We start from the raw sequence: 274,176 nt of genomic DNA on the forward strand, positions 1-274,176 counted from the left end.
CAAGGTTTATTTCTAAGTAGTTTTAAGTCGGGTATGGTAGGGCATGCCTTTAATCCCAGCACTCAGGAGGCAGAGGCAGGTGGATCTCTGAATTTGAGGTTAGCCTGGTCTACAGATGGAGCTCCAGGACAGCCAGGGCAGCACAGAGAAACATTGTCTGGAGAAACAAACACGCAGAAAGTGCTTTTAAATTTGTTTTAGATTTATCTAATGCATATGAATGTTTTGCCTGCATATATGTATGTTTACCATGTGTGTGCATGGTGCCCATGTAGGTAAGAAGAGAGCATCCAATGACTTAGAACTGGAGTTACAGATGGTTGTGAGCCACCATGTGGGTGCTGGGGATCAAACCTGGGTCCTCTGGAAGAGCCACAAGTGTTCCTCACCACTGAGCCATCTCTCCAGCCCCCCGTTCTCAGAGTTTTAGTCCTTGGTTGGCTGCCTCTGCAGGTGCAGGCCCCACCAATTTGAGACTCTTGACAGTATAAGTTTACAAAGTGCTGTGTGACATATGTCAATGATTCTCTCAAAATGATTTAGAATGGGCTGGGCAGTGGTGGTGCACGACTTTAATCCCAGAACTGTGGAGGCAGAGGCGGGCGGATCTCTGTGAGTTCGAGGCCAGCCTGGTCTACAAGAGCTAGTTCCGGGACAGGTTCCAAAGCCTCAGAGAAACCCTGTCTAGAAAAACAAAGAACAACAAACAAACAAACAAACAAACAAAAAAATGAGAATGGACGAGCATCTTGAAGAGTAAGTCCAGCACATGTATGTAAATTCTATCCAGCACACAGTGGAGACCCAATATATACTGTGGCTTTGGAGGACTGAGTTTGAATCTAGACTCTGCCGCTTCCCACCTGATTCCTCAGCTGCTATGGTTCATCGCTTGCCCTTCCTCTTTGCCCCTGAGAGGATTGCTGAAATGATCTTGTGAGCTGTCATGTAACTGGAAGTCCTTCGGGAGAAGTGCCCTTCCCCAGCCCATGTCAAGGCTGACCATAGGAATCGCTTTGGCCAAAGAAAATATAAACTGGAGAGCTGAAGGCCCGTGCATGTTTGAGTTTCAAATCTTACTGTAAATCCTTTCTGCCAGGGGAACAGTGCATCTCCTATAGGAACCATGCCTATAATTGTATACAAGAATGATAACACACAGAGAGCCAAAGATGACCCACAACTGCCTCCCAATGCTGCTGGTGCAGATTCAAAGAAGCAAACAGTGTTGCAAGCCGCTGAAGGTCTGGGGATGTTTGTTATCATATCATAAGCTGGCAAATGCTGACAGGTATATCCCCTAGCAATGTGGGTGGTTTTAGAAGTATCAGCCTTGAAGTATTATTGCAAGTATCAAATAAGATTAGCACATGAAAAATGTATAACCATTTCATTAGAGCTTCCGATGATAAAATGAGCACACTGGCTGCCAGCCCAACATTTAGGAGGCAAATGCAGGCAGATTTGGAGGTAGAGACCAATCAGGGCTCCATAGTAAGACAGGTCCTATCTCAAAAAACAAAGCAGGGCAGGAGCAAGATGGCTCAGCAGGTAAAGCTCTCGCTGCATAGGATGATATTCTATGTCTTCAGAACGCACAAAAAGACACACACAGTGACTCATCTGTGATCTCAGCACTACTACGGGGAAGTGGGAGGGAGAGACGGAGGAATCACCTGGAAGCCCGAGAGCCAGCTAGCCCGGGAGACAGCTAGCCTGCAGGACAGAGTGGCAGAAACAACCAGGGAGACCCTTCAGTAAGGTGAAAGGGCTCTCTTCAAAATGTTCCTCTGCTTGAGTTTGTACACAAGTGTGTGCACATGCGGCCACACATATACACACAGATTAAAGATAATAAAATGACAGTTCTGCTCCTCGGCCACCACACATGGAAGTTTAATGAAAACCAGAAATGGTACTTACAAAAGAGAAGTAAGAGGTGTGAAAATGTGTTGAGTAATATCACCCTTAAATTTGCGTCCTCTTTAGAATTAAAACTATTAACTTATTTGGAAATAGGGTGCAAGCTGGACACAGTGACTCACACTTGGAATCTCAGTATGTGAATGGATGGAGCAATAGTACTGGTACTGGGGCAGAACTACGTAATGAGCAGCGGCGGGCCAGCCTGGACTACAGAGTGAGGCTGCCAAAACAAAACAGAAACTGGGTTTTCAGATGCAATTAGTTAAGGTTTCGTGACTAGCCTGCCCTGCATGGCAGTGCAGGCTATCCCAATATGCAGGAGGGAGAGGCAGTTAGAGGCCAGGCTAGCTGTACAATGGTGCGATTTCTCACTGTCCTAAAAACAATAAAAGCAGTGAGGAGCATGGCATCTGCTTTGCTGCTGTCATATTCCTGTGGCTGCCATCCACTCCGGAAGTGCAGGGAGCTGCTTTGCTGGTGCAGGGCTGGAAGGGCGTGGCCAGTCCTCAGTAGGCAGCAGCCCATCCCTACTCACAGAACTAGCATACAGACCAATGGAAATATTAAAGAGGATTCCAGCTTTTTAGCTAGTATCTTTTGGATGGCAGCTCAGAAAAACAGATGCACCTGTGTAGGAGAAGAAACCCCTGGAAGCTTATTAAAATTAAGAACATTTGCCCTGAATGTGGTCACCCGAAGCAGAAACATGTCCTTTGTGGCTACTGCTATGAGAAAGTACGCAAGGAAACAAGAAAACTCAGACAACAAATATGGGCTCCAGAAGGAGGCCCTACTATAGAGACTGGTATGGTAAACAGGAGAGAAATCATCAGAACAGCGTCAGGGAAAGGGACTCATGGAATGAAACATGAAGAGGCCATCTTGGTTCACCCTGAATTGACACTGACAAAGTTAAAAGGATAATTTCATAGTAAGGAGAGTTTCATAATAAGTCTCTAAAATCAGGAGTCTTTGTTTTCATGTATCATTGTATTTTAAAATGGACTTTATTAGCTATTAATTTTAAATGAGGTAATTTGAAGAGTGTATCTTCAAGAAATTCAACATAGTTATGCAAAACAAAACAATAAAAACAAAGCATCCTGGGCTTAATGTGGACCTCAAAAGCCTAAACCCCAAAACAAGGACACATGAAGACACTCAGAGACAACATGAAGATGGAGGCCACATTCAAGAGACATGTCTACAGACAAACCAAGGAATGCCAAGGTGGCGGCCACCATCAGAAGCCAGGAGAGAGGCGAAGAGAGGCTTCTGTCTTCAGAGTCCTGAAAGAACAGACACTTCTGATACCTTGAACTCCTCCGACTTCCTGGACTGTGGGAAAATAAACTTCAATTGTTCTAAGTCACCAGGTTGGCACTTATTTGTTATGTCAGCCCTGGAAAACTAGTACAGATGGATTATTTTAAAAATAATTTTGAACAATTGGTTAGTCATTTGGAAAAAAATAAAACTGGATTCCTGCCTTGTAGTGTGAACATAACTTTCAGTTGTACTGAACACCTAAATTTGGAAAGTAAAATTAAACTTTTTAGAAGTATCAGGAAAACTGTGGCTGGAGAGAGAGCTTCTTGGTTGAGTGTGTTCTGCACTTGCAGAGGACCTAAGTTCAGCTCCCAACACCCATGTCAGGCAACTCATAACCAGCCATGAGGGTGGGTATCTGACGCCCTCTTCTGGACCTCATAGGCAACTGCACTCAGAAGCATATGTCCATGAACAGACACCGGCATAACACATGATTAAAAATAAAACAAACTTTTTAAAAAGTAACAAAAAGTTATCTTCAGGACATCAAGATAGCAAAAACTTAATTACAAATTGCATTAGTCTTCATTCTCCACAGAAACAGACTAAGAGGTAGCTTGTGTGGATGGGAAATGTATTTATACATTTCTCATATTTACTATGAGGTATGGTGGGGACACATGTCCCAGTATTTGAGAGATGCCAACAACGTGCTATATAGCAAGGTCCAGACCAGAATGAGCTACAGAATGAGGGCTTATTCAAGGAACCGTAAAGGGGGAGGGGCAAGGGCAGGAAGATGGTTCAATGGGGGGCCATAGGACCTAAACTAAGTTCAATCCCTGTGCCCCATACAGTGGGAAAAGAACCAATTCCTGCAAGTTAATCTTGATTTACACATGTGTGTTGTGTGTGCACTCACACATGCAAATGCAATTACAAATTCAATTCTTTTGAACTTTATAGTAAACTTTACTAAACATAGAAATTCTGTGCATCAGAAGATGGCATGGGACTAAAAGATGAGCCACTGACTCCGAGGAAGTCGCAACAACGGTGCTTTTGGCTGACAAAGGACAAGAATCTAGACTGTACCGAGAATTCCTAATAATCGATGCAAAGCAAACGGGCAAAGAAAGAATGGGAACTAGACATTCACAGAAGAAGAACTATGAATGGCCAGTGAGCCCTTCCAGCACACTAGTTACAGATGGGAGGCAGTCTCTCACACACAGCAATTCTGCTTCTAGACTGAAACTCAGGCAGGGCTGGAGCTGCGGCTCATGGGTAGGACAAGTGCAAGCCTGTGTGAGTGCCCAGTACTAGCAAAAACAAATGAGCAAGCAGACAGCAAACCTGTCCATTCTATACTTTGGTGTCCTGGTCGGTTCCTCCACAGCACAGTTCCAGCAAGGAACCTTTCAAATTCAAGAGAAAATCCTGACTCTGTAAAACTCAGGGCTTGAGGCTTTCTGCAACACATCTTCACGTCTTTTTGTTTGTTTGTTTTGTTTTGTTTTGTTTTTCGAGACAGGGTTTCTCTGTGGTTTTGGAGACTGTCTTGTAAACCAGGTTGGCCTTGAACTCACAGAGATCCCCCTGCCTCTGCCTCTTGAGTGATGGGATTAAAGGTGTACTTCACCAACACCTGGCTGCCTACCACTTCCTGTGAGTGAGTGTGCACTTGTGTGTATGTGTATGGCAATAAGAATCAAACCCTGGGCCTAATGCAAACATTCTAGCTCAGCCCTTGGATTCTATTACTCTTAAACATAACCATAACTTGTTCCTATGCAAGCCATGCCTTGTTCCACTATGGTCGACTGCAGCATCTATGATTCTAACATCCTTTTCTCTGGTTTGAGGTTGTGGTTCAGTAGTGCATCTAAAGCCCTGGGTTTGGTCCTTAGCACCAATTTAAAATGCAAAAAAGGAAAAGATAATTTTCCCTTTTTCTAGGCTGGGTATGTAGCTCAGTATAGGACATATACAATTTTTGAAGCCCTGAGTTGGATCCTTGTCACCAAAAAACAAACAAACAAACAAACAAACAAAGCACAGGCTGAAGAGATGGCTCAGCATGGAGTACATGTACTGCTTTTATAGAGAACCTGGGTTCGGTTCCCCAGCAGCCACATAATGACTTACAACCATTTATAACTCCAGTCCCAGGGATCCTCTAGTTCTCTGTGGGCTCTGCACACATGTGGTACACATATACACACAGGTTAAACACCCAGACACATAAAATAAGGATAAGGAAATCCTTTAAAGTTCTAATTAAAATACAGAAAAGGTAAAATTTCCTTTTTCTAGTAAGAGTCCCCTTCTCTTTTGGAGCTCTGTTTTTTCAATTATGCACAGAACACTGTGAGTTCTAGCAGGCTGTCCTCCAGGCCACTGGGATTCATTCAAGTGACCCAAACTGCCCAACAGCACGAGCTCCTGCACTTTTCTGGTTAAAGTTAACAGACAACCTGTTCTAGTTTCCTCTGGTCTCCTATAATTATTGGGTTTTGTCATTGTTGTTGTTGTTTGAGACAGAGTCTCGCTATAGAGCCATGGCTGATTTGAAACTCACTGTCTAAACCATGCAGGCCTGGAACTCAGGGACATCAGGGAGGTTTGTGCCTCCCAACTGCTGGGATTAAAGGTGTGCATCTCCATGCCTGGCTCTCCTGTAATCATGAAAGAACCTCTCCCAGGGAACCTGGAACTTCTTCCTCTTCTGTCTCTGTCACATCCTGGCAGTAGCTTCCTCCAAGCACTCAGATTACCTCTTAGAGGCAGACTTTGAGTTCTGCTCTGGGGATATGGACCTAGATGGGACACCATCCCTAGCTGACAATTGGCTGGATAAAAATGCTCCTCTGGGCTTTACCCAGTTTAATTGTTGGATTTGAGCAGAAAAAAAATTGAGATATAAGATTTGAAATTGCCAGTCATGCCTTCCAGACTTCCTACAGACAGCCTGGTTGTGTAGTTTTGTCTACATGTTTAGCTCCAGACAAACTGAACTGTTTGCGGTCCTGGAACAGCCCAAGCTGTCCCCAGTTGCACGTGTCGCTGGGGTATGTGCTGTGTGCTCTCCCACGTCTCTTTCTGTTCCTTTCCCACCCAGGCCTTCTTTGTTCTCTGTCTCCTTTCTCCTTGTGTGTGTGTGCTTGTGTGCGCGTGCACATGTGTGTTGATGCACATATATGCACATGTGTTTGGAGACCATAGGTACTCCCCAGCCCCTTTTTGAGACAGGGTCCCTTATAGTCATGGGTCTGGAGCACACAGAGTCTCCAGGCCAGCATGCCCCAAGGATCTGCTTGCCTTAGCATCTCAGTGCGGCTATTATCAACATGTATTACACTTGGCTTTTCTACAGGTGACCTGGGATCAAAGGCAAGCACTTTATAACTGGGCCTTGTCCTTATTCCCCATCCTTCACATTTTTTGAGACAGAATCTTAGGTTGGCCTCAAATTCATTATGTAGCCAAGCATGGCCTTAAATTCCCAATCCTCCTGCTCTGCCTCCTAAACTCTGCACCACCCCACCTGGCTTTTGTGGACTTTCATCCTTACCCATCCCTCTCCCTTGCCTTCCTTTCCTTTCTTTCTCCTTTAAGCTCCTCCTCTTTCACCCCACCTTCCTACTTAAGTTTCCCGACCCCTTTCCTTAGGCCACTCCACCAGGGACCTGTCAATGACACCCATGGTCACCCCGAGTCCTTCTCTGTGGGAACAGAAGATAGAATAAGACAAATCTAAATCTAACAGCTCCTAACCTCATTACAAGAAGCCCTCAGAGTGGGTAGGAAAAGGCGAGGAGGAGAGTTGAAGGGGGAAGGGATCCCAGCAACCGAGAGGAGGCTGCCTAGCGACTGCTGGCGAATCCCTGGAGCATCCACAGAGAGTATGTCAGTCATCTGCTTCCAACCCACCCGCTCCTCCCTTTCCTCTCTCTGATCAAAGAGCTAGGGAGGAAAAAAATCAGGATTGCAAAAATCCTTGCTAGACATCTATCCACCCCTGTAATTGTGCATTGAGAAACTGAGGCAGAGAACAGGGAAGCCTCTGGTCAGTGTCATTCAGAAAGAGACTCCGGAGGGACTGGACTCCAAGCCTCCTGTTGCTCTTTTTTGTTTGGTTCAACTTTTTGTTTAATTGTTGTGCTGTGGTGTGTATGTGTGTGTGTGTGTGTGTGTGTGTGTGTGCGCGCGCGCGCGCACGCGTGCGCTCAAGGTCAGAGGACACCTTTGTTTTGAGGCAGGGTCTTCCTTGTTGTTTCTGCTCCTTCAGTAAGTACTCCAGGATAGATCTCAGAGACCACCCCCCCACCACACACACACACACACACACACAGTCTCTCTTGTCTCACTGTAGGAGCAGTGGGATTAGAGATGTGCACTCCCACACCTGTCTTTTCCCATGGGCTCTGGGGGTTCAAACTCAGGTAGGGAGGCTTGCTCCATCTCCCTGGCCCTCTTGGGGGATTTTGAGATGGGTATCCCATGTGACCCAGGCTAGCCTCAAACTCACAATATTTCTGCCGAGTCTAGGATTACAGATTGCAGCATGCCCCCACCCCGGCTGAGGGGTCTTCTTTCCCTGCCACCCTGCCACCCTGCACTCCAATACTCCTGTCTCCCCTTCTCCCTGACTCCTACCATGCCAGGCGTGCTAGTCCATGTTAGAGTTCTCCATTTCCTTACTGGGTTTAAGAATCCCTAAGGTTTGAATAAAAGGACAAAGCATAACATTATAGCCTAGCCAGATGCCTAGGAGCTTCTGTGGCTCTGGGAGGGATGATGTAAGAGTCTCTCTGGCCTGTAGGGGGGCAGGCTTTGGAGAGCCTACAATAAGCAGTTTGCAGAGAGTTGAAGCAGGCTCTGGTTCAGTAGGTGGGAGCCCTCCTCACTCTCCCAGCCTATGTGACTACCTGGAGGCTCTGTCTCACCCCACCAGCCTCCAGCTTGAAGCAGAGGCCACCCAAGCGCAGGATGGATGGTCGTGGCTGCCGCTCAAGGCTGCTGCAGGCAGGGGGAGGGAAAGTTTTCTAAGGAGCCAGCCCAGCGGCTCCTCTTTCAGTCCACTCCTCTCCTCCACAAAGGGCCACTGTCTGAGCACAGAGGGACCCTGGAAGGAGGCCTCCCAAGGTGCTCAGTCACAGGGCTGGGTTTCATCAGGCCAGGCCCCTGGGCCAAGTAAACATCAGGAAAGGAACAGGCCCAGCAGTTTCTGCAGACTAGCTCCCTGCTCCAGGCAGCTCAGGAGCATGCTCACTTGGGGCATCCAGAGACAGTAAGGATGGTTTTGGTCATCTGCCTATTTTAGAGTTGCAAAAATGGAGAATCAAAGATAAGAAACCGGCTCTGCCTGACATTTATCATTGCTCAAGGCACAACCATCCTACAGCCCTTGTCAAAGGCAAGGAAGGGTCTTATGAGAAGGTGTTGTGTTAGTTCAGAGATGGGAGGGAGTTTTGTGAGCTGAAGAAATCAGGGAATACTTCCTGGAGGAGTGGGACTTAAGCTTAGTCTCCATAAACGCTCAAGAAGAAGGAAGGTATATTGGGCAGAATGTACAGGTAAGGTACAGCATCGAGAAAGCAGAAGCATGCGGGGACAGGGATGATGCCTCTTTAGTTGCGATAGAGAATTCGCATAGGGAAGGTAGAACATTGGTCTGGAAAGTTTGGTTGGGAATTAAACCACAACTAGTCTGAGCCCAGTTGAGAAGTCCTAAACAGAGTAATTAATGGATGCCCTGAAAGAGTCCTAGATTGACCCCTGCTTCTCTGGAAAACCTGGGCTGGTTAAGGGCCTCTCTCTGAGGCTTGGTTTCTTCGCCTTTAAAATAAAAGTGTTTAAGACTGGGAGGTGCTCAGGAGAGAAAGTGCTTGCTGCACAAGCGTGAGGACCTGTTCAGGTTCCCAGCACCCATGCAAACAATTGGGTATGGTGGCCTGCCTGTAATCCCAGCACAGGCAGGTGAAACAGAAGGATTCTGGGGCCTTACTGGCAAGCTGGCCTAGCCAGCTGGTGAGTTTCAGGTTCTGGGAGAGATCCGTCTCAAAAAATAAGGTGGAAAGTGCTTGAGAAAGACACTTGACATTGACCTCTGACTTCCACAAGGTACATACGTGACTATATATATATATATATGTATATATATATATATGTATATGTATATATATATGTATATATATACATACACACACACACACACACCTTGCTACACTGAGAGGTGGCGGCACACACTTTTCATCCCAGCACTTTGGAGGCAGAGGCAGGTGAATCTCAATGGATTATAGACCAGTCTGGTCTACAACGTGAGTTCCAGAACAGCCAGGACTGTTACACAGAGAAACCTTGTCTGAAAAAAACAAAAACAAAACAAACAAACAACAGCAGCAACAACAAAAAGAGCTCTTGTTGCTCTTGGAGAAAACCTGGGCTTGTTTCCCAGTACCCAAATTATGGCCTTACAACCATTTGTCTGTAACCCCAGTTCCAGGGTATCTGATGCCTTCTTCTGACTTCCACAGGCTTCAGGCACATATGTAGTACACACATACATACAGACAAAACATACTTACACATGTAAAATTAATAAATCTAAAACAACCCAAAGCGGTGAAAGGGTTCAGGGGTTGAGAGTACAGCTTAGTGGTGCATTGTATGTTTAGCATACATGACCCTAGGTTTCATTACCAATGCCAAAAAAGGTGAATAAAAGAAAAGGGCTGGAGCCAGGCATTGGTGGTGCACACCTTTAGTCCCAGCACTCAGGAGGCAGACTCAGGCAGATCTCTGTGAGTTCGAGGCCAGCCTGGTCTACAGAGCTAGTTCCAGGACAGGCTCCAAAGCAATACAGAGAAATCCTGTCTCAAAAAAAGAAAAAAAAAAAAAAAAAAAAAAAAAAGGACTAGAGAGATGGCTCAGTGGTTAAGAGCACTGACTTATCTTTCAGAGGATCCAGCACCAATTCCTAGCACCAATATGGCAGGTTACTACTGTCTGTACCTCCAGATCCAGGGGATCTGACACCCAACCACGGGCATTCAGACAAAACACCAATGCACACAAAAAATAAAACCTGGGTGGTGGTGGTACATGACTTTAATCCCAGCACTGGAGACAGGGGCAGGTGGATTTCTGTGAGTTGAAGGCCAGCTTAGTCTACAGAGTGAATTCTAGGACAGCTAGAACTACACAGAGAAGCTCTGTTTCAAAAACAAAACAAAACCAAACAAAAAAGGACTACATTAGAGAATCTTGAAGCCCCTTTCTATCACTGATGTGGAAACACATAGATCATATCAAATGAAGACAGGGGCAGAGAAGCTGGGAGAGAAGGTGTATCCCCAGTACTCTTGGCTGGTCTTCTGCATGGACTCTTCTGTTTTGAACTGTGGGAAAGCCATCACAAAGCCATACACAAAAAATATGTGTATGTTTTCTTACCCATTACAAAATGGAAAGCTCCAGCCCTGCCAGGCACAATGCAAAGTACTCTTGCCTTTTTAAAACTTCACTCTTCCCCCCCTTTTTTTTAATTTAAATTTGAAACAAGCTTGTTTTACATGTCAACCCCAGTTCCCTCTGCTTTCCCTCCTCCCCTCCCCCTTAAAGCTTCCTTCTTTTGTGAATAGAAAATACATGCAGATTTGCAAAATTTTAAGGTCATAAAAAGATACATGTGTTTTAAAATTAATTTCTCATCACGTCTCTGCCTTTTGACTAAGATCAGATTTAAATAATAAATATTTCTTTTTAATTATTTTCAGCCAAACATTTCTTCTCCTACCATTATCAGTTTTTAAATTTTTTAACAATTACTATTTATTTCTATTTTATGTCCATTGATATTTTGCCTGCATGTATGTGTGTGTGAGGGTGTCAGAGTTTCGGGAACTGGAGTTACAGACAGACATTTGTGAGCTGCCATGAGTGCTGAAAATTGAACCTGGGTCCTCTGGAAGAGCAACCTGAACTCTTTTTTTTCAATAGCAATGATATTTATTAGCAATATAATTAGTCACATAGAAGAATGGATTTCACTGTGACTGTTTCATACATGCAAATAGCATGTTTTGATCATGTCTCCCCCCCAGTGCTCCCTTGCCCTCTCCTCCCTCCTCACCTGGTACCCTACCTTCTCTCAGAGTCGACCTTCTAGCTCCTCCCTTCACTCTCCCTTACTTTTCAGACTTATTAATTAATCTTTTACAGCCTGATCACTCCTCCTCCCTTCTCTCCTCCCAACCCCTTCCCCCCAACCTCCAATATCCACTCCACCACCCCTACCCCTTTCTCTTCAGAAAAGGGCAGGCTTCCCATGTATATCAGTCGCCATGACATAAAGAGTTGCAGTAAGACTGGGCATCTCCCCTCCTACTTGGGACCCCAATCCAGACACATAACTTTTGACCTACAAATCGCCCTGCCCATAAGATTTGCTGGGATAAAAGTGGCACAGAAATTATGGGAGTAGCCAATCAATGACTGGTCCAGCTTGAGACCCATACCATGAGAGGGAGCCCACTCTTGATACTGACTGGAGGGCCAAGACCCAGAGGCTGGATAGCTCAGAGACCTAGGATAGAACCAAATATGACTGGCAATTAAAAAAAAGTTAATGAAAGTCAATGAAATGATTCTTAATGATATTCTGCTATACTCATAGATTGGTGCCTAGCCCAATGGGCATCAGAGATGAACACAGATCCAAATGTCAGGCAGAGTTCAGAGAATCCTAAGGAAGTGGGGAGGAAGGATTGCAGGAGGCAGAGGGTCAAGGACACCTTGAGAAAACCCACAGAATCACAGGGGCTCACAGAGACGGAATCAACAACTAGGGAGCCTGCATAGGACTGACCCAGGCCCTTTGCACATATGTCACAGTTGTGTAGCTTGAACTTGTGGGACTTCTAACAGTGGGATCAGGGCCTGTCTCTGACTCTGTTGCCTGCTTTTGGGACCCTTTCCTCCTCCTGGGTTGCCTTGTGAAACTTATGCCCTTAACCACTGCAACATCTCTCTAGGACCCCACTATCAGGGTTTTGCTTGTTTGGTTTGGTTCTTTTGAGACAAGGTTTCTCTGTGTAGCCTGGCTGTCTTGAAACTCACTCTAGACCAGGCTGGCCTCGAACACAGGGAATCTAAATGAAAGTCATCATGTTTGCATGGTAAGTAAGCACTTTACAGACTGAGCCATCTTCCCAGCATCTGCCCCCTGATTCTTTTTCTTTGCAAACAAATGCTGTTATACACTTTTTTTTTTTAATTTAAAAGTTCTTTTCATTGGAATATATCAAGCACTATCCTTACCTGTGTAGTCTATTGGTAAACCATGTGTGTACTATTCCCAAGGTCCTGAGTTCAATCTCTAGCATAAAAGTAAGAACTAAAAAAAGATACCTTGATCTTTACATGGTAAGATAATGTTGAATACCCTAACCCCTACTGTTGGCTATTTAGGGTGTTTCTTTTTCTATTATAGACAATATAGTATTGTGAATACATTATTCAGTTCATGCAGAAATATGTCTCCAGGATACAATCCCAGAATAGAAATTATGTGCTAAGTTCTTTATATCACTTAATACAACAGTTTAAAGTAATCGTACTTAAGCAAATTGTACAAAGGAGGGGAATCAAGCCACAAAAAGACTACAACTAGGTAGGTCAAAATCACATGGCTCCGATGTAGTAGTCATTCTGGGAATTCTGACATCAGTGCTGACAAACTCAATCATTCTACTGGTGGTTCTCACATGGTAGCATCACCTGGAGGACCTGTTAAAACATAGAGGACTACAGCCTGAGAATTTCTTAGTCATTTGCTATGGGGCCCATGGATTTGTGTCTCAGTTCATTCCTAGTCATCCTGATGCTACAAGCATACTTTGGATAGTCTCACTGTCCACATGCTCTCCCACTCTAGCTGTTCATTTAGGTCAGAAAGCAAGTGGCTAGTACTCTGCATGAAGCCTTGATGGGACCAGAGCTGAGACATATAAGAAAGACTTCCTGGAGCCCATGAGCCTATGTCCCACGTAGACAGGGTGAGTGTCTCAAACAAAGCCGGCATGTGATGCTTCATAAACACTTGCAGAATGAATGTAGAAATAAACAAGGTACAAAGTGCTCCATCCAATTTGTTGCTGCCTCTTTTCCTAGCCCCCTGGGAAAGCCCACTGCCCACACTGGCTGAGATCCAAATTCATGCTCCGAGAGCCCTTGGAGAGAGCTGTTCATTTCCTCCTGTCACTCCTCTGACTTATAATGAAGTCAATGAGGCAGCCAAGCCCCTGTTATTAATGGAGAGACAATATCTTAGCATGCTAGAGTTCCGCTGAGATAAGCCAGTCCAATGCGCTCATTTTATTAGCATTAATAGCAATAGATATAATTCATAGCATACCCACTCAATCGATACACTTACTTTAAAAACAAAACCTCTCTAGCCAGTACTTCCTTCTCTCTTACGGCAGAGAGCTTCTTTCCAGAGGTGAAGACTTTCCATGGGATCAGCCTGGTAGGCTCACTCAGACATGGCAGGGAAGATTTTAAATTCAGGTCTTCAGGATGTCCCTTCTACAAAGTGGAATGACAGGGATCTCCCACAAACCTGAAGGAACGAAGGGCACAAGATCACAAGCTGACCACAGGCACTCACAGGCCAGGCTGGCCTCCTCCAGGCCCTGGCACAGAATCTCATCCCCGAGGCAGGCAGGAGTTCTGGGTGCCCTGGAGTGCCTCCCCCCAGCCCTGCTGCTCCCTCTGGCTGGCCCTCACCAGGCCCCTGACTCCTACTCCTGTGCCTCTCCGCCTCAGCCTGTTCCTAAGCCCTCTTCCCTGTTCATGTTCTTGCTTTGGGTCCTCCGAGGCCTAGTCTTCTTTTTGGTTTTTTTTTTTTTTTTTTTTTTTTTTTTTTTTTTTTTTGGGACAGGGTTTCTCTGTATTGTTTTGGAAGCTGTCCTGGAACTAGCTCTGAAGACCAGGCTGGCCTTGAACTCACAGAGATCCACCTGCCCCCACTCCCTCCAGTGCTGGGATTAAAGGCGTGTACCACCAATGCCTGGCTGAGGCCCAGTCTTATAACTACCAGTGATCAGGTCCCAGCCCCTGCACAAATAACACTTGGGAGTCACCATGGATATCTGTGGGGAAAGGAATCAAGAGTCATGGAGAGGATTTTCATGGGCCCACTCAACCTGATGCAGCTGACCAGCCAAGTAGTCAGCTCAGACTGTTGCTTACTGCATGGCTACTGCATGAGGAACAGATGAAGCCAGAGTGGTCAGCCACCATGGTCTTCAGGCAGAGGGAGTCCACATGGATGCTGTGAATCAAGTGAGCTCAGACAGGTGGCCATTGAGGAACATCAGCCAGGCCCAGTCACACAGAATGCCCTGTCTGTAAGGTTCATGTACTCAGAGGTAGGCAGAGTCAGCAGCCTTGCAGACTGGGCCAAGGGTCTGGTCAGCTGACCCATCTCAGTGCTATGGAGAGGTCCATGGGGGTAGAGTGGTCATATTTCAAAGTGAGTCAGGACACTCAGATCCAGGTGTGGTCTAGGCCAGCCCATCTGATTCCACAAAGCTGAGATAGAGGTGTGTGTGTGTGTGTGTGTGTGTGTGTCTGTGTCTCTGTGTGTGTGTGTCTGTGTCTGTATGTGTCTGTGTCTGTATGTGTCTGTGTGTGTGTTGGGGGTGGTCAGGCAGCTAGAACGGATGGACTCAATCTGACTGCAGTTAGTCAGACACAGGCAGCTAACACCAGACAGATGCAGCTCGTCAAGCATGGACAGGGTCTGTTTGGTCGGTTGCAGTTAGGTCACCTCAGACAAAAGCATCCTGTCAAGAGAGATGCCATAAGCCAGGTAGGGACAGTCAGTCAACTGTGGTAGGATGGACAGAGCAAGCTGTCTTGGTCTGTCAGGTACCCATGAAATCTGTGTTCAGTCGGACAGTGGGACACACTTGGATTATCAGGCAATGATGGCCTCTGTGGCCAGCCATGAGGTGGTCAGTCAGGTTGTATTCAGTCAAGTGCTAGATTGCAGGGTCCTTATGTTCTGGGCAGAGCTTTGGCAGTTTAAAGGCAGGGCCTGGTCCTGCCAGGCCTGAAGACATTGCTTTCCCAGAAGCCTTCTAGTGTTGCCATGGCAGCTGGGACCTGATTCTCCTCCCTGGCCCTGGGACCACCAGAGCCTAAAGAAGCTGTGTCAGTGGTGGGGGAGGGGGCTGAGGGGAGGGGAGTGACATGGGGGTGAGATGGGACACTGAGTACGGCACTCTCCGCTGCCGGGTTTCCACTTTGTCAGCTCTTTACCCTCATGGGGATGGTTGGGAAAGCTCCCATAAGGCTACACAACAAGAATAATAAGGACACAGAAACCCCCAAGCCCAGATGCATACATGACCTTGTGCCGCCCCCAGGAACAATCACATTTCTCTAGACAGTGAGGGCACGTCCATGAGAACAGCCTGTGCAGTGATGGGAGTGGGGATGGTGGGCTTGACCAGGGCAAGGGTGAGAACCAAGCCTGTGAGGAAGGCTGTCTAAAGCATCGATCAGAGCCTCACAAGATTGCTTCTATAATGATTCTTTTTTACAGATGAGGAAATCAAGCACAAGGGGGTTTCATGTCTTGCACAAGGTCAGCTGTCCTGAGGTGCAAAAGCCAAGACAGGATGCAAGGTAATCTAATCCTCGACATGTTGACATGTGAGTCCTCAACCTAATTCTACTGGGATGTGGTGGTATAGTCTCAGCTACTGGCAGGATGGAGAATCACATGAGACTACACATTGGTGACTATCATGGGCAACTTAAGACCCTACCTCAAAAAGAAGTAAAAAAGAAAACCCTTCACCTTTTTATTATAAGCTTGCCTCCTGAAGGTCATAGCATAAATCTTCATTAGCATGTCTCTTTGTTCTGCTTCAGAAAACCCACCCCACTGCTCAGTCCTGTGCATGCCTCTGCCTCAAGAACTTGGTATAAGAATCTGTTAGAGCCAGGCATTGGTGGTGTATGCCTTTAATCCCAGCATTCGAGAGGCAGAGGCAGGTGGATCTCTGTGAGTTCAAGGCCATCCTGGTCTACAGAGCGAGTTCTAGGAAGGCTCCAAAGCAACACAGAGAAACCCTGACTCAAAAAAAAAAAAAAAAAAATGAAACAAAAAAGAATCTGTTACAATGGAGAAGCTAGGGGTAGGGCTAGGGATGTAGCTCAGGGGTAAAGCACTATGCTCAGCATGCACAAGACCCTAGGTTTGAGCTGTGGCACCAGAAAAGAAAAGGAAGAAAGAAGGAAAAGAAAGAAAGGAAGGAAGGAAGAAAGGAAGGAAGGAGGGAAGAAAGAAAGGAATAAAGAAAGAAAGAACAGCTGAGAATTCATGTTAAATCAGGGACAGATTATAGATCTATCTTGCATGGCTCTGAAATTGGGCAGCCACTGAAAAACTGGGTGGGTACACTGTCACCAAAGAAACCCAAGAGTATGACTTCAGGTCCAAACAGACATCCGTGATCAAGTCCCAGCGGTGTGAACCAGTAGGTAGGAACACATGGTTATAAGTTCAAATAGCTACAAAAGTAAAGAGATCATGAAATGAGTCAAGGGTCAGACCAGCACACCTGCTCCCTCTGAAGGGTTGTATGCTCCAGGTGTCATGGCACATTGCCTTTAAATCTAGACCTTTCATTCTAGCATTAGGGAGGCAGGGACAGGTGGATCTCTATGAGTTTGAGGCCAGTCTGTTCCAGGCCTGCTAAGGGTACAAAGAGCTTGTTTCTAAATAAATAAGCGTATCATGTCTTCAGTCACCCACTATCTCTAGCCCTCTAGTTAGGCAGTGCTGACTAAGTCATTTAACAGTCTGATTTCCACCATGTGTATAACAAGAAGGGAACTTCATCTCCTACTGTGAAATTTTATGTTGATCAAACATTTCTATCTGGAGAACACATGGGAAGTATAGCATAGTCTATAATTGAAGGGGAAAGCAAGAATGCTGACTGAGGCTTGTTGGGCATCTGCCACAGAGTCTACGGAATTCTGAGAGCGTTTCTCTGAGGAAGGGCTGTGTCCCTCCTAGACAGATGAGGAAAGGCCCTTAAAGGAGTATGGTGACTTAACCAAGGTCACAAGTCGTTTGCAGTGGAGCCAGATTTGAAATTTAGACCCTCCGATGTCTCAGAGTAGTGTCTGCTTCCCAACTCCACTATCATTCTCACTGATGATGGAACCCAGGGTCTCTGAGCCACACCTCAACCTCTGGCACCAGCTGGCGTCACTCTGCCAAGAGTGACACCAAGATGACTTCAGGAAGAGCCCAAAAGAATAGTTTTTAAATGTCATACTATGCTTGTTATTTCAGTTATAGAGGAGGCTTAGAGACAGAGGACCCCATAGTTTCATTCAGCCATGTTACAGTAGGCTGAATAATGGCTGTCCAAAGACATCTGATTCTAGTTTTTGGGGCCAGTATCCTCTCTTGCATTTCTTGTTTGTTCCAATTAACTTTAGCGTTTCCCCTCTGTCTTAGAGTTACTATTGCTTTGATGAAACACCAAAATAAAAAAGCAAGTTGGGGGAAAAAAAGGCTTATTTGGCTTACACTTTATATCATCAAAGGGAGTCAGGGCAGGAGCTGATGCAGAGGCTATGGAGGGGAGCTGTTTACTGGCTTGCTTTACATGGCTTGCTCAGCCTGCTTTCTTACGGAACCCAGGACTACCAGCCCAGGTGGCCCCAACCACAATGGACTGAGACCTCCTACACCAATCACTAATTAAGACAATGCCCTACAGTCTTGCTTACAACTGGATTTTTTATTTTAAGTGCACTGGTGTTTTTGTCATGGCTGTCGGGTCCCCTGGAACTTGGGTACAGACAGTTGTGAGCTGCCATGTAGGTGCTGGGACTTGAACCCAGTTCCTCTGGAAGAGCAGCCAGTGCTCTTAACTGCTAAGCCATCTCTCTAGCCCCTACAATCGGATCTTAAGGAGGCATTTTCTCAACTGAAGTTCCTTCCTCTCTGAGGACTCCAGCCTGTATCAAGTTGACATAAAAGAAGCCAGCACACCCACTAATATCCCCTTTCAGTGTCAGGGTGCTATGGAGGACTTCATTTAGTCATTTCCTCTCTCTCCTTGCTCCCCTCTGCTCAGTCTCTTGGGCTTTCATGGCCTAGTAGGTGTTTCCTTGTCTATTTGTTGTGTTGTTTTGTTTTGTTTGAGACAGGGTCTCCTTATGTCATCTTGGCTAGCCTGGAGCTTGTTATGTAGACCAGGCCTGCCTCAAACTCCCAGACATCTGATAGCCTCGTCTCCAGAGTGCGGGGCTTAAATTCCTGAGCCACCACATCTGGATCTGACCTTGTGGTTTTGAGAGTTATCGGTCAGAAGTTGTCTAGGAAACCCTGGATTTGGGTTCATTTGATGTTTTTCTCATGTTCAGAATGGGGTCATGTAAGTTGGGCGAGGACATCATAGACAAAGCGCTCCTGTCACCACATTATATCACAGGTACGTGCTCTCATCATGGCTTGACTACCTATCAAGCTGATGTGTGCCATTTTCCTCCCCACACTGCAGTTCGTTGCATGTACTCTATCACTTAACTACAGCCCAGCCCTGGAATTCTTATATAAGAATAACTTGGGCTGGAGAGAGGGCTCAGCAGTTAAGAGCACTTGTCGCTCTTCTAGAGGACCCAGGTTTGGCTCCCACACAGTGGCTCACAGTCATCCATAACTCCAGTTCCAGGGGATCTGATTCCCTTTTCTGACCTCCTTAAATACTAGGCATGCACATGGTGCACATATATACATGCAGGCAGAACATTTATGCCCATGAAATGAAATATTTAAAAAATTTTAAATAACTTCTCACAAAATTCATATATATTTTTATAGTCAATAATTAATATCAACATGAACTTGAGGATGTTTAATTATACATTAGCCTATATTCCAATACGACGATATTTATTTTGTTGCTCAGATGGTCCTAGCTCTGGCCATTGGCAGATCTTTCATGTAGTCTCCTAAGTCCTTTTGATACACTAGTGTAACTCAGGTTCCCTGGTTGCATTGATGTGATCTCAAAAGGAATCTAGATGAGCCTTTCTAAGAGTTACATGTTTGAGGCAGCAAAATAACTCAGTCACTAAAGGTACTTGCTGCCAAGCCTGATGACCTGAGTTCAGTCCTCAGGACCCAGGCCATAGAAGGAGAGAACTGAAGCCTGCAAGCTATGCTCTTACTCAATACTTGTAGGCTTGTGTACAAACACACATATGCCAAGTAAATGTTTTTTTAAACATCATGACTATCATGTCAACTCGGTGATTTCTCAAGGACAGGGGACACTAAGTATAGGCTGATGCTACCCTTTAAAAAAAGGATACAAATATGAGAGGATAAAAGGGTAGATTATTGAATCTACTCTTAAAAAAGAAAAAAGGGAGGATATAGATATAAAAGATAGATTATCAAATCTACTTCTAAAAAGCATAGATATGGTGAGATTTAAAAAAGGTAGATTAGGGCCCAGTGTTGGTGGTGCATGCCTTTGATCCCAGCACTCTGGAGGCAGAGGCAGATGGATCTCTGTGAGTTCAAGGCCAGCCTGGTTTACAGAGTGAGTTCCAGGACAGGCTCCAAAGCAATACAGAGAAACCCTGTCTCAAAAAAAAAAAAAAAAAAAAAAAAAAAGGTAGATTATTGAATCTACTTTTAAAAAGCAACTACTAGTTTTAATATTTTACATAGGATGGCTTGTCGCTGACTTTGCTTTCTGAATCCTCAAGCAAGCTTTAAAAAAATCATAAATAATATATCACTACAGCCTAAAGGGACTAAGACAATGCAGCACACAAATATGAAGGATGTGGTCAAGCTGGTTTGGGGATGACTGAAGTTTGAGAAATTCTGGCCTAGAACAGAATAGACTCCTAAATCCAAACAGTGATCCAATGAGGATTATGACCAGGTTGTTGGTCATAAGAGTAGAGTCCTACACCTCCACACAACTGCTTCCAGGGTCCTACTGCCAATCAGATGTGCCTGGGTGGGTGCAGGAACACACTGCTGTTGATAAGGAGGTGGGTACTGCATGTCTAGGCCCAGACAAGGGTGGCTGCTGCACTGTTTGTTTCTCTGGCAAGATGAGTGGGTGGTTTGAAGCTCCGCACTCTTTCCGTGCTAATGAGCTTAGAGCTTTGCCCTAATAAACACTGCTGTGTCACAGGGCTGACATGTGATGGCTCCTGAGGAGAAGTGTTAGAGATGAGATGCTCATTATTTTTGTTCACTACTTTTTCTCTCATGTCACCCTTAATGTAAGACAGCCAGAAGGATGGGGTGGCCAGACCTGGCTCACCCTTGACTCACAGTCCTGTCTACAGTCTTTGGACTCACACACCCCAGCCTCAATGACGCTCAAATTGAACTGCATCATTTAGCCCTGAGCCTGCCTCCCAGTTGAGCAGAATTCTGCATCTCAGAATCTCTAGCCTGGTCCGAGATAGAAAAGCCCTTCAAGTTATCTTTCATTTGCTTGCTTGCTTGAGTCTAAGCTGTGAGTTTCTGCGTGCAAGTGTCTACTCAGGCCTTGAAATCTGCAATGCCTTTCAGGAAGCTCTGGAATCAGGTGACTTGCATTAGATTACTGGCTTGGCTTTTCCTGATAATGAGACAGATCACATAGCCTCCTATGGGTAAGAAGGAGAGGGTAATAAGGTGCACTTTAGAGGATTGCTGTGCAAATTAATGAGACAGTATGAAGTCTTCAGTTATTAAGATGCCTGGCCTAGAGTATGAGTCAACAAGTTCATCTAAGAACTACTGCTGGGGTGGCCATTGGTGGTGCATGGCTTTAGTCCCAGCACTCAGGAGGCAGAGGCAAGTTATGAGTTCAAGGCCAGCCTGGTCTACAGAACTGGTTCCAGGACAGGCTCCAAAGCCTAAATATAGAGAAACCCTTTCTCAAAAAACAAAACAAAACAAGAACTACTGAGTATGGTGTCACAAGCCTTTAATCCCAGCACTTGGGAATATACCCTCACGTGGATCTCTGTGAGTTCAAGGCCAGCCTGGTCTACATAGTGAGTTCCAGGCAGCCAGGACAGTATAATGAGATCCTGTCTCAAAAAACAACAAAGAAAGCAGGAAATGCGCATCACTGGGTTCCAGGAATACCAGCTTGTTTGGCTGCTGAGGAAGCCAGAGCTCAGAATAGGGACCATGACTTCCTATTCCTTGACTTGTCACTGTGACACTTATTTACCCAGCCCTAATGTGTGAAGTCCTGTAGATCACTCCTCCCCTGCAGGTACTAAGCCCAGGAACTGCTTTGGCAATGATAGAAGTTCTCTAGTTTTCTAGGCATTCCCCTGTCTCATGGGCAAGAGTCCATGGCCTCCTCACAACTTTCCATCAGAAAGGTTTTTCTGAGTGTCTGATTTCTCTTGGGAATCCTGTCCAAATCAAGAGTCTTAAGCTCGGGTTAAGGGTGTGGTTCGTGCATGTGGCTCAGTGGTAGAGCAAGTGTTTGGCATGTCCAAGGCTGTAGGTTCCATCCTCAACACAAAGGTAGGGGTGGGGGTGGGGGGTGGGGAGCTCATATAGCTCATTCTTACTATAGATCTCATCAACCTCAGAATACTTATTTTTTCCCCCCTTGGCAAATAGAAAAGTTCATCCTTTTCACTAAAAGAAGCACTCTATAACTTCTTTTTTGCTATATCCAATTTGTTAACACCACTTTGTAAACATTACTAAATAAAATGTGGGGGTTTATGACATTTTATTCTCTCTCTCTCTGTCTCTCTATCTGTTGTGTTAATAGAAGCTAAAAGTGGCTTTGGACTCCTTGTAGTTATAGTTACAGGCATTCTGTGCTTCCTGATGTGGGTGCTGGGATCCAAACTCTAGGGCACTAGATAGTCATTGCTCTAGCCCCAAGGATAGTGTTGTTGTTGTTGGGGCTATTCGGTGGAGGGTGCTCACTATGTATCAGTCTGATAGCTGAGAAGGTGACTGAGGAGAGGACAGGACAGACAAGAGACAATTCACATCCTGGATGAATGGTATGAGACAAAAGTATTTCATCACATTATTCAGAACCATAGGCAATGTAAAACTTACACATTGCTTATTTGCGTAATTATCCATTCTGGGAAGCAGTTCATCTGTGGGTAGCTGAAACTAGGAAAAGGCAATACCATACTTCCTCAGGTTGACTGCAGTGATCTACTATAAGGTCTCCCTGCTTTTGCCCTGGTCCCTACCTCAGCTGTCTTTCATATGGTGCAATGCAAAGCCCTTCAGTAGCTCTCATTTCTGCCTTTGTATACATTGACCAGTTCTGATTCTCTAGTATTTTGCTATTTGTGGAGTAGGCTTGGTCTATGGTAGCTTTGTAGCCTGTTAACTCTTTTCTATTCTCTTCTGTTAGGGAAGCGCTTCCCTGACACTCCCCATGACTGGCCATTCCTTGCCTCTTTCAAGACTTTGTTCCACTCAGGAGGCAGAGGCAAACATTTTTTTGTGATTTGAGGTCAGCCTGGTCTACACAGTGAGTTCCACATTAGCCAGAAATATATGGAATACACACACACACACACACACAGTAGCAAAACAAACACCATAACAACAACAAAAGACTGTTTCAAAGTCCCCTGTCCATCACCTCAATATCCTTTGCATATTTAGTTATTCCAAGGCATTTCTGCTACCTGTCCTTAGACTCATCTTAAGGATGTTTAGTGTCTGTCTTACTACTAGAATATAAAGATCATATCAGTGTGTATTGCAAATCAAGAGGACCAGAGTTTAGAGCCCAGAAAGCATCTGGGGAAAAAAAAAAAAAAAGACAGCTATGACGGAACATGCTTATAATCCCAGCCACTAGGAAAGGCAGGATAGGCAGGCCCTTGGGACTCCCTTCTTGGTAAATTTCTCGGCAGTGAGAGTCCCTAGCTTTAAAACAACAACAACAATAATAAATCTTATGTTGGTAGGCAAGCAAGTGTGTGCACACACAACACTGCACAGAAACACAGTAGGAGAAGGATGATGGGCGTGGGGAGCTGACTCACCTTCCTAGTCTCATGGAACAATACTATGGGGTTGTATTTGAATAGATAAGAGTCAGTCAGTTCACTATCTTACTAGGTAACTAGTTAATATCACCATTTCTAGTGAGACTAGCCATTCCTAGTGAAGTGCTCGGGCTGTTAGGAGTTTGGCTGTAATATTTATATAAAGCATACCAAATTGCTGGGTCTGCTAGTCCACTTTTGCCCCCCTTCCTGGCCCCTGGTTTCTACAGATTTTTTTTTAAACATATATAGCATTGGTAATTAATCTGCATGTATGTCTGTGTAAGTGTGTGAGATCTTGACGCTGCAAGACTGTTGTCAGCTGCCATGTGGATGATGAGAATTGAACCTGAGTCCTTTGGAAAAGCAGCCAGTGCTCTTAACCTCTAAGCCAGCTCTCCAGTCCCTCTACAGAAGATTTAAAGAGATCAAAGTCCCCCATTTCCCCGCTTCACCACGTCGTATTCCAGTAGGATTGCCCAAGGCGCTCCGCCTCTGGCCGGAACGTTGCAGTTGGGGGAACTGTAGCTCTCCGGTGGTGTTTGTGGGGACTTCCGGTGCCGCTCCTATCTGAGCAAGGAGAACTGCCAAGTCAGTTCCGGCAGAGAGCGTGGCGATCTAGGCGGTGCGGCCTCCACTCTCCGGGCCCCTTCGGCCTCCGGCCTGCGCCGGGTGAGCCGGGGGGCCCGGGAGCAGCTTCGGTCTACATCCTGCGGACCCCAGGACCCCGAGCCCTCACAGCAGCCCCCGGCCCGGCCGAGCCGCGATCCTACAGCGACTCTTTCCCCCGCCAACGAAGCGCCGCGATGGCAGCGACCTCTGCCCGCGGCCTCCTCGACCCCACCGGCCCCTGCTCTCCAGGGCCGGGCCCCTGGAGAAGCCCCAGCCAGGCCTTCGAGGACTTCGCCCAGTGTCAGCGGGCGTGACATGGCGGAAAGAATGGGGCCCTTCGGGGCCTCTGCAGCCTGAGGCGGCGGATCTGCGCAGGAACACTCGGCCATCGCTGGGAGGGGACCGCCCGGTTGTCGAGCCCTCAGACCTGGATGAACAGGCCTCGACGGTCCTGGAGGAAGGTGAGCCGAGCCCTTAGTAGCGGCCGGAGGAACGATCGATTGTGGGGCCGCGGGTCCTCCTTCCACCCGAGAGAAGCCGGGACGTGACATCGCCTGCGGCCAGTCGGAAACGCTGGCGAAGATTTACCCGCCGCCGTAGAAGGCCTTGTATATAATATGAAAAAGCTGCTCTCAACCTTTCCCCCGACCCTTATAGAGAGACCTTTGGCTAAATCTGGACATGTAGCTGTAGAGATTGCCGACGCAGGGTAGAGGTAGGACATCACATGTGTGTACCCAGTCGTCTTTAAAAACACCGTGGACGTGTCTTCTAGAAGTGACTTCGCAATGAAATTGTTTGGGCCACCTCTAGAAAAGACCCCAGGAGCGACACCCGTCCTTGTTTGTTCAATCCGTTAGAGGACCCAGCAGGAGGAAGAGGAGGTCCGGAGCCAGATTGGTCGTTGAAGACGTCTTTTTGTGTGTGTGTGTTCTATTGTATTGTGTATTTTATTCATTTCAATCCCCCCTCCGTGTGTGAGAGTGTGTGTGTGGGTGTGGGTGTGGGTGGGTGTGGGTGTGTGTGTGTTTGGACAATGCCAAGCTTTTTTTTGGGGGGGGGGGGATATCTTTCTAGATCCTCTAAAGTGCCTGACATATTTTATAAGTAGTAGTAGTAAAACAACACATTATGTAAATACGTTTTTGTTGAAATCATGTTTGGGGAGGAATAGCTAAAGCCCTCCCGAGTTGACCACATTGTGTTTATGCCCTAGTTTCCTTCTTGTGCAAACGTAGAGCTCTAAGTCACTACTCCATGGGTGGGCAAGAAACCACTGTCCCATCCTGTTTGGCTTTCCTGTGTACATAGTATATATAAAGGACAAAGGAGTCCTATTCACAACATCTAGTCACTAGATGTTAAAGAGGTTGCCAGTGTATGACAAAGTAGAAGTAGTAGAACAATATTTTGTACTTTTGTGTTAAAATTGTTCTTTTTGCGTTAAGAATTTTTAATTATTACTGTTACATGTGTGCCGTTTACTGGACTGCTGTGTACATAGTGGACAACAGTCCTTACTTGAAACATCTGGTCTATCTAGATGTTTAGAAGTGCCCAACGTATGTTAAATGTAGAGGTAGTAAAATAATCACTTTGTAAATATCTTGCTAGAATTATGTGAGTAGTGCTGTCTGTACTTGCTTAGTGTTGTAGAGAGGAAGGGCTGGGAGGCAGCGAGGTCATGTGCTAGTGTGTTTTTATGGGATCTTTTCAGATGCCCTTTCTGTATATTTGCATTTTGTTTTGCTGTGTGTATACTGCATATAGTGGACAAATATGTCTAAAATTTTCAGCTTCTAGTCTCTAAATGTTATAGAGGTTGCCATCGTGTGACAAAATAGTAAAATTAGCACATTGTGTACACTGTTAAAATTTATAGGAAATATTGCTCTGTAAAATGATTTGGGGGATGTGAATTTGTTCAGCAATTTCTAGGTGTTACATATGTCTATATTTGTCTACTGGTTTGAGGGCAGAGAGAAGGGAAAGAAGAAAGTGGGTCAAAAGCCCAGATGGTTATATTTAGAAGATGCCTCAGATCATAACCATTGCTTTACATAGTTTTATTTACTTGTGCAGTGTGAATAGCAGATAAGTTCTTACATGAAATACCTAGTATTTCTAGATATTTTTAAAGTGTTTGGTACATTTAAAAGTAGAAGTAGTAGAATAAAACTTTGTGTAAATGGTTTTGAAAAACTGGAGATACTATGTTAGAAATAGAATTGCTAACCCACCTCTGAGAACAGTACCAGCTGTACTTGTTCAGTGGATTGAGGAGGTGGGGAGGAAGAAACTGCAAAACAATTCCATTAGTGTGCTAGATAGATCCTTTTAGCTTACCCATCACCCTGTATGTTATATACATTTCATTTAACTTTGCTATATTGTATATATTGTACATATTGGACAAAGGGGGCCTGATTTTATGATATCTAGTTTTAGGCATTAAAGAGGTTGCTAATGTATAACAAAAGAAGAGTTAGTAAGCTAGCACATTGTGTATACTCTGTGTTAAAAGTCATAGCAAGGCTGTCTTCTGAAAGGAGTTGTGAAAGTATCATCCCAGTGACAGGTGCCTGTGTCAGCATGACACAGGAGAAGGGCTGGTGCAAAAGCAGGCAGGAGACCGGAATGCTCTCAGCAGAAGACACTTTGAGTTCTAACCATTGTTATGTGTGTGTGGTTTCAACACTATTCTGTATATAGGGGACACATTTATGTCCTCATCTGAAACACCTAGCCCTTCTAGGTGTTTAGAAGTGCACAAAGTATGTTAAAGGTAGATGTAGTAAATAATACATGTTGTAGATTATCCTGTTTAAACTTGTGATGAAATATTGTCTTTTGGAAATGGAATGCTAAAACTACTTCTGAGCAGTATAGACTTGTGCTGGTTTGGGAGGAAGAAAGCATATGAAGGGCCTAATGTAAGTTTTGGTAATGCAAGATTAGCCATTGTCCCTTTTATCTGTGCATCTTATTTGTGCAATGCATGGTATATGCAGAAGCCAGGCAAGTCTTAGTCTTCCTAGGTGGTGAAGAGGCTGCCAGTGTATGACAAAGTAGAATTAATGAAAAGACATGTTTTAAAGTTGTGTTAAAATTCATAGAAAAAACTTTTAAAACCACTTAGGAAGTGAAATTATTAATAACTCCACCAAAAAAAAAAAGTTACATAAACCTGACCCCTGAGTTGAGAGATGGGAGAGGTTCTAGACCAGAACATTGCTATTTATAGATGCAGTTTATTTACTGTACTGCACTGTACATATCCTGGGGAAACAGAAATGTTATTGGAAACATCTAGTCTTTAGACTTTAAGTGCATAATACACTTGGTGTGGTAATGCACACCTTTAATCCCAGGTTGAGACAGGTGGATCTTGTGAGTTGCAGGCCAGCCAGGGCTACATAGACTTTGTCTCAAAACAGTCAGAAAATGTGCAGAATGGACTGGTGGGGGCTCAGCAGGTAAAGGCGCTTGGCACCCAGCTGGTGGCTTGAGTTACCTATCTCCAGGGTCTACATGATAAAAGGAGAAAACTGATTCACAAGTTGTCTGATGGCCTCCATACAGGTACAGTGGCATGCATGTGCCCACATGTACTAATCAATAATTGTAAAAATGGTAAAAAAAATAGAGGGTTAACACCTTTTAAGGATTATTTCATAGGAATGGTTGGGGGGGGGTGGGATTGTTAATCCTGTCTTTGAGCAGATAGATACTGTTACCAGGTGGTGGGTAGGGGAAAGAATAGTGCAGAGCAAGTCACTGTGCCTATGGATTGGTTCCACTGTCTGCCATTGTTAATGCTGAATGTTACCAATTAGAGGGTAACTCCCAGTGCCCAAAGGAAGAGCTGTCTTCTGGGGTGACCTTTGTAATTCTGTCAGGACAATCATCCTGGAGTGGAGTTGTGCAGAGAAGGTGGATGAAGGAGGGTCTCTTTGCTAGGACCACCGCATCCAGAAGACAGAGAGCTGTACGCAGGGTTCCATATGTGCATATGGGAAGATACTTGTGTTTATTGTACACAAAGTTCATCCAACAACATCTGAACTGCAGGAATGTCCTAAACGAGAACATATGGTTAAAAGTATAGCTTCATAGGTTGACGGAGACATAGGTGCCTCTTAAATATTGTTAAGCCATGTCTGGACAGTGAGTTAATTCATGTTGCTAGGCTGACTGAGGGGCAGGGAGGTTCACAGGGCAAGATCTGCAGCCCTGTGAGATTGACATCCTGAGGACCCCTACTGCAAGTGCATATTCAGTACTCCACAGGAATACATTTATTGAGCAGGAACACACCTACATACATACTAAAATATGTAGATCTGATGATAAACTTAGGAATGCTGTACTTAGTTGGTCTGTTGCTTTGTGTTTCCTGGTAAGCTGAGCATTGAGGGAATGCAGAATTTTAATTGTAACTTCGCCAATACTTCTATCTAGAAGCCTGCTGCCATTTTTGTCTTCTATGAAATTTTTGTTGCCAAGGAAGACAGGATTACAGTTTTGTCTGACAGATTGAGATGGCATGTTGTATTCTTGGTTATCAAAATACTCTTGTAGCGTGGGGTTTTTAGTCGGTGAATATTCACAACGTGGGGGAAAGCATGGTACATACTGTATAATCTCAGCTGAATGTATGTACATTTGCAGCATCTAGGAGGACACATCAAGCTGAGCTGCTTGAGACTGGGAGACTGTTTTTGGCTTTTTGTGTTTTGTTTCCTGTAATGCAAATACTACAAAATAAATAAAAGCTTCTTTTAAAAGTTTAACATGGAGTCTGTACTGCTTGTGTAATAAAGAGTGTAATCCGTGGAATCTGTTCATGTGTTGGGCTGAGGTAGCTGAGGTCTCTTCCATGCTTTCCTCCCTCCTGGGTGTTAGCTTCCCCTCCCTGGATAATTGGTGTGAAATTTCATTGGGTGTTTTCACATTTCCCTATGCTTTTGCAGACATGAGTGTAAAAGCCTGACACCTACAATGTGTGTCCTTTCCCTAGCCGTCCTTACCTCTTGAATTTGGAACCCAGTTGTTTGAATTTAGAACAATTTGCCAGTTGTCCTCAAAGCCACTATTAAATCACACTGCAGCCATAGGATACAGCAAATTACCTAGCAGGGAGCAGGGATTAGGTCTTGTCTTGTTCACTCAGTTGCTGGAAATCCAGCTTTTTGCACTGTTGCTTTGTGCAACATGCTGGTACATGCACCCATTGAGGAGCCAGTTTTCCAAATGGAGTTCCCTCTGTTTGTGACTGACCAAACCAGAGGACTGGATGAAGTCAGATGCAACAGCACTCAGCCCTGCCCGGTCAGTCTAGGAATAGCTGGTGTGGTAGTGCAGGGATTTTTATCCTCAACTTCTCAAGGTCCTATTGGAACTTGTGTGAGCTGGGAAGCTGGGGCAAACAACCCCTTCAGTTGACTTCAGCTTAGATCTAACCTGCTCCTGTTGATGCCCCTTTGACACAGGTGCTGGGTGACTGAGCTGAACTTCAGGGAGGCACATGGTTTGAATCTCTATCTTGGGGCAGAAATCAGGTATCCACCCCACCCCCAAGATTGATGAGGTTTGCCTTCCCAGGTAACGCTGGGCCTTTCAAAGCTATCTTTCATTAAGAAGCTAGGACCCAACTTTCCTAAGTATCACTCCTTAGTAAAGAGTGTGATCATAGAGAAAAGACCAACCCCAGGACTACAGCAAGGGCAAGTACAAAAGCATCCCGACATCTTGTTTTTTACAGGATGATGGGGACATACCAAAATGACATATAAGCCAGCTCTTTTGTTTTTGTTTTTGGAGACAGGGTTTCTTTATTGCTTTGGAGCCTGTCCTAAAACTAACTCTGCAGACCAGGCACACAGAGATCCACCTGTCTCTACCTCTCAGGTGCTGGGATTAAAGATGTGCACCACCAATGCCCAGGGAAGCCACCACTTAAAGTGGCTTCTGTTGGCTAAATCTGACTGAGAGCTTATTTGGAAGTCTAGTAGGAAACTGAAGCTACTCATTCACCCTTGACTGACAACTAGTCCTCTTTTGAGAGAGATCATCCTTCTAACCAAGTATGTTGCTTTATTTGGGACACACAAACTAAGAAAGGCGGTCAAACTTGACAGGAGAGTAAGGACCTCTAGAAAGGACACATAGCTTCCACAGCCACTTCTCACTGCCCCCAGCTCTCTCCTATGCAGGGTTCAAAGGTCACAGTCCCGCAGCAGCAGCTGCAGCAGCAGCAGCAGCAGCAGCAGCAGCAGCAGCAGCCGCCGCCATGAATACCTCTTCCTCTTGGCCCCATTCCTCCGCCACTAGAAACTGGTCTGACAGGCCAGCCACAGGCCTGCAACCAAGTCCCTTGTTAAAGACTTCAGCCTTGACATCCTAATCATCAGCAAGGAACCAGGGTGAAGTGGCCTGGCCTCCAGGTATGCCACTCTCAAGTCACATCCCTCCATCTCACCCTTAGGGTTGCCAGAACTGTAAGGTAAAATTCTTCCGCAGGGGCTGGAGAGATGGCTCAGAGGTTAAGAGCATTGACAGCTCTCCCAGAGGTCCTGAGTTCAATTCCCAGCAACCACATGGTGGCTCACAACCACCTGTAATGAAACCTGGTGCCTTCTTCTGACCTGCAGACATACAGAGAGAGCTCTGTGTACATAATAAATTTATAAAAAAAATTCCTCCATGATGGCTCTTAAAATTCTTCGGTAATAAACACTGGCAATACCCCCTATGTTTGTTTCTCAAATGGGTTTTTCCATCTCCCCCAACAGTGGAAGTTTTTACTGCCGGGGGCTCTATTTTTGGCTGGGTGTGCCTACTTACATATGGGAAATCATGGCGGAGGGCGAGAGTGTTCTCTTTAGTGTAATCTCAAGGCTGGGAACACAGAATTTCTCTCTAGAAAACAGGTGGCTTGCTGGGGACAGATGAGTAACAGTGGCATAACAGTGCACACACTCAAAAGCTGACTGAGCAGGAGTGGGCAGGGCGTGGAGAAGGCACACAGACTGCTTGGATCAGCCACCTAGCAGGCAAGTGGGATGAGACAAGGCTTTTGCCTTCTTGGGCCTCAGGCTCCCTCTCTAACAAATGGAATACTGCCTTCCGGTTAATAGCCAAGTGTCAGCCTTTTGCTATCATTTAGTCTGAGTATGTCCCAGCTGGTTCATGTGTTGAAAGCTTGGTTCCAGTGTGACAGTGTGACAGTGTTGAGTCAAGCAGGGCCTATGGAATGGGGGTGCAGCTCAGGTTGGATTCCCTAGTATCACATACAACTAAGCATGCTGACACAGGCCTGTAGTCCCAGGACTCAGAGCTGAAGGCAAGAAGAGCAGAACTGGAGGGCATATCCTTGGCTCACAGTGAGTTTCCAGCCCAGGGGCCGTCACACACACAGACACACAGACACACAGACACACAGACACACACACACACACACACACACAGAGACAAAGGGGGTGGGTGGGGCCACATGGGAGGCCTTTCGATGATCTGAAGAGGTGCTACCCTCAAGGGTTTCGTTTAGTTTTGTTTTTGAGATAGGGTCTCACTTGTTATGTCTGGCCTAGAACTTGTTATGTAGACCAGGCTGGCCTGGAACTCAGACAGCCACCTGCCTCTGCCTCCCCAGTGCTGGGATTAAAGGTGTGTGCCACCATGCCTGACCCTAAGGTAGTTTTCATGATCCCCGATTGTTTCTTCAAGAGTAGCCTATCATAAAAGGACAAGCCTAGTCTGTCCCATCTCTAGATTCTTGTCTCATCATATGACCTCCCTTAGACTCCCAGGTTTGTAAGGCCATCTGTCAGCTGAACAGCCAGAAGGACCTCACCAGAACTGACAGCATGCTGCTCTGACTTCCAGCCTTGAGAACCATGAGTTAAATAAATCACCTTTTGTTATAAATCAGCCTTGGACGTTTCATTATAACAACAGGAATCAGACTGGGTGGTGGTGGCACATACCTTTACTCCCAGCATTTGGGAGGTAAAGGCAGGTGAATCTCCGAAAGTTGGAGGCCAGGCTGGTATACAGAATTAATTCAGGACAGCCAAGTCTACACAAAGAAACCTGTCTCAAAAACAATAATGACGACAGGAACCAGACCAGAAGACACACGGTACTACACAGTCTTGCTTAAAGCACAGGTTCTTCTGATGTGTTTGCCTTTTGTTCATTTTCCACAGGGTCTCATTGTGCATCCCTTCCTCGCCTGGACTTACTTCATAGCCCAGGCTGACCTCAAACTTGTGATGAGCCTCTTGCCTCAGCCTCCTGAGTGCAGTCATATTCTACTGGACCCAGCCCCTTTCCTTTTCTCAGGAATAGGAGTGTGGGCTTCCTGGGTCTTGTGCCCTGTCCAAGAGTCTGCAATATAAAACCATAATCTCTTGCTAACACTTGCTAGCATATCTACCTTCTGAATGAACTCTCCCAAATAAGTACTGCTTTGTCCTCCCCAATGGATGCTCACCCCTGATAGCTGTGGCAGAGTGTCAGTGGGAGCAAAGTACAGAGGGGCTGGCAAATGCCCTTTCTTCAGCCCTCAACCTGCAAGCTCAGAGGTTGTCCCACCCTGACTGTCTCTACCCCCTGCCCCTCCAATTTCCTTTTAAGCAGCGTTCTCCCATTGTCTACCAACAGGTGAGGGACATTTCAGATCTCTGCCAAGCCACCTCTTTTTTGTTTGTTTGTTTGTTTGGTTTGGTTTTGTTGTTGTTTTGTTTTGTTTAGTTTTTTTCCGAGGCAGGGTTTCTCGGTGTAGCTTTGGAGCCTGTCCTGGAACTCACTCTGTAGCCCAGGCTGGCCTCGAACTCACAAAGATCCACCTGCCTCTGCCTCCCGAGTGCTGGGATTAGAGGTGTGCACCACCACCGCCTGAGCTCAAGGTACCTCTTAATGTTGATATTAGCCAGGTCATTAGAGAAGAGGGTGGCATGGGCTGAGATGCCAGTTTGGCCCCTTGCACACCAAACCATTTGTTGATGACCTTTATTCCTTATTGTAAGACTTAGTTCTGATGCTTGCTCCATTGGTGGGGGAGGCTATCCCTGGTGATACGGACCATGGTTAAATGGTGTTAACAACCTCTGGTGTGTACCAAGTACTCTCAATGTGTTTGACCTTAAGACAATTCAGCACTGGAAGCTCACACTGCCCAACCACGCATGCTTGGTCATTGAGTTCATAGGAGCAGCCACACACAAGCTCCCCATTGTTTGTGAACACAAAATGAGATTCCCCAATCCTGCCACTGCACTGGGACCTTAGAGAACTGTGTTTTGTTCCGAGTTCCTGAAGCCCACACCTGACTCAGGGCCCTTATCCCTCAGTGCTCTTCAATCAGCCCTTCCTCTCCTATCTCCTCATTCCCTCTGTCCCCACATCTCCACCTCCTCCTTTGACCGCCTCCTTCTAGCCCTTCCCTTCAGCTCTCCTCTCTCATTGTGGCTTTCCAGGTAGGGTCTCTATACCTATGCAGCCTGAAGTCTGGCTCTTTCCAGCCACAGAGCCCTTGCCTAGTTTCTCATCCTCTGAAGGTACCCCCAGAGCGACAGCCAATAAACACACCTCCCATGAATGAAGACGTCCACAACACCATTTCGACACCATTTCGGAGTCACTGCCCTCAGTCCAAAGAGATCCATAGTGAGCCCCCGCCCCTCCCACTTCCCTAGCCCTCAACAGTGGTACCTGATCTTTACAGGACTGCTGATGCCTCAGACTTGTTTGGTGCTGTGTTTTGACATGGGTTCGTGCCGCCCAGGATGTCCTCCAACCCACAGCGTTTCATCTCTGGATGATCACGTCCTAGTTTGGCGTCTGTTGCCGTGATAAGCTCGATGACTAAAAACAACTTGAGGAAGCAAGGGTTTATTTGGCTTATAGGTTACAGTTCATCATCCAGGGACACCAAAGGCAGGAACTGAGGCAGAGGCCATGGAGAAATGTTGCTTCCAGGCTCGTGGTCAACTACCTTATATAGCCCAGGCCCACAGGCCCAGGGATGGCAACACCCACCATGGGCTGGGTCCCTACTGTAGTGAGATATTCACCTTGTCTGCACCTGTGGCATAGACCACGCCCACTGGGGGGTGGAGACAGGGCCCCACGTGACCTGGGGGAACTAAGGCTGAGGAGGGGGCTCGGAGAGCTCTCTTGATTGCAGCACTGGGACAGAGGTACATCCGGAGGCATCCTTGGGACCAGGAACCTGCTGGTGTCCATCTGTCTATGTTGAAAGTTATTTCTCCCTGAATAAACATCTATTCGGCCTATTTGTTTCTCCTGTTTCTTATTAAACATCAATACCCTACAATTAACAATCAAGAAAGTGTTCCATAGATACGCCTACAGGCCTGTCCAATAAAGGTAATTCTTCAGTTAAGGTCCCTCTTCCCAGGTGTGTCAACACTACGACACTCCTGCCCTTCTTGTCCCCATAGTCCCCAAAGCAAGGATTAAGTGCAGCGTCTATTGATTGAGCTGAAGGAGGCTGGTCTAGATGAGGAATGGTCACATTGGGTTCCCTGGTAATAGACATACCCCAGCCTCCTGGGCATCCATGTCCTCACTATGTCCCATAAGTGTCAAGGGAGACCATGCCTCTCAAGTTACTGGCTCAGTCCTCCAGTCTTCCCCATCCTAAGCCCACAACTCCCGTCTGGTCATCCAGAAAACAGAGAAGCCAATCCCAATGTACTTTATTGATTCTAAAGAAGGACCCCTGCATTTTTATACTGAGGTAGGAGTTCTTGAATTTTGTGCCGGGGTGCTGAAATGGTTTGGACAATCTTCAAAGGGGGTAGGTATTTCTGGGACACCATAAAAACAGGGTAATGCTCTTTCACCTTCTTGTTGAGGTTACACAAATCCAGCATCAAAGACCTAGGGTCGTAGATATCTTTCTTCTTGGTCTGGATCGGGATGAATGGTTGTTGCTCGTCCAGGGGCTTCACCAGGAGCCGCAGCAGATCCTTCCGGAAGATATTCCAGTTGTTTTCCTTCAGGAATCTCTGACACAGCTCTTCATCACTGAAGGGCAAACACAGAAAAGCTGCACTCCAGAGCCCCTCCTGGGCTCTGCCCTCCATCTGAAAGGACAATTCCACTGCTCCTTTCAAGCCCTAACCACTCTGCTCCCCGGCCCTGTTCTCCCTAATCTCTCCACCTCCCCCGCCTTTCCACCAACTCAGTCTTTTAAGCCTGTGCTGCCCCCTGTTGCACCAGGAGTCACTGGTGGGCTACCAAGTGCATGAAATGTGGCCAGTGTGAATTAGACACACCACACAAGGAAATGTGAATTATTCATTTTCAAATTGATGTGTTGAAGGAATATTTCTGATAGAGTGAATCCAATAAGGTGGATTGAAGTTAACTTTTGCGGAAAAACTAGAGATGGTGGTGTATGCCTATAATTTCAGCACTTCTAAGATGCAGGAGGATCACTGAATTTGAGGCTAGGCTGGGATACACAGTGAATATGAAAACAACCTGGGCTACATTGTAAAACTCTGCTTTAAAAAGGCCAAACAAAACAAGGCCAGCAAGATGGCTCAGTGGTTAAGTGCTTGCCATGCAAGTTTGGTAACCAGAATTCAATTCACAGAACCCATGTAAATGTGGAAAGAGGAAACTAACTCACAAAGTTATCTCTGACCTCTATATGAGCTCCATGGCTCCACACATACACATCATGATCACAAACACACATACACAATAGTAAAATAAATGAAAATAATACGTAAAACTATTAGAAAGCTGGTCATGGCACATGTCTATAATCTCAACACTCAAGAGACAGGAGGATCATGGGTTTGAGGCCAGCCTGATCTACACAGTAAGTTTAGGACAGCCTGGGCTACACAGCAAGATCCTATCAGAAAAAAAAAAAAATGTAGGTTTTGGGAAATGTCAATATAAGCTACAGTGGGATGCTGTCGGTACCACCACAGCAAGACCACTCACGCCCACTAAGATAGCTACCATCAGAAGCATGGAGATGCTCAGAATCCAGAGAGGGCCCCACAGGGCTGAGGGAGGTAAACTGGTACAGCCACCTTGGAAAACAGTTTGCCACCTTCACAGAAGGTTAACTGTACAGTTACCATGTGACTCAGCAATTTGCCATCAAGAATACACTTAAGAGAAATAAAAATATGTTAATATAAAACCTACACAAGAATGTTCACAGCAGCAATACTCGTAACATCGAAAAGCAGAAATAATCCAAATGTCTATCAGCTGTTGGGCAACTGTCTGTCTGTCTCTGTCTCTCCCCACCCCCCCCCTCTCACACACACACAATTGTTCTTCTACATAAAATGTCCATAACAGACAAATCTGAGAGAAATAGTCAGTGGCTGCCCTGGGCTGGTCCTAGTCTCCTGATCCCACCTGGGCCCCTCCTCACAGGATCTGAGGGAGAGAAGGTTGAGTGGGATAGGCTTAGTAATTATTGGCTCATTCCTTCTGATACCTCAGCAAGGGAAGGACATTGCCAAACTTCCTGTCCAAGGGCACAAGCCTAACAGCTCACTGGTAACCATGAAGGGTTCCTGCCTAACTGACATTGATCAGGACAAAGGCAATTGGGATCCCCAGGACTCAACCTAAGAAAACACCCAGCAGTCAGAGTGGGATACCAGGTCCTTGAAGTCTCAGTAATTCCCCTACCCACGCATGAAAGCTAACTGTGGGCATCTCTTCTCAATGCCATGTTGAGTGACATCACATTGGTAGCTGGAAATTGGCTGGATGGTATACTCACATCACAGAAATCAGCATGTTATTTGGCAAGATTGCCCCTGCCTCTTAGCAACCTGGCTGGCAGACATTTATCAACATATGGACTGGAGAGGCCCCTCTTCAAAAGTTCCATTAACTCACATCTTATTACACAACACAGAACATTATCTGACTCTGACCCAGTGTTTACCACAGCGTTTAACCCTTACACTGGCTAAGTCTCTTTTGTTTTGTTCTTTTGGTTTTGTTAGTTTGTTTTTCTGCTTTTCAAGACAGGGTTTCTCTATGTAACATCTCTGGCTGTCCTGGAACATCCTTTGTAGAACATGCTAGCTTTGAACTCAGAGACCTGCCTGCCTCTACCTCCCGAGTGCTGAGAATAAAGGCATGAGCTACCCATTTCACAGACATGAACTATGGGGCTTGAAGAGGCCAAAGGAATTTGCCAAAACCTGTGACGGATAAGCACCTAATTACACATCCCTAGGAAACCATTTCTTTTTGGATCCAGAGTCCGAGATAAAGATAAAACTGCATGTCATCCATGGACACTGAGGGTCATACTGATTTCTAATCTACTTTTTGAGTAAATAGCTCCAAACCCCAGTCTCTCCTAAATTGTGGCTATATCACTGTAGTCAGCTCTTTGTTTTGTCTTGTGTGCCATGACCTGGGCTGTGAAGGGGTAGTTTTTAAGTTCTCTAGCTTATGGCATTCTCAGGACAAGTACCTCAGTTTAAATATGAGGCTTGATGGACCTATCTCCCGTGTGATTGGGTAGTCAGGGAAACCATAAACTCAACCATTAGTGAAGGCAGAATCCTGTCTGGCATCATTGAGATGGTACATCGGGCTCCCCACAAACCCCGCCCCGCCCTATGAATTTGTGGGAGGGAGCTGAGGCACCTTAGATCTCTCATCCAGGAGGCTGCTCCATGAGACCCTCTTTAATAGTCACACTCAAGATCCACAAGAGAATGGGGCTCTGAAGCTGGAAGAAGCCACCAGCGATTTTCAACTTGTTTCTTTCTCCAATAGCCCCAAGTTTGGCCGCATCTACATATAAGCTGTTCTTTGATTTGCTCATGATTTTTTCTTAAATCTACTCAGTTCCTTTTGTTTTTGTTTTGAGTTTTGAGACTGGGTCTCATGTAGCTCAGACTTCTCTCAAACTCACTGTTATAGCCTTGAACTCCTGACCTCCTTGCCTCCACCTCCCTGGTGCTGAGATCCCAGGAATGAGCTGCCATGCCCAACTTCAATTATCTCCTACTTAAATGTCTGACTGCCCTGAGTAACAGGTCAGGGTTAGTAAATTCGTCATGTTGTTTCTCTAGTTCACAATAGAATCTGTACATTATTAGTGTCAAGACTACACAAGGAGGGGTGGGTCAGAAGAGACAAGGGTGGGTCAGAAGGTTAGGGGAGAATTAACAAAATAAATTTGGGTTGGAAATCTACAATGAAACCTAATGCTACACGCACCGATTTAAAAATAAACGGCTAAAATTTTCACATACACACAAAACCTGTATACACCTGAAAACACACCCTGAAGTCAGTCTGAGTTTAAAAAAAAAAAAAAAAAAGATGGGACATGACTGCTCCTAGGTATGGTCAAGGAAAAGGTTTGTTGTAGATATGAGAGGAAGGACGGTCAAAAGCATCTGGAAGGGTCCAGACTGAACATGGCCAGCAGAATAAACCAGACCATGGGGAAGCAGGGAGCAAGAGAGGAAGAGAAAGGGCAGGCCTAAGAAAGGAGCTGTGGACCAAGAGGCCAAGGTGGAGAAAGCCAAGCCCCTGGAAGGGTAGGGGTGGGGTGAGACGTGCTGGGAAGAGCTAGCCAGTGTCCCCTTTGACGTGTGTTTTTCTTTTCTTTTCTTTTCTTTTGGTTTTCTTCAGACAGTGTTTCTCTGTGTAACAGCCCTGGTTGTCCTGGAACTCACTCTGTAGTTCATGGTGGCCTCAAACTCACAGAGCTCCACCTGTCTCACCTCCCAAGTGCTGGGATTAAAGGCATGTGCCACCACCTTGATATGTTAATAGGAACCTCAACCAGCCTTTTGTCCTGGGTTTCTTTGAGACCTAACTCCATGTGTATCCTACACTAGCAGAAATACATATCTGGTTAATTTCTCTTTTGAAATTTATATTTCATATATTATATATATGATTGGATGTCTGTACACCAAGTGTGTGCCTTCAGAGGTCAGAAGTTACATACGGTTATGAGAAATAAACCTGGGTCCTCTACAAGAGCAGTCAGTGCTCTTAACTGCTGAGCCATCTCTCCAGCCCCAATTTCTTTTGTTTTGCTGACTGGACTCTACCAAGAAAGCCCAGCCATCTCTCTAGCTCCAAAGAATGCAGCACCATTTGCTAAGCTGTCTTCTCAGTGTGACACACATGGGTGTGTGCCACTGTTTACTGTGGATGTGGATGCTATGCACATCTTAATGTATGTAGCTTTCCCCATATTTTGACTTCATAAAGACAAATTCACAAGTAGATGGCTGACTCAGAGAGGAGAAACGGTTTCAGAGCTAGCTCTTTGAAACACAATGCTAAAAGTAGCATGAGAGACTGCAACCCAGTTCACAGTTATCAACAGCAGTTCTAATGCGCACGCGCACACTTTCTTTTGCTAATGGAAGTCTTGTTGGGTAGAACCAAAGGCCTCATGGACATTCCTGGCACTGACCTGGGGTAGTCCACATCTGTCTTTACCATCTTTTCTTTCGTCTCCTCATCAATCAGTTCATAAAACTTCTCTTTTCTCACCCGTATCAACTCCGTTCCCAGGCTCAAAAGGATTAAGGGTCGAAGGTCACGCAGACTTTCTGGAAGGAAGGCATGGTGAGTGCCCTAGGGAGAAGTTACACAAAGGTAAACCTCACAGAGCAGTCAGATCCACCAGCATTTTCTAGATTAGAAACATGGGGCCTGGAGCGGGGCATCTTTCTGGGGCTTTGCGTGCTGCTGAGGAGGAGCAGTCGGGGCTCCATTCGCTACCCACCAGCACAGTTGTACCAGGTCCGGGAACACCAGGGGCCTCTAGGTCCTCTGTCCCACCACCACACAGCAGATGCGCCTCCCAGGGCCCCTCACACTGTGCTTGAACTTTCTCCATGTCCAATGTCAAATCTGTCCATTCATTCATTCACTTTGAGATGAACTCTTGCTCACCTGGGTCTGAGTGACCATCCTGCCTCAGCCTCCTGAGTGCTAGAACGGGCATAACACCACCATGCCTAGCCTTGACCCATTCTCTCTCTCTCTTGTTTTGTTTGTTTGTTTGTTTTGAGACAGGGTTTCTCTGTGTAGCTCTGGCTGTACTGGAACACACTCAGTAGTTCAGGCTGGCCATGAACTCACAGAGATCAGCCTGCCTCTGCCTCCCAAGTGCTGGGATTAAAGGTGTGCACCACCACTACCTGGTCATTTTCTCTTCTTTAAGACTTAAAAAACAAACAAACAAAAAACCAATATCTTCTGGGCCTTTTCTTTTTCAGGCATCCCCATCTTTTTCCATGGCCATATGCTCTCCCTATGTTCACCGACTTTAAGATCATTTGCTGTCTTCTCTGAAGCTCATGTGGTACCCCTTGCTCTTGGAAATGGCTCCTCTGTAGTTATACATGCTGTAAGGATTCAGGCATTACGCTGGCCCGCCCCTGTCACCTGGCAGAATGCACTCAGGCAGTGCCCTGGTCAGCTCAGTCATTACATATTCTGTGTACAGGTGCAAAGGACCACCCACTTTTGCTCTCTTTCTTGCTGGTCCTCTGAAGGGGCAGACAAGATTTTCCTGCTCCCCTCTTCTCTCTCTCTCTTCCTCTCTCCCTCATTTCTCTCCCTCTTTCTCTTCTCTCCCCCGTCTCCCTTTCCTTTCTAATAAAACTTATCACTTAAGCTCTGTCTGCCTGGCATGTTTGTCCTTGGACTACCAGGGAATCCTCCAAGGCCCCCCACAAGCTTTATTCCTAACATTTGTAAAGGTGATAAAGACAACAGGTCTGGCTATGTGCCATGCAGATAGAATACCCCCACCCTTATTTATTTACTTGTTTATTGATTTTTAGACAGGGTCTTTTTACATAGCACTGGCTGTCCTAGAATTCACTACATAGACCAGGCCGGTCTCAGACTCACAGAAATCCACCTGTCTCTGCCTCCCAAGTGCTTGGATTAAAAGAGTGTGCCACCACGCTGCCACTAGGTGCCCTTTAAGAAGACATTCTGAGGCTGAGTTGTGAGGCTGGATTTCAGGTCCAGAGACTTACTCCAGCTTCTCAGCAGTCAAGATCCAGCCAATGTGTTGAGCGGTGGTGGTGCATGCCTTAGTCCCAGCACTTGGGAGGCAGAGGCAGATGGATATCTGAGTTTGAAGCCAGCCTGGTCTACAGAATGAGTTCCAAGACAGCAGGAGCTACACAGAGAAACCTGTCTAGAAAAACAAAACAAAGACTTCAGCAATGTGGGGAGGAGACATTAGTGACCCTCAAGCCTCCAGTACCCAGTGCTCAAGGAGGGTGTGTGTGTGTTGAAATAGCTGCGTTGGTAGAGTCCTTGCCTAGCATGCACAAAGCCTTGAATTCTATATCCAGTACTACATACAGGGGTTTGTTTCTTTTTATGGATTTTTTCTATTGTTTTATTGTTGCTGTTGTTCCTGAACAGGGTGCCCTTATGCAGTCTAAGCTAGCTTCAAACTCTCGACCAGCCTGCTTCAGTATCCCAAGTTGTGATGATTATAGGTGTGTGCAACTATGCCTTGCTACATTTGATTTCCTACACTTAAAGATTTATTTTTTATTTTATTTTTAATTATGTGTAGATGTGTGAGTGCAGTTGCTTGACGAGTCCAGATGAGGGCGTCAGATCCCCTGAAGCTGCAGTTACAGGTGGTTGTAAGCCGCCTTCTGTGGGATCTTGAAGTGAAATTCAGATCCACTACAAGGGCAGTGAGTGATCTTAACCGCTGAGCCATCTCTCCAACCTTTAAAGATTTGTTATTACTTTTATTATGTATCTGAATGCTGCATGTGTGCAGGTGCCCATGGAAGACAGAAGGGGATGTTAGATCCTTTGGAGCTTGAGTTACAGGTTGTTATGAGTCACTTAGTGGTACTGGGAATCAAACTCTGTTCCTCTGCAAGAGCAGTACATGCTGAGCCATCTCTCCATATAAGCTTCTCTAAGTATTTGAGTTAAACTGAGTTCATGATAATGTCTTCAACCCTAATCCATCCCCATATGTACCTGTCTAACTTCTACTTATCTGTAAATTCCCACTTCAATTTCGAGACACCCAGTTCTCTCTATACCACCCATTCACTATGTGACATCTGGGCATCACCCATGCCCTTGTGGAGAACAAACTATCTACTTTACCTTTCATGGAGGGTGTTTCATTTGTATATAACACTTGGGTTCTCTTGTCTTTTTTTTTTTGTTTGTTAGTTTTTGTTTTGTTTTGTTTTTAATAGGGTTTCTCTGTCATGCTTTGGAGCCTGTCCTGGAACTAACTCTGTAGACCAGGCAGGCCTCAAACTCACAGAGATCCGCCTGCCTCTGCCTCCCGAGTGCTAGAATCAAAGGCATGTGCCACCAACGCCCATCAGATTCTCTTGTTATAGCTTGCATTCCTTCCTGAGACCCACTGACCTAAATAATTTAATTAATTTATGTATTTATTTTGTGATTCTGGGGAAGTGAACCAAGACCTCATTCATACTAGGGAAATGTTACACCGTAAGCTGAATTCTTGGCTTTCTTTTCATGTTTTTATTTTGAGACAGGGTTAAGGCTGGCTGACTCTGTAGCCCAGACAGACCGTAAGGCCTTAAACACATACTCTTCTCACTCAGGCCCCATGAGCAGTGGAGGTTATAAGTATGCAGCACCACACACATCTGTCTTTCTCGGTATTTGATTGTTTTGTTTAAATTGCATACATTAAAATTCACTCAATTCCAGGTGTAGCAGCACATATATAGAATCAAGGTGATCACCCAAAACTTCAAAGCCAGCCTGTGCTACACAGTAAGGTACAGGACAGCCTGAGCTATAGGGTGAGATACAGGCCAACCTGGGCTACAGAGTAAGACCCTTTCTGAAAAATCTAAAGAAGAAGAAGGAAGACAGAAAAGATTAAAAAAAAGATTCACTCTTGGGCTAGGGATGTAGCTCATTGGCAGGGCAATTTGCTTAGCATGTATGAAACCCTAGGTTTGATCACCAGTATTAAAAAAGTAAACATTTAAGAAACACCAGAGGCAAGCCAGCCATGTCTGCATGCTGAAAAGCCCTATGGCTTGTTTCTCCATCATAGTCTAAACATTGTGAGTTCCAGGACAGCCAGGGCTACACAGAGAAACCCTGTTTCAAAAAACATACATTTGGGGGGGGAGGCTAATAATAATTTGATAAATATTTTTAAAAATTTAATTTTTAACATACATGGTCAATCATGCCTTTAGTCACAGCACTTAGAATTCAGAGACAGATGGATATCTGTGAGTTCTAGGCCAGCCTGGTCTACATAGTGAGTGGACAGTTAGAGCTTTATAATAGTAAGAGCCTCTCTCCTCTCTCTCTTAAGCTGACCTTGAACTTGCAATTCTCCTGCTGTAGCCTCTCAAGTACCTGGGGTGGTAGGTCTGTAACACAAGGCCCAGCTTTCCTTTTCTCCTCTTAATGTACTGCAAATGAGGACTTTGAGAGGACAGTGCTGAACAAGAGTGCTAAGCGGTGACATCCGCGACTTACTACTTCATTGTTTTAAGGGATGTCCAGGACTTCCACCTATGAGTTTTCTCTTTTTGTGATGGGAAATTGATAACTAAGAAGTATAAATTAGGGCTTATGGCAAAAAGGGAAAACTAGAGAGAGGATAACTTCCTGACTGCAGAGCACGGGACCAGAGCCCAGGAGATAAAGGAGAAAGCTGGAGCCCACCACCAGCTGTGTTAACAGCCTCCCTGCCCCATTATCTTAAAAACAAGGCCACTGAGCCTGCCGGTCAAAAAAAAAAAGAAAAAAGAAAAAAGAAAAATCCTCTAACCTTGCAGGTGTGCTAATCAGTCTTGCCTAAACAAATGGCAGTTACTATTCACTTTGATCCATGATAAACTTGTAAAGAAGCTTTATACTCTGTGAAATCTCTGTAACCTTGGAAACCTTGTGAACTGAGACTAGCAGTCTCAAGCCTCCCTTTCCCTTTTTCCTTTTAAAAACAATGCACAATTGTAAGCAGGCGCCTTACTCTTCTGATAGAGTGAGGTCCCAGCCGGTTTGGTTCTTAGCAATAAAAACCTGTTGCTTTTGCAATCAGGAATCACTTCCTTGGAGGCTGAGGAAACCTGGTAGGCATAACACTTTGTCTTCTTAAAAATAGATTTATTTATTATATATGTGTGTGCCTGGGTGTGTGTATATACAGGTGCCCACAGAAGTCAGAAGAAGGTGTTGGATTTCTTGGAACTGGAGTACAGATGGCTGTTAGCTGCCATGTTAGTGCTGGAAGTGAACCTAGGTCTTCTGCAAGAGCAAGGACTCAGCCATCTTCCAGCTCCCCCCTCCTCCCTTCTGTTCCCTCCCTCCCTCTCTTTCTCTCTCTCCCCTGTCCCTCACTGCAGTGCTGGAGATTGAACCCAGGGTCCCTGAACAAGCATGCATCACTTAGCAGCATCTGAAGCCTCATTTAAAAACTGCTTGTCTTTCTCTAAGACAGGGTAGGGTCTCCCTGTGCAGACCAGGATTGCCTCCAATGTGTAATCCTCCTGCCTCAGCCATCCAAGGGTGGGATCATAGGCATGTACCACCTCACCAGACTTGTTTGTAAATACTGTGATTTGTGTCTCCCAAATAAAGACATTTTTATGTTTTTATGTAGAAAGCTTTGGAAGTTAACTTTTAGAGTAGTATACAGAGTAATAGGTTTTGTGGAGCGCATGTTCTCGTGTGTGCCTGTACATGGAAAACTGAGGTCAATCTCAGGTGTCATTTTGGTTTTTTGAGACAGGTTTCTCTGTGTAGCCTTGGAGCCTGACCTGAAACTCACTCTGTCCACCAGGCTGGCCTCGAACTCACTCACAGATATCTTCCTGCTTCTGCCTCCCAAGTGCTGGGATTAAAGTCGTTAGCCACCACCACCTGGCAACCACAGCAACTTTATTATAAAGGAAAACATTTAATTGTGGTGGCTCACATACCATTCAGAGTTTAGTGCATTACTGTCATGGCAGGAAGCAAGGCAGCATGCAGGCAAACATGGTTCTAGAGAAGGAACTAAAAGTTCTTACATACTGACTCCTCAGCAACAGGAAGTGGTCAGTCTCAGTGGGGTGGCTTGGCATATATGAGCCCTTCACCAGCCTCCCTCTGTAGTGACACACTTCCTCCTACAAGACCACACTACTCTAAACAGGCCACACCCCTCTTAGTGCCACGCCCTTTGGGAGCCATTTCTTTTAAACCACTGCAGCTCATCAAGCAGGAATTCACCTCTCTCCGCTTCCCAGGGCTACCATACCCAGTGGCTCAAATTCAGGTATTCATGCTTGTACCTAACATCTTGCCAGCTGAGCTTCCTCCCAGCTCCCCATAAGCATGACATTGTTATAGCTCCACGTAGTGATTATTTTTAGTCATTCCCTTACCACACTTGTTCCCCTGCCTCTTCATCTCCAGCTGGTTCCTTTTGTTCCCCAGTTGCCCATCCCTCTGCTTCCTCGTCATTTAATACATTATCAGATTTGTAACTTTCCGATGAGCCCCTATATACAGACTTCTAAAAGATCAACAACAACATCTTTATCATGCCTTTTTTTTTTTTTTTTTTCAAGGCAGGGTTTCTCTGTAGCTTTGCAGCCTCCTGGAACTCACTTTGTAGACCAGGCTGGTCTCGAACTCACAGAGATCTGCCTGCCTCTGCCTCCTGAGTGCTGGGACTAAAGGCGTGCACCACCAATGCCCGTTTATTTTTTTATTTTTTACTTTTTTACTCTTTTAAGACAGGGTCTCACTAAGTAATCCTGGTTGACCTAGAACTCACTATCTAGACCAGGCTGTCCTAAAATCAGAAAGCTCCTCCTGCCTCTGCCTCCCAGGTACTGGATTAAAGGTGCACGTCATCACCAGGCTTTATGCCCTTCAATCTTAAAAGTTAACACTATTTCTTTCTTAAAATTTTAAGTTTATTTTACCGTGTGTGTGTGTGTGTGTGTGTGTGTGTGTGTGTGTGTGTGTGTGTGTGTGTGTTCAGTGGACGACTTCCAGGGGTTAGTTCTCTCCTTCCACTGTGTGGTCTTCCAAGCGCTTTCGTCCGCTACACCATCTAACAGCCCAGCACTGTTTCTTATATCAAACACAGAAGGTTGTGTTTCAAAGCCTTTCTGCTCATCACTCAACACACTCAGCACAGGTGCACACTGCACACTAACCTGTGAACAAAGCTCCTAGTACACTTACCACAATGTCTCCTTCCTTCAGAGAGTGGACCTTCATGTAGACCCCCACGATGGCCTCCTTGGGGAGTTCACCAAACTTGGTGTTGATCATGGGACATTTGACTGGATGACCAAACTTGGATCTGAAATATAACAGCTTGTTAGAACTGATCCATAAAAAAAAGCCAGCTCACCAGGTCCCCAGCAGTCTGCCCTTGCTTTGCTGATGGCCCTCCTGGAGAAGGTGCGCTTCTGAAGAAGGTGAAAAAAACTCAACAGCGAGTCCTGAGTGAGTCTGACCACTGCTGCTGGGATTAGAGAAATGTAAGGGAGGCTGGACTTGGGAGAGAAAGGAGCTAGGGAACCTTATAGTCGCTAGAGGCTGCTTTCTGAAGAGCAGATAACCCCGTGCAGCTGAGCCGGCCTGATGAACAAGAAGTCCAGGAACAAAGTTCAGGCTGCTTGCTCAGTTGGAGCTTGGGTCTATTTAATTCAAAGCTCCCATGGGACAGGAATTCCCAACAACCAGAGCTGTTTACAAACCGAACGGGCTGTTCATAGGTGAGGCTCCATGCACCTAGTGACACAGTAGAGGTTGGAAAGGCAGCACAGGTTAGCCTCTGTTTATAAAGACAAAGACAGGGTGCCATGGTTGGCCTGCAGACCCTAAATCTTGTTCAAATTGGGGTTAATTTTACAAAGGCAATCCTGTTGTGCTGTCTTTGTTTTTTGTCTATGGCAGCAGGGGACAGGCTAGCAGTTGCTTAGAAATAGAGAAAAGATTCATCAGCTGAGGATAGCTGGAGCTCACTCAGCTCATACACAAGCAGGCTTCATTCCTGCCCCTCCAAGAAGAAGAGCACAAGCCAGCGCATACCCAGCATCCCTCTGGGCCCATTTTGTCCTTTCTCCCTTACTGGCTCAAAACAGACACACTCTACCCATGGGAAAGCTTGAACCAGGAATATTCCATCAAAGGAAAAACAACCTAGAAATCATGGGTTGCTTCTTATGGAGGCCAGGAGATCAGAAGTGTTAGCGGATGAAGAGGCCATCAAAAAACAGGGACAGTGATACTAACCCCGTTATTGATATGTTTTCTTTTTTCTTTTTTTCCAAGACAGGGTCTTTGTATGTAGCTCTGACTGTCCTGGAACACACTCTGTAGACCAGACTGGCCTCAGACTCACAGAGATCCACATGCCTCTACCTCCCTAGTGCTGGGATCAAAGGCATGTACCACCAACACCCAGCTTAGACACCTTCTGATACTTGGGTTTCAAATGGGATAGGGAAAGTGGGTGGTGCACCAGCTGCAATCTTTTTCTGTTTCTCAGGTCAAGTTAAGGCAAGAACATAGGTCTCAATGTGCATCTGTGCCATGCCAGTGTGAGACCCCTACCAGATAAAAGACAGATGTTCGACCAGCTGATCTGGTTTGAATCCTGGCTTTGCCACTTCCTACATGTGTGACCTGGAACAAGCAACTTCACCCTTCTGTGACCCTTAGTGTGCTCAACTGAAAAATGGGTGATAGCCACAGCACCTTTAAGGACATTGTGGAGATTGACTGGATAACTTAATGCCAGTTACTAAGCATTCTGTGAGCTTTAAGTATGATCTATCAATATTTCATTTAACCACTAGCTTACAATGACCCTGAGACTCAGAAACCACTGTCCACAAGGCATAAGGCTTAGAAGTTAGATCCCTTGACCAAAGGGCACAGCCAAAGCAAGTGACCAAGCCAGGATTTGAACCTGGGTTGGTCTGACTGCAAGCCAAACTCTTATCTGCTATAGTAGAGCTTGCTCCCCTAGGTGGGCAGTCTCCTGAAGAAGCTGAGTCAAAAGGACCCAGCAACATGGACTCAGGAAGGCTAAAGATCCTTTCTACCCTCTTTAAAATATTATTGTGGCCTTAAGGAAACGAATGGTTGATGCTCTTAAGTGAATCAGAGGCAATTAACACAGGTCCTAGATGCCAAACCCAGGATTTCCCTAGGCTGCCTTAGGCACACCCATTCATCTAGGTTCAACCTGTCTGCCACCCTTGCCCCTCACCAGCATCTCTAAAATCCTTAATGCCCACATTCAGACCACCCCATCTGCTGAGAGCTTACTTGACCTTGGGGCCCAGCAACTTTGGGAGACTATTTTCTGTTGTGCTGATCTTCCCCTTTGACTCTTTGGCTTCCTGGAGTCTCACAAGTTTCAAATAGCTGAAGTCTTGTAGAGGATATGATTTGATCTGGAATTCCTTAAATCTCTCCATAGGAGACATTACTATTAAGAGAAAGCACAGAAAAACACAACATTGGGCCTTGTGGAAGAACACCACAGGAACCTGCCAAGCTGTCTGGAACATCAAGGAAAGAAAGGGGGAGGTGAGGTGTGTACACCTTTAATCCCAGCACTCTGGAGGCAGAGATGGTGGATTTCTAAGGGTTTGAGGCCAGCCTGGCCTACATAGCAACTTCTAGTCCTGCCAAGGCTATGAGTCAATGAAGAAGAGGAGGAGGAAAGAAGAGGAGGCAGCTTCCATAACCTGCCCTCAGAGGGAACCCTGCATTAGATCTCCCCATCATTATAGCTAGGCAAGCAATTAGCCTGGAGAGGCCAGGTGAAGAGCAGAGAACTTAAGACCCTGCTAAAAGACTGATGCTTAATTTGAACTCAGATCTATTTGATTCAGAGCCGCTCTCTTCTTAATTGATCATATTGGGGCTGGAGATGTTTGTCAGTCAGAAGAGTGCTTGCCTAGCACATACAAATCTCTGACTTTGATCCTGGCACCCATGTTAATAGTTGGGCATGGTGGTTTGTACTCAGCACTGGGGAGGGAGAGACAGGCAGCTCTTTAGGGTTTGTGGTCTAAACAGCGCAGCTACATGGCAAGCCCTATGTCTAGTGAGAGACTCTGCCTCAGAAAACAAGGTGGGCTGGGCATGATGGCACCTTTAATCTTCCTACACTTGGGAAATACAGCCAGGAGGATCTCTAATTCAAGTTCTGAATAACAATAACTGCCAACCCACATTACTATATCCAGCAAAACTGTCCTAATTAAGGAGAAAGAAATGCTTCCCACGATAAAAACAAGCTAAAGGAATTCGTGAGCAGTAAAGCCATTCTTGAAAGACTCCTTTGGCCAGGAAAGAAAGGTAAACATGGGGTTGGAGAGATGGCTCAGCGGTTAAGAGCACTTGTTGCGCTTATAGAGAACCTGGATTAGTCTCCCAGCACCCACATGGTGGCTCCCAACTATCTGTAACCCTAGTTCTAGGGGATCCCGCAAGCACATACACAAAACCCATACATCCATATAAAGTAAATGAAAAAAAAATTTTTTTTGAGACAGGGTTTCTCTGTGTAACAGCCCTGGCTGTCCCCAGGCTCGCCTTGAACTCACAGAGATCCACCTGCCCCTTCCTCCTGAGTGCTGGGATTAAAGGTGTGTGCCACCACTGCCTGGCAATTTTTTTAAAAAAGTAAACACATTCAGGGGCTACAGGGAAGAATAAACCATGCTAGAACAATAAGCACAAGAGGAATAAGAAATGCCAAACACTACAAAACCAACAAAAATACAGGAGTTAATACACAACTTTTAATAATAACTCTGAAGCTTAATGATATCAATTTTCCCATCAAAAAACAGACTAGTAGATTGGCTTTAAAAAATAAACTGCCTTGCCTGACAGTGGTGGCACATGCCTTTGATCTTAGCTAGCAGAGGCAGAGGCAGGCAGATCTCTGTGAGTTCAGGGCTAGCCTGGTCTACAGAGAGAGTTCCAGGACAACCAGTGCTACACAGAGAAACCCTGTCTTGAAAAAACGAAACAATAAATAGTGAATGGCATCTATTAGTTGCACTTCACAATCAAGGACAGAGGCAACCATAGAATGAAAGGATGGAAAAGGGTATTCCAAACAAATGGAACTAGAAACCAAGCAAGGGACGGCTAGACTGGCATACTTGTTGGCAAACAAGAGACCTCACTCAAGGAGGAAGGCAAGGGCCATCCTGAGATGGTCCTGTGACTTCCACAAGTGCATCACAGCTTGTATACGCCCACATCCACATTCACTGGGGTATGGAAACAGGACCACCTCTGGGGTCTGGTAGCCAGTTAGTCTAAACCAAACACACGCCCTTCCCACCAAAACTAATCAAAATGTTTAAAAGTATTTAAATAAACTCATTTTAGTGACTGTGGCTACAGATCAGTGGTATGGTGTTTCCCTGGCATGCATAAGACCCCAGGTTTGATCTCCACACACACAAAAAAAAGAAAAAGCCATTTTAAATACAAAGGCATCAAAAAAGTAATCACAAAGAGATAGAAAGGGAAATATCAAGCTAATAGTAATCAAAGGAGTCTAAATTAAATAAAAAGGAGTAGCTAAAATAGTATCCAGAAAGGTAGTAAAGAATGCTCTAAAGAAGTTCATTTCAGGTCAAGAACATAGCTCGTGGTAGAGCACCTGCCAAGCCTTACAGTCTGGGGTTCATCTCTAACACCTCAAAAAGAAGATTAAGAATTCAATCCTGTGGTTCCATGGGTCAAAGTGAGTCTAGGATTCAGAGGGGGAGGGAGGAGGAGGAGAGAGAAAATAGTACTGGAGATTTTCTCAGCTCTCTATTAATAGCTGGTAGAGCAGATGGGAAAAATCAAGAAGGACGCAGACCACTGACCTACACTACCATCAATCACCTCAGCTGACTGGCATGCAGAGCACGATGCAGCAGATGACAGCATAGCCTTTTCAAATGCAAATAGAGCATTTACCAAGATAGATTGCTTTCTGGGCCATAAAACAACTCACAACACATTTGAGAGGATTCAAACTGTACCGACTATTTTATCATAGAAATAATAAACAGAAAGATAGCTGGACGGTCCCCAAAATCTTTGGAAACTAAATAGCACCCTGATTAATATTCAGTAGGGCAAAGAAGAAATCAAAAGATAAATTTAAAAGTATTTTGAACTGGACCACAATAGAAAAATAGCATATCTAAATTTTTGCAATACAGCTTTATATCTAAGGAATTGACATTGGGTGGTAGATAGGAGAGCTGACATCCCTTTCACCCTGCCTGTCATCTTGTAATAATGGTGACAAATGTCTGTCCTATATTCATGCATCCAAGGAGTGGTCTGAGTTTTGTATATTCATTTTTTTAACATCCAAATGATTCTATAATATAGGGAACATAATTTACATTTTACAAGACCCAAGGACAATGATGTACAAGGAGACAGTCATTTGTCCAGTGTCACACAGAACCCTATAGTTTAAACGTAGGCTCTTTTTCCCTCCTGAGACAGGGTTTCTTTGTGTGGCCCTGGCTGTCCTAGAACTCACTCTGTAGACCAGGCTGGCCTCAAACTCAGAGAATCACCTGCCTCTGCCTCCTGAGTGCTGGAATTAAACATGTATGCTACTATTGTCCTGCATGAGCCTAGGCTCTTAATGGTGATACTGTATGGAAAAGTGCTAGAGAAGCCAGGTCTAATGACTTAAATACTAACCAATGCCAGCTCCTATGTGGAATAAACCCGGCTCTGTCAAGCTGCAAAATTCTTTCATTCCCCCCTCCACCGCCCCCCCCCCACATCTTTCTCCCCCTGCCCACCACCCATGTTGGCTTCAGTTCTAATATCAGAACAACTGGCCACATCCACAATGTGATCTTGGAGAAGCTGGGTTATATATAATCTCTAGGGAATGTTGAGAGAAAGTCAGAGCTGGTACTTGGTAAATGTGCAACCTCAGGCTGGAGAGACAGCTCAAAGGTTAAGAGCACTGGCTGCTCTTCCAGAGGTCCTGAGTTCAATTCCCAGCAACCACATGGTGCTCACAACCATCTGTAATGAGATCTGGTGCCCTCATGTATGCAGGTGTACATGCAGGCAGAACTCTGCATACATGATAAATAAATCTTCAAAAAAATGTGCAACCCCTGAGCCACTGTGGATGTCTGTTGAGGGATGGAACTCTTTACCCAAATGTATAGCTCCTCTCTCTCTCTCTCTCTCTCTCTCTCTCTCTCTCTCTCTCTCTCTCTCTCTCTCCCACCCCCATATCCTCTCATGTGCACACAGATACACAACCTCCTGTGAACAGAAACACCACTCAAAGTTGGGAAACTACCACCTTAGGAAGGTTCTAGAAGCTTTTATTTCACAGTTTGTGTTCAACCCTAGGAAATGGACACTGAGCATGGTTGCAGCCTTTGACAAATATAAAAGCTCTTGCTTTTCTTTTAATGAACTGGGACTGTACTCTGCAGCCCTCCATTGCTTAGTATCTGTATGACCCTCAGATAAGAGGCTGAGTTCTCTGAGCCTTGGTCTCTGTGTCTGTAAAATGTAGATGAAATTGTATCTTATTGAAAATCTGCAGTGATGGCTAGTCTTGGTTGTCAACTTGACCAACTCTGGAATTAACTAAAGCCCCAAAATGGAGGGCACACCTCTGTGGGATTTTCACTTAATTTTAAGTGGGAAGATCTATATTTCTAATCTGGATCTTTGAGGTAGAAGGCCCACCTTTAATCCAGATCTTTTGAGCTAGGAAACACCTCTAATCTGGCCCTGCCTTCTGCTGGAAGCCTACATAAGACATGGAAGAAAGAAGCTCTTGCTCTCTGCCTGCTTGCTCTCACCTTGCTAGCAAGTCCATTCCTTCACTGGCATTGGAGCCTGCTTCCTCGGGATTCCAGCACCTGCTGAAGACTACCTGAGACATCCATCTTGTGGAGTGTTTACAACTCCTACATTCTTGAACCTTCCATATAGAGGCAGCCATTGTTAAACTAGCTGAACCACAGCCTGTAAGCCATTCTAATAAAGCCTCTTTCTATATAAGAGAGAGCTAGTCATTCTATAACTTTTGTTACTCTAGAGAACCCTGACTAATACATCTTCTGTTATATGAATTACAATTATGTATAAACAGCCAAACTGAGTATATGAAGAATTTGATGAATGATTGCAGCTATTCATGCCATATGTATCAACTTAGATAGGCACTGGAGAATACATAGGTACAATCAGGTCAGAACATACCCAGAACCATCCACAGTAGTGAAATACAAGTATCTATTGACTCAGTGAGTTACTCTAAATATACATGAGATGCCTGGGATGGCCACAGGCCCTGGGATCACAGAGTTTGAATTCTAGGAAGACAACCATTTAATAGTGATTTCAGATTCGCTGTGTGATTTCAGCAGGACAGATACGACAGAAATACTGCAGATGCAAATGGGTTATAATGAGGGCTGGGGTGGAAGATGCTGCTTCAGCATGAGACGTCTGGGAGAATTCCCTGATTAAAGATGCTTCATCTAAGATGTGAGAAGCAGAAGCGAGCTGGGAAAGACAGGTGGGGGTATATCAAGCATGAGGGAGGGACCAGCTGGCAGGCAGTACCAAAGACCGGGTTCTTAGAGCTGGGAGAAGGGGAGGGTCCAAACAGACCTCTTCTTTGCCCCCTTGCCATCAAATGTTCATGACTCTATAGACTGGAGACTGGAGCCAGGACAGGCGGACGTACCTCTGCCCTGACAGCTATGCCAACTGACAGATGTGACCATGTGACTTACCATTTCGGTGAATTCCCAGAGGTTTGTGGTCCAACAGCTCCAGCTGCTGCCAGACCCACTTGTAATAGGAACTGGAGGACCCCAGGTCTATCATTCGCAGGATCTCACAGCTACCCTGGGCATATCAAGGGACACAAGCCACGGGTTAAAACTGAACGCTCCAGGCAGGCCAGGCTTTGAAAGGAAGCTTTATATCCACCTGACCTAACTCCCTTTTGTTTCATTTGCTCGCTACATATTGTTTCGTGTGTTTTCCTTAATAAAAATTCTATTTTCTCATAGAAAATTCTAACTCTCTTTTAAAGAAGCATAAAAAAACTATACACAGTGCTGACATTGACAAAAGCTACCATCAAGGGTGTAAGAAGACAGTTGGTGGCACTATTAACTGCAGGTTACACATCCTGTTGATCACACACACACACACACACACACACACACACACACGCACACACACATGCACACTTTAGTTTTTTGAGACAGTTTCTCTGTGTAGTCCTGGAACTCACTTTGTGGACCAGGCTGGTCTCAAATTCAGAAATCTGCCTGCCTGTGGAGTGCAAGGACTAAAGGGACACGCAGCCACCACCCAGTGACTTTTATAATTATTCTGCAGTTCATTTCTGACCTGAGAAATGATCACCTGTGGAGATGGAGAGATGGCTCAGTGGTTACGAGCACTGGCTGGCCTCAAACTCACAGACATTCCCCTGCCTCTGCCTCCCGAGTGCACCTAGGTTCCCAAGGATGATGCTCACCTCTCAGGTAACTCTATCGGGTGAACATGAGTATGAAAGCAGAGACAAAAGAGGGGGAGAAGGAGGCATGGTGGTACACCTCTAATCCAGGCACTTAGGAGGCAGATCCCTGTGAGCGTAAGGCCAGCCTAATCTACATAGCAAATTACAGACCATCCAGAGCTACATCCAGAAACAAGCAAAAAGAAACCCCAGTTATACATCAGAGCAAACATATTCTTCTATGGTAATTATATGTGTGTACATATTCGTGTGTGTGTGTGTGTGTGTGTGTGTGTGTGTGTGCGCGCGAGCGCTCGCATGTGAAAAGCAGAGGACATCAGGTATCTTCCTCAGTCATCCTTTACTTTTTTTTTTTTTTTTTTTTTTTGAGGCAGGGTCTCTCACTGAGCTTGGAGCTCTCAGAGTCATTAGACTCCCTGACCAGGGGGCCCAAAGGCATCCTCCTGTCTATCTCCTCAACATACAATTGGATAAAAAATATCAGATATATGTACTAATGTTATTCCATTTATATGAGGTTCAGAGACGACTAAAAGTACCCTGTGGCAGGGCTAGAGGGGCAGCTCGGGGCTAGAGGGGCAGCTCAGGGCTAGAGGGGCAGCTCAGGGGTAGAGGGGCAGCTCGGGGCTAGAGGGGCAGCTCGGGGCTAGAGGGGCAGCTCGGGGGTAGAGGGGCAGCTCGGGGCTAGAGGGGCAGCTCGGGGGTAGAGGGGCAGCTCAGGGCTAGAGGGGCAGCTCGGGGCTAGAGGGGCAGCTCAGGGGTTAAGAACACTGCTTTCCAAGAAGATCTCAGTTGATTCCCAACATGGCTGCTAAAAACCATCTATCTATAAAACTGCACTTCCAGGGATCCAGTGTGACAATATATTTTCAGGTGTGTGGCTGTTGCTTACACTGTATTTGTTTAACACCATGAAGCTGTGTCACTTTGCCTAACAAAGAGCTGAACAGCCAATAGCGAGGCAGGAGCAAGGATAGGCGGGGCTGGCAGGCATCGAGGATAAATAGAGGGGGGAAGAGGCAGAGGAGGAGGATGTGGGCAGCTACTGAGGTAGCTCCCTGGGCTGCCAGTCTCCTTATTTGCTTGGATCGGTTTCCTGAGAAAGGGGGTTTGTTGTGATGGTCAGAGTGCAAACTTTAAATGCCAGTTTTCAATTCCCAGCATTCCCTTCTCCTGCCAAGAGTGGTGGCACAACAAAGGCTAAGGCAGGAAGATTTCAAGAGAACCTGATTCAAGAAACAACAAGGCAATCCTAGCCTACGGGGGATCCCGGGCTTGAATCCTAGCACCAGAAAAGAACAAAACAAAACAAAAAACTGCTACATTCCCTTTATCTCCTACCTTTATAGAAATCTTTTTGCTCAAAGAGACACAGACAGGTTGATCTTAAAGACAAGCGACTATAGGTAAGGGGACATACATCTAATTAGTCCTTGCTGTATGTCAGGCACTGTCCTCAGGGCTTTATTCAACATTCATTCAACAAATACTTCTCATCCAAGAACTGCCGATGTAAGAGAAGCGATGATTCTCTCGGAAAAGTCTCTCATAAGGCTTTTACTGCATCTGATACTCGCAGAGAGAGGTCCAGCCATGTTTCCAAGTGGTCCAGAATGGATTTATTATGGGCATTAATTGTGTTTGAAATACCAGTGGGAGTCTTATTCCCTAACCTCCCTTACAAGAAATCAGCCACTGGTGGCTGGCTTCATCCGCTTAGCTGCAGGAAGCACAGGATGCTGAGGAAGTCTGAACAGGCAGTGAGCCAGCTACATAGCCAATAGAAGTGAGAAAACAGAGCAGTCCCTTCAGAAGAGCAAGGGAGTCTCAGTTCCAGCCGGAGGACACACAGGATCTGGTGTGCGGTTGCCTGTCCTGAATTCTCAACGCCACAGATGAGAATTGTTACATAAGCCTTCACATTAAAGGCGAGATTTTAGTAAAACACCAGTAAAGACCAAACCGAACATTACTGCCAGCCCGGGGTGCTTTGCTGCAGCCACACTGTGCCTCTGTATTACTTCCCCTGGAAGGTCACCTGTGGTCACCTGTGGCACTTACTCCTGTGCAGATTTCTCGATGAACCAAGTTTTAGGGAGAGACAGGAGCTTCCGTTTTAAAAAGTACTATAGTGTACTTCAGAATTCTTGGAACTTTGTCAACTACCAGCCCTCCTTCCTGGACTTCTGGATTTAATAGCTAGGGGAGTGGGGGGGAGCTTGAGAATTTTCATATATATATATATATATGTATATATATATATATACATATATATATATATATTTATGGTACATCTTGATAATATTATTCAATACTAAAAACAAATCCATTCAAAAGATAAATTCTTAAATGCAAACTTCTAAGTCAATCCGAAAGGCAACATACTCTATGATCCCAACCTAAGCATTATAGAAAAAATAAAACTGTTGAGACAATAAAAACAGACCTAAGATTTCTGGCTGCAGTGTGGGGTGTGGGATAAGGTGGTCTTAGGATAATACAGTTACTATATATTGCACTAAGTTCACTGAATACTTGTCAAGATCCATAGACTGTCCAACCCAAGGTGGCAGTTGTGAAACTCTATATAGCTCAGGCTGGTATCAAGTTTGAAGCAATACTCCTGCCTCAGTATCTCAAGTGCTTGTATCGCGAGAACACAGGCACACACCACTGCACCTGGATAACACTGTTTCATTGTTTTGTTTTGAAGCAATGTCTCATAGCCCACTCAGACCTCAAACTCCCCAGATAGCTAAGGATGACTCTGAATTCCTGGCCTCACTCCCAGTGATGGGATTAAAAAGCTGCCACTGTGCCTGGCAGAATTTGCATTTCTCATGAGCCCCTAGTGGGTGTTGGCTGGGCTGTGCCACCTTTAGAAGCCCTGGATTGGTGGATGAACACAAACCATGGAAGCATGTGTTTAAAAAGTTATTATTTTAAAAAGATTTCTTTCTATTTTTAATTTCACACACATGTGCAGAGGTCTCCATCTCTCTGTGTGTGTGTGTGTGTGTGTGTGTGTGTGTGTGTGCGCACGCGTGTATGAATACAGTTGCTAACTGAGGCTAGAAGAGAGTACCAGCTCCCCTGAAGCTGGAGTTACAGGTGGCTGTGAGCCACCCTATGTGGGCACTGGGAACCCTTTACAGGTTCTTTGCAAGAGCAATACGTGTTCTTAACTGCTTAAGTACCTCATCTCTCTAGTCCACCTTCTTTTCTAAGAATGATTTTTGATTATTAAGCTAATTCCTATTGCAAGACTTTATGAATTTAGTGGTCCCATTTTGCAGATAAAAAAAAAATGGAGATGAAAACAGAGCAAAAGACATCCCAGCTGGCCATGGCGATGCCCATGCGTGATCCTGTAATCTCAGTGCTCCAGAGCCTGGGGCAGAGGACAGAAAATCGACTCCAGTCCCTTCTGAATGTGTAGAGACTGGAAGCCAGTCACTTCAACTCCAGCTCCCTACAGCAAAGTTCCTGGGGCTCTCTGGGTCCTACTGATGCACTTCATGAGGCTGAGTCTGGAAGGTACCAGTTGTCCACTTGATTACTCCTGTACTGGCTGTGGGACTGGCTTCCTCTTCCGCCTGTGTGTCAAGTATCTGCAGCTCAAGACTGCTTCTGCAGGTTTCCACACCCCTCCACCCTCCCACAAATCTGCTTCCTACTTAACAATCTGAGATGAATCCCTTTTTGCTCTGTGTTGGTCCCCACTGAGCCAGGCTCCTGAAGAACAGCACTCCCCCTAGTGGTGCTGTTAAGCTTAACAACAGGGAAAACACCCATTTACATGTTCACATACATAAATGTTACTCTCTGGCCAAGTGTGGGGTCCATGTACTCCCAGCACTGGAGGGGTAGAAACAGGAGGATAAAGGATTCAAGGTTACCTTGGGCTACATAGGGAGACCCTGATGTATGAAAATGTACAATTAATATAAACTAATCTTTAAAAAGGGGTGGGGGGTGTATCTCAGTGATAAGTCCCTTGCCTGCTCTGTGAAGAGCTCTGGGTTCAGTCTTCGGCACAACAAAAATAGTGTGTGTGTGTGGGGGGGGCGGGTCAAGACCACTGTATAGATACACGCTATAGAAATTCCATACAGCCCACCAATCCTCAGCCACTGTTGATGGAGCTGTCTGAACGCCTCGCCAATCCATCCTCACAGACCAGCCAGGATTGACAAACTCCCCAGTGAGTTTAATCAAAATCTCACAGGTCATCTATTGTTTGGCCACTCTCACCCCCACACGAATGACATTCAATAAACTGAAACTTCTTTCAGCTTTCACACCTGCTCGTCCATGGTATAAGTTCTCTTATGACCCAAATAATAGAGGGGCACATGCCATAGCACGCACGTGGAGGTCAGAGGACAATTTTGAGGAGTTGGTTCTCTCCTTCCACCATGTGAACTCCAAGGGCTGAACTCAGGTCATCAGGCTTAGTAGCAAGCTCCTATACTCACCAAGCCATCTCACTGGTCCTATGATCGGTTTTGTATTTAATGCTTTCTTAGAACACCATGGCCCCAGGTTACTGAAGGCACTGGTCATTTTAGATTTAGGCACAGAAGTCATCATGAAGAGATCTTCCCAAGTCATCCACTCAGGAATTGACTGGTTTGTCCTCCCCCTCTTAGTGTCTGAAAACAGTTGGTTCATTTATTTATTTACATTTTGAAACAAGGCTTCTCTGTCCTGGAACTCACTTTGTAGACCAGGCTAGCCTCCAACTCTCAGAGATCCGCCTGCCTCTGCTGCTTGAATGCTGGGATTAAAAGAGTGTGCCCCAACTCTGTGACCTTGAACAAACATTTCATAGTCTGTGCCCCAGTGTACTTTTCTGTTAAATGAGAATGAGGTCCCTACCAACCTTTGGGAAGCCACTGTGAGACCAAAAGGAGACACAACATGTGAAACTAACATGACCTTAGCTGGGGTTACAGTCTCCCATGATCTACCAAACTAAGAATATCAAGGGGAAAGCTTCAGAAATATACAAATTGTTAAGTTTGAAGTTGTGCACCCTTCTGAGTGCCAGCCTACTCTGTCCTGACTAGGTAACAAACCATGACCAGTGTATCCATGCTCTATGTGCTACCTATCTGTAGGGGACTTGATAGCTCTCTGCTATCAGCTCAACTGGTGTAGTACCACAGTGCTATGGTCAAGCAACTTGATTTTACTTAGCAGTGGCCTAAAACACAAAAATTGTGATTTTTTTGATACAAATATGACAAAGGCTATAAATTATTGTCTTTATATTCCATCTGACATCATCACAAAAAGGGTGAGGGTATAGTGTTTTGGTATTAGCAGTCCTATTTTATGTTAAATTAATCTTTTACTGTGCCTAACTTATAAATCGGAATATAGGAATGTATATAAAGAAACTTGTAGTCCACAGTTAGGTCCTACACACAGTTTCTAATATTTGAAATGCATTCCCATCCCTACCCCAACAATAGGGGCACACTGTACACCCCCAAGCGCATGGCAACTCTCTGAGGCAAGCGCACCATGCTTTGCAGGAGACCTTAAGCTAGAGCATGGAAGGTCAGAAAATGACATGGGCCGCAGATATGGCAGAACTGGCTCAAACTATGTCTGCCTGGCCAGAGGGCTTCAAGTCGGACCCGTTCTTCCCAGCTTTGCTCCCCACTTAGACTCTCACCTTGCAGATAAATGTGATAAATGATGAATCTACAAAGTCTTTTGACACCAGCTGTCCATATGAGAACTTCTCTATTCTCCCCAAAGACACCAGCTGCCAGAGTTTCTCATCAGGCCACGACTGGAACAGATCTAGATTCCTTCGGGGAGAGGGAAGCCTATTAGAATTTAGCACCCAGGGGCCTGGAGAGATGGCTCAGTGGTTAAGAGCACTTGACTGGTCTTTCAGAGGTCCTGAGTTCAATTCCCAGCAACCACAGAATGGCTTACAACCATCTGTGATGAGATCAGATTCCTTCTGGTGTGCATGAAGATCTCACCACATCACATGCAATTGTCTTGCCCTAGTCTGTGGTCATCCTCCTGCATTTTGTCAAGGGCTTCCTCTTCAACTGAGTGTCCCTAGAGTTGCCCGGCATCTGGATCCTCCCATTCTGCTCCTCCAACCAGGAATCTTTTTTCTATTTCCATTTCTGCTACATCCTTTAGCTCCTGCTTACAAACTCTCCCCATAGCAAGGACCATCTGCTCAGCTGGTTCCTTCCTTCAGCACAATGGCTGCTCCCTTTCCAACCAAGAGGTCCTGCCCTAACTTTAGGTCCTGGGGCTTATATAAACCCCTAGCTGCCTCTGGCCAGTTAGCTTCAAACACTGAGCTCAGAGCCTGGGGAGAGGCGAGATGTCTGGAGTCTTTTGGAGTTGTTTAAAGGCTCACTTTCAAAGCAGCTATCTCTTCCCTGATCTCATGCACCGTGAATCACAAGCTGCTTCTCTCTGTTTGGTGGCTCTACAGGGCTACTAACAATGATGGATTTCCCTCAATTCTAACATGTGATGGGCTCAAAACTCGACAGACTCAGGTTGCCTGAGCTGGTTAACTCAAGTTGCTCAGGTATCAAACATGCTGAGTTCATTTCTGAGCATCACATGGGAGCAGGGTCCATGCCCTTGACCTTAGAAGTATCTAGAAAGGAGGAAGAGGAGGAGCATGCCCAGAAGAGCACCTACTGTGTGCCATGCATTGGGCCCTCCCCCCATTACCTCATCTGATCTTTAAAGTCTGGGGAGAGAGATCTCATCATCCCCATTTTTTGATGCAAGAGACTAAAACCCAAGATTTGAAGCCCTACTCTGAGTTACCTCCAAACCTGAGGTTGTGGATTTGGGCTGGGCCCATGTCCTGGGCACAGAACAAACTGATGCAACCATGGCAATGAGCTGTGGCTGGTAGGTAAAGCTCCTGTACAGGGAGCCGCTAACCCACAAACAACTGAATGCTAACTACCCACGAGGCTGTAGTAATCCACTTCTCCTTCATAGCTCATATTGCATCTGGTCATGCTGCCAGTTGGAATGCTCAGAATTTGTTTTGGTTCTGAGAGCTCTACGAGTCTCATATTGTTTTTATTTTATTTTGCTTTGCTTTGCTCTGTTCAAATAAGCGCTACTAGATTTAATTAGTCCACGAAATTTTCCTTTTAGTAAGCCTAAGAGCTGAGGTTGGGTGTCAGACCCATTCCCCACTGTCCGTACTCCTCCCAGACCCTCCTGCCTTCCCCCCATCCCCTCAGTGATGCCTACTGCCCGGGCCCAGCCACCGGGCCAGACCCCTCTGTCTAGCACAGCTTCATTTACTCAGTATTTATTTGATGAACAGTATGTATGCTTAGTGCCACGACAACAGGAAGATTACAGTGATGGTCAGATCTGGTCCCTGTTCCGCAATCCTGTCACAAACTATAAAAGAATTTCTACCCAAGGGAGAGGCACAGTATGGACAGGGTTTTTAAGGAACACAGGGTTCAACGGAATAGTAGGTGGGGTAACCCATCTACCTGGGGTTGATGACAGATGGGTATGCCAGCGAATAGGATGTTGAGACCCTGATACTTTTATCTTTATTTTTAAATTTTATTTATTTATTTTGGTTTCTCAAGACAGGGTTTCTCTGTGAAACAGCTCTCGTTGTCCTGGAACTCGCTCTGTACACCAGGCTGGCCTCGAATCCACGGAGTGGTATAATCAAAGGCATGTGCCACTACCACTCAGCTTGACCCTGTTACTTTTAAATCAGACATGGCGTGTCATCATCTTGAACCCTGATGCTCTCATCTACACACTAAGGAAAATAGAAGAAACAACCAGCCCGGATTGAATACGAGACTAGACAGGAATCAAGTACAAAGTACTAGCACCCTGCCTGGCCCAGCATGTGTTCAATCTGTTAGCTACTCAGTGTTTTACTTTTGCACGAGGAGGGATGTCTGAACTGAAGGCATACTTGGAGCTTGGCTAGACGGACAAGTTGGGTAGGAGTGGGTATTTTAGAACACCTCCAACACCACCACTATGTCCCCAACCAAGGGCAGAGCCAAGCTCGGGGAGAGGAAAGACAGCAAATGAGGTGGAGTTACCTAAAGAAATTGTACCGGTAGCGAGTTTCCTTCTGGACTTCATCATCCAGCTTATTTGCGAGGAAATCCTCCCGGTCCACAACCAGGAACTCTGTTTCCTCCATGCAGACCACTGTGGCCCTCCTCACTGCAGTACTCAGAAGGCCCATCTCCTAGTGGGAACAGGGACAAGGGCAAATGTGAGGCCACACCCAGTCCTGCACCCAGCTTCCCACCTTGGCCCTTCACACACACACACACACACACACACACACACACACACACACACACACACACACACCACCACTGCAATAGGTCTAAACTGGCCAGAGGAGACAGGGAACTGGAAAAGCCACTCTAGGAGTCTATGGCATCCCTGTGTCGATGGGGCAAAATGGAATATACTCCTTCGGTATCAGGTGAAGAGGACAGCTTTGGACAGTGCATAGTCAACTCATCGGCATTTGACAGGTCAGGGCCCTGGTGGACATGTGGGCCAGTGACCTGCACTGAAGATGAGGCAGGCAGGGCCTGGCTAAGAGGCTAGAGCAGGAGTCCTGTCATAGCCCAACCCCACCCCCGGCTCACCCCAAAGCAGCCACCCTTGTGCAGTAGTGTTGGATGAGGGTCCAGGAAGGCACTGCTCCCATCTTCATCCTCAGTCACAGCAACCGTGCCCAGATAGATGAAATAAAAGCTATTGCCTCTCTGCCCCTTCTTGACGATCACACGCCGGCGACCAAACCTGGGAAAGGTTTGACTTCTAATTAAGAACTGCTCCAGACTCAGTGCTGTGTGCTCTGAGACATGAAGGCACAGCCTTGGGACAGAAGGGACTTTGGAAAGGCCCAGCCTCTTTCTGTCACACTGGGCCCTTCACTCACACCTAGCCAGTCTCCTGCCTCTGTTATGCTGAGGCTTCCAGGAAGCAGCAGTTACTTGGGTTTGTCTCACTGTTGGTTAAGCTTAGCGTCTGTGAGTGCTCCACTGGCAACAAGAAATAAAAGACTATAGGTACCCAACACAGCAGACACGCGGAGAAACCCAACAGTGATAAGCAATGGCATTAGAGTCACTCCAGGACCCCCCTGAATCCTGGCTCTGCACCTGGCTGTGTGATACCAAGCAGGTCATTTCTTTGAACTCAGTTTCTCTTGCCTGTGAACTACAGGTGACATGTCTAGGAAGGCGGATGAAGGGGCTGGTGGGATGGTTTGAGAATGGAGGCACTGGGTGCCAAGTCCGATAACCCAAGCTTGTTACCCATGTCCCATACGGTGGGAAGAGAACTCATTCCCTCAAATCGTCTCCTGACCTCCACACAGGTTCTGTGCATGCCCTTCCCAAATTAGAGGGAGCATCATCTTTCTGGTAGCTAGCTCTCCACCCTATTTGGGGCTCAGACACCGAAGCCTAGTGCAAATAAGATTTGTTAGCAGTTCTTAAACCCAGGCCCCACTGGTGATTCTAGGCAAAGCCAACCCAATGGAAGGAATTAAGGGAGGGAGAAAGGAAGAAGGAAAAATTCCAAGGCTGTCCCAAGAGATGCTCTTCCCACTGGAGTCAGACTGAAGGTGGACATTAGGAGCTATGACTGGCAACCATCTTTGCACTGTGACAGAGGAAGGCTGGGTTGGGGACATGGGCCTGTCACCCCAACTATCAAGAGGCTGAGGCAAGAAGATCTCCAGTTCAGGGCTTGTCTGGGCTACAGAGTGAGTGTAGAAATACACAGATTAGTAGTTACGAGTTAATAATTAAGAGAGAGCTAGTCAATAAGAATCCTAAACTGTCGGCCAAACAGTTTTCTAATTAATACAAGACTCTGTGTGTGTTTATTTGGGGCTAAAGTGGCTATGGGACCTAGCAGAAACTCCAGCTACAGGTGAGTTGAAGGTCAGCCAGGACAATTTAATAAGACCTTGTCTCAAAACAAAAAAACATGAAAAGGGCTGGGGGTGCTCTTCAGAGGAAGAGCAACTGAGTATGAGGCCTCAAGTTCAATCCCCAGCACTAGAAGATTAACAAGTAGATACAGCACTGACTTGCTAAATCTAGCAGAGACTGACTTCCAGATAAGCCTCGGGCCTTCCCTGGGGCTGTATTTTCTTTATAGCTGAAGATATCAGTCTAAAATGCTAAGAATGACTAACAATTGGCAGGGGACTCTATGGATCATCACTTCATGCAATCTCCCCCCAGATTGTTATTCTTAATGCAATCAGTATTATCATTATTTCACTAATGAAAATTCCAAGGCTCAAAAGGTTAAGAGGCTTGTTTGGAGTTACACTGGGACAGGTGTGGCACTATCTGCTTGCTCCATAATTTCCTTTCCCCCTCTTGACAGCACTCTGCCAGCTTGCCTTTTCTTTATCTTCCTTCTTTCCCTTTTCTTTCCTTTCTCTCTTCCTTTCACATTGGTTTCCCTCCTTTTCCTTCTTTCCTTTTTCCTTCCTTCCTCTCTCCTCTCTCTCCCCCCCCCCCGCCTGGTAACTCTCATTCTTGTTCCTCTGATATAGAATCTTCACAGAATGAACTGCTCTTCTCCCCTGGACTTGAACAAAGCAAATAGTTCTCTGTCTGAATGTCCTGGTCTACATGCCCTTTATCAAATCCACCTATTCTTTGTTACACACAGAAACCCTGTCTCAAAAAAAACCAAAACAACAACAACAAAAACAAAACAAAAACCAAACAAACAAAAAAGGAAAATTAAAGCTTTACCTACCCAGACCCACATCTGGACTATACAATATAAGAAAGTACACCTTTATTCAAGCAGTGAACCCATAGGACCCAGCAGGAGGTCAAAAGTTCTAATTAAAGATGTGATAAATGCATTTTTTAAAATAATCAACAACTTGAACATTACATAAAATGCAGTGTGTTTCCTTGTCTGTGTGTATACACTTGTTTGCTTGTGCACATGTGGGCATGGGTGTGGACACACATGCAAATGCAGTGGGGGTCAGAGCTATCTCTCTTGGTCATTCTTTTTGTTTGGTTTGGATTTTTGTTTTTTGTTTTTCGAGATAAGGTTTCTCTGTGTAGCCCTGGCTGTCCTTGAACTCACAGAGATCTGCCTGACTCTGCCACCAGCTGAGTACTGGGATTAAAGGTGTGTGCTACCACCTGCCTTGGTCATTCTTCACCTTATGTTTTCAATATTTATTCATTTATTTACCGTGTGTGTGTGTGTGTGTGTGTGTGTGTGCTTGATTTGAATATAGTTTGTCCCTTGCAAACTCTAGTTGGAGTTTGAGGTCCACTGTAAAGTATTAAGAGTGGAAATGTAATCCCAGCCCTTAGAAGGTCATTAGGATTGGACAAAACTAGGCCAATGACATAGCTTAGTGGGACAAGCATAAGACTTTGTGTTCAATCTCTAGCACCAAGGGAAAAAGATTGAACTAGAGCAGCAGGGTGAACCCTCACCATCAAATACTGGTAGCTTCTTAAGAAGAAAGACCAAAGGCTCCCTGACTTTCACTATATTGTAATATTTTGTTAGGATCTAATAAAGCTGATCTGAGGATCAGAGTGCAAAGCTGGACACAGCCGCAGAGGTCAGACAGTGGTGCTACATACCTTTAATACCAGCACTCAGGAGAGAGAGGCAAATGAATCTCTGTGAGTTCAAGGCCACCCTGGGTTATATGAGAACTAATCAGTCTAAAAGAGGAACAGAGCTCACCCTCCTTTAATCCCAGCACTAGGCAGTGGAGACAGGAGTGATAAGGCTGGGCAGAGAGAGGACTGTAAGGCAGGAGGAGACAGGAACTAACTGTAGGCTCAGTGAGTCTGAGCAGCAGTGCCGTTGGGAGCAGTCTGAGGTTCGGTGGATGGCGCCTTTGGTCTGAGCCTTGGTAGAGGTAAGAACACGCTAATGGTTTGACTGCTTTTCTTTTCTTATCTTCAGCATGAACCCCAACATCTGTCTCTGGGTTTTTATTATTCGTGCTACACTATATGATTCTTGGGGCCCTGCCAGCAAGGAGGTCATCACCTTGTCCTTGACCTAGACCATAAGCCAAGTCTCTATCCTTTATAACTAGCTCAACTGTAGTATTATTAGTCACAGAAAATGGACTAAGATACAGTAACTGGGATGAGTGCCCTCCTTTGTGCATCTGGAAAGTATGTGAGTTGGACTAGATTAGTTCAGCTGCCTGTCAGATCATTTCAGATTCCATGACTGTAATCAGGGGGCTCTCAGAAAGTGACTAGGGCTATGCTGCTGCCCTCACCAGTGAGCACTCAGGTGGCCTGCATGTCTTTTCCATCTGGGGTCCTCCTGCCTAGTCCCACCCTAGCCTAGGAGCCAGGAGCTATGTGCCACTCACCTTTCAAAGCGCATGACTTTGGCCAGGAGCAGCTGTAGGGTCTCTGCGTAGTTTCGGTAGCAATCTAGAACCTGAAGAACATTGCAGAGGGCTTTGATCTCCTGTTCTGTTCTCCAGGATGGCTTCTTCTGTGTGATATAAATGGCCCGTGGAGGGAAGTGACCCTGGGAAGACATGGCCAGAGGATTCTAGCTGGCAACTCTCCATATACTTGCTTGTATGCTTGCCTGTTCTACACACAGTTGTAGACTAAGGGTTGTGTGCCAACCAACAAAGGGAGCATCTACACAGCCATCTCACTGCATCTTCAACCAGCCCAAGAAGCGTTCTCATTTGGTGCAGAAACTCAGAAAATAAAAGCTCCGCCCCCAGCCAAGGCAGGGTATGGGCCATCCTTGCTCCAGAGTCTCATAGTCCCCCAACACAAGCACATTGCAACTGGAGGACAGCTGCTCATCTCTGCAGCAAGTTCTTCTGAGTAGGGACCAGTGAGATCTGACCCATTGGACTGTCACTATAGGCCACACCAGTCGCTGTGGGCATCCTTTCTGAAACCTCTTCCCTTTCTTGACGCCTATGAACAGAGTGTCCCTCAATTCTAGAATTCTGTGTTTACAGAAGACTTCCTTACAATGCTGCACCAATGAGTGGGCATGAGAAATCAGACTGCGTCCAGGAGAGCCAAGTAACAGGACCCACACCTCCAAAGGGGTGGGGTGGAGCACGGGCTGGGTACAGGACACACTAGTACTAGTTATGAAGTTCTGTTGTCCCTCTGTCCTCAGAGAAGAGCCTACTACAGACTTGGGCCAAGTCCAGTCTGGACCCATGAGAAAGTGACTGGTCCCTTTACACTTTTAACTGGATATTGAGTTTTTATTTATTATCCAGGATTTGGTGGTTAGAAGAGTAGAAGGTGCTGAGTGTGGTGGCCCCGCCTTCAATCCCAGCACTCAGGAGGCAGAGGCAAGCAGATCTCTGAGTTTGGGGCCAGCCTATTCTACAAAGTGAGTTCCAGGATAGCTGGAAACCTTGTCTCAGAAGAAGAAGAGGAAGAGAAGGAGGAGGAAGAGGAAGAGGAGGAGGAAGAGGAAGGTAATAATGATGCTTGAGCCCAAAGGCCCACCCTCTTTGTTCTCCTCTGGCTGGGAGCATCACATCCTCTACTTTGCTCTCCAGTAATTTCCCAAAACTGCTCCTGACTGGCCCTCCTCAGTTAAACAATGGTAAGCTAGGGCCAGGGGACAGGATCCTTGTGACCAGAAATGGAATGGCTACTTCAAAGTGTCACTAAGGCTGGCGGAGCCTGAACTAAAACCAGCTTGGTGAGTGCTTTCTCCAGCCTGAAACAGACACAGAGCAGACCCACCCCAAACCCCAGGGAAAAGTCCATGCCTGCACACCTCCATAGCCACCCGACCCCCTGCACACCTCCCTACCCACCCCCACACACCTCCAGATCCACCCCCCACACACCTCCAGACCCACCCCAACCCCCACACACCTCCCTACCTACCCCCACACACCTCCAAACCCACCCTGACCCCACACACCTCCCTACCTACCCCCCACACACCTCCCTACCTACCCCACACACACCTCCATACCCACCCCACACACACCTCCATACCCACCCAACCCCACACACCTCCATACCCACCCTGACCCCACACACCTCCAAACCCACCCTGACCCCCACACACCTCCCTACCTACCCCCCACACACCTCCCTACCTACCCCACACACCTCCCTACCTACCCCCCACACACCTCCCTACCTACCCCACACACACCTCCATACCTACCCCACACACCTCCCTACCTACCCCACACACACCTCCAGACCCACCCAACCCCACACACCTCCATACCCACCCCAACCCCCACACACCTCCCTACCAACCCCACACACACCTCCATACCCACCCAACCCCACACACCTCCAGACCCACCCCGACACCCACACACCTCCCTACCTACCCCCACACACCTCCAGACCCACCCCGACACCCACACACCTCCCTACCTACCCCACACACACCTCCAAACCCACTCCACACACACCTCCAGACCCACCTCCCACACACAAACCTTCAGACCCACCCCACCCACCCACACCTCCAGACCCACCCCACCCACACACCTCCATACCCATCCCCCCCCCCACACCTCCATACCCACCCACACACACACCTCCATACCTTCCCAACCCCCACATACACCTTCATACCCCGACCTCACACACGGAGAAGTCTGCACCCACACACCTCCTCTGCAGCAAAGTCCATGGTATCAAACGTGATCCGGCTTTGCTTCCTTTTCTGAAAGAAAGGAGGCAGAGAACAGAAAATTAGTAAAGCTCTCCAATGCCAGGCTGGGATGAACAGAGGTGGTGGTTAGATTTTACACATCTATTTTCCCTAATCTTCTCCCACAGATGTCTTTGAATGAGAACTGGGAAATGTGCTATACCCATTAAATCCCAGCAGCCCAACTTAGCAGAGTGACTTACATCCCAGAAGGAGAAGATAGGATGCTTCCTGTGAATAGGCTCAATGATTTGATACTCCCGGAAGCCCCTGAGGCCTTGGCGGAACATCTTACATACTCGAATCATCATGATTATGTCCATGGTGAGCTGGTACAGCCCCTGTGGAAACAGAGTGAACCAGGTCATCAAAAGCCATCTGTCCTCGGGCTGGGCAGCTCTAAACAGAGCAGAACAGAATGGGGTGAGGGACAGTGATGAGCTGCAACAATATTACACAATCAGAAGTTTTGCTTTGGGGCTGGGGTGCTGGGAATTAAGCCTAGGGCCTAGAGCATGGTAGGCATGAGCTCAACTGCTCAGCAACCACTACAATCTCTCAGGAAGTTTGAAAACCAGCTGAAATTTTGTTGTTAGCTTTAAACTGACCCAGGTTGGGGGTCAACACTCAGGGCCTCCTCCCTACCAGGAGCCAATTGTTAAACATTCACAGTGCACTAATGGTTTTTTATTTTTGTGGAGAAAATAAAGAATACAAGCATTGCATGTACACACACACACACACACACACACACACACACATGTGTACTGGTGCAGGGGTGAGAAGCTATACAAACACTATGGAGTCAGATGGATTTGAAGGGAAAACAGTCAAAAAGATCCAACACTGCTAGTTCTGAACATGGAGGAAAATGTCCCAAGCAAAGAAATGTGTGTGGCCCTAGAAGCAGGGTTATCCAAGACCTCTGGATTGGTTCTCTGGAAACTTGCAAAAAGGATGCAGGCCTGCAGACACCGATTCTTATTTTATTCATTTGTTACTTGTTTCTTTTCCTGTTTATTGGTTGATTATATTTAGGATCTTGCATATGCTATCTGATACACATTTTTTAAAAGAATGTTCTCACTGTGTAGCCCCAACTGTCCAGGAACTTGCCATGTAGATCAGGCTGGTCTAAAACGAGCAGAAATCCACCTGCCTCTCCCTCCTAAATGTCGATACCACACCCAGCCCACACATATATTTAAATTTTTAATTTATATATTTATTTGTTTTATGTGTATGAGTTTTCTGCCCTGAATGTGTGTCAGTGTACCATGTGTGTACCATGTGTGTGCAGAGGTCAGGAGACGGTATAAGATTCCCCTGTGACTAGAATTAAAATTACAGATGATTGTGATCTATCCTATAGATGCTCGGAATCTTCTGGAAGAATCGCCAGTGCTCTCAACCACTAAGTCTTTCCACCTTCCACTCAACCCCCACCATACACTCACGCGTTCCTTAAAGCAATAAGACATGGCTGAAGATATGGCTTATTTGGGATTTCGTGGCATATACCACGTCCTGGGTTTAATCCCTACCACCCAGTGTCATGTAAAACTGGACATGATAATATCTGCCTGCAATCTGAACTCTTGGAAGGAAGACACAGGATGATCAGGGGTTCAAGATCTACTGCACAGTGAATTCCAGGCCAGCCTATCTCAAAAATAAAAATAAACAATAACGACAACTATAAACAGACATTTTAAGAAGCAAATAAAGAAACTAAGTAAGACTATATTGTGCGTGATTTTAGTAAGTTAGCCTTTTTTTTTTCTAATCAGGGTACCATGTAGCCTAGACTGGCTTTAAACTCCATTTGTGGCTAAGGACAGCCTTGAACTTCCAACCCTCCTATCCTATCTCCTGAGTGCTTAGGTTACAAGTATGTGCCACCACCCCCCGTTTAAGGGGCTCTGAGAACCTAACCCCAAGGTCTCATGCATGCTAGGCAAATACTGCACTCACCGAGTACAATTTGACATTGTTTTTCAGTATTATAATGGTGCTGTGGTTATACAGAATAATGCCTTTATTTTTAACTCCCATAAAAATAATGCAATTTGTAGGCAAGAGTTGGATCAGCGGGTCAAGATGTTAGTATTTAGGCATTTGTACTGGCCTGCTCTTGGAGATCTAACAGGATACACCCTCAGCAGCAGCCACTAAGAGCACCACCTGTGCACATTCTCTATGTTCCCTTTCAAAAAGGCCCAGCTTCTCACCTCCCGTTTCTCTCTCTCTCCCTCCCTGTCTGTTCCTCCCCCCCCCCCACTCTCCCTCCCACGGCTCCTGTCACTCGAGGCCAATCTCCCCCCTCCCCTTTTTTCCTTTTTACTATCCCTTTCCCCTAATAAAAACCCTTTGCTTAAATTCTGTTACATGGCATCTTTCTAACTCTGCTCTTTTTAAATTACAACAAAAGGTGTTTTGCCAGCAAGCCTGATGACCTGAGTCCAATTCTGTGAACCCACATAAAGGAGCAAGGAGGTGAAGCTCCACCAAGTTGTCCTCTGACCGCCACACCCACCCTATGACATGCACCCTTCTGCCCCCACCCCACCCCTGTCACACACATGCATACACATTGCACACAATAGTTTTTAATGCTCTTAATTATTTATTTATTTTAAGATTTATTTTGTAGCCGAGTAGTAGTGCACACCTTTAATCTTAGCACTTGGAAGGCAGAGGTAGGCTGGATCTCTGAGTATGAGGCCAGTCTAGTCTATAAACTGAGTTCGAGGACAGTCAAAGCTAAACAGAGAAGCCCTGTTCAAAAACCAAAAGATTCATTTTGCTTATTTATTTTATGTACAGGGGTGTTCTGACAACATGTATGCTGTATACCAGAAGCAGGCATCAGGTCCCATCGGACTGCAGTTATAGACAGTTTGAGCTACCATGTGGGTTCTGGGAATTGGACTCAGGAACTCTAGAAGAGCCCTAGTGCTTTTAATTACTGAGCAACTCTCTAGCCCTATATTTTTTTGAGACAATGTCTCACTATGTAGTTTGCCTAGCCTGGAGCTCACTCTGTAGACCAGGCTGGCCTTGAACTCACAGAGATCTTCTGCCTCTGCCTCTGGCTCTGGCTCTGCCTCTGCTGGGATTAAAGGTGTGCATTCACCACCACTGCCTGGCATCTGTGGCTAACTAATGGCTTGGCTATGCACTCTGATCTTTAGGAAAGCATTATTTGTTATAGTATAAACAAAGTATCACAATTCATGGCATTCTTGATGGGGAATATTCTTTTGTGTATTGTAGTGAGATATCCACCCTCCCGCACCTGTAGCGTTGACCACACTACAGGTTACAGGTGTGGATGTGACACAGAGTTAAGTTGGGTCTGGGGTCCAGGACCCCAGAGCTCTCTCTCTTGGTTCTGGTCGGGTCATGGAGTACAGCCTGGGTGTGGAGCATTGGAGTGGGAACTTGCGGGTCATCAGTTTATTTAAGTGACTTCTCCCCGAATAAATAACCTATATTAAATAACCTATATTAAATATATTAAATAAATAACCTATATTAAACCTAGCCCCTTGTATCTTAATCTGTGCATCAGTATCTGGTGTCCGACCCATGTGGAGGTTCACGGGTTCTGGGGACTAGGTTTGTCGGCGGTGCAGCTATTGCTCCCTGGCACTTAAGCTCTAGTGCCGGCTGCTCCATCCCCCTGCTAGTGTGTTCTGGCCTCCACCACAGGGCTCAGCTAGCATCCACAGACCTGATTCCCCCCAGCTAATCTGCTAGTGTTGGGTATGGAAAGTGATGTTCAAACTCAGGTATTTTTTAGATAAGTTTAAGGCTGTAGAGGGTAAGGGTTAAGATGGGATATAGGTATATTGACATATTTTCTTTTTTTTAAAATTAATTTATTATGTATATAGTGTTCTGCCTGTATATATGTCTGCACTCCAGAAAAGGGCACCGGATCTCATTATAGATGGTTTGTGAGTCACCACATGGTTGCTGGGAATTGAACTCAGGACCTCTGGAAGAGGAGACAGTGCTCTTAATCTTTGAACCATCTCTCCAACCTGATTGACATATTTTCTAATGAACTAACTTTAACAACTGTTAGCTATGGATAACTTAAATTGCTAGATCCTTGATAACTTAAATTGTTAGATTCTTGTATGTTGACTGTTTAGGTCTTCTTTATGTTTACGATGTTTTACACACAAATTTAAAACTATCTTGATGTATATACACTTTGTATATTGATACAGTTTAAGTTTAGGATATTTTACCATATTGCGCTTTACAATTCTACCTCTAGTCAAGACATTTCAGCTCTATCTCTGTTAATGAGAAAAATGTATATGTTATAGTTACTTTTTTTTGAAGTCTCTGTCCTTGCTAAATCAGTTTGGGAAGCTTCAGCCATTTTACAACTATGTTACCGAGAATTACAGATTATTTTCACCCACATTTCTTATACTTATGAGATTAGACAGACATATAATTTGATCTTCAAACACTTTATAAACCTGCAGAATATGGCATTTAAATGTTTTTTGTTTTGTTTTGTTTCTGAGACAGGGTTTCTCTGTGTTGCTTTGGAGCCTCTCTGGGAACTACCTCTTTAGCCTCGAACTCACAGAGATCCGCCTGCCTCTGCCTCCTGAGTGCTGGGAATAAAGGCATGTGCCACCAACACCCTGCTAAAAGTTTTAATATTAGTACTCCGTTGACATGAGACACAATTGCTCCTGATAGCACCAAGCTATTCCTGAGAATATGTTGGGACTGATGTCTCTCCTTCTAGGGTCCATCTTCTCAGCTATGGCCTCTTGGGCAAAGAACTGCCCTCACCTCTACTGCTGACTTTGGACATGCTGTCCTACTGTGCTTGCAGGAGACAAACACAGACTGCTGAACCTTGCCAAGTCAGGGTAAGACAACCTTTCTACCTCCCTGCTTCTGTGTTGGTCAGTCAGATAATCTAGGCCTTAGCCAAAGATTGTTGCTCCTACACTGCTGTGAGACTTTGGGTGACTGTCCAGTTAGCCTGCTGTTTCTGTCTTCGATGAACCTTTGTTTTGTTTTGTTTGAGACAGGGTTTCTCTGAGGCTTTGGAAGCTGTCCTGGAACTAGCTCTTGTAGACCAGGCTGGCCTCGAACTCACAGAGATCCACCTGCCTCTGCATCCTGAGTGCTGGGATTAAAGGCATGTACCACCACCACCAAACTCACTGCACCTTTTGGAAGTTGCTCGCCTATACTTCCTGCCTACCCTAGTATTGTTATTCTCCTTCTCAGGTCTTTGATAAGGATGAAGATTAGACTGTCACAGTTATTGTTCTCTCTTCCTAGATAGAAATTTTAGATACAAGACTTAAACTTTCCAGCTTAGGACAACTCTAGAGTTATCTCTGTTATGTCTTTACCCTAGAACTGGATATATAGTTCTTGCCATTTGCTTTTGTTGCTTCACTGGCAATAGATCTTAATTGTGTATTTTTTTACATTTCCTTCTCCTAGAGTATACTTGATATTTGCTATCTTTGTATATATTTTTGTATCAAGCCTAAATTTTTTCTTTAAAATAAAAGGGGAATTGTAATGAGATAACCTATATTAAACCTAGTCACTTGTATGTTAATTCGTACATCAGCGTCTGGCAGCAGTATGTATGTTTCTCTTATTGGTTGATAAATAATTTCAACACTGATTGGCTGATTGGCCAGAAAGGAAGTGACATAGCTAGACAGAATCAGGATATAAGCAGGGACAAACAGGAAATTGCTCTCTGCGGAGACGCTGAGCAGTCATGATGTAGCAGGCAAAGGAGTTGCAGGTCCAGCATTCCCCAGTAAACCAAGACCATGTGGACATACATGGATTAATAGAAATGGGTTAATAATTAAGACAGAGCTAGCCAGTAAGAAACCCAAGCCAATGGCCAACAGCTTTATAATTAATATAGCATCCATGTGTTTCTTTGGAGCTGAGAAAGGTAAAGGGACCACTAGGCCAGAAAGCTGATATTACACATTCTATTAGTGCAGTTTGTCTTTCCATTTATATTTACTCGTAACAAGTTTGTAAGCTGAAATTTTGTATTTATGTTGGTTTTTCAAGACAGGGTTTCTCTGTGTAACGGCCCTGGCTGCCCTCAAACTCACAGAAATCTGCCTGCCTCTGCCTCCCCGAGTCTTGGGATTAAAGGAATGTGCCACCACAGCTTGGCATACACTGAAATTTTTAATTTAGTTTTTTGCACAATTTATTTAATTCACTATGTAGTCTAGGCTAGCTTCAAACTCAAAGCAATTTTCCTGCTCAGCCTCCAAAGTGCTAGAATGTTAGGTGTGCACCAATACATCTGGCTAGTCTGTATTTTTTTTAATTATTAAGATTTCAAATATAAAACTTGAAAAGCTATGTCTAAGCCAGGTGGTGGTACCGCACACCTTTAATCCCAGCACTCGGGAGGCAGAGGCAGGCAGATCTCAGACTTCAAGGCCAGCCTGGTCTACAGAGCAAATTCCAGGACAGCCAGGGCTACACAGAAAAACCCAAAAAAATCCAAAAACCAATGGGAAAAGAAAGAAAGAAAGAAAGAAAAAAAGGAAAAGCTATGTTTAATGATTGCTCATTAAATTTGCCAATCAATGTTTTGCCATTTTGATATTTTGGGTTTTTGTACATGTGCATATATGCGTTGATCAGGAAGTTTGCTGTGTCTCTTAGTAATATCAGAAGCTACACCAATAAAGTCTGACCAATTCAGCTGCCTAAACATGAACTGAACAAGGACAGCAACAATAGGCATGATAAAGCGGATAGAGAAGAGCCCACAAGCTTCAACCCTACACAAAGAAGTACAGGCAACGAAGGATTGTTGAGGACAGGAGAAATAGTCTTCCCCAGTGAGCTAGTTTGAATGTTATTGTCCCCCATAAGGTCATACGGAGTGGTTCTTTTAGGAGGTGTGGCCTTGTTGGAGGAAGTGTGTCACTGCAGGGGTGGGCTTTGAGTTCTATGTTCAAACTCTTCCAGAGTTACAGTCAACTTACTGTTGCCTGCAGGATGTAGGACTCTCAGCCATTCCTCAAGCACCATGTCTGCCTGCACGTTGCCATGCTCCTTGCCATGATGATAGTGGACTGGACCTCTGAAACTGTAAGCTGCTACCACAACTTAATGCTTTCCTTTATTAGAGTTGCTGTAGTCATGATGTCTCTTCACAGCAGTAGAAACCCTAACTAAGACATCCAGGGAAGCATGCCAATTGTTTACGTAATACCAAATGGCTAGCTGTGAAAATATATATACATGTAACATTGTACAGATTGAACAAGTTATATTTAGAAATATTTATGTATATACATAAACATATATGCATGTAACAATAATGAGTAAAGTGGTCATGAATTTGAAAGAGAGCAAGGAGAGCTATGTGGGAGGGTGTAGAGGGAGGAAAGCAAAGGGTGAAATGGCAGAATTACAACATAACCTCAAAAATAAAAAAATTTCAAAGTACTTCATTAGTAATAGTAATGCTTCCTGAGTATAATTTACTATCATCTTTTCTTAGCTGTCCTCAGCAGTGAATTCATGTAGCTGCTGACATTGCTTTTTACAGAGGAGAAAAACAGTGTAGCAGACCCAGTTATGTGCCTCAGGTCACATGACTGGTAGGTGGTGAGCATCTAAAGCCAAGCAGCCTGGCTCCACAGTCCATAGCGAACCCCCTTACTCTCCTTTGCTGCCCTGCCTTCTTCTCTCTATTCCAGAAATAGGTAAAAACATGGCCTCAGCTCACCCAGGGGTAAGAGGCTACAGATTGAGGATCATAACTCAGTCTTGAGCCTCTCTAGGGATCCCCTTCTTTGTGCCAAGCTGTGAGTCCAAGAGGTGCAAGGTGCCATCATCCATTCTCTCTGCCTCTCCCATACCTGCTTCTCCCTTCCTCCATGCCTGCTCCTTTAAATCTTCTATTTAAGAATCCCCTCCCAGAGCTGAGGACCTGCCTTACCTCATCCACCTTCAGGAACTGCCAGCTACGAGACACCATACTTTTCTTCATGGTTCCTAAATTGGCAAATGGCACAACTGGGCCCTTTGTCTTTCACGGGGAAGACAACAAATCTTCACCTATGAATTGTAGAAACAGCTTCCCTCAATGGCAAGGCAATAACCGCTCCTCACACCCTGCCAACAGTTGCTTGAAGCCTGATTCCAAGAAAACCTTATTCTGAGAATCTCCTGATGTCATAAGCAAAAATTCTGGACAGAAGGGGAGGCAGTGGCACAATATCAGAATCTAAATATTTATTGAAATATCATGGGCATTATCCTAGCAACCCATATGAGGGACCTTAAACCCAACCCTATTCATGAAGACACTGGGACTACCAGAGTCATTAAACCATCTTGAAGAAGGTAAAAGTTTCCCAGTTGCAGGTAAGGACATTCAGCACGTCAGCTCAGTGATGTTGAGACTTAAAAGATGCTGGGTGGTGGTGGCCCGCAACTTTAATCCCAGCACTCGGTAGGCAGAGGCAGGTGGATCTCTGTGAGTTCGAGTCCAGCCTGGTCTACAAGAGCAAGTTCCAGGACAGCATCCAAAGCCACAGAGAAAGCCTGTCTCGAAAAACAAAAACAAACAAACAAAACCACTAGGGAATGAGCCCAAAGCTTTGTCTCAGAAGTCACGATAAATCAGTACAATCAGGAAATCCTTCAACCAACAGCAAGATCAAATGCTGCAGGAGTTGGTAAAGTAAATGACTCTGTGGTCCTAAGAGCAGAGAAGAAAAAGACTATTACTGTCCAACACTTTCCTAAGGAGCTATACTCCTTGATGACAACTAGGACTACAAGGATTCAGGCATTATGCTGGCCTGCCCCTGTCACCTAGCAGAATGCACTCAGGCAGTACCCTGGTCAGCCCCCCCAGCTCCATGGAGTCTGCATGCAGGTCAAAAGGACCCCTTTAAAAGAAAGACCACGCCCACTTATCGGTCTTATAGCCTGCTCATTGCTTTCTGCTCTCTTTCTCCTCTTTCTGGCTCTCCTCCTTTTCCTGCTGTTCCCCTGAGAAAACTGGACTTTTCCTGTCTCCCTCTTCTCTCCTGCCCCCCTCTCTCAGTCTCTGTGTCCCTTTACTATTTTTCTCTTCCATTCCCCCTTCCATCTCTGTTCCCGGTTGGCCAACACCTACCCCTTTCTTTACTCCCTTTCCCGATAAACTCTCTGTGGGTTTGTTGAGTTTTGTGGTTCGTGTTTCATTGGCCGTAGCTGCAGCAAACAACAATGACCTCAATTTGCTTTTGCGTCAACATTCTCAGTGAAAAACTGGAATTCCAAGTATTACATGATATGCCACCCTTTCTTTCCAGGTGTATTTGCAGCCCATCCCTGACCAATATAGGGAAAATGAAGAGCATTAAACATGATGATGATAGCCAGAACAAAGATTTAGACTGGAGAGCTGGAGGTGTGCCCCCTAGTGGAGCATCTGCCTAGCTAGCATGCAATTAAAGGGGTCATAGTAGACCTTATTCATACTACACACACACATTCTACACACAAAGAATTAAGGAATCATAAGACTAAGGTCTGTGTACATATATATACACATATATATGTATATATGTGTGTATGTATATATGTATGTATATGTGTGTATATGTATACATATATGTGTATACGTATATATGTATATATATATGTATACATGTTTCCTGATTTTGATATGGATTATATCACATAAGACATTACTATATTAGGAAAAGCTATGTGACGAATACAAGACCTCTCTATACTACTCTGTGGTGGTGGGAAAGGAAATGGTCTCCATAAACTTACAAGCAGTGGCACTATTAGGAGGGTGGCCTTTGTCGGGAGCGGTCTTTGTGGGGCTGCAATCAGAGCCAGCCTAGCAGCCCCAAGTCCATACCTGAGTGGGGGAGTGTGGATGAGGGAAAGGCTAGCTATAGATACTAAAGAAAGACAGACAGAATAAAGGTCAGGAGGGCAGATCAGTCAATACTGAAATGCCATGAGTTTATTTTTTGGCACTCTTATATACCATAACCAAAAAGGGGAACACAGTATCATGTGTATGGAACAAACAGACTTTTCTTCCTCACTTAATCTAAGGGTTCAGTAACCTTAGCTTCAACTTCTCCTTCCTTAGCCTTGAGGTCAGGAGTAGCCACACCTCAGATTCAGGTCTGTTGTTATTTAGACTAAGACAGCTGAAACATCCTTCTGTAGCCACACCTTTAGGTCTTGTGACTTGTTGACAGCTTTGAACTCTCTGCCCTTGTGCCAAGATGGAGTGCAACCATCTTTATGGACACCCACGGGCCTTGATGGAGTAGGTGTGGCCTTGTTGAAAGAAGTGTGTTTCAGTCTTCACTTCTTGCTTCCTGACGATCTGGAGGTAGAACTCTCAGCTCCTTCTCCAGCATCATGTCTGGCTGCCCTGCTTCTGGCCATGATGATAATGAACTAAGCCTCTGAAACTTTGAGCCAGCCTCAATTAAATGTTTTCCTTTATAAGAATTGCCATGGGCCGGGCGTGGTGACGCATGCCTTTGATCCCAGCACTCTTGAGGCAGAGGCAGGTGAATCTCTGAGTTCTAGTCCAGCCTGGTGTACAGAGTGAGTTCCAGGACAGCCAGGGATACACAGAGAACTGTCTCAAAAACAAACAAACAAAACAAAACAAAACAAAACAAAAAAAAGCCAAACAACCAAAAAAGCAAAAGTGTTTACATTGTCATCGTATTCTTTTGCAGCAATAACTAAGACATACTTTTACAACTTTCTATGAGTCTATAACTATTTTTCATCTATAGGAGTTATGGGGGACTAGAGAGATTCCTTAGCAGGTAAGAGCACTCACTGCTCTTGCAAAGGACCTGGGTGGGTCTCAGCACCCACATGGTGGCTCACAACTTGTAACCCCAGTTCCTGGGGATCACAGATCCTCTTCTAGCCTCTATGGACTTCTGTACATACATGGTACATTTACTTACACAGAATTTCACACATACATACAGAAATAATAAAAAGCAGTATGTTTTAAAGAAATAAAGAATAAACATTACAAAATGAGAAAAAGGAAACAAAAAATGATGAGAGACACAAAACAGGAGAAAAATAATTAACATGAGCCGGGCAGTGGTGGTGCACGCCTTTAGCCCCAGCACTCGGGAGGCAGACGCAAGCGGGTTTCTGTGAGTTCAAAGCCAGCCTGGTCTGCAGAGTGAGTTCCAGGACAGGCTCCAAAACTAGATAAACCTTGTCTTGAAAAATTAAAAAAAAAAATTTAAAAATTAAAAAAAAAATAAAAAATTAACATGAGACAGATGCTAATCATGAACAACAAAGAATTCAAAAGGCTCGACACATTTTAAAACAAGAGCTCAAAGACCAAAGAGAAGACACAATAGTCCATAGATAAGTGGGGGAGACAGGCTTTTTGGGAGTCAAAGTCTCTTTAGAAACACAGATAGCCTTGCTGACAACAGAGGGGGACTGCAAAGAGCAAGTAAAGGAGCCGGAAGTAAATCAGACTGAACGGACCCTGGGATGTTGCACATTTGCAGACCACCTGCTTTGTACATCCCCAGATCTGAGAAAGAAAAACATGAGCTGGGCCAAGAAATACTAGAGCCTACATGTGTGGGAGTGGAGAGGCGGGAGACATAAAGATAGGGCTCTTTGATTTTCTTTTTCTTTCTTTTCTGTTTTTTGTAGCATTTGGGGTTAAGCCAAAGACTCATTCAGGGTGCTCTGTCAGTCAAGAGCTTGCCCAACAAGTGTAGAGACTTTAGTTTGATCCCACCTACATAAAAAGTTAAGTGTGATAGCACATGACAGCAATCCCAATGGCTGCTGGGAAGGCAGAGAGCGGTGGATCGCTGAGGTCTGCTGGTCAGCCAGGCTAGCCTACATAGTAAGCTCCAGGCCAATGAGAGACCCTGTCTCGAGAAAGCAGGCAGCGACTGGAGAGGCAGCTCAGTGATTAAGAGCACTGGCTGCTCTTGCAGAGAACCTGGGTTCATTTCTCACACAGCACCTACATGGTGGCTGACAACATCTATAAGTGAGTCCCAGGGATCTTATGCCCTCTTTTGGCCTCTGCATGGTGTACAGAAATACATTCCGGCAAAACACCTAAACCCATAAAATTAAATAAACCCCCAAAACAATGATAACAACATGGATGGCTCCTGAGGAATGACACCATAGGTTAACCTTGGGTCTCCACATATACCCACACACACCCGCACCAGGACACATATGAACACACACACACACACACACACACTCACCCGTCGAGGGGAGTAGACAGATGGCACCGTGGTTAAGAGCACCGGCTCTCTGCCTGTACCTCTCAGGTTCTACGCCCAGCACCCACATGGTGGTTCACAACCTTTTGCTAACTCCAGTTCCAGGGGAATCTTTGCCCTCTTCTGGCCCCCAAGGGCATCAAGAACATAGGTGGTACACAAACATACATGTAGGCAAACACTAAAAAGTAAGAGAACTGCCTAAAATGGAAGAAAGTGAAAGGAAAGAAAGAGAAAACTATCTTTTAAAGATCTACTTTTTAAAAATTATGTGTAACTATGTGGTTGAGAGTGCTGTGGACTCCGGAAGAGGGCTAGATTCCATGGAACTGGAATTACAAGCGGTCATTCAGCCCTGGAAGTGGGTTCTAGGAACTGAACTAGCATGCTCTGCAATAGCACTACACGCTCGAGGGGCTGGAGATGGCTGAGGTTAAGAGTACTCGCTGCTCTTCCAGAGGTCCTGAGTTCAACTCCATGATGGTTCATAACCACCTATAATGACAAGTGGTGCCCTCTTCTGGCATGCCTGCATATATGCAGGCAGAATGCTGTACATATAGGAGAGAGAGAGAGAAGTACATGCTCTAACTACTGAACTCTCTCTCCTGCCTGGCAACAAGGTTTTGAACCATCTAGGACACTGAATTTACACTAGCTTATAAGTATAAGATTTATTAATGGGACTAAAGAGATGGCTCCATGGTCAAGAACATTTACTGTTTTTGCTCCTGCATTTGCAGAGTATCCTGATTCAGTTCCCAGCATCCACATGGCAGACACCAACTGTAATTCCTGTAACTCCAATTCCAGGGAATCTGAAGATCTACTATGGCCTCCACAGACACCAGGCACTCTTACACACAGGCATACATGCAGGCAAAATACCCATAACACATAAAAAAGTAAAAATTAAAAAAAAAACTTTTTTTTTTTTTTGAGACAGGATTTCTCTGTGTGGCCCTGGCTGTCCTAGAACTCCTCTGTAGACCAGGTTGGCATCAAACTCACAGAGATCCACCTGCCTCCGCTCCCGAGTTCTGGGATTAAAGGCACATACCACCTGGCAAAACAATTCTTTAAAAGGTTTATTAATGACAGAGAATTACAAACACGGCCCAACCTAAATTAAGAGCCCCGGACCAGTTATTTCTAGCTCATCAGAACATCAAATAAAACACACTTTTCCCTGCTGCAAGTCACACACAGAGGCAGAAGCTTGATTGAGTGTGCCAATGACTGGGCTTCACCAGGAGCCCCAGCTATGGCCAATGAAGGCATGGCAGCTGGAGCTGTAATGGGTGTTCATATTGCCTTACAAGAGAAAAGCAGCCCCCATCCACAGTGGCCCAGTGTGGAATTCTCAAAGCGGCCAAAGCCTTAGACCCACACCAAGCCCATCTTTGTGTACTTGCAATCCAGCTGTGGTGAGTCTATGTCAAGTTGGTGGAGGTCCTTCGTACTAATTCAAGCTGATGAGTGCAAGAAAACTAGAGGAATGGGCAGGCATCTGCAAAGCTGATAAAGAGGGCAACCCCTCCCAAGGGGGTGGTTGCAGTTGTGTAGTGGCTAAAGACTATGGCAAATAAGCTCAGTCCAAGGGTGCCATTGAAGAATACCTCAAATGCAAGAAATGACACAGATAGAATTCAGCTCATAAAAAAAGAAAAAGATAAAACATCCAGGTCTCTTCACCTCAATATAAAAAATATTTGATAAAACAGGTTATCAAAAATGCAGGTAATGGAGCTGGGAGTAAAGTACTTTCTGTATAAATAGAAGAACCTGAGTTTGATTCCAGAACCCGTATGAAGAGTTGTGGAGTGGTCAGAGAGATGACTCAGTGGGTAAAGGTGCTTGCAGTCAAGCCTGACTGACCTCTGGCCTTGGTATGCATGAACACACACATGCACCTTCTTACCTGTACAAGCATGCCCACGTGTGCAAGCATGCATGTGCACACATACTAATGAAAGTATCATCATAGGGGATTTTTATTGGCTGAAGCTGCTTGTGCTTCACCTGGATCCCAGCTGGTCCCTGGTATGATCTATGTGCAAATGAAATCAGAGAACTAAAACTTAAAACCTGAATCTTTGCCTATAAGTAACACATGTTAAAGATTTCTATTTAAGTTCCAATGAAACTCATCATTTTCTATAATTAATGTGTACTAGTATATTTTTTCTATTCATGGAAACTAAAAGAAATCAAATACCTCACATTAAAGAATAATACCAACCAGGCTTGGTGGGGCAAAAAGTCTAGCACTTGGGAGTCAGAGGCAGGTGGATCCCTGTGAGTTTGAGGCTAGCCTGGTCTACATAGTAAGTTGCAAGATAGCTAGGACTACATAGAGAACGGGTATGCTGCTTTGTGGCTTGCTCCACATGTCTTGTTCAACCTGCTTTCTTTTTTTCTATCTATCTTTCTTTCTTTCTTTGTTTTTGTGAAGGGTTTCTCTGTAGCTTTGGAGCCTGTTCTGGAACTTGATCTGTAGACCAGGCTGGTCTGAACTCACAGAGATCCACCTACTTTTGCCTCCCAAGTGCTGGGATTAAAGGCGTGCACTACCAATGCCTGGCTTTCACTCTACTTTCTTATAGAACCCAGGACCTCCAGCAGCAACCACTATGGGCTGGGTCCTGCCAGATGAATCACTGATTAAGAATCTACCCTGCAGGCTTGAATACAGCCTGCTCTCATGGAGGCATCTTCTTTTCTGTTCATTCTTTATTTTTTGGGGGGGTGGGGGTGGGGAGAGTTCTAGACAGGGTTTCTCTGTAGCTTTGGAGGCTGTCCTTGAACTCACTCAGTAGACAAGACTAGCTTCGAACTCAGATCTGCTTGCTTCTGCCTCCTGAGTGTTAATGTGGACCAACACATTAATAATAATACAAATTAACATAAGCAACCCCCAAATGAAATTCTTGGAAATGTTGAATATTGCTGGTAAGAATGGATGGATCCATTGTGCAAAATGGTATGGTGAGTTCTTTTTCTTGTTTGTTTGCTTTGTTTTTTGCTTGTTTTTTTGAGGCAGGGTTTCTCTGCATAGCCCTGGCTGTCCTAGGACTCACTCTGTAGACTAGGCTGGCCTCAAGCTCACAGAAATTTGCCTGTCTCTGCCTCCCCAGTGCTGGGATTAAAGGCGTGTGCCACCACTGCCTGGCTGGTATGATTGTTTCTTACAAAGTTAAATACAAATTACTATTTGACCCAGGAATCCCATTTCTTTTTTAATATAATTTATTCATATTTTATGTACATTGATGTTTTGCCTGCATGTTTGAGGGTGTCAGATCTTGGAGTTATAGACAGTTGTTAGTTGCCAGTAGTGGGTACTGGGAATTGAACTTGGGGCCTCTGGAAGAGTAGCCAGTGCTATTAACCTGAGATGATTGAGCCATCTCTCCAGCCCCAGGAATCCCACTTCTGGGTACATATTTAAATCAACTGAAATTCAAACACAAACATCACAACAATTTTATCTGCAATAGCCACAGGGTAGAAATAGTCAATACGTTCATGACATGTGAATCAATTATTAAGAAAGAACCACTTACTAGCTTTTGTATTTCTTCCTGGGTCTTTGTCTTTTTCTGTCTTAATACCTTAATCCAAAAAATCCAGGAGAAAGGAATATTAGCAAATATATACTTCTATATTCATTTATGAATATATAAATGGAGATTGCTCTTCAATGGGTTAAGTTTGCTTTGGGTGAGAAAAAGAAGACAGCTTGGTAGATGGATAGCTGGTCACTACTGCCCTGTAACATGAATGAACTGGAAGCCACCGAAGAGGACATTTAATGACAGTTTGGGCACACTGGGCAGACTCCTGTGATCCCAGCACTCAGGAGGTCAGGAGGTAGAGCAGAAGGATCAGAAGTACAAGGTCATTCTGGACTAGAAAACAAGTTTGAGGCCGGCCTGGGAAGCATGGGACTCTTTCTCAAAATAACCAACAACTGTCGGGCAGTAGTGGCACATGTCTTTAATCCCAGCACTCAGGAGGCAGAGGTAGGCAGATCTTTGTGAGTTTGAGGCCAGCCTGGTCTACAGAGTTCTAAGACAGCCAGGAGTATTACACAGACTGTTACAAAACAAAACAAAAACCAACTAAATTTCAAGTGAGACCAGCCTGGGCTACAGGGAAGACTATCTCTAAAACAAACCAAAAAAATAAACAGTGCCAGGAATGATGACACATGCCTTAAAGCCCTGGCTGACCTAGAACTCAGAAATCCATCTCTCTCTGTGTGATTTAGCGGTGAGTGACACTATACCCAGCTTTGTTCAAAGCTTGACAGTACCAAGTGGCAGGAAGGACACATTCAATCCTGGGTCCTGACCCCACACTGGCTAGCATGTCTACTCTCTGAGCTTAAGCTTCCTCATTTAGGAAGCAAAGAGGCTGTCCTGGGACTCTGGCAATCAAGCACATCTGTGAGGGTTAGTCTTCATTGTTGACTTATAATTAGGAGAAACTACTCATGGCTGAAGGGATGTGTCAGCAGTTAAGAGCACTCTATGATCTTATGGAAAGCCTGAGTTCGGTTCCCAGTGTTCATATCCTGTGGTCCATAACTGTCTTCAAACTCCAGCTCCAGGGATCTGATACCTCTGTCCTCTGAGGACACCTGCGCTCATGTGCACATGCCCACATGTGCACACATACATACACATAATTAAGAATATTAAAAACATGGAACCTGACTTTAATTCCCAGAACCCATATGGTGGTGGTTTTCAGCCATCACTAACTCCAGTTCCAGGGGATCTGATGCCCTCTTTTGGCCTCCAGAGGCACTGCATGCATAAAGTGCACTGACATACTCCCAGGCAAAATACCCATCCTCAAATTTTTTTTTTTTTTCTGAGACAGGGCTGAACTCTCTATGTAGATCAAAGTGGCCTCAAACTCACAGAGATCCTCTGGCCTCTGTCCCTGGAGTGCTAGGATTAAAGGTGTTCATCACTAAAAATTTGAAAATTAATAAATAAATATTTTGAAGATTTGAAAAAACAAACAAAACCCACCTAGGAGCTCATCTCAGCTGTGTATGTGTATCAGATGGCCTGTCTAAGGACAATTATGTCCTGGGGACTCTGACCTTAATGAACGAGGTAATTAATCCTTTGATGGAGTCTGGTGTTACTATTGGATGGTGGAGCTGGGGAAGGCGGTGACCGAGAGGAGGGAAGCACCTCACAGTGGTTGAGTGTGTATGGGGGGCAGGGTTTGTCCTACCTTCTTCCTGTTTTCTTCTTTCTCTGCTTCCTGGCCATGGAGAACTGAAGAAGCCTACCCCACCCCTACCCTACCTGCCCAAGTACCACAATTCAAAATAAGTCTTTTTCTTGAAGTTGATATTTGGTTACAGTGATGAAAAAGCAAAGATACTTCTGAAAGAAAAAGTAGTGATATACAAGCAAATGTTTATAATTCCAATTAATTCTCTTTGGGCTTAAAGAAGTATAGTATCCTTGATTGTCCAGACTCAGAAACCAAGCAGCAAATAGATATTTGTAATCTAAATATGGGGAGAAATTTAGCACTCAAAGATTATTGCAACAGTTTCAATCCCAGGTCAGAGGAGAGTAGAGAGAACAAAGGCTGAGGTTTAGTGCCTGCAGCCCAGAAGCAACAGCAGCACAGGGCAGGAACCCTGAGCAGGCTCTGCCCTCCCATAATCACCCATCATCCCAGACAGCACTGCCACCTGAGGACCAAGCGTTTAAAAGGACCCTGGAGGGAGCTTCCAGATTCAAACCATAACCAACAAGGCTGCTACTGAAGAACTGTATTAGGAATGCAATTTCTCACCAGGCGCTGGTGGCACATGCCTTCAGTCTCAGCACTCAGAGAGGCAGAGGCAGGTGGATCTCTTTGAGTTCGTAGGCCAGCCTGGTCTACAGAGGTTCCAGGACAGGCTCCAAAGCTACACAGAGAAACCCTATCTTGAAAAACCAACCCCCCCAAAAAACCCCACCAATTTCTCTACTACTCTTTTTGTTTGTTTTTCAAGGCAGTGTTTCTCTGTGTAGCCTTGGCTGTCTAAGAACTCACTCTGTAAACCAGGCTGGCCTGGAACTCACAGAGATCCACCTGCCTCTGCTTCTGCCTCCCAAGTGCTTGGATTTAAGGTGTGCCCACCCAGCACACAATTTCTCTACCGTTTTTTGTAACTTTGCTTTTTGTTTGTTTGTTTTTAATGGTTTTCTGAGTCCTAGCTGTCTTGGAATTCACTTTGTAGACCATACTGGCCTTGAACTCATTGAGATCAGCTTGCCTCTGCCTCACCAAGTGCTGGGATTAAAGGCGGGTGCCACCAGGGCCCAGTTTACCTAACCTTCTTATGCAGCCCAGAACCACCTGTCCAGGAAATGGTACCACCCATGGTGGGCTACGCCCTGTGACATGATTGACAAGTCCCTTACACACAAGCCCATACACTAACCTGACAGAATACTCAATTAAGACTTCTTTTCCACATAATTGTAGGCTGTGTTGAATTGGTAATTAATGCTAACTAGGATACTAATTCAAACACTTGAAAAGCTTCGGCAAAGCCAGAGAATTATATTTAAGCCTTCCCTTTACATGAAAGGGACAGAATCCATGCTTGCATTTTATTTCATCAATCAATATTTATGGAATGTTTACTGAGATCCGGGGCTTGTGTTGGAAGCTAAGAAATTACTGATTTAAGATCCCTTCCTAAGAAAATCTAAATTAGAATAAAAAGGGCTAATATGATAACAATATTGGCATAGCATTCTAAAAATTCGTGGAGCCACTTACTAGGCGTTTGATAGTCTTCCAACTTTCTGCCTTTTGGGGTATTGGCTTCTCAATCTGCAAAATAGAATTATATGTGTGTATGTATACATATGCATATAATTTGAGTAGTCTCTAAGTGAATTCAAAGATATATATAACTTACCTGAAATAATATGAAGTATATGCACATTCCCCAGGGAGAGATTTTTCTAGACCCTATGCTAAATCATAAAGGCTTTAGAAATGAATTTAATGTTTTTCAATTGAATTTCAAATTCCCTCTCCTTTCTAGCATTCCATGATTGATGTAGATCAAAGGTCCCCACTTCCATCTCTAACAGCCCAGGATTCCACTACGGATGGAAATGAGGTAGATTTCAATCCTGATTCTCAGGCATCCCTTCTCAGGAGAAAAAGGTCTAAATTCTAACCATGAACCGTGTGCTCTTTGGGACTTTCTTTCTCTTGCCAACTTTCCAACTTCATTTTCAGCCTTCTTCCAAGTCCTACCCACTTCCCCATCTAGCCTGCAGTTGGCAAGTTTTGGTTTTACTCACTGTAGGACTTTGTACAGGCAATACACTCTAGAAAAGTTCTTAGGGAACTACAAAAAAAAAGGTTCTATTTTATTTTTAATATATTTTTATTCTTTAATTTCGTAGATGCATACAATGTATTTTGATAATATTCACCTGATTCCTGCCAGTAACTTCTTCCAGACACACCTCCAACTTGTTAATTTTTAATATTGTGTGTGAGAGTGTTCATTTGGGCATAAACATTGAGGGCAGGTGCCGGCAGAGGCCAGAGACATAAAATGCCCTATACTATCTAGAACTGATTACAGGTGAGTTTGAGCTGCCCTACCTCAGGATGAAAACTGAAAGAAGTATGCACTCTTTTTGGGACTTGGGTGGGTACAGGGTTTCACCATGCAGTTCTGACTAGCCTAGAACTCATTGTGTAGACTATGGTAGCTTCAATATCATAGAGATCTGCCCACCTCTGCCAAGGACTCTGCCATAATACTAGCCACAGCATGAACTTTTTTTTCTTTCCCCAAGACAGAGTTTCTCTGTGGTTTTAGAGGCTGTCCTAGAACTAGCTCTTGTAGACCAGGCTGGTCTTGAACTCAAGAGATCTGTCTGCCTCTGCCTCCCCAGTGCTGGGATCAAAGGTGTGCACTACCTCCACCTGGCCAGTGTTCTTTTAACCAACCATCTCTCTAGCTCCAGGGAACATATCACCTGGGGTTTCTGTCCCTTTTTGGGGTTCAGTTCCTTTTCTGAAAAAATGGAGATACAAACCTTACTCATAAGCTGTCAAACAGAACATACCATCTGCCAGAATTTGACAGAGATTACAGTTTTGACGTCCACAATTTTTATTTCATAGTTTAAAAAACACTAGTTCAGAGGCTGTAGGCAATGTATCTAATGAAAATGTGTGTCTCTGTGTGATGCACTCATGCAAGTGTACAGGTGTGTGAGAAGGCCAGAGGGCATATTACTTTATTGTTCTCTTTATTGCCTCCAGATAGGGCCTCAAATTGAATTTAAAAGTGCATAGATTTTGGTTAGGCTGCCGAACCAGCTCTTGAGATCCACCTGTCTCTGGCCCCAGTAGTAGGGTTATAAGTGAGTTCAACCATGCCTGTGTTGTTTGTTGTTGTTTTTTTTTTTTTTTTTACATGGGTGCAGGGGAATTTGGGCCCTCATGCTTTTGAAGGACGCACCCTTCCTTACCAACTGAGCCATCTCCCCAGGTCTGAAAACACTTTTTAAAGCCTATCTTTCCCAGAGCTTTAGTCACTCCTCCCAACACCTGGGAGGTAGGCATTATTTACCGCTAGGGTGCTAAAGCAAGGAAACCCTGCAAAGAGGGGGCCACCAGACAGCCTGACTCCAACACGCTAGACAGCAGGTGTACAACTATAGACCACAAACCATATGTGTAATTTCAATTCTCATAGCAGCTGCATTCAAAAATAAAAAGACGTATGTAAAATTAAGTATAATAATATAGTTTATTTGACCCAATATATACAAAGTAATATAACATGTTCCAATGTGTAATAAACAAAAAACCCTTTTCCTACACAGACACATGAGTATTCTACATTATAATACATCTCAACTCGGGGTATTTACATTTCAAAGGTTCAGTAAGTACATAAAGGACAACGACACCGTAATTACAGTTCACTTACTAATCCCACAATTAAAAAGTAGCACCCATAGAACCACCTCTTTCTTGGTTTTCGAGGACAAGCAAAAATGACAAAGAACCAACCCTCAAGCATTTGCTTTTGTGCTAGGGGACACATCTTTAGAATCTTGCCCAAGCCGGGCACTGGTGGCGCATGCTTTTAATCCCAGCACTCAGGAGGCAGAGGCAGAGGCAGGTGGATCTCTCAGAGTTCGAGGTCAGCCTGGTCTACAGAGATAGTTCCAGGTCAGGCTCCAAAGCTACAGAGAAACCCTGTCTCGGAAAATGGAACAAAACAAAACAAAAACAAAAAAACAAAAAACAGAATATTGCCCAAGTATTTTGTCATCCTCAAAATAAGGTGAGTGCAATTGCACTTAAGCAGGCGAGAAGATATGCATATGTGTACTTAAGAGTCTCAGCTCACTCTGTAACTCAGGAGTGGCCTCTAAATCTAAAATTACCGGTTTGGTTTGGGAGGCCTTTCTTTTACTTGTTTTTTCAAGACAGAGTTACTCTGTGAAGCCCTGGCTGTCCTGAAACTCTTACATAGACCAGGCTGGCCTCGAACTCAAAGAGATCCTCCTGCCTCTGGAATTAAAGGCATGTGCCACGCCACCACGGCTGAGAGAGACAGTACTGTCAGAGCCGGTGTCTAGCTGTCCCGCCCAGGTCATCCGACAAGCCCCTGGCCAGCCCTCACTCTCTTTTACCCAGGACCATCAACGCTACTCCCTGATCCTGGTCCAAGCATCTGCCTAGCAGGCGCAGGTCACCTGCAAGCCCTTCGGTAGAGTCGCCACCTTCTTCCTTTCCTTCCACAACTCCTCTTCCATCTCTTCCCACTCCGACTTGGAATCCACTTCGGACCCGGATTTCGACTCCGAACCCGACTCCTGGTCCATCTCCACCTTCTCCGCCTCCTTCTTCTGCAGCTTCTCCTGGTATAGGAAGTCCTCAGAGTCGCTATCGCTACTCTCCGAAGACTGGACATCTGCGAACCACAAGACCTTGGTCCGGTCAAACTTCACGTGACTGAAAAGAGGCGTGGCTTCCGGCATGTGGCGCTTGGGCCCGCTCCTGGGGAGGCCCGCGGAGTCGCCCATTTCCGGCCGCCGCAGAGCTTCGCAGGTGGAGGTAAGCTGGGCTCGCCCTCGCCCTCTCCTGAGCCCGCGCCCCACTGGGGCAGCACGGGCTCTGCCCTTCAGCCCGCGTCTCTTTCCCCGTCTCCGCGCAGACGCAGAGCCAGTCCGCCGTTGCGGGACAAAGGGTGACGCCGAGAGCCGTAGTCATGGCGTCGCCGGAGCCCAGCCTGGCCGCCCGGAGCCCCGCGGCGCCGCCCGAGCAGCAGGAAGGAGCCGGTGACTGTGCCGACCCTGAGCCCGACTCCGTGAGCCCCGCGGCGCCGGAGCTCCCTGGCACGCCCGCACCTTTGGACGCGGCGCTGCAGGCCGAAGCCGCCCCGCGGCCGGGTGCCTCCCGGCCCGGCCCCGAGACGTTCCGCCAGCGCTTCCGGCAGTTCCGCTACCAGGACGCGGCGGGGCCCCGGGAAGCCTTCCGGCAGCTGCGGGAGCTGTCCCGCCAGTGGCTGCGGCCTGACATCCGCACTAAGGAGCAGATCGTGGAGATGCTGGTGCAGGAGCAGCTGCAGGCCATCCTGCCCGAGGCGGCCCGGGCCCGGCGGCTGCGGCGCCGCGCGGATGTGCGCATCACTGGCTGAGCAGCGGAGCCGGGGGGCTCCTTGGACTGATACCCTACCCTGAGTTAATGAAAGTTGAATTTTGACAGCTCCTGTGGTCTGGTGTGTTTTTCATTCGTCCTTTATTTATTGGGCTTATTTCCGGAGGTTATTCCCCGCCTTTGCAGTTGATAGAGGATTGTGGGAGCCTGTAGAGGTTTTATTGGCTATTCCTGGACCACCGTGGATTCGCACGATTTTGCCCTTAGGAGAGAAATTTCTCCCTTCTTACCCTGTTGACTACATCTAGGCCATCCCTCTACCACAATGGGCAATATTTTTCTAAACTTTCTAAGCTTGTGTCTTGCAAAAGGCCACGTTAATGACGGTTATGGTTGTCTAGTGTTCCATACTACACTCTGCCCTATACTATCTAGTATCCGATCTTGAGCAGACAGCAATACATAGTGCTTTGGAAACTGGGCAGTAAAATAAGTGTCCCTGTTAAATGCTGTTAGCTGAGTTGAGTGTCATGGCTCATGCTTTTAATCTCAGCATTCGGGAGGTAGGGGCTGGGGTCAGGGTCTACCGGCTTTGCATGTGCAACTGTTTATATTAGAGAAATGTTTTGCCTGAAACTGTAATACAGTTTATGACCTTTAAGGTTTAAAAACATGACCAGAATATATACCATGAAGAGGTTAAGAGTGGACACCTCCCAATTCCTTAGTACTTCTGCCTATTCCTCTCCTTTTATTAGCTTCACTCGGGAATTGAATGAGCTTTCAAGGTGTTAAGTACCATTGCTAGAAGCCCTCATTTTAATGTATTCAGGGGACTCCTGTTTTTAACAACTTCCTCTAACCCTCAACTCTACCAAAGGAAGGAATTTTTCAAGGAATGAAAATCAGTTTTCCTTGAGGGTTCTGCTGTGCGGATGTGTGCATTTGCGTTTATATGAAGCAGCAGATTCCAGTAGAGGGTGAATCTCTGTAGGGAAGGCAGGACCCCATCTTTATTTTTGTTTTTTGAATTCGCTGGGACTAATGGCATGTGCCACCCCCGCCCAGACAGGGCCCCTTCTTGCATTGCTTCCTGCAACCAAAACTAGTAAATCTGCAGCTTCCACCACAATGCGTGAGCCAGATTTGCTGGTATGACCATTTAGCTTTAGATTATTTGAAACAATTTTGTTACTTCATGGTGTTTATTGAGACTACAAGTCTCCGTGTATGGATTATCATAGAAAAGCGGGCGTGCTATAAGAGGCATTGACTATATAACACTTTGAGAGTAGGATAAAGCATTTGACTCTTGCTGGGTAACGATGGTGCATTCAGGAGGCCACAGCAGGATGACTGCAAGTTTGAAGCCCAACTTTGGCAAGCCTGGACTACATAGCAAGGCTATCTGAAGAACAACTGGGTGTGATAGCATAGGATTTAATCCTAGCACTTGAGGGAGAGGCAGGTGTTTTCTGGGAGTTCTAGGTCAGTCAGGGCTATCTATATATGAGACCTTGCCTACAAACAAAGCAAACAAAAATCACAACCTTTTATACTCCAGTAATGTGTGACTGACACATGGCAACAAGAACCTGCTTTATTTTTTTCTAGATACAGAAGTTTGCATGTTTTGCGAATATTGCTTGAGAGCAACACTCCTATGTACAGTGCCTTCTGTCTAATAGCTCGTAAACACAGATACATATCCACAGTGCAATGCTGGCTCAGCCAGGATCCACCTTGCATACTTAAATGATTCATCAAACCAGAACTGTTATGTCTAGGGGACCTTCCATAGGTGGATGGATAGTTTTTCTTAACAGACAGAACTTAGGTAGTGCACATCTTTCTAAATGGTATCAACATTGTTTGCAAATGACAGATTCCAGTGCTCCAACTTAGGGGTTAATTCACTGTGACCCAGGAACTAGGAGTGGAGCCCCTCAACATGGCTTTAAGTTAGGGAAGAACCGAGGTTATCAGAACATGGGGACTCTGTTTTGCTTCCCTAAGAACAAAAGTCACAATGAAACAAGATTACTTCCTTCACAAAACCTAAATGACAAACCCAGCAATGACCACATGGCAAAATTAGGATCATTCAGTTTCTGCTTTCAACTTTGAAAACGAGACAAAACTGATTGCCTTCAAAGTTACAGCTTCCCCAGATGTGATACTCAAGGGTAGTTACATAAAAGGAAAAAAAAAAAAAAAAAAAAAAAAAACCTAATTTAACACCTTTATTTCAGTTGTCTATTATGTGTATGTGTGTCAGAGGACAACTTTGAGGTGTCAATTCTCTACTATGTGGGTCCTGGGGATTGAACTCAGGTCAGCAGGATTGGTGGAAAGCACCTTTACCAACTGAGCCATCTCTCTGTCCCCAATATCTAATATAACAATCATCATACCTCACACAGTTGTAGCTATAGATAATTATCTTGGTTCTTCCCATTTCAGACAATCATCATCCAGTTCTCAAAATGCAGCTATTAATAAATCATCCAAAACACCAATGTCACATTGACTCCGGGAGCATTTCTTCCCACAACAGAAACATGTTAGCAGGGGGAAGCAGACTTTTATAAGGGATTGTGTTGGCTTCATTATGTTCACACACTCCCTAAGCTATGCCAGGTCAACTCCTGCTTGCCCTGCAGTTCATTTTATAGCAGATGGTGAACAAACCACTGGACAGGGCATTCACTCCTGAAACTTCTCCATACATAGGCCTCAACTGACAGCCACAATGACCTGTTATGCCAAGGCAGCTGGAGATGCTGCTACTATTATTAGCTACTGACATTGGCTCCTTGACATTTACCACCTAAAATATTACAGATTCCAAAACTCATGATGAATCTGTGGGTGCTGATGGATAAAGGTACTCTGATATTTGCCTTTAGTGATGCAAAAACTGGTTAAATGAAGTTCTCAAAGCATGAACCTTTTAAACTTTGCCTAGTAAGGTAAAACAAAACAATATAGCAATTACACATGGAACCAGAACCTTCGAAACAACACAAATATTCTCTCCTAAGGTACAAACAGGTTGTACCTGGACCTTAAGCAGCATAATCACCTTGACCTCACAAGTAATACAAACAGGAAATTGAAAGTGTTAGTGCATCAGCAGCTCTGAGAATGCCAGCTCCAGAGAGGAGGAAAGCGGCACACAGAATCTCAAGTTGCTGATGACAATATAAAATAAGGTAATTCCCACATTCTTTGTAACAAATCTTTACAGTAAAGTTCAAAATCTTGGGAAACATTTTTAAACTTTAAACAGAAGTGGGAAGTTGTTGGAATTAATACGTGTGTAGAAAATGCTGTCCTTTGGGTTCCAGACCCTGCCTGCTTCCTTCTGGGATTCCTTGTAGATTCTCATTGCAGCAAGATGCTAGTTCTCCTTCAGCAGTTTCGGCATGGCTGCCAAAGCCATGGCCCAGCCAACTCTGGGCTAGAAAACAACATAAAACCTTGTCCCCTGTACCGTGAAATCATGCAAGAGACGTGGCAAGAAAATGAAGTCTCGAGGAAGCAGTGCCCTCAAGGCCCCTGCTCTCCTTCCCAAACTGCACGGCACAGTCAAGTCCCAACATTCCAATGGAGCTGAAAGATGAAGACGGTGCCTGCTGCCCATATATCACACCAGGCAGAGAAACCAGAGGGGTTGGCACATGCCTTAACCTGACCCAAAAGTCAATTAAATAAACTGCAATTGGAATTTACAACTGTTTCCTTTTTTTTTTTTTTTTTTGGCTCTCATTCCATTTATCACCAGTGGCACGATTCCAAGTGAAGACGTGCAAAGACTCGCTTTCGTTCAACGATGTGCACAGAAGGCGGTTCTAAGACTATACGCTGCTTTTGTGGTCCACTTCCAGATCAAGAGTGCCCTGCCCTCCAGCAGCCAAAGTGGTCTCTTTGTCCCAGTGTCCATCACACTCCTGGCTAAATCCCTGAAGTCAGTCAGTGTCACGTGCATTCAGCATCTAAGTTTATTTATTTAAATATTCAAAGCTCCCCCGGCAGACATGCCAGGATTGTGCTCCAATTGTCTTGGGTGCCCAATCTCATGTTGAGCAGCAGAGGGCAATCTGCTGCACCTTGCCCAGGTCAGTCAGCAGCTGCTTGATGCAATGCTTGAGCTGTGGAAGCCTGGCCAGCGGCTCTGGGGGCTCCAGTTCCCCAGTATAGTCCAGCCAGCTCTCCAGTACTGCAGGTAGAAGAGAGAGAGAGAGAGAGAAGACCATTGAGTGAGTGAACTCGACTTATAAAAACCTCAACACAAGGCCATTTCAACCCAGGCAGTCCCAATATTAGCACCCACAAAGCATCACTTCAGGGCACAAAGCTCTGATGTTAGGGTTTGCACGGAAAGCAGACTTATGTGTTTAATGCTTGGTCCCTAGCTGGTGATGCTATCTCTCAGGAGAAATTAGGTCACTAGGGGTGTGCCTTTGACAATTATGCCTGGATCCCTTCCTCTCTCATCCAAGATATAGCCAGGTGCTTTCACGACATACTCTCACTGTCATAGAGACCACGTGACTGTGGACTGGACTCTCTGAAATTATTAGCTACTTAAGCAAACTTTCCCTCAATGTGTTTTTGTCAGGTATTTGGTTACATTGCTAACAATATAAATGCTTCGTCATAGTGTGGGTCTGAAATCCTAATTAGTGGTAGAAGGAATCTGTCTATACTCCCCAATACAGTGGCCACCAGCCAAATCAGATACAGCTGCTGAGCTCTTAAAGCAGGGTGAGTGAAACTAAGGAGTGCATCTGAATTATATTAACTTTTTCTTTTTTTCCCAAGATAGGGTTTCTCTGTGAAACAGTCCTGGCTAGCCTGGAACTCGCTGTGTAGCCCAGGCTGGCCTCAAATTCAGAGAGATCTACTTGCCTCTGTCTCATGAGTGTTGGGATTAACGGTGCCAGCCTCAGCCCAGCTGTATTCAATTTTAATTATGTTAACTAGCCACACAATGCTATCTGCTATTGTGCCAGAGGAGAGCCCAGAAGGCTCTGAAGCCCAAGCTGAGTCATTACCAGACTTTGTACAGCTTTCCCATATAAACAGGGTGGGCTGACCTGCCAGAAAAATGAAGCATCTACAGGGACCTTAAGGTTGTTAAATCACTGTCAATTCTGACTTGCTTCATATTAATACTTGCTGCATAATTATTAGCACAAAATATACTTATTCTCTCTCTTTAAGAAGTTAGTATAAGCACGGTGTGGTGGGCACAACTTTAATCTCAGCCAAACAGGAGGCAGAGATAAGACAAGCCTAGCTAGTCCACATACAGAGACCCTGACTCAACAACTAATATGACCAGGCAAGGCCAGCATGGGCTACAGAGCAAATTCCAGGACAGCATGGGCTACACATTGAGATCCAAAATCCTCCCCCCACCCCTTTTTTTAAAGCTCAAGGTAATTTTCTAGGCTGGGGAAATGGCTCAGCAGATAACAAACTTGTCACGGAAGCTTAAGAACCAGTTTTGAAATCCAGAATTTACATAAAGTGAGATGTGGCAGCACAAATGAAATCCAAAAGAATCTACAGAGAAATGAGAATTGGAAACAAAGGGGATAAGACTCCCCAGAAGCTTGCAGGTCAGCAAGCCTAGCTCATGTAGTGGTAAGCAAGAGACCCTGCCTCAAAGCAGAGGATGAGGATGGACACCCAAGGTTGTCCTCTGACCTCCACACTATGCTGTGGCACAAAGCTGTGCTCACATACCAACACACACACAGACACACATACATGCACATTTGAAAGAAATCTTTTTAAAGATTTATTTATTTCTATTTTATGTTCTGGTGTCCTGCCTGCATGTGTGTCTGTGTAAGGGTGCCAGATCCTCTGGAACTTTAGTTACAGACAGTTGTGAGCTGCCATGTGGGTGCTGGAAATTGAACCTGGGTCCTCCGAACCACTGAGCTAGTTCTCTCCAGCCTTGAAAAAAAAATCTTAATTCCTCACAGACTCAAAAATGTGCTCTGATGTTTCCAACAAGCCAACGCCAGTTGCTCTTCTATGCATATGTCTTACTTATCTTTGTGAGGCTGAGATGGAATCAAGCTCCCTCCTGCTAAGCATATACTCTGCCACCGAGCTACTTACTCAGCCCTGCATAGTCCCCATTGAAGAAGAGATTGCAAAAGTGAAGCAAGACACCTAATAGCACCATTTTATAAGTGGACAACAAAGTACTACAAGTTAGACTTGTTGGCTGGGCAGTGGTGGTGCATGCCTTTAATCCCAGCAAGTGGTAGAGGCAGATGAATCTCAGTGAGGTCAAGGCTAGTCTGGTCTACAGAGCAAGTTCCAGGACAATGGGTGGTCCCATTTCCAGGAAGGGTGGTACCATTTCCTGGACAGGTGATTCTGTGCAGCTAAATTGGGATGACATGCCTTTAATCCCAGAACTTGGGGAGGTAGAGGCAAGCTGTAAGTTTGAAGCCAGCCTGGTCTACAAAGTGAGTTTCAGGACGGCCAAGACTGTTACAAAGAGAAATACTGTCTCGAAAAACCACAGGGGAAAAAAAGTTAGAAAAACAGTAGAATTAGATTTGTCCCAACACAGGGGAAGGGAAACACAAGAGTGATGCCAAGAAAGGAATCTACCATCCAGCTCCTTCTCAATGGAGTCCATGCGATGCGTGACTTCATCCTGAAGAGACTCCACATGCGAAAGCAGGTTAAAGTGCCACTGGTGCTGCGAGCTCACCAGCCCTTCCCCGCCTCTGTCCAGCAGCTTCCGAGCAGGGGCTTCTTCCGGCAGGACCTTCTTGGAAATGTATTCCTTCACCTGGGCATGCAATGATGTTTAAATCACCGAGCAGATAACAGCCTGCTCTTTCGCCAAGTGGCCAGCATTTATAACCCTGGGAAAAAGCACTGCTTGCCAGAATGCCCTTGATTCCCATCTACTGTCATCAATACAACTGCCTCAGGACTGAACCCATAAGCTCAGGAGGTCCTGAAGATGCCCCGGCCTGAAGGAAGCCTCTTGGAAACCTGAGAGCTGCCTAGAGCAGGGCTAGAGTAGAAGGTTAGGGTAGTCTGAATCAACTTCTCTGCTTGATACCTCCCCTCTCTGTCCCTGACCCCCAAACTATGCCATTTTGTGGGATTTTCTGGAACTTAGTTAGGGCCTTTGGCTCAAATGGGTCCCCTGACTTTGTACCTATCTTAATGGGGGGGGGGGGGGGGGAGAACAAAACCAAACCCTCTGATGAGCAAATTTTAAAAGTTCTATTAACAAGCACCTTCCACAGAACGGTTAGCCCAGGAGGAGGACTTAAAGCATTCACCCACTAAGAGTAAGAGGAGGCAAGCCACATACGTACCTTTGGGGAGCTGGGTTTAGGGTCACTGTCCCCTCTGCTCCTGTCTTGGTCGAGAGGCCAGCCCAGGCGAGGGGAGAGGGGATCATCACCATTCTCACAGAGGGGGTTGACTGTATCATGGAGGGCAGACCCTCTGGTCTCCACTACCAGCTTCTGCTCCACAGCTGGGTAATAGGTGCGGGGTTTCTGGTAGCAGTGCTCACTGGTGATATAGGACTCCTCCGCAGACCGCGGCAAGGGCTTCTCCACCGCCCCATTCAAAGTTCTATAGCTCGGGGATTCATCTTTGCTCCTGGTGTCTGTGATGTGGATGTGTCTGGAGTGCACTCTCCCCTCCGCAGACTGCTGTTTCCAGGGCTGGCACCACAGCTGCAGATCAGGGTGCTCCCTGCTTCTGTGGGGATGGCAAACAGTTCTGAGGATAGCTAGGACCATCGCAAAACTTCTTGACTTACAAACTCTCTCCCATGAGGAGAACAGCCTCTACCCACACGCCACACTGGGGTGTAGATTCTCAGTGTCTCAGTCTCTCTCCCCACCACCTCTGGTTTTACAAGACAGGGTTTCTCTGTGAAACAGCCCTGGCTGTCCTAGAACTCACCCTACAGGCCACCTGGCCTCAAACTCACAGAGATCTGTCTGTCTTGCCTCCTCAGTGCTGGGATTAAAGACATGCAACACCCAGTTACCAGAGTGCAATGGTTCTGCAGGTGGCTAAAGTATGCATGGATATTAATCATACCATTTCTAAAAGATTTTTACAGTTTTCTGTTTTCAAACTTCAAAGAAAAGGGTGGTCCAGGTAAGAATAGAGATTCCCATCACACAGCACAGCCTTCTTTGTATCTGATGCGAGGAGTGACTGTGACACTGTATGCGAAGAACTCTGTAAATGACGTCACAGTCTTCTGAAACCATTCCTTCTGGACTTCTAATTCAACTGAGGGTCATTACATTCATGTGTCAGATCATAGTCAATTGTAAAAGAGGAAAAAGAACAGGAGAGAAAAACATCACAGTATACTGTGCTCAGTGGAAACAAGAACACTGAGATTTCGCTTTGTTTTTGATGTTGTTGGGTGGTGGGGTGTGTATGTGTACTGTAAGAATGGAAAATTTTAGCCTAACTTTCCACTGACCCCAGGAGTAGGCAAGAGGTCACATTCTCGACTGTTTATGACAGCACCTGTGAGTGAATGAACACAGGAAATGAGCCTTGTCACACCACCCAGAAGCCCGTGCAAAAGCAGACGTCCTGGGCTAAGCGCAGGCTTGAATAGTTCAAATTGATTGGTCCACACCGGATGCTATGAGATGATTGGTTTATGATGCGCAGGCTTTGTTGTAACCCTATAAAAGCTGTCTCAATCCTGTATCCAGGGTTCCCCAGTCCTCTACCCCCACGTGGAGTATGGCTGCGGACCCCAGTGCACTTGGAATATAAAAGACCTCATGCTTTTGCATCAAGACCGCTTCTCGTGAGTGATTGGGGGGGGTGCCTTTCCTGAATTGGGGTGTGAGGGTCCACACGCTCTGTGGGTCTTTCAGTACATGTGAACATGCAGGAGGAGACAGTAACTCTGCCTCTTTTCAATCTGTGGATTTCATAGAGGTTAACACCTCTAGTGGCTGGCTGCTCTGCTTCTCTGACTTTTCAGTTTTCACCCCCTAATATCTGACTCTGGGCTTTTATTATTAAGACCTATTAGAACTTGTGTTACACACAGCATGTCCTGGTTATGGTGTTGGTTACATGAGTTATGCACTTATCAAATTCAATTTAAAATAAGTGAACTTAATTACATGTCAAATATTCCTCAATAACGTCAACCGTTTAACAAGAGTGTGTGTGTGTGTGTGTGTGTGTGTGTGTATGTGTGTGTTCATTACATAATGATGGGGAAGGGGCAGAGCAAGGGCACTGGTAATCACATTGAGACCCACCCATGCTAGGCAAACACTACCCGAGCCACATGCTCAGCACAGTAACAGAACTATTGGTACAGGTCTACACTTATCAGCCTTAGTTAGGGCTGACTTTAAGGCTTTCCACTTTCTCAAAACCTGACTGAATTGAGTCAGGGGATCCCTGCCCAAAGCTGCAGGCACCACACTTACTGCAAGATGCTCATCTTGAGCTGCAGGCCGTGAAGCACCTCGATCACTCTCTGCACATCACCGAGAAGCTGGTGGGTGGCCACGATCTTCTTGGCATTCTGATGGGAGTAGTTCTCTTCTAGAAATGCCAGGCCATGCATATGTCCCCGGCTCAACCACTCCTTGTCATACCAGTACTTGAAGCCAGGCCTCTGACCTAAAGCGTGACATTAAAAGAGGATCAAACATGGCCCATCAGTGGTTCAATCCTCATGAATTTCCATAATGGACTGATCCTGTTATTTTGTTCACGTTTACTTGGCACCCGCTCTATGCTTGGCTTCTGCTAGGCGTTGGAGATAAGGTAGGAGTAAGGCACAGTCCCTTCCGAAGGCCACAGGGGCAACCAGAGCACAATTCTGATTTACTTTCCTCCCTCCTTCCTTATCTCCCTTCTCTTTTTGCTTCCTCCCCTCTGTTTTTCTAGACAGGGTTTCATGTGGCTTAGACTATCTCAAACTAACTATATAGCTTAGACTGGCTTTCAACTCCTGTTCCTCCCGTTTCCACTTGGAAAGTTCAGATGTGTTACATTGTTTATGCTGTAGAATATTACTTTAATTGTGTTAAAGTGTGTTACTTTTGTTTATGCTACATTTGTTTAATTATGTAAACATGTGTTACATTTGTTTCACCTGATTGGTCTAATAAAGAGCTGAAGGGCCAATAGCTAGGCAAGAAAAGGATAGGCTGGCAGGGAGCAAGAATAAATTGGAGGAGAAATCTAGGTTTGAAGAGAAACTAGAGGAAGGGATGAGGGACAGCCAGAAGCCAGGCAGTTGCCAGGCAGCTAGACAGGAGAAGCAGTGAAAGTAAGTTACACAGAAAGAATGAAAGAAAGGTAAAAAGTCCTGAGGCAAATGGTAAATAACGAGAAATAGGTTAGTTTTAGTTAAAAGAGCCAGCCAGAAGCCTGCCTAAGCTAGGCTGATCATTCAAAACTAATAAGAAGTCTCTGTGTCATGATTTGGGAGTTGGTTGGTGGTCCAAAAAGAAAAGCTGGACGGTGGTGGCATATGCCTATATGCCTATGCCTATATGCAGAGAAAGGTGGATCTCTGTAAGTTCAAGGCCAGTCTGGCAAGTTCAAAGACAGCCAAGGCAGAAACCCTGTCTCAAAAAAAAAAAAAAAAAAAAAAAAAAAAAAAAAAAGGCGGGGGGATGGGGTGGGTGGGTGGGGGAGCCTGGTGCGTTCTGGGATAGGGATGCTCACCCCATGGTAGGCTGGATTTGCTTACATTTTATTTCAGTCATATTCTACTGTCCTTCACTTGGAACCTTCACGGCTCACAGAAGGAAACCCAAACTCCTAACTAACTACTAAGGCCACAGGACTGTGCCCTCCTGCTCTTCTTGTCCCACCCTATGGTTCTTCTGAGTTTTAGGAGAACACACACACAAAATCCTTTTCTTGGCCTGACCTCTTTCCTCTACTGCACCTGTCTAAAGTGCCATTCCTTTAGGCCTCTCCGGGACTGGTATCTCCTCCAGCTGGCCTTTTTAAGGCCATCCAGCATCTAAAGGGCCTTTCAGGCTCTCCCTCATCACTCCCTCTCCCAACTTCACCTGAACACACAGACTTGTGTTTAATTTGCTTCAACTTCGGTTTCCTGTTCCCAATCCTATTAAAGAGCCCTAAGAAAAGGAACCATCTCATTGATGGCTGCTGTCCCAGAGCCTGGCAAAGGGTCTCAAATGGATTTATCCAGTGAATGGAAGGCTTCAAGCCCCTTCCCAAGATCCTAACTAATCTGTTACATCACAGGTGACCTGGACAGCTCCAGGGGCCCTGCTCATTACATTAGAAAGGACGAAAACATAAGCACAGGGATTCAGCAGTACTTCCTGCTCCAAAACTCAGGAGACAATACATTCCAAAGATAGCCATTTACTCTTCAGTCACTATAAAAACTCTTAAACAAACTGGGCATGGTAGAAGGGACAGCCAAAAGCCATGGATAACCCCCGTTAATCACAAAACCAACTGATCCTGCTAAGAAACTAAGCAAGACACTGCTTAGAGTGGTGACAAACTGTATACACCAGCCCGGTGCGGGGGCGCACACCTTTAATCCCAGCACTTAGGAGGCAGAGGCAGGCAGATCTCTGAGTTTGAGACCAGCCAGGTCTACAGATTGAGTTCCAGGACAGCCTCCAAAGCCACAGGCAAAAACCAAAAAAAAAAAAACCCAAAAGAAACTGTATACACCATGCCTTGGCTTTTCCTCTCCAGAGCTTGTCTCCCTTCCCAGGGGCAGTGATGCAGTGTAGGCAGGTGTATTCTCCAACATCCTGAAATGCCAAGAACAGAGCTAGATGCCAACCCTCAAATTTCTCAAGGAAAGCTTTTCACTGCTGAAACTGGAACAAGAGACCAGCAAGGCCCTGAGCATGAATGATGGGCTAATTCATGGAGTACTCAAAACTGTGGATAGTCTCAGCCAGACCTACAGAACTTCTAGACTGCTGTACTACTTTGTACGTATCATTTACAATAGCTTGTTTTTTTTTTTTTTTTTTTTTTCCTTCAGTACATTTAAAGAAATGTTCTAGATCAAGGTCAAGCCTTCTGTTAGGTAAGCATCTTCATACACATTCCCTCACTGCTGGGTTTAGGAGAGCTGGCCACCAGGTGGGCTTGCAACAAAGGTGAGGAAATTCACCTAGCCATCAGCAAAGAAATTCCGTAAGAGCACAGACAGGGTGTCTCAAGAGCTGCTGTGCTAAGAGGAGGTTACATACTGCTTGCACCCGGCTCCAGAGATCTCTACCTGGAGGGTCTTGGCAGACATAGCAGGTGTATTTTTCAGGCACATTTTCTTCCAGTAATCCCATGCAGACCCCGTGCTGCCAGCACTGGCATTCTTCACACTGTGAAGATTAAAGAAGCAATAAAACTTAGAATGCAGGAAGTCCCTAGAAGTGTGGCCACTTACCTAGAGGGAGGGTGAATGGGAACAGGAGGGAGCACTTCCTAATGACTTCTACCTACCACTGACCACATGGAGGGTTAGTTAAAAAGTTCTTAGTTCTTTAGTCCCAAAAGCTGTATCTGAAGTGCCCATATGAGGCCATCAGCCCTGGTACAGGCCACACATGAAGAGCATTTAGACTGTGAGATGTGGTGGAACATGAAGCCAGTCTGTTACACAGTGAGACCAAAGCCAGCCTGGTATACTTTAGAATCTGTCTCAAAACCAAAATTTAGATTAACTAAATAGTACTGACCCCAGACAGACTGCTGACACTCCCATCTCTCAGCTTATGCTGCCAATCAACTGTGAAGCCACAGCCCCCATTTCACACCAAAATAAACTGCAGAAAGTTCATAGACCAGCCTGGCCTGGAACTCACAGAGATCCACCTACCTCTGCCACCCAAGTGCTGGGATTAAAAATGTGAGCCGCCACCACCACCCACCTAAGACAAGCATAAGGTTCTTAAAAAAAATGAAATCTCTGAAGTCCTAGCCAAAGTTCTAGAAGAAACCACAAAAGTCTATACTTAGGAAGCAGAGATATATGGTAGCATTCAACTGTAATCTCAGTATTTAGGAAGCAGAGACAGAATACAGCAAGTTTGAGGGCAAACGGCCATAGTGCGACTGTGGTTAGTTTCACCAGCTTGAATCTAGAATCACCTGTGAAGAGTCTCTCAACCAGGGATTGTCTAGATCAGGTTAGTTTGTGGGTCTGTTTATTTCAGATTATCATGGGTAGTAGGTCAAGAGGAAGACCCTCCCACTACAGGTGGCACCATTCCCTAGGCCACCTACTGTAAGATAGAGAAGGTAAGCCCAGCACAGCATGAAGGCAGGCATTAATTAGTTCCACTCCTCTGACTGATGATGCAGTATAATGAACTGGCTTCATGTTCCTGCCACCATGTCATACTATACCCTAGCTACCCCTCTAATTTCCCCCATAAGATGCTTTTGTCAGGATATTTTATCATAGCAATAGAAAATAACAAAGACAGAGACTCTGCATAAAAAGACATCAACTAAAAGGATAAAACAAATAAATTCAACTATGTACATTAAATCAAGTCAATTTCAAAATTTGATGCCATGTACATAAAAAACAAAGAAAGCACACCAAGGGGGTTGGGACTGTTCTTCCTAATGGATAGAGCTTATGCAGAGTATTAATGCATGGTGGGCTGCCTGTCATTTATTGGGAACACCTGCTGCCGCCCAGACAGACAGCAGACAGAGACATACAGACAGACAGACACACAGACAGACACACACACACACACACACACCCCTACCTCAAGTAACACCAAGTAACAGTGGCAGACAAATTATAAAATCAGACTCTATTACTTCAGGTTACAAGGAAAATTTATGTCCAAGAGAAGACTGTCTATAAAGAAGACTGAATTGTCACTCCATATCCCCTTTAGTCCCAATGACTCCTCTCTCATTCTGTTTAGAGCAGCCTAGAATTCTCAGAAAGCTGAACCAAAATGCAAACTCAGTCTGTTGCTGTGAGTAGTGCACACCCACACCGGGGGGCGGCTGACACAGCTCACTATCACTGCAGGCCTCACATTCATATCCTCTCGGATGTCAGTTTGTCCTCCACTAACCTGTGTTCTGGGAGATATACTTGCCTGAATCATGAAGTCATTTTCCTCCTGGACTTCACAGATGCAACGGACCACCTCAAAGTCATAGCGGTCATCAGCATCAAGCTCCTCATCGGGGTTGGTGGTCACATCGACATCTGGACCAAATTCCTCATCACTCCAAAGAAAGCTCTCGGAAGAGGACTCGCTCAAATTATCCTCCTCTGGAAGGAAAGGGGGGCCAACAGTCACTGCTCAAAACTCACAGATAACATTTCTGCACATCACACTGTCTCAGCCCTTCCTCCAGGGACTTCCATAGCCTGGAAATGGGACACCGCTCTCAGGGCTTGTTACTGGAACAGCTCAAATGATGCATGCTGTCTGCCAAGGGCAGAGCTACATGTCCTCATTTCACTAAGGGACCACAAAGGGGCCCCCAGAATCACTGAGCTCACTATCAGAAGAGTGACTTCTTGTGAGCCACACACACCATCACCCTAAGGATTTGAAAATGCTCTTTAGCTGTCCCCAGGCAGCCAGGACCTGGCTTATAGCCATCTCTGTCCACAGCCACCTTTAGGGTTCTGTGGATCATAGGGAAAGAGACAAGGCTAACTGCAGGGATAAGGCTAGATAGACCTCAGTGCCTGATTACTTACAGTCACCTGAGTCCTTCCTTACCCTACACAACACCACTGGTCAGGTACCACATACTTTCCAGGAGGTGATGAATCAGGTGAGAGTGAGCTCTTACCACAAGCTTTCAGTTTTCCTTTGTGGTTTCCATTATCTGAACCATGGAGCTGTGGGCTCATATGGAGCCCAGGCTTGTGTGAGGATCCACATCTGGTAACAGCAAATGCTTTGGGTGGAGAAGGTTCCTGGGAGGTATCACTGATGTCTTCACTGCAGGGACATTCTACAAGAACAGCATCAGGCACAATAAGAAAGCCAGGCACCATCAGGCATCCCAGAAGCAACCCAACAGCAAGCAGACTGAAGTTCAAAGAGCTCAAGGGCCTGGGGCAGCACACTGCAGGGAGGGTGAAGGGCAGTCACTTCCTCCTTCCCCTGCCCTTCTTTTCGGGTAAAATGGCTTTTGTAAGCTCAAAAGGGACATCGAGAATAAAACATGGCATTGCTCTATCTCCTAAGGTTGAACAGAGACATATTTATTTATTTATTTATTTTTTGGAGACAGGGTTTCTCTGTGTAGCCCTTGCTGTTCTGGGACTCACTCTGGAGAGAGGAGGCTGGTCTCCAACTCAGAGATTTGCCTGCCTCTGCCTCCCAAGTGTTGGAAGAGATTTAAAAACAAACAAACAAACAAACAAACAAACAAAAAAAAAAACCCACTGTTGTTGAGACTGAAACACTTTTCAAGAACTGAAGCTTTTCTTGAGTTAGGTGTTTAACAGTTACACAAGTATACTATGAAGATTATGCACACCTGTAATCTCAGTGCGTGGGAAGCTGAAGCTGAAGGATTGAGTCAGAGAACAACCTGGGCTACATAGTAAGGTCTAGGCTAGCCTAAACTAAAGAGTAAGACCATGTCTCAAAACTACCAAGGGGGAAAAAAAGAGTTATTATGTAAAAAGCTATTCCTGTGCACATCCATATACTTCCCCGAATAGGGCACAAGGGCTGATGTAACAAGTGGGGAGGCATTTATGACAGTTAGTCAAACCTGAGATGTGACTGAGGGGCCAGCAAAATGGCTCAGAGGGAAAAGAAGCTTGCTGCACAAGTCTGATGACCTAAATTCAATTCTTGGACCCACAGTGGGAGAAGAGAATTAGGTCCTGAAAGCTGCCCTCTGACCTCCACATGTGCACTGTGGTATGTGAACACCTTCACTTACACACATTATGAATTCACATGCAATAATAATAAGCTAAATCTCTTCAAAAGTTGGTTAAGTGTTCTGCCTCAACCTCACCCTCTTCCAGGGCCCATGCTGAGCCCACAAGCCTTAGGAAAGGTCTGCTAGTCATTCCTAAGTAGGCAAGCCCTCCAGGGAAAATTACCAGGCTTGGTTTTCTTTTTCTTTTTCTTCTTCTTCTTTGGCTTCACTCTCACAAGCTCTTTGAATTTCTTTTCTTTATTCTTTTCCTTCTCCTTTGCAGCTAGAATTAAACACATTCAAGAGTCATTACTGTAATGTTTGCTCACAGTTCGGAGATCTTGTTCTTTTCTTAGTAATCAAGTATGTGCAAAACAAAAAACTAACACAGGTCCCTGACCTGGTCCTGCCCCTGGGAGATACAGAGTGGGGAGTTGGTGGGACCACTCCTCCCTCACAAGGCCTTTGGAGCTGTGAAATGTGCACCACTCATTTACTGTATATCTATAGCTGCTTTCCTGCTTCAGCTGCCAAGCTGAGTAGTGAGGACAGAGACTTCAGGGCCCTTAAAGATGACAGTATTATCTGGTCCTTGATAGGAAAGTTCACTGATGCTCAGGAGGTAGAGGCAGATGGATCTCATGAGTTCAAAACCAACTGGTCTGCATAGCAAGTTCTAGGCTAGCCAGAGCTAAGTAATGAGACTCTGTCTCGATACTAATAATTTTAATACTACTACTAATAATAATAGTTCAGTCCTGTTTGTTAGGAAAACAAAACCCACAAAAACAAAACAAAACCCCCTACAATCTATTTACTAGAAGTCTTGGGACCCTGTGTACTGTTCCCAAAGTGGGAAGTACAAATTGATCCTTGCTACGTAAGTAGACATTGTGTCCTCAGAGCCTCTCTACACTTGTCCCCAGAGCTGAACTCTTTCCATCAGACTTATAAGTGCTTTTTCTATAACTAAGCCACATTCCCAGTTTCCTACACAGAGGTTTAACCTAGAAAGAGTTATCGTGGAATGGAAGAGAAAGTGATCCACCTTTAGTCTCACCAAGTATAGCCAGCTGAAGGCGAGAGATACAGAGGTCAACAAATTGAATACCATTGGCCACCCATTCACAGCTACTGGGCACCTAATATGTAAGGACATTTTGTATTGATTTATATTTTCTAAGTAGAAAACACATGATGGTCTTTAAAGACTGACTTCTATAAAAATATATAAACTAGAAGTCATGATTTCTATGTTGATGACACACTAAATGATATGTTGACACACTACACAGGATATGTTCTGAGAAACTCATCCTTAGTTAATTTCACCGTCCAAACATCACAAAATCTGAACAAACTCCAATGGCTGCAATGTCACAGACAACATAATCTTATGACACTATGGTTATACACATGGTCTGTCACTGATCACCTTGCCACAAGGTGCCACAAGACTATTTTGGATATATTAAATAAACTTTTTTTCAAGACAGGGTTTTCCTGTGTAGCTTTGGAGCCCGTCCTAGAACTGGCTCTGTAGACCAGGCTCCACTGGAACTCACAGAGATCTGCCTGCCTCTGTCTCCTGATTGCTGGGATTAAAGTCGTTCACCACCAATGCCCGGCCTAAATATACTATTAAAAGCATTCTTCCTTTTCCCATTTTTAAAATTTGGCTACTCAAAAATAGAAAACTGTGGATTAGAGAGATGGCTCAGTGGTTAAGAACACTGGCTGTTCTTCCAGAGAGCCCAGGTTCAATTCCCAGCACCCATATGGCAGCTTCCAACTGTGTGAGGGATGTGACACCCTCACACAGATAAATATACAGGCAGAATACCAATATACATAAAATAAAAATAAATTAAGAAAAAATAGCAAACTGCACACGTGGTTCAGATTCCTGGTAACACATATGACCAACCTTAACCCTGATGCATTATGTCTTCCTAGCACAACTAAAGACTGCCTTCTCACTGGGCCCCATGGCCCTGCCCCACTGTCCAAAAATATGTCTTCTTATACTCCCCTGGAGACACTAGCACACATCTAAAAAGTTCCATACTGCACTTAATAATGGAGATTTGTGTTTGTGTGTGTGTGTGTGTGTGTGTGTGTGTGTGTGTGTGTGTGTGATATGTGGTAAACACACATGACTGTGCAGGTGTGCTTACCCTTGCATGTGTGTGGACACCAGATACTGATGCCGGATGCTTTCAATCACTCTCTACCTGACCTTTTGATACTAACCATTTGGTCAGGCTGGTTGGCCAATGAGCCTCTGAGATCTATGTCTTGTCCTCCCCACATCCCCAGTTTTGGGATTCCAGTGCCACACCATTGCACCTGGCTTTTACATGGCTGCTGGGGATCCAAACTCTAGTTCTCAGTGCACAGTGCATGTTTTATGTGGGTGCCCATAAAGATGGCTGCATTCCATCTTGGCACAAGGACAGAGAGTTCAGAGCTGTCAGCAAATCCCAAGACCTAAAGGTCAAAGGTGTGGCTAGGAAGGATGTTTCAGCTGTCTTAGTCTAAATAACCTGAATCTGAGGTGTGGCTACTCCTGACCTCAAGGCTAGGGAACAAGAAGTTGGAGCTAAGGTTACTGAACCCTTGGAATAAGTGAGGAAGAAAAGTCTGTTTGTTCCTTATACACGATACCACCTTCCTTCCCCTTTTGGGTTATGGTATATAAGAGTGGTGAAAAACTAAACTTGTGGCATTTCAGTATTGACTGATCTGCCCTCCTGACCTTTATTCTGTCTCTCTGTCTTTCTTTAGTATCTATAGCTAGCCTTTCCCTCATCCACACTCCCCCATTCAGGTACAGACTTGGGGCCGCTCAGCTGGCTCCAATTGCAGCCCCGCAAGGACGGTTCCCGACAGTTTTACCCACTGACCTGTCCTCCTAGCTCAATACCTACACACTTAAGTAACAGAATCAAAATAAATAAATAAAACCTGTGCTGATATTACAAATTCAGATGCAAATAACCTTAAGAGACTGTAGAGTTTACTGGAAATCTGCTGAGTGTAGAGATCCACTTCCGTAGTCCCAGCACTCTGGAGGCAGAGACTAAGAAATTTAGAGTTCAAAATCATTCTCAATACCGAGAGCAGCCTGGCATAAAAGAGCTGTCTAAAACCAAAGCAATTTATTGCAAATTCACTAATAATTCTGAAATATAGTTTCTTTCAACTTTAGAAGAAACCTCAAGGTGGGGTGTCCTCTGCCGAGGTAGAAAGGGAGACTAGGTGGCGGCTGCACATTGTGGATTCTGTGCTGAGCAGCTTTTAGAAAGCATCTAGAGGTACAGTGAAGGGTTAGAGGGTTCACACCTGCACCCAGCTCACTTTTAAGTCTTTTGAACTTTTGTCCTGACAGGAATGGGATATGGATCTGTGGACTAGCATGGTAGCATCCACCCGTCCTGGGGCCAACTTTTGCTGATCTCAGAGCTCCTTTGCTTGATGGTCCCCGCCCATCTTGGGAGTGCCACAGCCTTCATGGTAACACCCTCAATGTCACATGAACACAGAGAGGCAGTGCTTCCTGCTTCCTCCAGGGGGGTTTCGGTTCCACAATGTAACTCCTAAGAACCACCTCCTCAGCTGGATCATCAGCCTATGGCAGCTTTCCATCTAAGATGGAAAGAGCCCTCCCAGGACACACCACAGAACCAAGGTACTTACTTGGGGAGCTGGCAGAGACCCGCTTCCTGGTCAGACTCTCCTGGCCAGCCTTGTCAGGCACTACAGAACCCCGAGTTTGCACATGCCTCTTCCCTGGGCTCTCCTCTGGCTCTGGTGATTTCTCCATTCCATGGAAATACTTCATATGATAGTGCAACAGTTTAGCTTTGCGGAAAAATTTCAAACAGTCCACAACCTTGCATCGAAACTTGTGGTCTAGGTCCACAGCTGGCACATTTGATGTCACAAAGTCATCTGTTTTCTTCAAAGTATTTGGAACTGTTTTAAAAAAAAAAAAAGAAAAAAAAGGTGAAGAGCCCTGAATTGGCTGGCTACTAAGAATGTGCATCAGCACACAGCCATACAAAGTAGCAGGGGCAGGCAAACCCTGGCCAAGACATCAAGACACAACGCTATCTCCCAAAGCACTGTTTGGAGAAAAGGGACCCAATTTCCAGGAAACAACCTTGATTCAGTGTTAGAGGGAGAGGAGACTGACACATTTATCTGAAACAGACTTATGTTCTCAGGGTTTCACAGACCTTGGGCAGAACTCTGGGGGGACTTTTGCACTGGACCAGATTTAAATTCACCACCATTCTTTGCCAATCTGGGCAGAGCCAGAGGTCTCTTATGAAACCAAGGGGGGCTTTGCAATAGTATTTGTACAGAGCTTTGAAATGTCACCATGTACTGATTTTAAACAACCCAAATACTGCAAACAAACACACAAAGCAACCAAGCAGGTGGACAAGAGAGCTTGAGAACCCAGGACTCAATGAGCAAATTCTAACTTTGAGACTCCTATATTCAAATAAGCAGAGGATAACAGTCTGCAATGTACCATGATAAAGTAAAGCTGTCACCGGGTCTTCCTATGCCTCAGAAACTCAGTTCCATGGCTGGGTGTTAGGGTGAACACCTGTACAATTCAAATACTCAGGAGAAGCAAGGCAGTTTCAAGTTCAAGACCAGCCTGAGCTACACTTGCAGAAGACCCAGTGCAAGCCCCAGCACCCACATGGTAGCTCACAAACAGCTATATACTTCAGTCCCAGGGGATTCGACACCCTCTTCTGGCTCCCTTGGACCCTGCCTGCATGTGACACGGATAAAAATGCAGGTGTTAACACCCAAACACATAAAAATATATACATATTTTCTTAAATGGAAGGAGGGAGGGAAGGAAAAATGTTTAAATCTTAAGCTCGTTCTAAGTTAACACTACATTTCAAAAATCTTCACTTCAAAACTGGGTTGGAGATCTAGTGAATGCTGTTATATGATGAATTTTTTTGTTTTTGTTTTTGTTTTTTGTTTTTTGTTTTTTTTTTTTTTTTTTGAGACAGAGTTTCTCTATGTATCTCTGGCTGTCTTGGAACTCACTCTGTAGACCAGGCTGGCCTCAAACTCACAGAGATCCGCCTGACTCTGCCTCCCGAGTGCTGGGATTAAAGGTGTGTGCCACCACCGCAAAAACCTACAGCATGGACACGTGCCAAATCAGAAGGCCTTCAGAACATCTTATGACCATGCCAAGAGACAAAGAAGACCAAATTAGCAATAGGTAAGAGGGGAAGGTAACAAAGTGAGGTGGGATATATGCTGTTCAGATATAGAACTCCAGAAAAGGGCATCGATGGAGGAGTCAAGACTCAAACTCTATCTAATGTCACTGTGTAACCCAGGCTGGCCCTGATCTCCTGGCTAGCATCCTTAAGAATGGTACATTTCTTCGAATCCCCCAAGACAGCGCCCCTTACCAGCAGGAAGTAGTTTGGAAAGAACGACGCCCAAATTCCCAAATATTGTGTATAAATGTTTGTTTTCATTTAATTGGACTTTGTTATATAAAATTAAATAAATTAAAAAAAAAAAAAAGAATGGTACATTTCAGACATGAGCCAACATATCTGGAACTAAAGGACCAGCCTTTTGGGAACAGAGGCAAGTGAATCTCTGTGAGCAAGAGGCTAGTCTGGCTACACAGTGAGACCCAGTGTTGAGTCAGACCAAACAAAAGAGACTTCTTTCTTCACAAGTGTGCCCTAATGTACACACCGGGTTCTCCGCAGACTCCTCCTCTTGGGTTTATTAGGTTGAACCATAAAACCCTCCCATTTATGTAGGTTTTTATTATTATTATTTTATTTTATTTATGACTGTTTTCTTTGCATGTATGCTTGTATACTGCATGCACGCCTGGGGTCTGTGGAGGCCAGAAGAGAGTGTTGGGTCCCCTGGAACTGGAGTTAAGTCAGTTGTGAGCCTCCATGTGAGTTCTGAGAGTTAAGCCTGGTCCTCTGAAGAGTAGCCAATGCTCTTAAACGTCAACGTATCTCCTATTTCTGTAGATTTCTAAAGGTTAAATATTAGCTAGTTCATATAGTTCATCTTAAAAAGCCCCTTTAATAATCTTTCAACAACCACCTCAGACAACTCCCAATACCACATGAACAGACCTAAAATCAAAGTGCATCAAAGTCTGCTTAGTCACAATCTGTAGGTGACAAGAGGTCAAGTATAGGTATGATGAACCCCAACATTCTTGAAGCTTGTTTGAAGCCCTAGGTTGTGATCCACTTGTTTGCAATGGAAAAACTGAATGCCAAAACAGTAACAGCTTTGAATTAAAAATCTATGGGCTGGAGAGATGGCTCAGTGGTAAAGAGCATGAACTGCTCTTGCAGAAGATCCAGGTTCAAATCCCAACATCCACTTTAAGCCTGGGCTTTGGTGTGAAACCATCTGTAACTCTAGCTTCTGGGAATCTAATATCCTCTGCCAGCCTCTGTGGACACTGCAGTTACATGTGGAGGACATTCATGCATGCTCACCCTCATAGACACACACTTGCACATGTGCGCTGTAAGCTAATTCCATGAAGAAAAACTGTGAACCCAGCCAGGTAAGGTAGAATGTGCCAGTAATCCTAGCACTAAGAGTCTAAGGTGGAGGACTGGGAGTGTGAGGCCAGCCTAGGAAAACACTAAATCCCACACCAATCTGGGCTACACTACTATGAGATCTTGCTTCAAAAAACAAAATACAATAAAACAGGAGGCTGGTGTGGTAACTTGGCTGGTAGAGTGCTCGTCTTGCATGCTTTCACTGCCTGCGCCGCCAGTCTGAGGTGGCACACACTGGTTACCCTGCCACTCAGGAGTTAACAGCAGCAGAACCAGAAATCCAAAGCTATCCTCAGTTACATATGGAGTTCAAGCTCAGTCAGTTGTGAACCGCCTCCTGACCCTGAACATACAGCGTCAGGAAGCCCTGTATCAAAACAAAACTGCATACATGTGCGCATACATAAGGCAAGAAGAACGTGGCTACGAAGCCATAGGTGGGTCCACAGTTGAATGGTCTGTTCAAATCCTGGATCTCCCAACTCACTTCCCTTGCCTCTTGTGCAGAGTGGAGATAATAAAGACAATGCATCACTGAGTTATGAGAACTGAATGGATTATGTCAAGAGTCTTTTAGAGGGCTGCCTGGGACTTGAGTGCACAATAAATATGGGTTAGTTCGTATTACTCTACAGGATTATTTTGTACTTTTGAGCAGCTTTTCTGGAAGTGTGTCATTCCCCTCCTGCCACCCTGCATCCTCACTGCACAGTCACAACAGCTCAGCCCTTTATTAGCCGCATATCTAAGCTGCCTATGTCAGGCTGGCTCTTCAGTTTCTTGTCTACAAAAGTGACAAATACTATCAAAAAACTATATGGTGAATTACAATTACCCTAATAAACTCTACCTGATTGTTTTAGTCTAAGACCGTGTTAGTAACTTTTTTTCATCAATTTTGGTTTTAGGAGGGGGATATGTTCTTGATACATAGGCTAGACAACTATAAACTCTAGACTTCCTGCCTCCCACCCAGTTGCAAGTCCTGGGATTATAGGCCTGCATGAAAATGCCCTTCGAGAACTTTGTAATTCTTACTGTGCAAACCTATGTATTCTTTACCCAAGTCAATGAAAGAAGGGAAGCCCTCAAAGAGCCTTAAGGCCAGCATAAACCAACCATTCTACATGCAATAGTTTCCTGAGCCAACTCAATTCCATCCTTATAGCCTACCAATGTCCTAACTATTATCTCCTGATTATGAACAGATTCCAGGACAGATGTGGTCTGACTATCTGTTAAATTGGGACATAGGGAACCTAACAGTCTACCACTCCAGCAAGTTTCTGAAAAGCCAATGAAGTCAGTTGGGGGGGGGGGGACTGCCCCCAAATCAAAATCCCTGATCCTTCTTTGTATTTGAGCAGACAGCTGCATTGCCAAGAGAAGCTAGCCTGGCACCCCAGTGCCTCGGAGGGGTGGTAGTGCCAGGACCACACAGCTTGGACAGGCATGGAAATTCCCTATGGAAAAGACACTGCCAGATGTCACTAGGACAAAGCCCCTAGTCAGCCAAACCAAGAGCTCTTTTCAAAGATGGCAGCATTAACCAGGCAGTGTGTGCAGGAGTGAACATCAAAAGATGGATGATCTGAACATTACAAATCTTCGACCACAGGCATCCAGGCACTTGGGATAAGCCTAGTTAGTGGTCCTCACCCCCTTTTGTAATTCCTCCATCCCACCCTTCAATTTCAGCAGCATCCATGAGTCATCCCTAACAGAATATAGGAAAGGCAACAGCATCTCCTATTAGTAAGGCTATAACACCAGATTCCTGGCAGACAGTCTCTTCTGTTGGTTTAAAAACACCAGCCATGATCTTAGCTACTCCCCAGAGGCCCCTGTACAGAGGATCCAGAAGTGCCTGTAAACTGACAAGACTCTTGTCACCATCTCCAGGCAGCTGAAGACTGGGGTCCTCCCCTGAAAGTTTTCAGATGGGAGCCCAACCCTGGCTGGGTCACCATGCTGATTATGAGAAAATAAAAATGTACAAAGCCTCTGTGTCTGCAGTTACACTATTATACTGTAATAGAGAGTGCAGACTGGGTCAGGGCCTTCTTAATTTCCTATAGACTTGTAATAGAGAAATCAGGCATACATGTATGTGTATTTACATGAGAGCCAGGGCCACCTGGATTCCTTCCTGCATGCAGAGCAGTCATGGGCTTGGCCAGGTCTGTGTTTCTGCCCGTATCCTCCATGGAGAAAGCTAGGGCCTTCTGGGTGCTGGCAGCATTCATCTCCTTGATGGCTACTACATTATAAATTATACATACCTGGGCAATGATTTATATACTACCTCATACTTCTCAAAGAGCTTTTAAACTAGGTTAGCTTTTTCTTGTAGACCAGGCTGGTCTCAGAGATTCGCCTGTCTCTGCCTCCAAGTATTGGGACTAAAGATGTGCACCATCAGAGCCCAACTTAGGTTAGCATTTTTATTGTTTCATTTTGCTGCTGCAGTGCTAGAGGTTGAACCCAAAGTTTCCTGCATGCTAGAACCACACCATACCCCAGCCCTTAAACTCTCTACACTGTAAAAGCCACTTTAGGGGCTGGAGCAAAGGCTCAGCAGTTAAGAGCACCTAAATGAGTCATATTTGCCAGTTAAGAGCACTGCTTGCTTTCTTTCAAAGGATCTGGGTTTGATTCTTGGCACCCACGTGGTTCCCCACAATAGTCTATAACTCCATTTCCAGGTACTCTGAAGCTTTCTCCTGGCCTCCAGGGACACTAAGCACAAATGTGGTGCAAAGACAGATACAGGCATAACACCCACTCACACACACACAAGTAATTATTAAAAAATGCTAGACCTAGTTTAACCATTTTTTTCTACACCCATTGCCAGTATCTCAAAACCTCAGGTAGAGGACACTCATGACACGCAAAATGGCCTAAGTCAGAGTCCTATCTTGTTTTCTAAAACTATTGTTCCACAACAAGCGTCAGTCCCCGCCTCAGCCAGCACCACCTGGCCGAGGATGGCTGCATGCCCTCAGCACTCTCATGCCCGCTCACGCTGTACCTCTGCTCCCTGCCGTCCATCCCGGGCTCAGCCAAGTCTTCACTTCCATCCAGACGCAGCTCACTCACTGTTGGGGAGGGATCCAGATGGCCCGCTCTGGCAGGGAGCACAAGCCATCTACTGCTGGCACAATGACTACATGCTGTACCCCATCACTGGTACTCGGCATCTGCTGCTGGTTCCTGTCACCTATCACTTCTCCAGCCAGAGGAAAGGAGCCACGTCTCATTGTATGGTGCTGCCTCAGCACCAAGACCTAACACGGCTGGACTCTTTGTCAGCAATGAAACCATGTGGCCCCTAGGCATTTGTACGTTTTGCCATTTCTGTGCAATAATGCCATAATATAGTATTTTACAGGTCTGTAAAAGAATAACTTCCTCTGCTCTGAAGTAATGAAAAATAATCCAAGAGAGACCCAAACAGATTGTAATTCACAATACTAGTCAAATGTTAAAATTAAAATGGCATAATAAAAACATTTAAATGCCCATGAATTTATCAGTTAACTTATGGTAAATCTGTATTATCTACCCTCTTCTTTCTTTCTTCCTTTCTTTCTTTTTGTTAAAAACAGGGTCTCACTATGTAACCTTAGCTGTCCTGAAGCTCAGGATAGCTTGAAACTCACAGATATTTTCCTGCCTCTGCTTCTCAAGCACTTGGTATTAAAGGAGTGAACCACCATGTCAGATATAATTTTTTCTTTATGAGACACAGTCTCCTGTGCCAGACTGGCTGTGAACTTCTCAGCTTTTATGCTTGGACTGCAGCTGTGTACTCCCATATCTGGTCTACGTGGTGCTGAGGTTTGAACCCAGGCTTTCTCCAAGCTAAGCAAGCACTCTACCAAATGAGCTACAGCCCAGGCCTGTATTGTATAATTCTAACCAACCATTAAATAGAACAAATAGGGATGAGCAGTGCGCTTGCCTGGCACATACAAGGCTGCAGTTCCATCCTCAGCAGTACAAAGCAGGGGCATGTGTACAGGCCTGAAATGCTATGTAAAGCTAGCACCTCAGAATTAGAGGTAGGATTGGGAGTCCATCCTCAAGTACATAGTGAGCTCGAAGCCAGGCTGGCAGGCTGGGCCACACAAGGCTCCATCCAAAAACAGAAAGAAAAAGAAAAGGGCAAAGAATGAAGTAGGTCTGCCTTTACTAACCTGTTTAACCTCAACACACACTGTAAGGTGAAAATGGCAAGCTGCTACTACACACATAAATGACCCCATTCAAGCTTACAATTAAAACAACAACAAATAGTAAGATTACAATGAAAGAGCAAAGTGTACTGAATGGGTCAAGCCTATAATTCCAGCACTTGGAGGCTAAGACAGGAGGATTGCTGTGAGTTTAAGGACCACCTGAACTGCAGAGTAAAATAAATTATTAAGGGTGGTAGAAGATCTAGCTCAGCTAACAGAAGGCCGGGCTGCTTTGCACAGAGCCTTAGCTCCAGCCCCCAACCTTGAATATACCACGTCTGGTGGTCTACAATCCCCTCACACCAGAAGCGGGGACAGGAGGGTCAGGAGTTGAAGATGCCCTCACTATACAGCAAGTTCAGGCCAATCTAGGATACAAGGAACCCTGTCTCAAAATTAACTAATCTGGGCTGGGGGTGGTGGCACATGCCTTTAATCCCAAAAGGCACATGCAAGAGGATCGGAGTTGGAGGCCAGCCTGGTCTACCTACCAATCGAGTTCCAGGACAGCTGGAACCATTACACAGAGAAACCCTGTCTGGAAAAACCTTTTACTATATTTATATTTTCACGGGCCTGGATCATTCCAAATTAGACTCACTTAAAAATATACTCAGGGCTGAGGGTATAACTCAGTGGTATAACCCTTACTTGATTTGTACAAAGCCCTGGGTTCAGACTAGCACCGCAGGACAAAAGAAGGCATGACCAGGCTATAGCTAAGTAACAAAGTATGTACTCAGTAGGGGTCAATTTGTGGTTCAGTCCTGAGAGTTAAGCAAAAAGATAATACACACATGTATGTTTACATATGTACACACATATGTGTGTGCTCAGGAAAAATATCTAAGAAAAATATTTTGAGAGCCAACAAGACAGCTCAGTGAGTAAAGGTGCTTGCTGTGTATGTCTGACAATGTGACCTTGATTCCCAAATCCCACATAAATGGTAGAAGAGAAGTGACTCAAAGATGTCCCTTGCCCTCCATGCACCCAGTCCTAGTAAACATCTCCCAGCTCTCCCACACAATATCAATTTCTGTACATACACATCTATCCCACAAGATGGCAGTGTTGCCCCAGGTGCCTAGGCTGAGCTCTGGGAGGCCCAGCTGCCAGCCTTCTGACATGTTGTTTATGCCAGCTCCAATGCTGCCTAGGAGTCTCTGGCAGACATGACTCATTTAGGTTTAGGAACACCAAAGCTGTGGCAGTAGCCTGGAGAAAGTCACTACCCGGTGACTGTGCTGCTTCTAGCAGTCTCTGTTCCCTGTGACTGTTTTGTTGACATCCCAGCCCATTTCCTGTTCACTTATATAACACATTCCTGGCGCATGAGTCTTTAGTGGCCTTCTTCCCGGCAATCTTTCTGCATCATCTGTATTTCCCACAGAGCCTTTGTTTCAAAACAAACCCCAGGAATACTATTTTGCTTCTAGGACAACACTTTCCTCCCTTTAGCTACAGAGGTTACTCCCATCCTTAAGTCCTGATCTGCATGCTGCCCCTCATTCAGAATGGATGCAGGACTATGATAAACAAGTGCCCGGGAAACAGATAGGCCTGCACCCCACACTATAAAATATTCCTCCAGGCAGCAATTGTGCTCTCCTCTCCTTGTGTCCACAGCAACCAGCAGCTCATCAGATGGGATGGGGACACAGCAGGAGGACAGGATTTGGAACCACATTAGCAATGCATAGAAGCAGAGAGTGTTGAATGAGCTGCTTCTTCTTGCAATTTATTGGGCTCCTTTGTCTACTATAAAGTTAGACTCAACTTCAAAGTCAAGAACTCCACAAATTTGTCAAAGCAAAAGGCCTCAGACTGACAGCAACTTTACTGTTAGGCCTTAACCTACTTTAGAAAGCCTGCAATTAAGTTAAAAGGCACACCTCTGATAGTCTCAATGGGCCACACAGTGCTTTGCCCCATCTTCAAACGCCTAGCTAGCACCCACCTTTTAAGACCCTTCCTCCAGCCCTGCCTAAATCGCACCTCTCTCCCAGAGGCAGTGAAGAACACTAAGCCCAAGCATGCACATTCATCTTTGTAAAAAGAACAGCCAGAACTCTGGCACACAGGAGGGAGTTCTGAGTTCAGTTCCTCCACACCAGGCACACAGGGGTGCGGACATTCTATTGCCAGTACTTTATTTTAAGGGCTTCTGCAGTCCACATTTTGATTATCCATTCTGTTAGACAAAAAAACACAGGAGGGCTTAAAAATAGATAAGCCCACTTGGTGATACAGAGGGCTATAGACACAACTTCCCAAAGCAAAATGATTATACATCTAAGACCCTCTATACTCAAGAAAATAGAAGCAGGAGGCTTATGCCTGCAATTCTAGCATTCAGAGGCTGAGACAGAAGAATGGCCATGAGTTTGGGGATAGCCTGGGCTACACAGTGAGTGCTAAGACAACTTGGGCTACTGAGTGAGGCCCTGTCTCAAACAAACAAATGGCCTAAAGAATCTAAGTTTGTGGAAGCTACAATTCTTTTAGGCATTATGCTAAACAGACCAACTTAAAACTGCAACACTTGCTGGCTTCTAATCTCTGGTGGCAGATGCCTTTCTGTTCACTTTGTAATAGACACCACCAAGACTACATGGGTTAGATAGAGCTACTAATCTAGAAACCACATGAATCTGTGTTACATACAGAACATTCACAAATAAGACCATTTAGAACAAGGTCTGGAACTTACATGCATTTAGCATCTACTAATTAAATGAATAGATGTGCAACCATACATATACAAACACAAACATACACACACTCTGAAAAAAAGAGGACAGGGCAAAAACAACTATGAGATCCTAGAAAGCTGGGACAAATCTTTTAGAGACATAAAAAATAGAGAAACTAATCAGGTTACCTCTTTGAAGTGATCAATAAAATTGGTAAGTCCCTAGCCAAATTTACCAAAAGGGAGTATGTAACAAAATCAGAAATGAGTACAGCATAGCATTAAATAAAAGAATTTAGCCAGGAGTGGTGGCGCACATCTTTAATCTCAGCACTGGGAAGACAGAAGTAGGCAGATCTATGTGAGTTAAAGGCCAGCCTGGTCTACATAAGGGACGGCCAGAGCTACATTGTGAGACTGTCTGAAACATACACACAAACATACATGCACTACTGAGCTTTTATTCCAGTTTGTTTTTATTAATTTATTATTCTTTTGAAATCACCTCACTATGAAACCTTGGCTAGCCTGGAACCCTCTATTTAAATGAGGCTGGTCTTGAACTTGTGAAGATGCTTCTACTTCTGCCTCTCTAATGTGGAGATTATAGGTGTGAAGGCCTTAAAATATTACGAATAAACTGGGTGGTGGCTGTGGCACATGCCTTTAGTCCCAGCACTCAGGAGGCTTAGGCAGGCCTGGTCTACAGAGTAAGTTCCTACATGGAGAAACCCTGTCTCAAAACACAAACAAACACCTTACAGTTGAAATAAAAGTGCATAAAGCACAATTAAGTTCATTCTAAACACACACCTTCAACAGTCGAAACCTCCTGCGCCTCAGCAAGAGGAGATACCGGCTCCGTTTTCATAGTGTTTTCTCCCATTGACTTGCAGTTCAACTCCAAGCCTGCAGCTCCCAGTCCATCCCCAAAGGAGTGGCAAGTTAATACAGATGAGACCTGGCCAGCTTCCAATGGAGATTTCAACTGACCTAGAGGAATAAATAAAGAATGCTTGGAAAATACGTATGTATACAATCAAGAAATAAAGAGTTCCAAAACAGACTAGAAAGCCAGAGGTGACTTAGGACAACATGGGAGAACACACTGCAGGGGCTGGAAGGATGGCTCAGAGACAGACTGTGCACAGCTCTTGGAGAAGACTCCCGTACACATCCCAGCATCCATGTTAGGCAGTTCAAAACTACCTGTAACTCCAAATCCAGGGCATTGGAACAGACACATTAAAAAGAATGAGAAAAAGGCAACCAAAAGAAAACAAGGACCAAGATTGGAAGCACACATCTTTAATGCCAGCACTTGAAAGGCAGAGGCAGGTGGACCAGTCTTGTCTGCAGAGTGAGTTCCAGGCAATAGAGCTACATAGTAAGAACAGAGTCCACAGGTTATCTCCTGATCACACATACTGTGGTACATGTGCATACATACACACACAAAAATAAGTAATTTCTTAAAAATTAAAGAAAAAAAGGCCTTCCACCCATACAGCCAGGGCTATAAGTACCTTAAAGAATTTGGTTAAAGTGAAAGGTCAGCAAAAATGCACACAGAGCGAGGTAACATCAAAAAGGCAGGAAAGCGGGGCTGCCCAAGCCACACGCCTACAGCCTAACACAGAGCATGGAAAATAAGCAAAACAACCACAGAAGCATCCAGACCATCTGGGCAGAACAATATAATACACCATCAAGAGCTGCAGACCTTCAGTAGTTCATTTCAATACCATCTACCCTGGGACTGGAGAGATGGCTCTGTAGTAAGAGCTCACACCATGGCAGCACACACACTACATAAATATTTTTAAGAGTTACTATTATTAGATTCTGTTTTATTTCCTATTTATGGATTTTGGTGGGGGAGGTGGCTTGTTTATAGCCTTGTCTGGCCTAGAACTCATAAAGATATGCTTGCCTCTGTCTCCCCAATGTTGAGATTAAAGGTGTACACAACCATACCCAACTGTGCTTTGCCTACAAGTCTATCTGTGTACCGCACGCATGCAGTAACTGCAAAGGCATGTTAGATCCCTTTAGAACAGATGTTACAGGCAGTTGTGGGCCACATAACTTGGGTGCTAGGAACTGAACCTGGTTCTTCTGCAAGAGCAGCAAGTGGCACTGAGCCATCTCTTCAGTCCTATAGATATAATTTTAAAATTCCATAGAGTCTAACATAGAAGCCTATACAGAAGAATCTAGATTGGTTCTGAGGCCAATCTGAGGCTGGCCCTATTCAACTGGGCACTGACTCACCTTCAGCAGATTCCTTGGCACTGGATGACTTGTCTTGTAGAGGATTCGTATCAACCGTTTGAACCAGATCAGGTACAACCGAGCCAGGATCTAGGGTCTCATGGGTCCCATTAGTGGACAGCCTGGAGGACCGTCTCCTGGACAAGTCTTTGTCACTGTTCTCAGAGCGGTTTTTGGACTGTTCCTGGGCTGTAAACCATTCAGAGAGTTGTACTCAGAGACCAACCAGAAGGAAGCAAACATCTGAGCTGCTCAATTCTATAAAGGCTTTTCTACAGAGGCTTCTGGAATGTCAGGCTGATAGCCTTTCCTAGTTTATAGTAAAAGCAAAACCTCTGCTAGGAAGAAATTTTACTTTGCTAAGAATTCATAGTCTGGGCTAGAGAAAGCCTGCAGTCAAATGTCAGACTTCAGGTTGAAGAGGTGCCAAGGCATGCCCCAATCTTGACCAAAGCTCTATTTTGAAGCTTCCAATATAAAAGACTGTATGCTAACCCAAGTCAAGGCTTGTGAGAACCTATTTAAAGCTATCACAAGTCCTTTGTGAAGCCAGCATGTTTGATCTCTTTATAGCTATAAAATTTCTAATACTCTTGCTTTTCAGACAAAGTCTCTCTACGTAGTACTCCTCAAAACTCATGGAGATCAATTTCCCTATGCCTCCCTAATGCTGGGTTTGAAGGTAAGAGCCATCATGCCTGGCTAAAGCTTTGTCTCACCACATGAAATCCGTCCTCACTAGGTCATATATTTCTGAAGGAATCCAAATCAAATTTACTTTATGGAAGTAGATACACTATCACCAAGCCCAATGCAAATACAGACCACGTGGCTTCTAGCAAAAACTGACTCAACCACATTCCATTCACATTAGCTCATGGACAGTCATTAGCACTCATGAGAAACAGGACAGACAGACAGACACAGAGGCTGACCCAAATTATTTATTACATTCTAGCCACAAATATAAATTGGAGACTCACATGAATTTTTGTCAAGTCGGGACCGTTTTAATGGGATGTCACTTCCTTTTGATATTTTCCGTCTTCTCAATTCCAATGTTATTGGTTGCAAAGTTTGAGAGTTTGAGTCTACAGCTGTAATATATACGAAGCACACAAAAATACATAACTTCTTAGTGCCTAATGGTGCATCTTTACACAAATAAAACAATATACATATATATAGTATATACTTTAAATACATGGAGAGAGAGAAGACAGACATCCTTATATGCAGATATGATATGATTCTGTCTCAAAACATAAAAGAGGACACATAAAACTCTGAAAATGAATGCTTGTATTTTAGGTAAAAGACAAGACAACGAAATGAATGAGAAACTGCTCCCTTGGGAAGATGGTGACACTCTGCGGACTGACTTCCAGGATTTCTTTTTGTAGTCTTGCCTAGGACCTAGCACTTACAAAACCTTCTCTTTAAAAACACTACATTCCAACAATACCTCCTAAAAATACAAAGGTTTGCAAGCAATATAAAACTCCCTCACAGGAGACGGGGAGGGGCAGGGTCTTGCTGAGCTGCCTTGGTCTGTGGAGTAGATGGGATTGGAGGCAGACAACTGCTGCACATGCTCCTGTTTGCTGTCCTGCTTTATTTGGAGGGGAAGGAAAAAAAATCAGACAGTGTAGTAAGCTCAGGCTGTTCTGACTTTAAACTCCTGATCCTCTTGCCTCTACCTCCTGGGCTACAGACAGTCATTACCGAAGAAGACTCCTGCAGTCTTGGGGAAGGGTACTGCAGGGAAATAGGGTCTCATAGAGTCTAGATCAGTGGTTCCCAACCTGTGAGTTGAAACCCCTTTAACAAACCTTTATCTCTAAAAATATTTACGTTACAATTCATAACAGTAGCAAAATTATAGTTATAAAAGTACTAATGAAAATAATTTTATGGTTGGGGGTTACCATAACATGAGGAACTGTATGAAAGGGTCACAGCATTAGGAAGGTATAGATGGCCTTGAACTCTTTATGTAGCCAAAAATGACTCCCACTTCTCAAGTGCTGGGATTACAGGCTTGCACCACCAGTGCCTGACTTTCAGGCACTCTGAACATCAAATCTTTTCAAAACCTGTTGACCAGTCCAGAAAAAGAAAAGAACTAAATAAAACTAAACAAACCTCCCATGCAGGCTCACTCTTAAAATGTATGCTGGGTTAGGGCTTGATTACTGTTTTCATTGTCTACCTGCTAAATCAGCTGTCACGGGTTTGAGGAGATTTTGCTCTGTTTTGTACTGTTTGGAAGATCTAAAACGAAAGTCAACACAAATCTCAGTGTCATAGACAAGACTGTAATTCACTAACCCAGCAGTGCAGACACTAAGCCCCTGGAGAGGCTTCATTCTCTATTTTTAAGCCTAAAGCATAAGATACTCTCCTCATATCTGGAAGGTGAAAATCCAAAAAGAGACAGAAGAAAGATTAGGGAGTCCAGCAGGATGGCAGGAGACCTGAGGAGGGCAGGAGAAGATAAAAGAGAACTATGAACTATGGACAGGAAAAGGAGGCCAGGAAAACAAGTGAGAGGAAAAAGGGAAAAGACCCACATGTAAGACCAGCAGCTTCAGGGTGGCCGATGGAGAGAGGCAGAGGCCAGCTCTGAGAAGGCAATCCCCATTCTTGGTTCTTGCTATATTCAATCTTCCCAACACACCGACATTATTGTATTCCAAGGGGCAGAAACTTGGATCCAAGCTTGATTCCAAGCTAAACAGCAATACAAACCCTTCCATTCTACATAGCACAGATTCAGACTTTGCTCCCAATCAGATCTGTGTAGTCTGGGGAGTTCAGGGCTCCACCAGGTCAATAAACCCAGGCTACTTGATTTTTTAAAGGGTGTCTGAACTAAGTATGCAGCATCAGACAAGCCTTCTTCCATTTGATACCACATACAAACAAGAACCTATCTATACAGAACCCGAGTGTTTCCCTAACTCTCCCCAGAACACCTCATCTGGGAAGCTTGTTAACAGTCAGGAGCCCAAGATCTCCACAGATGCTAACCAAGGAGTACTTGGGCACAAGTGCAGCCCGTTCTTACAAATGTCTCAGTCCAGTTAACAGGAAACTTGGAAAATGGCCTCTCTCTAAAATGTGTCCTAGCTGGTATGCAATCACATACTTATAAAAGCAAATAATGAACGTGGGGCAGACTGAAGCCATGGATGGCTCCATTGGGGAAGCGTATGACCTGGAGCACAGACACGCAGTATACACTCCAAAGGCTCCAAGCTGCAGCAGGAAAAGCTAAACTGAGCTACAGATGAGTCTAATTTCTACCAGTTCACATTTTCCATCTCTTCTCTCTCACTGCACAACTGCCCTTCTCCAACTTTCAACAGAATGTCTGCCTTTGAGATCTGGAGGTATGGCATGGTTATGAAGCATTTGTGTGAACAAAACTGGGTTCAGTCCCTGAATGGAAGAAAATCTGCCTCTCATCATTCCCCATCTGAACATGGTACACTTACTACCTGACATGATTAAAACCTCTAGACTGTCCCAACTCATTCTTCATTCTTTACTTGAACACAAGACACACAGGTTATTTTCTCAGTTTCCCTAAGAACAGTATACAGCTAGTACCACTCTCAAAATGCAGAGAGGTCAGTTCATCAGGCATCATGCAGGCCTTTGTATTAATGCTTAATTCTTTCTCGAAAGGCAGTCAAGACAGCAACTAAACTTGCGGACAATGCTGTCCAACAGAAATTACAATGAGAGCAACAAATGTAAGCCACATGTATTCAAACTTATAAGCAATCATACTAAGAAATTTAAAAATAAAATTAACTTTAAGAATATATTTTATTTAAACCAATCCACCTAAAAGATTTAACATATAGTCAATATAAAAACATATATATTGAGAGAGGGCTACAGGTGTAACTTAATAGGAGACACAGTACTTGTTTATCATGCAAAAGGCCCTGGGATTGATCCCCAGCGCTGACAATTAAAAAATAAATAAATAAAAGGGGAGCTGATGGTGGTGCAGACCTTTAATTTCAACAGGTAGAGGTAGGAGGATTTCTCAGTTCAAGGACAGTCTAATCTACAGAGCAAGTTAAGTTCCAAAACAGCCAGGGCTATGCAAAGAAACCCTGTCTCAAAAAACAAAGAAAAGGGGACTTTTTACACACACTCTCTCTCTCTCTCTCTCTCTCTCTCTCTCTCTCTCTCTCTCTCTCTCTCTCTCTCTCTGTGTGTGTGTGTGTGTGTGTGTGTGTGTGTGTGCGCGCGCGTGAGATATGTATTTTCCTCTGCATGTATGTGAGTGAATGCAAGCCCCTGCATATCACAGCAAGTATGGAGATCAGATGACAATCCAGGGAATCGGTCCTTTCCTTAAACCTTGAAACAGGGTCTCTTTAGCTATTCCTTGCTGTGCCTGGCCCACAAGCTTCCAATGACTCCTGGGACGGGTAATCTAGGATTACAGACATGCATTACAGTGTCTAGCCCTCATGTGGGATTGGCAGAGCCAAACTGAGGTTAGCAGGCATATGCAACAAGGGCTTTACCCAGCCTTTCTTTCTTATTTTCTTGGGAGGTGTTCATATTTCATCTGAAGACATCAGACTATTATCTAGTTTCCTATAAAATTAGAACCCAGATATGAGAAGAATGTACTACTACATACATTCACCTGAATGAAGTAACTTAAGGTAGACTTTTTCCACTGGGTATCAATGAGTGGGCTGTTATTCTAGTTTTGAAAAAATACATTTTATGTCAAATTATATATTTTAAATTATCAGCTGCTTAAACTTGTATTTTAAAAAAGTTATTGTGGGCTAGGGATGTAGCTCAGTGGTAAAGCATGTGTTTATAATGTACAAAGCTATGTGTTCCCAGTCCAATTAAAAACAAAAACCACAAATTATAAATGTTGCTTGAAAATGTGATGGGGCTTACAGTTTTTCTTTCTTTTTAGATTTATTTATTATGTATAAAGTGTTCTGTCCGCATGTTTCCCTGCAGGCTGGAAGAGGGCACCAGATCTCATTACAGATGGTTGTGAGCTACCATGTGGTTACTGAGAATTGAACTCAGGACCTCTGGAAGACCAGCTGGTCTTCTCTCCAGCTCCCGGGTTCACAGTTTCTCACTGTTTATGCAGAGAATACACAAAGAAGAAAGTCTAAAACCACAAATGCACTCAGTCATGGGTGGGCTCCATCTAGACATCCAGGGGAGGGTTCTTCCTGCCGTCAAATCACCTGAAGAATGAATGTCTGGCTTGACAAGAACTCAAAATGTGTTTCATTCTTGGTTATTCTAGAAGAATTCCAAACTTATACTTCCTTTTTCTTTTCTTTAATCCTGGCTTTTTGAGGTAATGTTTCATTCTAGCATGGGCTGACCTGGAACTCACTATGGAGCCCAGGCTAGCCTTGAACTCATGGCAATCCCCTACCTCAGAATTTATACTTCCTTTAAATAAAGAGTATTATTCTCTAAATCTATACTGGATCCTTAACTCTTATGAATGTAATTAACCAAATTATCTTTTTATTTAGACTGAAATTTTTCTATCCACAAACATCTTTTAAAAGCTCAATGTTTTTTGAGGCAGGGTCTCAATATCACGTAGGTTCAAGAAGCCCCAGCTAGTCTTGAACTAATGACCCTCCTGCTTCCACTTCCAAGTGTTACTGGAAGTGGTGTAAGCCACAATGCCCACTAAGGGCTCAATTTCAAAATGTAGTCTTGCCTCCAGCTCTAATGTTTTTGGACCCTGCTCCCTTAGGGGCTCGTGTTTGTATGTGTTTGTTTGGGGTACTAAGGCCTGAACCCAGGGTCTCATGCAGGCTCAAAGTGTCCCCTACTGCTACCTGGTGCCTTCAGCCCCTGCCGTCTCAGATCCCTGTTGTCTCCCTTCTGCGGTGTCTGCCCACTAGGATGTTATTTCCTCAGACAGAGGTCCCATAAGCAGGCATGAGGAGGATGCCTCAGTTCCCTTGGCTCTTCCAGGGAGGGATGGGGTAAACACCCCAGAAGCTCAGCCATGGCCACACTCCCCAACATGTTCACCTGGACACACACCTCACTGAAATTCAGCTCCACCGGCATGATCTGTTTTCAGGTCACAAGCAAGTCACAAACATGAAGACTGAAGTACAGAAGGTATAAAGAGCCACAAAAGCCACAGAAGAACACTGGCATCGCCCACTGCAGAGCCCGCTTGGGAAACTCACCAGTAGGAGCTATGGAAGGGGGTCTGCCTCGTTTTCTTTTTGGCTCCTTCAGGTTCTCTTGTGGACTCTTCACAAGGTCATTTTCGGGCTTCTTTTCCACCTGGACATCCCCAGAGTACTCCCTGTCGTTCTCTGAAATGTTCTCCTTGTCCTCCTTCTCGTTCTTGGGAAGGCTTTTCTCAGACACTTTGCCCTTTTCTGCACAGGTCAGCTTCCCTTCTTTGTCAGGCTGTTTGGGCCGCTTCTCTGTCTTGAAGGCTTTCTCTGCTTTGTCTTTCTTCACATTGACCGTGGCTTTTCTCTGCTCTTTAAACTTCTCTCGTTTCTCAGAAGATGATGAAAGACTTTTGTGATCTGTTTCTTTAGGCCTAGCATTACCCACAATATTCTAAAATGAGCAAAATAGCGATGAAACACTTTGTGATTACTTGCAAATACAAAATCAGGAGGATGCTTGCACATTTATGCAGACAATGAAGACACTAAGAGAACACAGGCCAGGTCACACGATGCAAAGCACCAGGAGAGTATCTGAGCTTTGAGAAGAGTATCTGAGAACCAACCCTGCATTTAAACACAGCTGTCAGTCTCAATCATTGAGAGACTCTGTGGTCTCCCTTACTATGACGAGGAGCCACATGAGACTAGTTAAAGGGATGTTAACTAGCAACAGCGGGAACCTTGACTGGAAGCAGCGTTTCTACAGAAGTGTTCTAACCTTCTTATCCAGGGCTTTTCAGAGGCCCAGTGTACACTGCTGCCCAGTTTTATTTAGAAAAAACCAACTAGTAACTGGAGGCTTAACAGGAACACTGTTCTGAATGTCCAAGTCAGACCAGCTTCCTTTCTGGGTAAGGGCTGTGCTCACTCCAGCAAGCCACTTACTGGGTTCCTGAGCTGGTGGGTATATTCTCCATTGAAATGTAGTATTGCTTCTAATTTGTTAATAAATTACTTTAAAATTCATTCTAAAATCTTGTGTCTTAGTGTGACTGTCTCCTAATAAAGTTGACTCTGAGAGTTAGAATTTCTAAGACTATAATTTAGTTTATTTATGTATGACTCCCTCTTCTACAATCTTGAGCAGAGCAGAGATCTAACTCCATAGTATGTTCACTGGGGATTCCTAGTGCGCGTGCACGCACGCACATACACTCAGGACACATTGATTGCTCCCGAAGCAGGAAAGGAACCCTTAAGTGCTTGGCAGCCAAAGATAAATTTGTCCCACAGGTAAAGCTATAAACAGTGAGACTTTTTTTTTTTTTTTCTAAAGTCTCATTACTATTCTGAAAAGAGCCAGACACAATTAACAGAAGTACCTAGCTGCACCCCTTTCTAGAAGGGGATGATATCAGTTCAGATCAAGACTTCAAAGTTCCTACTTCTAAACTGAAGTGAATTTCCAGAAATAGAGTTTGCTAACAGAATAACCAGATGTCATAGTTGGGTACAAACACCCTGATACACACTCATAAAGGAGCCATGTAAGGGATAACTACATGCATACTGCAGAATTCTGTGAACTTACAGCTGTAACTTCAGAGGACAAAGGCGCTTTGGGCAATGTTATATTGTTAAAAGAACAAGCTCTAGACAGTAGCATGCACTAGACTCTAATTTTGGAAACAACACACGCGTATAACAACACTGAACCAGCAGGACAGACACAAAGTGTCAAACACAAAACAAGCAGAAGCCCTTCATCTGAATAGGGTGGTTTTGCTTTCCAGATTTTCTACAAGTGAATATTTTTTTATAAACTCAGAAAATTAAATGTAAATCAAGTATAAATTAACAAAACATTTAGAGTAACGAGCTTCTATAGTAAAAATTTCACCTATTCCAATATTGTCTAAAAAGAACTTGAGTCAAAGGAATACAGCATCTTGGCAGGTAAGTGTAGGGGTATCCATCTGTCTGTCTGTGTCTGTGTGTGTGTGGGGAGTCCATCTAAACACGAATGTCTTGGAGCTACCAGTCTGTCTTGGTGACCTGCTGGGAGTGAGGTAAGGTGACACTCAGAAGCAGCTGGGAACTGAGAAGGAAATCGCTTATAAATCTCCCTCAGTAAGGCCCCACCTCAGGCCACATTCAATTTACTGAGTAAAAGTTAAACTCTATGGGGTTCATGGCTCACACCTACATTCCCAGGACCTGGAAGGTGAGGCAGAAGATCACCATGAGTTAGAGGACAACCTGGGCCAGAGAGAGAGAGACTGCCCCAAAATACATTTTCTTGTTTTTCATTTTTTCAAAAAGTTGGATGTTTGTTATCAGGAGCTGTGGGGTCTCAGGACCTATCTATCTACCAATACCATGCAAATTCATATCTCAGTTCTTCTGCCTGTATCAACTGATTCCACAAAACTCCACAACAAGCATGTCAAATTTAAGACCAAATTAGCACAGTCAAGTTCACATGCAGTTTCTTAGATGCTGGAGAAGAAAGAATCAAACATCTGGGCAAAACATCAGCAGTTTCTCAGAGTTCTCTAGAGGAAAACCAGCAGAGGCAAAAATGTTCCTGAGGCACCTTCAAAGTTCTCCTATCTTCAGTGAAATCTGTGCCAAGTAGAAGCACCTCATCATCACAAGAAAAGGTCCAACCGGTCACAGCATCCACAGTCCCATTTCCACCCAAGGGAGGGACCAGTGAGGATGTCTTGGAACTAAAACCTTTGGCTAACTTGCTTCAGCTATCTCATCAGAAACACCAACACATAAACGTTGGTTTGATTATAACATGAGGAGGAAAGAGTCTAGATGGAGAGAAACATAAGCAAAGTATTTCGGAACGTTTCAGAGGTCTGGGGCTGTATTTCCAGGAGCAGAACTCAGGCCCTAATGCTCAGGCACATCTAGCTTACGTGGCTGCCAAATACACAGCAAGGGAAAGCATAAGCTAGCAAGTCATGGTCCTCAGTCGTGTCAGGAACACGGCTAGACAAGGAGGTGTTCAAACTCCCTGTGTTGGGCGAGGGGACAGGAATAGGGGAAATGGGATAGAGACAGAACACTTGAAAAAGAGATGAGAAAAACAGAAATCAAACAATGGGGACTGGACTCAGTATTTTCAAAGAAGAAAATCTGTGTTAAAAGGAAAGGACAAATGTTATACAACTTCTGAGAACTTGTGTTATTACTTTCTGGTGAAGCTGTCAGATGGAGGAAATAAAGACTTGTCATCATGAACACATGTAATGTCTTTATTTGAGAAACAAAAGTACAATGTTAGCATAGTTCAGAACACAAAGCACAAAACCACATTTCTCACCTGATCTTTGGAAAAAGCTTTGACATGAATATGTTTGACAGTTTGAACTACTCCATCATAAAATTTCACAGTGTAAGTACCTAAAATTCAAGAAGATATGATTTTAACTTGCTGTTTCATGAAAGCAGCAACTTTTAAAGAATACACACAAAGGAGCACCAAATACAACAAATGTATGTGTGTTTTTAAAAAACAAAAGGTTTAAGAATCACACTGAGTGCAGACTCACAGTGGCACAATAGCTATTTAGCATGTGCAAGATCCTAAGTTCAATTCCTAGCACACACACAAAAGCAAATTTAGCTTCCTAGTTATTGGTCAGATTGGTTTGCTTTTTACCTATGCAATTCAAAATCTACTTTAAAATTTTTATGCTGCTTCATTAAAATAAAAATTATGTACACTGAATTTGAGCCAAGGGGGAAAAAAAGAACAGTAAAACTATTAAAAATCAAGAAAAATACACTTACTAATTCCTTGGTGAATGATGTTTGCAATTTAATTTTTACTTAATTTTTCTGTCTAGAAGGGCAGTAATCAAGATTTTTAGAGCATGTATGAACCTTAAAAATCTGTGGACCTGTCTTGGCCAAAATGCTAAATGCCGGTTGGCAGTTGTTCAAAAGAAATCCTGTGAAATAATTAAAGCTAGACTCCCATACAATCTGGGTGTGTGTGTTTGCGGATGTCTTGGTGCTGGCGATTGAACCCAGGGCCTTATACATGCTAACCTCTCAATCAAATCCCCACCAGCGCAGTGACTCACTACTTACCCACTAAAATACCTGTAACATTTCCATCTCCTCTTATTTTTTAATAAAATTTCTTTTAAGATCATGTAGTTGAAAATTGCAGTTTTATGCTGTTGCTGGTTCTCATCAACTCGCAAGTTGTTTGTTTTTTGAGACAGGGTCTCATAATGTAACTCAAACTAGCCTGGCCCACACTGTGTAGCAGGGGTAGGCTTGATTTCACAGCTACTAATCTACCACAACCTCCTGTGAGCTGGGATTCCAAGCATAGGTCACCATGTCCAGCTCCATCTCCACACTATAACAGAAGTGTTTTCCTACCTAGAATGTTCCACTCAGTGAGCCTCAAACAGCCAACTCAAATGACAGACCACTAACAGTTCTGCAAAAGCTTCCTGGCTTCTCAGCTACTTGCCAGTTCCCTCTGCTCTGAAATCCTCATTTGTCACCTGCAGAAATTCATATTTTCAGAGCTACTGGGAGAAAGACTCCTGAGTCAATGAAAGGTCTTCAAGATCAGAACATGTCTCAACTTCTTTCTCACACAGTACACAGCACACAACAGCCCAGAGCTTTAAGCTACCACACCAGTGACATCAGCAATTCCTGAGAAGTGCAGTTCACCAGCCCTACGGAGATACCGGCTGGGCACACATGAGTTTTTACCAAGTCCTACAGATGATTCTGATGTCATAACCCTAAGAAAAAACCCCGAAGGCAATTGGCAGCTACCTATGAACTTTTATTCCAGACCATTAGCAATCAAACAGATGTCAACACCACAGAAGGAATCTGTCTAGCAACCTATTAGAACACAAAGGCAGGCTTGGCCAAGTAAAACAGCAGCAGTTAGAGTCAAACTATGACAAGGAAACCTGGAAAAGAAGGCATAACCATTCTCTACAGAAGTGGCACAGCAAATAACTTCCTTTCTTAGCAAATGTTTAGGCTCCTGTCCTTCCCTGCCTAATCCATGAGGGCAGAAGAGCAGCTGCTATGGAGCGCTAAACAGATCTTTCTGTGTCTTTGGGGTTTTAAGATTTTTTTAATTTTTTATTATTTTTCTTTATTTCTATTTTACGCTTATTGATGTTTTGCCTGTGTATATATCTGTATACCACATTTTGCAGTGCCTGAGAGGCCAGAAGAGGGTGTCAGATCCCCTGGAACTGTAGTTGTGAGCCACCATGTGTTGCTGTAAATCAAACCTAGGTCCTCAGAAAGAGCAAGCAATTCATTAACCACTGAGCCATCTCTCCATCCTTCCTTCTGGTTTTTTGTGTTCTATTTTTGTGGGGGTGGGTCGGGTTTTCTTGTTTGTTTATTGCTGTTTGAGATAAGGTCTTATTCTGTAGCCTAAGCTGGCCATGGACTTACCAGGTAGCTGAGGATGACCTCAAATTCATCATGATTCTCCTGCCTCAGTCTCACCATTGCTGGGAATATGGACAAGCAGTGATGCTATATTCAACTTTTGAAAACTTCTCAAGGGCTAGGGAGATGGCTCAGTGAAGGCTCCCAGTACTGAGGTGAAAAAGACCAACCCCAGCAGCCTAGAACCACAGCACTTAGCTACCCACAGGGAGATACTTGGAGCTTGCTGGCCAGTTACTGTAGCCAAATCATCAAGTTCTAGCTCCAGATAAGGTGGTAAGCACAGGGTTGTGGGTAGAGATATGTACAGACAAACACATATACTAAACAAGCAAGCAAATAAAGACTTGTCAAGCAACATGGTACAATGTATCTTTGGCTACCTGGAGACAAAGCTGAGGGATGGCAGTGTCAAGACCAAGCTCTCCTTCAGTATTTTTTAGATTCAGTTTAAGTTCATGTGTTAATGCATTTACTATTTTATCCACAGAGACCAAAAGGGGGCACACTGGATATGCCGATACTACAAACAGTTGTGAACCACCATATGGATACGGGGGATCAAACCCAAGTCTCCTAGAAAAGCAGCTTAACTGCTGAGCTGTCCCTCCAGCCCACTCCTTCCATCTTAAATACTCAGTGTGCCAGAAAGCCACCCACGACTATACTGTTCACAAAGAAAACTCAGTTACCTTACAAAGAAACAGTCGGCCAATGTGGTGGCTCACACCTTTAATCCTAGCACTCAGGAGGCAGAGTCTCTGAGTTCAAGGCCAGTCTGATCTACAGAGGGAGTTCCAGGACAGTCAGAGCTATACAGAGAAACCGACATGTATCTACACTTGGGAGCCTGAGACAGGAGAATTGTCTTGAGTTCTAGATCTTGAGTTCTAGACCAGTCTGAGATATAGTGTGATAGACTGACTCAAAAAGGGAGTGAGGGCTGGGAGGGGGAGGGTGGGGAGGGGGTGTGTGTGTGTGTGTGTGTGCGCGCGCCGTTTTTAGAGATATTTTCAAGCTCTAAAAGTAGTAGAAGAATGGACCATCATTTTCAGCTGTTTGGGGTTCATTCTGAAGTTAACTCTCCCAGATGGCAGAATCCTTACATGAGAGAGACTCCAATTGCACATCAAACATAAGACAGAACTTAAAGCTAAGAATAACACCTTATCCCTCCAATCATAGCATTCAGTAGACTGACAAGCCCAAGCCCAAGCCCCAGCCTGGGATAACAATAAACAAAAAACCAAAAAAAAAAAAAAAAAAAAAAAAAAAAAAAAGAGCTAGAATTAAAACCCACACCTGCCTGCTGAACTCTGCCCAGTACTTTCCTATTGCCCATTGCTCAAGCCCTGATGCTCAAGTCCAAACTACAGATCCAGAACACAATCTGGCCACTATGAAATAGCCCAAGCTCTGGCCAAAGGTTTGGAGGCCCCATTGCTACATAGCAATCAATATCCATCCCACTCCTGACCCTTTTGACATCCAAAGGAATATGAGCCATCATCTTGAAACCTCCTCCAGTACTTACATCAAACACAGCTAACAAATGCCTCAGAGGCATGACAACGGCCTAGGCCCACTTCTGAAGCAACGCCCCAAATCTATTTTCAGGATGTTTATGTAGAATTTAAAAGAACATTTTCCCGGGGGCTGGAGAGTGGTTAAGAACAGACACTGCTCTTCTAGAAGTTCTGAGATAGGTTCCCAGCATCCCCATCAGGTGGCTCACACTGTCTGTAACTCTAGTTCCAACAGATACGACACTCTTTTCTGGACTCTGCATGCATACACACACAATAAAAAAATGTTTAAAGAACATTTCCCCATGTAATCCCTCCATTGGTGGCTGATAATAGAATGCTGTGCTGGCCACAAGTCACATCTAACAGGTAACATGTAAATATATGTGACAGAAATAAAACATAAATAAATATATCCTGGCTGAGGATATAGCTCAGTGGTATAGCACATGTGCAGTATTCAGAAGGCTGAATAGCGCCCTAATAACAACCAAAACAATGTAGCCTGCCCTATCTCCTCTAACCTGACAGCAAGGCTAAGTGCCTTGGTTAGCTTAAGCAGCCCTTATCAGTGCCTGGTCAAACAAAGGAAGGTCTTGCAGCCCTCTGTGGCTAAGAACTCAGCACGCTGTCAGATGACCTTTGAAGCCATCAGAATGCAGAATGCAGAACAGGCTGAGAACCCAGCTACAGCTAGCTGCTCTTCAAGCTTTCCTTCTCTAAGGCCTAGACAGCCAGTTCCAGGTCAGCCAGAGCTAACCAGTAGTGAGAGCCAGTCAAAAAAAAAAACAAAACAAAAATGACATGTTTTCCCACCAGGTATGGTGGCCCACGAACTCAGGAAGAGGGAAGATAAGGTTAGCAGGTCTGAAAGCATCCACAGAAGTACCGGGGCATCTGAATACAAGACATGCACCCACAGAAGAACTTTCCTTTCCTAAGCCTTTTCCACTGAGCTATTTTACATACTGGCCTTGTTTTCTGCCACAGAAAATTTCCCAAATCACTCAACATGAACTATATGCCCAGCCTTTTTACTATTTAAGACAGGCTTTCACTAAGTTCCCCAGTGTAAGAAACAAATTGTTATGGTCCACTTCAGTATGCAGGGTGCTTAGAGTTCATTAGTTAGGGATAAATAAGGCAGGAGGCATCTCTGTCTTAAAGTTTAGAGGTGGAAAGCTACAGGTTTGTTGCTATATAACTGTACACATGATCAGAAAATGGAGCAGGCACTCTTAAGCCTTAAATCATCCAATAGACAAGGCTTTGTGACCTTAACCAGTAAGACAGGTAATTGGGGGAAGGGGTCCTGGCCTAGAAGAAAAGACTTGGAAACAGATTGCGGTCATTTTTGCCTTTTCTCTATGCTGATGTCCCTTTTTGTGTAATTGTATGTTAAAAACTGCTTTGCTTTCACTAGTCTTATAAATTTATTATCTTATTTCTAACAGCAGGCTGGCCTTGAACTATGATCCTCCTGCCTCAGTATCTTGAATAGCTGAGACCTGTACCAAGCCTAGCTTCCCTCTCTGATTCTAACTGCTCAAATGGGTCCTGATCAAGAACAGCAAATGGTCATTACTTCTTCACAGGACCAAGCAACCAGGGCCTGTCTCCCAATCAGGGTTCCCAAGACACCACTAAGTACTAAAAGGCCAAACCACCTACCTACCAGGCATATCCAACCCACAGCACACAAATACCATGTAGCCAAGGATAGCAACAAGAAAATATAAACTTATTTAATAATTGTACACTCTTATGAGTTTAAAAAATAATAATCTCCTGTTGGGGCTGAGACATCATGAGATTATTGTTTTTTGGACTCTATGATGAGCTGTGCAGATGACTAAGTCATGTTGTCAAGTCAAAGCCAGGCATGGTGGCACATACATTTAATCCCAGCATTTAAGAAGCAGCATCAGGTAGATCTCTGTGAGTTCCAGGCCATTCTGATTTACATAGGAAGTTCCAGGCCTATCTTAGATAGATAGATGGATAGATGGATGGATAGATAGACAGACAGACAGACAGACAGACAGACAGGGCACACTTGACACCTTCCCTGGCATGAGATCAGTGAACACCAGGCATACTAGATGTGGTAGTTTGAATGTAAAGGGCCCCCCATAGTCTCAGACACACTATGAGGAGGTCTGGCTTTGTTGGAGTGGCCATGGCCTTGCTGGAGGAAGTGTGTCACTGAGGGGGTGGGCTTTGAGATTTCTTATACTCATGATACCTGCAAGATGTAGGACTCTCAGCTAACCCAGCACAGCTGCCTGCACACTGCCACAGTCCCCACTATGAAAATAATGGACTGAACCTCTGAAACTCTAAGTAAGCCCTCTCAATTATTGTTTTCTTTGTAAGAATTGCTGTGGTCATAGTGTGTCTTCACAGCAACACAAACTTAACTAAGACACTGGACAACTTGTGGCCTTTCAGGAAAATCCAGCTGACAGGCTCTAGAGAGGCAGGCTTGAACTACAGAAATACAGTTCAGCAACTCTAGAGCCTCACAGACCTCAAACCTCAGCTCTATTTATGCACTTTGCATTCATTTATGATCATTTTCTCCAGAGTTTAATTTCTCACCTATAAAATGGGGACGAGTTTGATGATAATAACCTTTCTACATCTTCGTGAAGATTAGATGAGATAAATGTGCAAATTCCACTAGATATAATGGCACAGACACAGCACAAGGTGAAGCAAGAAAGTCATGAGTTCTAGGCCAACCAAGGCTACATAGTGAGATCCAGTCTTAAAAGCAACAAAGTGGGGAAATAGCTTAGCATAGAGACTGACACAGAGAAAAAGACCAATAAGTGGCTCTAATTATCACCACCACCAAGTCACTTTGAAAGAAGAGTACCGTTAACTCCTGCCATGGACAACATAATGAGAATGAAGTCAGATCCTGTACATGTGGGCCTCAGTCTTCCTTTTATTTTCCTCTCTACAAAGCTATTTACAAGGTACCAACCTCCCCACACTCCAAATGCAGGTTCAGTGACAGCATAAAAAAAATTCAGAAAAGAACTGCTCTGCAGAGACTTGAGACCATTTCCACAGCATTTCCTGTTATACACAAGCTCCAGGCATTGGCCCAAAATAGACTGAACTGGAGGAAAGGGGAGCATGTGACCTAGAAATATGCATTTAATTAGGAAGAGAACTTGCTTAATGCACTCATCCTTAATCCTAGCACTTCGGAAGCAGCAACACAAGGAATGAGTGCTTCATGTTGAGGCCAGCCTGTTCTACATAGCAAGTCCCAGGCCAGCCTGGGCAGCTAGGATCAACATGAAGGAACAATTACCAGTGTTTGTTGCAAATGCTAACCACTTGTAGTTTCCTCAGTGAGAAAGCCTAGGGTGTTCCACTGAGGCACAGAACCCTGGCAGTCACATGGCTCTCTGATTTCCCTGAATAAAGAGCGGAAATGGTGGGCATGGCATTACACACTAGTAACACAACTCCTAGGGAGTCTAAGGCAGAAGAAGCACTAAATCCAAAAATCCAAGATCAGCCTCAGCAACCAGATTTTATCTCAAGGGGGGGAAATGTTTCAAAAAGGAGCCAATAGGCCCAGACAAGAGCCAAGGTCAGCTCACCAAATATAGATGGACACACACACACAGGGGGGGGGGGGAGGGAGGGAGGAAGAGAGAGAGAGAGAGAGAGAGAGAGAGGGAGAGAGGGAGAGAGAGAGAGAGAGCCTACAGAGAGCTGGGGGTCTAATTACATGGTTACTGAGTAAGGCTGCTTCCAGCTAAATGAGATTCTTTTTCCACTGCCAAAGAACCAATAAAAAGCTGGGCATGTGGCCCCATCTGTAATCTAAGCACCTGGGAGACTGATACAGGAGGATTGCTATGAGCTCAAGGCCAGCAATGGCTGCACAGTTAAGAACAGGCCAGCCAGGACTATGGAATAATATCCTAATTAAAAAACAAAATAACAAGCAGGTGTGGTGAAAGGGTTTTATAGTCTCAGCACTCTAAAGGTGGAGGCAGCAGAATCACAGTCAAGGGCATCCTCAGCTACACAGGCATCTGTCTGCTCAAAGGAACAAAAAACCCCAAAGACCCACTTTACTGTCCTCCCTCTCTTCCAAGTGTTAAGCAATTTCCCTAAGGCGCTCCTGAGTTGTTATTCAGGGTTGATTAATCATGCCAGATTCCCCTTAATAGTAGCTGCTGCCGCCTGCTCTGTGCACAGTCCCCACAATCTGCTGAGACAACAATGCTCAGCTTCAGCAAAACCTTTAGTCCCAGCACTCGGGAGGCAGAGGCAGGCGAATGCCTTTGAGTTTGAAGTCAGTGTGCTCTAGAGAGCTAGTTCCAGGACAGTCAGGGCTAAACAGAAAACCTCTGTCTCAAAAAACAAACAAAAACAACAAAAAAGAGTTAAACCAAATATGAACTCGCAAACTGTCGTTCACTGTATTCGCTTCCTCTTACCAGCATGAGCTAGGCAGAGTAGCTTGGAGGAAGTCAAAGGGCACCTGGCAGCAGACACCTCCTCCTCACAGGGCCATGTAACTACTGAGAAAACCAACTGAGGAAGGTAGGAAGGTAGGAAGAAAAAGAAAGTCAAGGGCTCAGTGATAGAGCAAATCCTGGCATGCATGAAGCCTTAGGTTTGTTCAATGCCCAGCCCCCAAAACCAAAGAGAAAGATGGACAAAGGAGAGGAGAAGAGAGGGAGTTGGGGGCAGGATGCTGCATGCCTGTAATCCCAGCATTTGGGAGGCTGAGACTGGAGAAGTAAACAGGTCCCAGAACCAGGCCTGCTCTCAAAACATAACAAGACAAACAAGCCCACAAGTCCTAGACTGAAGCAGCATGAAGGGCCGCTCACCTATTTATTCTGTCAGACCCAAGAATATAAACTAATCCCAAGACAGCACCTAAGAATCAGCGGACTGGAGGACAGCTCACGGGAAGAGAAATCCTTGTTTTCACTTCCAAACTAAGCACAGATCTCAACTCCCACAAAGGCCAGCTTTCCCAGCATGACTTCTAATCTCCCACTTCAGGGTTTAGCCTACTCCACATCCTCTCACCCTCTTCCAATGAATCTCAAGAACCAGCAGGGCTGGTAGCACAATATAAACAGGCCAGGACAGAAATCCCCACTCAGTCTCCATGTCCTGCAATTATGTAGTTGCTCCAGCTTAAAAGCCATTTAAAACTGCTAGTTAGCTATAGCCAATAACGTAGCCAATGATCTTCGTTCCTTAATTACTTCAAAAATTTTCCCCAGCAACCCCACACCCTTCTCATCCTTATTAGGATTGTCTGCACCAACCCACCCCTAAACTATATCCTCTAGCCCCATCAGATACTGGCTTCATTCTGCCTTATTAGGGCTTCTGGTTGTTGTCATATGCCAAGCTCAGGACTCTGCAAATACTAGACATAAACTGTCTGTTCCTAAGACTTTTGTGACATCTATGAAGCCACCCCTTACTCTTCTAAGAGATCACTCCCCCACCACTACCCCAAAGCTCCTAAAATCCTCTTCCTCCATCTGCCCTTCCCTTGCCCTTGTGCATCTGATCCCAATCACTCTATTCCAATTCTATCCCCTATGGCTTGGCCATCTCGGGAATGAAAGATGCTCCCTGCTAGCTGAAGCCCCAAATTTTTATCCCAGCTGCAGGGCTGAAGGTCCCCCAATAAAGCACCTCCAATGCATGGGGAGGGGAGGAGAGAACATGACTTCCCCAGCACTAATCACCCAATAGGCCATTTATGAACCTAAAGAACACATGACTACAAAAGCCAGTAAACAAAGAAAGGCAATCTTGAAAACAAGAATCTGGAGAGGCAGAATGCCTCTTGACCTAATCATGTATGTTTCCGGGAGGACTTACAGTGGTTTAATAGGTGAGCTTCCCCCCCAAACAAGCTGTCTGTTGATAAGATATATGTGAAAACCACTAATCAGAGATGTTATTTTAAACATGGGCATATATATATATCATAATTTAAGGAAAGATGGAATTATCCAAATGGGCTTTATGTGAACTGGAAAATCAGTAATTGCTTAGATAGCTCAAAAGATGGAAGCTCACTTTAGAGGTTTCTTTAGACAATGTCAACCACTGTCAGAAAAAATTTAATCATCCCATCCCAACGCTTGGCAGAGTACTAATAAACAGCTAACTAAATAACTTCATGGAATGAAAGACCAATATGGGCCAGGCATGGTGTGCATGACTTTAATCCCAGCACAGGAGGCAGAAGCAAACAGGGATCTCTATGAATTCTAGGCCAAGTGGGTTTACAAAGTGAGTTCCAGGCCAGCCAAGGCTTCATAGTAAGACTCTGTCTCAAAAAACAACAACAAAAGGGCAATGTGGGTTGTTGTTGGTTTTCTGTTCTGTTTTGTTTTATTCTTCCTTCCTCTTGCAGTGCTTTGGATTGGTTCAGAGTCCCATGCATACTAGGCCAGTCTCTATCACTAAAATATATCCTCAACCTCTTGACCTGACACAGCAGAGCCCTGATTGGCCAAAGCATTCACTCCAGAGATCTGTGCCACAGCACAGACATCCTGCTGGGACATGCTAAGGAAAATAAATCACATGGACCCAAAGTCCCTTCTGATCATGCCAACTACTCCCCATACCACTTCCTTGCACTTAAAAAAAAAAAAAAATGCATCTTTTTGGATCAAAAAGTCCCTGCCCTGTCTTCCCATGTTAAAAAACTCTAGCAAGGAAACCATGGTCAGGGTTCAGCATTCCAGCACCTCAATTTACACCCTTGCATCCACAAAGCATAGTTTCAAATGTTTGTTGATGGCCATTTAATTTGTAAGCTGTTCATTAGTAAATATAATAAAAAATAGTATTTATTTCACCAAAATATCAAGAAGTTCTAGACAGAAAGGACCCACAGACTTCTTGCCACAGTCCACTGTGAATGGTTGAGAAAATGACTGAAATTTAGTAGCAAAGAATTAATTCCCTTCCGCTCTTTTATTTCTGATGCTGGGGATTGAACCTAGGCCAAATCCATCCTCCATATCCAGCTTTCTTTCCATTTATAATCTCCTCCTACTGACAGGCATATTAACTTGAAAAAAAAATTATTTCTAGGCAATAAATACTGATACACTCTCAAATACTCATATTGTAAAATTCCCCTAAGAAGTGTTAAAAATAAACGCAACTGTAACACCTTACCATCCTTGTTCACAGCAGTGACTTTAGCTGAATAAAATCGACAGTCAGACCAGCAAGCAAGCACTTGCTCGTTTATTTTAAATTCCTATAAAAAAAAAAAAAAAAAGTAAATGTTTGGTTACCAACTAAATGCCATAGGGTGCACATTATAGCACTATTCACAAAAGCAGCTGGGAGTGTAGAGGTAAGGAAGGCTGGTATGGTGTTGAAAACCAGGAGTCCTAGTACTAGGGACACCAAGGCAGGAGGATCAGGGGTGTGAGTGAGGCCAGCAATGGCCACACAGAAAAATTCTTTCTCAAAAATGAACAAAGGGCTGGCAAGATGGCTAAGTGGATAAAGGCAAGGGCTGCCAGGCCTGACAACCTGAGTTCTATCCTTGGGACACGCATTCTAGAACAAGGAGCAACTCCTGCAAGTTGTCCTCTGACATCAAAACCAGTGCACACATACTAAATAAATAAATGAGTAAATTAAATAAAAATAATTAACAAATTAAGAGAAAACATAGGTTAGTTAAGATAACTCAGCAGGTTAAGGCACCTAACCTCAAGCCCAACAACCTAATCAATCCTGAGGACCCACATATAGAAAAAACCAACTCCTGAATGTTTTTTTGCACGTTTACCCAAACCAATATCATTTTAATTAAAAAGCAGTAACACTTGGGGCTGAATAGAGGGCTCAGCAGTTATCAGGACTGAGACTTGTTGGGTCTGAGCACCCATGTGAAAGCTCAAAACTATCTTAACTATTTCCAGGGGATCCAACACTCTTTTGGCCTCTTCAGCACAAACACACACACATAGTACTTATATACACATGCAGGCAAACACTCATATCAGAACATATTTTATGAGAGCTTACCTGAATGTATGCATATGTACACACACACACACACACACACACACACACACACACACACACACACACACACCCCAGACCAACAAGAGTGGATTAGAATGCTACTGGGATACAAGATGATTCTGGGGGCTAGAGAGATGGCTCAGAGGTTAAGTGCACTGACTGTTCTTCTAGAGGTTCTAAGTTCAATTCCCAGCAACCACATGATGGCTCACAACCATCTGTAATGAGATCTGGTGCCCTCTTCAGGCCTGCAGACAGAACACTGTATACATACTGAAAAAAACAAACAAACAAACAAAAACAAAAACAAAAACAAAAACAAAAACAAAATGATTCTGATGCTCAACCCAGAGAGCCAAAAGAAAGAAGGCTGAAGCTGGAGAGACAGCCCAGAGGGTTAGTAAGAGCTTTGGCTTCAGCAAGGAGGTGGTGGCGCACACCTTTAATCCAAGCACTTCAGAGCAGAGGCAGGTAGATCACTGTGAGTTTCAGGACAGCCAGAGCTACACAGAGAAACCCTGAGAAACCCTGTCTCTTAAAAAAAAAAAAAAAAAAAAAAAGAAAGAAAGAAAGAAAGAAAAAAAAAAGTACTTGTTTTTCTTGCAGAGAACCTGAGTTTGGGTCCCATGATGGCTCACAACCATTTTTATAATTATAGTTCCAAGAGATCTGATGCCGCCCTCTTCTGACCTCCAAAAGCACCAAATAAATACATGCATGAAAACCCCATGCATGTAAAATTAAATAGATAACGCCCCCCCCCAAGAAAAATGGCTGGGTATCATTAAATGTATCTTTAATTCCAGCACATGGAAAACAGAAGCAGACAGATCTCTGTGAGTTCAAGGCCAGACTGGTCTACATAGTGAGTTCCAGGATATAAGACCCTGTCTCAAACAAGAAATTAAATGAACAAACAAATAAATTAGGTAAGACAGAAACATAAGAGTCCCTAAGCAAGGGAGATCTACGCAAGCACAGGACAGCAATGACACAACCTTCCCCTATCTAGTATTCATAATGAAAGGTAATCTAAAGGTCCAGGGCTACCAGAGACCATACCTAGTTTAGGAGCTGGAAGAAATGAGGCTCCTTCATCTCCAGAGAAGCAGCATTCATGGCATTTCATGCCATTCACACTACTGACGGGTCCCTGGCCATGGGAGGCACCCATATACCTTTCACATCTCATGCTGTTTTCTCAGCACATAGTTTGCATTCATAATGATCTAATGGGACAATATTGAACCATCCTAAATTGGAAGAAAACAGTAAAACAAAAAGGCCAGCCAGAGTTCAAGTTCCTCTGTGAGGTTTAAATGGAAAACAGAATCCAGGCTGAGTCAGATCTCAAGCAAGAGCTACCACACATGTTTCAACGTCTGTTTTAAACAAAAGGCAAGGGTTGTGCATCATTTTGAAGGCAATTAAAGCCTCAGGCACAATGATGAAATTTAGAAAAGTGAAAACATTCCAAGTCCAAGTTCTCTAGGGCTTTTAGAGGACCATATAACTAGGGGCATTGGTGGCGTACACCTTTAATCCCAGCACTTGGGAGGCAGAGCAGGTGAATCTCTGTGAGTTCAAACCAGCCAGGTCTATGGAGCAAGTTCCAGAACAGGCTCCAAAGCAATACAGAGAAACCCTGTCTTGAGGGGGGGGGGGGGGGATCACATAACAAGCTCAGGATCCACATATTTAATAATTGGAGACCAACATAGCAAATGATCTTCATGGCTACCTTATCTAGTATACAATATTCTAGACACAGTGAGTCCGGATTTCAATCATCTATTCACTATTCTACAGTCTGGTAGAGGGATATTTTTATTTATTGTTGGTTTGGTGGGGAGGGTATTTGGTTTCTGATTTTTCTTTTGAGACAGAGTTACTCTGTGTAACCCTGGCTGACCTGAAACTCCCTCTGTAGATCAGGCTGGCCTTGAACTCACAGAGATCCACCTGCCTCTGCCTCCCCAGTGCTCTCAGTTTTAAGATATGCCTCATTATGTAGTTCTGGTTGGTCTGGAGCCAGTGGTATAAACCAGACTGGTCTCGAGCTGTACAAGTACCCTGCCTCTGCCTCTCAAGTGCTGAGATAACAGTGCCACTGGTTTGGTTTGGTTATTTGGACAGAGTCTTTGACCTCTTCACATACACACCCCCCATCCCCTGCCATCATATCCTCAGGCCTGGGATTACAGGCATGTATCACCATTCCTGGCATGGGAGAGGTGGGTTGTTTAAGATAAGGTCTTCTTTGTAGCCCAGGCTGGCCTAAAACTCATAATAATCCATGAACCTAGGCCTCCCAAATACTAGATTATTATACAAATATACACCTGGCTTATTATACAAATATATCCTAAAGACCCACTATGTACCCACTAGGAAAACATATTGGGGATGGAACCCCAATATAAGTTAGCTTCTATTATATAAATTGCATCAACTCAGTAAAAACTAGATTCTATTATAGAGAGCACATGGTTATCATCACAGGCCAAGGCAAGGATTGCTCACCAGTGAGTGCCACGTGCCCACTAAAGATCAAAGGCTAGACACAAATAAACTGCCTGTTGCTGATCAGCCTCATTCATTACAGAGCTCCACTGATTTGCTACTCACAGAAGATCCATCCTCTTCATGTAAGCCCTCTTTTCTCAGCTGTATTTTCTCTAAAGGGCGGAGATAAGGACTGTCCCAGCAAAACCACTCATCATAACGATGGTTCCAACGCTTGAAATGGATGAGAACTTTCCCTTCTTCGTAGTCAATGTCTTCAATGTGAGCCGGATACCTGAGTCAGAAGAAGGGGAAATTTCCTTAATGCTTACCCAAAATATCCAGTATCTTTTCATAGAGCATAATACAAAGTCTTTAAGGCCTATCATTTTGTTGTTCTTTTACAATTCTATTTGCTTTTAAAGATTTATTTATTTGTATGTATGTTTTGCCTGTATATATGCTTGCGTATCACGTGGGTGCCTGTTGCAGCCCACGGAGGTCAAGAGGGAGTGGGATTCCCTGGAACTGGAGTTACAATGGTTCTGTGCCACCACCTAGGCACTAAGGAATCAAGCACAGGTCTTCTGGAAAAGTAGCAAGTGCTCTTAACTGCTAGGCCATCTCTCCAGCACCAAAGTCCTGCCATTTTGAACCCAGGCATGGGATACTAGCCTGTAATGCCAGCACTTGGGGGCTAAGGCAAAGGGATTGCTGCAAATCTGAGGCCAGGCCAATGTGGGCTTCATGAAGACCCTGTCTCAAAAAGAGAAAATCAAACAAAAAAACAAAAACAACTCCTAACACTTTGAGGTGCTTACAGAAGGTAACAGACTTGGGTTCAAGTCTCATGGGGCAAGGCTGAGGCATACCTGTACAGCCCCTCTCAGGCTGAAGCAGGAAGAAGCGCCGTGAATCCCAAGAAGTCCCATGAAACCCAGACTAGAGACCCGTCTAGAAACTAAATAAACAATCAATATCAAGTCTTATCTGAAGCAAACAAAGTGGTAGGAGCACTGGCCTCACAGGCTGAGGTGCTCCATCCCCAGAACCCACAATGGGAAGAGAGAAGAAACTCCAAAAGTTATCCTCTGACATTCATGTGCATGCTGACTCAGGCTCACACTCAATACTTAAAAAAAAAAAAATCTCAACAGGATGTTTTGTTTTGTTTGTTTTGTTGTTTGTTTTTTGAGACAGGATCTCTCTGTAGCTTTGGAGCCTATCCTGGAACTGCTCTGTAGATCAGGCTGGCCTCAAACTCACAGAGCTCCTCCTGTGTCTGTGTTGGGATTAAAGGATGCCCAGCAACAGGGTGCTTTCTCGGTTGATCAACTAATAACCTTTAAATTGGTTATAGCACCAGTTATAAGAGACGACATATATACAAGGTCTCAGCACGGAGGAGGCAAGACGCAAACATGAACTTCCCGGTTCTATTAGCATGTGCCCATGACACAGCCTCATGAGGTTAGGCTTTGGTTTAGTTTTACTTGTGTGTTTACTTGCTTTGGTTGGTTGGTAGACCAAGCTGGCCTCAAAGTCATAGAGACATTTGTGTTGTTGTTTTGTACTATTGCCAGGCTGGCCTTAAACTTTGCAGTTTCCCAAGTGTTAGAATTACAAGAAAAGTGTATTGTGTTGGGGTATTCCAATGGTTTGTAGACCTGAAGACAACTCTCCAGAGCTGTAGCCAAGGGATGGTTTCCTGAAAGTGGTCTGTCTTCTCTATTTCTCTAATATGACTGAACTGGGGGCTCTTGTAGAAGACCACACGGTGGCTCACAACTCCGGTTTCAGGGAAATCTAACACACCTCTTCTGACCTTGCAGACTCTTCCATGGGCTTAAAACCATACACTCAGGTACACACATATCCAAAAACAAAATAAAATAAAGCTGGGAAGTAGTAGCACAGACCTTTAATCCCAGCACTTGGGAGCCAGAGGCAAACTTCTGAATTTGGGGCCAGCCTGGTCTACAGAGCGAGTCCCATGATAGCCAGAGATACACAGAGAGAAACCTTGTCTCGAGAAAAACCAAAAGTTAAATAAAATAAAAAAATAAATTAAGTAAATATTTTTAAATTAAAAATAAGTGACGGGATGCATGTCATTCCTGGGTGAGGGGACCTATCTGTGTGTCAGGGAAATAGGAAGCAGTAATTCCTGTCTTAGACACTGACCCAGGAGGGTTTACTATTAGACTGACCCAGCAGATCTTACAAGACGACAGTTGCTACCTGCCTTGGGGACAGCTTAGCTTCATCAGTCATAGGGCCTTATTAAGTGCCTCCGATGTAGTCAGTCAACTACAGGCCGGAAAACTGAGCATACACACATGTGCTCTACCACCCTCCACCCTTCTATCCCTCCACCCCCACCCCCCCACCCTAGAAGCTTTCAGACTATTAGGTTGAGCTCCAGATTAGTGATAGCAACTGCTTTCACCAAATAATTTCATCTGGCTCTCTCCGAACATCTGGACAGCTACAGGCAAGCTAGAGAGGATAGGGAGAGGTTAGCAGGGACATTGTGACTATTCCATTCACAGGCAGGAAAAGGAAGATGGAATTCCCAGCTTCAAAACATAATTAAGAGCCACTGAGGCACTGTTTGTAAACAGACACTAGCTAAAACTCACACTTCTTTTTCTTTTCAGCTATTTTTTGTTTGAGGGCTTTGCCTGCATATAGGTCTGTGTACCACATGCATTCAGTGCCCTTGAATGTCAGAAAAGAGAGCTGGGTGCCCTAAAACTGGAGTTACAGACTGCTGTAAACTGGGACCTCTGAAGAACAGTGCTCTTAGCAGCTGAGACATCTCTCCACCCACCCATCCCCCTCTTTTTTGAGACAGAGTCTATATAACTCTGGCTAGCTTGGAACTCAAAATAAAAATAAGCCTGTGTCTCCAGACAGGAATATCAGAAACAGTGACTGACACTTCTGACAACAGAAGACGTTGTAATTGGAGTAGGATCCAGAGAAGCAAAAGCCAGGGAAGGGGAGGATTGATGAAGAGAAGAAACCAGGACAGCTCTCCAGGAGGAGATGCTTGTTCTCCACTCTGAAAGATGGTAAGATTTTCCATGTGACCATGAGGGCTGTGGAAGCTGGACACTATGGCACACATCTGGAATCTCAGCCTGCATGAGGCAACAAGGAAATCCAGGAGGCAGCAACCCTGCCTCTAAAACAGTGGTTCTCAACCTTCCTAAACTGCAACCCTTTAATACAGCTCTTCATGTTGCTGCAACGTCATCTGTAATTTTGCTATTGTTATGAATTGTAATGCAAATATCTGATGTGTAGGATATCTGAAATTCAACCCCTGTGAAAGAGTTGTTCAACCGAGTTTCAAAGGGGTTGCAACTCACATGTTAAGAACTACTGCTCTAGAACCTTCCAGATGGGCAGCTAGGCCCTAGATTAGTGCTTTCCAAACACAGTCCTGAGCCAGTGAGATGGTGGCCAGTAGGTAAAGGCACCACCATGCCTGACAACCTGAGTTGGATCACAGGGTGGAAGGATAGAGTGAACTCCAGCAAGTTGTCCTTTGACCTCCAGGCACTCACAAATAATGTCTTATAAAAGCAGTCCCTGGCCTAGGGGATGCTGGCCTGTAAGGTCTCCTTAAATAGTCTCCAGAGAGCGCTAGTCTACAAGGTCTCCAGAGGGTTCATTGTGCTCCACGAAATCTGGACCATCTTTATCAGAATTTCCTAACTGGGTCCCATAAATGGGTGACAAAAAAAGACTGACAGCCTGACACAGTGGCCAACACCTGTAATCCCAGCACTCAGGAAGCTAAGCAGTTAAAACTGCCACATCTTAGCCCAGCTGGGCTATATAAGTTAGAAGGGGAGGGGGAGGATGAGAGAGGGAACAGGAGGATGAGAAAGATAAAGAGAGAGGAACAGATAACAACGACATAAAAAGTTCAAGATGCCAGATCACCACCATGGAATCAAGAACTACTAAAACAACCGTTTGCAGTTAACCTGCAGGTGCAACTCTTTCCAACAGTCATTGTAATGACTTCAAAATATCTGCAAGCTTAAGATAGTCAAAACTTTGTTTTTAACAATTACCTTCAATCTAATTTTTAAAGCATGAAGAAGCTCCCTTCTGTGAAACTCAAAAACTTGGCAAACATGCACAGCAGAGCACACTCATCTTAAAGAACACTAAAAATGTGAAACCAGCTGCGGGCATTAATACCACCTCTATGATAATGTAATCCTTGGGTAGGAGCAGTCAGGCTTAGTAAAATTCCACAATCGTTTATAGCTTAATTCCTCTACTTAGGACCAAAGCAGAAAAATTAATCTAACAACTCAACTACCATTCCCAGCAGGGTTCCCAGTCCCCAAACCTTCTTCTTCATACAAAGTTGGTTTTCCTTCCCACTGGTCCTTAAGTTATCTCCATACCTGTTCAACTATTCTGTCTCTCTCTCTTCTATATGTCTGTATATGAGAGAGAGAATATAAGCTTTCTTCAAAGAAAACATGATAAGGCATCCTCTGATATTAAAATATATGCACATGGGCTTTGAGTGAGCCCAAGGCTGACCCTGTTTGCAGATGCTCCCAGAGGCAGGAAGGTAACTGAACACAATTTCAGGCAGAATGCAACAGCCAGCCACCACCACCACCCCATACCACTCAAGCCAAGGTGCCCACCGTACCCATCAGTTCTTCCAATTCTGACCCAAGCCAGTATTCAGAACGGACTAGAGATGAATCATCAAGGCCATACACAGACACAAAGAGCACGCACAGCAGCCCTCTGAAACACCAACATCTTCACTACCTCAGATCTCAAACTAGAGGACAGCAGGGCCTGTGACAAATAGTACAAATAGTGGAGTCTATTATCCCATGCTTGAATGTGGCAGAAGGAGTAGTGTGGGACATCCAAAGTCGTGTCATACAAAAGTTCCTGTTGGTACTGCATAAACACTGATGCTTTGCCAGAGGACCCAGGTTCAATTCCCAGCACCCATTCAGCAGCTCACAACCATCTGTAACCAGCTCCAGGGGATCTGATGGCCTCTGTGGGCCCCAGAAACAAAGGTGACATGGTGCAGACATGCATGTGGCAAAACACCCACCCAATATAAAATAAATAAATAAAAGGTCCTGCATGTTTGCTGTATGTTGACTTATAACTGAGATAATTTCCATAGCACACTGCCTAATTCTAAACATATTTCTCATCATATTTATTTATATTACATAATTCTAAACATATTTCTCATCATATTTATTTATATTACATAATTCTAAACATATTTCTCATCATATTTATTTATATTACATAATTACAAACTTCAAATGCTGGGCTGGTGAGATGGCTCAGTCAGTAAAGACACATGTGGTCAAGCCCAACAACCTGAGTTAAACCCTAAAACCTAAATACTGGAAGGAACATAATCAACTTATTTGCTTGGGTTTTTCCTTGGTGTGTGTGGGGGGGTGTTATTGGGGGGTCTTGCTGTGTGGCTGTAACTGTCATAGAACTCATCAGGCTGGCCTCCTGCCTCTGCCCCCCTAAGGGCTGAGATTACAAGCATGCACCACCCAGCATATTATATGTATCTTAGTATACACAGTACTATTGCTTTTACCTATATGCTCCTGGGTTCCCATCAGGGGAAGGGTGAGAACAACCAGGTGCTACATTGTGAAAACACTATAAATTCCTATGCAAAGCCCCATATAAAGGCAGGGAATCAAGGTGTCCCCTCAAGAACCCACAGCAAAGTCCCGACTCTATGAATAAGCCACTTTGAACTGCAAGCCTGAACCAAAACCTCCCAGTTAGCTTCTGCTGAATTCTGACCCACAGAAACTTGGAGGATAATAAATATTTATCCTTGTTTCAAATCTCAAACCACTAAACTCTAAGAAAACTTGTTACAATACAATTAAGAACTAACAAAGTAGCATTTGCAGGACTCTTGTGGTCTTCTAAAAGTAGAGACTAGGTCAGATGCTCCAGACCTGGGGTTTTCCAGTTAGAGAAATATTTCTGAAAGCTACTGGATAAATCAAAATACCTAGGCTCACCAAGGAAGGGAGAGGACTGGAGGGCCCCAAAGCTCCTGCCAAGTACTGGGAAAGGCTGACTCCCAGGCATGTCCAGAGGGGCAGAAGAAACCAGGTCTAATTTGCAGATACAATGTTGACTTGTTCATACTATAAGCCCTCAAGCTACAGGAAGGCTGACTGGATGCTCAAGCTTGCCCTTCAGAGTAAAATCAAATTACCTACTACCACAAGCCCCCTGCTCGAATTAAGATTAACTGGCATTACTGGATGGGAATCTGGTCTTCCCCCCACCCCCCAATGAACTAGAAACAAAAACAAAAGCAGCAAGGTAGAGAGTTAAGGAAGGAACCTGATGGGGAGAAATTTCCTTCTGGATGCCTACTCTAGGGACGTGGTCCAGTGAGCATGTGTTAGCCTGTGCAACACCTTGCACACCAGCCCCAGTGCTGCCAAGACAAAAAGCGAAAATATTGGGACCTACTCTAACTGGCCAACAGTCACCAGTTTGTAATTCCTGAAGTAAACAGGAATCATGAACTATTAATAACTCATATGTAAACTGGGTGTGGTGGCTCATATTTAACAATCCTAGTACTAGAGAGTCTGAGACAGAAAGACTGCCCAAATTTTGAGGCTAGCCTGGACTACAGAGCTAGTGAAACTCTATCTCAAAAACAAACAAGGGCTCTCAAGATGACTATGACTTAGCAGACAGAGGCTATTCTTACCACTTATCATGAAACCTGATACCCTGGTACCCACATAGTAGAAGGAAAAAAATGACACCTGCAAGTTGTTCTCTACAAACACACAAACTAATCTTTTGTTGTTTTTACTTTTTGTTTTTCTTAATAATTTATTCTTATTTTATGTACATTGGTGTTTTGCCTGCACATATGTCTGTATGAGGGTGTCAGATCTTGGAGTTACAGACAGTTGTTAGCTAGAAGGTGAGTGCTGGGAATTGAACCCAGGTCCTATGGAAGAGCATTCAGTGCTCTTAACCCCTGAGCCATCTTTCCAGCTCCATTTTTTATTTTTTGAAACAGGGTTTCTCTGTGTAACAGTCCTGGCTGTCCTGGAACTCTTTGTAGACCAGGCTGTCCTCAAATGCAAAGAAATCCACCTGCCTTGTCTCCCAAGTGCTGAGATTAAAGGTGTAATTTTTTTAACAACAACAACAGCAGCAGCAGCAAAATAATAATAATAATAATAATAATAATAATACAACTAGGTGGGGGCTAGAGAGATGACTGCTCTTCCAGAGGTCTTAAGTTCGATTCCCAGCAACCACATGGTGGCTCACAATCATATATAATGAGCTCTGGTGCCTTCTTCTGGCCTGCAGGGATACATCCAGACAGAATGCTGTATACATAATAAATAAAAATAAAATAAAATAAAATAAAAAAATACAACCGGGTGTGTTGGTAAATGCCTTTAACCAACAGAATTTGAGGCCAGCCTGGTCTTTAGAGTAAGCCAGCTCACTATTTAATGAGACCTTCTCTAAAACACAAAAACAAAAACTCTTGTGCATGGTTTACTACAGAGTTTACAAAGGACCCTTATATAAGGAATCTCACGTGACTTTTACCACAATCCCATGAGGACTTAGGAATCATTACCATTACTACATCCATTTTACACCTAAGGAAAAGAAAACTCTAACAGGAGTATAACCAAGATCAGCATCTAACTCCTGCTACTCCAAACCCATCAGGAGACCTCTGTTTCTGACATGAGCTCACACATATATGTATCCGAGTAGTGACACCATAGACGTCTGTCCTCTTGTTTTTCAAGACATGGTTTTTCTGTATAGCTCTGGCTGTCCTGGAACTCACTCTGTAGACCAGGCTGGCCTTGAACTCACAGAGATCTGCCTGCCGCTGCCTCCTGAGTGCTGGAATTGAAGGTATGCCAGGCCAGTCTCTTTTCATAACTATTCAGTAGTGACAGGTCAATAGAGGGCTCATAGCTATCTAGTAGTCTATCTAGTAGCTACCCCAGAATTTGCCTCATTTTTTTACACTGAGTTTGGGTCTTCAGGCTGCTTCCAGATTGTTCTTTATATAAATAGTCTTTCTGCAAACCCACAGCAACTCACTGTGCTTCAGAAATCGGAGCATGCCTCTATTCCTGGCTCAGAGCACACAGAAGCAGCCAGGGATTTATATGCACAAAACAGCCATCAGCAATCTTTGCTGAAGAGAGGGTGGAGATGGAAGATATATTTGGCTAGCTACTAAACTCTGGGAAAACTCTAGTGGTTTCAGTGCCAGCCTTCCATACTCCTTTCCCACCTCTGCTAGTCAACACCTAATAGTTTCAATTCAGGAAGGGTCTTGATCTTGAATCCATCTTTCCACTCTATCCTAGTCCATTCATCAGCAATACTTGGTATATTACAGCAAGCCCCAAGGCCCTCCCATCAGTACCAGGCAGAGGCCTGAGCTAGCACCACTCAGTAAATATTTAGTGACTGAGCAGAGAGCCAGGTGGAAGCACACACCTTTGATTCCAGCACTCAGGAGGCAGAGGCAGGCGAATGAGTTCAAAGCCATTCTGGTCTACAGAACAAGTTCCCCGGACAACCAAGCTGCACAGAGAAACCCTGTCTTAAAAATGAAACACACACACACACACACACACACACACACACACACACACACACACACACACGGAGAGAGAGACAGCGACTGAACAAACTGTAATTTCCCTGCTTCTACCAGGGATCCCAATGCATCCCTTCTCCCATCATTCCTGCTTAGCCTTCCTATACTCTCACAATACAGGGTGTTTTCAAGCTTAGAACACTGCTGGTGTCCTTCTGCCACCTCCAGCTCTCACTCTCATGTCCTGGAAGCCATCTCTTCCTCTTGTCTCACTTCCTTAAAATACCCTTCAACTTCCTGGCCCTTCTCCCTCTCTCATAACTGCCTTGTAACCCTGGTTATGTCATACTCTACATGTCCTCAACTCTTGCAATCAGAATTCTGAATATAGCCAGAAAAAAAAAAAAGAAAAAAAAAAAAAAAACACTTATTAAGCTGCTGATGCCTCCAGGACTTGCTTGAAATGCAAGGCTGCAAACAAGGCTTCCCTCTGGGGAAGGAGTAGCTATGCAACTCAGTGAGGAGACAAGCAGTCTTCTGAGGGAACCAATATCATCCTGAGCCTGCTTTGTGTGTGTGTGTGTGTGTGTGTGTGTGTGTGTGTGTGTGTGTGTAAAAGGTCATCCAGTCTCAGCTTAATATGTGTGTACTCCAATAAATAATGCCTCAATAAAGTCCTTTTGTCGGACAATCTTAGTAAGTATATATAGGCCAAGCTACCTTGAATTCATAATCCTCCTTCTTCAGCCTCCCAAGCACTGTGATCACAGGTGGACACTTAGCTCAATAAAGACTTTTAAAATAGCACAACAGAGCCACATATGGACCTGCAAGAACGCTCAGGGAGGAGAAATGTTTGCTGCCAAGATTGACCTTAGTTCAGTTCTCACAGACCCATATATAGTAGAAGGAGAGAACTCTTTCCTGGAAGTTTTCTTCTGACCTTCATGCATATACAGAAAGAAAATTTCTTAAGAGCCAAGAGCACATGCCTGCAACTCTTAACCCTTGAGAGGTGAAGACAGGAGGATCAGGAGTGTAAGGCCATCCTCTGCTACCAAGTGTATTCAAGGCTAGCCTAGGCTACATGAGACTGTCAAAAGACAGATGGAGAGTTGCAGGCTATTCCTTTACAGCGTGGGAATATATGTCTTTATGATTGGTTTTAATAAACAAGCTGACTGGCCAATAGCTGAACAGAATAAAGTTAGGCTGATAGCAAAACTGAGAATGCTGGGAAGAAGGGAGGGGTAGAGAGTCACCAGCTGAAGCAGACAACCAAAATAGACAGGCTGCACTGAGAAGACATCAAGTCACATGGCAAAGCATAGATAAGAAATACAGGTTAAATTAAATGTTCGAATTAGCTAGTAACAAGCCTGAGCTATTGGCAGATGGTTTACGATTAATATTAAATTCTAAACGATTAATTGGGAACAGCCACCAGCATAAGAAAACTCTGCCCACAAAAGGCACCCAACCTGAGGGCCTTAATATGAGGCCTGACAAAGCTTAAAAAGGGATTCTAAACACACAAAAACAGAGTCAAATTCAGTTTTCTTGGTAACGGCTTTTTCTTGGGTAAATTCTTTGCTAGCAACAAGAGACATAGCATCTTTAAGAGAAGGCTTCCACTGGGCAGCAGTGGCACACACCTTTAATCCCAGCACTCAGGAGGCAAGAGGCTGGTGGATCTCTGAGTTCAAGGCCAGCCTGGTCTACAGAGTTGAGTTCCAGAACAGGCTCCAAAGCTACATAGAGAAACCCTGTCTCAAAAACAAACAAGCAAAACAAAACAAAACCCTGGGGAAAAGCAATTAATTTCATAGGGGGCATGTCAGAAGCTTCACAGAAGTGACAGGTGAATTAGGGTTGTTGAGTTACTGTCAAATGAGGAGGAATGGTGGTCATTGGACATGCAGAATTTGGTCTTTGGAAGCTGCTATTCCATTGGATGGAGAAGACCACAGCAGACAGATGCATGGGATGTCACAATGCTCCTTCCACTTCATCCTCTTGAGTGTTGGGATTACAAGTGTGATCTACTACATTCTGTTGCCATAGACTTTTTTATTTTATTTTTAATGTACCTCTCTCTGTAGGCAGTTTTCCTACTGCCATTGAGTAGTGCGCTGCCAGCTGCTCATAAACCCATTTAAGTGTGTGCTTGCTAGAGCACAGTCTAGCATATTCAATGCTCTGAGTTCAAATCCTAGGACCAAACACAAGTGAGTCACATTACCTAATGAGTAATGTATATCTAATCCCAGCACTCAGGAGGGCAGGAAGATTATTGTGAGTTTGAACCAGCCAGAGCTACAAGAGAAGTACCAGGTCTACCTAGCAAGACTATCTCAAAAAAAAAAAAAAAAAAAGGGAAGGAAGGAAGGGAGGGAGGGAGGGAGGGAGAGACGGAGGGAGGGAGGGAGGGAGGGAGGGAGGGAGGGAAAGGTCAGGGTTGGGTTGGAGAAACGGCTCATCATAAAGTGCACTCCCTGCTCTTGTAGAAGAAAGGAGTTTGGTTCCCAGCACCTACATCAAGATGCTCACAAACACCTATAATTCCAGTTCCAGGAGAGCCAACTCCTCCTAGAACACTACACTCTGGTGGACAAACCCACTCAAGCACACATATATACAGATAAAAATAAAATATGTTTTAAATACTAATTTTAAAAAAGTAGTCATGTTACTGGCATGTTTCAGAACCAGACTACCAATTTCTGTGGTGGTTGTTTTCCATGTCCACTCTTCAGGGAGCTAAAGCTCCAGCCTTCTTTTATTTTTTGAGGCAAGGTCTCACTTTGTAGCACAGGCTGTCCTCAAACTTCCAGCAATCCCCCTGCCTCAGCTTCTTGAATACCAGAATTATAAGTGTGCACCACTGTGGCCAGCTGAGACTACCTGTATTCAAATCCCAAATTCAAGCAGGGCATGATAACTCATACCTACAATTCCAGCACTTAGGAAGAAGGCAAGAAGGTCAAGAGGCATCCTTTGCTGTATGGTAAATTCAAGACCATCCTGGGTTACATGAGGCCCTCAATACAAATAAATAAGAAATAGATCACAGGGCAGTGGTGGCACAAGCCTTTAATCCCAGGACCGGGGAGGCAGAGGCCAGTCTAGTCTACAAAGGGAGTTCCAAGGCAGCCAGGACTATTACGCAGAGAAACCTTGACTTCAAATTAAAAAAAAAAAAAAAAATCACAAAAAGAGAAAAGACCTCAAACTTACTACTTACTAATTATAACTTCATACAACTTTTTCACCTGCTTTGTGCCTGCTACCTCATACATAAAATGGGCATGCTAAAAATAGGTAACTCAGAATACTGTGAGGTGCTGTATGCAAAGCTTTTAGAATTCATTTGGCAGGTAAATCACTGAATAAATGTGAGTAATTGGCAAAGGCAGGAATCATAAAAACATATGATTAACAATGCTTGGCTATTAAGGCCAACACCAAATCCTCAAGCATCTCTGAATTTCATCAGAGATCTCTATGCACTTTGTCTTCTATCCACACACCCACTGGAATTAATGCCATCTGATATATGTTTGTAGAAAACTCAGAAAAGAAGATACTCCTTCCTTGGAGTCCCTCCCACTCTTGGGAGATCTTCCTCACTTTTCCATAATAAATCTATGTTCATTCTGCTCTCAAACACACACACACACACACACACACAGGCACACAGAAATACACAAAATTCTTAGAAAAGGAAGATCACGTTAAAATAATAAATAAATGAAGCAGTATAAAAACTGAAGAGAAGTCTGCCATGGCCAAGTCATACAGAAGCCATAGACTTAGGTGTTTTCGAGATTAGGTTTCCCACTTCACCCACCACCAGAGCAAAAGAGGGGACATTGCTAGTGGATGTGTGAATTCCCAAAGCTGCTAACATTTGGACAAGTACCCAGTCATCTTTGTGTGCTTGCACCCATCTGTATAAGCCCACATTATATAAGTGTGGGGAGGTCCTTTGTTCTGAACATCAAATAACCTAATTAGGGTTGATGAAGAAACTAAGGAATGGGCAAGCCTGTGCAAAATTGTGAAAGGTTTGGTTGCTGCTATGTTGTGGTTAAGAACTATGGCACAGAATCAAAGGAAGGATGTCACTGAAGAATTCTTCAAATGCAAGCAATGAATAATAAATCAAAACGTGAGTATATCTATTTTAAAAAGGAAGGAAGAAAAGAAAGGAGGGGGGAGATGGAAAGATGGCTTGGCATTAAGGAGCACACACTGTTCTTTCAGAGAGCTGGAGTTTGGTTCCCAGCACCATGTTGGACAGCTTAACCATCTGTATACAAACTCCAGCTCCAGGGGATCCTGCACTTAACATGAATACATATTCACATAATTTAAAAAAAAAAAAAAAGCATACAGAATAAAAGTGAAGCGAAGGCAGGCATGATAGTACTCATCCATAACAACAGGCCTTGGGATGATATTGAAAGGACTGTAATTTTTTTGTTTGTTTTTCAATGCAGGGTCTCTCTGTGCAGCTCTGGCTGTCTTGGAAATCATTCTGTAGACCAGGCTGGCCTCAAACTCACAGAGATCTGCCCGCCTCTGTCTCCTGAATGCTGAGATTAAGGGCATACACCACCACCGACCTAAATCTCTTTGAAAGACAGGTTGGTCTTGAATTAAAATTGCAATTGTCAGCTGGGCAGTGGTGGCACATGCTTTTTTAATCCCAGCATTCCGGAGAGGCAGGTGGATCTCTGTGAGTTCAAGGCCAGGCTGGTCTACAGAGCAAGTTCTAGGACAGCCAGAACTATTATATAGAAAAACCTTGTCTCAGAAAACAAAAACAAAAAACAAAAACAAAAAACAAAAAAAAAAGGAAGGAAAAAGAAAGAAAGACAGACAGAAAAAAGGGATATTGATATAAAGTTTTGCTGGGCATCAGTGGCTCACACATTTAATCTCAGCACTTGGGAGGCAGAGGCAGGCAGTTTTCTGTGAGTTCAAGGCTAGCTATAAAGCAGGTTCCAGGGCAAGATCCAAAGCTACACAAGAGAAGCCCTATCTCGATCCTCCCCCTCAAGAAAAGGGGAGCTGGAGAGATGGCTCAGCTGTTAAGAGCACTGGCTGCTCTTCCAGAGGCCCTGAGTTCAATTCCCAGCAACCCACAACCATTTATAATGGAATCTGATGCCCTCTTTTGATATAAAATCAATAGAGCCCTCATATATATAAAATAAATCTAGGAAGGGAGGGAGGGACGGGGTTCCAGGTCAGCCAGATCCAGGGCTACACAGAAAATCACTGTCTTAAAAAAAAAAAGGGGGGGGGGCGGGGGATATAAACCACACATCAAAACATAATCAGTAAAGAATCCTAACAAAAGGAAGAAGCAGGGGCTGGAGCGATGGTTCAATGGTTGAGAGCATTAGCTCTCCCAGAGGACCCAGGTTTGATTTCCAGAGCCCACATGCAGCTTACAACTTTCTGTAACTCAGCTGGGCATTGGTGGCACACTCGGGAGGCAGAGGCAGGTGGATCTCTGTGAGTTTGAGGCCAGCCTGGTCTACAGAACTGGTTCCAGGACAGGCTCCAAAGCAATACAGAGAAACACTGTTTTTTTTTTGTTGTTGTTGTTGTTGTTTGTTTGTTTGTTTTGGGGGGGGAACCTTTCTGTAACTCCAGTACCAAGATATCTGATACTTTCTTCAGGCCTCTGTGGGTATCAGACACAGATATATAGTAGGGGAAAAACAGCCATACACCTAAAATTTTAAAAAATTAAACAAAGGAAAGAAGAAAAAGAAATGAAATGGTAGACAAGATAGCTCAATGGATAAAGGTGCTTGTCACAAGCACCCTAAACATTTGAGTTGGATCCCTGGCACCTATATAAAAATGGCAGATGTAGTAGGACAGACATATCTGTAATCCCAGCACTTCTGTGGGGAGGTGGGAAGTCGAGAAGAAACTTCCCATAAGCTCTTGGGCCAGCTAGCCTGGAGCATCTGGAGCATGCAGAATGTTGGAAACAGAAAGCCCCAGTTCCAAAATGGTGAAATAAGAGAACTACTCAAAGTCATCAGTAATCTGACACCCATACGCATGCTGTGACACTGTGTGTTCCAGGACACGTATGTGCGTGCACGCGCGCACGCGCGAGCGTACACACACACACAATTTTTTAGTTCTTTGTAAATGAAACAAACTATGAGCACTTAACTAGAAATACAGAAGGGAGAATGTGGCAGAAGGATCCGGAAGGCAACAGAGAAGTTACCTACCTCACTGTGCTCAGTGTGAGAAAAGGGAAGGCCAGCCTGCTGCTGGGACAGATGGTGCATGGCTGACAGCTGACAGGAAAAAGGTGTAAGCATCAAGCAAAGCAAGCACTTTCTATTCCACCCTCCCAGCATCTTGAATGGGAAACCTAACGGAGCCCGGCATCTTAGGCAGATTATCTGCACAAGTCTGGGAGTGAGCTGGGTAGGCAGAATTACCCTCTACAGAGAGACATTTGTCCAGAAGCTGCAGCTCCAAAATTAGAATCCCTTTTGGTTTGTTTCCTGAGACAGGGTCTTGTTAGCTGGCCTGGAAATTACTATATCACCCAAACTGGCCTTAAACTTTTGACAATCCTCCTGCCTCAGCTCTCCCAATGCAGGGATTACAGGAGTGACCAATCACATCCAGCTTAGTATCAGTGTTTTCTCTTTGCACAGCATGTCTCTGAACCCCTGCTTCCTGCATGTCAGGCAAGCATCCTGTCACTAAGCTACACCTCTGCCCACCAGCTGTTTGGAGCCATGCTTTGTTTTCTTTGACAAACTCCAAGCCAGATTTTATGGTGCACGCCTTCAATCCCAGCATTTGGGAGGCAGAGGCAAAAGGATTTCAACGAATATATGGCCAGCTCCCCTCCTGGCCACAAAGAAGTAAAAATTCCAATAGTGTTACTTCTTTGGGACCTTATATTGTGAAGAGAAATCTCTCCTGGGTGATTTACAAATAAATCCATAAGGCCCTCAGAGCAGTGCTGTCAAACAGAGCTAAGTGAGTCTTAGAATCAACAGTAAAAAGTTTTTGTCTTTAAAGTTATTTTACTTCTGAACCTCAATTCCAAATAAACCTTTATTCTATTTATGTCTTTATTTTAGAGCTAGAGATTGAAACCAGAGCCTGGGTACTCTATGTACCCTACCACTGAGCTATATACCTGCAGTGCACAGGCTAGCACTTCTGTGGAAAATTAAATGAGACAGCCCAGGTAAAAACTACTGGGGACAAAAAGCCTCATACTTGTCAGAGCAATCTGCAAGCATATTAATTGTCATTGCTGTTTGCCTAACAAGCAGCATTCTAAGACGAGGGAGACCCAGACCTCTGCATAAGCAACACAGACAAACTAGAAACTAATAACATAAACACCCATTCACACTCCTGCTCTGTGTATTAAAACATGATTAAGCCAGGCTGTGGTGGTGCACACCTTTAATCCCAGCTCTCAAGAGGCAGAGACAGAAAGATCTTTGAGTCTGAAGCCAATCTGGTCTACAGAGTGAATTCCAGGACAGCCAGGACACAGAAGAAAAAGAAAAAAGAAAGAAAAATATAATTAACTTGTTATTTTTTATACCTCCCATTTTTTTTTCTTCCTATGCAAAGTAGTAGCATATCCAGAAAATAGGCAGGCAGAAGACTCTATCTGGAAGCATAGTTTGCCTTTTGAGTCCAACCAACAGAGGTTCAAGTCCCAGCTCTACCACTTATCCACTCTGTAATTTGGGAAAGAATTTTTTACCTCTGTGATTCTTGTTTATTCCTTCATTTATTTTTAAGATTTATTTTCGTGTGTGTGTGTGTGTGTGTGTGTGTGTGTGTGTGTGTGTGTGTGTGTGTGTGTGTGTTACAAGTATATGTCACTTAGGTGCAGCTATGCACAGAGGCTACAAAGGTGCCGGATCCCCTTGAACTGAATTACAAGCACTCAAGTGTATGCTGGGGACCAAACTCAGATCCTCAGGAAAAACAGCAAGTACCAGTAACCACTGTGTCACCTCTCCAGCCCCCTTACCTCATTCCCAGTGGCTAGTGAGGTGGCACAATGGGTAAAGGGCACTTGCTGCCAAGCCTGAGACCTGACCTGGGTCCTCAGGACAGGCAAGGCAGAAGGAGAAAAATAACTCCTGCAAGTTGTCTTCTTACCTCCACGTGTACACTGTGGCGCACCTTCAAACATGCACACACATGAACAACACACACACATAAATGAATGTAATAAAAATCAAAACAATGTCCCTTAGCTTGCTGAGAAAAACTTATTATAAATAAGCTATCTAATTCTACAATATTAGGAACAATATGAATTGGGGAATGGCTCACTAATAGAGCATTTTCTAGTATGTATGAGACTCTGCATTTAATAGCCAGCACTGAGGAAAATGTTTGCTTTCTCTCTGGCCTAAGGGCATAGATGCTGAAGTGGGGCTTGTGCTTAAGATGTGCAAGACCCTGCGCTCTGAGATTATCAGTGAACAAGGCCGACAGCTTACCTTCAGAGGACTTGAAAACACACCTATCAAATTCTCATCTTTGGGCTGGTAATTGACCTCTGAGCCAGCACAGCTCTCCCTGGCTGCTGGCAGGCAGTAACAGAGGAACACAGATAATAAACAAGACTTTTGGAAGAGAAGGCTCTGCTGGTGATAACTTGGCCTTGTGAACTCCCTCTCTACTCTGCCAAAATGGTCTGCTAAACAAAAGTTACAGAAGACCATTGTCTTAGACTAATGCATGAGGCTTCAAGCCTGACCTCAACATTAAAATGGAGTCACTTACAGTGAAGTCCCAGATCACCAAGCTGGATCTAAGAAATCAAAATTGGAATGTTAACAGTCAGATTTCCCACTCAGACCAGTTTCAACTGGCATAATAATGAAGTTCTACAAGCCTTAATCCTAAAGCAGAGATCTTAAGATGGAGTACACTCCCACGAACCAGCTATTGTTCTACTGTGGTATATGTCTCCTGAAACAAACAAGGCGTGGTGGTGCACACCTTTAATTCCAGGGCTTGAGGTAGGGGCAGAGGCTGGTGGATGAATCTCTATGAATTCCAAGATACCTAGGGCTACAGAACGAGTCCCTATCTCAAAAAACAAACAAAAATGTTTAAGTAAACTTTTAACTTTGTTCAATTACATTCTTGCTTTATTCATTTCTGTACTGGGGATTAAACCAAGAGCTTAAGAATTCTAAGCAAGATCTCTACCATTGAGCCTTCTTCTGGCTTCTTTGCGTTTGGTTTGGTGATTATTGTTTCTAGAAAGGGACCTTGCTATGCATATGTCAGATGAATTGTGTGTGCACATAGATCCTCTTTTGTTTTTTTGAGACAGGGTTTCTCTATAACTTTGAAGTTTGTCCTGTCTCAAAAAAAAAACAATAGAGAACCTATGTGCACATGGGAAACTGAGTCACAGGATGACTAGCCCAGTCCACCCTGGGTAGCATAGGAAGAAAGGAAAGAAACAACAACTAAAACTTACTTAAAACACACTTCACTAGCAGAAACACTGCTGTGACACTCACAGCATAACACTTCCATCTAACGACAGCATTCAGAAGCAATGATCTAAGCAAACAATGAAATGTTTGGGCCAGTGAGCACTGTCAGAATGCTTCTTGCACAGATGTTAAAAAGAAATCCAACCTATAATGCCAGTCACAATCCCCAGAACCCACAGGGCGGAAGGTGAGAACTGACTCCTGCAATTGTCCTCTGGCTCCCTACACATGCGCACACACACAAGATAAATAAAAATGTAATAAAACAGAGGATGGAAAGATGACTCAGAGTTTAAGATGGTTCAGTGATTGGCCGTTCTTCCAAAGAACCCAGGTTCAATTTCCAGAACCCACATGGCAATTCACAAGTGTCTATAACTCAAGTTCCAAGGGATCCGGCATTCTCTCACACGCAGGCAAAACCCTGATGTGAATATTTTTAAAGATGTAATAATATAATAAGACTGCTGGAGAGATTGCTCAGTGGTTAAGAGCACCTACTTCTCTTGAAGAAAACCCACGTTCATTTCCTAGCACTACATGGCAGCTCACAGCTCACAACTGTTCTAGGGGATGCAATGCCTCTTTTGTTTGGTGGTGGTGGTTTGTTTATTTGTTTTCAAAACAAGGTTTCTCTGGGTAACAGACCTGTTTGTCCTCCAACTAGCTCTGTAGACAAAGCTGTCCTCAAATTCATAGAGCTCTGCCATGCTCTGTCACCTGAGTGCTGGGATTAAAGGCATGAGCCACCAGACTTACAAAACCTTTTGTGACCTCTGCAGGTTCCTCCACACATGTGCTACACCTATACAGGCAGACATAACACATATATACACAAAAATGAGATGGCTCAGCAGTTAAGAACCAGAGGTCCCGCGGATTCCCAGCACTCACATGGTGGCTCACAACTCTCTGTAACTCCAGTTCCAAGGGATCCCACTCCCTCTCTGACCTCCTTGGGCACCAGGCACATACATGGTACACAGATAGACATGTAGCCCAAAGAACTCATACACATAAAATAATTTTTAATTTTATAAATAAATGAATAAATTTATTTTAAAGTAACAAATCCCAGAATCTAAAAGGCTGATGAAGCAGGAAGATGAGACCTTGATTCAAAAAATTTAAGCAAATTAAACAAAAATTATTTACTGATTCTGATTGATAAGTAAATTACCTTATAACTAGCTTTAATCTGTATCCTGATTTTTTTTTTTAAGATTAAAAAAAAAAAAAAAAAACTGTTGCTGGGGGTGGTAATCCCAGCACTCAGGAGGCAGAGGCTGGCAGATCTCTGTGATTTCAAGACCAGTCTGGTCTGCAGAGTCAGACCCTTTTTTTAAAAAAAAAAAAAATCCCCTTGATTCCTTGACTCTCTAACACTAACAGTAACATTTTTATTTGGGGCTCTCTGTTTAATCAAGATAAGATTTCAAGTAGCTCAGGTTAGCTTTAAACTACTGATGGATCCTCCTGTATTAGCCTAAGTGGTGGAAATAGATGCATATACACCACTGCACCCAGTAAAAGCAGGGTCTTCAGTAAATGTCAAAACTAGAACTAGAGAGTGGTGAAGAGGACTGACTGCTCTTCCAGAGGACCTGAATTCAATTCCCAGTGCCCACATGGCAGCTCATAACTGTCTGCAACCCCAGTTCCAGGAGATCCAACACCCTCACACAGCCATACATGCTGTGTATGGAAAAACACCAATGCACACTTTAAAAAAAGTCCAGACCAAAGCCAGAAATGGTGGTGAACACCTTTAATTTCAGCCCTGGGGAGACGGAGGAAGACAGATCTCTGAGTTCTAGAGAAACTCTGTCTCAAACAAACAAATGAACAGAAATGTCAAAACAAGAGTCAACAAGATGGTTTATTGTGTAAAAGCACTTGCTGCATCCCTTAAGACCTGAGCTTCTCGGATCCTACAGTAAAGGGTGTCTCACACAAGTTGTCCTCTGACCTCCACAAATGCACAGATGTGCACAGACATGAACTTAGACACACACACACACACACACACACACACACACACACACACGAATAATAAAGAAAAAATAAATTTAATAAATTATACGGGTCAATTTTTTTGTCAACATCTGGAAAGAGGAACATCAACTGAGAAAATACCTCCATCAGACTGGCAAGCATGTAAGGGCATTTTCTCCATTAACAATTTATGTGGGAAGAGCCTACGCACTTAGGCCATGCCATCCCTGGCCAGATGGTCCCAGGGTGTATAAGGGAACAAACTGAGCAAGCCTCTGGGAGCATTCCTCTGTGATCTCCGCTTCACTCAGTTCCTGATTCCAGTTCCTGCCTTGCTTGAGTCCCTCCTTTGACTTCCCTCAGGGGTGAACTATGATCCAGACAGGAAAGCCATTCCTTCCTGAGTTGTTTTTGGTCCTGGTGCTTATCACAGCAGTGGAACAAACTAACCCAGAAATACAGCTGGGAACAGAAGAAATAATTGTCTAACATACACGAAGTCCCAGGTTCAGTCTCCACTTCCCCTTGATGGAGAGAGGCATGGGGGAGAACAAATGACTGACAGGGCTGGGGAAACGATTCAGGGGTAAAGCGCTTGCTATGCAAACATGAGGGCCTGAGTTTGAATCTCCAGCACTAGGCACAGGGCACATTGCTTGAGGAGGGGAAAGAGACAGGCAGATCATGGGGCCTACCTGGCCAGTCAGATTCTCTGATAGAAGAATCCATTTAACGCTTCCTTCCACAAGCATACACAGGAGGATGACCACCATATATGCATACATAGGCAAATGCACTTGAAAATATGCAATTCCCACACACAAAAAAATACAGAAATAGGTAAAACCAACATAAAAATAATTATAGAATCAATAATTCTGTCTACAACCAGTATAAATGCAACCAAATCATATTTTCTTTTATTTCTGAGGTTTTTGACTGAACCCAGGGCCATACCTATCCCAGACAAGTATTTTATCATCAAATTCACTCTCTAGTTCCAGGGTCTTTGATCCCAATAGCATGGACAGTTTTCTACCCATGCCATTTCCCTTTTCTTTCCCTACATCCCAGAAATCAGTCAATCTATTCTGAGATAACTATCACACGGGCTGAGCTATTCCTTAGAAAAACTCAAAAGGTTTGTGTTCCGTAACTTCTATGTTTTGGCGTGCCACGAAATAACCAAATTCTAGGATGCCCTCAACTACAGCTATCATTGTAGCTGTTCTGTTTTTCTTTTCTTCTTGTTTTCAGGCAGGGTCTCATATAACCATAGCTGGCCTCAAATTCACTATGCAACAGGTAGGATAACCTTGAACTTCTGATACCCCGACTCTTGATTTATCCAATGCTGAGAATCAAACCCAGTGCTTTGTGCATGCAAGACAAACACTCTCCCAACTGAACCTGAATTTCTGCTGGCTAGTTTGCATCTTTTGGGTCAGGATTTCACTCTGCAGTTTATGCTGATCCAGACAGAACGCATTATGTCAGGCTATGCTCCAGTTCTCAGGAACCTCAACCATGCAGCTTGTGAGGAACAGGTGTGTACCACCACACCCAGGTATATTTAGTTTTGAAGACTGCTCTCCAAATACTCAATACATGACTCTTAGAATAATCTCCAAAAATGCCAACATTACCAGTGACCACATTTATAGATGACATGAACGTTCAAAGTATCTGACAGCCAGAGGACAAAAGGCAATTAACACAAGCCAGCCAATTAACACAATTAACACAATCCCAGCATTAAGGAGGCTTAGCTATCAATTTTCACACAAAACAAGCAAAATTCAGCTATACAATCAAAAAACCCTCAGCTACTCAACCTAATTACCTGTGTAACAATTCTTAGCCATCCCACACCACACCCAGAGAACAGGAGGGGCTGTGATGACATGGGTGCTGTTGCCATCTATCCCCCATCTCCATCTCACTTCTGCTCTTCCTTCAAACAGGCAGTCAAGAGTGAGAACGCTTTCCTTCCCAGGGCAACCCCTGCTGTGCTTCACTGTAACTCCATCAAACAGGAAAAGGAGGAACAAACGTGACCCAGGGATGTCCATGCCAAAGAGAAAGGACATGCCTGTATTCTAAATTTGTTTCCCTTCATCTTCCAAGAAGCCAGAAAGCAGGACAGCGACATCACTCTATGGGTGCTGGTGAGACTCCCTTCCTAACGTGCTTTAATTAGCAGAAAAAGACATAAAAGTACCAGTTCTTTAAACGATCCCGAGCTTCCAACTGGGCTCCCACTTCAAAGCTGATTCCTCGTCTGTTAGGTGGATGCTTTGTCATTTTCAGTCATCAACAGGGCTGCTTTTATTCTCCTGAAAAAGCCAATTAAATATTTATGAAACTTGGGAAAGTCTGCCCAGTGTGTAGCATCACCACCACACATTAAAAAACAAGCAGGCACTATTCAAAACACCAAGCTCCATGACCCTGTCAGCGCCTTCTCTGGTGCCTCCCCTCCTTCCGGGCCGTCCCCACCAGCAGCACTCCGGTGATCTCTGAAATTTCAGAGGACCCTCTCAGCAAGGCTTACCAGGGGTTCCCCTATGACATTCATCCCTCAGAGCTCCAAAAGACCTGCTCTCGTGATGGAGCTTAGCCTCCATGACACATTCAACAAATACTTGTTCAGAGATGACTTAGTCAAGACCCAAAGAGACCAACAGTCCTTACCCTGAAGGAGCCTTCATATTAAAATGTAGCCAATACACAGTTCAAGCTATAATTGCTATAAAAAGTTAAGTGCTAGAAAGGAAGTAAATATGAGCTGAGACACTAGCCAAGACTGGAGGCTTGGGCCTGCAGACCAGGTACTTGGAAGCTGAAAGAGGATCCCTGAGCTCTGGGATGTTGATGCCAACTCTGAACAACAAAGCAAGAAAAGCAAAAAGAAGTCAGGCATTGGTGGTGCACACCTTTAGTTCCTGCACTCGGGAGGCAGAGGCAGGCGGATCTCTGTGAGTTTGAGGCCAGCCTGGTCTACAGAGCTAGTTCCAGGACAGGCTCCAAAACTATACAGAGAAACCCTGTCTCCCCCCCAAAAAAAAAAAAAAAAAAGAGAGAGAGAGAGAGAGAAGAGAAGAAACAAACAAAAACAACAACAAAGCACCAGACCCTACTTTGGAAAAATAGAAACTTCTCTAGGTCTGAGTTGGTAGACTACTTGCCTAGGGTGTACAAGGACCAATGATGGATTCCTAGCACTGAATAAAGCCAGGCATGGTGGCACTCCTTATAATCTAAATAAGTAAAGGCAAAGGATCAGAAGTTCTAGGCCTGGTATTCCTCCCTTGTCAACTTTTCATATCAAGAGGTTTCCTTACTTTTCTTTAATAAATCTGTTCCCGGGCTGGAGACATGGCTCAGTGGTTAAGGCCAATGACTGCTCTTTCAGAGGACCTAGGTTCAATTTCCAGCACCCACATGACAGCTCACAACCTTCTGTAACTCAGGTTTCAGAGAATCCAACACCCTGTTCTGGCTCTTACCTTGGGAGTTTGTAGCCAGCCTTAGCTACATGAGATCTTACCATAAAAAGAACAAGGAAAAAACCAGAGTTCTAGAGCTGCACGTACACTTCAGCAAATAGTAAAGGAAGAGTACTTGCCTAGCAAATACAAGGCCCTATGTCAAGCACTTAAAAAAAAAAAAAAAAAGGAGCGTGGGGTGGGGTGACTCAGGGTGGTACATGCCTTTATCCAACACTCCAGAAGGGGGGGGGGGACTGACTTCCAGTCCAGCCATTACTACATAGTGAGACCTAAATAAAAATAATAATAATAATAATAATAATGCAGTCTCAAAATAAATAAATAAATAAAGCTCAGCATGATACTATACTGTTGAATATTCCTTTATACTGTGTGTATATGTCACTATGATAAAGAAGCTGACTGGACAATAGTGAGGTAGCAAGACATTGGGCAGGACAGTAAGACTAGGAGAATTCTGGGAAGGAGGGTGGAGTATGGAGTTGTCAGCAGATGCAGAGAGAAGATGGGCATGCTGTACAGAGAAAAAGTACCAACTCACATGGCAAAAATTAGATAAAAATATAGGTTAATTAAAAATGTAAGAGTTAGCTAGAAACAAGCCTGATCTATTGACAAAGCATTTATAATAAATATTAAGCCTCCCAGTCATTACTTGGGAGCAATTTGCAGGACAGAAACTTCCACCTACAATGGTATATGCCTTTAATCCCAGCACTCCAGAGGCAGAAGCAGGTGGATCTCTGGGCTCAAGACCAGCTTGGTTCACATAGTGAATTCTAGAACAGCCAAATCTACATAGAGAACCCTGTTTCAAAAACCACTTAAGTAAGTTAGGCAGTGGTGGCAATATGCCTTTTAATCTCAGCACTTGGGAGGCAGAGGCAGGCCAACCCCTCTTTGAGTTAGAAGCCAGACTGGTCTACAGAGTGAGTTTTGTGAGGCTGTTACACAGAGAAACCCTACCTTGAAAAAAAAAAAAATAAAGAAAGAAGGGGGCCTGATTAAGGCCTCTTACTTTTCCAGAAAACCATAGTTCAGTTCCCAACATCAAACAGATCACAACCATCTGTGTCCCCAGCTCCAGGAGGTCACAATGCCCTCTTCTGGCTTCCATGGGCACCAGCATACATACACACAAAAATTATCCTTTAAAAACAAAAGGCAAGCCAGGCATTCTGACACACACCTACAATCCCAGTTCTCAAGAATCTAAGACAGAAAGAACACAAAGAATATGAGGCCAGCCTGGTCTATCATGAGTCCAGTAGAACTGACCTTTAATCCCAGCATTCCAGAGCAGAGGCAGGCTGATATCTGCAAATTTCAAACTAGCCAAAGCTACACAGAGAACCCAATTTATTCTGTTTCAAATTTCAAAAAGCGTAAATATCATAAAAGAGTTCAAGTTTACCTTCTGCTACATTTTAAGCTCCAGTTCTAGGCCAGACTTGACTAAATGAACTCTATAGTGCCGGGACTTGGCTCAGTGGAAGAGAACCTGCCTAGCAAGCACAAGGTTCTGTATTCAATTCCCACCTCAGAGAGTAGGCCATCAAGCCTGGTGTAGTGACACGTGCATGGGCTCAATGAACATGAAAGGCAGAGGCATGAGGATCAATGAAAGTTTGATGCCAACCAAGACTACATTGTGAAACCCTAACTCAGAGAAAAATAAATAATATAGGCATGAAGCAGAAACCGTTGAGTGAAAATGACCAAATTATTTCCAGTGGTTCCTGAAAATAGACTCCATGGTGTTGAACTGCTGAGGGCCAGGTATGGTGGTAAACATCTGTAATCCCATGGGAAGCAGAGCCAAGGTAGCCCATCTGGTCTACTTATCAAGTTCCAGGTCAGTCAGAGCTACAGAGTAAGGTCCTAGCTCAAACAGTATTAAATTTTAATCTTTCAAAAAGGCTCAGATGAGATGGTGAGATGACTCAGTGGACCCAGACAGAGAGCCGAAAATACATTGCAGAGAGTTGTCCTCTGATGCTCACATTTGTGCTGTGGCACATACACACACAAACACAAATACACACAAAGTTAAATGTAAAAAAGTTTCTGCCGGGTGGTGGAGACACTTTAATCCAAGTACTCAGAAAGCAGAGACAGGGGAATCTCTGAGTTTGGAGCCTGCCTGATCTACAAATTGAATTCCAAGCCAGCCTCCAAAGCTACAGAGAAACCCTATCTCAAAACAAACAAACAAACAAAATCTAACAGAAAATAAGAATTTTAAAATACTGATATCTTTCTATCACTGATAACAATATTTGTAATCAGTTCAGTATAGAAGCAGAAGTTTTTAAAAAAGACAAGTAAAGTGGCACATGCCTTTAATTGCAGCCTAGTCTACACGGAAAGTGCTTGGCAAGTCAGACTACATAGTAAAAAATAGTGTATGTTTTGTTTTGTTTTTCAGTTATGCCTTTGAGAAACAGAAGCAAGAGGATCCCAGTTCAAGGCTACACAGAGATTCAGGCAGTCTGGACTATAGACACCATGTCTCCAATATTATTTTAAAGTATATATGTTTTTACTTTAATATGTTTACTTTAACATTTAGTTTTTATTTTATTTCCTACTTTTTAGTAATTTTCTTTTTAGGTTTCTCCATTTGGCCCCGGCTCTGGCTGTCCTGAAACTCACTCTGTAGACCAGGCTGGCCTTGACCTCAGAGATCCACCTGCCTCTGCCTCGGCAGTGCTATGATTAAAGGTGTATACCACCACAGCCTGGCTACATTTAGTTTTCAAATACAAATCATTATAATTCATCTATTCTTCAGGGCCTAGTAATTTTCTTTTTTTAAAAAAATCTCCAGTTTAAAGGAAAGGAATGTATGTTCATACAGACCTGCTCTATACAGACACAGGGAATTTCCAAAGAGAAAAATGCCTGATACAGCTGGCCTTTGGTGGCACACACCTTTAATCCCAGCTCTCAGGAGGCAGAGGCAGGCCAATCTCTGAATTCAAGGCAAGCCTGTTCTACCGAGAGAGTTCCAGGACAAGATTTATAGCTATTCAGAAACCCTGTCTTAGAAAAAAAGAAAAAAAAAGAAAGAAAGAAAAAAAAGCCTGATGCAATCTGTAGGAGTCTACTCTCAAGACTTTGGCAGAACTTCAAAATACTCCTTACATTCAAACTCTAAACAGGAACCCACTAGTCCAAAGGAGACAGGGAGCCCAGTTTATTTACTTAGACACAGTGCTCTGTCAATGTCCTGAGTCAACAGTAATGAGAGCTTAATACACACTGTGGAGCACAGTTCAAAGGGACAAATAACTATAGCCCATTAGGACAAAGAGTCAACTTCCTTTATTAACAAAGATTGCTGTAACTTAGGACAAAAGGTAAAAAAAGGCATGCTAAAATGGGCAATATGCAAGAGCTGTCAGATTATAGTGAATAGCAAGGGGAGACACAAAGGTTCAATAAGTATGTGATTCATGCCCACATAAGCACCCTAAGTTAAAGGAAATGCAAATCAAAAAAATTTTAAATTTTCATGGACAAGGTCTCTCTGTAGCCCAAACTGGTCTAGAACTCACTAGGACTAGATAAACAATCTGGTCTCAAACTCACAGCAATCTTTCTGCCTCAGTCTCTCCAGTGCTGAGATTACAGACATGAGCCATCGTGACTAGGATATCATATAAAAATTGTTTTGTTTTGTTGTTGCACAAATTTTTAATTGCAAGAATTTATTTGTGGACTGAAAAGATGTCACTCTAGATAAACTTGCCACTAAGCCTGAAGACCTGAATTCAATCCCCCAAACTCATATAGTGGAAGGGAAGAACAGACTCTCACCAGCTTTCCCCCAGCCGTCACAGAAATATGACAAAATCTTAAAGAATTTTATACTTGTATACCTTGCTACTGGACCTTCAAAGCCAGGTAATACAATTAAGACTAAATGTCTTGTTCCCATGATACTGAAAGGATATAAGTGCAGAAAAGCTGAACACTCGGGCACTACCAACTTATACAAGGTTATAAAGATTATACAACGCAGAGCTGGAAAGGAGGCTCAGCAATGAAGGGCACCTGCCACTCCTCCAGAGGACCTGAGTTCAGTCCCCAGCACCTACAAGGGGCAGCTCACAACAGTTTCCAGGCCCAGGGATTTGATGCCTTCTTCTGGCTTCTGTGGGTAGCTACACACATGGGACACACTCACATAGGAACACATAAGCAGAAATAAAATCAACATGAATGTAACAACAAAATATCCAAGCATGAGAAATTCCTGTTATCAAAAGAAGATTACCCCAGAAGCACTCATGGCTGTGCTTGTATTCATGCCTTTAGATAGAGGCAAAATTTGGATAAAGGAAGATAAAGCCACTGAAGCTTTTTCAAAGGCTGTACAGCATTACCACACCTTTTACAACAAACAGAAATACTTGTGTTTTTATTAAAGACCAAAGCTAATGTGGGTCCTGTGGAGGGGAAAGTGGGACACAGCTAGGGCTTTAGCAGTGACCAACTTTTAACCCACAAGGTTGAATCGAGGGACATGCTGTGAAGACGCTTGGAATCCTGGGCTCTGACACTTCTTCCACCAGAAGACCACAACCCAGGATACAAAAGAATCATCTGTGACACAAAACCCAGAGCCTCCTACATCCAGTTCTGGAGAAATCTATAAACAGTGCTCACATTTAGGAACAACAGTATTTTTCCATATTACACTTTTATTTATTTATTTCGTGTGTATGGGTATGTGTGGGCCCACGTGCCACAGTATCCATGTGAAAGTCAGAAGGCCAGTGGCGGGGAGCTTCCACATACAGAGAAGGCAAATTAAGGACGCATAAGGACGCTCTAAGACACTCTATAGCAAGGGGGTCATCCCAGAGTTGTTTAGTTTTTTTTCTTAGGCAGGGTCTTACTTTGCAGCCCTGGTTGGTTTGGAACTCACTTTGTAAACTGCTTACCTCTGCCTCCCAAATGCTAGAAGTGGGCACTGCTGTCCACATATCCCTAATTAGGACTCCAATTTTGTTTACCAGCTACATCCCCAGGCCTTTCTTCCTGTTATCTATCATACAGGATATTGGCCTCTATCTTAGGTGATGTGAGGATCAGACCAGAAAAGTCTCTAAGATCCTTTAAGATGTCTATCACTGGGGACTGGGGGACATGGCATAGGATGTATACCCTGGCATGCAGGAGCTGTGAGTGCAATTCCCAAAACCTTTAAAAGATAAATGCCAGGCTCCATGAAGCAAGCCTGACAGGTGAAGACAGAGATTCGAGATCATCCTGCACAACCTAGTAAATCTGAGGCTCATCTGTGCTACGAATAAATACACCTGTAGTTAGTCCCAACACTAAGTGGTTTCAAGCAGGGTCATTTCCCAGCTCACACTGAAAGAGCTTATCAGTCTACTAGGTTTGACAGGACAGAGAGATAAAGACAGGCAGGGGAGGGAGAGTTTAGTTTGGTTTTGTGAGTTGTTTTTGTTTTATATGTATGGACATTTTGCCTGCAAAATGTATGTCTGAACATCACATGCATGCCTGGTACCTGCAGAAGCCAGAAGAGTTGGGAACCTTGGAATTAGAGTTACAAATGGTTGTGAGCCTCCATGTGGGTGCTGGGAATCAAATCCAGGTCCTCTGGGAGAGGAGACAGTGCTCCTAACTGCTCAATCATCTACTATGGAAATCAAAGGGGTCTGTCCCCTAGAAGTGGAATTTCAGACAGTTGTCAACTGCTGTGTGGATGCTAGCTGAACCCAGACCTCTGCAAGACCAGCAAATGCTTTTAAACCACTCAACGTTCTCTCTGGTTCCCAAAAGGATTGTGGGGGTTTTTATGTAAGATTTTTCCTTACATGTATTAAGTATTTTGCTCATATGTTCATATGTACACATACAGGGCCCACAGAGTCATCACACACACTGGACCTAGAGTTACAGATGTTTCGAGCCTTCTGACATGGGTTCTGAAAACTGACCCCAAGTCCTCTGCAATAGTAGTAAGTGTTCTTGACCACTGGGTCATCTCTTCAGCCCTAGAAAAAAAGGGGTTTTAAAAATGCTTTCTAGCAGGGCGATGGTGGCGCACACTTTTAATCCCAGTACTCAAGAGGCACAGGGAGGTGAATTTCTGTGAATTCCAGGCCATTCTGGTCTACAGAAAGAATTCTAGGACAGCAAGGGTTACACAAAGAAACCTTGACTTTAAAAAACCAAAACCAACACCAAAAAAAAAAAAAAAAACAGCTTTCTGAGTTGACTGAGTAAAAGCACTTGATGGGTAACAAACCTGACAGCCCGAGTTCTGTCCCTGAAATCAACAAGATGGAAGGAGAGAACTGACACTACAAAAGTTATCCTCTGGCCAGATGGTGGCGGCGCACGACTTTAGTCCCAGCACTCACTCGGGAGGCAGAGGCAGGAGGATCTCTGTAAGTTAGAGAAACTGTCTGGAAAAAAGCACAGGAAAAAAAAAGTTGTCCTCTGATCTCCACAGGTGCCACAGCACAGGAACACAGTAATAAATAAAATAAGGGTACACCCTGACTGACACAAAGAGAGTTGTGTTCCAAGTTCGAGGTAACCTGAGTAACACAATGAAAGAAACACTGTTTTTAAAACCACATGCAAAACTGCATTCTCTGAGGACCTAAGCTTTCCCTTCCATACCTAAATGGGTTGAGTTTACTTGTTCCTATTACTGAGAAGGAGCTGGCTGAATCAGTGGAACTTTCCACAATCATTGGGAGAACCTGGTGCCCAGGTTTTTCCCTAGAATACTTTTTCTCTATGACCTCTGGCCTATTACTCAGCCTCACTAAGGGAACATCTTACTTACCCTCATAGTCGATACTCCTCCTTCCCCATCGCTGTGCAAGGCCTCCAGCCAGACACAGGCAATACTCTGAACATCTTTCTTCTGTCTTACTTTCTTGTGTTTTTCTTTCTTTTTAAAAACAAGGTCTTATTCTATAGCCAAACTCCTGCCTCAGCTTTTCAGAAGTGGACAAGGTGATATATCCAGCACTGTTTCATTTCTGGTCGCCATTATGCAGGCTCTACTTCAAGGTTTCTCCATTGTCAAGGGTACCCATTTAAGGATCCACCCCCCACTTTGGTTTTTGTTTTGTTTTGTTTTTGTTTGTTTTTTTTAAGATGGGATCTCATGTAGCTGAGGATAACCCTTGAACCTGGACCTTCCTCCTGCCTCTACCTCTTGAGAGCTGTGATTATATAGAAACACACACACACAAACATGTGTGTGTGTGTGTGTGTGTGTGTGTGTGTGTGTGTATATATATATATATATATATATATATATATATATATATATATATATGTATGTCCCACAAAACACACAAGCAGGGAGGGCATGGTGGTATATACTTATAATCCCAGCACTTAGGACCCTGGAAGGTGGAGGCAGAGATTCTGTTTGAGACCAGCTTTGAGAACACAGGGATAGAGTCTGGAAAACAGGCCGGATTATATGAGGACAAAGAACTGAACTCAGGTAATCTGATTCCAGGAAACAACTACATTGTTAAGCCAAATGGGTCTCTAAAGACAGGAGCTAGAAAGGAGGGTGGCAGGGGATCTGTCTGAGCCAGAGCTCTGCATCAGGGTGGCCTAGGCTGGGATCACATGCTAGACAAGTCATTTTGTCCCAGAGCCTCAGGCTCCTCCCCTATAAAATGGAATATCAACACCTAGGACATACCTCCACATAGGTGTCCAAGAGCCTGGCTACAATAAGCTGTCAAGGCTATTGATCTTGCAATCCTTAGCCCTTCCTACCAATCCAGACTGCTTATAGTTCCAATCTCTAGAACCTTCACAGAAAAGCTGTCCCTGCCCCACCCCCCACCATCCATTAAGGCTTGGGCACAGCCATCAGTACCTCTCCACAGGGCATGGGTTCTGAATCCTCTCATAACAGCTGACCTGCTCAGTCACAGCTTAATACTGGTTGCAGCTGAACTCTTCCAGAAGCAACTCTTTATGGGCACCCCAGTATCTAACAGGCAGTGACCTTACATGAGATACACTTGTTAGGGGGTAACCTCAGCTTCCTCGCTTGAAAAGTGGAACAAGGTCAGTACCATCCTATGCAGGATTAAAGGACTTCATTGTGCTAAAACCCTAAAAAAAAAAAAAAAATGCCGAGCAGTGGTAGCACACACCTTTAATCCCAGCACTTGGGAAGAAGAGGCAGGTGGCTCTCTGTGAGTTCGAGGCCAGCCTGGTCTACAAAGCAAGTTCCAGGACAGCCAGGACTGTTACACAGACAAACCCTGTCTCAAAAAAACACAAACAAACAAACAAAAACCCAAATGTTCTGCACAGAAATATATATGAACTATTAATTATTAATACCCTGTGGGGACACAGGGAGGATGGCAAAACCTAAGGAATACAACACCTGAAGACAGGCTATAATTTTGTTCATGGGTCTGACAAATTTTAACTACTTTTCTCAGGCCCTAGGAACCTCAGCCTGTAAGCATCTCCATTATCTAGAGATTGCAGACTAGAGGTCTCAAGTGAGGCTTGGTTTTGGGGTTTTTTGGAGGGGGTGTTGCTGGGTTTTTTTTTTTTTTTTTTTTTTTTTTTTTTTTTCAGTTGTTTTGTTTGGTTTTTGTCTTTTGGTTTTTTTTTCTAGACGGGAACATTATGTGACCTTGGTTAGCCTGGAACTTGCTACATAGACGGGGTTGGATTTGAACTCACAGAAATCTACCTGCCTCTAGCTAGATTTGTAGTGATTTTTTTTTTTTTTTTTTTTTTTTTTTTTTTTTTGAGGTGAAGTTTCACTCTGTAGCCCAGGTTATTCCTGAAGCAATCCTTCTGCCTTAGCCTCCTAAGTATTGGGATCATTGGCATAAAACACCATTACCTAGCTGCATGTGTGTTCTTTCTAAAAGTCATAGGAAAACATAGCTAAACTAAGTTTTTCCCTAAAAAAGCAACCACTTTACTACTTATAGAATGTTAAAAACACATTAATTTTTTTTTTTTAATTTTTTTGTTTTGTTTTTTTGTTTTTCAAGACAGGCTTTCTCTGTATTGCTTTGGAGCCTGTCCTGGAACTAGCTCTGTAGAACAGGCTGGCCTTGAACTCACAGAGATCACCTGCCTCTGTCTACCTCCTGAGAGCTGGGATTAAAGGTGTGCACCACCAACACCTGGCTTTATTTAATATTCAGCTAATTGTTTATTCAAAACAGAGTTTCTCTATGTCCGTCCTGAAATTAGCTATGTAGACTAGGTTGGGCTCAAATTCACAGAGATCTGCCTGCCTCTGCCTAGGACTAAATGTGTGCGCCACCACCACTTAGTGACAACTAATTCTCTTACGCTGTAAATACTTTTACCCCAGGCCTTCCTTAACTATTAATTTCAGGAAATCAGGAAATAGCTAATATCTGTTCATTTTTGTCACGTACCAAATCCTTGACAAAAAAAAAAAAAATCTCATTCCCAACAATGCAGAGAAACAGACAGCAATGACCCACACCCTACAAGGTAGGAAAAGGCCATATGGCACTTTGGCTAAGCAGAAAAGCTGAAATCTGAGAAGCAGGTTTCAAGCCACTACATCCATACAGCTTTCACTAGCAAGGCCTTTTGATATTGGAAACCAGGTCAAAAGCTCCTGGCTCAAGAAGTTAAAGGCCATGGGGGAGCCACTATTGTTTTGCTAAATGGTCATATATATGGTCAGACAGCTCCTAGATAGTTATGTTCATACTCACAGATTTGTGCTATTCTCAATCCTATACAGACAAGCTTCTTTTTACAGCGAGCTGTGGTTAATTCAGGGACTGATAAAATACTGAGAATCTATAGTACCCTCCCCTCCCCCTAGGGGAACATCTTAGAAGAGGGGTGGAAAGAATAAGAGCTGAGGAGGACTGCTGGGAACTGCTGTCCTTTGGATAGGATAGCTGTTGCACACATGAAGCCACAGCACAGCTACGGTTACCTACAGCAGAGCTGCACACAATCAAGCCAGCCTTATCCTTAGCTGAGGAGCTATGGCAATTGATGGCTAATGGAAGGACAGTTACTTTTCTTTGAGTGTGTACCCATGCTACAGTGTATGGTCCCACATCCATGCAAATATTGTGTGTTTTACACACACACACACACACACACACACACACACACAAATCAGCCAGGCTGTGGTGGGACCTTTGGGCCCAGCACTTGGAAGGCAGAGGCAAGTGGATCTCTGTGAGTTCAAAGCCAGACTAGTTTACTGATTGAGTTCCAGAACAGCCAGGACTGTTAAACAGAGAAACCCTGTCTGGAAAAATAAAACAAACAAAAAAGGTCTTTAAGATAAGAATGATAAGGGACTGCTATGTTTTCTTTTTTGAAAATGAAGAGTCAGGTATGGTAGCATGTCTGCAATCTCAGCTCCTGGTAGAGGCAGCAGGATTTAAGTGCCCACATTTCTATGACATTTCAATTATCTGTGCACCTACAGAAGCCAAAAAGGTAAGTCAATCCACCCAGCTGTAAACACACACACACACACACACACACACACACACAACTTTTTAAGACAGGGTCTCACTATGCTATCTTGGCCGGCCTGGAACTCCCTATAGAGACCAGACTGACCTCAAATTCAGAGGTGCTCCTACCTCTGAGTGCTAGTATTAAAGGTGTAATGGAATTAAAGATAAGACCTTTTTCATGTGGGAAAGAGACCTCCAAAATCACAGGCTCTTACTAGAAAAAAAAATCCAAATGCACTCCCCTAGGACATTTGGGGAGGAGGCCTAAATTCCTAGGATTAAGTTCCTTCATGGAATAAAGGCCCCATTTTAAACCCTTCCCCAAACAATACCTGAGTCGTTTTCCACAGACCACTGACTCCAGCACCATCTGCCTTTCCTACAACCACCCTATTTACACTTGGTGACTAATACCAGACTCTTAAATTTTTACAAGATTTCTGAAAGTTCATTAGTCCCATTTGGCTAAATAACCAAGGTCCAACTGAGAGACCTAGGCAAGAATCCAACAAAGCTATTAGGTTATCTCACTGTTAGTCAAGAACCAACAGGGATGGGGCTGGAGAGATGGCTCGGTGAATTAAGAGCACTGGCTGCTCTTCCAGAGGACATGGGTTCAATTCCTAGCACCTACATGGCAGATCTGTAATCCCAGCACTCTGAAAACTGAGGCCAGAGGACTACACAACCAGTTACACAGCAAACCCATCCCAAACAAACAAGAAAAAAAGTGGGGGCTGGAGAGACCGCACTGAAGAGTACTAGTAGCCAATGCTCTTCTGGAGGACCCCCGGTTCAATTCTCAGCACCCACATGACAACTCACAGCCTTCTTGAACTCCAGTACCAGGGGATCCAACACAGGCACTGCATGCACATGGCACACAGACATACATGCAGGTAAAACACCCATATACATAAAATGAAAACCAAACAAGGCAGTGGTGAACACCTTTAATCCCAGCACTAGGGAGGCAGAGGCAGCAAGTGGATCTCTGAGTTCAAGACCAGCCTGGTCTACAAAGCGAGTCCCAGGACAGTCAGGGCTATACAGAGAAACCCTGCGCAAAAATAAATGAATGAATGAATGAATGAATGAATGAATGAATGAATGAAGACAGATAGATAGATAACAAGTGTGTGTGTGTGTGTGTGTGTGTGTGTGTGTGTGTGTGTGTATTTTTTTTTAATTTAAAGGGAGGAGTGCTGCTGAACATGGTGGCACATGCCACTAATCCCTACACTTAAAGGGCAAGACAAACAGGTGGAGCTCTGTGAGTTTAAGACCAGTCTACATAGTAGTTCCAGGATAGCCAGAGATATATAGTAGGTCCTTGTCCCAGAAAAAACAAACAAATAAATAACAAATAAAAATATCTTTTAATTAAAAAAAAAAAACAACATTTTAAGTGATAGAGTCCTTAACAAGAATGCGACTATCCCAGGGTCCAAGCCCAGGACCACCTAAGATTATAGATATAGATACAGATACAGATATAGATATAGATATAGATATAGATATAGATAGATATAGATAGACATCTTCCCCAAATTCCTTCTTAAGAAGTGAGGGCAATAAATCAGTAGATCAAATGTACCTCTGAGAACTGATTTCCAGACCCATCAGCAATGGTTATCAAGACATTCTCAAGGAACTCATCAGAAATCTAGATTCAGGGCTGGAGAGATGGCTCAGCAGTTAAGGGCACTGAACACTCTTCCAGAAGACCTGGGTTCAATTCCCAGCACCCATATGGCAGCTTACAATTGTCTGTAACTCCAAGATCTGACAGCCTCACACAGACAGACATATATGCAGACAAAAACAATGTGTATAAAGTAAAAAATAAATTATTAAAAAAAAAAAGAAATCTAGGGGCTTTGTTTATGTTCCTGTCCATCTATCCAGATCCTCCATATCTTAAGTAAGTGATCTATTATCAGGTTACATTCCCCACACACGAGTTATGTTCTGTCTCTTTTTGAAACAGGGTCTCACTACTTAGCCAGGCTGCCTGGAATTCCCTATGTAAACCAGATACCTGGAACTCAGCAAGACCCACCTCTAACTTTGCCACCAGAGTGCCGGGATCAAGGATGCACACCACCACCAAGCCCCACTCACAGCTTCTTTAGTTTTCTGAAAGGATTTTTATCATTAGGCATATGTATATATGACATCTGTGACTGCAGGAATAAATTTTTGTAGTTACTTCCCTCCTTTCATGTTTACATGAGTTCCAGGAATCAAACTCAAGGCACTGGCAAGTACTCTTACTCAACAATCCTACCAGGACCTGTTTTGTCTTCTCCTAGAGGCAAAGTCTTGATATATGGATCAGGCTAGCCTCAAACTCTCATCCACAGGGCAGATACATCCCAGAACAACTATGAATATGGCCCAATACTGTGGGATACAAACTTTCATCTACACAATACTTTTGCAGAGGACTATGTCATATTGCAATGTCAAAGGCTGAACGCTCCTGTAAGGAGTAAGGTTGGCATCTCCCATCACACTCCTGCATCTCAAACTCCCCACCCCACTTCTCAGAGCAATGGGATTTCAGGTATGTGTCAGTGCTGGGATAGAGTTTGCTAAATTTTTTCTAAGATTTACTTATTTACGTATTTTATGTATATGAATGTTCTATTTGCAATTAGACTGCACAATAACAGAGGGCATCAGATCCCGTATTAGATGGTTGAGTTACCGTGTAGTTGCTGGGAATTGAACTCAGAACTTCTGAAAGAGCAGTCAGTGCTCCTAACAGCTGAGTCATCTTTCTAGCCCCTATGGGGTAGTTTTTGAATGGTGTATGAATTTAGTATATGTTTTTCAAAGTTCAGCTGTACAGTTTTAAGCACCTTTAAAATTCAGGAAAACTGGATGTGGTGACTCACTAGTCCCAGCACTCAGGAGGCAGGGACTGGTGGATCTCTATACAAAGGACAGCTTAGTCCAGGCCAGCCAAAGCTAGACAGTGAGGCCCTGCCCCAAAAATAAGTAAGTAAATAAATAAATCTAGGAGGAAATTAACAGGTAGCCAATAAGGGATTTTTGAGCAAGGGGGCTAAATACACTATAATTCACTTGCAAAGTTTTTTTTCCCCTGGGGGAATGGGGGGAAATGTCCTGGAACTCTCTTTGTAGACAAGGCTAGCCTCAAACTCACATGTCCACTTGCCTCTCTCTCCCTGACTGCTGGGATTAAAGGAGTGCCCCACCACCCACTCACTCCAAGTCTTAAAGAAAAGCAAACTGCTTTTTGTGTTGTTTACTGTTTAAGACAGTCTTATGTAACCTAGGCTGACCTCACTGTGCAGCCAAGGATGGCCTTTGAACTCTTGACTCCCTGTGTTCCACCTCCCAAGTGCTGGAATTCTAAACACAATCCACTCCATCTGGCTGCAAATTGCCTTTCACCTTTAAAATTTCATGCTACTTGCCCTGCTAATTAAAAAGGGGGTAAAAAAGCAGGAGGAGGGGTGGGGGTGGAGTAGAGAGGGAACCAGGCATGACAATACATGCCTGAAATCCCAGCACTTAAGAGGCAAAGGCAGGCAGATCCTCACAAGACCAAGGCCAACCTGATCTACACAGAGAGTTCCCATCTATAAATAAATAAATAAATAAATAATAAATAAATAAATGTGGGGAGATTGCTCAGTGAGTAAAAGGACCTGAGTTTAGAACCCACCCCCATTTAAAAGCCCAGCTTGGCAGAGCTTGCTGGCAGGGAACTGGCTGATGGATCCCGGGACTCTCAGGCCACCCAATCTAACAAAAGACAGCTCTAGGTTCAATGAGATCCTATCTCAAAAAGTAAGATGCAGGGACCTGCAGCTATTATGACTCATTGGTTAATAGCACTGGCTGTTCTTCCAGAAGACCACAGAGCAGCTCACAACTGTAACTCCAGTTCCAGGGGGATCCAACACCCTCTTCTGGCCTCAAAGGACACTGCATGCATGAAATACACAAACATGAAGGCAAAACACAAAAAAAGGTTTTTAATTAAGGTTAAAAAAAATAAATAAAATAAAAAATAAATGAGGGGATAAAAGAAAAGAAAAAAAACATTTAAGTAAGTAAATTTGTTTTTAATCCCAGCACTTGGGAGGCAGAGACAGGTGGATCTCTGTGAGTTCCAGGATAAGCAGATCTACGTAGTGAAGACCCTGTCTCAAAAAAATTTTTAAGTGTTAGGTGATGGTGGTGCACACCTTTAGTTCCAGCACTTGGGAGACAGGCAGGCAGATCTCTGTGAGTTCGAGACCAGCCTGGTCTACAAGAGCAAGTTCCAGGACAGCCTCCAAAGCCACAGAGAAACTGTGTCTCAAAAACACTCCCCAAAAAATATTTCAAGCAGGGAGGTGGTGACACACAGCTTTAATCCCAGTACCTGGTAGGCAGATCTCTGCAAGTTTGAGGCCAGCCTGGGCTACAGAGCAAGTTCCAGGACAGGATCCAAAGCTACACAGAGAAACCCAGTCTCTAAAATAAAACAAACAAAAATGTTTTAAAGGAGGGACATGAGGAGTACACCAGACAAGATGAGACAGAGCTCTGTTTGAAGCCTGATCTACGCAGTAAAACCTTGTCTCTAAATTAATTAATTAATGTAAAAGGGCTAAGTGATTGAAGAACTTTAGCTTCCAAAAATTTCCACATACATACACATACTTCTCACATACACACACAAATTGGCTGTTCTTCCAATTCCCAGCACCTACATGGCAGCTAACAGCTATCTGTAATTCCAGTTCCAGGAGATTGAACAACTTCATGCAGATAAAACACTAAAATTAATATAAATAAATCATTTTTAAAAATAAAAGCATTTACAAGTAAATGTGATTATATAGGAAATACAGCCGAAAAAACAAATACCCCCCTCTCTTAATGAAGCAGACAAGCAGCTAATATTGAATGGAGAACTCAAGTCAGAGGCTTTGAGAACCTGAAGTTGTTCTGAATGAAATACAGCCCACAACTGACAAGCATACACAGAGGCAGAAGAATGTTGACATTGGGCGTGAAGACAAGCTGGCTGTTTGGCTAGAAAGGAGAGAGTGCCAGCAAAAGTGACTTGGGACAAGGAAGCCACTAGCAGTCTGCAAGCTGAAGCACATGAAGGAAATCAGACCTGCCACTAGGTACTCCTGCAAGTGACTGGGTTTCCAAACAAGGACCCTACACATTCTTCGAGGGGTGGACCTCGGAACAGTCAACTGCTCAGCGGTCAGCTGGAGAGAATGAGGCTGATTTGCCTGAGGTCATATGCGAGTGTAAAAACTGGGACCAGTGCCAGATCCAGATCAACTCTGTCACTGAAGATAATCTGACATTCCTCTGAGGAATGGAGGGCTTAGGGGAAGATCAGGAACACAAAACAATCTAGTCATTCAGGTTCCTCCTAATCAGGGCCTGGAATAAGGATCTCTATAGGAAAGGGCAATGAAAGCTAACAGGCAAACAGGTACGAATGATTTAAGAGATTCAGAGTGGAAAAACCCACTGAGATCTGGGCATAAGTAGCAGATGCCTAGAATTCCAACACTTGGGAGATGGAGCAGAAGGATCAGGAGGAGTTCAAAGCCAGTCTAGGCTACATAAGAGAACCTAACTTTAAAAATATAAGGAAAGAAATAACCCCTAGAACACAAAGAGAGAGTATCACAAACTAAGAGCTCATCAGAAGTGCCACTAGCTCCCCAGGATTGCCTTCTGGAACATTTACAGATGAATGACAGCTTTCACCCAGGGCCAAGCACCTAGCTGCAGTCCATTTGAAGAACTAGAAAGCCAAAGAGAACTCTAGAAACTCGGGTGGCATGATGTGTGGTATCCTGACTCCCTTCTCACAGTAACAAGAGAGGAATCAGAAACAAGCTGGCTATTCAATACTTACTAGAATTATTTCATGTCAAAAATTACCCATCAGACGTTGGGGCACAGGAGCTCAATAGAAGAACACTTGTCTTGAATGTACAACACCCTGGTTGTACCCACAACCAAGGCCAAAAAAAAAAAAGTTCACCTTTAAGTAACATATATTTAAGCACTTAAATCTGGCAATATACAGAGAAACCAGTAAATTATATAGACAGTTTAAAAAGCTAGAGGTTAGCTAGAACAGTGGCAACTATCTACAGTACCAGACTATGAGGTAAGAAGACAGCCTTGGGCCTCACACAGCAAACTTATCTCAAAAAGTCAGGGGAGGGGTTCTAGGCTAGAAGAGATGGCTCACAGGTTAAGAGGTCCTTTTTCAGAGGACCCCAGTTAATTCCTGGCAGTCACAAACAACTCACAACTGACTATAACTTCAGTTCCAGGGAATCGAATTACCTCTTCTGACCTCTGTTGTGGGCACTAGGCATGCACATGGTACAGATAAATACAAGCAGGCAAACACAGAAAATGAACTTTCTTTTTTTTTTTTTTTAACTAAAAATAGGGAGGGAAAAAAAAAGAAACTGAGCCAGTAGTGGTGGCACACTCCCTTAATCCTGTACTCCAGAGGCAGAGGTAGGTGGATCTCTGTGAGTTCAAGGCCAGTCTCTTCTACAAAATGAGTTCCAGAATGGCCAAGGCTACACAGAGAAACCCTGTATTGAAAAACCAAAATGAAAGAAAGAAAAAAGAAATCGGGTACATTGTACAAGCTTTGAGCTGTGTGTCTGGACAAAGGGAAAATAGAAAACAATACCCCAGCGTTTGCTAACAATCAGTTTTGTTTTCACTAAGGATTCACTCTTCAGCTGTATATGGGAATCTGGCTACTCAAGGTGCAGCTCCCTATCTTAACACCACCCAAAAAGTAGAGTGGAATACCCTCAGACCCAAGACAAGCAGGAATGTAGGGCCCTTCAAGGGACTGATTACAGCAACCAGTAGAGCAGCAACAGCCAAATAAAGAGACAAACTACCTATTCACTTTAGCAGATCATATTTTATTAGGTACTACTCAAACAGACTTCCTTTTTTTTTTTTTTTTTTCTTTTTTCTTTTTAAGAAAGGTAGTAGTATGTGCCAGACAGTGGTGGCACCCACCTTTAATCCCAACACTTGGGAGGCAGAGGCAGGCGGATCTCTGAGTTCGAGGCTAGCCTGATCTATAAAGCTAGTTCCAAGACAGCTAGGGCTGTTACTCAGAGAAACCCTGTCTCCAAAATTCAAAATAAATAAATATAAGAAATGTGGTACTAAACATGGGAACACAACTTAGTTCTAGTACTTTTGTGAACAAAAGAATTTGAGGCAACTTAGTTATTCCAAAACACAATAATGATCAATTTTATTCAAGTTCTTGCACTGAGCTGGGGCACCTCCCCACAAGCCCCATTAATTTTTACAGGTTCCCAGGAGTACCATTAAATCCTCCAGCATCCCTAGGAATCAGGTGCCTGGCAAATGTCCAGTTTCCAAATGAGATTTAGTACTTGGGTCTTGAAATGCTATATTCCTGCCCTTGTCTTACTGGTATAGCTTGTCAGATCCAAACTCCCTCCCCCTTGCCTCATGCCTCCTGCAGCTGCACATTCAAGTATTTCCCAGAAGGAAGAAAGGTCAAAGGAGTCATTATCCCCTAAGCATTTGAAACTCCAGCTGTGGAGAAATGAATCAGGGGTTCATGGCTGAAAAGCCCTATGCAAAAATCTGGAGAGGAAAAGAGAGATATTAGGGGAGAGGATCTATTAAAACAACATGTCCCAGGTGTTTAAAGGTTTTTAAATCAGGGGTTGGGAGAAAATACAGGCAGATAATCAGATATTCAAGAAGATGAAGGAGAGAAAGATATACAGTTTTTCTTTTCTTTCTCTTCATTCATTTATTTTTGAGGCAGTCTCTAAATAGCTCTAGCTGTCCTAGAACTCATTCTGTAGACCAGGCAGGCCTCAAACTCACAAAGATCTGCCTGCCTCTGCCTCTCGAGTGCTGGGACTAAAGGTGTGCACCACCAAATCCAGCTGCCAGTTTTTCATGCTAAGGATCAAATCAAGTCCTTCACACATGGTAGGCAAACAATTCACACTGAAGTACATCCCTGAGCCCAGATGACTTTTTTGCTTGATACAGAGAACTAATAGAAGGTAGTTTATGGGTCAGAAGGCATACTAATGTATTAGTAGAAAAATCTCTTGAAACCCCCACCCAGAACAGGGAAGTTTAAAAAAAAAAAAAAAAAAAAAGAGGCTGGGCATACACCTTTGATCCCTGGCTTCAGGCAATCTCTGTGAGTTTGAGGTCAGACTAGACTACAGAGTGACTTCCAAGACAGACAAAGCTACACAGAGAAACCCTGTCCTGAGGGGAGAAAAAAAAGAAGTATGTGTGTGTCTTTACACAGCTTGAGGAAAAGGGGGTAGAGGAATAGGAACTACCAATAAGATCTGTTTGTTTCAGACAGGCTCTTGCTATATGTCCCTAACTAGCCTGGAAGTCATCACTGAAATCTGCAACAATCCTCCTGCCCTGATTGCTGGGATCAAACCCACAAAAACTATTAAGAGCTTCACCAGAAACTTACAAGAAGTAAAGCAGAGGATTAAGAATTCTAAGACTAATCAAAAATTACAAGGGCATTCCTTTATATTTTGACTACAGCAACAGTTCAGGCAGCCCTGGTCATGTGGCCACCTCCAACAAAGAGGAAGAGAGAAAAGAATCGTTATCATCACCAGATAAACAGAACAGTGTCCAACAGGAACCAGAAACCAGAAAAATGCCTGGACAGTGAACCAAAAGAGAATTCCTATTTGCAGAAAGATAAACTACATATAAAAAGTAATGAGCCAGGCATGCTATTTGGGGGGAGGGGGATGTTGAGACAGAGTTTCTTTGTGTAGCCCTGGCTGTCCTGCAACTAGCTCTGTAGACCAGGCTGGCCTCGAACTCAGAGATGTCCTGTTTCTGCTAGGATTAAAGGAGTGCACCACCATGGCCCAGATGGCACATGGTAGTTCTTGCCTGTAATCCCCAGCACTTGTGAGGCTGAAGCAAGGGGATCCCCATGGGTTCAAAGTCAACCTGGACAACCCATTAAGTTCCTGTATAACCTGGATAGGGCCTCACATCGAACAATGAAAGCCATGGGCATGGAAGGGGATTCTGTCAGGGAAGAAAGGCTCGGGAAGGGTGCCTAAAAGAACTGTCCTGTGGGAGGAGGGCAGCAATACAGAAAGTGATCTGCAGATACGCATTCAACAGAGGAAGGAAGACCAAAGAGACACACTACAGAGCCTAGGAGAGCACATGAAGGGGAATATGGTTCTAAAGGGGAAGGAAACTCAAGAGTGAAACTACCTTGAATGGCAGAAAAGCTAAAAAAAAAAAAGAGAGGATAGGAAGGAGCACCTGTAATCTCAGCTCGGGTGCCAAGGCAAGAGGATCATGAATTTAAAGCCAGCCCTGACTGCACAGTATTTCCTGGATAGCTACACAGCAAGACCTCGTCTCAAAACAGTAGGGCTGGCTAGCTGGATGGCTCAACACGTCAAGCCACGAGTGACCACCTGAGTTTGAGTCCTAGAACCCACGAGGTGGAAGCAGAGAAACAACATCCTTCAAGTTGTCCTGTGATTGCCACATACATGTTATAGCACACACCAAATTTAAAAAAAAAAAAAATTCAATTAGAAAAAAGAACAAGGTGGAAAATGGGTAGGTGGGAGGTGCTCAAGAACGGTCCTGTCTAGCAATGGGAAGATTCACGAGAAAGGTGTGCCCACCCCTACTGCAATCCCACGGTGGTATGTGTACTGCCAAGAGTCAAATCTCTCAGGAAGCAAACACACTCTCAGATAGGAAAGTCAGTCTCCCCCAAGAAAGAAGTTAGTTTGGAGTACATAAGAACAAAATGCAACCCCAAGGACAGACTTAAGGACAAGTCAGTGAGTGAATCCTCTCAGAGGTGAAACAGGAAACTATGTGCCATAAGTATCAGGATTTGGACTAGAATCTGAAAGGGATGCTCACCCCAGACCTCAGTATTTAAAAACAACAACAACAACAAAAAGCTGACCCTCAAATTCACTAACTTCTGAAGCATGCCAGATTTGGGGCCTGAAAAGGATTCTTTTCCTCAGAGTTGTGGGATATAATAAAGTATTCCAAAACATTGGTTACTGACCTGACTTCTCAGGAACCTATCAGCAGACTGAACCACAAACTAAAAAGAGAGAACTGCTAATTAGGTTTGAATATGGGAGTGTTCCCTCAGTATTGGGGAGCAAGTATGCTTTCCGTCCGTTTTTCGGGATGGATAGAAACTGATAAAATCCCAGGAAAGAGGAGCGACGGCCAGATTTTCCAAACTATAGAGAAAAGAGGACACTCCCATATACAGGGTCTTGAGGAAAGGGTGTGCTTCTTAGGGCAGGATAAAAAAAGGCACTACACGAAAACGCGCTCCCGCGGCAGACGCAGCAGTGTAGCTGCGCCCAATCACTCAGGCCAAGCTGGGGGTGCAGCTCCAGCACCCCTCCCCACCCCCACTGCCCCGTTCCGCGCCCCGGGCCCGCACCTCGCAGCCCAACCCCCTCGGGTCGCGCCGATTGGCCGCGGTGGCCGTCACTCCCGCGGGCAGCCGCAGGGATTGGGCGGAGCTCGCACGCCCGCCACGCTCACAGCAGCGGTCCCCGGGCCTCCCTCCGGGGCTGGGTGATCGGGGGCCAGACGGGGAGCAGGGCTGAACAAGGGTCCCGCAGCAGCGGGGGCGTTCGTCCCCGGTCCAGCCCGCATGGTGCGCGCGCGGCACAGGGCCTGCCCCCGCCACGGCCCCAACCAGCTCGCTTCGCGTCGCCTAGCCTCGCCACGAGCTCACCTCACGGCCCCGCTCCTGCTGCGCCGCTCCGGGACCAACCGACAGAAGGACTGTGCGCGCTGCGCACCACGTGACCCCGGGGACGCGCCCAGCGTATCCCCCGCCCCCTACACACACGCACCATCGCCACCACCGAGTGACGCAGCGGCCGGGCGGCCCCGCCCCGGGCCCCGCCCCTCCCGGTCACCGGGACGACAGCGCGAGCAGGCCACGCCCACCGCCCTGACGCGGGAACACCAAGTCCGCACTCACCCGTGACCGCTGAGGTCACTAGAAGCCGGGGCCTTGATGCTGCCCATCTGCCGTCTTAATTCGCCTCCTTAATGCCTCTCTAGAAGTCATCCACTTTCCTCTAGCCTCCTGTCACCACCCTCCACGAAGATCGTGGTCTTTACTGCTCATTGCTTTCCCTCTTCCTATCCGTCCTTCACACGCCAGGGCTTTTCAAAACGCCTTGTTCCCTTCTCCAGATAAAGAGCTAAGCCTTCAAGCTCGATTGTCACCAGCTTTCTCGTTCTCACACATCCAGTCTGCCCTGTGTGCTCCGCCTCTTTCAAGTCCTCGACTGAGTCTTCTTACCTTTGTATTCACTCTCATCCCTAGAAAAGGATTCCAATGGTGCGGGGGCCTGCGGGGGGGGGGTACTGTATTTTTGTCTGTAAGGACCAAGGTCCAAGATGCAGCCACAAAAAAAGAGGTTTTCCCAGTGGAACTCAGAAAGTGCCAACAAATCCAATCCCATCACTTGGCTATTTAACCTATCAATCATCCCTTGTGCATCCTATGCCTTTGCTTATCTGACCACACTTTGTGTCGTTCTATTTTCCTCTCATGTTTGTTTGAAACAGTCTCAGTGTGTAGCCGTGGCTAATCTGGAATTCAGTATATAAAAAAGGTTAACCTTGAACTCTCAGTAATCCACGTATTTCTACCCCTGGAGTACTGAGATTAAAGAAATCGTCCACACAAAAACACAGCTCTCAAGTAAAAGAAAGAAATAGTTTTTGTAGCCAAAGTGTGAGTGATTATGCCCTGGGAAAAACACAGATTTAAATTACCTACTTCATGGAAGTAAATTCATGGCATTTTATAGCAACAGAAAAAGAAAGTTATAAACCAAGGCATTTTCAAAAATACATTAGGGGGGCTGGGCATTGGTGGCCCACACCTTTAGGCAGAGACAGGTGGATCTTTATGAATTTCAGGCCAGCCTGGTCACAGAGCAAGTTCCAGGACAAGCTCCAAAGCTACAGAGAAATCCTGTCTCAAAAAACAAAAACAAAACAAAAATACATTAGGGGTGTCATTGAAATGGCTTAGCAGTTAAGAACACTGACTGCCCCTTCCATAGGACCTGGGTACAATTCCCAGAACACACAAGACAGCTCACAACTGTCTGTAATCCCAATATCTGACACCCTCACATAGTCATATATGCAGGCAAAACACCAATGCACATAAAATAAAAAATTACCAAAACATAAAAAAAAATGTAAGATGGGCATTGGATATGCATGCTTTTAATCCCAGCATTGGGAGGCAGAGAAAGGCAGATCTCTGTTAGTTTGAGGCCAGCCTGATCTACAGAGCAAGTTCAGGACAAAGACAGTTACACAGAGAAACTCTGTCTTCAAAAACCAAAAATAAAAGAAGAAGAAGCCTGGCGTTGGTGGCACACGCCTTTAATCCCAGCACTTGGGAGGGAGGCAGAGGCAGAGGCAGGAGGACCTCTGTGAGTTCGAGACCAGCCTGGTCTACAAGAGCTAGTTCCAGGACATTCTCCAAAACTACACAGAGAAACCCTGTCTTGAAAAACCAAAAAAAAAAAGGGAAGAAAGGGGGGGAAAAAAGAAGAAATATGGGTTAATTTAAAATGTTACCAGCCTGAGCTATTGGCTGAGCATTTGTAACTAGTAATAAGTCTCTGGGAGCTGGAGAGGTGGCTCAGAGGTTAAGAGAACTGGTAGCTCTTCCTAAGTTCAAGTCCCAGCAACCACATGGTGGCTCACAACTATCCCTCTTCTGGCATACAGAGAGAATACTGTATACATATAAATAAATTAATCTTTAAAAAAAATAAAAATAGTAAGTCTCTGAATGGTTATTTAGGATAAACTCTGCTCACAGGCCCTGGCACCAGCAATCACACACTCATATACTGATGATCACTATCCTCACCCAACTAATAATAGGAGAAAAACAAATTATAAATTCTTCTTAAAATTGTAAAAAATATTTATTTTGATTTAATGTATCTTGATGTCTTCCCTACATGTCTGTACATTGTGCGCATGCTGTGCCAGTGGAGGCCAGAAGAGGGCGTCAGATCCCCTGGCACTGGAGTTACCAGTGGCTATTAGCCCCATGTAGATCCTGAGAATCGAAATTCAGATCCTGTGAAAAAGTAATAAATATTCCTAACTAGTAAACCATCTATCTCTCCAGGCTGAAATGTTCTTTTGTCTTCCTACTTGATTTTGATATAGCATATCTAAGATGGCTGTACAAAGGGTAAGTCACATATTTAATCCTAACACTCAGGAAGCAATCAAGACAGCCTGAACTACATAGTGTGATCCAGGCCAGGCAAAGCTACACAATGAAGCTCTGTTTGGAAAAAAGAAAAAGAAAAAATAAAATAAAGATGAAACACAAGATACGAAATTAAAAGCTTTACTGGGCAGTGGTAGGTAGCACATGCCTTTAGACCCAGCACTCTGGAGGCAGAGGCAGGAGGATCTCTGAGTTCAAGGCCAGCCTCGTCTACTGAGTGAGTTACAGGACAGCCAGGGACATACATAGAAACCTTGCCTTGAAGAAACAAAAACAAAACACATTAGGAAACTGACCTTTGTCAAACTTGACTGGGCAAACCTTAATACACAACCTCAGGACATTTACAATATCTGTCATGGAAATGATGGGAAAATCAAAATAAGAAAACAAGCTCCTTAGCTCTCAGAGGTACGACACAGAACTCATCATGTTAGCCCAACACTCAACACTTACCCAGGAAGAGAGCTCTGCAGTCATGCAGCATGAGAACTCAGGAAGCTAGAACCACAAAACCAGAGCCTTAGTACCAGAGTGCTGGGCCCCAGGCAACCTAAATCTTGGCCCCACCCTGAGTTCTTTCCAGACAGACTTTGATGAAAAGTTTCTGAGTTCCTCAGGCCTTAACTACTCCCTAAGTGAGAGTGAGAAGAACTAAGTGCAGCCATTGTTGTTTCCAGCATTTGGCAATTTTCTAAGGAGGGGAGCAGAAGAAGGAAGGAGACATTCTTGGCCTAATCACTAAAAAGAGAAAATCTACCCAGATCACTTCAAGAAAACAAAATGGACAGGAGTTGGTGATGTACATCTTTAATCCCAGCACTCGGGAGACAAAGGTAGGTGGATCACTGTGAGTTTGAGGCCAGCCTGGTCTACAAGAGCTAGTTCCAGGACAGCTTCCAAAGCCACAGAGAAACCTTGTCTTGGAGAGAAAAAAAAAAAAAAATAACCCAGGCTAAAAATGAGCAAAAGGGTTAGAGTCCATGCTTAAGAGTAGTTAGAGTACTTCCTGCTCTTGCACAGGATCCATCCCAACACCCACATGGTGATTCACAACCATCTAATCTAAACTCTAGTTCCAGGGTTATACATACATGCAGGCAAACACTCACACACATAAAATACAAATTAAATATAGTTTTAAAAATGTATTAGTGGGGAGAGATGGCTCAGTGGTTAAGAGCGCTGGCTGTTCTTATAGAGGACAGGAGTTCAATTCCCAGCACCCACATGGCATTTTATAGCTGTCTATAACTCCAATTCCAGGGGATCTGATACCTTTACGTCAATACACATAAAATAGTTAAATAAATTATTTTATTATTATTATCTTTTTTGGGTTTTTTATGTTTTGTTTTGTTTTTTTTTTTTGTTTTGTTTTGTTTTGTTTTTCAAGACAGGGTTTCTCTGTGGCTTTGGAAGCTGTCCTGGAACTAGCTCTTGTAGACCAGGCTGGTGCTGGGATTAAAGGTGTGCGCCACCAACACCTGGCCAATAATTTTTTTTTTTAAAGTTATTAAAGCTGAGTCTACTGGCATGCATCTTTAATCTTAGTATTCAGGAGGCAGAGGCAGGTGAGTCTCTGTAAGTTCAGGGCCAGCCTGGCCTACATGGTGAGATTCAGGATACCCAAGCCTACTTAAGAAAGATCAAGTCTCAAAACAAACAAATACACAAAAAGAAAAAGAAGCAAAGGAAGGCCATTTACTTTATTTCAGATGTTTAACAATGCTAAATAAACAACTACAATAATGATAATCATTCTTTTTAATTGTTTGTCTTTTGAGATAGGGTTTCTCTGTGCACCCCTGGCTGTCCTAGAACTCCTTCTGTAAGCCAGGCTGGCCTCATACCCACAGAGACTCAACTGCCTCTGCCTTCTGAATGCTAAGATTAAAGATGCATGCCACTAGACTGGATGTTTTGCCTGCACATATCTCTTCAGCCCCCAACCCCCATTTTTGTTTTTTCTTTTTTTGAGGCAGGGTTTCTCTTTATTGCTTTAGAGGCTGTCCTGGAACTAGCTCTGTAGACCAGGCTGGTCCCAAACTCACAGAGATCCACCTGCCGCTGCCTCCCCAGTGCTGAGACTAAAGGTTTGCCCCACCAACACCCACCTGCCCCCATATTTTTTTTTAAAGACTGGATCTATTACACATCTCTGGCTGTCCTGGAACTGACTCTGTAGACCAGGCTGGCCCCAAACTCACAGAGATTCATTCACCTTCCTCTGCCACCTGATTGCTAGGATTAAAGGTAAAGGTTGCCACACCCAGCTTTCTAACTGTTCTTTCTTTCTTTTTTGATCTTCCTTGTTGGGGACCATCACGATCCTCACAGCCTCAGGTATCTGAGATAGAAAATTACTGCCTCCTAAGAAATAAACAGGATGTTCGGCAGAACATTCCAAGGTACAGGCTTGCAGTTTCACAGCCAGCTGAAGAATAGCTCAGGGCTCTCTCTCCTGCAGCAATTTACAGCCAATTACAGGTTAGCTAAACAACTTAGGGAATTCCTTCTACTGACCTTCTCTCTCTACCTACGTGTCAGTGCCCACACTCCAGCTACATGCAAACCCCCTCCCCCCCAGCTCACATCCTGCCCACGGTCCTATATGAGCCTCCCCTGAGAAAATAAAATTTGTCAGCTTGATCAGAATGTTGTCTGGCTGTCCATTCTTCATATCCCTTGCTCCCCATTTTCTTCTAGGAGTTCCTTGGTTCTCCATTGACTGCCCCGAGGGTCAGGGCACTTCATTTCTTATTTATTTACCTTGTATTTTCAAGACATGGTTTCTTGGTGTAGCCATGGGTATCCTGGAACTAATTCTGTAAACCAGGCTGGCCTCTTCCTGGAGAACCAAGTGCTGTGCCAATACTATGCAGCTAACTTTCCTCTTCTTTTCTTTTCCTTTTTTTTTTTTTTTTTCTTTTTTTCCAAGACAGGGTTTCTGTAGCTTTGGAGCTTGTCCTGGAACTTGTGTGGACCAGGCTAGCCTTGAACTCATAGAGATCCAACTACTTCTGCCTCCTTAGCACTATGATTAAAAGAGTAAAATAATTACAAAAAATAAAGGTGATGTGGGGCTGTGGTGTTTTAACCCTGCACTTAGGAGGCAGAGATAGGAGGATCTCTGTGAGATCGAGGCCAGCCTTGTCTACAAGAGCTAGTTCCAGGACAGCTTCCAAAGCTACAAAGAATCCCTGTCTGGGGGGGACGGGGAGGGGGACAAAAACAATAGGTAGGTAGGTAGGTAGATAGATAGATAGAATAGATAGATAGGTAGGTTGATAGATAAAGTGAGTAAGCCTTCTGTGATTATGCATGCCCATGCCTTTAATTCCAGTACGTGGGAGGCAGGTAGGTGACTTGGCTATTTGGAACACTCCTTTATCTGAGTTTTTATCCTACCACATACCTGAGGGCAAGTCTCTGATTTTTTTTTTCAGAGTCCACATTCCTATGGCTTTAATTTTCCTATGATGCTTTATGTATTTTTCTGTTGGTAATCTGTCTCAAAGCATGTTTCGTGCCCCTAGCACACAAAGTCCTTAAAAAAACAGGCCTTTGCTTTGTTTATTGCACAGGTTTCCTGAAGCTGTGGGTTAGATCTCCAGTAAGGAACAAACTAGAACATCTTATAAGGTTAAATCATTTTTTGTTTTCTTTGTTGGTTTTTGAGTCAGGGACTCACTATGTAGTCCTGGGATGGGCTGGAACTTGCTGTGTTTTGAATTCACAGGTATCGGCCTATCTTTGCTTCCTAAGTGCTGGGTTTAAAGTGTGAACTATCAAGCCCAACTAGGTTAAGTAATTTTTCCCTTTTTCATTTGTATTTATCTACCTACTGGTTTGTGTGTGAGAGGGTGTGGCATATTTCTGGGTGTGTGCGCATGCGTGGGGAGGCTGGGGGTCAACTTAAGGTAGGTGTGTTCTTTGATCATTCTTCACTTATGATGGCTAGTCATCATTACTAGTACATCTGGAATTAGCTAAAACCCAAGTAGCTGGGCACATCTGTCAGGACTTTGTTTTTGTTGGATTATCTGAGGTAGAGGATCCATCCTGAATCTAGGCCACATCTCCTGAAAGCCATGCACATAAAAGGACCTGGAAGAAGGAAGCTTTTGCTTTGTTCCTGCTTGCCCTCGCTCATACTGCCAAGTCCATCTATTGCATTCCGAGGGTGGTATCAGAACTACTTCTTCAGGATTCCAAGGAAGTCTAAACCCTGAAGCTCTCTGGGACTTCTTGATCCTAGCACCAAATTGTGATAGCTGAGACATCCAGACTCCTGTACAACTAGCAGGTCCTTGACTTTTCTATAAGAAGACAGCCATTGTTGGACTACTCAGAACACAACCCATAAGACAGTCTAATAAATCCAATATACAATATATGATTATACATCTATATATATTCATTCTATCAATTCTACTTTCTAGAGAAACTCAACTAACAAATTGTCATGATATATTATATTTATGATTTATTAAGGTTTGCCTGAAGATCTGAAAGCAAACCTCAGGGCATAAAAGCCAGGCACACATCTAATCCCAGCAGCCAGAAGCTAGGAAGTGGTGGTACACACCTTTAATCCTAGGACACAGGATTAAAAGGGAGATGAATCTCTCTGAGTTTAAGGCCACCCAGAGATACACAAGTTTGAATTAGTCTAAAAGAGTAACAGATCACACGCCTTTGATCCCAGCATTGGACGGATATAAAAGATGGAAGCAGGGTCTTCAGGCATTCTTTCTCCAGCCAACTGAAGACAAAAAGGCTCAGTATCAAGGAGGACAGGAAGACACTGACATCTCAGGATTCTCCAGCCACGCTGAGGAGAGGCAGCAGTTTGAGGTTTGGTGGAGTTAGTGTTCGTGGGTCAGCCCCTTCAGCCTGAACTTGAGGTGAGAACTAATGGCCAGCTGCTTTGCTTTTCTGTCCTTCATCTTGGAGTTTGAACCCCAACATCAGTCTCTGGGTCTTTTATTTTTCATGATACAGTAAATTTTGTTTAAAGACATGTTTTCCACTATGTAACCCTGGGACTGAAACTCACAGAAACAGATCTGCCTACTTGCTGGGGTTAAAGGTAGGTGAGCACCACCATGCATTTCCTTAAGGACTAAGGATGTTGAGCAGGTGAAAACAATCTGTCTGCCAGCACTCTGGAGAGATGGTTGAGCAGTTCAGAGCACTGGCCCCTCTTCCAGACCATGTAGGTACCTTCCAGTACCCGCATGGCACCTCACAGATGTAATTCCAGCTGAAGGGATTTGATGTTCTCTTCTGGTCTCTGATGGTACCAGGCACAAACACGTTGTACAGATGTAATCAAACATCCATATTCATAAAATAAAGTGTTAAAATTGATAGATTCTCAGCAGCATGTTCATATTCATAAAAAAGAGGTGGTCCTCAGGAAAAGAAAAACACAGCACAAATAAGACCATGAGTGAGACAGTAGTGGTAGTCTACAGCTTTAATCCCAGAACTCCGGAATTTACGTAGGAGCCAGAGACAGGAAGATCTCTGAATTGGATGCCAGCCTGGTCTACAAAGTGACTTCTAAGCTACATAATGACCCTGGATTTAAAAACAAAAAAAAATGAGAGGGAGTAGCTTTTTAGTATACTTAAAGTAGCTATAGTATTTTGTGGCTTTTGAACTTATATCTCAAAGTGTTGCAAAATGACCTTTTCTTTTTTGGAGCCCAGTATGGCGGCACACTCCTTTAATCCTCCCATTTGGGAAGTAGAGGCAGACTGTTCTCTGTGAGTTCTAGGTTAGCCTGGTCTGGTCTATAAAGCAAGTTCCAGGGCAACCAGAGCTGCACAGAGAAACCCTGACTCAAAAAACCAAGTAAACAAATTATTTTTTAAAAGTACTTTTTTTTGGGGGGGCAGAAATAAGATCATAGGTAGCTACTAATGTGCACTGGATAGGCTACATCTGATGCTGTGAAGGCCTCCCTGGGTGACTAGAGGAGCAAGGGCAGTGCTTTTGTTTGTTTGTCTTGTTTTTGTTAACTATAAACAAATGTTTACTCTAGTTGTAAGATTCTCTGAAAATATCTGGGAAAGTAGTACAGCCACACATCAAGGCCAATCAATATGCGGAGGCCTTAAGTGTGGTTTATTGCTTTTTTTTTTTAACCATAATTTGAAAATCATATGTAAAGGAATATTATTTCTATATCAGCAACCTTCAAATGTTGCTAACTGTGCTGGAATTCTTGATTATCAGCTGGCAAGAAGCATTAAACCAATGACAAGAGAAAATTTAAAAGGTTTATTGTGCCCCTTGATTTTTGAAGAATTGCTACTCTAGCAGCTAAGCCATCTAACCTCAAGGTCCTCCAGGTCCAAAACCATCCGGTCCCTAGGTATGGTGGCACACTCCTTTAAACCCAGCATTAGGAGGAAGAGGAAGGTGGATCTCAGTTAGCTCAAGGACAGCCTGGTCTACAGAGTGAGTTCCAGGATAGATTCCAAAGCTACACAGAGAAACCCTGTCTCAACCAAACAAAAAATGAAAACAAAAAACAAGAAAATATACTTCTGCCTGAAAGTCTAAAGTAGAAAAGTATTCAAAGTGTGCTCTAAATTAAACCACAGCATAAACAGATCCAGCATTCTGCAAGACACAACCATACATGCAGGTTTACCAGCCATGAATATAAAGCCATAATAATAAAAAAAAAAAATCAATTCTCCTGTGATGTTAACTTTCAGGTTATCTTTGTTTTGTCTTGTTTTGCTCTGTTTTTCTGAGACAGGGTTTCTCTGTGTAGCTCTGGCTGTCCAGGACCTCACTCTGTAGACCAGGCTGGCCTCGAACTCACAGAGAGCTTGTGCCACCCCTACCCAGTTTAACTTTTTTTCTTACTTTTTTTTTTTTTTTATGTGTTTGGGTGTATTTCCTCATGTAAATCTCTGTACCATGTATGTGTGGTACCCATGGTGGCCAGAAGAGAGTGTTGGATTCCCTCAGAACTGGAGTTACAGATGGTTGTTAGCCAGCTTAGGATGCTAGGAATTCACCCTGGGGTTCTTGGAAAGAGTAGCACGTGTTCCTTATTGCTGAACTACTTCTCCAAGGCCCTTTTATGTTTTTGTTTTTAAAATATATGTGTATGAGTATTTTCCTATATATATGTTTACCACATGTATGCCTACCCATGGCTGTGATGTGAGCCATATGTGAACTGGGATAGAACAGATGAATCCTCTGCAAGAATATCCAGTGAATACCAGGCATGGTGGCACACACTTTTAATCCCAGCACCAGGAGGCAGAGGCAGTCACATATCTGTGACTTCCAGGATGGATGCCAAAGTTACAGAAAAACCCTGTCTGGAAATGAAGGGGGGAAAAAGAAAATGAAACCACTAAAAATAATGGGCAAAATAATGTGATGTTTTTGATATTTTCTATAAGCTTTTTTGCTCAGACTTAGGTTTATTTGTTTTTTCTTTCTCCCTTCCTTCCTTCCTTCCTTCCTTTCTTTCTTTCTTTCCTCCTTTCCTCCTTCTTCTTGCTTTGGAGCCTGTCCCCCTGGAACTAGTTCTGTAGACCAAGCTGGACTGGAACTCACAGAAATCCACCTGCCTCTGCCTCCTGAGTGCTGGGATTAAAGGAGTGCACCACCAATGCCTGGCCTGACATTTTTTTTTTTTTTTTAAAGAGAGGGTCCTTCTCATGTAATGCCAACTTGCCATGTCCGTACAGTGTATCTGAGGTTGTCATGTCATAGGCATTACCAAGGTCAAAATGCCTACAGAGGAGTCCTTATATATAGGGTGGGAAGTTGGGATGTAAAGGTTTCAGTAGGAGCTGTCTGGGATGTTAGGCAGTCTACCAAGAATGAGGGAGAAAGAAAGCCTCCCCCACTCTCTTCCCCTCCCCTCCCTTTCCCTGCCCTCCTCCCCTCTCCCAGAGGGTTTCTCTTTGTAGCTCTGGCTGTCAGGGAACTTGCTCTGTAGACCAGGCTGCCCTCAGGCTCACAGAGATCTTCCTGCCTCTGCCTCCTGAGTGTTGAGTCTCTTTATGGTTACATGTTCTCCAGGTCTTGCCTGTAGTTCTGGGTGGCCTGGAACTCTCCATATAGACTAGGCTGATTTCTGAGTCTGAAATTATAGAAATGCTCCATCAGGCAAGCTAGTTAAGCAATATGCCAAAAGAGCTGCATTGTCAGCCCCTACAAGTTTTCACTGATAATTTTTCCAGCATTTCAGTCATATTGTTTATCCTTCATCTTAATCCTAATGACCCTTCATTCATTTCATGGAGTTCACCTGGATGGACATTTCCTGCTAAACATGGAATTCATTCCATGAACATTTGCAGCCTTTGTCAGTGTCAAGCCTCCCCTTGGTACTAATTATAATATACTTCCTCCTTCCTTATGAGGAGGAAATGGAATATATGGTCTGAGAGCTTAATTTACTTGCCCAAGGTCACAGAGTGTTGCAGGACCTACACCAATCAAGGTGTCACATTTTGAATCTTTTAGACCCTGAAGCTGCTGATAGGTTTCAGGATTGGTCTGACATTTAATTTTATTTTAAAGATTTTCTTCTATATGAAAGAGGAGGGGGACATCTTACAACGACCTCACCGTTTTTCCTCTGCCACAGTATTAACTCCCCCCCCCAAAAAAAAAAACCAACAATAAAAACAAACTAAAGCGGTAAATTTACAGGTGAACAGCCAAAATCCCAGGGTAAAGAGGGGCTACTTTTAGAGTAACAAACAATCCTGACATACTGGCCCGACTAAATTGGTGAGGGAAATAGCTTCTTCCCACCTCGCCCACCTTCTTCAGCTTCTGCAGTTCCCAAGGGTGTTTCGTAGCTTCACCATGGAGGTCGCATCTAACCAGTGACATCAAATGACAAGGAAATCGTACTTTTTATTCTCCCCATTTCCGTGTACAGCTTATTCTGGTGTGCATGCGTCCTCACCAGCAGTGAATTTGGGAACGAACGTCTGACCCTACAGGCTTATGTACTATACTAGGTTGCCTTATGGCGACCTTGACAGCCATCTGGGTGGGAGGCGGGTGTCGGGGGAGGTCGGCTGTGAGTGTGGGGGGGAGGGAGGGACGTTCCCACCCCGCGAGGAGACGACACCAGCCGGGATGACAGCAAAGCCCCAGTAAGCAAGGCATTCTTCCGAAGATTGACAGACAGTGCACCAACTGTCTTTGCCCTAGAGACGGCGTAACATCGCGAGGTTTCGATGCTCATCGTGTGGGGGAGTCTGAGAAGGCTTTCCGGATGGTGGGGGGGAGGGGGATGGGCTCGTCTGTGGCGCAATCATCGCACGAGATTGGGCGACGGTCGCCGGAGCCGTCCTGAGATCTCGCGATACTTCATTTTTTCCAGTCTGGAACGCTGGGCAGTTTCTCGCGAGAGCCCGTGCTGAGGCTCCGGGAGACCCCGGGTGTTTGTGTGTGTGTATGTGTGTTGGTGAATGTGAGTACGGAGGAACAGCGGCCGCCATTTCAGGGAGCTAGCCGACGCTGTCGCAGGGGTGGATCCTGAGCTGCCAAAGCCGCTGCCCTGCTCTCCCGCGCGGGCTCCTTTAATCCCATTGTTTCTTTTAGATTCGCTTGGGCCTAGACGCCCTCGGGGCCCGATACTCGGGTTGGGCGGTACCGCGGCCTGGGCCTAGGGGCTTAACAGTAGCGGCGGCGGCGGCGGCGGCGGCAGACTTCCCGAGTCGAGCACAGGCGCGCGAAAGCCCGCACAGGTACGGGGCGTCGCGGTCGCGGCCTGCCCGGGGCCAGCTTTTCTGAGGTTGGGTGATCCGAGGTGCTGAGCGCAGCTTGTGGCGGCTTTCAGCGGCGCGCGGGGGTGGGGGTCTTCTCGGCAAGGTCGGTCTCATCCTCGTGGCCGTCCTTTCGTTTCTGGCAAGGGCACCCGTGGGTATTTGGGTGGTGGCAAGGACCTCCTCGGGGGCCGCGGGCACATGAAGATCTGTCCTTTCGAGGCCGGGGCTGGTCGCGACCTCCCAACATGGCGCCTGTCGAATGCTACCTTGGTACACAACCCCTCCCGACAGAGGGAGTTTCCCTCTGCCGCTAAAATGGCAGCGCGGGTTTTGTGCGGAAGGAAGCGCTGTGGCTCGTACTCTCCAGTTGGGTTTCAGGGGTTCATGGGCGGCTTTTTGAAATCAGACGTTGGGTTCTGCCCATGTGTTTGATGGCAGAAGCATTTCATATTTGCTTACCCAAGTCAAGCCTGTGTTGACGTGCATTGCACAATTTTAGCCCTTGTAGGGCTTTTTAAGGACTGTTCTCAATTTTAACTTCGTGGGCCGAGGCATAAAGTTTTCTTTTAGATTAGTTGGTAGTTGTTTACTTACAGAACTGTCTTGTTCTTCCCTAGGCGTGTAGAGAAAATGGCAGACGATATTGATATTGAAGCCATGCTTGAGGCCCCTTACAAGAAGGTGAGAAAAACATGCCAGTGAGCTTTAATATGTTTCTTAATTTAGCATTATTCACGAAACTACTGCTGAAATGTAAACTAACCTTCCCGGAGCCCTCTTGATTATCTTATCAGAGATGCATTACGTGTAACTTACAAAAGTAAATATATGCTATTGATGTAATAATATTGTGCAGTAGTTTCACTTCAGCGTGATGAATAAATGCCCATCTATCTCTCTTTGTAGACTTGCCTAACGATATCTCACCTCTACTCCCATGAATTCACCTTTGATTCCAGTGTGAACTGTCAATCATAAGGTAGTAATTGAGTGACTTATCGCTGTACCGTGGTCCCCTAGGTAAAATGACTCAACTAAGAATTACCAGCTCCAGTTTGGTATAGCAAAAAAGGTGAATGTAGTGGTTTGGGAAAATAGCAGGGGTCCAAGAATAAATGATAACCAGTCTATGGCAAGTAAATCTTCTTAACAAGCCTTTAAAGAAGAAATGGGTGAGATTTTAAATTATTTTATATAAATAGATATAAGGCTGGTGACAGTAAACCTTAAAACAGGCAGGTATTGATCTGCTTCTCAGTTAATAATTACTGAAATTCTTGGATCCCTGAATAGAAATTAGCAGAAAACAAAACAATATAAAACCACCAAAACAAAAGGCAAGAGGCAGTGTCACAGGTTAGAGTCACTTGATGACTGTTGGACTGTTCTCCATAGTGTTTTGTTTTTAATTAGGCCCTGCCATAGCATTTCACACTAAAAACTACAAAGGAATTATTTTGGCTAGTAATACAATATGACCCGTTTCAGTTATCACAGTAAAAGTAAACCCTCTTCATTCTTTCCCCACTTGGTGGTGAAATAGCAGTATGCATGCATTGTCACTGGTGTCACAAACCTTAGGCTTTGTTAACTTAGCAGATATACTGATTTATTCAAATAAACATTGCGCTTAAACCGTTTAAAAATAATACATTTGTTTTGGAGTGTAGCACGACCATGTGGTTCCTTTTGGATGAATTCTGATAGTTTTAAATAGTGTAATGTATAATGCTAGACTCTTGAAGACTTTCTGTTTTTAATGTTTCTTGTCTTAGTTTAACATGGATGTAATTCCATGTAAACAGGTATGGAAGTAGGAAATGTTTAGGCTGGACTGGTGAATTATTAATTAACTTTTCTTGGGTTCTTGGGAGTCAACATTACTAAAGCAGTGTGAATCCCTGTTTGCTTCAGGGCGAGATGTGTGACAGAGGTGGCATCAAGCTCTTACAGTCCCAACCCTCCAACGGAAATGGGCGAAGATCTCAGGAATGGCATCGGTCACAGGAAATCGATAGTGGCTGGCTGCTAGCATGGCCACTTGGGGCTTAGGCAGAAATAGAGCCATGGTACCGACAAAAGGGACAATAGCACATGGAATAAAACTCAGTGACTTCATGTTTCATAAAAACAATAACCACTTCAACATTGTAACTCTCGTTAACTTATTTATTATCTAAACAATGTAAGAAAGTAAAATATAACATGTTAATGTGCAATGATTTCAATCTTTGTTTCTCGATGACTTAATTATTAGCAACAAAGTGGTTAAACATACACCATCTAAATTTTTTTTATAGCCTTCCATGTTAAACTAAATAAGTAATTAGTTTTAAAATTATCTTGTATTTTCTTATTCCTATTCCCTTTACCCTTTGACAACTTGAAATGTTACCACTTCGTCCTCATGATGTTCTTCTATCAACCTTGCTTAGGATGAGAACAAGTTGAGCAGTGCTAACGGCCATGAAGAACGTAGCAAAAAGTAAGTTTGAACAAGGAACCTGGGAGGGTGGGTTCTAAACTTCTTGTGGTGAAAATCTTGTGTTCTTGTGCCTAAAGCATCAAACTATGGTTTTCTTCGCTTCTTAGAAAACTGGTCATACCCTTTGGGATGAGAAAGTCCTTCAGGATATAAAACTATGGACTTTGCGATGTAGACTTCAGCATATGGTTTCAGAGACCTTCTTGACACTTTTGCCCTTCAAGGATCCCATGATTCTCTTGAGTTCTATTATGTTTTAAATTTGGTAACTTTGGCTTTTTTTTTTTTTTTTTTTTTTTTTGAGATGTGATAAGAATCATTGAATTAGAAGAGTTATATTAGAAAAAAAAATAAAGTCAAGGCCATGGAAAATACTGTTTATCTTCCTTCAATAAAGGAATTGGCTATGAGTTATTTCTGCTCCTTGCTGCTTAAAGGCACTTTTGGTAGTAATTAAAGGGAATATTTAGTAATTCTTAAGAATTTTTTCTTCCTTGTTTGTGGCCTTTTTAATCTCTAGTATATCTAAGGAAATGGCTAAGAATATGTAATTCATTTGGGTTAGATGAGTAACCTGAAATAACTTCATGCTACAGACTTAGCACCTGATACAATATACAAAAAGGTTAACAGTTTAAACAGGATCCAATTTACAAGGTTGGAGCCTATCAGCTGTTGTAAAATTAGCATTTAGCTCCAGTATTAGTGGTTCTTGATAATAATGGTCATGTTATGTGCATTAAGTTGTACTAGCCCATGTTTATGATGCCATACTAAAACATTTTGTCATATCATGACCATGTAATAAATAATAATGATAAAAATAGCCACTTACTTGACTCTTTTTGGCTCTTTTCCTCCTAAGAGCTCAAAGTGCATCATAGTAACTACCTCAGTCATCCTCACAACAACTTTGTTAGGTATGTTGATACAATTTCATAAAATAGATGAGAACATTGTTCAATGGGTTACTTAGGTTTTACTAAGCCAAGGTTTTAAGATCGTAATGTGGTTGTAATGGATTAATTTTAGTATGTGAGTTGGGTGTGACTGTAGCTTATAACTCCCTTATGTAGAGGAATAGTGATCATAAATTCAACCCCAGCCTGGGTTTCATAGTGAGATCCTGTAGAATATACAAAAATGAATAATATTAAGAGGAAAGACAGATCTGCTTTGGGGAAGTATTTTCATGTACAAGACTAGGTTGAATCAGTAATGGATTCCATACTATTCAAAAGTGGATGCAAAGAGCAGGTTGACAGGATTCATATCATGCAATTCTAACCTTTGCCAAAGTAATGGTTTCCTAAAGTTTCAGCTTCATAATTTTATAACCAAAAGAAAATCCTGGAACAAAAATTACTTTGAATGTCAGACTTAATAACATAGTAAAGAGGATAAACTTGAATGCAAATCTTTGATATTCTCTAATGTTACTTCTTCCCACTAATATCTTCAGATATTAATCCTGTGTCTAAGGTCATTAAAATCAAGCTTTTATGAGGAATTTGAGCATTATGTGTTCTATAAGAGATGGAGGACTTTTTCTTTTTTCTTTTTTTTGTGTTCTTGTAGTTATTTTATCTAATGTATGTAAAGCCAGTTGGGCAATTTAACATAGTGTTTTAAAGGAAGACTTTCCTAAACATTTTAATCAGTATTACCTTCAAGATGTTCAAGGCTTTATTTAGTTAACAGCTGATTTAGGTGATTGTCTAATTTAGTCAAAAATTTTTATCTAGTTATTTGAAGGAACATGCATAAAAACTAGTTTAATATAATGTGGAAGAAAAACAAATAATTGCCTATTTTGGGATATTTTGTGTTAACTTAAGGTAGATAATATTTTTGTATGACTTATGTTAAAACCTTATTGAGTTGGAGATAATTGTTGCTGATGAGTTAAAAAGACTAAGAAACTACACATTCTGACAAAGTTAGCTATGTGTATATATATGTACATATATATACACTCTTTTGTTTAAAAAATTGTAACTGACTTGTAACACACAATGTGTCATGTCCCAGTAGTAAAGGGATAAAAGTTTGAAATAACCTGTTAGCCTATTTTCTGAAGAGTTGTAACACTGAAGAGTTTGTCAAGGCCTCCGATAAAGCTGCTTAAGTACTTGAGGTTCCTCCTCATGGAAGTATGTTGCTGTATCGAGTTTTGCAGTCTCAAATCAAACTTCATTTTGTTAAAGTCTTTAGAAAAGGATAACAGTAAAATGGCACAGTTAAAATATATTGGCTACTGTGGTGTGGATTATCAAATTTTGGAATAAATGACTTTTCTATTTTTTTTCTTATTTTCCAGAATACTTTGCATTTAAAATTTAGAACTTCTTACATGGAAGAGGTCAAATCCAGTTATAGCAAAACACCTTTACAGCAGAGGCCATATAACCAAAAGTCCAAAGGCCCAGTGGACCCTTTACTTCAATGATGTTCAGTACAAATTCCACTGCCACTAAAGACTTGGGAAAGTCCCATTTAAGTTGTAACAGGATTTGACTATTAGGATGGATTTTTATAACCATTTCTTTAGTTGATAATGTTCTTTAATGCTGGAATTTGCTCTAGAGAAGTATCTTTGTTTCTTGTCTGGGCTTTTATATGGAAGATTACATTTTCTGATAACTTAGTATGTCGTCTACTTACCTATCTGGGGTTGCCTTCAGATGTGGGTGGGGATTTGCTTATGAAGTCTAGCAAGACACTGTTAAAATTAGCTCTTATTTTTTTAAGCTCCTTTGGCAGAATAAGATTGGGTGCCTATGAGAGGTACATAGGCAGATTGACACTGCTGTGGGCCATCTTTGAGCATAGCAAAGCTTGCTACTCCCACCCCCAGGGGAATGGAATTAATTTTTACCTTGTCCCCTAACTTGAATTAATATAGGTAGGATTTACAGTTTTAGCCATTTCAGAACTCTTTAGTCCTAAGATAATGTCAGCATTTGAAACATCAAAGTTGGACTGCTAATTGTTGCCCCTCTGAGCATTGGAGTTGCTTTGACTTCTATATAAATAATGAGTGTAGCTTAATTTTCTGTCATGTGCTACCTAGCATATTTCTGACAGTCAGGTGGATTATCTTGAAATTTTAGACAAAGTTTCTGCCTCCTTGGAAAGCTCTACATCTCCTTGTGATTGGAGTGTGGGTTTCAAGATTCCAGAAGGTGGGTGTCTTCATTTTCTATTTTCAATGCACTCTAAGATGACCTGCTTACAGGTTCTCTGAGGCATACCTCAGTTGTTCTTGTGCTAACTTTGCTTTGATACAGAATAAATAGCTAATTAATTTAACTAATGATGTAGAGTTGTCAAAATGTTCAGAATTCAAACCACTTAAAAGTGGACATTTTAGTGGAATAAATTTATTTTGAAATGTATTTCATTTACATTGAAATATCTGAAGGCACCTCTAATTTGGGTGATGACAGAGGTACAGATTTCAAGATTAATTATTAAACCAGTGGGTGAAATAACTGTGAGCAACACAGAAATGAGTGGGAAGATAACTGATGGCTTTTTTTTTTTTTTTGTTTTTTTTGTTTTTTACTTTCCAAGGAAGGTCGAATTGTTTTAATTGCGTCCCACAGTCTTGTATAAACTAGCTTAAAAAGGGCATTTTCCATTTACATTATAGCTTTAAGTGGAAACCTTATAAATGGTCACAGTAAAATCTGGGGTTGTAAAAGTGAATTTTACTGCATTGTTAATGTCCGTTATCCTTTCTTGTAATTTTTGCCTATGAAAACCAAAATGCTATTCTATATATATGATGCTTTGAAAGTTCAGGTTATTCTTACATGTACATTATATCACAATTCACTTCAACTAAATTGTATGGAAATGTTTCACATGACAATTACTATTTCTTAAATGTGAACATACTGTAACCTTTATTGCTGTTTCCTGGTTGTCTGTTATGAATGGCAGTTAAGTGTTTTTGAAGTTGAGGCTTGGTTTCTACTTACCAGAAGTCCTGTTTCTTGTTTCAAGCTGTAGCTGCCTCAGGAGATGATTGCAAATTCTTTCTCTTAAACTTGTTTCTCTAGTTTTTGACTGTCTTCAGTTAACATGAAGCAAAGGATGGGGTCTAATTTCCCATGCCTAGGAATTGCTTTTCCTAAAGTATGATTTTTTTTGTACCATTGTACAGTGCTAAAAATACATTTTGACCATAAAAGGAATTATATATTGATTAGTATTTAAATCAGCATGATAATGGTACTTTTTTCCTCCCTCAGGAGAAAAAAAAGCAAGAGCAGAAGTCGTAGTCATGAGCGAAAGAGGAGCAAAAGTAAGGAACGGAAGCGAAGTAGAGATAGAGAAAGGAAAAAGAGCAAAAGCCGTGAACGGAAGCGAAGTAGAAGCAAAGAAAGGAGACGAAGCCGCTCACGAAGTCGAGATAGACGATTCCGAGGCCGCTACAGGAGTCCCTAGTATGTAACTGTAATTAGGATTTTGTTGCAATTGTTTATCTAGCAATTTAACTGGAGGCAACATGAGATTGTGTTTTTCAATTACGGGTTTAAAATGGAAGACACTGACATTGACGCTAGTAAGGTGAAAATACAGTATGTGGACTGATTATATAAAACTTAGGAACTACTAGACCAGCTAGAAATAAAATAAAACATTTGAGTGCTTGATTAGAACAATCGACAAAATATGCCTCTACACTGTACAGTTCAGGTAGAAAATCTTGTCTGTTGCTGTCGTGAGCTAAAATCACCATCAGTTTGTGTGCTCCAATTTTAGGCTCATTACTCTTAATTATATTTAAGGCTTTAGAGTAAACTGAAAGTGCTTTGTAGATTAAGAATTTGTATGCACCAGGCAGTAATGGTGTACGCCTTTACCCCAGCACTTGTGAGGCTCTCTCATCTACAAAGATACACAGAGAAACCCTGTCTCCAAGAAGAAAAGAAAGAAGCAAATTGCATACATTATTTAAGGAAATTTAAGATGACGTCACTTATAGCTCTGAAATCAGCAGCAGCACTGATTGCTCTTCCAGAGGACAGTACCCACACACTGCTCATAAGAGTCTGTCTGCAATATCAGTTTTAGGGCTTCTGACACCCTCACATAGATATATGCAGGCAAAGGACCAATGCACATAAGAATTTCACCTGTATTTTGGAAAGAAATTGCCTTTCTAAACAAGTTTGAAAAAAGCATAGTCCTTCCTTAATGCTTACCTAAGTCCTCAATTACTATTACTAAGCACACGTTTGTAAGTCACTTTTGTTTTGTTTTGTTTTTTTGTTTTGGTTGGTTGGTTGATTTTTTTCTGTGGCTTTGGAGCCTGTCCTGGAATTAGCTTTGTAGACCAGGCTGGACTGGAACTCACAGAAATCTGTCTGCCTCTGCCTCCTGAGTGCTGGGATTAAAGGCCTGGCTTTAAGTCACTTAAATGTATTTATGCTTGTGTGTGGTGCCAGTGAGTGCACATGTCCAGGTAGGCCGAAAGAATTGGATCACACCCTACACCTGAAGCTGGATTTAAGAGGCAATTGTGAGCTTCTTGATGTGTGGATGCTGGGAACTGAACTCAGGAACTATCTATGAAAGCTGTAGTGCCCTTAACTGGTATGTTCAATTCTAAATATTGAAGTAGGGAAGAATTGAGCTCAAAGACACTCAACTGAATCAATCTCTTCACATTTGTTAGGGAATACATACACGTGGACATAAAGTAGTAATGACAATTGTCAATAAAATACTCAGAATACTCAGAATGCTGGGTTTTATGAGATACTGTTATTATCTGAAAGTACTTGACTCTGTGCTTCCCATAATTTATAGGTTATATAATCCTAGTTGTTTATTTTACAGACTTTACATGATGATACTGCAGCCATTATGGTATTTAATGCTGAACTTAATTAGAAATTTTATTTCTACTCTAAGACTTACATTCTCTGGCTTTTCATGACAGGGTTTCCCTGTATTGCTTTGGAGCCAGTCCTGGAACAAACAGATCCACCTGCTTTTGCCTCCCAAGTGCTGGGATTAAAAGTGCACCACCTGTAATTATTAAAGATTGTTAATTGTTTTACCAGGATGTACTAAATGGATATAGCTATCTTTAAAAGTTGGAGGCAAAGGCAGGTGTATCTCTGAGTTACAGGCTTTCTGCTCTATAAAGCTACACAGAGAAGCCCTGTCCCAAAAAAAATGACGACAAAAAACACATAATACTGTTTGTAGAGTTTGGATGGATGAGTGGTGTGTGAGTGGGGGTTCCCCGCCCCCAGTGTCTGTACCTGCCTCTTGTCCTGGTCTGACTATTTAAACTGGTGTTGGATTCCAATAAAGTGTGGAGTCTATGACTGGCTATTTTATAACTAAAGGAGGACCCAGTTGGGTTGGTTTACATGTGCATTTCCAGGTCAGCCGATCACTTTGACTCAAATACTATTCTGTATTGTTTCTTAGCAGAAGGGAGAGAAAATAGCTTGTTAAATTATATATACATATATATATATGTATATATGTATATGTATTATATATAGTTATATATATATTTGTATATATATAATTTTTATGTGCTAGGTAGATGGTTTTATGGTTAAGAGCAGACTGTTTATCCAAAAGACCCTAGTTCAGTTTCCTGCACCCACATGGCAGCTCACAACTGTAAATTCACCTCTGACTCTCACACAGACATATGCAGATAAAACGCCATTGCAGATAAATAGGAATAAGTTATAAAAATTTAAATATAAAAAACATTAATCATTCCAATAATTATCATATTAGGGGGTTAGTGAGGAAGAAGAGAATCACAGCTAAGTTCCAGTCCATATTGATAGTCATGTCTGGCATATGTATCCTGTCTTTAAAAAAAAAATGGAGGAGAGCTGGAAACATGGTTTAGCATTTAAGAGCACTGGATACTTTTCCAGAGGTCCTGAGTTCAGATCCAACCACCCTTATAGTGATTACAACCATCTTTAATGGGATCTGATGCTCTCCTGACATGAAGGCATACATGCATACATACAGAACACTCATACAAAAGTAGAAATTGTTTGAACCTTAAATTTGAGTGGACAGATGAATCTTACTTGAAATTGCTTGGGTATATTTGTGTGTGTGTGTGTGTATGTGTGCGTGTTTTCTATGCAAATGTAGGTAACAGACACCTTGATTTATTTTATCTAGTCAAATTAAGGAACTATGGTTATTTCATGACAATTGCACACTGAGGAACATAGTAACATATGAACCCTTTAAGTAAGCTTTATTTTTAAAAGGGTACAAAAAATTGTATTATGAAGCAGTTTCTGTGAAAATCTTACTGTTCTACATACAATATTGATATCCAGGTAAGGGAGACATATTTTAGTACTGAAAGTTGTCCTTGAATTATAAAATTCTCAAATTTTCTGATGTGTTAATTTAACTAACTTTACATTTCTATTATAAGTTTGAGGCTTGCCTGGTCTAAAGAGTGAGCTAAATAAATATCCTATTTTCTGCAGAAACAGAATGTGTAGTACTACAATAAATGTGCTACCTATGCTTTTTAATCCTAGCCTTTGGAGGCAGAGGCAGATGGTTCTTTGACTTTGAAGACAGGATCTTCTGCAAAGACAATTCTAGCACAGACTCCAAACCAAAAACCCATTTTTTTTTTTTTTTTTTTTTTTTTAAACATGGGGGCTGAAGAGATAGCGTAATAATACTGGCATACTGGCTAACCTTCTAAAGGACCCAGGTTCAATTCCAGGCACTCAAATGGCATCTCAACACTGTAATTCCAAGATCTGACGCCCTCACACAGACATACAGGCAAAACAACAATGGACATAAAATAATAAATTAAAAATGTAATAAAAAGAATTATTCCATGATAGCTGGGCATGGTGACACATGCATTTAATTCAGTTACTCTGCAGACAGGCTTTTTGAGTTCTAAGGCAGCAAGGACTACATAGAGAGAACCTTTCTTAAAAAATTAAAATTTTTATGGTATGTATCATTTAATCCCAGGTTTCAGGCGGTAGAGGCAGGTAGAATCTTTGAGAGTGGCCTGGCATATATAGTAAGTTGCAGGACTGTCCTGTCTTTTAAAGAAAAAAAAAAAAAAAAAAGGATGAATTACATGGAGCATAGCAGTTTTCATTGTTATATACACAAACACGCACACTTTTTTTTAAAGTCCTTTTAAGGATGTGATAGCTCAGAGATTAAATACTAATCTTATGGCTCCCGGAAGTTGGCAGTGGAGGAGCAGGAGTTCTTGGTCACTACATTAGTGAGTTCATATAAGTACGTAGTGTTTGAAGAAAGAACTGTATAGTAAAATGATGCTGGGATGAGAGTTCAGAAGCATTTATCTTCTACTAAATTTTAAAGACATAATTATGTGATTGAAAAACTAACTTAAAATAGATGTGATGGAATTTTTAGAATGAGAAAATTTTGAGAATTGTTAACTTGTTCTTGGCACCTCTAACTGGTCTAACTGGTCCAGGATAGATGAATACAAGGGCTACAGGTCACGGATAAAGTTCCAGATTTTTCTAAGTTCTTTTGTTTGTGCTTTATAATTGAGGTAGAAAAGAAACATCCTAAACAATGTTAGACTTGCTGGAGAACCCATGAACTTGATCTTAGCAAGACCCTAAACCTGTAACTAGTGTAATTTTGTGTTTTCTTTTTAGCTCCGGACCAAAATTTAACAGTGCCATCCGAGGAAAGATTGGGTTGCCTCATAGCATCAAATTAAGGTTTTTAAACATACTTCTGAATTGCTTAAATTGTTTTTCAAGGAACTAATGAGATATTACTTGTTTGGGTAACTTGTGAAACTTTTTACCCTTGCAGCAGAAGACGTTCCCGAAGCAAAAGTCCTTTTAGAAAAGACAAGAGCCCTGTGAGGTAATTGTTGACCTTTTCCCCCCTTCATTTTAAATTTGTCATAAAGTTTTACAAACCAAAAAAAAAAAAAAAAAAACCAAAAACATTAAATTAATCTAATCATGAATGTTCCTTTAATTATTTCTTTCTCGATAAGTAGACTATATAATGAGCCTCTTGCTCATTATGGTACATATTTCATTGACTTGGTTGACCTTAAGGGCAAGCTTTACAATTACTTGCATTTATTTTTAAAAATGTACTTATTATGTGTACAATATTCTGTTTCCATGTATGCCTGCACACCAGAAAAGGGTATCAGATCGTGACCTCTGTAAGAGCAATTAGTGCTCTTAGGCTCTGAGCTACCTTTCTACCCCAGAATTTTTTTTTTTAAGGCATGGTATATCTCTTTGTAGTCCTCACTCGGAACATGCTATATGTATATTAGACATCTTAACACAAAACAGATGAACTTGCTAAGATTAAAGGCATGAGTTGACCTTCACCACTGCCCAGCTAATACTGTGGTATTCTTAGTAATCTGTTTACTTGAAGGAAAGATTCAGTTACTCTGTGAATCTAATTCAGTTTTATATCTTTTTGACCCTAACATGTTTGAAATTTCATATGGGTCTGGGAGTGTAGCACAGTGGTACAGCACATAGATTTCAGGATTCCATCTACAATTTTACAAACAATACTGTTCACTGATTTCTTGTTGAACTTTAAGACTTTTTGGTAATGAGTGCTTCATAATAGAGTACAAAGAGAACAAAAGCATGGTTATTTAATACAAGTTTCTATAAAGATTTTGTTATTTTTAAACTATTTGAAAATGCTGCTGTCCTAAGAGGCCGTGGACGCACAGGTATAGGTGGTTGTGAGCCACTAAACATGGTACTGTGAATCTGTGAACCAAACTTAAGCCCTTAAGAGCAATACATGTCCTTAGTTGCTAATCCCTCTAGCTCCTTAGGATAATATCCTTTTACAATTCAGGTTTGCTTCTGTGGTTTGTTTTGTTTGCTTTTGTGTTTGTTTTGGTTTGGATGCAGGATTTCTCTGCAGACCAGTCTGGGATCGAATTCAGAGATCTGCTCGATCCTCAGAGTGAGTTCAAGGGCTGCTAGTTTACACAGAGAAACCCTTTCTGAATAAATGAATGAATGAATGAATGAATGAATGCTCTATACTAATAACTGATACCTTTAATCCTAGCACTTAGAAGGTTGAAGAATAAATATAGCCATAATTTCAACACCAGCTTTCTTGATACTCCTACTAATAAGTCAGTAAGGTTTGTATTGTAAGCTCCTACCAAAAAAAGGCAGTAAGATAATGAAGGTTTGATTTTATTTTATTTTTCCCTGACAGATTTACCTTGTATATTTTCAGTCATCTATTAAGTTTAAAAGTGCTTTTTCTTTAATTTTTTTTGTCAAATGGCTATATTGAATCTCATTTCATATTTGTTTGGGTGACAACACTTACCCCCCCCCCCCACACACACACACCCCCAAGTATTTTGTTTGTTTTTTCAAGACGGTTTCTCTGTGTGACCTGGCTGTCTTGGAATTTGCTTTGTACACCAACCAGGCTGACCTGTGACTCAGATCTAGCTGCCTCAGCCTCCTGAAGTGCTAGTGCATTCTTTGCATAATAATGTCAACTATTCTGTGTGGCGAAAAGACCATTTTAGTGATTTAAGAACTGTTATGTGCTCTAGTATTCTGTAGAGTGTGGCTAGAGGGGATATTTGGTCAGTTGGAAATAGGCATTGTTGAATAATGGTAGCCAGTATGTGTAGATATATTTTAGTAAAATTTTACTTGAAAACATTGACAGCTAATTAATTGAAAGTTTGTTCTTTTAGGAGACAGGGTTTCTCTATATTTCTTCGGAGCCGTCCTGGAACTAACAATTAACTCTGTAGACCAGGCTGACTTCCAACTTAAAGAGATTGCCTGCCTCTGCCTCCCCAGTGCTGGGATTAAAGGCGAGCTCCACCAGCGCCCAGCTCTTCTTAAGTTCTTAATAGTTATGTTCACTATGTAATTGATTGTTCACCAGAGATCAGGCAAAGGTATTAGATATTCTTTAACTGGAGTTGTTACTTAACATATAGGTACCTGGATTTAAATATAAATCTTCTGTAAGGACAGCAAATGTCCTTTTTGTTGGTTTCTCTTTTGTTGAAATGCAGAAACATTTGGATTTCAGGTTTGAGGAATCTGGTCTTCATAGAGTCCTGCGTGAATTTTATACTTGTATACACTCACAAACACACCATATACAGGTGAAATTAAATATTTTTAAAAAGTTAAAATAGCATTATTCGTTAAATGAGTTTTAAGTCTGGCAGTGGTAGTGGTTGCCTTTAATCCCAGCACTTGGGTTGATCTCCGAAATTCAAGGCCTGCGTAGTTTCAGGGCTACACAGAGAAACCCTTTTGTGTTGAAAAGGGGCTGGAGAAGCACCTTTTAATCCCTGGACATACACAGAGAAAATCTTTTTCTCTTGGAAAGGAAGAGAGAGAGGAGAAACACAACTTTAATCCCAGTTCTCTAGAAGCAGAGAGAGGCAGGTGGGTCTCTGAGTTTGAGTATAGCCTGGTCTACAGAGCTAGTTCCAGGACAGGCTCCGAAGTGATGCACAGAAACCCTGCCTCAAAAAAACCAAAAAAAAAGAAAAAAAAAAAAAAAAAAAAAAGATGTTTAAGCCTAACCATGATGAATCCTGTCTGCTAAAAAAATGTTGCATTAATTTTGTGTTCTTCTCTTAGGGAACCTATTGATAATCTAACTCCTGAGGAAAGGGATGCAAGGACAGTTTTCTGCATGCAACTTGCAGCAAGAATTCGACCAAGGGATTTGGAAGAGTTTTTCTCTACAGTAGGAAAGGTAACTCCCCATTTATAAAAGACTTTTGAGTTGCTAGAAGTATTTTTAATAATTAGCGTCACTATGGTTAGCATGTTGACATATACCTTAAGTCTCAACAAATAAGTTGAATTCAAGACAACCAGGACTTCAAAAGCATTGTATTTAAAGGAAAAAAAGAAAAAAGAAAAAAAAACTTGGCCCTCAGGTGGCAGAGGCAGTTAGGTCTATAGATTGAGTTCTAGGACAGCCAGGTTTACAATGGAGGAAACCTATCGCAAAAAAAGGGGGGGGGGACGACTTGGGTTTGGTTAAATGTGTCACAATTTTAAAAATTAATATTTAATTTTCTACTATCTTATTAAGCACATATATAAAAATCTGCTTAGTCCACATAGCAGTCTTTGTGCAACTCCCCCCCACCCCCCATCTCGAGACAGTTTCTATGTATTGCTTTGGAGCCTGTCATGGAACTAGTTCTGTAGAACTCTCAGATATCTGCTTGCCTCTGCCTCCCAAGTGCTGGGATTAACGGCTTGCTCCCACCAATGCCCAGCCACATGTATAGGTTTTGAAGTGACTATTTACTATTGCATAATTAATTAGGTCCTCATTTGGAGAAGGCTGTTGTCCTTGTTCACCTTGGGATGTCTTGTTTAGGCTGTAGTGTTTACATCTCCTGATCACGGCTTCTCTAGCATATATATCTTTATATTACCCCTTTTCCATGTTGGTTTCTGGGCCATTCCTATAGGGATGTGCTGGCAGATGTATCATTTGGGCCTCCCCATGATTTTGTGGGTTCATTCTGAAATGGTTTTTATTTGCTGCCAAAGAATTTGAGAAAGGGGAGGGTATTCACTACCTGTATTGTAGTGGAAGTAAAGATAAATATTTACAATATGCCTTCAAATTATACTGGCCTTTTTCATTTTTTTCCCCCTTCAATAATCAGGCAGTTAAGTGATATTATAGTGCAGCTGAATTTTGAATTCTCTCCTATTTAGGCAGCTGTGAGTTCATGGAGACAGTTCTTGGTAATCCTTAATATAAAAGTGCCACATTGCACCTTTTGGGAAATCTTCCTGTTGATTATCATTGTGTTTTGTAGGTGTCACAGCAGGGTAGGACTATTGATTGCTTTTCTCAATTGGCAGCTTGTATAAGCACCTTCCAGTACTATGAGAGCTAGTCCTCAGGGAAGAGGCTTCCAGGTCAGTTCCAGATGAATTCTTCCAAGTCTGTGTCCATACATTGTGCTTGTGTCATTAACAGTAGTTACTCAGCTTCAAATTTTGGAATGTAATCAAGGATAACATTAATAGGTAATTTCATACATTTAATAAAAATGAAAGGGGTGCCTGGCATATGCCATTAATCCTAGCACCTAGGAGTCATAGACTGGCCTATCACTGAGTTAGAGGCCACCTTTGTTTACAGAATAAGTTCCAGAACAGTTAGGGCTGTTAAACAGAGAGGCTCTATCTTAGGAGAAAGAAAACAAAAGAAAGGGGTTGATATAAAAATAGTGCGAAGACACCAAAATTATGAAAGTGCCTGGGTCTTTAATCCGGACACAAGCTTTTGTAAGTCAACACTGTTGGCTTCTGGCCATTCTTAGCACACATCCTGTGCTACATCGTCCTGCTTTGGGGCTTAAGCTATGACTATTTGAAAATCTTATATGTAAAAATGAAAATGCTAGAGGTCCCATGATTATGGGAATATTCTTACAACCCTGGCTACTCTTGAGGTTAAGGGAGGCGTGTTTGAGGTTTATAGTTTCAGGGCTATCTGTCAATACACTAGGGTTGCCCTGAATCATTTTGTATTAAGTCAGTTAACAACAAACCTGATAGCATTGAGTTGTGATCATGGAGAGAGGAGAGAAGAAAGAAGAGTGTGGCTAATGTTGTCCTATAACATGCTTTTTATCTTTTCCTCAAAGATAAGGTTTTTTGATGGTTTGTTTTGTGGAGACAGGGTTTTCTTTGGGGCATGTCCTAGAACTACGTATGTAGACTAGGCTGGTCAGTCTGCCTCCCAAGTGCTGGGATTAAAGGTGTGTACCACACCACTGAACCCCCTCCCCCCCCCCCCTCACACACACACACACACCTGTTATTTTAGGAGCAAGTCTTCGATAATGTAATCCTATTACCGAGGTGGAAGGATGTAATTTTTCACACATGGTGGACATATATACTAACATCTTTATTGAATCTTCACTGTATAGTGAAGGCTGACCTGGAACTCAGAAATCCACCCTAGTGGATATCCTTAGTGCACTATTTAAAGACATGTGCCAACACCCTGAGTGACTACTGAAACTTAGTCCTTGTATTCTGGAGGCAGAGGTATGCAGAATTATATGAACTTAATACCAGTCAGGACTACACAACATAGTTTAACCCTGGGACCATGTATTGATTGAGACAGTGTTTCTAAAGAAATGGTGTGCTTTGATATAATGTGGATTATTTGAATGCAGAGTAATTATGTTTCTTTTCATTTTAGGTTCGAGATGTGAGGATGATTTCTGATAGAAATTCAAGACGTTCCAAAGGAATTGCCTACGTGGAATTTGTTGATGTTAGTTCAGTGCCTCTAGCAATTGGATTAACTGGCCAACGTGTTTTAGGAGTGCCAATTATAGTACAGGCATCACAGGTAACTTCATGATTTAGAAATTGGTCATTGAGGTGGTGTCACAGCTTATACAGTAGTGTTAGCACTTTGAGTCTGCATGAACCATTGAGTGGAATAAGAGCTAATTTATGAGGAAAGGCAAATCAGTGAGATTGTAGTTTACATCATTGTAAATTTTGTGTAGGAAGTACTGGTCAGTGAGTAAGTCTTCTCTGTAGCAGTTCATTTTAAAGTGTAGATTGAGAATTTAACAAAGTGCCATCTTAGCTAGGGTTTATATATGGTTAGCTCAGCAGTTAACAGGGCACCTACTGCATTTGATCATCACATGCACAGCTGTTTTGTGACTCCATGGGACACATGATACACATACAGACCTATAACACATAAAAATAAAGTTTTAAAAGGTCTTAATACAGACAAAAAGGCAATGCTTTTACTTAGGTGACTTTATATGTTTCTTCAAACATTTTATTTCTTAATCATGGTTTGATAAGACATTCAATTCACTGATCTTGGGGTATGTCTGGTAGTGAGTTCTGAATTTGTTTACAAATAAATATTCAGTGAGCAGTCAATTATTTGTATCACTGATTGTGATATCACAAGCCAAGTTATTTTGGTTTAATTTCTCCCCCCCCCAAGACATAGTTTATCTGGGTAACACCCCTGGGTATCCTGCAACTTGCTTTGTAGACCAGGCTTGTGCCACTATTGTCTGACTTGGTTTAATTTTTATAGTTCTTACATATAGGTATGATATATGTGTATATAGTTTTGTATAGAACTAGAATATATTCAAAAATTTAATTGAAATTGTAATATGAAAAAAAAACTATTTGGCTCATAAACTATTGAGTGCCAAATTGCAGTCATGGATGAAGCTTGGTTGTAGAGTGCTTGCAGAGGAGGCATACCTTTGAGTTTAATATACTGTATTGCCACCTTCCATTTGATTTAGTGCCATATATGGTAGCAAACAAACCTTTTATCCATCAGATTTCTGTTTTCAATGCCTCAAAAATCAATTTAGGTTTTTTTTTTTAACTCATAGTTTTCAGTTTTCTAATCTTTGTCCTCCTTTGGGATTGGTACATACTGTCTTATATTACTATTTATTAGTTGATGTGGGTTTTACTTATAGGCAGAAAAAAATAGAGCTGCTGCAATGGCAAATAATTTACAAAAGGGAAGTGCTGGACCTATGAGGCTCTACGTGGGCTCTTTACATTTTAACATAACTGAAGATATGCTTCGGGGGATCTTTGAGCCTTTTGGAAGGGTAAGTTTCAGTACTTGTTTCTTTCCATGACTCCGGAAAGTATTTCCCTGCTAAATGGGAAAATTTTGAAAAATTGTAGCCCTTCATAAATTTTATTTCATTTGTAATGTCTCATTAAATTGGGGTCTAGGGCATAAGGGTATACAATATGTTAGATTTTTAAAAACTCAATAATTTTGCCTAATCCATGCCTTTAAATTTTAGATTGAGAGTATTCAGCTCATGATGGATAGTGAAACTGGCCGGTCAAAGGGATACGGATTCATTACAGTAAGTAATATTGCAACATTTTTACGTGTATGGGTTGCAAATGAAGGATAATTAGTATTTTAAGTATTTGGTGGTGTGTGTTATTGTGTCTATTTTAGTTTGTGTATTTTAATGCTGGTGCACATAGAGTATGGTGGTGTCAGATCCACCTACAACTGGAGCCTAATTTTATTTATTGTTTATTTTGAGATCTGGTCTCTCGGTGTAACCCTGTGGATGACCACAAATGAACAGAGGACTTGATCTGGCTCCTAAATCCTGGGATTAAAGGCACAAACTAACATGTACATCCATTTTTAGTGTGTGTGTGGTCTGTGTCGTCCTTCCTCCCACCCCACCCAGAAAGGTTGTCTCTGTAGCTCTTGTAGACCCGGCTGGCTCAAACTCACAGAGATCCGCCTGCCTCACAAATAAATGCTGGGTCTAAAGGTGTGTGCCACCACCGCTCAGCTCTTGTGTACATTCTTAATGGTTAAAATAAAGATCTACGAAAATTCTAATTTACCAAGTTACGGTGATCTTTGTACTTTAGCTTCTAGCCCTAGAATTTAGACATACGGGCCCACATCTGAAATTGTTAAAATGTTCATGTCTTATAGCAAAATCCATGATTGCCTTAGTAGATAACCAGTGACATTGTCTTAAAAGGGGTGTCTGGTTGATGTTAGTGGTTTGATTAAGTGGCAACTTGAATATTATAATCTTTATCTTGCCTTGATAATTGCTACACACTTATTTGAGCACTATAAGCTAGAGGAGTGCTTTTCCACTGTGCTGTTGGCTTTAATCTTTTTTTCTTAGTAATTTCAGGCACAATTGAAATATTGTAATGTATCAGAGGCATGGTGGTGCACAATTTTAATCTTAGTAAGTCTGGAGGCAGAGACAGGATCTTTTGGGTTATAGGCCAGTCTGGACAACAAAGCAAGTTTCAGGATAGCCTGTGCTGTGCTAACACATAAAACATGCCCCCCTTTTTTTGTGTGCAGTTTTTGAGATGTATGTTTACTACATAATTAAGTCTTAGCTTTGCCATAGATTATAGATTCATTTGTTTGTTTTATTTGTAGTACCCAGAACTCATTAAACTGCTTTGGCTAGCCTGTATCTTGTTATGTGAGCAGGCTGGCCTGGAATGCAGAGATCATCTCCCTATACCTTCCAAGGGCTTGGGTATTTTGATCAGTAAATTATGCTTGAATGTCCGTATTTCAATAAGACAGGAGACTATTGAATGATGACCGCTCTAGTAATTCCCAATCTATGACAGGTTGTTGATGAAAGGAACTAAGATTCTTAAAAAAGTGTAACTTGGAAGCTCGGCATTGGTTTTGGATGCCTTCAATCCTGGCATGTTAAACTCCAGCAATTGTGAGGCTTGGGGAGGGGGATATTTAAGGCCAGCATGATCTACATAGTAAGTTCTAGGCCTAAAGTTATATAAAGAGTCCTTGTCTAAAAATTAAAAATTGGTTTAAAAATTTTTTTTAAGTCATCTTGCATTCTTTCAAAAATTTATGGTCTAATTTTACATGCACACTTTTTTTAAAATATACTTTTTGTACTTTCTCATTAGTGTGTAATGAGTCTTAGGAAGTTACTACTTGGGGCTTGTGAGATGGCACAGTGATTAAGAGCATTGACTACTCTCCCCAGAAGACAGGGTTTAAGTCCAGGCACACATTTGGCAGCTCACAATTGTCTCTATCTCCAAGATCTGACACCCTCACACAAAGCATGCATGTAGGCAAAACACCAATGCACTTGAAGGCACCTTTACGTCTATAGTGATAAAATATAAATTAACTAATTGTATAATTCTTGTTGTCTATTCTAGTTTTCTGACTCAGAATGTGCCAAAAAAGCTTTGGAACAGCTTAATGGATTTGAACTAGCTGGGAGGCCAATGAAAGTTGGTCACGTTACTGAACGAACTGATGCTTCTAGTGCTAGTTCATTTTTGGACAGTGATGAACTAGAAAGAACTGGAATTGACTTGGGAACAACTGGTCGTCTCCAATTAATGGCAAGACTTGCAGAGGGTAAGTTTTCAATAGTATTACTGACTTATTTGGGATATGGTGGTGAAAAAGAAAGGTAACCATGCAAAATATAAAAGATTGTCTTGTTTTGGAGGTCCTATTTTTCTGTAGGAGTGCGTTATAATCTTTACCTGTGCCTTTTATTAAAGTTTTATGGCTGTTGCTTTGGTGGAGTTTAAAGAGTTTTGTGTGTTACCAGACTCAGTAAGAAGTTTGTAATGATTATTTTATCTTAGCTTGTATAATATTGGAAAATACCTCATTACCTTTATTTACTTATTTACATATGTTTATTTGAGGATATACACAGAACATGGGGATTGATTGTTTGCAGGTAATCAGCCTTGGTATAGTGGATTTTATTGCTGAACCATTTTGCTGATGCCTGTGAGTTGAGCACATAGTATGCTTGCCAAAATTGTATTTTTCTGCTATTAACATAGTGCGAACTTAAGACTCATTCTTTTACAGGTACAGGTTTGCAGATTCCACCAGCAGCACAGCAGGCTTTACAAATGAGTGGCTCTTTGGCATTTGGTGCTGTGGCAGGTAGGAATTGAATCTTTTCTAATTTGAGATCATTTGTTTTTTCACCTAATTCGAAAACATGCCAAATTTTTTGCATTTCAAAGGACTAACTGAGAATTCAATTCATTAAGTACTTTTAGCACCTTAATGGTTGCAAGAGAAGTGTAGCATTACTATAATTACATAATTGCATATTAGCCAGAGTGCCCTGTGAGACTATGAAAACATCTCAAGTTTTAGTTTTAATTTTTAATATTTAGAGAAAGCCCAGAATTAGTTAAAATTTAGTTGAATTAACAAAAATACTTTGGGAGCGACCTTTTGAGGGTTTTTTATTTGTTTACTTTTCGTATTGCTATAATTACATACCCTGAGAAGAGCAACTTATGAGAGGAAAAGCTTTTTTGTTTCTGTATGTTCACAATCCTATAATTCCAGGACTGTCACATCTAGGTTTTCTAATATTTGCAGGCCACAGGTACATATGATGTATAAATGTATGCATGGAGGCAGAAGTTGTATATAAACAGAAATGAAATAATTCCTAAAAAACTAATTGACATTGCCCTAAATCTAGGACCTAGGATATTTGTTTTTCTAATATGTCATGGGTAGAACTGTATATGATATTTTTGATGGGGTGATCATGAGGACCCTATACCAACTTTGGAAAAAAAAAAATCAGGCAGCATTACCATGATTTCCAGTCAGCCTGGGCTGCATTGTCAAGACCTGTTTTTAAACACATGTTCAGAAATTTTAATAGTAATTTCTTTTCTAAGTTTTCTAGAAGGTAAGACCATGCAAAATTTTAGATAAGACATATGTGATTGCTTAATCTGCTTAGATAAAAAACTCACTAAAACATATTTTTATATTGCTATTAAGAAGTAAGGTTGAGAGTCTGGTGATGGTGATACATGCCTGTAATCCCAGCATTCCAGAGATGGAGGCAGATAGATTTCTGTAATACAAGGACCATCCTGCTCTACAGACCAAAATCCAGGGCAGCCAGAGCTATGAAGAACCTTGTCTTGAGTATCAAATCCAAAACAAGAAATGAGGGTGAGGCTTGAGCTTGTTCCTCAGTTTAAGAGCATATACTGCTCTTTCTAATTATCTTAGTTAAATTTCTAGCATCTACATTTAAGTCCCTATCCATTACCTTTGCATGTACCTGCAGATACCTATCAACAGATTCACATATTCACACATATTTAAAAATAACTTCAGAAAAAAAAATAGAAGTTCGTAATCTTTGTTTTCTATTTTTACACATTTAAAAATCAAGGAAGAACTTATTTGGGGGTGTCAAACTATATACTACTTTCAAATCTTTCTATGCAACTTAACACTTTCTGAGACAAGGCCAATAATTATGAGTACTGTATAGTATGGGATGAATTGAACTCTTTGTGTATATATTCACATTAACACACACAAGAAGATGAAAATAATTCTTTAGAGAAATAATGATAATGCAGGATGGTGCTGACTCAGATGTTTTTTCCCAGCCCTTGTGAGGCAGAGGCAGGTGGAATCCAGCCTGGTCTAGAGAATGAGTTCCAGGACAGACTCCAAAGCTATACAGCGAAACCATGTCTAAAATAACAAAAAAAGTAAGAAAGAGAAGGAAATAATGATAGGCCAAGTGTGGCAGTGTGCAGTTTTAATCCCACTACTTTGGAGGTCAAACATTTCAGCCTGGTTTACATCGTGAGCTCTTGGATAGCAGGGACTATTTGGGGGAGACCCTGTCACCAAAAGTAAACTATGATTTAAGTTGAAAATTGTTTTTTTTTTTAAATTCGTTTCTTTCAAGGTCATGTGGAAAAACTCAATTATGTTGTTGGTTGTCCAGTGGAACAATGGTTTTAATCTTATTGCTGTGCCCTTTTTTCCATTTCCACATGTTGTGGTGACCCATAAATAAAGTTTTTGTGTTTCCTACTTCTTAACTGATTTTGCTACTGTTATGAACTGTAAGATCATTAAGTACATTTTCTGATAAGTCTCAGCCTACCCAGTGAAAAGTGGTTTGACCCTCCAATGGTTTCTCAATGTGCAGGATAAGGACATATTAGGAGCACGGTTTGGCAAAGTCTTCTCACTCCAACAGTTCAAATAAGTTTAGTGATGTGAGTACACTGTCCTACAATAATGAGTTCCAGGCCAACCATAGGCATGCTATATCCTGAATAAGATGCCCACTATTAATCTTCAGGATGATTTGTCCTGATGATTGCCATTAATAATGTTATGGTGGCATAAGAGCACTGGCTACTCTTATCGTGGGATTCAGGGTGATTCCATTTACCCACCTGATGGCTCACACTTAACCATAACTCCTCTTCCAGGGGAAAGAATGCCTTCTTCTGGCCCCAGAGTCAGTAGGAACACCCATGTTATATAGACATAAATCTAGGCAAAAATATGCATGCACGTTTAAAGAGAAATTCACTTTGGGTATGTTTATTTTTGTTTCATTTACTTGCCTGAGACATACGTTGTGTGTAGAGATCAGAGGCCATTTTTTTCTGTGTTGCTGTATCCTTCCACCAGATACATGTGATTCAGAGATGCAACTGGGGTAGCATTTTATCCAGATTGTCATTGAATCAGGATGTGTTGGACATCCCTGGTTTGTTTCAGTCTCGCTCTGTATCCTACTTCTCAGCCTTGTCCCTCATGGTGTTTTCTATTTGAGTTATAGCAGACCTTTAGAGTTTTGTGTATATAGCCCAGTCTGCCCTTGAAGTACCCTATGCAACTGATGCTGGCTTGAACTTTTTCTTTTAAGATGTGTTATGTATACTCTGTTCTGCCTTATGTGTGTTCTGCAGGCAGAAAGAAGGTGCCACCAGATCTCATTCAAGGTTGAGTTACTATGTGGTTCCCTGCTCTTAACTGCTTAGTCATCACTCCAGGCAGGCTTTGAACTTAATTTTGTTTTTCTGAGTGCTCCAACACCCTTAGTTAGTATATTGGTTCACTAATCTTCTTTGTTTAAGATACCCAAATTGTGCCTTGTGTCCTAATATATTAGAAGTAGCTGGATGTTCTTTTTTTTTTAATATTTTATTTTATATGTATTGCTATATTGCTTGTATGGATGTGTGAGGCTGTCTCCTGGAACTGGAGTTACAGTTTTTTGATCTGCCATGTGGGTACTGAGAACTGAACCTGGGTCCTCTGAAAGAGCAGTCAGTGCTCTTAACTACTGAGCCATCTTTCCAGCCCCTTGTTTGTTTCCAGCCTAGGCTGACCTCAAACTCACAGTGATCTGAGGCACCCGATACCACCACTTGGCTCCAAAGGTGTTTATAGATTTATAATTGGGATTGGTATTTAATAGCATCAGTCTTTGAGGTGTACATTTTTCCTATATTTGGGGTGAGGAAGAGATTGTATTTAAAGTTATTGACACTGCATCTATATTAATATCTTCAAGATCATTTAGTATACATGCATCACATTCCTTCATCAATGATAATGCCAATTTTTAATTCAAAGGGCCTAGATGTTTTAACTCAACAAAATGAGGGCTTAAGATTTCCTTACATATTTACTTCTGGTGTTTTTATTAGCTATGGTAGCATTGCAGAAATACAGTAGTTATGTTGTTTGAGACAAGGTCTTACTGTGATGTAGCCCTGGCTGTTGTAAAAATTGCTATGTAGATCACACTGGCTTATAACACAATTTCCTGCCTCTGCTCTGTTGCTGTTGGTGGCCGTACCTATTAGTTGCTTGAATTTGTTTCTCGGCTCATATAGACTTGCTATACGTTTCAGATTTGTTGAACATACTTTGCCTGTGTAGAAACAATTTTCAAAGTTAGGTGAGAGAATGTACTTAGATCAAATTGTTAACCTGTGCTGGAAATCATTGACAAGTCTTTCTCAGTTAATGCTAAATTGGGAAATTAGGGCACATGGTCCTACCTCTTGTGTGTAGTTATTAACAATTGCAACATAGCCTTCTGAAATACTTAATGCAGATTACTAGTAATGCAGATTATTAGTAAAATAACCTTATTTTCTAAGTACTTGGAATTGAATTCTCAATCAGGGTTTTTCCTCATATTTTCTGACTGGTGTGCTCCCCTTTCCCCATTTCCCATTATTCATTCCTAGCTGTGGTATCATAATGAAACACATGTATGATAGGAAGGGATGTACTAGGAATAGGAGGAAAAGTGAATAATTGTCTAGGGTAAAAAGAAACAAAAGGCCCCAAAGCCTTCTCAATGAGGAATGGGGAAGGAGGTTTTGCTGCCAGGTTTTGCTAAGCTTATTCTAATGAACCCTGCTGTTGAAGTCCTCTTTTATTAATACTTTCCTGACATTTACCCTGTTAGTTGAGGCTCTTCATTGTTCCTGCACTGAGCTGTAGAATTCTCTTTTGTTATAGATTTGCAAACACGACTTTCCCAACAGACCGAAGGTGAGTTACTTATTTTTAACCTCTTTTTCTTTGTAATACAATTAAATGTATAAAGATAGAATTTTTTTTAATGGTGGTTTGGATATTTTTTTTTTTTCTGTGTCAATGTAAACTAGTTAAAGTCTTAACAGTAAATTTATAATCAAAGAAGATAAAACTTTTTATCTGTGGTTTCTGTTTTGGATTGCTTGAATTTTTTAGTCTTAAGCTGTAGTTTAACCCCTGGTGAGGACTGGCCTAACATGCTAGCAATCATTCCTTGAAATTTAAAAAAAGTAAGACCTAGAATTGTAAGGTTTACTTAGAAGAAAGTACACTCAATGTTTTCATAGACCAGATTTTGAACAAGGAATATAGAACATAGTTTACTTATATTTAGAATCATGTGGACTAGATGTTTAATACTGTTATACTGATTGGTTTCTATTAACCTGTAGTATCAAGCCATGACTTATAAATTGTTATAAATTACATGCATTTTGAAATGATGGCAAGTAGGCAATGATTTCATGAAATCCATCGTATGTCAGGGTGTAGGGAGCATTTTAGTATTCCTGTTCAGTTTAGAGTAACATGGTTCTTGTTTTTTAATAGTAATAATCCTATTTGAAAAACTTGCTATATTTTAGATTTAAATGTATTTTAATTTTCTTTAATAAGCGTATGCCACATTTGTAAATTCTTTTTTAATGATTCAGTTTATCAAATGAAAACTAGTTGCTTCTGCATGCTGCATAGCTTAAGTCATAATGACCCTTTTGTAATTTGCTTTATTTATAGTATTCATAATCGTTCAATAGTTCCCTTCAATTTTCGTAGAATTTTTAGTTATGCATACCTGTGTTTTTATATATTTTTGGGAGGCAGGGTTTCACCGTTTAGCTCTGATTATCTTTCATTCATATATATAGATAGAGAGAGAGAACGAACAGGCTGGCTGAAAGAGAGACAGCCTCACTTTTTTTGTTGTTGTTTTTGTTTTGTTGTTGGTTTTTTTTTGGGGGGGGGGAGACAGTGGTTTCTCTTTAACAGCCTTTGCTGTCCTGGAATTCAACTCTATAGAACAGGCTAACCTCAAACTGAAGAGATGTGCCTTTCACTGCCTATGGGTGCTGAAGTTAAGGGCATGCACCACCAGCCCCTGGCATGTTTTGTTCCTAAGTAGCCAGCTGAGAAATACTAGCTCTTAGGCTGTGGCAGGTAATATTTGTTTACAGAGGGGAATATAAGGAAAAGTCTTTTTTTTTTTTTTTTTTTTAAACAGAAAGCACAAAATTACCCACACAATTTTTTTTTAATTTATTTCATGTTTGGTTGTAAAGTATTATTCAATGCAGTTTGTCTGGTACTTCCTTGGGTGATCATTTGTTTCAGCTATCTCAATTTCTTAATGCATTATTTCATCCTTAGCTGTTTGTTGTTATGCATTGGAATGGGATGTGGTCAAATAATATGATTACGGTGAGTTCTGTAACTGATGCTGTAATTAATATATTTTTGGCAATTCTGAAAACTGGAGAGACAGAAGACCCTGTCTCAACAACAGAAAACCCAAGCCTAAAGAATGCCAAGCTTGGAAAACACCTAACTTGGAAAATGTGTTTAACTACAGCTATGTATGTTTTAATGTTACAATGTTACTTTAAGTGTTACATTGTTCAAATTCTAATAGTCATATCATAAATATGCTCTTTATGGTTCTGTTTTTCTAAGACAAATCAATTAAAATGTTTATAATGGCATTTTCTGTAGACATTTTTTTCTCATCTTATAAAAAGCTAATAATATTAAGGTTCATGCACTGAAAAATAAATAGTTGGACCAAAGAGAATGCTCTCCAATTTATAGCAGTTTAGGCCATTGCTTAAAGACCTAGGTTTGGTTCTCAGAATCCATATGGTAGCACTGTTTAGAAAATATTGTGGTATCTGACACAAATGTCTGCCCTTTATGGTCAGTAGGTACCTGTGTTATGCATGCACACAGGTAGAACACTTATACAAGAATCTGATATGTCTATAAATTTAAAATACAGTCATTTGTTTAAAAAAAATGAACATATTCAAGTGTGGTTTTTTTTATTTACTACTTTTCTAACAATTACCATTTTTTATCATTTCAAAAGGAGATCAAACTTTTTTTATATAACCTTTTTTCTTTCTGGTATGATTTGTATTTATGATCTCCCCCCCCCCTTGTTGTAATAGATTTGGACGACATTTCTATTCTCAAGCCCTTCATAGATTTTGTTTGGTTTGAGGAAGGGTCTCTGTGTGCTCCTGGTTATCCTATAATATGCATTGTAGCCCAGGAGACCTAAACAGATCCTCCTGCTGGTATTAAATTTGTCTACCACTAAGCTTTTGTTCTTGTTTTTTTTGGGGGGGGGGGGGGGGTTTGTTTTCCAAGACAGGTTTCTCTGTTGCTTTGGAGCTTGTCCTGGAACTAGCTCTATAGAACAAATTGGCCTCAAACTCACAGAGATCCACCTGCCTCTCTGCCTCCTGAGTGCTGGGATTATAGACATGCGCCACCAACACCCAGTTTATGCATTGTTTTAAATATCATTTTCATTTGTTTCCTTTGAGACAGTTTTCATGTATTGTAGTCTAACCTGGAATTTCATACTAGACCGGGTGACATGAACTTCTCATCCTCATGCCTCTACCTTCCTCAGGCTGAGATTATAGATGCACCCAGTTTGTGCTGTGTTGAGGGTCAAACCCAGAGCTTCATGCTTGCTAGAAAAGCGCATTAGCAATTAAGCTGCAAAGCCAGTTACTGAAATTTTTACCGAAGTAGATTGTTACCTGTACCAAACTGCGTGTCTGCACTGGTTTCCCTGACTCATTCTCTAAAGAATACTTGAGTATTTATATATTGTGTTACCTGTTAATAAGTTAATCTTAAAAGCTTAACTTACAAGGTTAAAGTGTTGCGTTATGTTCAAATGATAAATATCTCCACATTAAGATAGGGTTGGTTTTGTTTTTAGTTATTTGTCCAGGGATATTTACACATTTTCCAGCAATCTAATTTTTCTTCTTCTTTTTTAGCCTCAGCGTTAGCTGCAGCTGCATCTGTTCAACCACTTGCAACACAGTGTTTCCAACTTTCTAACATGTTTAACCCTCAAACGTAAGTATGTTTACAATTCAGTAATTTCCCTTTCTGAATATTTCATAATTGAAAAACTATTATAATGAATATAGTTGCATTTTATACACAGTTCATATTTTATTTTGACACATAGCAAGGCTCTAATTTAGAGATGTGGTAATTAGTGAAATTTCTATTTATGGCATTTCCCTAATACATACTTGTGTACTAATAATTCTTTATCTGCTTAAAATTATCTCATGAATATGAGTATTATCCTGCATATATGTATGTGTACCATATATGTGCCAAGGGAGGTCAGAAGAGGGCATCAGATCCATTGGAACTGTTATATATGTGTTGCTGTTTTACTTGTATGTGTCCTAGATTCCCTAGCATTACAGTTAAAGACAGTTGTGAACTGCTTTGTGGGTGCAAGGAATTGAATCCTGGTCCTTTGGAAGGGTACATTGTGTTCTTAATTGCTGAGCCATTTCGTATCCTCCTTTGGTATGAACTGACCTGGGTCTTCTGTAAGACCAGCAAGCACTGAACCACTGAGCTATCCACTCCATCCCATTTACTGTTGTTATTTCCTTATCTTTTTCCTGTACTGGCCAAGAATTTGAAGAAGTTTTTGCTGCTCATGAGGATCACCATTCCTCCCTTTCACTTTGACAAGGTCTCAGTCGGTTGTCAGGGATAGCCTTGGCGAGCATTCAGTAATCAATATGTGTTGGTGTTTGCCTTGTCATCTCTCTCTTCTTTTAGCTTACCTTTTATTTTTCATTTTTGTTTGTTTCTCTGTTTATCTTTATAGCCAAGCCTGTCCTGGAACTCACTCTGTAGACCAGGCCAGACTTGCCTCTGCCTCCCAAGTGCTGGGATTAATGAATAGCCTGTGCCACATTGCTTGACATTTCTTTAATTGTTAAAATGTTAGAAAACAATTTTTTTAAAATTTATTATCAATTTGTAGTGTGTGGGTGCTACAGTTCCACCTTTGTTTTATTTTTCAGGTCCATCTACTTCGGTGATTTGGTTTTTTTGTTGTTGCTTTGTTATTTTTGTTTGTTTGAGACCAAATATCTTTAGCTCTAGGACCTGTGACTGGATTGTGTGTGTTACATGTTTGGTCAGCAGTTTATAAAAACCATGTTCTGCTTTAGATAGAATCATGAAAGGGAACCCCTACATCAGTCTTTAATTGGTTTCCTTGTGTAGAATTCTTGTCATTATTTAGCATTTACTTTGCCAACTAACCTATACATTGTCAGTCTTTGGAATATTTCCTTTGAATTGTTTTCATATGTGCTCTGCATATATACTTACTACCTGTAGGATTAGGTTTAGTGTTAAATCTCATAGAACTGGAGTTACAGGGTTTAAGTAGGTATCCATGTTGCTGTTGTGAACTAAACCCAGGTCTTCTGCAAGAGCAGCAAGTTCTCTCAACTACTGAGCCAATTTCACAAAAAATGTACAGCTCCACTGTAATTTTTTTTAAAATGTAGTAATAATTAAGAAGGTATAATGGGCCATCTTGCATATCTTTACGCTTTATACCTTTTGTTATGTTAAATGTTAAGAATATATGTTTAATGCATGGGTAGATGGCTAAGAATATAAAGTATTGCTATGTTTGCATGAATGGCAGTTTTGAGGTTGGTATAAATAGGCAGGTCCATGGACTGAGCTCATTTGTTAGCTAGCCCAGTTGAATTGCTGTGCACATTAGGTGGTTCAGTGAGTAAAGGTGCTTGCTGTCTGAGGACTAGGTTTGGATCCCTGGTATTCATATAGTGGGAGGTAATGGGTTTCCCCCTTGGTCAGCATACATGGCCATATGCACACAAACAATGTACTCAAATACTATTTTCCTACATGAATATAATTTCATTATTTTTGTGCCTTGTTACAGAGAAGAAGAAGTTGGATGGGATACAGAGATTAAAGATGATGTTATTGAAGAATGTAATAAACATGGAGGAGTTATTCATATTTATGTTGACAAAAATTCAGCTCAGGTAGTTTGAATTTGCTATTAAATTTATTTATTTGTGAGAGTATATGCTCCATACAGGTTTTTTTTATTTTTTTTTTATTTTTTTTTTTTATACTTTTAGGGCAACGTGTATGTGAAGTGCCCATCTATTGCTGCAGCTATTGCTGCCGTCAATGCATTGCATGGCAGGTGGTTTGCTGGTGAGTGACTATTGCAAAGACTTTATGGTGAACACCAAGTAATTAAATAAAGATGGCTCACTGAACTTTTCTCTTTTTGTCAACAGGTAAAATGATAACAGCAGCATATGTACCTCTTCCAACTTACCACAACCTCTTTCCTGATTCTATGACAGCAACACAACTACTGGTTCCAAGTAGACGATGAAGGAAGATATAGTCCCTTATGTATATAGCTTTTTTTTTTTCTTGAGAATTCATCTTGAGTTATCTTTTATTTAGATAAAAATAAAGAGGCAAGGGTCTACTGTCATTTGTATACAACTCCTGTTATCTTGAAAAATAAAAATGTTAACAGGAATGCAGTGTGCTCATTCTCCCTAACTAGCAAATCCTACTTTATGCAAAGCTGTTCGCTTGTTCTGCCGTTTTAATTGTCCATGTAGAAAATTACATTAAGGATCTATAGAATAGCTCTAGGGGAACAAATGTCCTTTCTGTATAAAGGCAGACAGGTAATGTTTTAATGTTTCAGAAGCCTAACTTTTTACACAGCAGTTACAGTTCACGTTCATTCATGTATTCGGCTCATGGGTTCAGCAAAAGTTTCTGGAATACACAGTGTATGAAAAGTCTAGGCAGCCAAGAGGCTGTTTAGTATCTCACCTTGATCATTTGGCAAGAAGGGGATTTCAAAATTATATTTCTTGATGGTAACTTTACAATTAATGTATCTGTAAAAGTTTCTTTGTAAATACTGTGTGTTTTAGTGTCTTGAGTTTCCAAACAAAATGATCCCTGCATTTCCTGAAGATGGTTGATGTAATAGTTGGAGCAAAGAAGTCTGGGCAAGATATAGGAAATGCAGAAATAGGTTTTGTCTGGTTGCACATAATCTTTGCTCTTTTTAAGCTCTGTGAGCTCTGAAATATATTTTTGGGTTACTTCAGTGTGTTTGACAAGACAGCTTGATATTTCTATCAAACAAATGACTTTCATATTGCAACAATCTTTGTAAGAACCACTCAAATAAAATTCTCTGGAAAAGGCTACAAGAAAATTTCGTTTCTCAAATGTTGATGTTTCACTGTTTACCATAGAGTGTGTATGGTGGTTTTCCTTTTGTTTTCTGATTAGTATCTCCGCATTACCACAATTTGAATGTTTCAGTCTCTGGATTTTGTAAAGGGGGTAAATATGTATGACTACACATTACTGCCTAGTATTAATTTCCTTCATAATATTTCTTGTATTTGCCACTCTGATATGTTCCGTTTCAAAGAAAACAAGCTGCCCCTCTAAAATGCTCTTGAAGTGCTCTATATTTTTTCATTTTCTCTTAAGGTATTCTATCAAAAAGGTGGGAACATTTTAATCTCCAAAGCACAGTAATTGTTGCTTATGTGCTAATTATGGAGAAATGCTATTTTATTTGACTTGAATTCTTTTCTAAGCCCTGTGCAAAGGTTTCTGGTTTATGAGGTACCCTTGAGGTGTAGCTCCACACATGGTATTAGTTCTTGACTTGCATCTTTCAAATGTATGTGAGCACTATTTCCTCTAGTGCCCTAAAATCATTGTGCCTCAACTAGCCTTCAAATCAGTCATTGCACTCTTTCAAATGCTCCCGATAGTCCTAGTTGTGTTATATAGACCTTGCATTCATTTCCTGGCTCTGCATATAACCTATCCTGTTTAATACATTTTGCCAGCCTGTTAGGTGAGCCATTCATGCTTGGTCCATTTGTGGAGGTGTTCTGCAAGTGATGTTAGGGACACTTGTGAACCACAACACTTAATTGCTGGGATCTAAAGCCAGGTCATTTTAGAGCAAGAAGCATTCTTAAACACTGAGCTAGCTCCTGCCTATTTTATATTTTTATTTCCAGATGGGATTACTTGACCTTTAATAGTATATCTTTTTTTAAAGTTACGTCAACTCTAGATGTCAGATCGCCTTTGTTTTGCAGGTAACTAATGGAACCACATTTATTAACCTAGTGTTTTAAACTTTCCAAAGTGTCCATTCTGAGTGAAGTCCATTAGGTCTTTAACTGCAGTTCAATCCCTCTTTATTAAGATAACTGTACTTGCTAAGCCTTCATTTTCTTTACCATATACTCTCAAAGATAAATATCTTACCTCCATTTTATTTGTAAAAGCAGGATTAACATCCTGATCTGCAAATTGTGTTACACTAGGCCATCTGTGTTCACATTGACAGACACCTTTTCTATGGGGCCCTAGTTAAGAGCTGATGCCTTTGTCTTGGTTTGAACCTTGGGCTTTGTTTGACTGAGCCTACAACCCTTGGCCATGTCGCTTCTAATACTTTGGAAAACGTGGTATGAACAATGAAATCAAGATGCCTGATTTTGTGCCTGGGGCCCTTAGCATCTTGGGCTATAAGAGGGTCTTGATGACCTGCACATAACACTATATTTGCATTTGTTTGCCTACATCTTTATTGGCAAAGGGCATGTTCTTCGTAACTGTGGTTGACCCTATAAGAGATTCCTATCATTGTAATTGGGTTTCTTGGCATTTTCAGGCCTGGTGCTTTTGAGGTTCTTTGGCTTGGCTATGTCTGAACGGTAATCAGTGGTTCCTGTAGTGCCTATCACCAAAAGAGAGCCCCTTAGACTTGTGCCTTTATTGGCTAATTAGCCACATTCTGATCAAGATTTAGTTGGGTAATTCCTATCAGAAAATCTTCAGTAAGGGCTAATGTGAGCAGTCTATATTTGTTGTGATGTCTTATTTTGAGGTTGGGTAGAAGGTCCCCTGATCAGATAATATAGGCCTTTCAAAAAACTGGCCTTTTCAATTTTTTTAATATCAGATAAATCATTCTGAAGCTGGGAGGACAACCAGAATATATACAACGTTCTGTTGTGAATATGACACAGTATATGTGAGCATGTCCAAGTTTTGTTTACTGAGAAGCAAGTAATGTTTACAGGATCTGTGAAAATTTGTTTTTTCTGCCATCAGTATTTTTCTGTATAGCTTTGGAGCCTGTCCTGGATCTCCGCTGTATAGACCATATGGTCCTCAACTGTCTCTACTTCTCATTTTTCTTAACTCGAATTTTTTTTCCCCAAGACTGTTTCTCTGTGGTTTTGGAGGCTGTCCTGGAACCAGCTCTAGTAGACCAAGCTGGTCTGGAACTCTTGCCTCTGATTGCAGGAACTAAAGGCATGCTCCACCATTGCCTGGCAAAAATATTTGAGCTAGTTACAAAACAGCCTCCAAAGCCACAGAGAAACCTGCCTTGAGGAAAAAAAATAAATAAATAAAAATAAGTTTTTGAATGGGTCTGTCTAGAAATGACTGCCTCCCAGCGTTCATACTGGGAATTAAATGTATATGTCAAGAAGCCTGGCTATAGATTTAAGTATTAGTTGTATCCTTGCATATATTCAAGGTGTAATGTGTGTGTCTGGTGCCTGCACAGGCCAGAAGGTACCATGGTACAGGAAGGAGTTAAGAAAAAGCTGAGTGACCAAGTGGACACTGGAACTGAGAACTTCTTCAGCCCTTAGCTATTTTTTTTTCCCTTGGAGTAAAAATAGACAGACTGAGAAGAAAAATCTTTTATTATTGTACAAGGGTGGAAATGGATGGGAAAGTATAGATGTAGCCAGCATTCACTGTCCTGATTAGCAACGTATGCCCATTCCGATGGCCATGAATGTACCAAAGGTGCCACCACTCTGCATCATGGTTTTCCCAATGCCGCCCATCAGCTCCCGACCCCGCATTCCGATCCTGAGGAGGCAAGAAGGGATAAGATTTTAAATGATCTTTTTTCCTCCCCCTTTATAATCTATGTTTAAAAATATCAAGCACTAAAAGCTTGACAATCCCTTTATCTTATTTGTCACTCTTAAGATGATACTCTACCCAAGCAGGATTAGCAATGACAAAAGATTTGTCTAAGGGCTCTAGGGCATTATGTACAGAATTCCCTTCTGTTTGTAGAAGGAAAGTTACTGAATGATATATAAGGACAGGAAATGCAGTCATGACTGTGCCTCCATGGGTCTAATAGACCTTTGCCTTTACTTTTGGAGTTTAACCCAGATTTAAAAGTTCGCCAATTTATAAGCTGCGCAAAGTGTAAAATGGATATTACCTTCACAAACTCGATCACTATACTTGAGCACATTTAACTAGAACCGAATATATAGGAACTTACAAGTGCATTATCCAACTGGGGGGATGGCCTTTAGAATAACCTGTATCTCAGAGGTAGAACATGTGATTACACGATTAAGTTTACCGGAAAATGGCTCAACAACCTCATTCTATCACTCAGTTGGAAGTTATAATGCCATGCAACAATAATAAACATTCACTGCGCACTTACAATATGCATTTTAATAAGGCCAGTTCTTATAAGAGTGGAGGCAAGCGTAGTGTCCTCGACTACAATTGAGGAAAGTGCATTTAACTTGCCTAAGATCACGAAACTAAAAAGGAGTCAGAAAGCCATTTTGACTCAAGAGCTCAGATCCCTAAGCACTGCGCTTCCAGCCTCAACTAAGTGTCCGAGGAATCCAGGAAGTCCCGCCCGCGAGGCTCACCTGAGACAGGAGAAGGTGCCGAACAGCGCCCCGGCCGCCATGCCCACAGCGCAACCCATGACAAAGCCCATCTTCACACGGTCGAAGCAGCTGGGCTGGGACTGCCCGTAGGGACCCACGGCCACCGGCATCTGGGGTGAGAGGGTTAGGACAGTGAGGGCCCGGCGGCCTGTCGCGGCGTCAGCCAGCGGCGCACAGAAGGGTTCTGCAGGACCCAGGCAGAAGCCAGCCGGTAGCACCACCACCCTCCTCGCAGGCGAGGACCCCGCACGCGCGACGCCGTGCTGGGGCCGGCCCCACCTCACCTCGTTCGCCTCCGCGTTCGTTCGGCTCTACGTCTCACTCCGAAAACTAGGCGGAGGGCGCTCGTCGCCTGTCGGATCGCTTCCGGAGCGCGGGGAGTTACTTCCGGGAGCATGGGCTGAGAACTTGCAAGCGCTGAGGATGGTGGGCTCTACTGCTGGAAGCATGCTGCGAGCCACTTGGAGGCGGGCGGCATTGGCTGCTTTAGCTGGAGCCCGGTCGGGGTTCACGGCGCCCACCCGGGGACTGCGCCTGCGCGGTACGCTCCCTTTCTCTTAGCTTCGAGTCTCCCTAGCCTCCCGAACCCGTCGAGTCGTTCCTGCTACGCACTGCATTGTTGCGGAGCCTGCCCGCCGCGTTCCGTTTCCCAGACTCTAAACCCGTAGCTCTCATGTTTTCTCAGGATCCTGCCACATATGAGCCAGGGTCTCATCCTTCAAATCTCTCCTGGCCAACTGTTAAAGAGGGTAGTCAAGGCTCCTCCAGTCATGAACCTTTGCAGGACCCTGTGCTTCTCAATTTTCTTATAAATGTTTTTGCTTTTTAGTGCCCATCCCACTCTGCTGGATAGTTTGAAGATTGCTCCCTGTTGCTGCCAGCATCCCTTCAGGGAACCCCTTGCCTATTACTTTCCTCGATGTCTTTTACCGCGCGTTGTTTTCTTTTCCTTTGACACTCGACCTCAACCTTCCTAAATTCACCTCGAAGCAGCTTTCACCGTCTGTGGTCTCGTGTACCCTTCATCCACGGTTGCTTCATTTCTCACTTTGCCACTCCACTCTGTTGCCAGTTGTAGATCATGCTCTTCATTCGGCTGCTCCCTCAGAGGCAGCGCTGCGACCCCTCTATATGGATGTGCAAGCTACAACTCCTCTGGTAAGCACTAAAGGGAACCTTCCCCGAGGCTCTTTGAGGGTTAGAAGAACAAATTTTACCGAAAGGCTAGATTTCTGTAGAAATCAGAACCATTAAATGTGCTAGAAAAGTGAGGCAGGCATCAGGAGGCTTAGATTTTAGTTAGCTAGAAAAGGCTTCACTGCTTTTTAGCTATTGACCTTGGAGATTGTAGTTAATCCTAAATGCTCAGGCCTTGGAGCTGGTCAGGGTGGCATGCAGAGTTTTGAGTGAGCTCAAGGCCAGTCTGGGCCACAGAGGGAGCTTCAAACCTATATAAAAAATAAGCAAATAAGAAAACAGACAAACAAATGAGCTCTGGAAATAGCAGGACTACCATGTAGTAACTATGTGAGGATTTGGCCAAGTGTTAAATGAGCTGAAAGACAGCAGTCGAGCACATAAAAATAGTTACTTAGCTGGATATGTGGCTCTTTTGGTAGAGTCCTTGCCTGGAATAGAGTGTCTTGGGTTCAATCCCCAGCACCACATACAACTGAATTCCTGTAATCCCAGCATTTGGCTACCTTGTTGGTTTGAGACTAGCCAGGAATTCATGAGACCCTTGTCTATTTCTTTTTACCTTACAAGTAAATGTTTGCCAGAATGTTTATGTGTTCAGGACTTGCATGCTGTACCTGTGGAGGCCATAAGAGTGTGGGTCCCCTAAAACTGGAGTTATTTAGGCCCTTTGTAAGCTGCCATGTGAACACTAGAAATTGAACCAGGTGCTCTGAAAGAGCAATCATTGCTCTTAACCACTCAGCTATCTCTCCTGAACCTGAGACCCTATTTTTTTTTGTTTTTGTTTTTGTTTTTGTTTTTTTGTTTTTTTGAGATAGGGTTTCTCTGTATTGCTTTGGAGCCTGTCCTAGATCTCATTCTGTAGTCCAGGCCTTGAACTCTGCCTGTTGGGTGCTGGGGTTAAAGGCATGGGCCAAAACCAGGCTGCTTTATTTTTTAAGAGAGGGTCTCTTGAAGGCCAACATAGTCTACAAAGCAAGTTCCAGGACAGCTAGGGCTGTTATAAAGAGAAACCATGTCTCAAACAAAAGACAGTGTATCACTGCAGTCTTGATTTGCCTGGAACTCCCTTTGTAGAACAGGCTGGCTTTGAACTCTCAGAAATACTCTTGCAGAGGTTGGGATTAAAGGTTTATGCTAGGGCTGGAGTGATGCCTTAGCATTTAAAAGCACTGGCTGTTCTTACAGAGATTTTGGGTTCAATTGGGGGGGGGAGACGGGACAAAAAAAGAATGAAAACACCTGTAGAAACAGTTGGAAAGGACAAGATAGTAATTTGTGTTTGTTTTGGTGGGGGCAGGTAGGTTTTAGAGACAGGGGCTCTTTGTGTAACTGTGGCTGGCCTGGAAAGCACTCTATAGACAAGGCTGGCCTTCAGAGGTCTGCCTGCCTCTCCCTCTAAGCGATGGGATTAAAAGCATGTACTACCATACCCAGCAGGGTTACAAATTGAGATCAGATTGAACTACGTAAGACCCTATCTTTCAATAAATAAATAAAAGAAAATTTAAAGGCAGTGTTTAATGACTATTTTGGGGGAATGGTTGAGCATTGTGATTTTAGATGTTTTTGAAGTGGGAATATAGCAGGTCAATATTTGATTAGGACATGGGGAGGTGGACAGGGTTAAACTGCCCATTGAGCAGTTGACAGTGGATGGAGTAGGCTCTGAGTTGAGTAGAGACTCAAAGAAACTGATCTATTCTCTTGGGTACAGGACCCCAGGGTGCTTGATGCCATGCTCCCCTACCTTGTGAACTACTATGGGAACCCTCATTCTCGGACTCATGCGTATGGCTGGGAGAGTGAGGCAGCCATGGAACGTGCTCGCCAGGTTAGCACAAACAACTTTGTGAAGTTGCAAGTCAAGTTTGGTGGCCCATGGGAGACATTTCTTTCTTAGGAAAGGGTTGTATTTCTAGAAGAGATTCAGAGAGTAGCTTCGGAGTTTGACTGCAGGTGTTTAATTACTTCCCGTATTCACTAGGTAAAGTACCTTGGGAAAATAATCTCATTTCTCTAGGCCTTAAAATCCTTACCTATGAAATGGACAGTGAAATAGTTCATGCTCTATAAGAATATTGGGTAAATTAAATGAGACAGGACAGGTATGGTAAAGGTTAACACTTAAACATTGCTCAAAAAATGCATAGAAAGAGTTCAGTAAATACATTTAAAAAATACATTTCTTGGGTCAATACCTTAACCTGACAACTTAAGTTTGATCTCTGAGGTATGAATGTTCTCCAACCAAAAATAAATTTTAAATTATTTAAAAACAAAATTTATCATTAAAATATTTATTTTTGCATTTGTGCATACAGATGTTTTGCCTGTGTACCATGTATGTGCCTGGAAGTTCAGGATGGTTGTGAGCCACTATATGGATGCTAGGAATTGAAACAGTCAGTGCTCATAACATTGAGCTATTTTTCCAGTTTCTTACTTGTCATTTTGTTAGAATTTTTTTGTTGGTTTTGGTTTTGGTTTTTTGTGGCTGTCCTAGAACTTACACTGTAGTCTAGACTGGCCTGGAACTCACAGAGGTTCACCTGTCTCTGCTTCCTGCATGCTGGAGTTAAAGGCATGTGCCACCACTACCCAGTAAAGAATCATTTTTTAAATTACAAATGTGTGTGAATACACGTGTGTATATGTGTGTGCTTGGCTTGGGTGCATGTATATGTATACATATGTAGCGTGGATATCAGACGACAACTTGGAGCAGACTTTCTGCTTACTAGGTAGATGTCAGGGAATGAAACCTGGGTCATAGGTTTTACTGCAGTGTCTTTACCACTGTGCCATCTCACTGGCTCCCTACTTTGGTTGAGACCAGTTTTACATTCTAGCCTAGGATGGCTTGGAACTCACTGTGTATGCCAAGCTGGCCTCAAACTCATGGCAGCTGTCTTACCTCAGCCTCCTGATTGCCATGATTTGAGGTGTGCACCACCATACCTAGTTTGTGCAGTGCTGGGAATCAAACACAAAGCTACATAAATATGAGGTATGCACTCTACCAACTGAGCAACATTTTTAAAAATTTATTTTTATTTTATGTGCATTGGTGCATTGGTGTGCATATGTTTGTGTGAGGGTGTCAGATCTTGGAGCTACAGTTACCATTTGGGTGCTGGGAATTGAACCCAGGTACTCTAGAAGAGCAGCCAGTTCTCTTAACTGCTGAGCCATTGACATTCTTCTTCTCCTGTGCTAGAATGGAGAAAGCATAGAATCTGTTCCTCTCTTAGCCTGAGTCAGACCTGTTCAGCACAGAGTTTCTTAGTAGGCAGTGTGTAGAATTCAGTGGAGTGTCTCTTGCTACAAAACTCCGTCCTAGCTTTGTCTACAGCCCCACTCCTGCCCAGGAACTGATGCTGTGTATCTTTGGCTCTTGGCTTACAGCAAGTAGCATCTCTGATTGGAGCTGACCCTCGAGAGATCATTTTTACTAGTGGAGCTACTGAATCCAACAACATAGCAATTAAGGTAAGAGAGGGGGGTGAGGGCGTTGTATGGTAAATCAGTTCCTTAGGATGTGAGGAGCATTTGGGAAGGCGAGGGACAGAAGGAAACAGAGCCAGGAACTATCTCTGGGCATTCTCGAGTTTAGAAATTAGTGTTCCTCTATCATATGAACTCAGATTGTTTCTCCAGATTCCCACATACCCTGTTTCTCTCTTCTGCCTTAAAAAAGGAATTTGTGGTGGTCAGACAACTTTGTGGAGCCTGAAATCTCCTTCTACCTTACTAAGTTCTGAGTACCAAACTTAAGTCACCAAGCTAGTGTGATTGCCTACAGAGCAATCCTGCAAGCTTTTTTTTCAACCTGTCGCAGTCTGTCTTGTCTTTGATCATATTGACCTGAGTTCAGTGTGGCAGTGGATAGAAAAGGAGGTCAATCTTGGACCATCAGCAGTTTATTTTTTTAGGATGTTAGTCCTTTACAAAAGCAGATGGTAGTAACTGTCTTAGGTTTCTGTTGCTGTGGTAAAACACTATGAACAATGGCAACTTGGAGGGAAGGGTTTATTTCACCTTCCAAGTTACAGTGCTAGTTGAGGGCGAGTCAGGGAAAGAGCTTAGGGCAGGAACTGAAGTAGATGCCATGGGAGAGAGCTGCTTCCTGGCTTCCTCCCCATGGCTTCCTCAGTGTGCTTCCTTACACCACCCAGAACCACCTGCCCAGGGGTAGCGCCACCCACAGTATATTAGACCCTGCACATTAATCATTACCCAGGTAAGTGCGTTAAAGATTGTCTACAGGCAGTGTCTGATGGAGGCAATTTTTTTTTCTAGTTAGGTAGCTGTTCTCAGATGACTTAGCTTGTTGACATAAAGCTAACCAGGATCAGTTCACTCTTCCTTGATCAGGGCCACTGTCCTATCCGCTCTCCCTTTGCTTTCTGATTAGATCTGTTTGCAAAGCTCCCCTGCCTTTTGAGTGATTGTTGGTTTGGTACCCTCTGTGCCTTTCATTGGTCTCAGTCTTTCTCAGTCTTCTATATTTGGGCTGAGCAGATACTTTGTGCATGTGTCCTACTCTTAATAGTCATGCTGATGATGTCTCATACAACACAATCACATTTTACATAGATCTAGTGAAGTTATTTGTCTGTTTTTTTTCTTAATTACTTTTTTTTTTGGGGGGGGTGATGGGCATCTAGACTCTAAAACCATGATTCTATACCACTGATTAGTTAATATTCTGATATCCTGTCTTTTTTTTTTTTTTTTTTTTTTTTTTTTTTTTTTTTTTTGTGTAGCTCTGGCTGGCTCGAAAATTGCTCTGTTAGCCAGGCTGGCCTCAGACTCCTAATAGAGATCTGCCTGCTTCTTCCTCCTGAATGCTAGGATTAAGGGCATACCCCACTTCATCAGGCTTTTTTGAGATGAGAAAACTTTATTTTAATTTTGTGTGTATCTGTGTGTGGGTATGCTCATGTAACTGCAGTGTCCTCAGAGGCCAGAGGCATTGGATACATCTGGAGCTAATTATAGATAATTGTGAGCCACCCAGGGTGTAAACTGGGGATTTGACATGGGCCTTCTATAAGAGCAATATACTATAATTATACTGAGCTATCTCTCCAGCCCTCATTTTATCATTTAAAAGTTTTTGGTTTTTGAAAAATCATTTGTGCACCTGATAAAATTAACTTCTCTCTTTTTTTTTGGAGGGGTGCCACTGTTTCTCTGTGGCTTCGGAGGCTATTCTGGAACTAGCTCTTATAGACCAGCTGATCTGGAACTCACAGAGATCCACCTGTTTCTGCTCCTTCCCAGCTTAACTTCTCTCTTTTTTAAGGATTTATTAATTATTTAAAATTGGGGATTGGGACTGGAATAATACCTCAGCGGTTAAGAGCATTGACTGCTTTTCCAGAGGATCCATGTTCAACTCCCAGCACCCATATGGCAGCTAACAACTGTCTATAACTCCAGTTTCAGGGGATCTGACACCCAAGGCACAATACCAGTGCACATTAAAAAAAAAAAAAAAATTAAGCCGGGTGGTGGTGGTGCATGCCTAGCACTCTGACTCTGGAAACATAGGCAGGTAGGTGGTCTGAGTTTCAGGACAGGCTCCAAAGCTATACAGAAAAACCCTGTCTCAGGAAAAATAATAATAATAATAATAATAAAAATTGAGCCTGTGCCTTTAATTCCAGCACTTAGGAGGCAGAGGCAGGTGAATCTTTGAGTCTAGCCTGGTCTACAGACTACATTGTGAATTCCAGGACAGCAAGGACTACATAGAGAAACTCTGTCTCAGAGAAAATAAAATAAAATTGGGCTGGAGAAATGGCTCAGTGATCAAGAAGAGCATTGGCTGTTCTTCCAGGGTTCGCAGGTTCAATTCCTAGCACCCACACGGCACCTCGCAGCTGTCTATAACTCCAATTCCAGAGGATCACACACCCTCATACAGACATACATGTGGGCAAAACACCATTGTATATAAAATACAAATAAATAATTTATTTAAAAAAAAAAAGAAAATTAAAGTTTTTTGTTAGTTTGTTGTTTTATGTGTTTCAGCATTTTTGTGCACCCTGTGCATGTTTGCTGTTGAAAGCTGGTCAGAAAAGTGTTGGGTCCTCTGGGATTGGAGTTTCAGATAGTTTGAGCTGCCCTGTGGATTCTGGGAATTGAACAAGTGCATTTAGCCACCCGGCCACCTTTGTAGCCCCTTACTTATCTTTTCTAAATGTATTTTTTGTTTTATGTATCTGGGTGTTTTTGTCTGCATGTATGTCTGTGTGCCACATGTATGCAGTACCTGTGGAGGTCAGAAGAAGGTGTTAGATCGATTGGGACAGGAGTTACAAATGGTTGTGAGTTGCCATGTGGGTGTTTGGAACTGAACCTCTCTAACTTAAGTATCTCTCCAACCTACCCCACCCACACCCACACCCCAATTTTTTGTTTGCTCATTTTTTGTTTTGGGTTTTTTTATTGCTGTTTTGTTTTGGGCTTTTGTTTGTTTGTTTGAGACTGGTTTCTTTGTGTAGCCTCTGTAGTATCTCACACTGTAGACCAGGCTGGCTTTGAACTCAGAGATCCCCACCTGCCTCTGCCTCTTGAGTGCTGGGATTAAAGGCTTCTGCCCCTATTTTTATTTTTTTGTGTATAAGAGTGTTTTGTCTGCATGCATGACATATGTGCTTGGTACCTGTGGAAGCCAAAGGAAAGTGTAGGATCTCCTGGAACTGGAGTTAAAGATGGTTGTGAATTGCCTTGAGGATGCTGGGAACTGAACAAGGGTCCTTTGTAAGAACTGCAATCTCTTCATCCCCAAGATTTAAATTAATTATTAAAATCAGCACACAGAATAATGGATTTTAGTATGGCATTTTCATACACACATACTGTTTTACTTTTTTCTTGTTTCTTGACCTCCCACGTTACCCTTCATCATTTACCCTGGTTGTTCTTGCTGGTCCCTTATCCTCGCTCAGTAGGTCTCCTTCGTCTCTCATGTCACATGTAATTCATTACCCTCTCATACTCCTTCCTCCCCTCTCCATCAAGACTGTCTTCCCAGCTGGGAACATGACTCAGTGGATAGTGTACTTGCTGTGCAAGTGTAAGGACCTGAGTTCAAATCCTCAGAGCACAGGTAAAGCCAGGCATAATAGTGTGGGGGTCTGTAACGGCTAGGCAGTGGAGACAGGAGACCCTGCAGAAGCTTGCAGGTCAGCAGCAAACAACAAGGAGGCCATGCTTCAAATAAGGTAGAAGGTGAGAACTGACACTAGAGGTTGTCCTCCGACCTCCAAACATCCTTTCTCGTCCTCATGTCCATGGACATACACACATCATTGATACAGACAGACACATATATACAAAGATCTCTTTTTCCCCTCTCATGGTCCCTTTTCTACCATTTATGACTTAGAAACACACATATATGTCTATATTCACACACACACCGCACAAACACACACATACACATCTTTATTCCACTTAAGAGGGGATATGATACTTGTCTTTTTTAAATCAGTTAATGAATTTCTGTGTGTGCGTGCATGTGGCACAGTACACATGTTGAGATCAGTGAATAACTGGCCCGGGGCTCCATCATTTGGGCTCTAGGGATTCGGCTCAGGTAGTCAGCCTGTAGCAACTGCCCTTACCTGTTGAACCAGCTTGCCACCCCAGAATTTGTTTCTGTGTCTGACTTATTTTGCTTAACATAAGATTTCTGATTTCATTCATTTTTCTGCAGGTGTCATTATTTAATTTTTTATTACATCTGGATAAATGCCATTGTATATGTACTATAGTCTCTTTATTCATCTGTTGATGGACATTTAGGCTGGTTCCATTTCTTAGCTTTTATAAATAGTTCAGCAAAACTGGGTGTGATGGTGCACAGTCTGAATCCCAGCACTTGCGACACAGAGGCAGGTGGATCTCTGTGAGTTCCCTAGCTACATAGTGATATTCTGGGTGTTTCAGTTTTTCTTAGCCTATCTTTATAACTTCTTCTGATGTTAAAAGTATCACATGAGTGGGAACTTGGTCTGTGACATAGAATATCTTTAGCAGGCTCAAGGCTCTGGGTTTAGTCCTTAGCAGACATTCACAGAAAGACTTTATAAGTAAAACTTATGTCATTGCTACCTCTGTCCATTAACATTTTTTTCTGTTATCACCAATCTTTAGGGAGTGGCCAGGTTCTACAAGTCACGAAAAAAGCACGTGGTCACCACCCAGACTGAACACAAATGTGTACTGGATTCATGCCGCTCACTGGAGGCGGAGGGCTTTAGAGTCACTTATCTCCCAGTGCAAAAGAGCGGGATCATTGACTTAAAGGTAGGAGACCTATGCTAGGCAGGCAAAGTGGGAGGGGCCTGGCTTCATCCTGTCTCTCCAGCCTTGGGTGGAGCCTAAATTGAGCAGAGGAGGTTATGGTCTCTATGTGTATACTGTTTTTCTCTGGAAAACTTGCCTCTGAGCTCTTTTGGTGATCCTGGTTTGAACGTAGGAAATCGGAAAGTTACACCACAGACAAGCTCTGCCTTGTCCTTCACTGCACTAATGTTTCTTATCGAGCTATAAAGGAAGCCTGGTGGTTGGAGGTATGGCTCAGAGGTAGACTTCTTCATTAGCATGCACAAGGTTGTAGGCTTGGTCCCCCAGAACTGCAAAAACAAACACGTAAGTATAGACTAGAGATAGGGGAACTCCCCCTTAAACTCAGTCCTCTGGAGGCTCAGACAAGAGGTTTACCAGAATTTGAAACTAAACTGGACTTCAGAATGAGATCCTGTCTACAAATAAAAGACTTGAATAAATGTTTCTGTCCTACTTCCAGTCTGTCCTGATGCCCTGACCACACCGCTCTTATTTCTATAGCTTTGTGGTAGCTTGAAAGCATGTTTTTTTTTTTTTTTTTTTTTTTTGTTTTGTTTTGTTTTTGTTTTTTTAATTTGGTCTAGATAGGCTCTTATAAGCTTTAAGCTTTTTCTTCCTTCCTTCCTTTTTTTCTTTTCTTTGAGACAGTGTCGTGTGAATCTCAGGCTGGCCTCAAGTAGCTGTGTAGCTATGAATGAGTTTGAACACCTGATCCTCTTGCCTCATTCTATTAGAGTTGGTATTATAGTCATAGGATGTAATACCCAATCAACTAGCCTTTCTGTTTCCTTTTTATATATTTATTTTATGAGTGCCTGGGTGTTACATATGGAAGTGAGGATGCTAAGAATCAAACTCACATCTTCTGCAACAACAAGTGCTATTAACCCCTGGCCATCTCTTCAGCCCATCTTTTTTATTTTTATAAGATAAAGTTTCAGTGTTGCTCAGGCTGCCCTTGAACTCCTGTTCTTTCTTTCCCTACCTCCTAAGATCTGGGATTATAGACATGTGCTACCATGCCTGGCCTTTTTTTAACTTCTGTTTTTTGTGTATGGGAGTTTTCTTGGCATGCATGTCTGTGCACCATGTGTGTGCCTGGTGCCTGTGGAGACCAGAAGACTGTGTCCAATCCCCTGGACCTGGAGTTACAATCATTTGTGCTCCTCCATGCTGCTGGGAATTGAGCATGGGCCCTCCGGTACAGCATGGGGTGCTCTTAACTGCTGAGCTGGCACCAGTGCCTTGTGTTGCTGTTATTGTGTATTTTCATCTGGTATCACTAGGAATTAAACTCAGTGCCTTACATGTGCTAGGCAAGCACTGAGCTACGTCCCAAACCCACTTTTATTTAGTATTTAAGTATTCAGATAGGGTTATAGTGAAAGATCCCTTTTCTAGACTTAAAGTTGCCTGCATTCTTATTTATATAGCTCTCTTAGCATCACATGTACTCCTTACTCCCACATTCTTAGGAACTAGAGGCTGCCATCCAGCCAGACACCAGCATAGTATCAATTATGACTGTGAACAATGAGATTGGCGTAAAGCAGCCTATTGCAGAAATAGGTGAGTATATTAGGTTATCTCTAACCCTTACCACCCTGGGGTCCATGTAAGGGAGCCGGTACAGACAACTCTAATACAGTAGCCAAGTGGGCCAAGGGAAATAGCTGTGTGCCTTACTGACTGGATTCTAGATGGTGTGGCTACTGTGTGAGTTTTTAGAATGTAGGGTGGAATGCCCTTTATGTTTATTTTTTTTCTTTTTCTTTTTTCTTTTTTTGCCCCAAATGACAAAACAATAAGAAAAGGCCGTCTATCCTTTTTCCCTTTAGAATGTTTTTATCCCATTTAGAGTTCACCTTTTTATCTCTATGCAAATTAGCAAAAATATCTGTTAACCTTTCCTTCTTTTAAATAAAAAAGAACTTAAAAGGTGATACCACATTCCCAGGGTAATTGAGATGGTGTGCAGAATCTTGGGCATCAAAATATCATGTGTGTTTGTGGTTTAGTGTTTTGCCCTTGATCTTTAGAGTAATAGCAGAGAGGCTAAGAGTTGGGAGGGAGCAGGTAAGGGAGGGGGAGGGGGGAAAGCAGGAAGTAGGAGAGAATGTATATAAACCTTAACATTTGCTTAGGTCATTCATGGTGCCTTGCAGGACTGCTGGCTGGCAGCTTACTTTCACTGTGTTACGGGTCTTCTCTGTCATCCCTCAGGGCAGATTTGCAGTTCCAGAAAGGTGTATTTCCATACCGATGCAGCCCAAGCTGTTGGGAAAATCCCCCTTGATGTCAATGACATGAAAATCGATCTCATGAGCATCAGCGGTCACAAACTCTATGGTCCTAAAGGTACCAGCCCCTACCTCTTCTTCGAACTTCTCAGCAAACCCTTTGACAGATGCTCATCATGGTCATTAGAGTGGCCTGGAATATGCAAGTGTCATTCAACTGTAGCCAGAAACACTTGCCTCTTTAAATGTGCTGTGTACACAGTTGGCATTCTCCCTTGACCCCTCCACAATGTCCTTAAAGGGGTTACAGATGTTAATTTGGCTGAGGAAAACAGGGTTTTGTTAATTCATTTTTCACTAGACATCCATAAGTAAAAACAGAACAGATTCCATTAGATAGGCTGATAGATAATACTATCTGCCCCCACCATACTGGCTACTAAGGGTTCCCACAGGTTATAGTTAACAGTCTTATGAGCTGTTTTTGCAGATACCAACTTGTACTCTAAAATGTGGCTTGAGTGGGACTCTTTCTTTACCCTGTTCACCCCTCATCAGGGTCTTGTGATTTAGTTCCTCCTGTCTTTGAGTTTGCTGTCCTTTCTCTACAGTCTCCTGAGTGATGGGGCCATAGACATGTCTGCTGTGCCATCTTTATACAGTTCTGTTTATTTATAAAGACAGACATATTTTCCCTCCACTCCTTTTTATCCAAATTATGTGTGTTCTCATCCAATGTCCTATATGCAAGTAGATCTCTGTGAGTTCAAGGCCAGTCTGGTCTCCATAATGAATTCAGGCTAGCCAGATCTATATAATTAGACCCATCTTTTTTTTTTTTTTTTTTTTTTCTGAGACAGGGTTTCTCTGTGTGGCCCTGGCTGTCCTGGAACTCACTCTGTAGACCTGGCTGACCTCAAACTCACAGAGATCTGCCTGTATCTGCCTCCTGAGTGCTGGGACTAGAGGTCTCAAAAAAAAAGTCTTTTCTATAGCTGCGTGGTGTTTCATTATATTGGCATAACATAATTTACTTAGATTCTTCCAATGATTATCACCTAAGTTATTTGATGTTTTAAATTTTTATTTTGTATGTATGAGTGTTTTTGCTTGAACTCATCTAAGTGTATTGTGTGAGCACAATGTCCATGAAGACCAGAAGATGGCATTAAATTCCCGGGAACTGGAATTATAGTTGTATAAGCTGCTATGTGGGTATTGGGAACTGAACCTGGGTCCTCTGGAAGAGCAGCAAACCATTGATCCATCTCTCTAGCCCCTAGTGGGTTGTCATTGTTGTCATTGACGACTTCTCCTTCAGCTTTATCTTTTATATTTTGAGGGTGTGTGTAAGGTGTATGGGTTTTTCCACCCGCCACCGCTGGTCTTGTCCTGCCGCCGCGCCAGCCCCAAATAATACACAGAGACTCTGTATTTGCTACAATACTGTTGGCCCGGTTACTTGTTTCTTATTGGCTAGCTCTGCCTTTAATTATTAACCCATTTCTGCTGATCTATGTATTTTCACATGGCCTTCTCTTACCGGGGAGGCGGCTGGCGTCCAGCTTTCTCCAGACTCTCCATCTTGACTCCTGCTTCCTCCTTCCTATTTCCTCCTTGTCTCCTAGTCCCTCCTATCTTCCTTTCCTATTGGCCAACAGAGCTTTATTCATTAACCAGTATGAGAAACATATACAGAATGACATCTCCCATCATCTCCTCTTTTCTGTCTAAATAAAAAGAAGGATTTTAACCTTAACATAGCAAAATATATCACATAACAGTTATCAAATAAGAATCACAGTTAACACTATTTAGTTCATTAACATTTAGCAAGGTTTGAAGAAAATATTCCATCATCTATCATATCTTTGTGTGTCTAAAGTCTAAGTAACTTATCTTTAATACTAAGGAAAACTGTAACCATAACTCTCTGTCTTCAAGTCCCTCAAAGACCACAGAAGGATAGTATAAACTCTAGAAATGACAGAGACAACTCACTGCCTGGCCACCCAAAGTTCTTTTGTAATCTTCCATCTTCAGCCCATAGGCCATAGTGTGTCTGGCAGACTCTTCAGCAATGTAGGAAACTTTAAACTGTCTTCTTGTATTCGCCGTTTGTCAGTCACTTTTCTCTGTGTCCTGCATACTGTCTCGCAGACTCTTCCATGAAGCAGGAACTCTGTAGCAATGTCCATCTTGAATCAGCAGTCACTTTTCTGTGGGTCCTGCATGTCCAGTATATACAGCATAAAGTCAAACAGTCCAGACAACAGCAGTATCTTGTCCAAATGGCTAGTCTTGCCATATTGGAAGTAAACTCCATAACGTGTTTTTTTAATGTCCATCTTCCTTTCTGGTGCAGGTGGTGTTGCCAGGAGCATTTATGTCTCATTGTCAAGTAAAACCCTAAATCATTTTAAATGCCATATTCTGTAGGTCTTTGAAAGGTTTGAAGAATTCCTATCTATCTTAAATACATCTCTGTGTATCTTGAAAAACCTAACTAAACTCTAAGCTTTGACTATCATAGGTAATTATCTATAATCTGTACTACATTATACATTACATTTCTAAATGAGCTATACAAACAAGAGGAGAAATATACATATGACAAAATTGACCTTAAATTGTATCAATAAATGAAAATCCATTCTAAAACAAACTATGCATATTTATACCATAATTCCCTTTTTACCTTTAAAAAGATATTGGTTGTGATCCTTAACCATTTATAACCAAGTCCATTTAAATGAAAACAAACATTTATAAACAATATTTGGGAATTTGGGCGTCGTTCTTTCCAAACTACTTCCTGCTGATAGGGGGCGCTGTCATGGGGATCTTAAGAAGATGCAGAAATCCTGGCTGTAGTCTGCAAGGCTGCCTTGAATGTTGAATGTTGGATCACCAGCGACTCTGTTTCAGGGGGCCTGGCTTGATCAAACCACATTAGTCTGAAAGGAATCCACAGCTTTTCATTTTCTGTGGAAACAAAAATAGAAATCCTTTTCCCCAGTAACTTGTCCTTGAACTTAAATGTTGGAGTCAAAGCATTTTTAAAATATATAAATTGAATTAATCCAGCAGCATTTCCTTCAACAGTTGTTGTTTCCTCAGCAGTCAAATGATATAAAGACAATATAATGCCATACAGTAACCAGATTCTCTCTGAGCTTTTCATCTTTATGTGGCTTTATTATTACTCTGTTTCTTTTACTTTTTATTTTTTGAGACAGAGTTTCTCTGTGTAACTCTTATCTGTCCTGGAATTCACTCTGCATACCAGGTTTACTTTGAAATCACAGAGATCTGCTTGCCTCTGTCTCCCAAGTGCTGGGATTAAAGGTGTGTGCCACCACACCCAGTTCCTCTTTGTCTCTTAAAAACCATTTTATTTTTTTTTTTCTCCCAAGCCTACATATATTTTAAAACACTGTAAACCTTTAGAGGTTTCTTAATATGAATCTGTTCAAGCCTACGTATTTTTTTTAAAACACACTGTCAACTTTTAGCACCTTTTCTTAATGTGAATCTGTCTTTACTGTAAATCTTTAGCTTTTTCTGGCCATGAGTCTTTATCTGGTTAAACAACAACATTGTTAAAATGAAAGTCTTTGTTTCTGCCGCGGTTATCAAAGATGGTGGCGGGTACTTTTACCCGCCAGCACGGAAAGCTGTGCTCACCGCCTTGGTCTGCGCTGCCACCCAGAAAGCATGTCTGTTTGTCTCTAGCAAAGCAGAGTTCAACTGAGAAAAAAGTGGTACCAAGAAACCTTGCTTGTCTCTGTTTTTTTTTTTTTTTGTTTTTAAAACCCTTTTTTAAGCTTTTGTTAAATGTTAAGTGGAAGTTCTTATTAACCACGTGGGTGCCATTTGTAAGGAGTACGGTTTTTCTGCCCGCCGCCTGGTCTTGTGCTGCTGCCACGCCGCCAGCCCCAAATAACGCACAGAGATTCTGTATTTGATATTATGCTGTTTTCCAGGTGCTAGTTTCTTATCGGCTAGCTCTATCTTAATTATTAACCCATTTCTATGTATTTCCACGTGGTCTTACCAGGGAGAGGCGGCTGGCGGTTCTATTCTCTCCAGGCTTTCCATCCTGACTCCTGCTTCCTCCTTCCTATTTCCTCCTTTTCTCCTAGTCCCTCCTATCTTCCTTTCCTATTGGCCAACAGAGCTTTATTCATTAACCAGTATGAGAAACATATACAGAATGACATCTCCCATCAGGTGTGTGTGTGTGTGTGTGTGTGTGTGTGTGTGTGTGTGTGTGTGATTATTTTATTTTTAATTATGTGTCTTTATGTGTGATTGTGTGGGGTTTTGTTAAAGTAAAAATGCAGGTGCTGGGAATACTAAAAGGGCAGGATATTGCATCCCCTAGAACTGGCGTTACAGGCAGTTGTGAGCTCTGGTGTGGATGCTGGGAATGGACCATGGGTTCTCTTCAAGAGCAATATGTGCTTGTTATCACTGACCATATTGCCAGCCTATTTCTAATCTTTTTGCTTTTAAGAATAATCCTGAGGCTGGAGAGATGGCTCAGTGGTTAAGAGCACTGCTCTTCCAGAGGGCACTGGTTCAATTCCCAGCACCCACATGGCAGCTCATAACTGTAACTCCATTGTCAAGGGATCCAACACTTTCACTGATGCATGCAGGCAAAACACCAGTGAACATAATATTTATTTATTTACTTACTTACTTACTTACTTACTTTACTTGCAAAACACCAGTGAACATAATATTTATTTACTTACTTACTTATTTATTTATTTATTTATTTTGAGGCAGGGTTTCTCTGTGAAACAGTACTTGCTGTCCTGGAACTCACACTGTGTGTAGTCCAGGCTGGTGTGGTGACACTTTGTTATGACCTAACAAATAAAGCTTGCCTGAAGATCAGATTGCAAAATTAGCCACACAAGTCAGCCATAGAGGCTAAGCAGTGGTAGCACATACCTTTTTAATCCCAGTTATCCATAGAAGCTGGGCAGTGGTGGCGCATGCCTTTAATCCCAGCTCTGGAGACAGAAGCATGTGGATCTGTATGAGTTCAAGGCCACCCTGGGCTACATGAAAGTAAATCAGTTTAAAAGAGAAACAGCTCACACATGTAATACCAGCACATTTAATTCCCAGTGAGGACTAAGGCAGAATCTCAGGGCCTCATTCTGTATTCAGTCTGCAGTTTAGGCAGTCTGAGGTTATTTTGATAGAGAGCATTGCCGTCTGCAGTCACTCTGAGGACAGGATCGCCCCAGCCTTGGGAGAGGTGAGAACTCTCTAGTGCTGGCTGCTTTGCTTCTCTTATCTTTCAGCTTGAACCCCAATATCTGTCTCTGTATTTCTGTTATTCATTATTCATGTTACAGGCTGGCCTTGGACTCCCAAGTGCTGGGATTAAAAGTGTGCACCACCACCACCCAGCTCATAATTTTTTTTTTTCTAGACACAGTTTCTCTATATTGATTTTGAGCCTGTCCTAGAACTAGCTCTGTAGATCACACTGGCCTCAAACTCACAGAGATCCACCTGCCTCTGCCTCCCAAGTGAGTGCTGGGATTAAAGGTGTGCACCATCAACACCAGGCAAATTTTTTTTAAATTAATTTAAAAAAGAAGCCTATGTTGTGTGATAGGGAGCTGCTTGAAATAATTTTGGTCATTATTCCTATGGTAACATAATTTATATTGAATACTTATGCTAAATGTTATGCTTTTACATTTCTTCTTTTCCTTTTTATTTAGAAAAAGTTAACTATAAAATTTATATTTTAATTTCCTTAGAAAATATTATTTTGTTTCATCTGTGTTTCTCTTTTCTAACAACTTTTTGCCCCAAGGGGTTGGTGCTATCTATATCCGTCGTAGGCCCCGGGTGCGTGTGGAGGCCCTACAGAGTGGAGGCGGGCAGGAGCGGGGTATGCGGTCTGGGACAGTGCCCACACCCTTGGTGGTGGGGCTGGGAGCTGCGTGTGAGTTGGCACAACAAGAGATGGAGGTAAGTATTGGAGAGAGCAGCAGTTCCCCTCAGAGTGTCCCCCTGTGCAGGATCTCCCATTTAGTATCATCTCTGCTGGAAATCCTGTCTTTGAGCCAGGCAAGACATCCTAGCATCCTAGCTGCTTGGGAGCCTGAGGCAGGAGAATTTTCAGTTCAAGGCTAGTCTGGGCTGCAAGTAAAGGGCTGGACCAGTAGTAGAGTAGTTGCCTAGAATGTGCAAGGCCTTGATTTCAATCCTTCATAAATAAATTTGTGCACATATAACACAGAATTAAATAAGAACCTGCTTTGTCAAGGTCCTGCAGCCCCTTATTCTGGAGAAGGTGATTCAGAACCCATACCTACCCTGCTCCTGGTTCCCAGTCCCTTGTCTCTGGGTTGATGGAACCATCTGTTCAGCTACTGAGCACCTCTTATGCCAGACAGTGCGGGAGATACAGCGATCTCCATACATAACAAGACAATAGAGGAGCCTGTATGGTACAGAGCCACTCCTGTGTAGAGAAGGGCTGCTGGAATTCTTTGTGGCTAAGCTGACTGGTGGTCACTGCTCTGAGCTCTTCCCTGCCTGCTTCTTAGTACGACCATAAGCGGATCTCCAAGTTAGCAGAGCGGCTAATACAGAAGATAATGAATAGCCTTCCAGATGTGGTGATGAACGGGGACCCCAAACAGCACTATCCTGGTAAGGACATGCCCTTTCAGTTCGAATTCTGTTTTGGTTTTTTTTGTTTGTTTGTTTTTGTTTTTTAATTGTATGTATGTATTATGTGGGGGTGGGGGATGTCTGCCACAGTGCACTTGTGGAGGTCAGAGGACAGCTTTGTGGAGTCAGTTTTCTCCGTCCATTCTTACATGGATTCCAGAGAGATACGACTTAGGTCACAAGTGCTCTACCTGTTGAGCCATCCTGGTGCCCCCTCTGCAGCCCCCCCCCATTCTGTTTTTGTTTATTTAAAAATATCTTTTAGCTAAAGTTTTTTATTTTATTTGTTTTCGTCTGTACTTGCCTCTTTCATGCTAAGCAGATTGTCTCTCGGGCTCCATTCTGGCAGTGTGAGACCCAGAGCTCTGTCCTCATGTTTTCTCTTCTTCAGGCTGTATCAACCTCTCCTTTGCATATGTGGAGGGGGAGAGTCTGCTGATGGCACTCAAGGATGTTGCCTTGTCCTCAGGAAGGTGAGTGGGACCAGGTAGAAAGCACTGTGGTGGCACCAGTTAGCCGGCCTGTTAAGTACCCTACATGTCACTGAGCTCCCCGGCTGGATGAAGTAAGAGCTCTTGATGCTGGTAAGGTCACTTTTAGCTGCCGGCCATAGGCTGGCATTCTCTGTCTCTGAGAGAAGTTGGTGACTTTAGGACCTAGAAGACATATGCATCTTCTTTTGCCTTGTTCTATTTTGGGACAGGATTTCTCTGTGTAGCCCTGGGTGTCCTGAAACTTTCTGTATAGACCAGGCTGTCCTCAACCTCACATAAATACCCCTGCCTCTGCCTCTGGGATTAAAGATATACACCATTATGCACGGCTGAAGATGTGTGTGTCTTTTATAGAGCTAAGCAAACAGTTTGGTTGTAAGCCACCTAGGGTGTATCTGTCCTCCGGGGTCATACATTATATTTTCTGCCCTTGATACACAAGGTTCTCTGGCTCTTTTGTCAGACTCAGTGTCCTTGCTCCAGGGACCAGAGGGACTGGGTTTATGTCCCAGAATGAATAGGGCATCATCAGGCCCCATGACATTTCCAGGCTATGTATCTTTGTCCTTGTGATATGACTCCAGGGCCCTGGGAGGAATGACTCTGGGTACGTGCTATGGGCTAAAGGTTCATGTCTCCATCTTTAGTGCCTGCACTTCTGCATCTCTGGAGCCCTCTTACGTCCTCAGAGCAATCGGCACTGATGAGGATTTAGCACACTCTTCTATCAGGTCAGTCTGTGTGTGTGTGTGTGTGTGTGTGTGTGTGTGTGTGTGTGTGTGTGTGTGCTTTCCTTGTTTCTTAAGATAAGGCCTTGTCTGGTACCCAAGCTGGCCTTGAACTCTGTCCTCCTATCTCCAGCTCCAGGGTGCTGAAATTATAAGTGTGTTCCTACCATGCCTGGTTTATGCATTTTGGGAAAATAGGGAAGCACTCCTCGTACTGAGCTATGTCCTGGCCCCCTTCTTAAATCTTGGTGAAGATGAAGATGTGTGAGTGCCATACTCAGATCCTCTGCCCACCAGGTCTGAGTAGCTGTAGGAGACTTCTCAGTTGATTCTGGTCCATAGCTTTGTTCTAAGAAGCTTTGCCAAGAAAGGCAGCCTGCACCCGTCTTTTCCTCTTCCTTTGCGCTAGTACCTTTCATGTATCCCAGTTGGCTTCCAACTTGCTATGTAGCCCGGGGGTGGCTTTCATTGCTCTGCCGCCTCTACCTCCCAAGTGTTGGACTCACAGGTGTGTGGCACCGTGCTTTCTTATGCAGTTGGGAATGAACCCTGGGTTTCATGCTGCCAGGCAGGAACTCTACCACTGAACTGCATCCCCAGCTCTCTTTCATTTTTGTTTGTTTGTTCTTCAAGACATGCTTTCTCTGTGTAGCCCTGGCTGTCCTGGAACTTGCTCTGTAGACCAGGCTGGCCTCGAACTCTGCCTGCCTCTGCCTCCCAAGTGCTGGGATTAAAGAAGTGCCCCACCACTGCCCATGCCCTCCCCGCCCCCATTTCTCTTAACTTGTGTTTAGTAGGTTCTTAGTGAGTACTGGCCAAAAGAGAAAACCAAGCCAGCCCTGGGTCCAGGTGTAGAGCTCTTCTGTGTTCTCTTAGGTTTGGCATTGGCCGATTCACTACAGAAGAGGAAGTGGACTACACCGTGGAGAAATGCATTCATCACGTGAAGCGCCTCCGAGAAATGAGGTGTGTACTGCGGCTACAGGTGATGCGTTGGGAGAAACTGTGCTGCTGACCCCTTTCTCGCCCTTAGGCTCTGTATTCGCAGTACCAGGGACCCAAGTTTAAGGAGCTTGGAGGACCTAAAGGTTCCACAAAGGAAGAAAGTGGACCTCCGTGGCTTCCTGTTGTTCAGATTTTTGTTTTGTTTTGTTTTTTATTTTTTTGAGATTGAGTTTCTTTGTGTGGTTCTGTCTGTCCTGGAACTCACTCTGTAGACCAGGCTGGTCTTAAACTCATGGAGATTCAACTTCCTCTACCTTCTAAATGCTGGCATTAAGGGTGTACAACATCACCCACCGCTCAGCCTAGAATGCTATAAAAGCTAGGTTTTTAAATATTGCATAGAGATTGCTTGTGTAGGATCAATAAAGGTCCTGGGTTTGATCCTAGTCCTATAAAAAGCAAGGGAAGGCTGGGGTTAAAAGCTCAGTGGCAGAGTTCCAGAAGGCACAAAATCCAAACCAGGGCATGCACATGTCTGAAGTCACGGCTCTCGGGCTGCGGCAGGAAGATTGTGAATGAGACCTTTTCTTAGAAACGATGACAAAGGCTGGGATTCAGTAACCCTGAGGAAAATTACCTGGGGAATGGAAGCCACAGAATCCAATAGTTGGGTGTAGGACTGTAGCGCGGAAAAGGAGATGCTTAGTATGTGGCTCTGGTTTAATCTCCAGTGGCACAAGCATACAGACTAAGTGGTCATTGCCACCACCACCCTCGAATTAAATCTGGGCTTAAGAATATGATCCACAGTCTTCTCAGTAGTATTTCCTGTATAAAAGGGTGCTCAGGTCTGAGACCCAGACCTTCTTCCGGTTTAAAGCCATAGACACACCATTTAGGTTTGGGAGAGGCTAGAAAAGGCTTGTTCGCCTCCTGTACTGGGGTTCACCATGGCAGAGGCAGAGGAACAGCAAGGACAGAAGGAGGCAGATCATTGCTCAGGGCCTGAGCTCCAGCATTGGCTGCTGCTTCTTATCAGTGCCTCTTCTCTTTGGCAGTCCCCTCTGGGAGATGGTGCAGGACGGCATTGACCTCAAGAGCATCAAGTGGACCCAACATTAGAAGAGCAGGCCTGAGACTTTGTGCTGACCTGGCCCTTCCCACCTCACTGACCCATGTACAGCCAGGAACCTTGTTACCTGCTGGGTGGTCCATGGTCAACCAGAGCTGGAATAGCCCAGTCGACTTCACCATAGAACATTGTAACCGGGAAATTCAAGGAAGCATCTCTCTTAGCCTCGGCCTCTGTAGGGAGACTTCCCCTGTTCCTCCTCGGGAGCTCTTCTCTGTTTAGTGTGTTGACATTCTTTGCTAAGGGCCTAGAGGCACTGCTGCCCCTCTGCCACCAGGCGCACCCACCCTTGGGAAAGTAGAACTGGAAGAAGGCTCTAGGTTCAAAGACTTTCTCCGTGTGAACAATTGGATCACCACTCGCTGCTCAGCTGGACTGGCATCATTAGCAACTAGCATAAACAACCCTTATTTTATCCTTTTTTTTTTTTTTTGGCTTCAAAGGACATCTCTTTATATTGACTACAATCAAAACAGCAAGTTTTATTAAAGGCTTGCTTCCTTTGTGTTCTCTTTTTTTTTTTTTTTTTTTTTTTTTTTTTTTTTTGCTTTTCTTTTTTTTCAAGACAGGGTTTCTCTGTGGCTTTGGAGCCTGTCCTGGGACTCACTCTGTAGACCAGCCTAGCCTTGAACTCACAGAGATCCACCTGCCTCTGCTCCCAGGTGTTGGGACTAAAAGTGTGTGCCACCACCACCCAGCTCATCTTCCTTTCTTTCTTTTGATTTAATGAAAGTAGAAATATCCATATGATTCCCTCCATTACTCTAAATAATTTTATTTCCTTAAATTTTGTTAATTTGAAGATTGGAGAAATAAATTCCCGTTTCCCATCTTACTCTGAGTTTTTGAGAGGCTGCAGGAGAAGCGCTGCACTTGAGAGCTGTGGACACTGCCAGGCACCTCCCTCCCACGGAGGACTCAATCCACTTGCACTTCTTTTCATCCAACTATTTAAGGATTGCCGGGACACATTTTATTCTGGGTATGGGGACAAAGTGGTTAATAGGATCAGAAAGCACACTGGCCTCAGTGAGCTTCCACACTAGAGGAGGGGTAGAAAATCAGAAGTGAACAAGGACTATAATGGATGTGACAGAGATATTGTCAGGCATTGGTGTTGCCCGCCTGTGATCCCAGCACTTGGGAAGCAGCAGAGGCAGCTGGATTGCTGAGTTTGAGTCCAGCCTGGTCTACAGAGCAAGTTCCCAGGATAGCCAGAGCCATTGTACAGAGAAACCCTGTCTCAAAAAACCAAAAAAATAAGTAAGTAAATAAATAAATAAAATATTTTGAGGAACTAGTAGGGAGAATTGTTTCAATCATTGTTCTGGGGAAGCTCTTTGGGACTATCTTAGGGATTCTGTTGCTGTGAAGAAACATGACCATGGCAACTCTTTTGAAAGGAAACAATTAACTGGGACTGTTCAGAGGTTTAGTCCATTCTTCTCATGGCAGAGAGCATGGTGGTGGGTAGGCAGACACAGTGCTGGAGAAGGAGCTGAGAGTTCTATGTCCCAACCTGATCAGCTGAAAGCATTGGGTTTGGCTTGAGTTTCTGAGACCTTGAGACCCACCCGCTAGAGACACACCTACTGCAACAAGGCCTTGCCTCCTCACTCCCTTTAGCCAATCATTCAAACGCGTGAGTCTGTGGGGGCCATTCCTATTCAAATTACCACAAGGCCGTATGTAAGCAAAACACCTAGAGAGGGAGTGATAGTTACATAAGAAGGAACAGAATCAACCTGAAATAGAAAACCAAGGCCATATGTAAGCAAAACACCTAGAGAGGGAGTGATAGTTACATAAGAAGGAACAGAATCAACCTGAAATAGAAAACCCAAAGAATGCCACTTAGGTAGATCATGTTTCTGTGTCTGAACTCAAGAGTACATGTTTATTAGCCCTAAAAAATGAGGGAATATAAAATGACAGAATAGGGGCTGGGTGGTGGTGGTGATAGTGCATGCACGCATGACTTGAATCCCAGCGCTTGGGAGGCAGAGGCAGGGAAATCGTGAGTTTGTTGGCCAGCCTGGTCTACAGAGTGAGTTCCAGGACAACTAGGGCTACACAGAAAAACCCTGTCTCAAAAAACAAACACAAACATGTATGTTAAAACACATGTACATTAGAATAGGGCTGGAAAACTGACTCAGCGGTTAAGAGCACTTGCTGTTCTTGCAGAGGACACAAGTTCTGTTCCCAGCACCCACAGGGCAGTTTACAACCATCTGTTAATCCAGTTTCAGTGGAAAACTCTTCTTGTTTGTTTGTTTAGGATTTTTTTCTGTTTTTTGTTTTGTTTTGTTTTTTGATACTGGTTTCTCTGAAGCTTTGAAGGCTGTCTTGGAACTTGCTCTGTAGACCAGGCTGGCCTTGATCAGTCTGTCTCTGCCTCCCGAGTGAAAAGCTTCTACACCCCATAAGTCTCTCTACCAATGCAGCAATCCAAATCAGACCAAATCAAGACACAACACTCCCAGGTGGCCTTCCAGTCCCCCAGAGAGGAGACAGGAAAGGGAGACCAGAAAAACCAAGAACCTGTTCTCTGGGAGACAGTTTAAATACCCTATGGGAGGGGGTAGTCATTTTTCGGACTTTCTGAGATGCAGCAGGGTTTAGAGGGAGATGAGGGAGGAGACTTGGGGTGGAATGTCTACCATAACACCCCAGACTCCTTTGAGTATATGGATGCCAGGGACTGAGGTGAAGTTTCCACCATTACACCGAGTTCTGGAATTATTTGGCAAGAATTTCCATGTAAAACTGGACAAAGCTTAAAAAGGGATAATAAAAACAAAGGAACAGAGTCAAATATGGCTTCTTGGTAGCAGCATTTTCTCAAGTGGGCTCTGTTTTCTAGAGGCAAGCAGAGGCTCGGCTGCTTTGAGAGGCTTCCAGACTCAGCATTATCGGCAAAAACCGCAAGGCTCTTTTAAGAGGCCTTGCTACTAAACACTTAAATGGGGTTTACAAGCAGCCCGTGGCATGCTTCTTGGTGGTGGCATGTACTGAGAAACTCTAAAGAGTTGTGGCAATAAGCATGGCTCCCAACAGACCTCTGCCATGAATCTGGACTCCCAGGAAGCAAAAGAATGTGGCTGAGCCAGCCACCAAAGCTGCAGCTTTAATCCTAGCCATGCATGGCATGGTCAGAAAAGATAGAGATACACAGTAAAGACTGATTCAGGTGAAGAAAGACTTCTAAAGTGTTTACAGTGTGTTTAAAAATATGTGTAGGCTTGGGGGAGAAAAGAAAAAAAGGATAAATAGGTGTAGTGGCACACACCTTTAATCCCAGCACTCCCGAGGCAGAAGCAGGCGAATCTCTGTGATTTCAAGACCAGCCTGATCTTATAGGGTGAGTTCAAGGACAGCCAAAGTTACACAGAGAAACCCTGTCTCAAAATAGCAAAAAATAAAATAAAATAAAAGCCACATAAAGATACTCAGAGAATCTGACTACTGTATATCATGTCTTTGAATTGTTTAGTTGCTGAGGTAGGAGCAACAGCTGCTAACAGACATTTGATCATAAATGCTGCTGGATTAATCCAATTTATATATTTTGAAAATGTCTTGACTTCAAAATTTCAGTCTAAGGACATGTTACTTCGGAAAAGAGGTTCTGCTTTTGTTTCCACAGAAGATGGAAAGCTGTGGATTCCTTCCAGACTAACATGGTTTGACCAAGCAAGACCTGAAGCAGTGGCCCAGGTGATACAACATCCAAGAGCTGAGATGATGCAGCCTCCACTACGACAGCCAGGATTTGGCCAGGGTTCAGGGTTCGCTCAGGATCCCCATGGTATTAACAGCATCCCCAAACAGCAGGAGGCAGTTTGGAGAGAACAATGCCCATATTCTCAAATATTGTTTATGAATGTTTGTTTTCACTTAAACGGGGATGGTTATAAATAGTTAATGATCACAATCTCTAAATGAAAAAAAAGGAAATAGGATATAGAAATGAATACTTTGCATTGGTACAGGTTTTGGTTTATTGACACAAATTTAAGGACAATTTTGTTATATGTGTAGTTCTACTCTTGCTTAGGTATTGTGTTTATACAGCTCTTTTAAAAATGTAATGTATAATTAATACAGATTATAGTCACCTTTCATAGTCAAAATTTATGTTATTTATGTTCTCTAGATATACAGAGATATATTTTCATATGTATAGGTATTCTTCAAAACATTTCAAAGACTTACAGATTGTGGCATTTAAAATGATTTATTAGGGTTTTTCATGACAATGAGACACAGCTGCTCCTGGCAACACCAATTACATCAGAGAGAAAGATGAGCACTGAAAAAAACTCATTACGGAATTTGCCTTCGATGTGACAAAACTGTCCTATTGGGCAAAGAACTGTCCTTGCCTGGACTGCCAACAGTAGCACGATGTCCAAACTGGACAAGCAGGTTACAAAGGAAAGTGACTGCTGAACTTGCCAAGAGACAGGAAGGTTCTTCAGGGTTCCTGCTTTACAGAGGAAAGCAACTGAGGAACTTTACCAATACAAGACAAAACAGATCTTCAAATTTCCTACTTCATTAAAAAGTCTGCCAGACACTGTGGCCTATGGGCTGAAAATGGATGCCCCAATGTTACAGAGAAACTGCTGCCTCTATCTATTCTAGAGTTTATATTATATCCTCCTGGGGTCTTCGATGGAGTTGAAGGCAGATAGTTATTGTTGTTCTTATGTTTTAGCTATTGCCTAAGAAACACAAACATGAGACTCAGTGCCCACGTGGAGTTTATTTATAGAGAGGAGAGAAGGGGGGGGGTAGCTGTTGGCCAACCGGAAGTAGGAGAGAGAGAGAGAGAGAAAGAATGGGGAAAGAGGGGAAGAGAGCAAGGGAGGGAGAGAGAGAGAGAGAGAGAGAGAGAGACGTGCTTGCTTTAAAAGGGAAACTTGCCCATGCATAACTGAGTCCCCTGCTCAGCCAGGTAAGTCATGATAGGTAAGTTGTGCCGTAAAGAAGACATGGCCATGAGCATCCTGCCCATCATCAGGGGGAAGGGTCAGCAGACAGCTGGGTTCCAACAGTTATGGTTATGGTTTTCCTTAGTTATAATAAAAGGTAAGTTACACATAAAACTTTAGACTCACAAAAATAGGATAGATGATAGAATATTTTCTTTAAATTTTGCCAAATGTTAGTGGACTAAATATTGTTATAGTTCTTCTTGATAACTCCTTTGTTATATATAATTTTACTATGTTAAAGTTAAAACCTTCCTTTTTATTTAGACAGGAAAGATGATGGGTAATGTCTTTCTGTATGCTGTGAATATATGTTTCTTTTATTCCTTGATGAATAAGGCTGTTATGACCAATGGATAGGCAGGATGTAGCCAGGCAGGAAATATAGGCAGGCCTATCAACTAGGAGGATTCTGGGAGCAGGAATGCAGAGAGTGAATCCAAGAGGCTGGGGGATCTTTGAGGGTTCAAGGTGAGCCTGGTCCACAGAGCTAGTTCTAGGACAGGCTCCAAAGTAGAGAGTGAGTCCAAAGAAAGAGACCCTGTAGCTGCCTAGGAAGAAAGAGACCCAGGCATCACTGGTAAGCCAAGACCAAATGGAGATAAACAGATTAATAGAAATGGGTTAATAATTAAGAGAGAGCTAGCCAATAAGAAACCTGAGCCATAGACCAAACAGTTTATAATTAATATAAGCCCCTGTGGGTTTTTTTTGTTTGTTACCCAAGGGCAGCAGGACCAGGCTAGACAGAAACTTCTGGCAGTGGAAAGGCAATGTGTGTGATGTTAATTGTAATAGACTGTCACAAAGAGGGTTATGGAACACATTTGTGGATATTGTAATTTTTTTTATTACGATAGTGGACAATAGCAAACATTTTGAAAATGTCTTTTAGCAGGGTTTAGAGCATGCGTTTAATCTCAGCACAAGGGAAGCAGAGGCATGTGGATCTCTGAGAGTTCAAGGGTAGCCTGGTCCACATAGTGAGGTCCAGAACAGCCAGGGTTACATAGTTAGACTCTGTCTCAAAATAAATAAATAAACAAAAACATACATTTAGTAACATTTGGATGGAAGCAAACTTTACTGCAGTCAGTTCACTCTGCTCTGATGAGGCTTTGGTTCTGTTCCTCATCTCAACGGCATGGCGTGAGAAGACCAGAAGATCTCTTAAATATCAAACCGATTGGTAGTAGTGGAGCGGCTCTTCCTAGCTCTGTCTGCATGGGACTGATAAGCAGTCGATAGCTTTGGAGGAAGTCCTAACCTCCTCTTGTATATCATTCCTAAGGGTATGACTGCTTCTCTGTTTTCACATTCAGGACTCCATATTACTATCTTATCACCTCCAGGTTAACCAGCCAACATGCGTCATCATGGAGCCATCAGAAGATTCTCCACTAAGACATAGCAGTGTCTCTGGCTGAGAGTGATGGAAGTCATTTGTCTCTGCTGCTTGTTTAGTGTAGTTAGCCACCATCCTCCTATTTATTTCTCTCTTTTTCCCACATTGGCTCATCCTTAACAAGGATGGCTGTTGTGGCACATACCTTTAATTAATCCCAGTGCTTTAGAGGCAGAGGCAGGAGGATCTATGTGGTAAGTAGCCTACATAGTGAGTACTAGAACAGCTAAGGCTACATAGAGAGACTCTGTCTCAAAAAACAAACACAAACAAAACCAAACCAAAATACAAAACCAAAACTAAAAAGCTCTTGATTTACTATACATATTTAAATTTTAGAAAGGTAGTGGTAGATCTCTAGTTTGATTTCATCCAGTTACCATTTTCCCATTTTCCGTCAGCTTTGTAGTGTGTGTGTGTGTGTGGTGTGTGTGTGTGTGTGTGTGTGTGTGTGTGTGTGTGTGTGTGTGTGTGGAGGTGTTCCCAGAGGCCACAGGCATTGGATCCTCTGTAGCTTGCTGCAGAACAGCAAGTGTTTTTACCTGCTCAGCCATCTGAAATGTAAATAAATTTTAAATTCTTTTGTGGTAGTTTGAATGAAATTGGCCCCCATAATTTCATAGGGAGAGTCACTATTAAGAGGTGTTGCTTTGCTGGTGTTGTGCGGGGGTTGTCCCTCCCTCAGAGGTGAGAACCTAGGAAAGGTGAGCTAGATGTCAGCCTGTTCCTCAGCCCTTGCCCCCGGAAAGGACAATCAGACTGGACAGGGAGCCTGGTCAGGGGCAGGAATTCAGTTTATTGCATGGAGCAGGGACCTATATAGAGGGGTAGAGGGTAGGAATCTTAGGATGGGGTAAGATGACATGTAGAGAAAGGGCCAATAACATTCCACCAAGCTAGCAGTTAGCTAGGCCGGGGCCAATCTTACATCAGGCCTTGCTGAGTCACTCAGCACTGGAGTGTTACAGGCCAAACACAGGTTGCCAAACTTTAGCCAGGCTTGGGAAGCTCCTCTAGGCCTCAAGTCCTGGCCTTTTTAGGCCCAACAGTGTTGGTATGGCTTTGTTGGACGAAGAGTGGAAGAGTGTCACTGTTGGGGTGGGCTTTGAGGTTTCCTATGCTCAGGACATCCTCCTGTATCTCAGTTGACTTCCTGTTTCCTACAAGATAAAGCACTCTATGCTGCCATACCTTGTCTTCTGCCTGTACATTGCTGTGCTCACCCCCACCCCCATGATAATGGACGCACCTGTGGCTGAAACCTGTGCTCTTACTGTCTAAGGGCTGTGATGCCACCAGGGCCACACTGATCTGGGTGGCCTGCACTGCCATCCAGGGCCATTGTGTCTGAGTTGCTGCCCCAGTACCATGTCTGCCTTCATGTGGCCCATGTTATCCTGCTGGGTGTGGGTGGGCAGCAGGGGACATAGGAACCATGCTTGATGAAATCAGAGGACCATGCTGAGCTGGCCCTACCCTTTGCTGCCCCTTGGAAAACTTGTTCTGCCCCTAGCTAGACACTGCACAGAAACCTGTTCCCACTCCTCATTACAGAGCTGCTTTCCTGCTCCACTCAGAAGAGATGGTCCCACCCTTCTCCATGGGCATGGGAGTACTAGCCATGATGACTTCGGCATAGAGAGAGCTGGCTCTTCCCTTTGTCTAAGGTGGCAGAGAGCCCCAGTGGCCAGAACTGACCAACTCAGCTACCACTCAGGCCCACATGCAGGTCCTGAAGTTGGCCCACCCTAATATCTACCCCAACTATGACCTGCTGGAGCTTGAGAAGAGATTGGTCCAGGATCTTCATGACTCTGGATAATAGCAACATATTCAAGAAGTGTTTTAGTGAGGATCCAGTGATAATGGTGTGCCAGAAGCCAGAGGCTTCAAATAGACCAATAACTAATTGCAATGAACATTTGAAGTAAAGCTGATTGAACAAAAGAGTGTACTGTTGGGGTATTGGCATAAGCAGATATATCAGAATCAAAAAATGTAATGGCTGGGGGTGGCCCCCCATATAAGATTTTGAATGGTGTGAGTCCATGGGAGCCAGGGGTATTCTTGCTCTATAGAGAGCCATTGGTAGTTGAACCCTGTAGTGCCAGTCTCCAGCGCTAATTTTGTTAGGGTCTCTTTGATTGTTCTGTCCATTTTCTCTATCTGTCCTGAACTATGGGGTCTATAGGCACAATGTAATTTTCAATCAAGCCCCAGTAATTTGGCCACTAGCTGACTTACCTGGGAGACAAAAGCGGGCCCATTGTCCAACTTTATTACCTTACGCAGGCAGAACTGAGAGTAATTTCTTCCAGTATCTTCTTGACTACTATTTGAGCCGTTTCTCTCTTGGTGGGGAAAGCTTTATCCCATCCTGAAAATGTGTCTATAAAAACTAGCAAATATCTGTTACCACACATGCCAGGCTTGATCTCTGTGAAGTCAATTTCCCAATACATGTCAGGGCAATGGCCTCTGGCTCTGACACCCTCCGGTAGTTTTAGTCTCTCTGTGTTGACCTTGGCACAGGGGACACAGTTGACTATATGAGTCTATAGGGTATATGGAAAAAGAGTTTCTGGCTAACAAGGTGGCCAGTATTTTTTCTTACCCAAATGAGGCACTTTGTGCAAGTCAGTCACCAAAGTCTTAGCCTCCCTCTGGGGGGAGGACTAGTTTTCCTTGGAATCTCCGTACCTGGGCTTTTGAGTCATATTTTGCACCTATCTTGCTCAGGACGGCTAGGTCTTCAGCTGAGTACTAGAACCGAGGCTGTTTGGCAGGTTTAGGTTTCTCAGTCTGCAAAGGCAGGATCTGAGGTCCTTAGCAATCTCATCTGTTAGGCTGTTCCCCTTGGCAGTGGGATCATCTCCTCGTTGATGGCCCAGACAATGCATAATACTCAGTCTCTTAGGCAAGAATAGGGCTTTGTAGCAAATCCAGTATTTCTGTCTTGTTTTTTATCTCCCTTTTTCCAGAAGTCAGTAGTCCCCTCCTGTAAATTTTCCCATGCACATGCACGGTAGCAAGCATACCAGCTATCAGTGTAATGCCTGGGTGAGTATGATGAGTTCAGTTGCTGTGCCACTGTGCCAGGCGGCAGCGCGCTCCGCCCACTGCAGCCCCAGCTTTTTGCTCACCTTCTTGGGGGAAACTGCTCCTGTCCTTCACCAGTTCCTGTCCGTATCTGGCAGAGGTTGATCAGTCAGCTCTGGGCATGTTCCATGTGCTTCAGTCAGCACTTGCTCGCAATCATGAGGGACCTTTTCCTCATCACCTGGGTCTGGCAGGAGAGTGGTGGGGTTCAAGGAGGTTACTGGCCCAAAATGTATTCTTTCTGGAGCCAAGAGCAGAGTCTTGTAGTGGGCCATGCGTGCATTTGAGAACCAGTGGGTCGGGAGGCTGGCGGACTATAGTCTCCACTACATGGGGCGCCTTCTGTCTCCCAGGGGCCTTTCCTGCCTCCCTGTCTCTAATGTGGGCTATACTCCGGTGGCCAATATTTTGCTCAGTTTCTTAGTCCACTTTCTGTTTTTTTTTTTTTTTTTTTTTTTTTTTTTTTTTTAAGCCTGTCTCCATCAATCTCTCTAGGTATGCTGCAGGAGTGGGTAACTGCTCTTACCTTGGCCAAATTGGTTGGGCGTCTCCTGGCGCCCCTGAGACCATCAAGGACAACCTGGCAGTAAAGATGGAGTTGTTCCCTGCCGGCAGGAGTGGTGTAGTCCCAATCAGGTCTATTCAGCAGGAAAGCAGCATTAATCTCATTAGGATGCTGGGTGCTCCTAGGATAACTTTTTGTTTCTCCTCTGTAGTAAGGAGAGTCTGGAGGAGCTGTTGGCAATCTTCCCATGTTGGTTGATGGGTCATCAGAATGGACTCAATGAGCCCAGTCAGGGCCTGGGTTCTTGGTAAAAGGAAGAGTTAATCTGGGGAAGAGGAATTAGACAAAGCAGCAGCTGAAAGACAAAAGAGAAAATTTAATGAAAGACTGACCTGGAAACCAATATCTGTTCCTTGGAACTTGCTAACTTCCTCTCACAAGGCCCTGAGATAATAAGAATTCACATTGTCCCTCCTTTCCTGTGAGTCAATAGGTGGTAAATAGGATCCTTAGGAAACAGAGATAGCTGCAACTCTGGTTTGCCCAGACAAAATTAATTAGCACACCCTGAGGCCCTAAGGTCTGCTGACCCTAACAGCAGACCATCCGGCCTCCAAGGGTCACATACTCAATGGACAGAGGGTCCTACCCCCTCCCTAAACTTGTGGGGTTGCCTTTAAAAACACCTGGGCCCAGGGGAGGGGGCTTCTCTCTAGCCTGCGTGCTGGAGGAGCCCATTTGCGCAAACGTTTCCTGTTCATTAAAGCCTCTTGCGTGTTGCAGCAACTGGACTGGACATTGAGTTCTTGGGGTACCAACTGAAACTGGGAGACTCCTCATTCTGAGGGTCTTACACAGCCACTTAGGGAGTCATGGAGGCGTGGCCCAGCTGCAGGTACAGCTCAGGCAGCAGGGCTCATGGAGAGCTGCAGGGAGGGAGAGCTGCCCGCTGAACTCTGTCCACTCACTCTGACCCCTTGGCCGCTCCCCCAGGGCGATGCCCAGCAGGTATCGGTGTGAGAGGAGGTGGGGGCAGTCGACTGGAGGGGCTAGGGATGCTGGGCAAGGAAGGGCCAGACCCAGGGAGATGGTTTTCAGGCTAGATCCTCCCAGGTGATGATAGGTGGGGTGCCCGTGAGTTTCAGTGTCAAAAACTCTGTCCTTGACCTGTAGAATTACAGAGAGGTTAAAAGTACAGTCCCAAGGCTACCCGACGTTGAAGGTGGGCCATTCGGAAATGCAAAGTGTCTGCCACTCTTGCTTCTTGACAGTGACAAGATTGGTGAGTGGCTCACTCCCTGACATCCTTCCAGTGATCTAAAGTGAGGGTCAAAGAAGTCCTTAGTTGCTGTCCTATAGCAGACTGATGGCATAAAACAAAGAACACGAATAACAAAGAAGAAAGAACACAAAATAAACTGACAGTAGCAATGACACAAAGACTGACAATCAGGCCAGAGGCTGCACAGCTACTGATTGGCGCCAAACTGAAAGTACAATATCAGATGGGCATGGGGGGGTTGAAATCCACTGCTCCTGGGATGAGAGCTGCCTTCCCAGACCACCCTTGGAGCATCCTCTAGGGCTGGACTCAGAGGTCTCCTGGCTTGTCAGCCTGCCTCTTGAGTCTCTACAGAGCCTTCACAGGTTCAGATGAATGGACAAACATGAAACATGAACCTAAATGTGCCAGTTGGACTTACCTCCTTCTGGTCTTGGTAATGGGTCAGGGGACTCTCCGCCCTCCTGGCTGGCTCGCCAAATGTTGAACCCTAATTCTGGGGTCCT

General features: G+C 43.4%; 6 protein-coding genes across 8 annotated transcripts; 3 read left to right on the plus strand and 3 right to left on the minus strand.

The window, feature by feature from the left end:
- Positions 1–34,636: 34,636 nt before the first annotated feature.
- On the minus strand, positions 34,637–77,309 carry Cnbd2 (cyclic nucleotide binding domain containing 2). Its single transcript, XM_051188163.1, has 12 exons — positions 77,259–77,309; positions 69,466–69,603; positions 69,221–69,274; positions 66,954–67,117; positions 63,196–63,352; positions 62,629–62,780; positions 60,216–60,354; positions 53,769–53,883; positions 48,274–48,436; positions 46,174–46,294; positions 39,401–39,564; positions 34,637–34,983 (listed from the first exon to the last, which is right to left on the minus strand). Exons 1-12 carry the CDS (start codon positions 77,307–77,309, stop codon positions 34,662–34,664), a joined length of 1,740 nt encoding a protein of 579 aa, XP_051044120.1. The 3' UTR covers positions 34,637–34,661.
- Positions 77,310–91,830: 14,521 nt separating this feature from the next.
- Positions 91,831–92,378, plus strand: Scand1 (SCAN domain containing 1). The gene has a single exon (XM_051188141.1). The coding sequence runs from the start codon at positions 91,880–91,882 to the stop codon at positions 92,306–92,308; it is 429 nt and encodes a 142-aa protein (XP_051044098.1). The 5' UTR covers positions 91,831–91,879; the 3' UTR covers positions 92,309–92,378.
- Positions 92,379–93,853: 1,475 nt separating this feature from the next.
- On the minus strand, positions 93,854–193,028 carry Phf20 (PHD finger protein 20). The gene is made up of 18 exons (XM_051188153.1): positions 192,861–193,028; positions 170,213–170,327; positions 147,898–148,069; positions 144,403–144,487; positions 133,545–133,624; positions 130,268–130,655; positions 125,021–125,134; positions 124,038–124,226; positions 122,577–122,756; positions 111,916–112,194; positions 108,401–108,499; positions 107,125–107,289; positions 106,413–106,591; positions 104,567–104,666; positions 101,757–101,952; positions 99,639–100,032; positions 98,914–99,097; positions 93,854–96,490 (listed from the first exon to the last, which is right to left on the minus strand). Exons 2-18 carry the CDS (start codon positions 170,293–170,295, stop codon positions 96,348–96,350), a joined length of 3,030 nt encoding a protein of 1,009 aa, XP_051044110.1. The 5' UTR covers positions 170,296–170,327; positions 192,861–193,028; the 3' UTR covers positions 93,854–96,347.
- Positions 193,029–204,864: 11,836 nt separating this feature from the next.
- Positions 204,865–236,307, plus strand: Rbm39 (RNA binding motif protein 39). Of its 2 annotated transcripts, none has more exons than XM_051188123.1 (17): positions 204,865–205,171; positions 205,810–205,873; positions 207,628–207,677; positions 211,937–212,131; positions 216,368–216,433; positions 216,531–216,584; positions 219,350–219,467; positions 221,964–222,116; positions 223,240–223,377; positions 223,582–223,647; positions 225,485–225,689; positions 226,161–226,238; positions 230,613–230,663; positions 233,720–233,801; positions 235,684–235,789; positions 235,889–235,967; positions 236,054–236,307. In XM_051188123.1, exons 2-17 carry the CDS (start codon positions 205,823–205,825, stop codon positions 236,152–236,154), a joined length of 1,593 nt encoding a protein of 530 aa, XP_051044080.1. In that variant the 5' UTR covers positions 204,865–205,171; positions 205,810–205,822; the 3' UTR covers positions 236,155–236,307. The 2 variants fall into 2 exon arrangements, with proteins under 2 accessions (XP_051044080.1, XP_051044086.1); XM_051188129.1 differs by having other exon boundaries at positions 230,631–230,663.
- A 3,220-nt stretch (positions 236,308–239,527) lies between these two features.
- Positions 239,528–240,988, minus strand: Romo1 (reactive oxygen species modulator 1). The gene is made up of 3 exons (XM_051188197.1): positions 240,841–240,988; positions 240,536–240,666; positions 239,528–239,717 (listed from the first exon to the last, which is right to left on the minus strand). Exons 2-3 carry the CDS (start codon positions 240,664–240,666, stop codon positions 239,609–239,611), a joined length of 240 nt encoding a protein of 79 aa, XP_051044154.1. The 5' UTR covers positions 240,841–240,988; the 3' UTR covers positions 239,528–239,608.
- On the plus strand, positions 240,955–262,804 carry Nfs1 (NFS1 cysteine desulfurase). 2 transcript variants are annotated; one of them, XM_051188177.1, is made up of 13 exons: positions 240,955–241,097; positions 241,629–241,714; positions 243,474–243,590; positions 245,165–245,248; positions 249,932–250,084; positions 251,602–251,695; positions 252,350–252,484; positions 258,215–258,372; positions 258,954–259,059; positions 259,472–259,553; positions 260,222–260,305; positions 261,179–261,268; positions 262,306–262,804. In XM_051188177.1, the coding sequence occupies exons 1-13, from the start codon at positions 240,980–240,982 to the stop codon at positions 262,367–262,369; spliced, it is 1,371 nt and encodes a 456-aa protein (XP_051044134.1). In that variant the 5' UTR covers positions 240,955–240,979; the 3' UTR covers positions 262,370–262,804. The 2 variants fall into 2 exon arrangements, with proteins under 2 accessions (XP_051044134.1, XP_051044142.1); XM_051188185.1 differs by lacking the exon at positions 241,629–241,714.
- Positions 262,805–274,176: the final 11,372 nt, after the last annotated feature.

The sequence above is a fragment of the Phodopus roborovskii genome, unplaced genomic scaffold, assembly GCF_943737965.1.
Source record: "Phodopus roborovskii unplaced genomic scaffold, PHOROB, whole genome shotgun sequence".
In the NCBI taxonomy this organism is placed as follows: Eukaryota; Metazoa; Chordata; class Mammalia; order Rodentia; family Cricetidae; genus Phodopus; species Phodopus roborovskii.

What these genes read in the sequence shown, in the direction of transcription:
- Cnbd2 (XM_051188163.1), bottom strand. Translation starts at nt 77,309, where the DNA reads ATGAAGAAAAGTATGGTGTCTCGTAGCTGGCAGTTCCTGAAGGTGGAT. An exon ending in AGTTCCTGAAGGTGGATGAG is followed by an intron (nt 69,604 to 77,258) that starts GTAAGGCAGGTC and finishes CTGTTTCCACAG; the next exon opens with GGGCTGTACCAGCTCACCAT. An exon ending in TACCGGTACAATTTCTTTAG is followed by an intron (nt 60,355 to 62,628) that starts GTAACTCCACCT and finishes CTCTCCCCGAAG; the next exon opens with GAATCTAGATCTGTTCCAGT.
- Phf20 (XM_051188153.1), bottom strand. Translation starts at nt 170,295, where the DNA reads ATGACAAAGCATCCACCTAACAGACGAGGAATCAGCTTTGAAGTGGGA. An exon ending in GAAAAAGAAAACCAAGCCTG is followed by an intron (nt 107,290 to 108,400) that starts GTAATTTTCCCT and finishes CTGTTCTTGTAG; the next exon opens with AATGTCCCTGCAGTGAAGAC. An exon ending in AGGAAAACTGAAAGCTTGTG is followed by an intron (nt 106,592 to 107,124) that starts GTAAGAGCTCAC and finishes CTTTCCTTCCAG; the next exon opens with AGGAGGATAATTTGAGCGAG.
- Nfs1 (XM_051188177.1), top strand. Translation starts at nt 240,980, where the DNA reads ATGGTGGGCTCTACTGCTGGAAGCATGCTGCGAGCCACTTGGAGGCGG. An exon ending in TGCAAGCTACAACTCCTCTG is followed by an intron (nt 241,715 to 243,473) that starts GTAAGCACTAAA and finishes TCTTGGGTACAG; the next exon opens with GACCCCAGGGTGCTTGATGC. An exon ending in TGGCACAACAAGAGATGGAG is followed by an intron (nt 258,373 to 258,953) that starts GTAAGTATTGGA and finishes CCTGCTTCTTAG; the next exon opens with TACGACCATAAGCGGATCTC.
- Rbm39 (XM_051188123.1), top strand. Translation starts at nt 205,823, where the DNA reads ATGGCAGACGATATTGATATTGAAGCCATGCTTGAGGCCCCTTACAAG. An exon ending in AGGGATACGGATTCATTACA is followed by an intron (nt 223,648 to 225,484) that starts GTAAGTAATATT and finishes TGTCTATTCTAG; the next exon opens with TTTTCTGACTCAGAATGTGC. An exon ending in AATGGCAAGACTTGCAGAGG is followed by an intron (nt 225,690 to 226,160) that starts GTAAGTTTTCAA and finishes ATTCTTTTACAG; the next exon opens with GTACAGGTTTGCAGATTCCA.
- Romo1 (XM_051188197.1), bottom strand. Translation starts at nt 240,666, where the DNA reads ATGCCGGTGGCCGTGGGTCCCTACGGGCAGTCCCAGCCCAGCTGCTTC. An exon ending in GGCACCTTCTCCTGTCTCAG is followed by an intron (nt 239,718 to 240,535) that starts GTGAGCCTCGCG and finishes TTGCCTCCTCAG; the next exon opens with GATCGGAATGCGGGGTCGGG.
- Scand1 (XM_051188141.1), top strand. Translation starts at nt 91,880, where the DNA reads ATGGCGTCGCCGGAGCCCAGCCTGGCCGCCCGGAGCCCCGCGGCGCCG.